Below are 288,358 nucleotides of genomic sequence, written 5' to 3'. Positions count from 1 at the left end.
AAATGATCAAATAGGCGAAAACTGACATTTTTGCAGCTACTTGACTCTCTTGGAAACAGTTTGCGATTCCAATGTAAACTTAATGGGAAATGATCAAATAGGCAAAAACTGACATTTTTGCAGTTACTTGACTCTCTGGGAAACAGTTTGCGATTCCAATGTAAACTTAATGGGAAATGATCAAATAGGCGAAAACTGACCTTTTTGCAGTTACTTGACTCTCTGGGAAACAGTTTGCGATTCCAATGTTAACTTAATGGGAAATGATCAAATAGGCGAAAACTGACCTTTTTGCAGTTACTTGACTCTCTGGGAAACAATTTGCGATTCCAATGTAAACTTAATGGGAAATGATCAAATAGGCGAAAACTGACATTTTTGCAGTTACTTGACTCTCTGGGAAACAGTTTGCGATTCCAATGTAAACTTAATGGGAAATGATCAAATAGGCGAAAACTGACCTTTTTGCAGTTACTTGACTCTCTGGGAAACAGTTTGCGATTCCAATGTAAACTCAATGGGAAATGATCAAATAGGCGAAAACTGACATTTTTGCAGTTACTTGACTCTCTGGGATACAGTTTGCGATTCCAATGTAAACTGAATGAGAAATGATGAAATAGGCGAAAACTAACATTTTTGCAGTTACTTGACTCTCTGGGAAACAGTTTGCGATTCCAATGTAAACTTAATGGGATATGATCAAATAGGCGAAAACTGACATTTTTGCAGTTACTTGACTCTCTGGGAAACAGTTTGCGATTCCAATGTAAACTGAATGGGAAATGATCAAATAGGCGAAAACTGACCTTTTTGCAGTTACTTGACTCTCTGGGAAACGATTCCCAGTTTGCAGTTACTTGACTCTCTGGGAAACGAATCCCAGTTTGCGATTCCAATGTAAATTCAATGGGAAATGATCAAATAGGCGAAAACTGACATTTTTGCAGTTACTTGTCTCTCTGGGAAACAGTTTGCGATTCCAATGTAAACTCAATGGGAAATGATCAAATAGGCGAAAACTGACATTTTTGCAGTTACTTGACTCTCTGGGAAACAGTTTGCGATTCCAATGTAAACTCAATGGGAAATGATCAAATAGGCGAAAACTGACCTTTTTGCAGTTACTTGACTCTCTGGGAAACAGTTTGCGATTCCAATGTAAACTCAATGGGAAATGATCAAATAGGTGAAAACTGACATTTTTGCAGTTACTTGACTCTCTGGGAAACAGTTTGCGATTCCAATGTAAACTCAATGGGAAATGATCAAATAGGCGAAAACTGACATTTTTGCAGTTACTTGACTCTCTGGGAAACAGTTTGCGATTCCAATGTAAACTTAATGGGAAATGATCAAATAGGCGAAAACTGACATTTTTGCAGTTACTTGACTCTCTGGGAAACATTTTGCGATTCCAATGTAAAATTAATGGGAATTGATCAAATAGGCGAAAACTGACATTTTTGCAGTTACTTGACTCTCTGGGAAACAGTTTGCGATTCCAATGTAAACTTAATGGGAAATGATCAAATAGGCGAAAACTGACATTTTTGCAGTTACTTGACTCTCTGGGAAACAGTTTGCGATTCCAATGTAAACTTAATGGGAAATGATCAAATATGCGAAAACTGACATTTTTGCAGTTACTTGACTCTCGATAGAGTATGGCTAGTCGGGATGTGGTACCTCGATGCCAGGAGCTGAACAAATCGACGAAAAACCTCCCGTTCCATATGGAAGGGCTGGTGGTCAAGAGCCATCATATCTCCCAAGCAACGTGTGATTTCCTTCACGGATGGCGGCTTCACCCCCGATCCCATCCTTGTCACTGTCAGGCCCCAAGCTTCAATAGTTCTCTGCATGGGGTCTGTTGGTGAGGTTGGAGTGCTCTGGCTACTGCTGCAGGTGTTGCCGCTTTCCACTGTGTCAAGCTTTACATTAGGGTGGTGTCTCTACATGTGCATCCTTAGGCCAGTTGTCGCAAGATGCCTCACATCTTTGTCTCTGCTGACGCTCCCACCATAATGCCTACATACTGCCAAAGTGGCCTTCTGAGGATGGACGTCGTAGTGATCCCAGAGGAGCGACCTCAGCCTACCCACACGCACAACTGCTGTAATGTTGGGGTTTGGAGTGATGGTGTTGGTGGAAGGGGGTGGGGTGGGGGATGGTTCCTCTACTTCACCCTCCTGCAAACAGTCCTCCTCTGGATCACTAAGTCCCGAGCTGGAAGCAGATTCCATGTTTTCTTCCACCCATCCCTGTGACATGTCGTCGTCGTCCTCCTCCTCCTCACAAACAGTTTTAGTTTGATCGGAGGTACTTTCAAGAACATCTCGACTGCGACGTTGAGACTTTCGAACAGATGCAGAAGTTTCTGCTCTCTCACAGCTTGAGTAAGCATTGGCCTCTTTTGCACTAGCCATGGTGTTGGTGGAACGTTCCCGCCGCCTTGAGATGTTCATCATCATTCCCCTGCCTTTCTTATTTGTCCATGAAACCCACACAGGGCCCTTGTGTCCCAAAGAGCTTGGAAGGAAAAGTTTCATGACACAAGGCAAAGGCAAAGGCTGCAAGCACTGGCTGAGGTTTCCTCTGAGTCAAGGAACGTTTGTGATTATAAGTAACAGCACAAAAAGGGGAAACCCAAAGACCAAACGGTTTACTTTCCCCGCACAAGGAGTGGTGTGTTTCCAGGCCAATAAACTAACAAAGAGGGAATGTAAGGCAAGGAAATGGAAAGGACATATAAAGGAGGAAAATGAGGGGATCCAATGCATCAGAGCGAAACCGTCTAACGTGGTCTTTCAGGCCCCTTGTGTAAGGGCATCACAAAAATGTGGCAGCAAAGACACGGAAGGGTGGTTTATTGTGGCTTCATGTGATGCGTTGCACCAGAGCTGAACCCTAGCAGGGTTAGGCTTTCTAACAGGGCAACAGAAAAGGGCCAGAGGCCAACACAAACGTGGCTGATGCAGTGCACCAGATGGCGGTGTGTTACCCCGGAGCCGAGCCCTAGTAGGGTAAGGCTGTCTTACAGGGCTACAGAAAGGGGCCAGAGGTCAACACAAGCGTGGCTGAGCCATTTTAGGGTGAGGTTTTGTTACAGGAGGTTAACAAAGAGGATTGGTCCCCTTGGCCAAAGTAGGCAAGAGACAGCAAATGGGCCTGCTTTGTGGCAGTAGGTTACAAAACGCAGTGGTGCAAGAGTAAGGGATATGTCCCCTTGGCCAAAGTAGGCAAGAGATAGCAAATGGGCCTGCTTTGCGGCAGCAGGTTACAAAACACAGTGGTGCAGGAGTAAGGGATTGTTCCCCTTGGCCAAAGTAGGAAAGAGAGCAAACGGGCCTGCTTTGCGGCAGCAGGTTACAAAACACAGTTGTGCAAGAGTAAGGGATTGTTCCCCTTGGCCAAAGTAGGCAAGATACAGCAAATGCGGCAGCAGGTTACAAAACACAGTGGTGAAACAGTAAGGGATAGGTCCCCTTGGCAAAAGGAAGGCAGAGAATAATGGATTGGACAGCACAGACACCAGTGTAACACACAGTGCAACACACACAGTGTTATACACACAGTGTTATACACACAGAGTGTAACACACACAGTGAAACATAAACAGGGACGCAATAATGCACCCCTTTGAGAAAGCTGCACACCCAAGAACCCCAGGTACTTGGCTTCTATTTCTTTTGCCAAGGAAAAAAAGAATTAAAAAGTAATAAAAGAAAAAGAAAAAAAAGGGGGGGGATTGAATTATAAATGGGACTTTTTTTTCTTTAAATGGAGGCCCACGTCTCCGCCGTTAGCAGAACCACCTTCTTTCATCTGTGGCAGGCTAGACGGCTGGCCCCCTACCTGTCCAGGGACGACCTAGCTACGGTGATCCAGGCCACGGTCATCTCAAGACTGGACTATTGTAACGCCCTCTACATTGGCCTTCCTCTGTCGGTGATCTGGAAGCTCAAGTTGGTACAAAATGCAGCTGCTCGGCTTCTTGCGGGAATTCCGATGAGATGCCACATAACCCTAATCTTACTACAGCTACATTGGTTACCAATTGAGCACCGGATCACTTTCAAAGTGTTGGTACTCACCTTTAAGGCCTTGCATGGTCTGGGGCCGATGTATCTGAGGGACCGCCTCACCCCCTACCATCCCCAGAGATCCCTCCGTTCTGAGGACCAAGATCTATTGGAAGCCCCCAGTGTCAAGACCTTGCGTCTAACAGCAACCAGACGCAGAGCCTTCACAGCAGTGGCACCATCACTCTGGAATACTCTGCCACCTGAAGTATGTGCCTTGCGGGACTTACCAGCTTTCCGCAGGGCATGTAAGACATACCTGTTTCGACAGGCTTTTAATGTTTGATATTGTTGTTTTTAAATTGTTTTTAATTGCTTTTAAATTTTGTTAGATTTTAGCTATTCTTGTAAGCCGCTCCGAGCCCCAGGGGAGTGGTGGCATATAAGTTTAAATAATAAATAAATAAATAAATTTATTCTTCATTTACAAATAGCTAAGAATGCTACCTTGTTTTTCTTCCCAAAGACAAAAAGTAAAATAATATGTAAAAATAATAATAAAAAATAAAATTTAAAAAAATTAAATAATTACAAAACTCGGCAAAAAAAAGGAAAAAGATTTCTCCTTTCGGGAACCTAAGTCAGATAAACAACCAGGGCTTCTCCTCACAACCCTCTGGTCTCTGTCTTCGCCTGTGGCACCCACAGCCAGGCACAGCCAGGCACCTCCCTGCTCCCTGGACCCTAAAGCAACACCAGCCTGAAGCCCTCCTTCCCCCGTCCCTTCCCCGGCTCAAAATGGGACCATGAGGCACGCACAGCCGCTTTTAAAGGCCAATGGCCGCCCTGCAGAAACCACGCCCCAATACCTGGCTTCTCCTTATTGGCTGGAAGCCCATTATTCCCAGCATCCCAGCACCTGTGACATCACTAACGAAACTGGCGGAATTCGTTTTAAAGATGGCCTGCTTTTTCTATAATGCCATATATCTCGGCATTATAGAAAAAATGCTGGTGTAGGAGCCGAGGATGAAATGTCCTTCTTGGGATGCGGCCCTGTCTTCTCTGTGTGCAGCCGCATGCAGCTGTGTGTCATCGAAAATGGCTACGCATGTCAGTGCTGACACACGTGTTATAGGTTAGCCATCATGGGGCTAGGAAAAGCCCAGAAAAGTAGGCCCAGGAAGTTCAGCAGCCACTTTAGAAGGGTGCCTGGGGGCATCCATCTTAGAATCTCATTTCCTGAAGGGGGCATGCTTAGGAGCAGCTTAGAGGGAAATGAAGGGAGTTTGTGATTGGCTGGGAGAAAGTAGGCGGAGCTTAACTTGAAAAAAAGGAAAGGACTTTAAGGGTGTGTTTTAAAACCCTGACAGCTCACATTGAGTCTGGGTGTGAAAGAAGAGAAGAGTTTGGTTTGAAGAGTTAGGGAAGCCTGAAGCTGGTCAGTTAGCCAGCAGAGATAGTTAGTGAGAAGATTTACAGCTATTGTGAAAGATAGCTGGTGGAGGAGTGAAGAGACAGCTCCAAAAAGGAAAGGACTGTCTGTGTGGAGTTTAGGGATACTGGGCAGAGAGGAATCCTGTCAGTAGTTTCTGGAGGGAGAGAGGAGTGTTGTTTGCAACTAAGTTTTGAACTATTTAAAGAAACCACACACTTTATTCAACATTAAAACAGCTAAGCTTAATGCCTGTTTTGTTTAAGTTCTCTCAAATAAACAACACTGGTATTTGTTCACAACTACTGCATCAGTGTGTCTCTGTGTGTGAAGATCGAAAGCAGAAATTACAGTATAAATGGTGGCAGCGTGTAGTTAAAGGGAATCCCTTTATTGTTACCTCAGAATACAAAGCCTGAGTGCGAATCCAGCAGGGCAACACATATGGGCATACCTGGGCAATGCCCTTGCAGACAGCCAATTCTCTCACACCAGAAACAACTTGCAGTTTCTCAAGTCGCTCCTGACATGAAAAAAAATCCAAACTTTATAAATTTGAATATGAAAATATACAGTTTGACAAGCATTTTTCTAACATACATTTTGAGCACAAATATTTAAATCTATGGGTTTTTTTTTAAAAAAATCCTTGTTTTGAACTAGAGTGAATTCAAGCATTCCATAGGAAGCAATTATATGGCTTAGGACACACACTGTGTAAGAAAATCAAAATAAATTCCACCAGTCTAAAGCTGGGGAGAAGTCAGCATGCATTATCTTTGAAGAGATCCTACCCTCCATTCATGACAAAAATAAAAGGTACAAATATGATGCTTTTTGAATGTCTATTACTCTTAACTTAGGAATGCATATTGTTGTGTAAGCAGAGCTGAGCAGACTGCAGGGCTGCAAAGCTGCCATGCGATTTTCAACAGTAGCCTAAAACTCAGAGCTGGAGCTAGAATACACCCCTTTCATGTGTTGGTTATCCTCTGCCCAAGCTTTGCTTGTTTTTTTTAAAAAAATAAATAATCTTTATTCACATTTTCAGTAGTAACACAACAAACATTAGCATTGGACATTTAAAAAACATTACAAACATTACAGTGGAGACGTAGACAGTAAGGAGGGGGGGGGGAAGGGGGGGAGTTAGGAAAGAGAAAGTGAAGGAGGAAGGGAAAAGGCAAGGGGGGCGGGAAGAGGGGGAGGGGGGGATGTTCGATACGTAAGGGAGGGGAGTACAAATTAAAAAAGATAATCTTGACTTCCTAAATAGTCTGCGGGGTTATGCGTGGATTTAGTATTTCCATTCATCCTCTCGTCTATATTAATTCCACTGTCTTCTTCACCGACATTCTAATGTGATGTTCTTCTTTTCCTTTAGGTATGTCCTCATTGGTTTCCAATCTATTTTTCTTTTTTGGCTTTTGTCATACACCAGATTTGCTAGCGAATCCATTTCCATTAGGTCTCTGATTTTTAAAAGCCAGTCTTCAACGGTTGGGAGATTTTTTTTCCCAGTTGCATGCCAGGATGGTTCTTGCTGCCGCCGCTACATAATATAATATCTTTTCTTTATTAGAATCTATGCTGAAGTCTAGCAGGTGTAGAAGGTAGTATTCGGGTTTCATGACAAAAATAAAAGGTACAAATATGATGCTTCTTGAATGTCTATTACTCTTAACTTAGGAATGCATATTGTTGTGTAAGCAGAGCTGAGCAGAATGCAGGGCTGCAAAGCTGCCATGCGATTTTCAACAGTAGCCTAAAACTCAGAGCTGGAGCTAGAATACACCCCTTTCATGTGTTGGTTATCCTCTGCCCAAGCTTTGCTTGTTTTAACTATAATTTAGCTGCAACTATTAATTTTGTGCTCACAGTCCGAACTATGCAAGATGCCCCAACTTTGCAACATTGATGGATGCTCTTGTGTTTCAATTAAGCTGGATAGAATGGTATGAATAGGGGTCATTCATGTGCACAAGCAATAATAATAAAAATATGCTCTGTTTTCAGCTGATCCTGGGTCCTCTTCCAGCCCCTTCTCATCTCTGCAATGGCTCTGTTTTTGCTCACCATATTTCAGAAATCATTTCATTCCAAAGAAACCTGGGGAAAAACATAGAAGTTGAAGAGGAGGGATAGGAAGGCCACAGGGTATCCCTCCCAGCCTTTTATTATTCTGCTGTCTCCTAGCAACGCTATCCGTTGCCATGGAGATTGAGATATTCCCCTACCCACAATCAGAAGGCAAGCAGTGAAGGCATCATTCCATAGCACTTGGCCTTGGCACACGTTCAGAATGCAAACAGGACATGGTCTCTTCGGAAGAACATCTGGGAAATCAGCAAGAAACACCCTCTCACTCCAGGGTAAAACAAGAGAAGCCAACAGAAGAGTGTGCATAGAACGTGCTCACACCAACCTCTGATGGTCATTGGAAAAGATCAGAAATTAACATATGCCTGCTATAATTTCTGTCTCATATACATGAAGTTGATAGGGAATTTATGGCTTCAAACTACAAGAGAGGAGATTCCATCTGAACATTAGGAAGAACTTCCTGACTGTGAGAGCCGTTCGGCAGTGGAACCCTCTGCCCCGGAGTGTGGTGGAGGCGCCTTCTTTGGAAGCTTTTAAGCAGAGGCTGGATGGCCATTTGTCAGGGGTGATTTGAATGCAATATTCCTGCTTCTTGGCAAGGGGTTGGACTGGATGGCCCATGAGGTCTCTTCCAACTCTTTGATTCTATGATTCTAATTTAAAAAGGTCTGATCCAGAAGGAGAGACCCTGCGGTCCCACCAAAGAGGGATCACTACAATGGTGAGCAAAGAGAAGCCCAATTTTAAAATAATTGTTTTTCCCTAGGTTCCCAAAAAGAATCTCACCAAGGTTGAAGGAAGCGCCACCGAGATGATTTATTAGCGATTCAGCTGAAAAGGATGCAGAGCAGCAATATTTCGCCAAGCTAAGCATACCTGAGTACAAATAAAAGCCATTTTTATAGAGAAACAGAGTTGTCCAGTTTGAATATCCTGCTCCCCGCCCTCCGCCCAGCTTGAAGGTGATTGGCCGGCGGTGCAACAGCTGGAAGGAAGCTCGGCCGCCACTCGAGCGCCTGGGCCAATCACAAGGTTTCTGCTGCGCACCTGGGCCAATCAGAGGGCTTCTGCCTCCTCGGCGCTTTGACGAATCAGGAGGGAGGGAGGCGGGACAAGGGAATACAATGCATTTTAAGTGGATTATGGAAATTCATGAAATGTCCAAGGGGCTGGCGAGTCCTAAAGCCCTACAAGCTAGCCGTGCTATTGTTCGTTGAATGATTCCAGTAAACATCGATGTTGGCGATACTGCCATAATCCAGATTTTCTTCCATGCCAAGACAAAGGAACAATGGGGGAAACTTAGGTGGATGTTTTAGTGAGAGAGATTGAATAGGTGACAGATCAGGAAGAGGTGCAGCTTTCCGAAGGCTCCCCTCTGTCCCATTGTGATATAATCAGTTTGCCAATTGGCCGTTTCCTCTGGTGGTCAAGACCTCTGAGGCCAGAGGCCATGGTCCTTTGTTATTGTCCATGCAAAGAGTGTCTTTTGATAAAGGTTCTTTCAACTGGTAATTCCTTTCCTTGCCAGGGCCAGGGCGACTTCCCTACATTTTAATACATTTTTTTCCAAAAGGAGAATGGGGCAAAAGGGTCAGGAAAAGGTCAGACACACAGGGAGAAAATATGAAAATATAGAAATCACGATACAGAAAATATACCCACTTATCCCTCCCCCCAGTGTCCCATGGAGAAATTTATAGGAGCCTTGATCATGGCTCAATATAAGTCCATAGTTCATTTTAGGAAGGTCCATAGGCGAAAGTATGTCCATGAAAGGGGGGGGGAGTCCTTGATGTGTGGCAAAAAGGATCAAAAATCATAAAGAGAGGATGGGCCATTCCACTGAGCCAAGATATGAAGCTCTGCATTACTGGGGCTGAAGCTTGTCCTTTGGTCCTTGGAGAACTACAACTCCCTCCAAGGTCTGGAACCAGGTGGCAGATCCACTCCCCGATCATAGAATCATAGAATCAAAGAGTTGGAAGAGACCTCATGGGCCATCTGGTCCAACCCCCTGCCAAGAAGCAGGAATATTGCATTCAAATCACCCCTGACAGATGGCCATCCAGCCTCTGCTTAAAAGCTTCCAAAAAAGGAGCCTCCACCACACTCTGGGGCAGAGAGTTCCACTGCTGAATGGCTCTCACAGGAAGTTCTTCCTCATGTTCAGATGGAATCTCTTTTCTTGTAATTTGAAGCCATTGTTTCACGTCCTAGTCTCCAGGGAAGCAGAAAACAAGTTTGCTCCCTCCTCCCTGTGGCTTCCTCTCACACATGGCTATCATATCTCCTCTCAGCCTTCTCTTCTTCAGGCTAAACATGCCCAGCTCCCCAAGCCGCTCCTCATAGGGCGGTCGCCCTATTTTAGTCGCCCTCCTTTGGACACATTCCAGCTTGTCAATATCTCTCTTGAATTGTGGAGCCAAGAATTGGACACAATATTCCAGGTGTGGTCTAACCAAAGTGGAATAGAGGGGTAGCATGACTTCCCTAGACACTATGCTCCTATTGATGCAGGCCAAAATCCCATTGGCTTTTTTTGCTGCCGCATCATATTGTAGGCTCATGTTTAACTTGTTGTCCACGAGGACTCCAAGATCTTTTTCACACGTACTGCTCTCGAGAGAGGCATCCCCCATTCTGTATCTTTGCATTTCATTTTTCCTGCCAAAGTGGAGTATCTTGCACTGGTTAGCCAGACAAGTACAGAAGAAACAACAAGCGAGACAAATTATGAAGATTAAAGTGGGAGACAAACTTATGACAGCAGACAGAGACATAATGGAAGAATTTAGGAAGTACTATAAACAATTATATTCTAAAGACCAGATAAGTAAAGAAGAAATAATGACCTATATAGATAAATTCAGATTTCAGAAAATTGATGATGAATCAAGGGAAAAGCTGAACAAGGAAATAACAGAAGAAGAAATAGAGAAAGCTATAAAAAAAATGGACTCAGAGAAAGCACCGGGTCCAGATGGATATACAGCTGGATTTTACAAAACGTATAAGCAAGAATTGATACTCTTATTGAAAAAGGTGTTAAATGAAGCGATGACTATACAAAGAATTCCGGAAACCTAGACAAAGGCAGAAATAGTTTTGATCCATAAGGACGGAACAAGTGAGACTGAGATTAAAAACTATTGACCGATCTCACTTCTTAATACGGATTATAATTTTTTTTTTTGCGAATATCCTGGCTGAGAGATTAAAAATTTTCTAAGAGGATGGATAGAAGAGGACCAAACAGGATTTTTACCAAACAGATATATGAAGGATAATATTGGTAGTATTGGACTTAATAGAATACTATGAATTGAATCATCAGAAAGAATTGGTCATACTAGCCCTAGATGCAGAAAAAGCATTCAATAATTTGAACTCGGATTTTAAAAAAATACTAAAACAAGAATTAGACATGGGTGATAAATTCAACAATGCAATAAATGCAATAAATGATGGACAAATGACGGAGGAATTTAATATATTTAAAGGGACAAGATAAGGCTGTCCCTTATCACCATTGATATTTATAATGTCATTAGAACCAATAATGAAATATATAAGAGAAGATCAAATGATTCAGGGTGCTAAAATTGGTAAATATGAATACAAAATAAGAGCATTTGCCAACGATGTGCTAGGGATAATGGAGGACCCAAGTAAAAACATACCAAGATGGATGCAGAAGATAAAAGAATACGGGTCAGTCGCAGGATTTAAAGTAATATAGATATCTACATAAAAACTCCAACCATCACCCAAGTAAAAAAAGAAGCACCATTAAAGCCTTGTCAGACCGTGCAAAAAGAATCTGCGAGCCCCACCTCCTCCAAGATGAACTGAACCACCTAAGCTGGGCTCTACAGGCCAATGGATACACCACCTCAGACATCAGAAGAGCTGCAAGACCAAGAACAAGCCACGAGAGTAAAGATGAAGATCCACCCAGAGGAAAAGTGTTCCTGCCATACATCAAGGGAACCACTGACCGCACAGGGAAGCTGATGAGGAAAGACAACATACAAACCACCTACAGACCCACCAAGAAAATCCAACAAATGCTATGTTCAGCAAAGGACAAGAGGGATCCTCTCACCTCTGCAGGAGTCTACCGTATACCATGCAGCTGTGGACAAGTCTACATAGGGACCACCAAACGCAGTGCCCAAACACGAATCAAGGAACATGAAAGGCACTGCAGACTACTTCAACCAGAGAAGTCAGCTATAGCAGAGCACCTGATGAACCAGCCTGGACACAGCATATTATTTGAGAACACAGAAATGCTGGACCACTCCAACAACCACCATGTCAGACTATACAGAGAAGCCATTGAAATCCACAAGCATGTGGACAATTTCAACAGAAAAGAGAAGACCATGAAAATGAACAAAATCTGGCTACCAGTATTAAAAAACTCTAAAATTACAACAGCAAAACAACAGAGAAGAAACAACCAGGCACATCTTAACACCTCTCAACAAAAGATTCCCCCAGGCTTAGCCAGGCCTTCAAATGCTAATGAAGGTGGTCAGTTGAAACATTCACACCTAGCTCCAGCAGAGAAGAGCTCTTTGCCCCACCCCAGTCATTCCTCAGATATGTAAACCCATTTGCCTAATTCCAACAGACCTCACTACCTCTGAGGATGCTTGCCATAGATGCAGGTGAAACTTCAGGAGAAAATGCCTCTAGAACATGGCCATATAGCCCGAAAAACCCCCCCACAAGAACCTTAAAGTTAATATGTCAAAAACTAAAATATTAACTAAGAATGTGGAGAAGAAGAAACAGGACATGATCAAGGAATTAACAGGTCTGGAAATAGTTAAAAAATTAAGTATTTAGGAGTATGGATCACGACTAAGAATGGACAACTATTAAAGAATAATTACAAAGTGGCGTGGAAAAAAATACAAAAGGACTTACAAAAATGGAAATATCTGAAGTTATCACTGTTAGGTCGTATTTCTTTAGTTAAGATGAATATACTACCAAAATTGATGTTTCTCTTTCAAAATTTACCAGTAATTAGAAGTCAAACAATTTTTGTAAAATGGAAAAAAGAGATACTAAAATTTATCTGGGCCGGGAAAAGACCAAGAATAAAATATGATAACTTAATTGACAAGAAAACTAGAGGTGGTTTGAGACTTCCTGATTTTAAAGCTTATCATGAAACCGCATTGAGTCGCCTGTATAGGCTGAAAAATGCGGTATACAAATAAAGTAAATAAATAAAATGTGCTCTGTTATTGATTAAGGATTGGATTCTATTGAATAAAGAAGGCTTTCTAAATATAGAAGGGAATGACCTAAGAGTAGCCTGGCATGGTATGAGAGAGAAACGAAGGAAAAGAACTTTGGAAATCATTTTGTCAGAGCATCTCTATTGAGAGTCTGGCAAAAATATAAAAGACATTTTTTTTATAGTAAAACACCTTTATGGGTCTCCCCAATGGAAGCACATCAGAGAAGGCTTTTGGGATGGCGAAGATGGCCAACTTATAGAGATCTGTTAAATAAAAATACAAATGATATAAAACCCTATGAGGACCTAAAACAGATATTCTCTAATATTACATGGCTGCATTACATGCAGATTAAAAATTATTATAACCAAGATAAAAAGTTAGGCTTCAATTGGGAAGAAGGGACCTGGGATAGGATTTTAAAACTGGAAAAGAAAGTAATGTCTAATATTTATAATATATTACTTACCTGGCTAACTGAAAAAGAACAGGTTAAAAGCTGTATGATAAAATGGGCTCAAAATTCTCAGAAATTAGGGGGATTAGGAATACCAGACCTAAAAACCTACCATCAGACACATAAAATAAAGGGAGTGTTTAGGCTGCTTTCGGAACCTAAATTAATTTGGCGGGAAGTGGAAGGAAAATGCTGGTACAGAGATTATGGGGAAATGTTTTTTAGGTCAAAAATAGGCAAAGAAATTAAGGGGTGTAAAAATAACCTGGCTAAAGATGTCATGGAGACATGGGTTAAATTAAAAAATAAGATATTTCCAGGAGTTTCCCCCCTAACTCCAATAGTTTTACTGGAAAATTTTCCAGAAGACCTGAGAATTAAACTTAAACATAAAAAATTAGTGGAGGGGGAAACTGCTCTCTCCTGGAAGGAATGGACACAAAACTCGAAGGGCAAGTTTAATAAGTTAGAAGAACAAGGTGCCCTGAATTGGTTTGAGAGACAACAGCTGTATAATTGGAGAAAGGACTGGTTAAGTAAAAATCCCAGATGTAGAGCACTGAATAAATATGAGGAATGGTTAAGTAAGCTCAAAAACCAAGAAATAATGGGGAAAGGATTAATCGGGAAAATATATAATGGATTAATTGGTGAAGAAATAGGGCTGAAGCTGTTAGAAAACGTATGGGAGGGAGACCTAGGGCCTCTGATAAATTTTGATTGGAAAAGGGTCCTGAAGTGGAGAGTGGCTAAGAACCTATCAATAAGATTAAAAGAAAATGTATACAAAGTTATATGGAGATGGTATACCACACCAGTCAAACAACATCAGATGGATAGCAAGCAAAGTAACCTCTGCTGGAGATGTGGCAAACACAAAGGGACATATTTTCATCTATGGTGGGAATGTCCCCAAGTGAAGAATTTTTGGAAGGATATATTTACCGAAATAAACAACATTATAGGATCAAATATTATGCCGGATGCTAGGTTAGCATTATTAATGGACACCACAAAGCTGAATGTAGAAATAACTAAGAAAGAATTGGTGACTATTTTGCTCACAGTGGGAAGAATTATAATAGCAAAGAACTGGAAAATAATAACCAATCTAACACTGGACGCATGGTATAGGGAAGTTTGGAATGTAGCTTTAAATGATAAACTAACAATGGAAATGAGGGTATTCAGGGGGGAAATTAACAGGTCAGATTTTGAGGCATACTGGTCGGTCTTTATTAAATATGTCTTAGAGAGCCAAAATGGAAAACAACAGAATTTGGTTGGTCAGGAATTTTGGAGATGACATTTGATTAATGGCTGAGTTATAAATACATGGTGAAGGAAATTATACTTGTTCAGGGCTTGGTGTTGGGGTTATGTGTTTGTAAAATGTTCACTGTTTTGTGTTTTTCTATTTTGTAAGTTGTTATTGTATTTAAATAAAATCTTAAAAAAAATAAAATGGGCTCAAAATTTAAGAAGACCAATTCAAATGAGAGAATGGGAGCAAATGTGGAATAAAAAATTGAAATATACATATGCAATGGATTTAAAAGAAAATTTGATAAAAATGTTCCACAGATGGTACACTACACCTAAACAACTAGCAAAAATGTATAAAACAGTCTCAGACAAGTGTTGGAAATGTCATGAACAACTCGGCTCCTTTTTTCACATGTGGTGGACATGCAAAGTAGCATCCAAATTTTGGACGGAAATACACGAAGTACAGAAGATGCTAAAAATAAACTTCATTAAAAAAACGGAGTACTATCTATTAGGGCTTACTGATTTAGACTTACAATTAAATGAACAAGAAGACAAACTTTTTACATTCATTATAACTGCCGCCAGAATTGTTTTCGCAAGAGAATGGAAACAAGAATTAAATCCACCCATAGAAGGGTGGTTAGAAAAAATCAGGGAAATAAAGGATATGGATGAACTGACTTTTTTGTTGAAGAAAAATACAGGCAATACTTCAAAAAAACAAAACAAAAACAAATTGGGACCCTCTCCACAGCTATCTGGAGAAATTGCGAAAATAGAAGATACGATAGACATTTATTTTTTTAACTAATATTTTTAATAATAAAAAGATATTAACTAAGAAGATGGAATGGAAGTCAATTTTCTTTTTTCTTTTTGTATTTTTCACTTTTTATTTTTCATTTTTCATTATTTTTCATTCCATTTTTTCATTTTTCATTTTTTTCTTTTTCTTTTTTCTTCTTTTTATATATTTCTATCTTTTCCCTCTCTTTCTATATTATCATTGTTCCCACTCTTTCGTTGTATTATGGAAAATTTAATAATTTTTTTTTAAAAAGAATTGTGCCTGGAAGCTAATCGGCAGCCAGTGGAGCTGGCGCAACAGAGGAGTGGTACGCTCCCTGTACGCAGCTCCAGTTAACAACCTTCCTCTTCATCCTGGAAAGAAGTGACAAGCGGAGTGCCGCAGGGTTCGATTCTGGGACCGGTCCTGTTCAACATCTTTATTAATGACTTAGATGAAGGCTTAGAAGGCATGATCATCAACTTTGCAGATGACACCAAATTGGGAGAGATAGCCAATACTCCAGGAGCAGGATTCAAAACGATCTTAACAGATTAGAGAGATGGGCCAAAACTAACAAAATGAAGTTCAACAGTGACAAATGCAAGATACTCCACTTAGGCAGAAAAAATGAAATGCAAAGATACAGAATGGGGGACAATGAGGCCTGGCTTGAGAGCAGTATGTGTGAAAAAGATCTTGGGGTCCTCATGGACAACAAGTTAAACATGAGCCAACAATGTGATGTGGCGGCAAAAAATGCCAATGGGATTTTGGCCTGCATCAATAGGAGCATAGTGTCTAGATCTAGGGAAGTCATGCTACCCCTCTATTCCACCTTGGTTAGACCACACCTGGAATATTGTGTCCATTTCTGGGCACCACAATTGAAGAGAGATATTGACAAGCTGGAATGTGTCCAGAGGCAGGTGACTAAAATGATCAAGGGTCTGAAGAACAAGCCTTATGATGAGCGGCTTAAGGAGCTGGGCATGTTTAGCCCGAAGAAGAGACGGCTGAGAGGAGACATGATAGCCATGTATAAATATGTGAGGGGAAGTCATAAGGAGGAGGGAGCAAGCTTGTTTTCTGCTACCCTGGAGACTAGGACTCGGAACAATGGCTTCAAACTACAAGAAAGGAGATTCCATCTGAACATGAGAAAGAACTTCCTGACTGTGAGAGCCGTTCAGCAGTGGAACTCTCTGGCCCTTAGTGTGGTGGAGGCTCCTTCTTTAGAAGCTTTTAAACAGAGGCTGGATGGCCATCTGTCGGGGGTGCTTTGAATGCAATTTTCTGGCAACTCTGGCAGTCTTTAGGAGGAGCCTGAAAACGTGGTTGTTCCAGTGGCACTTCCCAGAATAAGGAAAACTCTCAGCAATATGCCCTCAATCTTGGCTCTGGAACTTAGGTCGAGAAGCTTATAAAAGAAGGTTATAAAAGCTTTAAATAAATAAAATAAATAAATAAAATAAAAATGCACTTTATCACTGATTCAGGACTGACTGAGTTCCCTCATTTCTCTCTGAAAATCCTGTCCCAGTTATATCCTACCTTGTTCACGTCCAGCATTATTTTTTAATGTTAATGTATTACATTTGGCCCGGCCATTGGTTTTAAATGCTTGTGTGTCACTGTTGATTGTTTGTTTTTTGTTTATGTGATTTATATGAATTGTATTGTATTGATTGTTTTGTTATTGCATTTGTTTATTGATGTGTTGTGGGCAGGGGTGGCTCAACCCATTACGCAAAGTAAACCTTTGCAGTATAGTTGATTTTGCCCAGGGGCGCTTTTGACCTAGACATATAAGAGTTGTAGTTACTGGGATGTATAGTTCACCTACAATCAAAGAGCATTCCGAACTCCACCAATGATGGAATTGAACCAAATATGGCACACAGAACTCCCATGACGAACAGAAAATATATATCAGTGATTGGTTGGGGGCACGCCAAAATACTGTTTGCTTACCGTTGAAAATTACCTAGGGCCGCCTCTGGTTGTGGGATTGGCCTCATGTAAGCCTCACCGAGTCCCTTGGGGAAATGATAGCGGGGTACAAATAAATTATTATTATTATTATTATTATTATTATTATTATTATTATTTTCCTGCTTCTTGGCAGGGGGTTGGACTGGATGGCCCATGAGGTCTCTTCCAACTCTAGGGTTCTATGATTCTAAGAACGGAGGCTCTGACTCTGCAAAGCAAGGCCAGCAATCAACACCTGCTTGCCCCAGAGGCTAGAGCATTAAAAAGACCATGCCTGCGGGGCCTCAGGCATAAGCAAAAAGTGAAGGTACCATCACCAGGGGCTCTGAGGGAAGGGGCAGTGTTTGTTTCCCTTGCTGCCTCTGGTTCAGTTCCTGGGCACTCACTCCAGCTCCTTGGTGCTGCCATGCTCCATCTTGATTGGCCTTAATTTCAGCATCCTGGGGTGAGAACAGGGATACTAATGAAGCTGATAGGAGCTTTAGGAGGGTCTTCTCCAGGAGGAGGGACCATAAGACCCCACCAAAGAGGGTTCGCTACTTTGGCTAGCCAGAGAAGCCTGATTTCAGCAATTTTATTTAGATTAAAATTACAGAATGAAGCCCACCAAAGTTGAAGAAAAGGTGTTTTTATTAGCGATTCAGCTGAAAAGGATGCAATGTAGCAATCATTCGCCTACAAAGCATACCAGTACAGAGATCAGAGGCATTTTTATAGGAATTTTCAGGTTTGAAAGTTCAAAACTCCCACCCTACGCCCTCCTCCTGGCTCGCAGGTGATTGGCTGATGCGATTCCAGCTGGGGGGAGGCGCGGCCGCCCGCCCTGCATCAGGGCCAATCGCAGAGCTCCTCCGCTGTGCAGGAACCAATGGGAAAACTCCCCCTGCTTCAGCGCTTTGGCGAATCAGGAGAGGGGAGGCGGGATGAAGCAGGGACAATGGGCTGGTGAAGGGATCAATGGGTTTGATGCCCAGGGGCCCAGAATCAGAGAAATCCAGTCTATGACGGATGCCCAGTCTATTGTCCTTGAGTGGATTTGTGATGAGCCCTGATGATGCCCAGAGTTCGGAGACGACCCTCAAGAGGTGGCCTTCCCAATTTTGTTTACTTCACTCAAACTAGACATTTCTCCCAAGCCTCTCCTTTGTGCCTTATCTGATTGTAACAGGAAAACTCGGATGTTTCCCAATTTGGGGTTGGATGTCCTCTAATCCCTCATCCACTCCATGTTGCTGAGGTTGAAGATGACTTTCTTTTTGTGAGAAGACCGAGGCAAAGAAAGCATTAAGTAGCCTTTTCCCTTCCCTCTGTCAGCATTGCCCCATCTTCTCCTCGAAGAGGCCCTATCGCCTCCTTGTTTTTCCTTTTTCTACTGACATAAGAAAAAATATCCCTTTTTGTTGTTTTTAACGTCCCTGGCAAGCCTGAGCTCATTTTGTGCTTTAGCCTTGCAGACCTTTTCCCTACAGGTGTTGGCTAATTGTTTGAATTCTTCTTTGGAAAGGTGTTTGATTATCTTCACTGAGCCAAAGAATGGATTTCTGCAATGCCAGGATCAAGTCGGTCTTTGGTACTTGAGAAACTATAACTCCCTCCAAGGACTTGTGGCCACAAGGTCAGGCTCTCCCTGAAAGCCTCATGGGGTCCTTGTTGTTGCTAGTGTCTTGACAAATTGACCAAAACCTAACCCCTTTGTGCAGTCTGGTACCTTTGCCCTTTGCAGAACTATAAGTTACCATCCCTTATTGGCGGGGGGGGGGGGGGGGGGGAACGGACACATACTCGACTTCATTAACATTTGCTTCTTCTGGCCATAGCCTTTGATTCACCTGGGCCCCCTCTTTGAGTGAACGCTGCCACCGTGACCCCAATTTTGTGTCTTATTCCTCCCCTGGTGGAACATCTGCTCCAATAAAACTAGGTTTTAATCTGTTTTATTATATTATATATTTTAATTGTTTTATAATTTGATACGATATATTTATTATTTATTGTATAATGTGGCCTTGAATTTTGCCATAATCTGTAAGCCACTTTGAGTCCCCTTCGGAGTTTAGAAGAGCGGGGTATAAATACAGTAAATAAATAAATAAATAAATAAATAAATAAGGAAGTACTTCTGTTAAAAAAAGAAAGAAGCAGGGTTCTTGTTCATAACAAATTCCTCGCTTGCCTTGCAGACACTTTCATGGTCCAGAAGGTAGAAGAGGCAACAAGGGGATTGGCTACTCTTGATCTCATCCTAACAAATGCGGAGGACCTGATCGATGTGGTTGAAGTGGTCGGATCCTTAGGGGCAAGTAACCATGTGCTCCTGCAATATGAGGTACAAAGGAAGGCCAAAAGTAAGACAAGTCAAACCCGCATTTTAGAATCATAGAATCATAGAATCAAAGAGTTGGAAGAGACCTCATGGGCCATCCAGTCCAACCCCCTGCCAAGAAGCAGGAATATTGCATTCAAATCACCCCTGACAGATGGCCATCCAGCCTCTGTTTAAAAGCTTCCAAAGAAGGAGCCTCCACCACACTCCGGGGCAGAGAGTTCCACTGCTGAACGGCTCTCACAGTCAGGAAGTTCTTCCTCATGTTCAGATGGAATCTCCTCTCTTGTAGATTGAAGCCATTGTTCCGCGTCCTAGTCTCCAGGGAAGCAGAAAACAAGCTTGCTCCCTCCTCCCTGTGGCTTCCTCTCACATATTTATACATGGCTATCATATCTCCTCTCAGCCATCTCTTCTTCAGGCTAAACATGCCCAGCTCCTTAAACCGCTCCTCATAGGGCTTGTTCTCCAGACCTTTTATCATTTTAGTCGCTCTCCTCTGGACACATTCCAGCTTGTCAATATCTCTCTTGAATTGTGGTGCCCAGAACTGGACACAATATTCCAGATGTGGAGACTAGGACGCGGAACAATGGCTTCAAACTACAAGAGAGGAGATTCCATCTGAACATGAGGAAGAACTTCCTGACTGTGAGAGCCGTTCAGCAGTGGAACTCTCTGCCCCGGAGTGTGGTGGTGGCTCCTTCTTTGGAAGCTTTTAAGCAGAGGCTGGATGGCCAACTGTCAGGGGTGATTTGAATGCAATATTCCTGCTTCTTGGCAGGGGGTTGGACTGGATGGCCCATGAGGTCTCTTCCAACTCTTCCAACTCTATGATTCTATGATTCTATAACTCCTCGTTCAGAGTATAAGACCTTGTTTCAACAAGGATCCCAAGTTGCATCTGCCCAGATCTGTATATTCTATGTCACTAAGTTACGCTTCAGTCAGATTGCATCTACATTTAGTGGCCTGTCAGGCACAAGGCATGCTTCACATCAGCCAGGGGTCGTGGTAGCGCAGCGGGTTAAACCACTAGCTGCAGGAAATCTGCTGACCAGAGCATTAGCAGTTCAAAGCTGCGAGTCAGGGTGAGCTCCCAGCTCCCAGCCCTAGTTTTTGCCTACCTAGCAGTTTGAAAGCATGTAGTGCAAGTAGATCAATAGGTACTGCTTCGGCGGGGAGATAAAAGGGCACCGCATACAGACATGCAGACATGCCAGCAACACGATCGGAAAAGTCTATGGACAGCAGGCTCCTCGGGATGGAAAGATGGAACAAGAGTGAGTTGAGCATCACCTCCAGACACCAGAAATGGAAAGGGAAGGCCTTTAGCTCTGTCTGCGTATTGAATGTTATTGTTTACTGTGTAATAAGGCATTGAATGTTTGCCTTATATATATAAAACTGTAATCCGCTCTGAGTCCCACTGATATCGAGCCTCTTTTAGGAGGGTCTCCCCAGCCGAGGAGATCCCGAGGACCGCACTGAAGAGGGTCCCTGAACCTTGGTGAGGGCAGCGAAGCCAATTCCAGCAGCAGAAAATATTAAAATAATAAATCCTCACCAAAGCGGAAGAGGTTGGCGACCGAGGTGTCTTTATTTGCGATTCAGCTGTAATCGGATGCAAGTGTAGGGATATTTCCTCTACAAGCATACCGCTACGGAATTTACAGGCATTTTTATAGAGAAAATACAGGAAAACAGTTTGAATTTCCCGCCCGCCCCTCTCCGCCCAGCTTCACGCCTGAACAGCTGGGAGGAGCCTGACAGCCTGAACAGCTGGGAGGAGGCTTGGCGGCCCGCCTTTCTCTGGGCCAATCAGCTAGCTTCTTCGCCTCTAAGGAGCCAATTGGCGCGCTTCTCTCGCTTCCAAGGATTGACGAATCAGAAGAGAGAAGGCGGGACGACCGCGGACAATGGGGGAAATGATGGGATTATCGCGAGCCGGCCAGCTGGAATTTGAGGCTTTGTTTTGGCCGGCAAAGTGCGATTTTCCTTAAGAAAGGTTTTCCTGCTTCAGATCAGATAAGGAGCGTCCTTGATGGGTTTTGGTAGAAGGAACAAACAGGGTCAGGACAGGGGACCCCGGGGGTCGTTCCTGTCCCTTTGTAAATCAGTCAGAGTGTCCAAATAGACTTCTTCGCCCGCCAGACGAACTCAGAGAGCGGGAAAGGAAATCTCAACTTGTTATTGTCCATGCAGATGTGAAATAATCAAATAAGTTTTGAGGGAGGCGGGGGTCCTCCCTCAGGCATTTCAACAGTCCTTGGCCACATTTTTCTAGGGCAAGAGGCAAGGGGAAAGGCAGGAAAACAAGCGATATGTCATGCATTATCATCAGTACAAAATTCATATAGAAAAACCCCATTCCCACCCCACATCTTAAACATTTAATAAAATAATTGATTTTTATTTGAAAACTTGGAGTTCCATGTTTCTGGGGAAAGTTCGTGGAAACGGAGGTGGCTTGCAGTCCAAAGCAAGCAGCAGAAAGTCATTTTTTCCTGGTTGAAGTTAACAGATGGGCGCTGAGTCGATAGGTAACAAAATCCATAGCTTGGTCCTTGGGGAACTATAACTCCTTCCCAAGGACTGGGCCTCCTGCCCAACCCCCTCTCCGAGGTCTCCTGCCTAGTCCTCGGTTGCGGGGCTAGGCAGGAACGAGCGGCAACAAGGAGAAATTGGCTGCTTGCGCGGAGCCGGCAAAGTCTGACAATCAGCTGTTTTCTGTCAAATTATATTCTTTAAAACAAAATAATCATTTCCCGGGTGTAGGGATCCAAAATGAGAAAAGGAAGATAGCAGTTTGGTTAAGAATCGAGCACAGAAAAATATGGCATTAAAACGGGGCCGATCCGCCATTTTGAGATTTTAGCGGATACGGGGGCCCAAAAGGAAGGCTTCCGTATCCGCGGTTCCAATTGAGGCAGATTCGGCCTCCCCGGGACGCCAGGAAGGCATCCCAGGCAGGCCCGCGGTCGCCCGGAGCCTGGAAAGACATTTATTTCATGTTTGGGTTAGCTTAGGCAGCGAAGGACACAAAGTATCATGCGGAAAAGTTAAAAGTTGCAATTTTCAAGTACCTTTATTAGGGATTTGTTACAAAGTTAGGGCATGGGGGAAAGTGATAGAAGGCTGAATGCAGTCCTAGTTTTGAGCTGTCTGCTGGGGCACATTTCATCAGTTGGTCCCAAACTTGGCTCCCAGGAACTGCGGAACTCTCCGCTGCGGTTCATACCAACTTGAAGGCGGGGGCCTCCGCCGCTCTCGGGGTCACCACCGGGGAGATAAATCAGAATATAAATGTAGTTTATTATTATTATTATGATTTGAAACACAAGATGAGTCCATAGCAGACACTCTGCTGGGTGTTGAATTGGATCACATGTTGGACACTTCCCAAGTGTCTAGGACTGTGTGATGTATCGGCGAATAATGTGTGCAGATCCCAGTAAGGTGACCTTCTGCAGCTGGCAGATAATTTTGTCAGTGCCTATTGTGTTTAAGTGTAGACCAAGGTCTTTAGGCACTGCACCCAGTGTGCCGATCACCACTGGGACCACCTTGATTGGCTTGTGCCAGAGTCTTTGCAGTTCGATCTTTAAATCCTCATATCGTGTCAGCTTTTCCTGTTGTTCCTTTGCAATCCTGCTGTCACCTGAGATTGCGACATCGACGATCCATACTTTGTTTTTTAACATGATTGTGAGGTCAGGTGAGTTGTGCTCCAAAACTCTGTCTGTCTGAATTCAGAAGTCTTATTATTCTTATTCTTATTCTTACTCTTATTCTTATTCTTATTATTCCTTTTGTTATTATCTGGTTTTGATGTATTTATTTGCTTGGCTTATATGTGAACGATCTATGATCTAAGCCAGTGTTTCTCAACCTCCCTAATGCAGTTCCTCATGTTGTGGTGACCCTCAACCACAAATTTTTTTTCGTTGTTACTTCATAACTGTAATTTTACTACTGTTATGAATCGTAATGCAAATATCTGATATGTATATTCATTCACTGGACCAAATTTGGCTGATAGGACCACATTTGAAAACTGATGGGGTTGCGGGGGGATTGATTTTGTCATTTGGGAGTTTTAGTTGCTGGGATTTATAGTTCACCTACAATCATAGTGCATTCTGAATTCCACTAAAGATGGAATTGAGCCAATCTTGGCACACAGAACTCCCGTGACCAACAGAAAATACTGGAAGGGTTTGGTGGCATTGATCTTGAGTTTGGGAGTTGTAGTTCACCTACATCCAGAGAACACTGTGGACTCAAACAATGATGGATCTTAACCAAACTTGGCATGAAACCAAGTTAAGAAGGTTGAGAAACACTGTTCAATCCCTTTGCCAAATCTGTCCCCCAGTGGAGGAAACATGGAGAAAGATGGGTAGATTGATTTGACGTCGAGCATGCTCCCCCCCCTAACAAGGGATGGTGACTTATAGTTCTGCAAAGGACAAAGGTACCAGACTGCACAATAGGGGTTAAGTCTTGGTCAATTTGCCAAGGCCTTAACAACAATGAGGGCCCCATGAAACTTCGGGAATAGCTAGACCTTGGGGTCTCTGCCTCTCTCGGGAGCTGTAGTTCTCCAAGGACAGGGAGCAAAGCTTGTTTCCAGAGACACCAGGTCCATTTGGGCCACTCAAGAACTCCTGCCAGGACCTTTGTGCAACACCCTTGTGTTTTAGCCATCCCCTATGGACACTCTTTCCCCCCACATGGACAAACCTTATGAAATCTTGCCTTTTATGAACTTTAGATATATGAAATGTGTTTTCTGATTTCTTTGTGTGGCAGAAGCCTTTCCCCTTTTCTTCTGACCTTTGTTTCCCCTATATACATGAAGAAACTCCACCAAAGGAACTACAAAGCCCCAAACATTCCCGGATTTTTTTTATCCACAACTTCCTTTTGCATGAACAATATCCTGGGCAGCTGGTGGCCCTCGGAGGAATTGCCCAGCCCTCAGCTTGCCCCTTTTGGCAAAAATCTTAATCATATTTCCTCCTGAAGGACAAAAGGTCCTCGAAAAAACCTTTTGCCTTCGCTCTGATTATTCATTCCACTCAAAGCACAATAGATCAGGCTGGCTTGAGATTTCCCCTTTGTCTCGCCAACCGCATGGCATGGCATTTCCTTTGTTTACTCCTTTCCCAGATTCCTTTGTGCTCCCTCATCCCGCCTCCATCTCTCCTGATTGGCTGTCGCCACCAGGTGGCAGAGGTCTCTCCATTGGTTCCTATGGACCACTGGAGCCCATTGCCCAATCATGGCAGGGAACAACAGGGAAGCCGGGGCGGGGAGTTTGAACTCTGCAACTTTGAATTTGCTATAAATATGACTGTTTTGGTGTACTCCCCTCATGCTTAGCTTTGCGAATTATTGCAGCTTTGCATCCGTTTCAGCTGAATCGCATTAAACCTCGATGACTTTTCTTCAACTGGTGAGACTTTTCATTGGGAAATCAGGGGAAAATATGGGATGCTTCTCTGTCTCGCCAGGGAAAAAGAACTCTTTGATGAGTCTAATTGGTCTCTGCCTCCTGGCAAAGACCCCTAAATTTTAGCTCTAGAACAGATTGATGAACCAAGGCAAAATGGATATGGCAAAGTCAAATTCTCCCTTGTACATTCACAGCCATACTAGACAGCTTGCCTTGATTAGAATCTCCAATAATATGGAATCAATATGAAACACAGAAAGGAAATTCCACAGAGGAGGGGACTGTGTCATAATGGACGGGCCTGTAGCATTACAAAGGCTCTGTCGGTGGAGACATTGACTTGTGGATTAAACTGCACATTGAGGAAGGGTGGGGGGAAAGATCTTCCAATTCAAGTGATTATAGCTAAGCAAAGTGAATTAAAATCCCCATGCAAGCTATTTAGGTCACAATGGGCTCAGAAAAAGATGGGGGGAGGCAGGCTCAAAGGAGGGATATTATTACTTAGCAGGTGGAAAGTTTGGGCTGAGTGTTGATTTTGGGCAGGCCTGGACAATCACCTCCCAACAAAGGATTCTCCCAGGCAGTAAGAAGTCAACCGTATTTATTTATTTATTTATTTATTTACAGCTTTTATATCCCACCCTTCTCACCCTACAGGGGACTCAGGGCGGATTACAGTGTACACATATATGGCAAACATTCAATGCCAATTTTTGACATACAACATATACAGACATACACAGAGGCTATTTAACTTTTTTTTCTTTTCTGGCCACCAGGGGAGCTGTTGCTTTCATTGTCCATCTGCGACGCTGATGAAGCACTTCCGCATTCCCTGCATGCTTCCCCGCTGGAATGCTTTGCTGGAGTCTTCTTTATGGCCTCATAAATCAGTTAATTTAGCCTCCCCACACTTTTAAGGTGGTACCTAATTTTCCTACTTGACAGATGCAACTGTCTTTCGGGTTGCAAAGGTCAACAACAGGGTACACACAATTGGTTGGAAACCCACTCCAACCCGGGCTGGCTTTGAACTCATGACCTATTGGTCAGAGTGATCTTAATACAGCTAACACTCAGCCAGTTGCGCCACAAACTGCTAGGCCATTAAATGCTAATCAAGGTGGCTAATTGAAACATTCACACCTACCTCCAACAGACAAGAGTTCTTTCTCCCACCCTGGACATTCCACAGATATATAGAAACCCAATTTTCCTAGTTTCCAACAGACCTCACAACAGACCTCACAACAAAACAAACAAAAGAAAAAGAAACAGAGATACTAAATTGTGTTCTTTAATCCACTCTTCTACTTCCTCCAATATCTTTTCCTTCTGGTACTTCTTTTATTTACTATTATTTTCATATTCTTCTACCTAGGACCAATTTGTCTGTCTAATCCGATTACCTGAGTTTTTCCTTAATAAATAAGTTAGTTTGTCCATGTCTTTGATCTCCCTTATTTTAGTTATCCATTGAATATACAAATATTAAAACTGTATTAAATATAATTCATATTTAAAAACAATTCTGGCTAAAACCATAAAAGCATATAAAATAAAATCCCTGTAAAACTACAATTCCATAGCATTGAGCCATGGCAGCTAAAGTGGTGTCAAACTGTCTTAATTCTACAGTGCAGATACAACCATAGTGATGAAACAGAACAATTTAAAATGGCCACGGATAGTGAGATCCGAGCCGCAGATAGAGAAACCTGAAGCACATATACTGAGACCCAATATGCAGCTACTACAACTTGCGACAGGCTGCCCTGTAGGTCCATGCACCTGGCGAGATGAAGAAGCCCGATATTCCCAAATAAATCTCACCAAGTTCATCATCATCATCATCATCATAAGGCAGGGGCAGAAATAGAGAAGGCCCTGCGTCTGGTGCTTTCCAAGTGCACTTCCCTAGGACCCGGCATATAGAGCAAATCGCGTTGGGATGGTCGTGGCGACCTCCGATGATGGTAGAAGGAGAGACGGTCTCTAAGATACAATGGACCCTGGCCATATACAGTTTTAAAAGTCAGGACCAGCATCTTATACAGACCACGATACTCAATTGGGAGCCAGTGTAGATGCCGCAGAACTGGTGTTATATGGCATTTCATGGGCGTTTTTGTGAGTAACCTGGCTGCAGCATTCTGGACAATACGGAGCTTTTGGGTCGTAGAAATAGGAAGGCCAACATACAAGGCATTACAATAGTCCAACCTAGATGTGATGACTGTTGCCAGAGCCTCATCCGACAGGTAAGGTGCCAGTTGCCTCGCTTGTCGTAGATGGAAAAAGCCCTGTTTGCTGGCAGCAGTGACCTGAGACTCCATCGTCAGCTGTGAATGCAAAACGACACCTAGGCTCTTAACGGTAGGCGATGGAGACAGAGCAGCGCCATCAAAGGTAGGTAAAGGATGGGTCGGACCTATCGGGCGGCCATGCCACAGGATCTCAGTCTTCACCGGATTCACCTTCAGTCTGCTAGCATGTAGCCAGTTCAACAGAGCCTCCAGGCATAAGGTGAAATTGTCAGGTATTGACGTTACTCCAGGCTCCAAGCGCAACAGGAGTTGGGTGTCGTCTGCATATTGATAGCAGTCCAGGCCGAATCTCCAAGCCAAACTGGCAAGGGGTCTAACGTAGACATTGAAAAGAAGAGGGGAGAGAATTGCACCTTGGGGTACCCCGCATAGGAGGGGGGAACTTTCGGAGACTTGGTCCATATATTCCATGCACTGACTCCAATTTCGGAGGAATGAATTGAACAAATTGAGGGCCTGATGATAATTGGCAAGGATCATAGGGTCCAGGTTGGGCTTCTTCAACAAGGGACGGACCCTTGCCTCTTTTAGGTTATCCGGGAAAACCCCTTGTTCAAGAGAGCCATTGATTATAGAACATTATTGTAACCGTCAAGCATTCAAGACAAAGAACATATTTCTGTAACAGCCAAGAATTGAACTGCACTTACTTTCCTGTTTTCAATCAATAAACTTTCATTGATTATTTGTATTTCAAAGCCTGAGTCAAGTGTGCCTTTGTGGCTGAAGTTTCCTAAACTATTTTAACTGTTTTAAAAGAAGATAAAGAAAGGCAACAGTGTCTGGTGGTCTCAAATAGATCTTTAATATTAGGCAGCTAGGGTGTTCCTTTTACATTTTGGTGGCAGCGGAAGAAACTTAAAATACTTAAAACTTAAAATATACCCCTCAGACATCATAATTGGGTCCAGCGAGGTGGGATTGTTTGACCACCCTGTCCAAGCTGTGTGGATGCTCGATACGCTTGACCGGGGTCCTTTATAATTTGGTTTGCAGCGGTGGGACCCCTATAAGCATCGCTTTAATGCTGGTGGTCTTTGTTTCTTCCAGCATGCTGACGTTTGTCCGCTTGTCTTCCCAAGAGATTTGCAGGATTTTCCAGAGGCAGCGCTGATGGAATCGTTCCAGGAGTTGCATGTGACATCTGTAGACAGTCCACGTCTCACAGGCATAGAGCAGGGTTGGGAGGACAATAGCTTTATAAACAAGCACCTTGGTATCCCTACGGATGTCCCGGTCCTCAAGCACTCTCTGCTTCATTCAGAAAAATGCTGCGCTTGCAGAGCTCAGGCGGTGTTGTATTTCGGTGTCGATGTTGACTTTGGTGGAGAGGTGGCTGCCAAATGTTACACCATTAAGCTGTATCACTGGCATTGGAGAGGGATTGGCTGGTGCCTGCTGGAAAAGCACCTTGGTTTTTTGAATGTTCAATGACAAGCCGAGCTTCTCGTATGCTTCTGCAAAGGTGTTTATAGAGTGGCTTGTAGATCTTCTTCTGAATGCGCACAGACGACATTGTCATCAGCATACTGGAGTTCTATAACAGATGTTGTTGTAACCTTGGTTTTGGCTTTCAGTCTGCTGAGGTTGAATAGCTTGCCATCTGTCCGATAGATGATTTCCACTCCGGTGGGAAGCTTCCCATCAACAAGGTGAAGTATCATAGCGATGAAGATGGAGAATAAAGTTGGGGCAATAACACATCCCTGTTTGACACCCAGTTCCACCTTAAATGGGTCACTTTGGGAGCCACTGCTGTCCAAAACTGTTGCCATCATGTCATCATGGAGGAGCCGCAGGATGTTCACAAATTTGTTAGGGCACCCGATTTTTTGGAGGATGGTCCAGAGAGCGCTGCGATTCACTGTGTCGAATGCCTTTGCAAGGTCGATGAATGTCATGTACAGAGGTTGGTTTTGTTCCCTGCATTTTTCTTGGAGCTGTCGTGCAGTGAAGATCATGTCTACGGTTCCTCTGGAGGGGCGGAAGCCATTCTGGGATTCTGGGAGGGTGTCTTCTGAGAGGGGCAGAAGGCGGTTTGCAAGGATTCTTGTGAGGATTTTCCCAGCGGAGGTTAGAAGGGAGATACCTCGATAGTTTCCGCAGTCTGTTCTTTCACCTTTTTTGAAGAGGGTGATGACGGTGGCATCCTTGAAGTCTGCAGGGATTTTCTCGGTCACCCACACTTTTTCTATGAGCTGGTGGAGTTGGTGTGTCAGCTCGGGTCCTCCCTCTTTAAAGATTTCAGCAGGGATCCCATCAGGTCCGCTGGCTTTGTTATTCTTCTGTTGGCTGATGGCACTGCTGACTTCTTCCAGACTAGGCAGTGCTGCAAGCTCATCTCTGGTTTGTTGTTGCTTGATTTGTGAGAGGACCTCTTCGGCCACATTGGAGCTGCGGTTCAGGAGGCTTTGGTAGTGTTCTTTCCAACGTAGTGCAATTGACTTTTGGTCCTTCAGGAGTTTGGTTCCATCTGATGAGCGTAGAGGCTGTATGCCATGGTTTCTTGGTCCATAGATGACCTTTGTGGCTTTGAAGAATCCCTGAGCATCATGGGTATCTGCCAGGTGTTGGATTTCTTCAGCCTTCTTTGTCCACCAGATGTTCTTGAGTTCTCTTGTCCTTCTTTGGACTTCGGCTTTTGCACTGGCGTAGATCTTTTTCTTAGCAGCACAGTTGATGTCTCTCTGCCATGTTTGGAAGGCTTTCCTTTTCTTGTCAATTAGCTGTTGGATCTCGATGTCATTTTCGTCAAACCAATCTTGATGTTTCTTGGTTTGATACCCAATAGTTTCTTCGCAGGCTGTGATGATGGAGGTCTTCAGTTTGTTCCAATATTCCTCAACATTTTAGGGGTGTTCTGTGGGTAGATGGTTCTTGAGTGCTGTTTGGAGATAGGCTCATCTGGAGGGCTCCTGAAGGGCTTGGGTGTTCATTTTGCGCCTTGTCTTTCTTCCTTGGAGCCTGCGCTTGGAGGTGCAGTCGTCATGGAGCCTGCGCCATGACAGGTGCAGTCGTCAGCACCTGTCATGGCTCTTGTGAGGAGCACGTCTTTGGCACGTGTGATTACATAGTTTAAGAGGTGCCAATGCTTTGACCGGGGGTGCTTCCATGATGTCTTGAACTTGTTTTTCTGGCGGAAGAGCGTGTTGGTGATGACAAGGTTGTGTTCTGCACATTTGGTGAGAAGCAGGATGCCGTTTGAGTTGCTGTTTCCAACCCCGTCTTTTCCGATGGTCCCTGGCCACAGGTCGAAGTCTCGCCCGACTCTTGCATTGAAGTCCCCCAGGAGGATGATTTTGTCCTCCTTAGGTATCCCCGATAGGACGGTGTCCAGCTGACAGTAGAATTTCTCCTTGATGTCTTCATCAGCATCTAGTGTTGGTGCATAGGCACTTATGATGGTTGCCTGTTGGTTTTTGGCAATCAATTCAGAGGGTTGAGAGTCGTTCATTGATGCCGGTGGGTGCTTCGGTCAGATGTTTCACCAGATCATTCCTGATAGCAAAGCCAACTCCGTGCAGTCTTTTGTCTTCTTCGGGCAGTCCCTTCCAGAAGAAGGTGTAGCCTCCTTTTTCTTCCTTTAGCTGTCCCTCCCCTGCTCTCCGGATCTCTTGAAGGGCTGCTATGTCGATGTTAAAGCGTCCCAGCTCCCTTGCAATGATGGCAGTTCTGCGTTCAGGACGTTCGCTTTCACTGTTGTCCATCAGTGTCCGTACATTCCATGTACCAAAGTTCATATTTCTTTATTGGCCGCAAGGTGGTGACCCCACTGGACGCGGCAGTCCAGTCAGGGATAAGAGAGGCAGACTATGTTTAGGGCACCTTTTCTAGCCCCCTCCCCGTGTGGGGTGAGCAGAGTGGGTCCTCAAAAGGCCTGCTCAGTCGCGGATACAGCTGCCAAACTACTCAACTGCCTCGGACCTTCAGGTAGAACGACTGAGTCCGTACCCACCGCCCATGTGCCAGTCTGTGACTAGGAGCTTCCAGATTTCACAGTCCTGCCCCCGTCGCCACTCGCTGATCGCCATGGGACTTTGGTTGGTTTGTTTTTACTTTCTTTGCAAGACGCCTGTGCGTGTGTTTTTTTAATGTGTGGAGGTCAGTGCACAACTGATCAACACACAATCTTCACAGAGTGAGGTTCCACTGGTGATGTAGTTTAACACAATGACCGTGTCTTCTCAGTCTGTTGCAGCCTTCTTCCGCCTTCGCAGCCGTTGTAGCATGTGCCATGTTATCCTCCGCTGCTCCGCCGTTGAGGTCTTTGGGTCTTCGGACTGTGCTTGGTCTGGAACCTCCCCCGCAGCCACTCCTGGGAGTGCACGACTCCAGTTGTTGTGCCTACAGGATCATCGGAACACGCAAGCCCCCTCACCATGACAAGGTGACAGTCCATCGAGGGGGACAGTCCATCGAGATTGGACCACAGCAACACGTGACAGGGGACAGCTAGTATAACTAATAAAAATGGGGAGATTGGTGCCGAAAGGTCTCCTGGGAGCTGGGAGCTGCTGCTGGGTTTCTTCAAGTATCAGTTAGGCTAATTCACGGAATTTCTGGCTCCCGCTACCTGTGGAATTCTCCACTGCAGGGCCAAGTTTATCAAATTAACATTTCAACCCAGGGGAGGCCTGTGTTCAACAACAGTGACACTTGTGCTTGCTGGTGGTTTCATGTATAGGAACTTTGTTTCATGCGCAATGTTGTTAAAATATTAGCCATAAAATGATACTCAGGCTATGCATCTACTGTGCATTGTGAAGCATACATGAATTCAGTGTTTAGATTTGGGTCCCATCTCCAAGACATCTCATTATGCATATGCAAGGATTTTAAAACTGGGAAAATTACAAAATAAGGAAAAAAACTGATTCCAATTATTTTGCGTAAGGGGTGCAGAACCTGAACTTGGCTATTTTCAAAATTATCCTCTTGCAAAATAAAATATCTTTTGTTGAGGACTTGCCTCAAACCCCAAAGCTTTTTACTTCTAAAGGAAGCCTTTTCCAGACCCTCTTTATAATAATAATAAAACTTTATTTATATATTGTTGAAGGCTTTCATGGCCGGAATCACTGGGTTGTTGTAGGTTTTTTCAGGCTGTATGGCCATGGTCTAGAGGCATTTATATTTATATACTGCCCTATCTCCCCTAGGGGACTTAGAGCGATTTCCACATATGCAAAATAATACAAAAACATACAATATAAAACAAAAACATAGGCATAAACTGTTAACACAATATATACATTAAAATCAATGTAAAACCAATTCACCTCCCAACAATTTAAAACCAAACACTAACTTCACCTCCCAACAGTTGACTAAAACTGGTTCATTTGAAGTGAAACAGAAATGCTTCGTATATGTACACATGTGAATATGTGTAAGTGTACAGGTGTACACGCTCTCATACAACCCAGTGTTGCATTTGAGAGAGAGAAAAAAAACTCTGCTGTATGAAAAACATGTTTGGCATCAGCCCGTGATGCTAATATGCTCAGCTGCATCATTTCATTTGAAGCTTTTCAGGGACATTATTCCAATCTCTGATCTCTTATTTTACAAACTGCTTGAATATCTCTATATTGTTTTCTACGAGGGCTATTTTTTAAGTAAGGTCCGTTTCAACATAAGTACACAATGAAAGTTTATTTCAAAAAAGTGAATTTATTTTCAGAAAGTACATACTTCACTCTATTTTTTGACATAGTTGCCAAGTTTGTTCAAACACTTATCATACCTCTGAACCAATTTTAAAATACCCTCTTCATAAAAACTTGCCGCCTGCACCGATAACCAAGAGTTCACTGTAATCAAAGAAGGGCGACCGGAGCGGTCCTCATCATGGACTTTGTCATGGCCATCTTTGAATTGTCGTACCCACTTACGCACTTTGCTTTCACTCATAACAGTATCACCGTACACTTCACAAATCTGTCGATGAATTTCTGCAGCAGGCAGGTTCCTTGCTGACAAAAACCGTATCACGGAGCAAACCTCACATGCGGAGGGTGAGTTGATAGTCTTAAACATTTTTAAAGCACAGAACAGAACTGTACAGGTTAGCTACAGAGCGGAAACTGAGCACAGTTGTCCCCGAGGCATGCCGGTACATGACGCACGCACTCGTTGCGGTATGCGCGCGAACTACTAGTGTCTACAACAAAACGGACCTTACTTTAAAAATACCCCTCATATTTTTCTACAGTTGGTATGAATACAACTGGCTGCAACTCAAAAGTCCTTAGGCCTGGAATCATTCTTCTGCATCAGTGCACTTGGAAAGGACCAGACGCAGGGCTTTTTCTATTTCTGCCCCTGCCTTGTGGAATTCCTTGCCGCCCTACATGAGAGTGATGCGTGACTTAGGGCCTTTTACTCTCGCACTTAAGACCTGGCTTTTTACTAGAGCATTCGATCTCTGTTAATTTTTAATTTTTGTATGTATGTGTTTTATCTTTTATAATTTAGCTGTAAATCTCCTGGAGCATTCTCGGATGGAAGGCAATTAATAAGTTATTAAATGATGATGATGATGATGATGATGATGATGATGATGATGATGGTCAGCCAACACAAAACAAACCTGGAGGTCCAAAGGAAGGGTTTTGGGCCCTGCTTGTAAGATCGCAATAATATTGCTGGCACTGGGAGAGTGAAAACTAGTTTTGTTTAAAGCACAGTTTACCATCCTTCTGTCAATCAACAGTGATCCCAGATATGTGAAATTCCAGGTGTGTCAGATGGAATGCCACGCCTACCATCAGATTTTGGCGGAGTCTTCACTCTGGTTAGTAAATGGAACAAAATTCTAGCAGCGCCATTGGTTTGTTTCTTCTTCCACCCAGAACCATTGGTACACTTAGACCAGTGTTTCTCAACCTGGGGGTCGGGACCCCTGGGTGGGTTGCGAGAGGGTGTCAGAGGGGTTGCCAAATACCATCTGAAACCACAGTATTTTCTGTTGGCCAGGGGATTCTGTGTGGGAAGTTTGGCCCAATTCCATTTTTGGTGGGATTCAGAATGCTCTTTGATTGAAGGTGAACTATAAATCCCAGCAATTACAACTCCCTAATGTCAAGGTCTATTTTCCCCAAATTCCATCAGTCTTCACATTAGGTATATTGAGTATTTGTGACAAGTTTGGTCCAGATCCATCATTGTTTGAGTCCACAGTGCAGGGTTTGTTGGGCATTGACCTTGAGTTTTGGAGTTGTAGTTCACCTAACTCCAAGTTCCAAAAATCAAGATCAATGCCCACCAAAACCTTCCAGTATTTTCTGTTGGTTGTGGGAGTTGCGTGTGCCAAGTTTGGTTCAATTCCATTGTTGGTGGAGTTCAGAATGCTCTTTGATTGTAGGTGAATTATAAATCCCAGCAACTACAACTCACAAATGACCAAATCAATTTCCCCCTCCCAATCCCACCAGTATTCAAATGTGGGCGTATTGGATATTTGTACCAAATGTGGTCCAGTGAATGAAAATACATCCTGCATATCAGATATTGACATGGCAATTCATAACAGGAGCAAAATGACAGTCATGAAGCAGCAACAAAAATAATGTTATGGTTGGGGGTCAGCACAACATGAGGAACTGTATTGAGGGGTCAAGGCATTAGGAAGGTTGAGAAACATTGACTTAGACCTTTTGTCCTGCTTGTCGTGTCCCTTGTCAGAAAAGGGTTAAATTTACACACAGTGATATATAGATATACACACTAGTGGCGTATGTGTGTATGCCTATAAGGTTTGTTTCTTCTTCCAGCCAGATCCCTTATTGGAAAGACAACAGTGACACCCTTAGTGTCGCCATCAGCTCATTGTGAAGATCATCCTCGCACTTGGGTTGTATTTGTCTCTCCACCAGCTGCCTCCTCCCTCCTCCTTTCTCCCTCCTTCTCCCTTCTCTCTTTTCTCTCTCCATCTCCACCAAGAAGAAACAGCTTGGCGTGTTCTGCGGCTCAGGCATGAAGGTAATTGTGATCCAGCGGGTGTTGGGGGGTGGGTGGAGTGGGAATGCATGGATGTGCAGTGGTAGGGAAGTGTACATTGCAAAGAAAATGCCCCATTGTTTCAAGTGTAAATGGGAAAATCTTGGAGACATTGTTTTTGATACCTAACAGAAATGTGTGTATGTGTGCAAGTATGCCTTCCTGCCTTCTGCATATATATATAACCGTATGGGTTATAACCATATAACCGTATATAACCGTATGGGCTTTGAGGCATTTTGTGGATGTGGATGAACCACCTAGGTCCACAGTGACCAAGCTTTGGTGCATCTTCAGCGCCTGCTAAAGCAATGTATTCATCCTCTCAGATTCAGGTTTCCCCGCACGGCACATGTACCATCACAATCTTTCCAGCCAAGCCCTTCCTTGCTTCCATGTTGAAATCCAGATCGGTATAATAATAATATGTTTTATTTGTATTCTGCTCTATCTCCCCAAGGGGACTCAGAGTGGAATGCATATATAGCAAACATTCAATGCTGTTATACAATTAACAACAAAAGCAGACAGTACATAGACAGTATGTGCATCCAGAAAAGCAAACTCCTTCCTTCGCCCTTTACGGACAACAGCATGGGTGCATGACTGTGCAAATTCTTATCACCATGCAGCCGCTTCTTTCTGTGGCCTCTCCTTTGAATGCTGTTGTCCTGTCCGCTCCTTGCTATGTGCAGATTTCAGATAGGTCCTCTTTCCAGTGTGATCCACACCAATCTCTCCCCGGCCCCCACCAGCACTAGCTCCTAACAATTCTCTAGCCTTCTGCTTTCCTTGACCTGTAACAAGACCAAGAAACCTTGAGTGCACAAGGCATTTCGTAGCTATCTACACCATTCTGTGGATAATACATGATCCAACTCACATCCCTTCTAGCAGTCTCCATATTCCATATAGCTCACCCTACAACCAATAGTCTGTAGCAGGGGTTGCTTTAAGCATGTGGGATCTATTTTGTTTCCCTCTCCCATGCTACACTGCCAAAGGGGAAAATAGCAGTGCAGGCAGGTGTTTTTAGGCATCACAGCCCAGGAAATGGTGTGATTATGAAGCAGGAGAATTCAGGTAGGAAGAACACACGTGACGGCGGAGAATTAATTATCCATTTTATAAAAGCATAGACTAACACTGAACACTAACAACAAGGTCCTAAACAATCTGGATCACTGAGTTTTCCAGGCTGTCTGGCCATGTTCCAGTAGCATTATTTATTTATTTATTTATTTATTTACTTTATTTATATACTGCACTTTATTAGAACTAAGATTGCTGCACACTGCACACTGCACTTACCCTATAATCCTTACATATCACCTGTCACATCAGCACTTTTAATCCTGTACCCATTACTCTGGCCCGGCCCAGTTTTATAGTGTCTTGATGTATTGTTTATTGCTTGTTGTTTAATATTGCTTTAACTGTTTTTAATTTGCTTTAGGTGTTGTATTGTTATGTTGTGTTTTGAGGCCTTGGCCTTTGTAAGCCGCATTGAGTCCTTTGGGAGATGCTAGCGGGGTACAAATAAAGATAATAATAATAATAATAATAATAATAATAATAATAATTATTATTATTATTATTATTATTATTTTCTCAGCCCACAGGCGACTCAAAGCGGTGAACAACATCAAAAAACATTGCGAGACAAGTATAGGGCAATTAAAAACAATTATAACATAAATCATTAAACATCCGTATAACAATCATTAGCGCCTCAACAGTAAAATAAGAATCCAGTCTCATCATCCATTATTCCATATTCCTATGTTCAATTACACTGTTTAATCAAATGCTTGTTCGAACAGCCAGGTCTTCACTTTCCTCCGAAATGCCAGCAGGGAGGGGGCCGATCTGATATCTGCAGGCAGGGCGTTCCACAGCAGAGGGGCTACCACTGAGAAGACCTGTCTCTCGTCCCCGCCAAGCGCGCCTTTGATGCAGGCGGGACAGAGAGCAGGGCCTCCCCAGACGATCTTAGTGTCCTAGCCAGTTCATAGGAGATTCGTTTGGAGAGGTAAGTAGGGCCAGAACCGTTTAGGGCTTTATAGGCTAACACCAGCACTTTGAATTGTGCCCGGTAGCAAACTGGCAGCCAGTGGAGCTGGCGCAACAGAGGAGTAGTATGCTCCCTGGGTGCCGCTCCTGTTAGCAACCTGGCTGCCAAACGCTGGACCACTTGAAGCTTCTGAGCAGTCTTCAAAGGCAACCCCACATAGAGAGCATTGCAGTAGTCTATGTAGCCAGAGCGTGGACTATCGTGGTCAAGTCAGACTTCCCAAGGTACGGGCGCAGCTGGCGCACAAGTTTTAACTGTGCGAATGCTCCCCTGGTCACCGTTGAAACCTGGGGTTCCAGGCTCAGCGACGAGTCCAAGATCACACCCAAGTTGCGAACCTGCGTCTTCAGGGGGAGTGTAACCCCGTCCAACACAGGCTGTAACCCTATGCCCTGTTCGACCTTATGACTGACCAGGAGTAACTCTGTCTTGTCTGGATTCAATTTCAATTTGTTCGCCCTCATCCAGACCGTTACAGCGGCCAAGCACCGGTTCAGGACCTGAACAGCCTCCTTAGTAGCAGGTGGAAAGGAGTGACAGAGTTGGACATCATCCGCGTACAGATAACACTGTACCCCGAAACTCAGGATTATCTCCTGACGTTCCACCTGCGTCATGGACCCCCCGGTAGCGCAGTGGGTTAAACCCCTGTGCCAGCAGGACTGCAGACTGACAGGTCGCAGGTTCGAATCTGGGGAGAGGCAGATGAGCTCCCTCTATCAACTCCAGCTCCTTATGCGGGGACATGAGAGAAGCCTCCCACAAGGATGATAAAAACATCAAAATTATCCGGGTGTCCTCTGGCCCTGCTTACCTGTCTAAACGTATCTCTCCTTACGAACCCTCTAGGACAGGGATCCTCAAACTAAGGCCCGGGGCCCGGATACGGTCATTTACCCAGCCTTCGCTCAGGATCAACCTAAGTCTGAAACGACTTGAAATCACACAACAACAATCCTATCTCATCAGCCAAAAAGAGGCACACACTTCTCATTGAAATAATAATAAGTTTATATTTGTTAAAATTGTTCTTTATTTTAATTATTGTTGTTTTAAAGTGATTTTTGCATTACTAATAAGATATATGCAGTGTCCATAGGAATTCATTTATGTTTTTTTCAAATTATAATCTGGCCCTCCAACAGTTTGAGGGACTGTGACCTGGCCCTCTGTTTAAAAAGTTCGTGGACCCCTGCTCTAGGAATTTAAGATCTTCTGGGGGGGGGGGGGGCTACACTTGGCCCTGCCATCTTCACAGGCTCAATTAGCAGGGACGAGGGATAGGGCCTTCTCAGCGGTGGCCCCTTGGTTGTGGAATGCCCTCCCTAGGGACATTAGATCAGCCCCCACCCTCTTAATGTTTCGCAAAAAAATTAAAACCTGGCTATATGAGCAGGCCTTCCCAAACGCAGTGTAGCTATGAAACTCTGATCTCGGAACGGTTGGACAATGACTGATTAATGAAGTGCGGAGGACTTATGGTTTTTTATTATGTTTATTGATGTTAATTGTAATGAATTTTTAAATCTATGTTAAATGTTTTTAATGTTTAAACTATTTTTGTACTGTTGTGGGCATCAAATTGTGCTGTTTTGTAAACCACCATGAGTCGTCCTCGGGCTGAGAATGGCGGTATAGAAGCGTAGCAAATAAATAAATAAACATCCTTGCAGACGGCCAATTCTCTCACACCAGAAGCGACTTGCAGTTTCTTTTTTTTTAAACATTTTTATTAAACATTTTGTGAACGAAGATACATTCAGAAAGAAGATAGAACAGTAGGAAAAGCAATCAAAAAGAACCACTACCCGAGGGAGAGGGGGAAAAAAAGAAAAAAAAAGAAAAAAGAGAGCACCAAAAATACAAAAGTGCAAAAATATAAAAGTCAAAAAATAAAAATAAGATATATAATAATAATAACAAACAGATAAAAATACACAAAAAAAGGGGGGGGGGGAAGAAAAAGGAAAAATAAATAAATTGTCTCTCTACTTCCATCCAGTCTTCTGCGGGAATTCTATTTTTGTAACTAACATATACACTATATTGAAAATGACAGTTCATGCTTCTACAAAAAGCGAGGCTATGGATCAAAACTTCCTGTAACTTCCCTTCATATTGGATATCTTAATGTTTATTTAAAATATGTTTTTTCATATTCGTCTATTTTTGACCAGTCTGTAAATTTAATCGGGCTCCCCGAATTCTTTTTAAACACAAATATTAACTTGTCCATGTCCTTAATCTCTTTTATCTTTAGTTGCCATTCGTCTAAGTCCGGTATTTCTTTTTGTTTCCAATGTTTCGCATAGCACATTCTGGCCCCGGTGATGAGGTAAATGAATAAAATGTCGTCGTTAGGGTCTAGCCTTATATCCGCGTCGGTTATTCCTAATAAGTAGTGTTCTGGCTTCATGGGGTATTTAATCTTAAGCATCTGTTGGATGGCTGTGTGTATTTTTTCCCAAAACCTTTTTGCTGCCTTGCAAGTCCACCACAAGTGGAAAAAGCTGCCCTCTTGGTCTTTACATTTCCAGCAGTATTTTTGTGTGTTTTTGTACATTAGACTCAATTTCCTTGGTGTCATGTACCAGCGGTGAAACATTTTTAGCCAGTTTTCTTTTAGATCCATAGAATATGTATATTTTAATTTTTTGTTCCAAATTGATTCCCATTCTTTGAAAGTTATTGTTCTTCTTAGATTATCTGCCCACTTCGTCATGCATCCTTTAACTATTTCTCCTTCCGTGGACCAATCAAGCAATTTGTTATATATCTTTGTGATAATTTTGTTATCATTTTTTAAGATTTTGTCCCAAAACTGATCATTCAAGCTAAAGCCACTCACTTATCTTTGTTGCAGTGTTCCCTTACCTGTAAGTAGTGGAGCCATGAAATATTGGGATACTGTTGTTTAATAACCTCGTGGGATTTCAGAGTTATTGATCCTTTTATCAGTAAGTCCTTGTAGGTTGGCCATGTAGACCAGCCTAAAAGTCTTCTTTGGAATGCCTCCATCGTTGAAATCCATAAAGGAGTTTTCAAATAGAAATAGTTTTTGTATTTTTGCCACACTCTTAGCAGGGAAGATCTAATAAAATGATTTCCGAAGTTCTTTTCTTTTTTTTTTCTCTTTCGAACCACACATATGAACGCCACCCTACCCTGAGATCGTGGCCTTCTAATGTTAACAGTTTTTCTCTTTTTAAAGACGTCCAATCTTTAAACCAGGCCAGGGCACATGCGTCGTGATAAAGTCAGGGAGGCCGAAGCCTCCCCTGTTTTTTTTATCTGTAAGATCAAAATTTTTATTCTAGGCTTTTTCCCGTTCCAGACAAAATTTATTAAATCTTTATTCCATTCCTTGAATTTAGTATTATTCCGTATTATTGGTATATTTTGAAATAAAAACAAGAGTCTTGGTAAAACATTCATCTTCACCAGGGATATCCTGTCTAGAAGGGAAAGATTGAGAGATTTCCATTGGACCATATCTCTTTTGATTTGATTCCACGCTTTCTCGTAGTTATTTGACAACAATTGGCCATTTTTTTGCAGTTAGCCATATCCCCAAGTACTTCATTTTCGTTACTATTTGCAGGCCTGTTCTTTCAAATAATTCTTGCTTCATCTTGGTCATATTTTTAGTTAGGATCATTGTCTTTTTCTTGTTTAGTCTGAAGCCCGCCAATCTGCTGAATTCTGCCAATCTGCTGAATTTCTGAAGCCAAATTTGTAAATTCTGAAGTGGATTTTCTACTATCCCTATTAAATCATCTGCAAAGGTTCTTGTCTTGAACTCGTGTTTAGCAACTCTTACTCCTTTAATATTATTGTCCTCTTTTATATTTTTTAATAATAGTTCAAGAGATAGAATAAAGATAAGGGGTGATAGCGGACAACCTTGGCGGGTACCTTTATTGATCTCGAAGAGATCCGAAATTTGACTGTTTACTTGAACTTTGGCAAATTGTTTGTCGTATATTGCGTTGATTGCATTTGTGAATTGGTATCCTATATCTAGTTCCTTCAACAATTTTTTTAAAAAAATTCCAGTTTGAATTATCAAATGCTTTCTCCGCATCGATTGTGATGAAAGCAACTTCCTTTTGGTGATGGGCCTCAAAACATTCAATCAGATCAATCACAGTTCTAATGTTGTCCTTTAAATTCCATTTTGGTAGGAAACCCGCCTGTTCCTCCCCTATCCATTCATTTAAGAAGTCCTTTAATCTTGTTGCTAGAATATTCGCAAATATTTTATAGTCTGTGTTTAGGAGTGTTATTGGGCGATAGTTGCGTATATCGGTTTTCTCCGATTGGTCTTTATGGATTATGATTATTTCCCCTGTTTTCCAAGTATCCGGGACCCCCTGGCTTTTAAGTATGCCATTCATCACTGTTTTAAGTGGTGGAATGAGTTCTTGCTTTAGCATTTTATAATAACCGGCCGTGAACCCATCTGGGCCGGGTGCTTTATTAGCGTCCATTTTGTTTATTGCATTTTCTATTTCCTCCTTTGTTATATCTTTGTTTAGTTTTTCCCTCTGGGCATCAGATATCTTGGGTAGGTTGAACTGGCTTATGTTTTTGACTATCTCTTCCTTTGGAATGGGGTCTTTCATATAAAGGTTCGTAAAGAACTGTTCAAATTCTTCCAACATTTCTTTGTCTGAATAGATTTCTTTATCTCCCTTTTTTAACTTTGTGATATGTTGTGATTGTTTTTTCTTTCTCACTTGGCGGGCTAACCACTTGCCCGGTTTGTTAGCGTTCTCAAAGTGTGTCTGTTTTATGAATTTTAGCTGCTTTGCTTGTTCTTCTAATTCTAAAAAGTGTTTATCCTGCTTCAATAATTTCAAGTCTTTAATTAGTTGTCTATCTTCTGGTTTCCTTTTCAATTCCAGCTCCTTACCTTTTATTCTGGCGTTTATATCTTTCATTTTTTCCATCTTTTTCTTATGATTCCTGGCACTTTGATGTATTAAGTGTCCTCTAACTACTGCCTTTGAAGCATCCCAAATGGTTTTCGGGTTTGCTTCTTTGGTATTATTTATCTGTAAGTACTCTTTATCACTTCTCTGTATATCTTAATATCCTCTTCTTTTTTAATCAAATTCTCGTTTAGTCTCCATTTCCTATAATACTTTTTATGATTGAGAGTCATCTCTATCGCACCATGGTCTGAAATGTCTCTAGGAAGTATCTCCAGATCACTAATTTTCATAAGTAGGTTTTTAGTAGTCCAAATCATGTCTATATGTGACCAGGTAGAGTGCCTGTGGGAGTAAAAAGTGTAGTCTCTTTTATCTGGGTTTCTATTTCTCCAGGCATCTTCCAAATCTAACTCTTCCTTTAAGGCTATAAAATATTGAGGGAGTGTTGGGGTTGCACCTTTCATAGACTTCTTTACTTTCTTGCTTTTGTCCAGATTTCTGTTTAACACCCCATTAAAATCTCCCAACAGTATTAATTCATCAAACTCCACTCCAGAGATTGACTCTTTTAACAGGTTTACAAATCTAGATTTTGGCCCATTCGGTGCATATATGTTACAAATTAAAACTCTGACTGATCCTATAATTATTGTGGCCACCACAAGTCTACCCTCCTGATCCTTAAAATTGAATTCTAATGGGATATCTTCCTTAATATATAATACAACCCCACTCTTTTTCTTGTCGCACGCTGCATAATATTCCTTACCAATTTTCTTATTTACCAAATAGGCTACATGTTTCTGTGTAATGTGAGTTTCCTGAATAGCTATCACATCGTATTTCCCATGTTTTAAATTATTAAACAATTTTTTCCTTTTATTGGGGGAATTAAGACCATTCGCATTCAAAGATAAGCATTTTATTTGTTGTATTGTCGAAGGCTTTCATGGCTGGAATCACTAGGTTCTTGTGGGTTTTTTCGGGCCATGTTCTAGAGGCATTTCTGCTTACATTTCGCCTGCATCTATTGCAAGCATCCTCAGAGGTAGTGAGGTCTGTTGGAATTAGGACAATGGGTTTATATATCTGTGGAATGTCTCTGCTAGAGCTAGGTGTGAATGTTTCAACTGACCACCTTCATTAGCATTTGAAAGCCTGGCTGAGCCTGGGAAAATCTCTTGCTGAGAGGTGTTAAGATGTGCCTGGTTGTTTTGCTGTTGTAATTTTAGAGGTTGTTTTGCTGTTGTAATTTTGGTAGCCAGATTTTGTTCATTTTCATGGTCTCTTCCTTTTTGTTGAAATTGTCCACATGCTTGTGGATTTCAATGGCTTATCTGTGTAGTCTGACATGGTGGTTGTTGGTGTGGTCCAGCATTTCTGTTCACCTACAATCACAAAGCATTCTGAATGCCACCAACGATAGAATTGGGCCAAACCTCCCACACAGAACCCCCATGACCACCAGAGTGGGCCATAGCAACACGTGGCAGGGGACGTCTAATATATATATATACTAGCTTGGGAACCCGGCACTGCCCGGGTTATTTGAGAAAGGAATTGTGAATCAAGGTTGGTCTTTATCAGTTATTTATATGGTTCGCAGTGGTCTCAGGAAGTTAGTGAAGGTACTGTGAGTCCATCCTCCTCCAAATTCCACCAGAATGGAGTGTGGATCGTGGGGGCTCTGTGTGCCAAATTTTGTTCTTGATCAATCATTGGATGAGGGTCACAGTGGTCTCAGAAAGTGAGTGTAGGTACTGCAAGTCCCATCATCCATAGTCTGTTCTCCCCCAAACCTCACCAGAATGTTGAGTTGGCCAAGGGGGCTCTCTGTGCCAAGTTTGATCTTTCTTGGTATTTGGATAAGTGTCGCTGTGGTTTCAGGAAGTGAGTGAAGATACTGGAAGTCCCATCATCCATCGTTCATCCTCCTCCAAACAGCATTGGGATGTAGAGTGGGTCATGGGGGCTCTCTGTGCCAAGTTTGGTCTTGATCGGACATTAGATGAGGGTTGCAGCCGTCTTGGGAAGGGAGTGGAGGTACTTGAAGTCCCATCAACCATGGGCTGTCCTCCTCGAAAGTGCACCATGATGTAGAGTGGGTCATGGGGACTCTGTGTGCCAAGTTTGGTCTTGATCAGTCATTGGCGAGGGTCTCAGTGGCCTCAGGAAGTGAGTGAAGTGACTGTAAGTCCCATCATCCATTGTCAAATTCTTCCAAACCGCACCAGGATGTAGAGTGGGTCATGCGAGCTCTCTGTGTAAATTGTGGTCCTGATCCATCATTGTTGGCAGTTGTAATGGTCTTAGGAAGGGAGTGCAGGTATTGCAAGTCCCATCGTCCATGGTGCATCCTCCTTCAAACTGCACATATATATAGTATGCACACATGTACTTACAAACACACTACTTTCTCTCCTTGCTGCTGAAAACCCTTGGTGATTTACTGCAAACCAGCCAGCAATACAGTAATAGAGCACATCTGTTTTCTGCCCAGCCTTGTTCTGCAGGATCAGAATTGCATACCTCATTCTTCTAGAACAGGCATGGGCAAATTTCAACCCTCTGGGTATTTTGGACTACAACTCCTACAATTCCTAACAGTTGGTAGGCTGTTAGGAATTGTGGAAGTTGCAGTCCTAAACATCTGGAGGGCCAAAGTTTGCCCATGCCTGTTCTAGTATCACTCATAGTAAAGGTAAAGGTTTTCCCCTGACATGAAGTCTAGTCGTGTCCGACTCGGTGGGGGGGGGGGGGGTGCTCATCTCAATTTCTAAGCTGAAGAGTTGGCATTGCCCATAGACACCTCCATCATCATGGGGTCAGCATGGCTGCATGGAGCATCACTACCTTCCCACCAGAGCAGGACCTCTTGATCTACTCATATTTGCATGTTTTCGAACTGCTAGGTTGTCAGAAGCTGGGCCTAACAGCAGGAGCTCACCTCGCCCTCTGGATTCAAACCACTGACCTTTTGGTCAGCACGTTAAGCAGTTCAGCGGTCTAACCCGCTGCACCACAAATGGGTTATCACAATGTGGAGAGCTCCAATACATTTTTTTTACAAAAAGAACAATGATATCATCTATTGGAGCAGCCTTTACTAGTATTGCCCAATTGGAGGGTTGGAAAACAGGTATGACTGGGCGCACAATCTCTGGATGAGGGTTTCATTTCAGTTTTTAATGGTAATTTGCCAAAAAAATCACCCATGATTGTTCATTATGGAAATGCTGGATGTGGGGGAAAAAGCAAACCTGACAGTTTCAGTTTAATGTTGGTTTGAAACCTTTTCTATTCGTTACCCGAACCAACGGCACTAGGACTGTATGTCTTAGAGCTCCTTATTTCTAATATGTACAGCTGGCATATATTTGGGCAAATGTTGATACTGGAAATGATGCCTGAACACTTCCTGTTTTCAGAAAGGACTTTCCTGGGCACGTAGGGCCAAGCAATCTTAAAATTATTATTATTATTATTATTATTATTATTATTATTATTATTCCACTTTATCTCTCGCATACAATTTAAAATATATTATTGTTGTTGTTGTTGTTATATTTATTTATACCCTACTTTATCTCTCCTGAAAGAGACTCAGAATGGCTATATATCTATTATTATTATTATTATTATTATTATTACTACTATTATTACTACTATTATTATTATTACTACTATTGTTATTTATACTCCACTTTATTCTCCCAAAGGGGACTCAAAGTGCCTTACCATGAAAGCATTCACATGCAATATAAATTATTATTATTATTATTATTATTATTATTATTATTATTATACTTCGCTTTATCACCCCCAAAGGAAACTCAAAGCGGCTTAACATGAAAACATACACATACAATTTAAAATATTCTATTATTATAATTATTATATTAAAATGATTATAATAATTATACCCCACTTTATCTCTCTCGAAGGGGACTCAAAACAACATAAAAGCATTCACATAAAATTTAAAATATACAAATAATAAAACAGGATTAAATATAAACAGTGTTAAAAATTCCCAGTTAAAAACCATTTAAAGCTGCCTAATGTATGGTAGTTCTCTGGGTTGAACAGTTGCCAATCCAGGTCAACACATGAACATTTCCTGATTATTTGATCTTAAAATAAAGCAGGGTAGATTAATTTTACGCTTTTATTCATTCTCATGCTCTTAGTTAACCATCTTAAATTTCTATATAAATTAATATATAGAGTTTTGTGTTGACAGGAGTATGTGTGAAAAAGATCTTGGAGTCCTTGTGGACAACAAGTTAAACATGACCCAACAATATCATGTGGTGGCAAAAAAAAAAAAAAAGCCAATGGGATTTTGGCCTGCATAAATAGGAATAGAATAGAATCATAGAATCATAGAATCAAAGAGTTGGAAGAGACCTCATGGGCCATCCAGTCCAACTCCCTGCCAAGAAGCAGGGATATTGCATTCAAATCACCCCTGACAGATGGCCATCCAGCCTCTGCTTAAAAGCTTCCAAAGAAGGAGCCTCCACCACACTCCGGGGCAGAGAGTTCCACTGTTGAATGGCTCTCACAGTCAGGAAGTTCTTCCTAATGTTCAGATGGAATCTCCTCTCTTGTAGTTTGAAGCCATTGTTCCGCGTCCTAGTCTCCAAGGTAGCAGAAAACAAGCTTGCTCCCTCCTCTCTGTGGCTTCCTCTCACATATTTATACATGGCTATCATATCCCCTCTCAGCCTTCTCTTCTTCAGGCTAAACATGCCCAGTTCCCTAAGCCGCTCCTCGTAGGGCTTGTTCTCCAGACCCTTCATCACTTTAGTCGCCCTCCTCTGGACACATTCCAGCTTGTCAATATCTCTCTTGAATTGTGGTGCCCAGAATTGGACACAATATTCCTGGTGTGGTCTAACCAAAGCGGAATAGAGGGGTAGCATTATTTCCTTAGATCTAGACACTATGCTCCTATTGATGCAGGCCAAAATCCCATTGGCTTTTTTTGCCGCCACATCACATTGTTGGCTCATGTTTAACTTGTTGTCCACGAGGACTCCAAGATCTTTTTCACACGTACTGCTCTCAAGCCAGGCATTGTCCCCCATTTTGTATCTTTGCATTTCGATTTTCTGCCAAAGTGGAGTATCTTGCATTTGTCACTGTTGAATTTCATTTTGTTAGTTTTGGCCCATCTCTCTAATCTGTCAAGATCGTTTTGAATCCTGCTCCTGTCCTCTGGAGTATTGGCTATCCCTCCCAATTTGGTGTCGTCTGCAAACTTGATGATCATGCCTTCTAACCCTTCATCTAAGTCATTAATAAAGATGTTGAACAGGACCGGGCCCAGGACGGAACCCTGCGGCACTCCACTCGTCACTTCTTTCCAAGATGAAGAGGAAGCATTGGTGAGCACCCTCTGGGTTCGTCCATTTAACCAATTACAGATCCACCTCACCGTAGTTTTGCCTAGCCGACATTGGACTAGTTTCCTTGCCAGAAGGTCATGGGGGACCTTGTCGAAGGCCTTACTGAAATCCAGGTACGCTACATCCACGGCATTCCCCGCATCTACCCAGCTTGTAACTCTATCAAAAAAAGAGATCAGATTAGTCTGGCATGACATGTTTTTGATAAATCCATGTTGACTTTTAGCGATGACCGCATTTGTTTCTAAGTGTTTGCAGACCACTTCCTTAACAATCTTTTCCAGTATCTTGCCTGGTATCGACGTGAGGCTGACTGGACGGTAATTGTTTGGGTCATCCTTTTTTCCCTTCTTGAAGATTGGGACCACATTGGCCCTCCTCCAATCTGCTGGAACTTCTCCCGTTCTCCAAGAGCTCTCAAAGATGATTGCCAATGGTTCCGAAATGACTTCCGCTAGTTCCTTCAGTACTCTTGGGTGTAGTTGATCTGGCCCTGGGGACTTGAGCTCATTTAGAGCTGCCATGTATTCCTGGACGACTTGTTTCCCAATTTGGGGTTGGATGTCCTCCAATCCCTCATCCACTCCATCTTGCTGAGGTTGAAGATGACTTTCTTTTTGTGAGAAGACCGAGGCAAATAAGGCATTAAGTAGTTCTGCCTTTTCCCTATCCCCTGTCAGCATTGCCCCATCTTCTCCTCGAAGAGGCCCTATCGCCTCCTTGTTTTTCCTTTTTCTACTGACATACGAAAAGAAGCCCTTTTTATTGTTTTTAATGTCCCTGGCAAGCCTGAGCTCATTTTTTGCTTTAGCCTTGTGGACCTTTTCCCTACAGGTGTTGGCTATTTGTTTCAATTCTTCTTTGGTGATTTCTCCCTTTTTCCACTTCTTGTGCATGTCTCTTTTGTGTCTTAGCACACTTAGAATTTCTTTGGACATCCATTCTGGCTTCTTTGCACTTGTCCTATTTTTTCTCTTTGTTGGCACGGTTTACAATTGCACCTTGAGTATTTCACTCTTGAGAAATTCCCATCCATTCGTAACTCTCTTGTTTTTTAGTATCTGTGTCCACGGAATGCTGCTCAGCGTTTCCTTCATTTTTTGGAAATCAGCTCTCCTAAAGTCCAAAATGCGGGTTTGACTTGTCTTAGTTTCGGCCTTCCTTTGTACCTCAAATTGCAGGAGCACATGGTCACTTGCCCCTAAGGATCCTACCACTTCAACCGCATCGATCAGGTCCTCCGTATTTGTTAGGATGAGATCAAGAGTAGCCAATCCCCTTGTTGCCTCTTCTACCTTCTGGACCATGAAACTGTCTGCAAGGCAAGCGAGGAATTTGTTGGACCTTGTACTCTTGGCCGAGTTTGTTTTCCAGCAAATATCAGGATAGTTGAAATCGCCCATGACTACTACATCTCTTCTCTGTGCCTGTTTGGTCAACTGTTGACAGAAGACTTCATCAAGTTCTTCCTCCTGGCTTGGGGGTCTGTAGTAGACGCCTACAACGACATCTTTTTGAGTCCCAGTTCCCTTGATTCTTATCCAGATGCTTTCAAGCTGGTTTCCCGGATTGCTGTCTTGCATCTCTTCGGCAGCATAAGAAGTTTTGACATATAAGGCTACTCCGCCTCCTCTCCCCTTTGTTCGGTTTCTGTGAAAGAGGTTATAGCCCTCGATGTCTACATTCCAGCGATAGGAGTCATCCCACCAGGTTTCAGTGATGCCTATGATATCATATTTGTGGTGTTGTGCTAAAAGTTGGAGTTCGTCTTGTTTATTTCCCATGCTCTGTGCATTAGTGTAAAGACATGTGAGCCCCTGAGATCTTCCCTTGAGCTGTTTAATTGGGATTATTGTGCTTTCGGTACTTGGTCCTCGTTGTGTTTGTGGAGCCCTCCGTTTAGCCTTCTGGCGGTTCCCTGACATTGTGGGTAAAGCAGTGTTCACAAGGCTGTTGTCCCCCTCCCCCGGTGGACCTAGTTTAAAGTACGTCTAATGAGGTTTGCAATTCTGTGAGCAAAAAGGTGTTTTCCTACTTGTGTGAGATGAACCCCATCCCTTGCCAGTAGGCCATCCTCCTGGAAAAGCAGGCCATGGTCAAGGAAGCCAAAGCGTTCCTCCTGACACCATTTTCTAAGCCAGTTATTGACCTGTACTATTTTTCTGGCCCTTGTAGGTCCGTGTCTTACAACAGGGAGGAGGGATGAAAAGACCACCTGTACATTACATTGTTTTAGCTTTGTTCCTAGAGCTCGAAAATCATTTATGATCTTTTGAAAAGTATACCTAGCAGTATCATTGGTTCCTACATGAATCAACATGAGGGGAGGACGGTGATGGGGCTTGAGGAGCCTGGTGAGCCTCTGAGTAATATGGTGTATTTTTGCCCCCGGTAGGCAGCATATTTCTCGAGCCATCCGATCTGGTCTGGAAATGACGGCTTCCGTTCCTCTAAGGAGGGAGTCGCCTACTACCAAGACCTGTTTACTTTCAGGATTGACAGGGTCCCTTTTCTGCAATGTAGTGTGTAGGTCCCCAGAAAAGTGATCCTGTTGGTGTGAATTGTGTAGGTGTAAAGTGTTGTCCTCCTTCTCGACATCCCCAGTGCATTCGTCAAGGACAATCCATTGAGATTCGTCCAAGAGCCTATCGTTCTCCTGTATGTGTTCCTGTTGCACCTGGCCTATGGTTGGGGATGGTACACCTGTACAATTGTGTAACTGTGAATGTTGTGAAGTGTTGTCCCAGTCAGGGCTATCCCCCGCACACTGATCAAGGATGAGCCACTGATCTAAGACATTCTGGTCTTCCCCAGTATGTTGTGTTTCTTGGTCAAGTGATAGTTGTGTGAGAATTTGGAATCTATTGTGTAACTGCAGCTGAGCAGAAGTATTCTGAGGAGGCTTCCGGGTCCTATGTCTCTTTCTAAGAGTGACATTTCTCCAAGCCTGAGGGTTGTCCACATCTGAGGTGATGTCGTCTTGAGCCTACCCATAATGTTGGTGTGATATGGACTGCGTGTCTAGGACAGCGTGCTGTGTGGTGTCTAAGAACAGCTCACGTTCCTGAATGTCCTTAAGGGTCTTAATGCGGTCCTCGAGTTGTTGGATCCTGTGTTCCATGTGAGTGATCCGTTTACACTTGGGGCAGATGTAATTGTGTACTTGTAGTGTGAAAAGCTGAACATGCCACAGCTTGTGCATGAGACGCGAAGATTTCGTGTTTGTTCCATCTGGAGGTTGCTAATTACCTCCTCTTGGTGTGTGTTTTATGTTGTTGTCTATATGCAGGTGTGAAAGTGTAGGTTACTGAGTGTATGAGTTCACGCGCGCCATTAGGCGCGCGCAACTCTAGTTTATATAGGGTAACCAGGAAGCAGAACAGGAGGCCCCGCCTCTCAAACAAAGCAACACTCAAAGCAGTTAATTTTTAAACACAGAAGCCCCGCCTCTCAAACAAAGCAACACTCAAAGCAGTTAATTTTTAAACACTCACTCAGATTTCTAGTGCCCTCTAAGACAAAGCTTATCCTGAAGCAGAAGGGAACAAAATGGATTCTACTTCCTCAACTTCTGTGGGAGCCCAACTGCCCCTTGACTTCAGGCCCTGATTTATATAGGGTAACAAGGAAGCAGAACAGGAAGCCCCGCCTCTAAAACAAAGCAACACTCAAAGCAGTTAATTTTTAAACACATATAGTGTCTAGATCCTGGGAAGTCATGCCACCCCTCTATTCTGCCTTGGTTAGACCACATCTGGAATACTGTGTCCAATTGAAGGGAGATGTTAACTCTAAGCTGGAATGTGTCCAGAGGAAGAGGGCGACTAAAATGATGAAGGGTTTGGAGAACAAGCCCTATGAGGAGTGGCTTAAAGAGCTGGGCATGTTTAACCTGAAGAAGAGAAGGCTGAGAGGACCATTAAGAATGTCCTGACTGTGAGAGCTGTTCAGCAGTGGAACTCAGAGCCTCCACCACATCTGGGGCAGAGGCTATGAAACATAGGCTGGATGACCATCTATCCAGGGTGCTTTGAATGCAATTTTCCTGCTTCCTGGTAGAATGGGGTTGGACTGGATGGCCCACGAGGTTGATAACGAGCCTCTTTTAGGAGGGTCTCCCCAGCCGAGGAGATCCCGAGGACCGCACCGAAGAGGGTCCCTGAACCTTGGTGAGGGCAGCGAAGCCAATTCCAGCAGCAGAAAATATTAAAATAATAAAAGCGGAAGAAGTTGGCGACCGAGGTGTCTTTATTTGCGATTCAGCTGTAAGCGGATGCAAGTGTAGGGATATTTCCTCTACAAGCATACCGCTACGGAATTTACAGGCATTTTTATAGAGAAAATACAGGAAAACAGTTTGAATTTCCCGCCCGCCCCTCTCCGCCCGGCTTCACGCTGATTGGTTGACAGCCTGAACAGCAGGGAGGAGGCTTGGCGGCCCGTCTTTCTCTGGGCCAATCAGCTAGCTTCTTCGCCTCTAAGGAGCCAATCGGCGTGCTTCTCTCGCTTCCGAGGATTGACGAATCAGCTGGAATTTGAGGCTTTGTTTTGGCCGGCAAAGTGCGATTTTCCTTAAGAAAGGTTTTCCTGCTTCAGATCAGATAAGGAGTGTCCTTGATGGGTTTTGGTAGAAGGAACAAACAGGGTCAGGACAGGGGACCCCGGGGGTCGTTCCTGTCCCTTTGTAAATCAATCAGAGTGTCCAAATAGACTTCCTCTCCCGCCAGACGAACTCAGAGAGCGGGAAAGGAAATCTCAACTTGTTATTGTCCATGCAGATGTGAAATAATCAAATAAGTTATTTGAAAACTTGCAGTCCCATGTTTCTGGGGAAAGTTCGTGGAAACGGAGGTGGCTTGCAGTCCAAAGCAAGCAGCAGAAAGTCATTTTTTCCTGGTTGAAGTTAACAGATGGGCGCTGAGTCGATAGGTAACAAAATCCATAGCTTGGTCCTTGGGGAACTATAACTCCTTCCCAAGGACTGGGCCTCCTGCCCAACCCCCTCTCCGAGGTCTCCTGGGGGCAGCCGCAGCAAGTCCTCGGTTGCGGGGCTAGGCAGGAACGAGCAGCAACAAGGAGAAATTGGCTGCTTGTGCGGAGCCGACGAAGTCTGACAATCAGTTGTTTTCTGTCAAATTATATTCTTTAAAACAAAATAATCATTTCCCGGGCGTAGGGATCCAAAATGAGAAAAGGAAGATAGCAGTTTGGTTAAGAATTGAGCACAGAAAAATATGACATTAAAACGGGGCCAATCTGCCATTTTGAGATTTTAGCGGATACGGGACCCCAAAAGGAAGGCCTCCGTATCCACGGTTCCAATTGACGCAGATTCGGCCTCCCTGGGACGCCAGGAAGGCATCCCAGGCAGGCCCGCGGTCGCCCGGAGCCTGGAAAGAGGTTTATTTCATGTTTGGGTTAGCTTAGGCAGCAAAGGACACAAAGTATCATGCGGAAAAGTTAAAAGTTGCAATTTTCAAGTACCTTTATTAGGAATTTGTTACCAAGTCAGGGCATGGGGGAAAGTGATAGAAGGCTGAATGCAGTCCTAGTTTTGAGCTGTCTGCTGGGGCACATTTCATCAGTTGGCCCCAAACTTGGCTCCCAGGAACTGCGGAACTCTCCGCTGCTGTTCATACCAAATTGAAGGCGGGGGCCTCCGCCGCTCTCGGGGTCAAGGTCTCTTCCAACTCTATAATTCTATGATTCTATGATCCTGTAAGTTTAAATAGGCTTTAGTAGCATACGCTTACATGGCACAGACTCCATCGCATGCCGTGCCTCTGTATCAGACATAGGTCAACTTGGCCCTGCAAGTGTTTTGGATTTCAATTCCCACAATTCCTCACAGCCTCAGGCCCTTTCCTTAAGCAGCTGAGAGGGAAAAGCAAAGGGCCTGAGGCTGTGCGGAATTTTGGGAGTTGAAGTCTAAAAAACTGGAGGGCCCAAGTTGGCCCATGCCTGCCCTGTACCCTTTGGTACATCTGGAGAACTGGACTTACCTCCAAAAAAGCTGAGGCTATGGTAGATGTAAATGTTCCTCTTCTTTGCTAGTTTGGCTGCAACACATGGACACAGAGAGCTCCACCTCTGGATTTTCTTGCTGGGAAATCACCCCGAAAGGAATCTCTAACATGAACCATTTAATCAACTATTCTTAAGGATCCATCATGCCCAGGATCATCTTATTATTGTTGTTGTTGTTGTTGTTGTTGTTGTTGTTGTTATTATTATTATTATTATTATTATTATTATTATTATTATTTGAAACACAACAAGATGAGTCCACAGCACACAAGATCACTCTACTGGCTGTTGTATTGGATCACACATCGAACTGGGGGTCACAACCAGACACAGTGAAGACATCTGCCCTTGCGCTATGCTACTCTGCTGCTGAGTATGCATGCCCAGTGTGGAACACATCTCACCACGCTAAAACAGTAGATGTGGCTCTAAATGAGACATGCTACATTATCACGGGGTGTCTGCGCCCTACACCACTGGAGAAATTACACTGCACCACCTGACATCCGCCGGGGAGTAGCAACCAATAGTGAAAGGACCAAGACAGAGACATCTCCAGCTCATCCCTGTTTGGGTGTCCGCCAGCACGTCAATGGCTTAAATCAAGAAATAGTTTTCTAAGATCTACAGAGACACTCGCCGAAACACCTCAGCAAGTGAGAGTCCAAAAGTGGCAGGCTCAAACCCAGAACCTCAATCAATGGCTGATACCAAATGATAGACTCCCCCCTGTGCACACAGAATACTGGGCGACTTGGAAGACGCTGAACAGACTGCACTCTGGCACCACAAGATGCAGAGCCAACCTGGGGCTACAAAGTGGAATCCACGACATGCGAGTGTGGACAAGAGCAAACTACAGATCACCTGCTGCAATGCAACCTGAGCCCTGCTACATGCACAATGGAGGACCTTCTTGCAGCAACACCAGAGTTTGCCCCAGGTGCAGTCAGGCCATTGTATGCTAATCAAGGTGGTCAGTTGAAACATTCACACCTAGCTCCAGCAGAGAAGAGTCCTTTGTCTCACCCTGGTCATTCCACAGATATATAAACCCTTTTGCCTAGTTCTAACAGACCTCACTACCTCTGAGGATGCTTGCCAAAGTGCAGGCGAAATGTCAGGAGAGAATGCCTCTAGACCATGGCCATACAGCCTGAAAAAACCTACAACAACCCAATGGAGGACCTTCTTGCAGCAACACCAGAGGCACTCCAAGTGGCCAGCTACTGGTCAAAGGACATTTAATCAACTACCAAGCTTGCAAACTCTGTGTTTTGTTTGTTTGTTTGTTTGTTTGTTAAAAATGCAATACAACTGTTTGGTTTGCTCCTGACACGATAAATAAATAGACATCGGACGTTTCCCAAGTGTCTAGGACTGTGTGACGGATCGGTGAATAATGCAGATTCCAGTAAGGTGGCCTTTTGCAGCTGGTAGATGGTAGTTTTGTCAGCGCCAATTGTTTTAAGTGCAGGTCAAGGTCTTTAGGCACTGCACCCAGTGTGCCGATCACCACTGGGGCCACCTTTACTGGCTTGTGACGGAGTCTTTGAAGTTTGATCTTTAAATCCTCATATCTTGTTATTATTATTATTATTATTATTATTATTATTATTATTATTGCCAGCTGGCAGATGGTACAGGTTGACAAAGGCAAGGACTGAGAGAGAACTTTTAAGTCTAGAGCTATAACTATACTAAACTCCATGGTTTCAAATTGATGTGGCATCATTTTTTTCAGACCTAGGACGGAAAAGTTCATTCATATTGGTGTCTGTTTTCGGAAGTAGCAGACGGAAATGGAAATGTGGCCATACATACGAGACAAACAGAAACAGATAGCGATTCCATTCGAATGCACAAGACTAGTTAATGTTCATGGTGGAGGCTAGAGCTGTTCCAAGTAGCCCAAATTTTGTCTTCAGTACTTTGGAAAGCTCCCAGGCATTGGATGTGAGTGTGAGTATTGTAACCCATGTACTTACTTAGGCGATCCCTCGTTGGACGAGTAAGATGGTTTTCCATGATGGGTTTCCTTGTGGATTCGTAGGTGGCTGTGGAGCCCTATTCTTGACCCGCATCTTCTCCCACAGTGAAGGCATTGGTTTCCAGGTAGAAGGTGGTCCCGGTCGGGGTTGGTTTGACGCGCCTTCCTCCTGGCACGTTTCTCTCTTTCACCCTCCACTCGTGCCTCCTCGAATTCTGCAGCACTGCTGGTCACAGCTGACCTCCAGCTGGAGTGCTCAAGGGCCAGGGCTTCCCAGTTCTCAGTGTCTATGCCAGAGATTTTAAGGTTGGCTTTGAGGCCATCTTTAAATCTCTTTTCCTGTCCACCAACGTTCCGTTTTCCATTCTTAAGTTCAGAGTAGAGCAACTACTTTGGGAGATGGTGGTCGGGCATCCGGACAACATGGCCGGCCCAGCGGAGTTGATGGCAGAGGACCATCGCTTCAATGCTACATGACCCATGTAGGATAACAATGGCCCACCCTGATCTCATGTTCATCTCCCTGCTCTGATTGCCAACATCCCTCAAATTTTTTTCCAAGCCCTACGTTTTGACACTATTTTTAAAAAATTGGAATGGCTGTGAATTGAAGCTGGAGATGTTTCAGATTAAACAGAAGCGCAAACACTAGGTGCCTTTTAGTCCACTTACAAATTAAGAAAGTTAGTTCGCTCTCTTTGTCCTTAACTCCCACCTTGAACTGCCTATTAATAGAGCTGTTGCAAGCGTGGAGGGAATTTGCTTTGGTAGGCTATTTATTTATTTAGGGCATTTATATCCCATCCTATCTCACCTCCGCAGAGGGATTCAGGCCGGCTAACAACCGGCACAGCACAGTGCCCACAATAAGAAAAGCATAAATATAAATAATATAATTAAAACAGTATAAAAACAATATAAAAATCACCGAATTCAGTCATCATCCTAAAAGCAGTCCATCATAATCCATTAAAACCGTAGCTTTGCCAGCAAGTCAGTCTAGTCTGCAAAGGCCTGATCCCAGAGCCAGGATTTCACTTTGTTTCGGAAGGACAGGAGAGATGGAGCAGATCTGATTTCGTTTGGGAGGAAATTCCATAGCCGAAAGGCCACCACGGAGAAGGCCCTGTCTCTTGTCCCCACCAAGCGTGATTGTGATGGTGGGGGGACTGAGAGCAGGGCCTCCTCCGATGATCTTAAGGTCCTAGGTGGCTCATAGTGGGAGATACATTTGGACAGATAAACTGGGCTTTATTAAGTTATTAAGTTATTAAGGGCTTTATAGGCCACTTTGCACAATCCTCCGTCTAGCTTGGGAGTTCCAGTCCGATTAAATAACCTTTCCAAGTTCTAGATATTTGTCTTCACTTGCATAACACTCCTTCTTATGTGGTGATTTGCTGGATCAGCACTGATAGAGAAAAGAATGTCTGTTTCAGTGACAGAATGTAAGCCAGGGGTCCTCAAACTTTTTTTTTTTTTAATAATTTTTATTGATTTATCACATTTATTACATACTGTTACATTTTGTACATCAACCTCTTTAACATATTGTTTTGTTGTTTTGCTCTGACATTTCCCCCCCTTTTCTCTTTTTTTTCCTTTTTTCACCACAGTGCTCCCCTCCACCCGTCTCAAGCCACCATTCTTACATTTCATCTGTCCAAAATTTCATTTCTTCTTGTGACGGTAATTTTCCTTCCTTATTTTTTAATCCATTTACCACAAATCTTCCCCATACAGCATCAAAATCGCTTTGTTTCCATATACCTTTTTAAACCTTTAATATACATGTCAATTTATCATTTATTGCTATTTTCCATGCTTCTTTATACCACTCCTCTATTTGTATATTCATTTCTTTTTTCCAATTCCTTGCTATAAGCAGTCTTGCTATAGTTAGTAAGTTTGTTATCGCTTCTTTATCCTCCTTTTTCAATTGCTTATCGTTATATAATGATAGTAAGGCTATACTAGGACTTTTATCTATTTTTATATTCATTATAGTTTCTATTTCTCTAAATACTTTCTCCCAAAAATTATTTACATATTTATATTGTCACCACATGTGTATATATGTTCCTGGTTCTTGACACCCTCTCCAACAATTTATTGAGTTATTTTTATTCATATATGCTATTCTTACCGGTGTCAAGTACCACTTCCATATTAACTTGTAATAGTTTTCTTTAACTCGTATCGATAAATTTTTTAAATGTCTTTGTCCCCATAATTGTTGCCACTCTATTTCACTTATTTTTATCCCTAAATCATCTTCCCAATTCTCTTTAAGGGTGCACTTTTTTGTTTTTTCATCCTTCATTTCAATTAGTATCTTATAAATTTTGCTAATTATACCTCTCAAGTTTTCGTGTTCTTCTACAGCCCTTCCCTTCTGTATTATTTGTTCGAATTGAGTTGGCTTCCACTTCTATTATTTTTTTTCCAGTTTATTAACCATTGTTCTAATTGTATACAATGAAACCATGACAATTTTATTTCTTTAAACTCTTCCAACATCATTTCCCTCTTCATTTCCACCTTCATCCAATCCCCTATCCTATCTAAGTTTATTTCCCTTACCTTTTTATCCATTACTTTTTAAAAAAAATTTGGGAACTTCTTTTCCATAACTATTGGGGTTATAATTGATCCCTCCTTTATTAACCTCCCCTTATATTTATTCCATACTTTCACTATGTTGCTCAGCATTGGGTTTCTAATTTCCCTCATTTCTTTTCTAGTAAACTGTTTAAAAAATATGTTCCAAGTTTCATCTTCCACTTTTCCTGAATCATTACTAAGCCAATCTATTCCCTCTTTTTAAACCATTCCTTCTATAACCAAACTTAATCTACTTGCTTCATAATCTTTTTTTATATTAGGTAGCGCCAGTCCACCCTCCTTTTGCGATCTGTACCATAATTGTTTATTTAGTCTGTTTCTTTTACTTCCATTACAGTACTTATTAATCATTTGTTGCCATCTAGTTAGTTCTTCTTCTGTAATTTGAAGTGGTAGCATCCTAAATATAAAATTTATTTTTGGACGTATTTTCATTTTTACTAATGCTATTCTTCCAAACCAGGATAAGCGTATACCTTCGTACTCTATTAACTTTTTCTGGACTTCTTTCCTTAATGTTACTACATTTACTTCCTCTATCTCATTTAAATCCTTAGTTATTATTACTCCCAAGTATTTTAATTTGTTCTTAATTCTTATTCCCATTTTGCTCTGTTCTATAAAATCTTTTTCTTCTTCTCTTGTATAATTAAGTAGCATAATTTCTGACTTGTTCCAATTAACTTGTAAACCTGTTGCTTTCCCAAATATCTCCAAATGTTCTTTTATTCTATCCACTATATTTTCTATAAATAACAATGTATCGTCAGCGAATAAGCTCACCTTCTGTTTCTCCTTTTTTCCTAACCCTTCTAAATTTTTATCATTCCTTATGTTATTAGCAAACAGTTCTATCACCATAGCAAATAGTATCGGAGACAAAGGGCACCCTTGTCTGGTTCCTCTAGTCACTTTTATTTCGTTTGTCACTCCGTCATTTATAGTTACCACTGCTGAGTTCCTTGAGTAAAATTGTTTTAGTACTCCTTTTATTCTATTTCCCATTCCAAATTTATTCAATATTTCCCTTAATGTCTCCCATTCCACACAATCGAACGCTTTAAAAATATCTAATGATAGTATCCCTGCTTTTTCTTTCCCCTCTTTAGCCCAATGAATTTTATTTAATACTCTCCCTATCAAATTTGACATTTGTCTTCCTTTTATAAACCCGCACTGATCTTCTTTTATGTACTTATACATACATTTATTCATTCTATTGGCTATTATCGCGGACAATATCTTTGCATCCTGATTAATTAATGATATGGGCCTATATGACCCTGGGTCTGTTAAGTCTTTATCAGGTTTAGGTATTAATATTATTAATGATCTCCTCCATGATTCGGGTATTTTATCTCCCTTCATTATTCCATTATACAATTCTAATAATTTTGGGGTTAAAACTTCTCTAAAGCTTTTATAATATTCTGTCCCTAGACCATCCAAGCCCGGAGCTTTCCCTACTTTTAATTTCTTAATAACTTCCTCTATTTCTTTTTTCTTAATAGGTTGTTCCAGTAACTCTTTATCTTTCTCCTCCAGCTTACTCTCCCAATTTTCCTCCACATATTTCCTAATTGCCTCTATGGGGCTTGCTTTGGTTTGATATAGTTCTTTATAAAATTCTTCAAATACTTTCAATTTTTCTTTCATAGCTCTACATAATTTACCTGTTTTATCTTTTATCGTATTTATCATTCCTTCCATTTTCTTTTTCTGTGTTGATTTGGCTAGCATCTTTGAATTCCTATCACTAAACTCAAAATATTCCCTCCTTAAATAAATTAAATTTTCTTGAACTTCGTCTATTTCCATTTTATCCAATTCCTCTTTTTTTGCTCTTAACCTAGCATAAATTCGTGTATCTCTCTTTATTACATATGCTTTTTCAATCTCTTCTATTTCTCTTTCTAAATTCCTTTTCCTTTCTTCTTGCCTTCTTTTTAAGTTAATTGTCTCTTTTATACATAACCCTCTGGTCACTGCTTTCATAGTGTCCCATAGAACTCCCTTTGTCACCCCCTTTTCATTAAAGCCCCATATTTCTTGCCATTCTGCTTGCACTTTATCTACTATCTCTTTATGATTTAGTATTCTTGTATTTAACCTCCACCTTTTCATTTTGTCATAATCACATTTCAACACAATCTCAATTGAAACCAAAGCATGATCCGAAATCTTAATCATACCTATATCAGCATTTAGCACTTTACTTGTCATATTTTTGGAGACGAAAATATAATCAATTCTTGTATACACCTTATGTACCGATGAATAATATGTATATCTACTTTCATTCCCTTTTACCAATCTCCACACATCCTTTAATTGCCATTTATTCATTACTCTACTTAATTCCGTTGTTTCAATATTTCTAGCTTTTGATGCTATCGTAGTTTTATCCTTCTTTAAATCCATACAGCAATTACAATCTCCTCCAAATATTACATTTTGTTGATGGTAATTCTCTATTTGCTCTAACACTTTTTCATAAAATTCTTGCTGTTTTACATTTGGTGCGTATACATTTACTAATACATATTTTTCCTCCCCTATTTCCCCATATATTATTATATATCTTCCCTCTTCATCTTTCAGTACCTTGTTTATGACAAAATTACATTTCTTAGCTATTATTATTGCTACTCCTCTTGACTTTGATGACCCAAAAGATGTTTAATAGTTCCTTATCCAGCTCGACTTTAGCTCGTTTGAGCCCCGCCTATTTTGATGTGTTTCCTGTAGGAAGATGAGGTCCACTGCGTCCTTCTTCAGTAAAGATTCAATCCGCCTTCTCTTAATTACCGTCCCCAACCCTCTCGTGTTAAGTGTTGAAATTCTTAATTTATGGGACATCATTTCCATTTCCCTTTAAAAGCTTTTTTGTGGCTTGAAACAACGTGAACCCTTGTCCCTTTCCCTCCCCTACCCTTACTCCCCATTCCCCCCTCCCCCCCAATCCCCCCACTTCCCTCGTTTCCCCCCTTCCTCCCCTTCCAATCTTTGGGACTACTCGTCCCAATCATGGCCCCCGGCCTTCCCAATTGGGGAGGGGGGGGCGAAGTCATCCCGTGGCCCAGAGTCTCCCTCCCCCTGAGTGCTCATTTTAAATCAATAAAAAGCTTGATTGCAGTGTATAGTTTCTTCTTACATCTCGATTCCTCCAACGGCACCGATTAATTCCTCCAATTCTCCTCCATCCGAATCCTTCACCTCCTCTTCCTTTCGATCTCTCTCTTGTCTTCTTACTATGCCAAGCTCCTCCAGTAGTTGATAACCTTGTTCCAGTGTGTTGATTCTATATCTCTTGCCTTTCCATTGAAATTTAAGAAAGATAGGGTATCCCCAGGTGTACACAATTCCAGCTTTCATTAACTGCGTCGTAATAGGCTTCATTGAGGATCTCCAGTTCTTAGTTTCAGGACAGTAGTCATTAAATATTTCCAATTTTGAGTCGCCCATCTTTAGGAGATCTAGATTTTTCTTTAATATTTTCATCAAATCTTCTTTCTTTGCAAAATTGTGAAATCGAATTATTATGTTCCTAGGAATTATTCTATTTCTTCCAGCCGGAAGGCGATGAACTCTCTCAATATCCAGTTCTGACCAGCTTAGTGTTGGCGAAATCCTTTGCAACCATTTCAAGATCTCAGATTTCAGATCTTCTTTCTTGTTTCCTTCTGGATAATGTTTTATTATTGCGTTGTTTCTTCTTTGGTTGTCTTGCATGTACACAAACTTTCTTTCCACATCAGAGAGCCTATTTTCATTTTTTTGCGTTTGTTGTTTGAGTACCAGTTGTTCCTGTGTACTTCTTTCAATTTCTGCTTTGTTTTTTTGTATTTCTCCCTGTGCAATCTCCAGGGCTTCTCTTATTGTCTGAAATTTTCCATCTGAGCTTTTTCGTTCCGCGTCCAAATCTGCTCTCATTTCTTTATTGCTGGTCAGAATTTCTTGCTTCAATGCCTGAATTTCGCCCTTCCTTATTTCTCTTTCTTTATCAAACATCAGGTTCAAATGCAAGTTCATTTCCTTTGTTTGTCTTTCAGCCTCTCCTTTAATCAATTCTGCTATTTTACTTAGCATTTGACTACTGCCCATCCCCAATTCTTCCCTCTCACTGCTCATCCTGCTTTCTTTTGGCTCTGCTGTTAAACATGGCAGCGAGGTAGAAATAGTTCCTCCCCCTTTTGCCCCCCTTCCATTTGAGGGGGTGTTTGGGGGGGGTGTTCGTTTTAGCTGCTTTCCCTTAATTGTGGGGAGGGGAGGACTTCTCCTGACAGTGCTCATTTCCTCAGGGGGCTGTGAAGCCCTTTCCAGTCTTTCTAATCTTGAAAGCGATCTGTCCGAAGGCTTGGAACGCAACCAAAGAGGATTTGGCTTTGGGGTATCCTGACTTTGTTTCTTCCTTCTCATTCAACCTCAGCTTTACTCCTCCTGCTTTCATCAATTTTTTAATTACTTAGTTTTCCCGTTCTACACAGCACACAGTACAAGAAAGTCCCACTCAAATATACCTTGCAATGCCAAGAGGGTTCGCCTTTAATATGACGAGACTAGCTCGATCCTTCTTCAAAGGAGGAATCTGCCTCTAATCTTTATTTTGCCTTCCCGGATCATTAAGTCACTAAATCCAATATTTCTAGTATTTTAATATTGTATTCAAATTGCAAGCTGTTTATCTTCTCCAAGTCAGTGCGCAGTTATAATTAGCAAGTTGGTTTCACTTTCAACTTCAGCTTCAGCAGCTTCCAAGCAACTTTCACTATCAGGCAGCTTCGGCAGCCGCCCTATCTTCTGCTAAAGCTCATAAATCAAAGCAATTAATTGGTAATAAATTACCTTCTTGGGCTTTTCACATGCTCCAGACTTTCGCCTCCCTTTTGATCCAGAAAGGACAATTATCCATCCATTTTCACTGCTTATTTGCTTATATTTCCACAAGAGCTGGAGGAAAGACGTCTGTTCAACCGGCCATGGTAACTCCGCCCCCGGTCCTCAAACTTTTTAAACAGAGGGCCAGGTCATAGTCCCTCAAGCTGTTGGAGGGCCGGATTATAATTTGAAAAAAAATATGAAATAATTCCTATGGATACTGCACATATCTTATTTGTAGTGCTAAAAACACTTAAAAACAATACAATAATTAAAATAAAGAACAATCTTAACAAATATAAACTTATTAGTATTTCAATGGGAAGTGTGGGCCTGCTTTTGGCTGATGAGATAGGATTGTTGTTATTGTGTGCTTTCAAGTTATTCCAGACTTAGGTTGACCCTGAGCGAGGGTCAGGTAAATGACCTTGGAGGGCTGTATCCAGCCCCCGGGCCTTAGTTTGAGGACCCCTGATGTAAGGCAACGGGTGGAGGTGATAATAAATTTCAAGAAAAAGGATGAGGTTTGAATCCAAATGGAAGCAACAGACAAGATTGGATTATGTGGCAGTGTGGGCTCAGATTAATAATAATAATAATAATAATAATAATAATAACAATACACTTTCTTTATATTCTGCCTTATCTCCCCGAGGGGACTCAGAGCGGATTACAGTATATACATACACAAACACAGGCAAACATCCAATGCCTGTGATACAATTAACAGCAATTCACAGGCAAAAGCAAAGGCTTCCTCCTTCATCTCGGGCTTCTGGAGGCAGCGCTCAACTGCCAGGCCTCCATTTTTAAGCTGAGGAGCCACATGGTCTGTAGACACCTCCTGATCATGTGGCCAGCATGACTGCATGGAGTGCTTATTTGCCTTCCTGCCAAGGTGGTACCTATTGATCTACTCACATTTGCATGTTTTCAAACTGCTAGATTGTCAGGAGGTGGGGCTAACAACAGGAGCTCACCCTGTCCCACAGATTAAAACCACCAACCTTCTAGTCAGCAAATTCAATGGCTCAATGGTTTAACCCATGGCCCCATTGGCCACTGGAATCAATAAAGTGCATTATTATTATTATTATTATTATTATTATTATTATTATTATTTATCTGAGTCCACACTAATCCAGTTCAATGTGGACTTTATACAGCTGTGTGGAGAAGGCTTAAGCCCTTCTTCCCCTTCTCAAGAATACCTTCCAACATAGATTTTCTGTTAGTAAACCCTACTTTAACATTTTTCCATTGGTCTGATGAAAATGAGGACAAATTATTTACATACCTTACGACTGCAGCGAGAATATCTTTAGCAAAATTTTGGAAACAGGACAATATTCCAACCATGGATGAATGGTTGGGGAAAATTAGAGAAATAAGATTTTGTATTCTGTATATCTAAACTGTTGTAAACCGCTCTGAGTTGCCTAAGGGTATACAAATAAAGTAAATAAAATAAATAAATAAATAACTTTTTCTTGAAGAAAAATACCGGGAAACTGATAAAGAGGATGGATTGGACCCTCTTTGGTGAATATGAGAAAGAAGAGAATGGGAGGAAATGGTGTTTTTTTTAAATAACTGGATAATTTAATGAGACTATTTATTTATTTATTTATTTATTTATCGTGTCATCAGCAACCATTGTGTTACACTTCTAACAGAGCAAAACAAACACACAGATTAAAAAGAGAAAGGAAAAGAAAAAACACACAGATTTTGCAAATTTGGTATTTGGTTAAATGTCCTTTGACCAGTATCTGGCCACTTGGAGTGCCTCTGGTGTTAAAGTCCCAGAAGCAACCAGATACTTTAATGAGACTAAAAACCTGAGGATGAGATAGAAGTCAATTTTAATTTTTCTTTCCTTTTTTTTCTTTTTCTTTTTCTTTTCTTCTTCTTCTTCTTCTTCTTCTTTTTTTTTTTTGGAACTGTGGGTGGGATGTGGGTGGTAATCCATTTTTTCTTTTATTTCCTACTTTTCTATCTTCTTTTAAATATTCCCCCTCTTTCAATGTGACTTTATAATATTCTAATAAAAATCATTTTAAAAAATTCCATTGGTCTGTTTCTGTAGTTAGATATTCACTGTAACTTCTTGTTTCCTTGTTGGATGTTGGCATAAGTATTGGTTCTAATGCTCTCATTTTGTGGTTTGGGACAGTCTTGCAGTAAATAATTCCCAGGTATTCATCTTGCCCTGTTGATTTGTTTCTTCCCCTCCTTAGGTGCATATTGAGAAATGCCTGTTGTACATCCAAGAATATTGAGTCTCTGTCTCTTGGATTTGAGCATACACAGTTACATTGGAGGGCTTGGTTATAATATACTTTATTCATAATATACTTTATTTATATTCCATCCAGGGGCAGCTCAACCCATTACGCAAAGTAAGCATTTGCAGTATAGTTGATTTTGCCCAGGGGCGCTCTTGAGGCGCTCTTGGGGGAAAATAGACCTTGACATATGCGAGTTGTAGTTACTGGGATGTATAGTTCACCTCCAATCAAAGAGCATTCTGAACTCCACCAATGATGGAATTGAACCAAATATGGCACACAGGACTCCCACGATGAACAGAAAATATATATCAGTGACTGTTTGCTTACTGTTGAAAATTACCTAGGACCACCTCTGATTCCATCCTATCTCCCCGAGGGGGTGTCAGGGTGGATTAACAGAACACATATACGGCAAATGCCATTATACAATTAACAAGGACAGACAATACATAAGCAGAGGCAGTCATCAGATAATTCACATTTGACCTGGATTATATGAGTCTACACTGCCAGATTATCCAATTCATAATAGTTATTCTGTATTTTATATCGCAGTGTAGGAGGGGCCTGAGGGTCGCCCTAAGTCTGAAACAACTTGAAGGCACACAACAACAACAACAACAACCATTATTATTGTTGTTGTTGTTAATATCTCACTAAAAGTGGCTCACAACTAAAAGCATTTCAGTACAACTTAAAATATACAAATATATAAATATTACAACAGTATTAAACAACATTAATATTAAAACAATCCAGGTTAAAAGCATAAAAGCATATAAAATCACATCACAAAATCACAGCAGCGGCAGCAACAATCGTAATTAACTTGACTCTCTATTCGGCCAAAAGCAGGTCCACACTTGTGATTGAAAGACTGGGTATTATTATTATTATGTTTATATCCCACTTTTTCTCTCCAAACAAAGACTCAAGACAGCTCACAACTAAAAGCATTACAATACAACTTAAAAATACAATTATTTATTTATCATATCAGAAGCATATTGTTGTACAGTTTTAGAGTTGTAATGTGTTTTAAAAATGCAAAGTTTAAAAAACTTGGCATGTTAATAAGTGTCCTTTGACCAGAAGCTGGCCACTTGGAGTGTGGCAGGGCTTGGGGTGCATTGTAGTCAGTGGTTTGTGGTTTGCTCTTCTCTGCACATGCATGTTGTAGACTCCACTTTGTAGCCCATTTCTTAAGGTTGGCTCTGCATTTTGTGGTGCCAGAGTGCAGTCTGTTCAGCACCATCCAAGCCTTCTGTGTGCCCAGGGGGGAATCTCCCATCCGATCTCAACCATGGCTTGAGGTTCCAGGTTTTTGCCTGCCACTTTTGGACTCTTGCTTGCTGAGGTGTTCCTGCAAGTATCTCTGTAGATCTTACAAAGCTGTTTCTTGATTTAGGGCATTGGCGTGCTGGCTGATATTCGAACAGAGGATGGGACAGAGATGGCACTGCCTTGGTTCTTTCAATACAGGCTGCTATTTACCGGCAGATGTCAGGTGGTGCAATAATGACTAAACAGTATAATTTCTCTAGCAGGGTAAGGCATAGACATCCTGTGATAATGTGGCATGTCTCATTAAGAGCCACGTCCCCTGTTTTAGTGTGGTGAGATATTTTCCACACTGGGCATGTGTACTAATAATATTAAAACAGCATTAAACAACACTGATATTAAAACAATCCAGGTCAAAGGTGGTATAAAGGGGGTGCTGTGTCTTTATATACTGTGATGGTTTTAACTTGATGGTTTTAAATATTATTGATGTTTCATACTATTTAAATATCTGTATATTTTAAGTTGTTTTGCAATGCTTTGATAATGATAACTCTTGATCTTCTATAGTCCCCAGCCCTGGGTCCCTAAGGAACTGAAGACTCAAATAGCTGGATCAATAATCAGGTATTCCTAGAGCTGAAGTCCAAAAATATGGAGGACAAAAGGCTGAAAACCAGAGGTCTAGTGCGGTTTCCAGCAATTTCTCGTCTCATGTGTTTATTTATTTATTTATTTATTTACTGGATTCTGGTGAAAAAACTATTAAAGAATTCTGAATCTAGGTACCTGGGATGACATGAGTATCAGAGATGAATTCAACTCACAACCCATTCACACAAAAACCTCCTCCAAACCTTCTCCATGTCAGCAGATGAAGATGAAGAAATCTACTGCTTTGATGATTTAGTCATGGATGTCATACATGCCATCCTTCTGCTGATCCCAAGATTTCCTAGTACAGCATTTCTCAACCTGGGGATCGGGACCCCTGGGGGGTCGTGTGGGGGTGTCAGAAGGGTTTCCAAAGACTATCAGAAAACACAGTATTTTCTGTTGGTCATGGGGGGTTCTGTATGGGTAGTTTGGTCCAATACTATCATTGGTGGGATTCAGAATGCTCTTTGATTGTAGATGAACTATAAATCCCAGCAACTGCAACTCCCAAATCTCAAGGTCTATTTTTCCTCAAACTCCACTGGTGTTCACATTTGGGCATATTGAGTATTTTTGTCAAGTTCAGTCCAGATCCATCATTGTTTGAGTTCACCATGCTCTCTGGATGAAGGTGAACTACAACTTCCAAACTCAAGGTCAAGGCCCACCAAACCCTTCCAGTTTTTTTCTGTTGGTCATGGGAGTTCTGTGTGCCAAGTTTGGTTCAATCCCATCATTGGTGGAGTTCAGAATGCTCTTTGATTGTAGGTGAACTATAAATCCCAGCAAGTACAACTCCCAAATGACAAAATCAATCCCTTCTCCCAACCCCACCAGTATTCAAATTTGGGTGTATCGGGTATTTGTGCCAAATTTGGTCCAGTGAATGAAGATACATCCTGTATATCAGATATTTACATTACAATTCATAACAGTAGCAAAATGACAGTTATGAAGTAGCAACAAACATAATTTTATAATTTTAAGAGGACCTGTATTAAGGGGCCGCAGCATTAGGAAGGTTGAGAAACACTGTCCTAGTAGATCTATCAGGGCTACAGTCATCTCACTCCTAATCTAAATAGCAACCAAGTCAAAAACGAAATAAGCAGCAGATGGACGCACAAACACAGTGCCACATGAGGCTGTACAATCGTGTACTTCTATTTCTATTCATTAGGCCTGAGTAAGCATGGTGCAGATCACAGCTGTGTCTCTCCTGACCCCAGTGAGTTATGAATGATCTCATAACTCACTTGCTGGGCCCATCCTTGACCGGTTCATCCCGCTGGACGCAGGGGCTGTCAATAGGCTCATAGCTGCAGCTAGACCGACCATGTGCTCCCTCGATCCGTGTCCCTCTTGATTGGTGAAATCCTGCTTGGAGGGATTACATGACCCTCTGTTGAAGATCATAAACAGCTCCCTTGAGCAAGGAGTTTTTCCAGAGGGTTTAAAAGAGGTGGTGGTCTTTCCCCTGCTGAAGAAACCAGACTTAGATTGTTCGGTTCCCTCCAGTTACCGCCCAGTTTCAAATCTCTCGTTCCTGGGCAAGGTGATTGAGAGGGCAGCAGCGGAGCAGTTGCAGCAATTCCTAGACGACACAGCCAGACTAGATCCCTTCCAGTCCGACTTCCGTGCGGGGCACAGGACAGAGACTGTGCTGGTCTCCATCACGGATCACCTTCGATGCCAGCTTGACCAGGGCGGGTCAGCGCTGCTTGTGTTATTGGATCTCACAGCAGCATTTGACACAGTCAACCACAATCTTTTGACCCACCGCCTTGCTGTTGCTGGAGTCAGGGGGACACCTTTAAACTGGCTGTCCTCCTTTCTTCACAACCATGGACAGCGAGTGGAGAGGGGAGGCCTGGTCTCTGAGAGGTCCCCTCTATCTTGTGGGGTTCCTCAGGGGGCCATTCTCTCCCCTCTGTTATTTAACATCTATATGTGACCACTTGCTCAGCTGGTTCGAGGTTTTTGGGCTTGAGTGTTACCAGTACACTGATGACACTCAGCTGGTGATGAAGATGGAAGGCCGACCGGACTCTGTACCCAATTGTTTCCATCAGTGCCTCGAGGCCGTTACTGGATGGCTGCGTGCCAGCAGGTTGAGGGTGAATCCAGCAAAGACGGAGATCCTAAGGCTGGGTCGACCGGGCAGTGGGGATATCCAGCTGCCTACCCTGGATGGCGAGGCGCTACGCCCGTCATCATTAGTAAAGAGTCTGGGAGTCCTTTTGGACTCTCTGCTGACGATGGAGGCTCAGGTCTCCGCCGTTAGCAGAACTGCCTTCTTTCATCTGCGGCAGGCTAGACGGCTGGTCCCCTACCTGTCCAGGGACGACTTAGCTACGGTGATCCAGGCCACAGTCATCTCAAGGCTGGACTACTGTAACGCCCTCTACATTGGCCTTCCTCTGTCGGTGATCCGGAAGCTCAAGTTGGTACAAAATGCAGCTGCTCGGCTTCTTGCGGGAATTCCAATGAGATGCCACATAACACCAATTTTACTACAGCTGCATTGGTTACCAAAGTGATGGTACTCACCTTTAAGGCCTTGCATGGTCTGGGGCCGATGTATCTGAGGGACCGCCTCACCCCCTACCAACCCCAGAGATCCCTCCGTTCTGAGGACCAAGATCTATTGGAAGTCCCCAGTGTCAAGACCTTGCGTCTAACAGCAACAGCAGAGCCTTCACAGCAGTGGCACCATCACTCTGGAATACTCTGCCACCTGAAGTCCGTGCCTTGCGGGACTTACCAGCTTTCCGCAGGGCATGTAAGACATTCCTGTTTCGACAGGCTTTTAATGTTTGATACTGCTGTTTTTAAATTGTTTTAAATGGCTTTTAAATTTTGTTAGATTTTAGCTATTCTTGTAAGCTGCTCCAAGCCCCAGGGGAGTGGCGGCATATAAGTCCAAATAATAAATAAATAAATAAATAAATAAATAAAATTGGTTGTGAAACCAAGAAACAGGCCTTTTGCGACAGCTCCTCTTCCTGTGTAATGAAAGGGAACTCTTTCATGAAGCCAAAACAGGCATCTTGTGGCTGGGTTTACAGCTGTTTATAGTGAGGGAATGGGAATAAGATATTCCTGTAACCTCAGCTATCTTTTGGCATGCAGTAGCCAGAATTTTGAAGGAAAGGAAATTTGCATTTGATATACCTATCCTTGCAGAGGTCTGGGAAATGTGACACAGCCTCCAGTTAAAGATTTACTAATAGAAGCCCTGCCCCATTGGCCCCCAGTAACAGAATATGAGATCAAATGTATCATAAACGACCAAAAGACCAATAAAGCCCCAGGGAAAGACTATCTACCTGCTGAGCTGTCAGCTCACAACAGCCGTTCCCAATAATGACACAGGACTACACTCCCTAATCAATCAGAAATGTTTACTGCTGGACATTCAGACACAAAGAAAGCCAGGATTGACTGGCAGCCGCCGGTCAACCTTTATATACCCTCCCCCACATTTGAAATCCCCTTTCCCGCCAGCCAAGAGTCCCGTGCAACATTCCCGCCAAATGCCAACTGCTCCCCACGAGGTCACCAGCTGCACAGTTCTTATCAGAGTGGAATGTCAGGATCCTGGTTTTTTGCGCCAAAACCCAAGGCCTGGAAACCTCCTCTTCTTCTTCCTGGAATGGAAATACATGTCACTACTACATTCCTTCTTCATCTAGTGAACCCAGGTACTTTTCCAACAAGCTACAATGGAATGTTGAGTGTATCTTCCCCAAAACTTTTGGCAGCTGCAATTTATATGTGACATCATTGATTTTATTGGAGATTCTAAATGGGCCAATATACTTAGGAGACAATTTCCTGGACGGGGCATCCAGCTTGAGATTCTTGGTGCTTAGCCATACCAAATCCCCCTCCTCCAATCGGTCTCCTTCCCTTCTCTTACGATCTGCGAATAACTTATATCTCCGTTGGGCTTCCCGGAGTGACTTCACCACCTCCTCCCAACTGGCTTTCACCTTGTCTGGCCATCCCTCCTTTCCCCATGATTCCTCCTCCTCCCAATTCGGCAGTTTTGGTAAAGGGGCCACCTCCCTACCATAAACTATTTCGAATGGGGACTTCCCCGTTGATGCGTGACAGGCTCCGTTATATGCGACTTCTGCATATGGGATAAGGTCTGCCCAGTCGTTCTGGCAATGATTTGTGTATGTCCTTAGGAATAACCCCAACGTCTGCTGAGTGCGCTCGACCCCCCCATTGGTCATGGGATGGAATGCCAAGCTCAGGGTCCTTTCTACTCCCAGCAGCTGCATGAACTTCTCCCAGAATTTTGCTGTAAACTGCACCCCTTGATCGCTTATGACCTGATCGGGGCATCCGTGTAGCCGATATATGTGTTTGATGAAATGTTCAGCTAATTTTTCTGCGGATGGCAATTTGGGCAGCTCCACGAAATGCGCCTGTTTCGAGAATAAGTCCATCACTGTCCATATGTAGCGTTGGCCCCGGCTATTTGGAAGTTCGCCTACAAAATCCATGGCGATCACACTCCATGGCTTTGATGGCTCTGCTACCCTCTGTAACAACCCTGCTGGCTTTTGTGTGGGTACCTTATTTCTCGCACATGTGTCACATTGGGATACATACAATTTTGTGTCACCCCTCATCCCGGGCCACCAACATTGTCGTGCCAGTAGTTTCAGGGTTTTGGTAACCCCCAAGTGTCCTGCCCCTTTACTGTCATGGCATCTTATCATCATTTTCTCCCGCAGGCTGACTGGGATATACACTTTCTTGTTCACAAATCCCAATCCACCCTTCCTTGTTTCCTTGTTTTCCTTGTTTCTCTCCGGCCACTCATCCTCTTTGTACGCTTGTTTTATCTCCTCCTCCCATCCCCCATCTTTGCTCTCTACCCCCACAAGCCTTTGGCTGCATTCCGCCTGTGCTCTGGTCTGCACCGCCATGCCCCACTGTCGTTCCGAGAAAACACTCCCCTTTTGGGCTTGCCCCCTCCCTTCATCCTCCGGCATACACGACAACACATCTGCCACGACGTTTTGCCTCCCCTTGTGGAACTTCAGCTGAAAATCGAATCTGCTGAAGAACTGAGCCCACCTTATTTGTTTCGCTGACAACTTCCGGGGCAAAGTGATATATTGTAGGTTTTTGTGGTCGGTCCATACCTCAAAGGGTATGCCACTTCCCTCTAATAGGTGCCTCCAATTCTCCAAAGCGTTTAATATCGACAGGGCCTCCCGTTCCCACACTGGCCAATTTCGTTCAGCTTCGCTGAACTTTTTTGATATGAACCCACATGGTTTCAACCTACCCTCCGGGTCCCTTTGCATCAAGCCCATAAGCCCAGTCTGATGCGTCACAATGAATTACAAACTGCTTGGTCAGGTCGGGATGAACCAGGATAGGCTCTTCTGTGAACCTGTGTTTCAGTTCCTCGAAAGCCCTCTGGCATTCTACTGACCAATCTAACCTTGCTCCCGGAGATCGCACTCTTACTGTCTCCCCCCTCCCTTTTGTCTTCAGCAACTCAGTGAGGGGTAGCGCCAACTGGGCGAAGTCCTTTATAAACACCTGATAAAAGTTTGCAAACCCCAGGAATAATTGCAACTGCTTGCGTGTCTTGGGTGGTTCCCACCCCTTGACATCCTCTACCTTTGAAGGGTCCATCGCTACCCCTCCCTGGGAGATCCTGTACCCGAGGAAGTCTATTTGTTCCTTATTAAACTCACACTTGGATAGCTTCGCAAATAGCTTCGCCTCCCTCAATTTCTGAAGTATCTCCCTCACCAATTGGACGTGGGATTGTCTATCGTGGCTGAATATTATCACATCATCCACAAAGCAGCATGGTATAATAATGGATGCAGCAGTTCGTTAATCATTTGCATAAACGCCCCTCCTGAGCCCGAAGGGACACACGGAGTATTCAAAATGGCTGAGCGCACGGGAGAACGCAGTTTTCCATCTGTCCTCAGGCCGTATCCGCAACTTATGGTAGGCCTCAATTAGGTCGATTTTCGTGAACACCCATGCCTCCGACAGTCTCAATAAGTCCTTGGTTAGAGGCAATGGGTAATTGTTGGTTGTGCTCACTGCGTTCAGTCCCCTATAGTGCACACACAACCTCAATGAGCCGTCCTTCTTGTGCCTAAATAGCACTGGGGCCCCCAACGGGGATTCGGATGATTCTATGAACCCTCGGGCCAAGTTTTTATCTATGTACTTTCTCAATTCCTCCATCTCCCTCGCCGACATGGGGTATAACCTACTTCTAGGCAGCTTAGCGTCTTTGTTGAGTTCAATTTTCACCTCCACCCTTCTTGGGGGAGGGAGCTGATCTGCTTCCTTCTCATCAAACACATCCGCAAAGTCCCGATATTTGGGAGGGATTTCCTGCACCCAATCTGTTGTGCACCCCTCCCCCTTACAGCATTCCCTCATTTGCGCCTCTTGGAAACTCATGCTGCCCTTCCTCCAATTGACCTGTGGGTTTGCTTCCTTCAACCAAGGCATTCCCAATATCACATTATAAGTCGCCATAGGGGACACCACAAATGTTATGCTGCCTTCCCAATTCCCTATCTTGCACTGCACCTTCCCACCTCGAATTGTGCCAGAGCTCCAGCTGCTACTGACCCGTCCAGTTGGGAAAATGCTATAGGGGTTGGCAAGACGGCTTTCTCACATTTCAGTTTGTCTGCCAATTCGGGGGTCATAATGTTCCTGGAGCATCCACAATCCATGAGGGCTTTGCAACTAGCCCACTTCCTCTCCCCTTCTAACCTTATCAGGAACACTAGCATTCCTGGGCTGTGACTCACCAGATTCCCCACTGGGGCCCCGTAAGGGAGGCTCTCTTCTGCTCTCTTCCCAGCAGCCGGTTTAGGCTTTGGCTGAGGGGGTTCCCCCCCTTTGCGCTGCCAACAACTTGCAGCCCTATGCCCCAAACGGCCGCATACAAAGCATTCGCTTTTCTGCTCCTTGGATCCTCCAGCTGGTCCCTTCCCGATCGGGCCTCTCTCCATCCTCCGACTCTCCTCCTTGGCTCTCGCTTGCTGCGGCGCCGCTCCCTGATGCCTCCTGACTTGAGCCAGCGTCGTTTTGATGCGGCCAGCCAGCTCAATCCATCCACTGATCGTCTCCGGGTCATCGCGATGGAGCGCCCATGATAAAATCTCCTTCCGCAGCTCTTCTTTAAATATTTGGACCTTTGTGGTGCTGGACCATTCCGGCACTTTTTCTACCAGCAACTGGAACTCCTCCACATACTCGGACACGGATTGCTGGCCCTGGGTTATGGTCTGTAACTTTTCTCTCGCTCTGACTCTCTCAAGCGGGTCCCGGAAGCGCGCCTCCATCGCTGCTAGGAATCATCTCGTGGATCCCAAGCATGGGTCATGCCTGGCATGGAGCTGGACATACCACTCTGCCGCTCCTCTCCTCAGCACCGCGCCCACTGCCCGTACCATGCTGGCTTCTGACCTAAAGGTAAGTGCGTTGTCCTCCAGATAGCCTCTCACCATGGTCAGGAAGAAATTGAGGTCCGCGACCTCGCCTCCAAACTCCACTCTCAGTTCCTCTCTCCTCTGCTGATAGAAGGGGGTTTGCACCTCCCGACCATCCACTCGCGGTGGCCCCCCTTGAGGTCCTGGTTGCTCGGGACGCCATCCCTGTTGCCCTGTGCCGTGCCCAGCCTCGGCCAGGGGCACCAGGAGCGTCTGCTGGGATGTTTGTGCGGGATGCTGTGGTCGTCCCCCTTCCTCATCACTCTCCGCCCCAGCTCCTCCACTCGCCTGCCTCTTGGACCGTGCTCTGAGTTCTCGGTCACTTCTCCCCTCTGTACTCCACATTGACTCCCCCCGGGGTCGTGGGTCCTCCATCAAGGGGGCTAAACAGTCCATCAGCCTCGACATCACGGCGAGGGTGGTTTCCATGGCCACCACCTTCTCCTCCAGGTATTCCATCCTCTGCGAGGAGGGAAACTCTAGTCCGCTGCTCTCTCTTGCCGCTGCCTCCGGCCCCTTCACCCGCCTCTGGGTCACACCGGGCATAACCGGTCGATGATGCCAGTGCAGCCACTCTCTCCAACTCCTCCTCCGCATTCTCGAAAGGGGACTCCGGTTCCTCCCCTGCTGGAATCTCTTCTTGTTCCATAGAGGCACCTCACCACAACCGCGGGATGGTGCCAATCAATCCTGGCTTAATGTCAGCTCACAACAGCCGTTCCCAATAATGACACAGGACTCCACTCCGTAATCAATCAGAAACTTTTACTGCTGGACATTCAGACACAAAGAAAGCCAGGATTGACTGGCAGCCGCCGGTCAACCCTTATATACCCTCCCCCACATTTGAAATCCCCTTTCCCGCCAGCCAAGAGTCCCGCGCAACATTCCCGCCAAATGCCAACTGCTCCCCCCGAGGTCACCAGCTGCACAGTTCTTATCAGCGTTGCATGTCAGGATCCTGGTTTTTTGCGCCAAAACCCAAGGCCTGGAAACCGGCCCCTGACACTGAGCTATTCAAAAAATACCTGGACAGGTGGGCCCCTCTATTAGCAGGCCTATTTACACACATAAATAACACCTGCCAGATCCCAGTTGGTTGGAAGATGGCAATAGTTGTTCCCATATACAAAAAGGGAAACAAAAAAGATCCTAGTTTTTATTGTCCAATTAGTTTAATTGATATCGGGGCCAAAATATATGCCAGATACCTCCTGAGCAAAGTTGAGGGCTGGGAAAAAGAAAAATGCATCCTTGTTGAAGAACAGGCTGGCTTCAGGCAGAGCAGATCAACTATTGACAATTGTTTTGTGCTAAAACACGTAATTGCTAACTATGCTAACAAAGGGAAACAACTATATGCTGGTTTATAGATCTTAGTGCAGCATTCGATACTGTATATAGAGAGATGTTATGGATGAGATTAACTGATCTCAATATGGAACCCAGACTGATCAAAGCACTTTACACAAACACCCACCTGAAAGTGCGATTTGGGATGCAAGGAGCCATGACAAACAGTGTTGAGACACATAAAGGGGTCATAGAATCATCAAAGGAGCTCAGCCAGAGCGGGAGTACGGGCAAACCAACTGCTAAAATTAACAAACCATAGCCAACCAGGATCCTTACACTTGCTTCTTAAAGTATATAAGGCCAAGGTTACCCCCATATTCCTGTATGGAGAGGAAGTCTGTGGCCTAAACCAGGTATCATTATTAGAGCAATCTCAAGCACAGCACCTGTGTAACTTTCTAGGAGTGGATAAAAGGACCCCAGCTGCAGCAGTGAGAGCAGAAATGGGAGTATATACAGTGGATGGTTTATCCAAAATTAGAGCATATAAATATTGCATAAAACTAAATGCCATGGCAAATGATAGGCTACCAAAATTGTGCCTGTTAGAGCAGACCAAAAACCAACATCACTCCTCTTGGTTAATGCAACTGACAAAATACATCAGGTGTTGTGGACTTCCAATTCTATACCCAAATCTCCTAAAAGAACTAGATCCAAAAATAGTGGCACAACGAATACAGGATATAGAGGTTCAGAAAGACATTGCCACCCTTAGTAAAGCCGGCTCACTGAAATGGTTAAGTCGCTTCAAACATACTTTTCAAACAGCCGAATACCTAAAGACAGAAATGCCTAAACATCAGGGAGCACACAACTCCTCTGTTGCATCAGTTCCACTGTCTGCTGGGCACAATTCAAAGTGCTGGCTTTAGCCTATAAAGCCCTAAACGGTTCCGGCCCAGCTTATCTATCCGAACGCATCTCTTCCTACGAACCCACTAGGAACTTGAGATCGGAGGAGGAGGCCCTGTTCTCGATCCCACCTGCTTCGCAAGCACGTTTGGCGGGGATGAGAGACAGGGCCTTCTCTGTGGTGACCCCTCGGCTGTGGAACTCCTTGCCTAGGGATATTAGATCAGCCCCCTCCCTACTGACCTTTCGAAAAAGACTGAAAACTTGGCTCTTTGAGCAAGCATTCGGAACCTTAGGATAAACAGACAAACTTGAATCGGAAAATGACCCAGGAACGGCCAAGACGATGGAACGGATGAGGATTTGAATGAGAGGACATAATTTTTTAAGGTTTTATTATTTATTTATTTATTTAAATTATTTCTATCCCACCCATATCAGCCCGAAGGCGACTCAGGGCGGCATACAAAGTCGGCACAATTCGATGCCATATAAAATACATACATTGATAAAGAGCAAAAAAGAAACATTACAGTACATTTACTGTACTGTACATTTACTCTTTTTTTTCTTTTTTTAATTGGTTTGCATACAGAAAACAAAACCGACACCAAAGAAAAACCAAAATAAGTAAAAAACAAAAAAGAAAGAGGAAAAAAAACAGAAAAAAGGAAAAAAAGATATACAAGAGTATGCAAATTTGCAGAATAGTATACAGTCAGCGCTCATTAAACATATAAAAAATCAAATTTGACTGTACAGTTATAATACATTAACATTTAATGTCCCTCTAACCCCACACCCGTGAACCCAACCCCTGTGACCTCCGACACCACTCCGTATGGATCACATAACTAACCCACAACTACCCACGTGTCTTCTTTCACTGAATCCCCTTTATGGCGATCTTCAAATCTACTTTTGTCTTCTTTTCCAGATATCCGCCATTTTTTAACAAATTCTTCATTATTTCCACCTCTGCTGCTATTTGTCAGTTTGGCCATTTGGATATAGTCTACTAATTTATCTCTCCAATCCTTAATAATTAACTCTTTTCCCCCCTTCCACGATTTAGCTATTATTAGTCTCGCAGTAACAAAACAATACTGACAAATTTCTTCATCTCCTGTGCTAATACGCCTCCTAAATATTCCTAATAAGCACATTTCTGGGTTTTTCTTGATTTTTTTGCTAATCATTTTATTTGTTTCTTTCATCACTTTTTCCCAGAATTCTTTAACTATGTTACAGGTCCACCATATGTGGAAAAAAGATCCCTTCACCTTCTTAGAATCATAGAATCATATAATCAAAGAGTTGGAAGAGACCTCATGGGCCATCCAGTCCAACCCCCTGCCAAGAAGCAGGAATATTGCATTCAAATCACCCCTGACAAATGGCCATCCAGCCTCTGTTTAAAAGCTTCCAAAAAAGGAGCCTCCACCACACTCCGGGGCAGAGAGTTCCACTGCTGAACGACTCTCACAGTCAGGAAGTTCTTCCTCGTGTTCAGATGGAATCTCCTCTCTTGTAGTTTGAAGCCATTGTTCCGCGTCCTAGTCTCCAAGGAAGCAGAAAACAAGCTTGCTCCCTCCTCCCTGTGGCTTCCTCTCACATATTTATACATGGCTATCATATCCCCTCTCAGCCTTCTCTTCTTCAGGCTAAACATGCCCAGTTCCCTAAGCCGCTCCTCGTAGGGCTTGTTCTCCAGACCCTTCATCACTTTAGTCGCCCTCCTCTGGACACATTCCAGCTTGTCAATATCTCTCTTGAATTGTGGTGCCCAGAATTGGACACAATATTCCAGATGTGGTCTAACCAAAGCAGAATAGAGGGGTAGCATTACTTCCTTAGATCTAGACACTATGCTCCTATTGATGCAGGCCAAAATCCCATTGGCTTTTTTTGCCGCCACATCACATTGCTGGCTCATGTTTAACTTGTTGTCCACGAGGACTCCAAGATCTAATTTCTTGCATCTCCAGCAAGCCCCTTGTCCTGTTTTCTCTATTTTAGCTAGTACCTCTGGGGTTATATAGGTTCTGTAAAACATTTTAAACATATTTTCTCTAATTGAGCTGGCCACTGAGAATCTAAAGCCCTTATTCCAGAGATGTTCCCACTCTTCCAGATCGATATTTCTCCCAACATCTTGGGCCCACGTGATCATAACGGATTTTATTTGGTTGTCTACTAAATTATATTCTAAAATATATTTGTAAAGTCTGGATATTAGGCCTTTGTTGCCCTTCTCAAAAATACTTTCTAACTCCGATTTATTAGAGGCAAATCCTACTTTTGCATCCTTCCTAAATCTGTCGTGTAGTTGGAAAAAACTGAACCAATCTTTTAACTCAGATTCTTCTCTGCTTTTAAGTATCCATTGTCCTTTCTCATTGACCAGATAATCCTTGTATGTGCCAGATTCAGTATATGTGGCCGGTCTCTGGACTGCTTCCAATGGGCACAGCCATAGGGGGTTTTTTGGCTCCATACCCTTCTTATATCTTTTCCATGTTGCTAAAAGGCTGGCTCTTATTATGTGCCCGTTGAATTCTTTGTTCACCCTGTCCTTGTAATCCCATAGATAGGCGTGCCATCCATATCTTAAATTATGGCCCTCTAACTTAAACAACTCCTTATTGTCCATTTTAATCCATTCCTTTAGCCAGCTGAAATTTGCGGCTTCGTAGTAGTACCTGAGATCTGGCAATGCCAGGCCCCCTCTGTTTTTCCCATCAATAAGGTTCCTGTAGGCAATTCTCGCTTTTTTACCTATCCAAATGAATTTGACCAGATCTCGTTTCCATATTCCGAACACCTTTACTCCCTTAATAATTGGTAGGTTTTGAAACAAAAACAACATTTTGGGCAATACTATCATTTTTATCACTGCTATCCTCCCTAACCAGGTGAGTTGAAGTCTTTGCCAATTTTCCAAATCTCTTTTTATGTCCTTCCAGGTTTTGTCATAATTATATTAGTAAAGTTTACTATTTTTGTTACTTAGCCATAGTCCAAGATATTTTACTCTGGGGACTACCTTACAATTAGTTATATTCTCCAATTTAACAATATCACTTTTAGATAGGTTCTTAGTTAGAAATAACGATTTCTCCTTGTTAATTTTAAAGCCTGACACACCGCTAAATTCATTAATAATTTCCAATAAGGCATGTATGCTACTTAAAGGTTCCCTTAAAAACAGACCAAATCATCTGCATATGCCTTCCCTTTAAATTCATACCCTTTTACTTTAATCCCTTTAATTTCATTAACTTCTCTAATTCTATTATTCAAAATTTCTAATATCCAAATGAACAGTAAGGGCGACAAGGGACAGCCTTGTCTTGTCCCTTTTTGAATTTCTATATAATTTGACATTTGATTATTTATTTTTAGTTTGGCTCTTTGCCTTGAATAAATAGCTCCTATTGCCTTTCCGAAATTTTGACCTACTCAGAAATAGTCCAATACTTTAAACATATAATCCCACCGCACATTGTCAAATGCTTTCTCAGCATCTAAAAACAATAACGCGATCTCTCTACTTGGATCTTGTTCGGCATATTCTAGTATATCTAACACTGTTCTCACATTTTGGCTCATATGCCTGCCTGGGAGGAAGCCTGCTTGATCCCTATGTACTATTTTGGTTAAGATTTTTTTCAACCTGTTCACTAAAATTTCTGCGAATAACTTATAATCGTTATTGACCAATGAAATTGGTCTATAATTCTTTACTTGATCAATATCTCTATCTATTTTAGGTAAAAGAACTATTGTAGCTTCCTCCCAGGACTCAGGCATCTCTCCTTTTTGGAGCACTTGATTCATTGTAGAAAGCAATAGCGGGCCTAATTCTTCTTTATACACCTTATAAAACAGAGCCGAGAAACCATCTGGACCTGGGGCTTTATTTAATTTAGCTTTATCTATAGCTGTGTTTAATTCCTCCCATGTAATTTGTCTATCCAAATCTGATTTCATATCTTCTGTGAGCTTGGAAACATTCATATCAGCTAGGTATTGGTCTATTTTTTTAGTATCTATTGGGTTATTTTTGTAGAGGTTTCTGTAATAGTCTTCAAAAACTTTTTGAATTCTTCTTATGTTTGTAATTGTCTCTCCTTTGTGCCTTATCTTGGCTATTATTGGTTTCTCCCTGTGATCTTTCACTTGCCATGCCAAGAGCCTGCCCGGTTTATTAGCGTTTTCAAAAAAATTATGCCTATTATACATAATTTTCTTTTCTAATTCATTTGATAAGAATAATTCATATTGCTGCTGAACTTTGGCTAACTCTTGTTTTGCTTTTTTCTTATCCCCCTTAGACATCTCTAATTTTTTTTCTTTCTCTCTAATTTTGGTAAGCATCTCTAATTGTTTCTTTTTTTACACCAAATAGCATGTTGTTGAATTAGTAAACCTCTTACCACCTGCATCCCAAACTGTCTTTTCCGCTATGTCCTCGTTACTATTCTCTTTAATGTAATTTTGTATTCCTAACCTGATCTTATCCTTAATTTTTTCATCTTTCAGTATATAATCATTTAGTCTCCAGGGCTTCCTTTCCCAAATCTCCCCTTTTAATTGTAACAGCATCGGGTTATGGTCTGCAAATACTCTGGGAAGGAATTCCACCTTCTCAGTTTTAACTACCAATTCTTTAATGGCAAAAATGTAATCTATTCTGGATGATGACCCATGTCTATGAGAGTAGTATGAATATTCCCTTCTGTCTAACTTTTGTATCCTCCATAGGTCATATAAATCCCAGTGTTTTAAGTCTGCAAATAGGGTGCCCAGGAGCCTTCCTTCATTAGAGTCTTTTTTTCTTTTACAATTCCTATCTATCTTTGGATCGATTACTCCATTAAAGTCCCCTAACCATAGCATTTCTTTCTCCCCTACTTCTGCTAAGATATTTGATAACTTTTTATAAAATATTTTTTGATTTGTGTTGGGTGCGTATAAAAGAATATATTTATATTGCAACCTAACTTTAACCATTAATATTCTACCTTCTTCATCCTCAAATACTTTCTCTGGTTTTAGATCCTTATTTATGTAAAACAGTACCCCGTTGGTTTTCTTAACATTGCACGCCGTAAATAACTGTCCCAATTTATCTTGGACTAATAAGTGTTTATCTTTTGTTACAAAATGGGATTCTTGAATGCAAGTTATGTCCACCTTATTTTTATGTAAGAGGAACCCTTTTCCTCTTAATACAGTTGTTCAAACCATTCACATTCAAAGAAATAATTTTTAACCCTTGTGATTTCATCTGTTAACCCTCTCCTCCTTCTCCCTCCCCCCTCCTCAAACCACAAATTCTCCCCACCTCTTGTTACCCATAGTTATATACCCCCCAAGATATTACACAGTATCAAAACAGTCTCAGTTATTCTGCTTCTTCTCCCTCTTCTTCTTCTGCTTCTTCTTCCTCATCATCATCTGCCCCCTTCTGGCAACTCTGTTCTTCCCCATCTGCATGTTGACTCAGGGACACAGCTGAAGATCCCTGGTCCTTCTACATCCCCTTTCTTTGTGGGCGTATCTCCTCTCGATCAGTGTCCTCAAAATCCTTGTTGTATTTACGTAGAAATTGCTCTGCTTTTGTTACGTCCGAAATTGTGTCTTTTAGATTTATAGTAGAATGATAATAAGCCTTGAGGGAATTGCCATCGGAAGACAATGCCTTTCCTCTTCAATTTTGTCACTAAAAAGGCAAATTCTTTTCTTTTTCTTAGCAGTCTCATTGGGATCTCCTTAAGAAACAGGATTTTGTGACCTTCCACCATTAATGGCGCTTCATACTGTTTGCTTATAATGAGTTCTTTGAAGGCTTTAGAAATGAGCTGAAGGATACAGTCTCTGGGCACTTTCTTAATTCTTGCATAGGCTGTGTTGACCCTATAGGCTGCCAACACCATTGCGTGTACCATATTTGTATCTTTTTCCTCCAGAAGTGTCGTGATAGTCTGAATCAGATAGGATTTCAAATCTCCTTTCTCAATTCCCTCCGGCAGGCCTCTAATTCTGATTGAGCATTCATTAACCTTTAAATCCAATAAATCCATCTGATCTTGTAAATTTTCTTGTTTCAGTTGTGCCTCTTTTATCAGATCACTGTGCTCCGTGGTCTTCTTTTTCAGGGATTTGTTCTCTGTCTCTAGTTTTGTTACTTTATTTTCGATGGCATTTTGTCTTTCTCTCATTTTCTTGACATCTTCCTTTAATGAATCCATACTCCCTTTTAAATCCTGGATGACAGATCTAATTTCAAGAAGAATTTGCTCAGAGAGACCACCAGGGGGAGTATTGGCATTTGGCTGCTTTTTTTTTGCTTTTCAGCTCCACCCACCACAGTGGCATATGATGTCATCAGCCCTTTGGCACTCTGCCCAGACAGGCGAGGTGATTGGCCTTTTTTCTCCATTTTTTTTTGGTGCTGAGCAGCTGCGTTATTGTTCAAGGACACACTTAGCCACAACAATGAAGAAGAAGCTATGCTGAAGTTGATGGGGGGGGGGGAGACTGTGGGTTTTATCCTTTAATCATGCAAAGTTCTCTTATTCCAACTTAAAAGTTCATTAGCAAGACCAAATTGCAATTTCCTTTAGAGTTTTAATTGATTCATAGCGAAGTCCCACCTAACAAAAGCACAGATTAAGTTCAAGTCCTTTTCTGTCTTCTAGATGGGCTGAGATTGAGGTATGCAGTATGAATCCAGACAATTAAACTCCTTCTCATCAGCCAATAGAGGGAATTAAACAGTCTATCTGTCTTTAACTCAGGGTATGAATACAAACAGATCCTCTTTGAGTGGTGCACTTTGAATTTCTTTGAAAAGAGCAAAGAAGAAAAATAAACAAAAAGTGTCCTTACTGTGAAAAGAAAAACCGGCAGCCAATTCTGCTGGAGAGATAATGAGACAGGAGCTCCTTTGGAACCTAGCCGCTGTTTAGATTAACGAAGAAAAATCCTCCGACTCTTAAACGCTTGCTTTTGTAGTTCCAGTTATCTCCTCACAGTCTGTTTTAAATAACAGATTTGAGTTAGGCACGGGAGAATTAATGTTATCTCCCAACTGTCTCAATATATCAGCCAAGGCTTGATGGTATGCGACCTCTCCGCTCTGCTGCCGGCCAGAAGACCTACTCTTAATGTACTGTAATGTTTCTTTTTTGGGAGCACTTCTTACCAAGTTTGCAGATGGGAACAAACTGGGAGGGAGAGCAAATACTCCAAAGGACAAGATCGGAATTCAAAATGACCTAACATATTGGAGAGCGGATTGACCAAAACTAACAAAATGAATTTCAACAAGGACAAATGTAAGAGAAATAAAATACAGGATAGGGAAGGCCTGGCTCCACCACAGTCCATGTGAGAAAGATCTGGGAGTCTTCGTAGACAATAATAATAATAATAATAATAATAATAATAATAATACTTTATTTATACCCCACTGCCATCTCCCCAAGGAACTTGGTGCAGCTTACATGAGGCCAAGCCCATAGAACAACAATAATAAAAGCAATAACAAAACATCAATACAAAACAATCAAAATAAATCTCAAACAAAAAATAAACAATAAACAGTAACAACAAGCATTTAAAAACCTATGGCTGGGCCAAATGTTATAATTAAAAATTTAAAAATAATGCTGCGCATGAACAAGGTAAAATATTGGGATAGAGTTTTTGGTGAGAGATGGGGTGAGCAAACAATCCTAAATCAATGATAAAGTGCATTTAGAGGACCTATTGGTGAGAGTATTTCCTTATTCTGGGAAGGCACACTGGAACAACCATGTTTTCAGGCTCCTCCTAAAGACTGCCAAAGTTGGGGCATGTCTGATATCCTTGGGCAGTGAGTTCCAGAGTCAAGGGGCCACTCTCCCTCGTCCCCACCAATCGCGCCTGCGATGGAAGTGGGAGCGTGAGCAAGGCCTCTCCAGATGATCGAAGGGACCGTGTGGGTTCGTACACAGAAATGCGGTCACTCAGGTAGGCGGGCTTTGTAAGTAAGAACCTGCACCTTGAATTGGGACCGGAAAATGAATGGCAGCCAGTGGAGCTCCTTAAACAGGAGGGTTGACTGCTCCCTGTAAGGAGCACCAGTTAACAACCTGGTTGCCGCCCGTTGTACCAATTGAAATTTCCGGGTCGTTTTCAAGGGCAGCCCAACGTAGAGTGCATTACAGAGCTGAACATGAGCCAAGAGTGTGATCTAAGAAAGCCAATGGGATTTTGGGCTGTATCCAAGTTTAGTGTCCAGATCGAGGGAAGTCCTGGTGCCTCTCTATTCAGCTTTGATTACACCTCACTTGGAATACTGTGTCCAGTTCAAAAGAGATATTGACTCTAAGATGGAAGGAGTCCATTTGAGGGTGACTAAAATGGAGACCATGAATAATCCCTCTGATGAGCATCTTAAAGAGCTAGGTCTGTTTAGCCTGCAGAAGATAAGGTTGAGAGGAGACATGAGAGCCATGTATAAATATGTGAAAGGGTGTTATAAATAGGAGGGAGCAGGCTTGTTTTCTGCTGTCCTGGAAACTAGGACTCAGAGCAATGGGTTCAAATTACTGTAGAGGAGATTCCATTGAACACGAGGAAGAACTTCCTGAGAGCACGAGCTGTTCAGCAGTGGAATTCTCTGTTCTTGAGTTTGGTTGAAGCTCCTTCTTTGAAGATGTTTAAACAGAGTCTGGATGGCCATCTGTCAGGGGTGCTTTGATTGTCCTTTTACTGCATGGCAGAGGGTTGGACTAGATGGCCCATGTGGTCTCTTCCAATTCTAATATATTATGATTCTATGATTGTATAAGGACTTATGGTGCAACTGGGCCACCTGAATCCAGCTTCCCAGTTAGTAAATAATTTCCTACATCTCTCAAGATGTGACTCAAGGTGTTGATCCTTTTACTAAATGGATGGGGGGCAGGGAGGAGTGTTAACCCTTACATCTCTGTTGTAGAATAGTAAAACATGTTAGCGTTGTTTCCTACTGTTGTGAATCGACATCTCAGTAGGTAAAGCCATTGGATACTGGAAATCCACTTTGGCGCTGTTGACTGTGGTATATCACTTGTCCCATAACATCTTAACCACCATTTTATATTTCACAGCATTTTAACTTATTGAGAGTTTATCATGATGTAACTGTTGAGCTGTGGAACTTGCAGAACCGAAAGGCCGGCGGTTCAAATCCGGGCAGCAGAGTGAGCTCCCGCTTTTAGGTCCAGCTTCTGTCAACCAGTTTGAAAATCATGCAAATGTGAGTAGATCAATAGGTTCCCACTTTGGTGGGAAGGTAACGACACTCCATGCAGTCATGCTGGCCACATGACCTTCTTCGACTTAGAAATGGAGATGAGCACCAACCTCCAGAGTTGGACATGACTAGACTTAATGTCAAGGGGAAACCTTTACCTTTACCTACTGTGGATGATGAGGTTTATTTGTTTTTAAATATGTGTCTGATCAGTTATTATAAGTCCCCATTGTTGTCTATTTTCTGTATTTTTGATTATATATTTGGTTCACTTGTTATTATGGCATTTAATGTTTGCCACTTTTGTCTGGAAACCTTCCCTTGGGGAGAAAGGGCGGGTTACAAAGAAAATTATTACTGTATATACTCGAGTATAAGACTAGTTTTTCAGCCCCTTTTTTAGGCTGAAAAGGTCCCCCTTGGCTTATACTCGAGTCAAGGCTATTTATTATTTTACTCTGTTATTATTATTATTATTATTATTATTATTATTATTATTATTATTATTTTCATTTCATTTATTATTTTATTCTATTTATTATTATTACATTTATCATTTTATTTATGTATTTATTTATTTACAGTATTTGTATACTGCTTTTCTCACCCCGAGGGGGACTGAAAGCGGTTTACACATAAGTAATGGCAAAATTCAATGCCAGTACAAACAATTACAATTATACACTACAATTAGACATAAATCAAATTAAAACCATACATCCATAAGCAATAAAATAATAATTAAAACAATAAAACAGTCTCGTTTGTCAAATCGCCTACTCTATTATTATACATTCATTATTTTACTCTTTTTATTATTGTTATTATTACATTCATTATGTTACTCTATTATTATTGGAAGGATACGTAAGCACATTTACATTGAAGAAAGTATATAATAATCGGTCCTACTCATCGGGCTGGGCATACCTTGGACTTGATTTTTAGTATCGGAATACAACTGACTCTATCCTCAGTCTTAGAGATTCCTTGGTCTGATCACTACATCCTGAACACCCAAATAGAGATCCCACCACCACAGCGTCCGGAGACTGAACAAATTTTCGCGCGGCCAAGGAAGCTGATGGATCCTACTAGACTTTCGAGTGTCCTTAAAGAACTGGATTACACTGCTGATTCTCTAAGTGAACAAGTGGAAAACTGAAACAAAAATCTATCAACTGCCTTAGACATAGTTGCCCCTAAACGGGCTCTTCACCCCCGCCGGAATAGATTTCCATGGTTCACGGATACATTACGTCAGATGAAACTTGAGCGGAAGAGATTAGAACGTAATTGGCGCAAGAAACCCGATGAAACATCGAAGTCAGCTTTCGAAATATATCGAAAAATCTATGAAGCAGCCACCATAGAGGCCAAAAAAGAATACAATTCCTCATTGATAGCTTCCGCCAAATCTCGACCTGCTCAAATATTTAAAATTGTTTGTAACATCACAAATCCAACCCATCTGGCCAAAGATGTGGCTAGTCAAGATATTACAGCAGAGACTTTCCAGAGCCACTTCATAAATCAGATCAATCTGCTCCGCGAAGGGCTACCTCCCACAGAGGACACATTGAGGGAACTAGAAGCCTCCTGGCCATTTAGTGGCCAATTCCACGAACATTTTGTGTCATTAGAAATGGAAGACCTGGAAAAGACTCTAGCTGCAGTAAGACCAACCACCTGCTCCCTCGATCCTTGCCCCTCCCGGTTGGTTAAGGAGTGCTGGGAGGGACTACAAAATCCCTTAAGGAGCATTATCAACAGCTCCTTGGAGCAAGGAATTTTTCCAGATTGCCTTAAAGAAGCAGTGGTCCACCCTCTCCTGAAAAAACCTGATGACGAATTTCATCAGTAATAGCTACCAAGACAGTCTCTTGATGCTGCCATACCTAGTAACTATCGCCCAGTTTCAAACCTTCCGTTCTTGGGCAAGGTGATTGAACGGACAGTGGTGAGGCAGCTACAGCAATTCTTAGATGAGACTGCGGGTTTGGACCCTTTCAATCAGGCTTTCGTTCAGGTCAGAGACTGCCTTGGTAGCTATTACTGATGAAATTCGTCGTCAGTTAGACTGAAGCGGATCAGCGCTATTGGTACTCCTGGACCTCACAGCTGCATTTGACACCGTGGACCATGACTTGCTGATTCATCGATTGGCTCTGTCTGGTGTACGAGGTTTAGCCCTCAAATGGTTCAATTCATTCCTCCGGGACCGGAGACAGAGGGTGGAGTGGTCAGGCCAAAGCTCTGAGAGCTCCTGCCTTTGCTGTGGAGTTCCCCAGGGTGCTATCCTCTCGCCCCTGTTATTTAACATCTACGTCCGACCACTTGCTGGACTGGTGCGGAGCTTTGGCATAGAGTGCTACTAGTATGCAGATGATACCCAGCTACTCTTGCGTCTCGAACCTGGAACAACTGCGATTCCTGAGAACTTTAAGCTGTGTTTGGAAGCAGTGATGAGTTGGCTACGAGCAAGCAGACTAAAAGTCAATCCTGCAAAAACTGAGATACTCTGGCCCGGCCAGACGCCAGAATTAACCCAGTCTCTGCCTGATTTTGATGGGGAAGCTCTGGTTCCGTCTGCCACTGTTAAAAGCCTTGTGGTTGTGTTGGATTCATCGCTGACGATGGAGGCCCAGATCACTGCCATAAGTAAGCAGGCCTTTTTTCATCTTCGCCAGGCAAGGAAATTGGCATCCTACCTTTCGGTAGAAGCATTGGCAACACTAATCCACGCAACAGTCACCACTAGGTTGGACTATTGCAGTCCCTTGTATGCTGGCCTTCCGAAGTCAACGACCCAGAAGATTCGGATGGTTCAAAATGCGGCAGCCAGGCTGCTAGTGGGATCATCTATAAGATCCCATATTACACCGATTCTGCAACTGCATTGGCTACCAATAGAACATCGGATCTCTTACAAGATCCTGATCCTGTCATTTAGAGCTCAAAATGGCCAAGGACCTTTATATCTTAGGGACCGCCTTATTCCTTTTCTCCATCAGTGGTCACCTCGATCCACCCAGGAAAATCTCCTATACATATCGGGTCCTAGGGAGGCACATTTGGAAGCTACAAGGCATAGAGCTTTTTCGATCTATGCTCCAATTCTGTGGAACTCATTGCCTCCATATATTAGAGCAATGTCGGAGTTGCGACCTTTTGTAAAGGCGCTCAAGACTTGGCTGTTTGGTTGTGCATTTGAGTAATCGGATCAAATTTTGCCATAGTCACTGCTGAATGTTTTTATGATGAATGTTTTTATGTTGAATGTTTTTATGTTAAATGTTTTTATATTGAATGTTTTATATTGTGTATAAGCTATTTTAAATTGTAAGTCGCTCAGAGCACCTTGGTGGAGAGCGACTAATTAAGAAATAAAGTGATGATGATGATGATGATTTAATCAGAGTTGGACAGTCTTATCTTAAATTACCATTTTTGTAAGTATTCAAAAATATATAACCTACTGATTCCTCAATTAATGCGAGTGCAGCATTTTTCCGAATGAAACAGAGAGGGTTGGACATCTGTAGGAATACCAAAGTGCTTGTTTATAAAGCTACTAGCTGTGCCCTGCCACGCGTTGCTGTGGCCTATAGTAAAACTTATCAAAGTTGAGGTAGATATCTGGACTATTATGAAAGAGAGGTCCCTACCTATTCCTTCCCCCTTTTCCTCCCCCTTTCTCTCCTTTCTTCCTTCTCTACCTCTTTCTTTCTTTCCTTCTTTCACTACTTGGTTTCATCCTTCTCTCTTTCCTTCATTCCCTCCCCCTTTCTTCCTTTGCCTTTCTTCCCTCCCTGTTTGCTTCCTTCTTTCTCTTTTTATCTCCTTTTATTTCACCACCATCATAACAATAACAATAATGCAATGCATTGCCTCCGGGACCTGACACCTCTCCCATTCCCCCTAAAAGGGTCTCATAGGAACAATAGCATCATCATAATAATAATAGAAATAACAACCTTTACCCGCCACGTGTTGCTGTGGCCAATCTTCCCTCTTTCTCTCCTTCTTTCCCTCCCTCCCTCTCTCCCTCCCTCCTTCCTTCCTTCCTTCCTTCCTTCCTTCCCATCTTTCCTTCTCCTCTTCTTTCTCTCTTTCCTTCCTTCCCCCTTTTTCTTTCTCTTCTGCTGTCTCTCTTTTCTTTCCTTCCATCTTTCCTTTTCCTTCCTTTTCTTCTTCCTCTAACTTTCCTTCCTTCCCCCTTTTTCTTTACCTCCCTTTCTCTTTCTTCCTTCTTTCCTTCCTTCCTGTCTTTCCTAGATTTTGACAGGGCGGGAAGGGGCGGGGTGGGGTTTGGAGGTGGCGTGAAGTAAAAGGAGGTAAGATTGGGGCAGGAGAGTGATGGAGCGTGGGGTTGCGTGTGTGTGTGCGGCAGCGGGGGGAGTGATGGAGCGTGGGGTTGCGTGTGTGTGTGCGGCGGCAGGGGGAGTGGGGTTGCGTGTGTGTGTGCGGCGGCGGGGGGAGTGGGGTTGCGTGTGTGTGCGGCGGTGGGGGGAGTGATGGAGCGTGGGGTTGCGTGTGTGTGTGTGGCGGCGGGGGGAGTGGGGTTGCGTGTGTGTATGCGGCGGCGGGGGGAGTGATGGAGCATGGGGTTGCGTGTGTGTGTGCGGCAGGGGGTGTGTGTGTGCGGGAAGCGGCGCGGCGGGGCTTGGAGTGGGCATGGTTTCCGCAGAGGGAACGTTGGCCGGAAGGCCATGTGCGCACGCCAGGGAACTTGCGGCTGGGTGCCAATGCGCATGCTCAGTTGTTTTGCCGTTTTGTGTGTTGTTGTGTTGTTTTTCATTTTGAGTAGAGATGTTTGTACCTTGTGGGTTGTGTTATGGGTATGGGAATTTTGGTTAAGTTTCGTTGGGGTTTTTTTGAGTTTTGTTCTTTTGCCGTTTTGTGAGTGTGTTGCTGTGTTGTTTTTCATTTTGAGTAGATATGTTTGTACTTTGTGGGTTGTGTTATGGGCACGGGGATTTTAGTTAAGTTTCGTTGGGGGATTTTTGAGTTTTGTTGTTTTGCCGTTTTGTGAGTGTGTTGTTGTGTTGTTTTTCATTTTGAGTAGGTATGTTTGTACCTTGTGGGTTGTGTTATGGGCACGGGGATTTTGGTTAAGTTTCGTTGGGGTTTTTTTGAGTTTTGTTGTTTTGCCGTTTTGTGAGTGTGTTGTTGTGTTGTTTTTCATTTTGAGTAGATATGTTTGTACCTTGTGGGTTGTGTTATGGGCATGGGAATTTTGGTTAAGTTTCGTTGGGGGGGTTTTGAGTTTTGTTTCCTCGTTGGATGCCCCTAACAAATTTATATATATAGATTGTCCTCCCAACCCTGCTATATGCCTGCAAAATGTGGACTGTCTACAGACGTCACATTCAACTCCTGGACCGATTCCATCAGCACTGCCTTTGGAAAATCCTGCAAATCAAGCAGACAAACGTCAGCATGCTGGAAGAAGCAAAGACCACCAGCATTGAAGCGATGATCCTCCGCCATCAACTCCGCTGGACCAGCCACATTGTCCAGATGCCTGACCACCGATCCCAAAGCAGTTGCTCTACTCCGAACTCAAGAATGGAAAATTGAATGTTGGTGGACAGGAAAAGAGATTTAAAAATGGGCTCAAAGCCAACATTAAAAACTCTGGCATAGACACTGAGAAGTGGGAAGCCCTGGCCCTTGAGCACTCCAGCTGGAGGTCAGCTGTGACCAGCAGTGCTGCAGAATTTGAAGAGGCACGAATGGAGGGTGAAAGAGAGAAACGTGCCAAGAGGAAGGCGCATCAAGCCAACCCCAACCGAGACCGCCTTCCAGCTGGAAACCAATGCCCTCACTGCGGAAGAAGATGCAGATCAAGAACAGGGCTCCAAAGCCACCTACGGACCCACAAGAATACTTATTCTGGAAGACTATCCTACTCTGCCAACGAGGGATCGCCTAAGTAAGTAATTCTGTTGTTAGCAATTTGCAACATGGTTTGTCTTGCTTGTAACATCCTGTTACAGTTTTCCTTTTGCAGATCCCTAGTAGGAACCACCGAGCAGCCCCTTTCCTCCTTTCTGGGCTCTGTGCTCTTGCCTTGGGCTGGGCTTTCTTTTAAAGCTGTATTTTTAAAAAAACAAAAGACTCAAAGGAAAGCTTAAGAAGCTCAACTGGTTTTCTAATTTTTTTCCTAAACTTTCAAAAATAGGTACAACCATGTTTCCTAGTCAGAAGACATGGTTTCCTCACAAAATCAGGAGGGTATGTTTGTTGTTGTTCAGCCTATTGTTGTATCCCAGTAATTAGTGAGTTCTCCCCAAACATTTCAGCCCCACATGATTCCAATGAGACTCTTTCATGATAATCAGCCCAGGTACCAGAGCTTGTGTTTTCCTTATCCAAAACTGAAAAGCTGTTATCAATAAGCAAAGCCTTTAAGCCTGGCATACTCGCAGTTTCCTCCCTGAAGAGTTCATCTATTTTGAGTTGTTTAGTGGGCTTGTGAGGCCTGGCCATCTTGGAGCTTGTCCTGGTCTGTTCTTTTTGTTTTGTTTTGTTTCGTTCCCTATTTGCAGAGGAAAAGATCAAAACAGAAGAAAATTCAAAACAGTGAACTGTTGTGCCCTGGAAGAGATATCGGAGCTCCTTACAACACTTCCTTTCACACCGGCACCATCATTATTATTGTTGTTGTTATTATTATTTTACTGACACAAAAGCACGGTATGTCACAGCAAATGTGATCTCTATGCTGGGTTTCGTATCACAAAATCACAAGTTGAACACTTCCCAAGGGTCTAGGATTGTGTGATGTATTTTTGAATGATGCACGCAGGTCCAAGTAAGGTGGTCTTTTGCAGTTGACAGATCGTGATTTTGCAATGTTCATTGTTTCCAAATGCCAGCTGAGATTTTTTGGCACGCCTCCCAGGGTGCCAATGACGACTGGGACCGCTTGTACTGGTTTATGCCAGAGCCTTTGCAGTTCGATTTCTGTATAAATAAACATGTAATGTTTGTTTGTGCGGTTAACATAACTCAAAAACCACTGAACAAATTGACACCAAATTTGGACACAATACACATATCAGGCCAACAAGTGACCATTACTCCTAAAAACACTGAAAAACACAGCAGAAGAAACTTAAAAAGCCAAAAAACAAAAAAACCCATTACAATGCATGCACAAAACCACATATATACACAAACACACATTCAGAAATATATACACACGCATATATGCATATATTCACACACAAAACACATATACACAGAAAGGAGGGAGAAAGGTGGGAAGGAAATAAAAAAAGTGAAAGAAGGAAGGAAAGAGAGAGGGAAGGAAGGAAAGAAGGAACAAAAGAGAGAAAGAGGAAGGGAAGGGAAGGGAAGGGAAGGGAAGGGAAGGGAAGGGAAGGGAAGGGAAGGGAAGGGAAGGGAAGGGAAGGGAAGGGAAGGGAAGGGAAGGGAAGGGAAGGGAAGGAGAGAAGGAAGGATGGAACCAAAGAGCAAAGGAAGGGAGGAAAGAAACAGGTAGAGAAGGAAGGAAGAAAAAGGGAAAGAAGGAAAAGAAGGAAAAGAAAAAGAGTGAAAGAAGGAATGAGGGAGGGAAGGAAGGAGAGAAAGAAAGGAAAGAAAGAGGAGGGAAGGTTTGGCCACAGACTGAAAAAGCGGGGGGGGGGGGGATACATTACAATGCATGCGCATAACCACATAAATACACATATACATGAATATATAAATACATCTATATAAATAAAAATGTAATGTTCATTCGTGGGATTAACAGAACTCAAAAACCACTGGACGAATTGACACCAAATTTGGACACAAGACAGCTAACAATCCAATGTATGTCCTTAACTAAAAAAAATGGATTGTGTCATTTGGGAGCTGTAGTTGCTGGGATTTATAGTTTACCTACAATCAAAGAACATTCTGAATCCCAACAACGATGGAATTGAACCAAACTTGGCACACAGTTCTCCCATGACCAACAGAAAATACTGGAAGGGTTTGATGGGCAGTGTTCTTTGGTTTTGGAGTTGTAGTTCACCTACATCCAGAGATCACTGTGGACTCAAACAATGATGGATCTGGACCAAACTCTACAAGAATACTCAATATGCCCAAATGTGAACACTGGTGGAGTTTGGGGAAAATAGAATCTTGACATTTGGGAGTTGTAGTTGCTGGGATTTATAGTTCACCTACAATCACAGAGCATTCTGAACCCCACCAACAATAGAATTGGGTCAAACCTCCCACATCCCATGTGGGCCACAGCGACGCGTGGCAGGGGATGGCTAGTATACATATATATATATATATATATATATATATATATATATACACACACAAAACACATATACACAGACTGGGCCATTGCAACGCTTGGCAGGGGATGGCAGTAAATAATAATTTCTTCGAGTTCCACTTCACTGAACACTTTGTTTCTGATTATGAATCTTGGTTGATCAGCCAGTCGGGCTTCAGTTATCTGTGAGTCAGGGTACTCTTTGTTTCCACAACTGAATAGCATTTCATAACTGTGCGGTTTTCTGGCATTGTATATTTCTGCCGCTTCTGTGACTGTTCATTTGTATTTTGATTCTGTAGCCCACTTGTCGATGGATGTCCAGAATCAGCAGCATCCACCATCGTCCTTTCTATCCCGGGCGTCGACTGAGCCAATATAGACTTCGTTTTGGTTTGTTTCTCCATAGTGCTAATGGGTTAGGTCAGTAGTTCTCAACCTTTCTAATGCCGTGACCCCTAAATAAAGTTCCTCATGTTGTGGTGACCCCCGACCACATTTTCGTTGCTACTTCATGACAGTAATTTTGCTACTGTTATGAAATGTAATGTAAATGTCTGATATGAAGGATGTATTTTCATTGTCACAAATTGAACATAATTAAAGCATAGTGATTAATCACAAAAACAATATGTTTGGGGGAGTGTGGGCAATGGATGATGGGATGTGAAGTACCTTCAACCGATGCAGCTCTGACTTCCAGAGACCAGTGAGACCCCCCCACCCCCCGAAATACAGACCTGGACCAAACTTGGCACACAGAACCCTAATGACCCATAGAAAGTACTGGAGGGGGTTGGGGGGAATTGATAGTGAATTATGGGAGAGGTAGTCCACCTACATCCAGAGAGCACTGTGAACCCAAATTACTATGGATCTGGACAGAACTTGGCACAAATACTCAGTATGCGCAAATCTGAAGACTGATGGGGTTTGGGGAAAATAGACCTTGGCATTTGGGAGTTGTTGGGATGTATAGTTCCCCAGCCATCAAAGAGCATTCTGAACTCCAACAATTAAATTGGACCAAACTTGGCCTGCAGAACTCTTACGACCAAGAGAAAACACTGGAGAGGTTTTGGGAAAATAGACCTTGGCATTTGGGACTTGTTGGGGTGTTTAGTTCCCCAACCATCAAAGAACATTCTGAAATCCAACCACAATTAAATTGGACCAAACAGCTGCATAAAATACACACTGAAGTGGATTATCTGGTTGTGTGGACACAGATAATCCAGTTCAAAGCAGACAATGTGGGATTTCATTCAGCTGTGTGGAAGGGGACTGGGTTATCTAGGGCCCCTTCCATACAGCTGCATAAAATACACACTGAAGTGGATTATCTGGCATACAGCTGAATGAAATCCCACATTGTCTGCTTTGAACTGGATTATCTGTGTCCACACAGCCAGATAATCCACTTCAGTGTGTATTTTATGCAGCTGTATGGAAGGGGCCCTAGATAACCCAGTCCTCTTTCACACAGCTGAATGAAATCTCACATTGTCTGCTTTGAACTGGATTATCTGTGACCACACAGCCAGATAATCCACTTCAGTGTGTATTTTATGCAGTTGTATGGAAGGGGCCCTAGATAACCCAGTCCCCTTCCACACAGCTGAATGAAATCCCACATTGTCTGCTTTGAACTGGATTATCTGTGTCCACACAGCCAGCCAATTCGGCCACATGCTGCTTCAGTGTGTATTTTATGCAGCTGTATGGAAGGGGCCCTAGATAACCCAGTCCCCTTCCACACAGCTGAATGAAATCTCACATTGTCTGCTCTGTGGTTCCCTGTTCCCCTATTTGTATTGTCTTTGGTATTAGTGACTTGTGGAAGGGGCAAGGGACGAAGCGGGCTGGAGGCCGTGGGTAACAATGAGGTGGGGAGGGGGGAGAAAGGGAATGAAGGAAGTTGGCAAGAAAAAACTCCAACAAACCAAACAACCATTAATGAAACAGAAATTAAGACCTTGGAATTGGACTGCGGCATGGAGGATGGGAGGTGTTCCACTAGCCGAGGGGCCCCCATAGAGGTCGTGGTGAGGAGGGGGAGATGCGGGAAAAGGAGACCACAAATTCGGCCTAATTCGGATCGCTTATCTACATTAATAATTCCAAACCAGTCTCCTATGGTAAATTGGTGTAACCAGGCTGGCGGACCCTCCGGATTGAAGGTGGTGCTGTTGAATGCCAGATCTGTCAATGGTAAAACGACCTTTATCCAGGATTTAATCCTGGATGAGCGGGCAGATCTGGAGTGCATCACGGAGACCTGGTTCGATGAAGCTGGAGGCGTGAATCTAACCCAGCTTTGTCCTCCAGGCTTCTCCGTGCAGCACCAACCAAGATCCGGAGGGCGGGGAGGCGGGGTCGCAGTGGTCTATAGAGATTCCATCCATCTGACCAGGAGTCCCATCCCGCAGTCAACAAATTTTGAATGCGTCCACCTGAGGGTGGGTGACCGGGACAGAATAGGGATTCTGTTAGTGTACCGTCCACCTCGCTGCACTACAGTCTCCCTACCTGAGCTAGCGGGGGTAGTCTCGAGCCTGGCGTTGGAGTCTCAACGGCTTCTCGTGCTGGGAGACTTCAATATCCATGCCGAGGCGACCCTCACAGGAGCGGCTCAGGACTTCATGTCTGCCATGGCAACCATGGGGCTGTCCCAACAAATATCTGGCCCCACCCACTGTGCTGGACATACATTGGACTTGGTTTTCTGCTAGGGATGGGAGCAAGGTGGCGGTGTGGAGGAGTTGACCATCTCTCCGTTGCCATGGACCGACCACTTCCTGGTCAGATTTAGGCTCACTGCGCCCCCCAACCTCTGCAAAGGTGGAGGACCCATTAAGTTGGTCCGCCCCAGGAGGCTTATGGATCCGAATGGATTCCTGACGGCTCTTGGGGATTTTCCCGCCACCTCGGTAGGTGACCCTGTCGAGGCCTTGGTTGCTCTCTGGAATGGAGAGATGGCCAGGGCAATTGACACGATCGCTCCGGAACGTCCCCTCTCAAGTAGCCGAGCTAAACCAGCTCCTTGGTTTACTGAGGAGCTGGCAGTGATGAAGCGAAGGAAGAGGGAACTAGAGAGCGTGTGGCGTTCGGATCCGAGCGAGTCAAATCGAACACGGTTTGTGTCCTTTCTAAGGTCATATGCCGCGGCAATAAAAGCCACAAAGAAAACTTTCTTTGCGGCTACTATTGCGTCTGCAAGGAACCGTCCGGCGGAGTTGTTCCGGATTGTCAGAGGTCTTTTAACTCCCGCCATCCCAGGCGGGAGCCCTGACAATTCGGCCACATGCTGCGAAGCATTTGCTCGGTTCTTTGCAGACAAAGTCGCTTTGATCCGTTCTGGTCTGGACACCATGTTAAATGCAGTCTCTGAGGATGTGACACGAGCACCTGCTTGTCCTATTTTGATGGATTCTTTTCAATTTGTGAAGCCCGAGGATGTGGACAAGATACTTGGAGGAATGAGGCCCACTACGTCCATCCTAGACCCCTGCCCATCCTGGCTTCTGAAGGAGGCCAGAGGGGGATTGGCTGAGTGGGTAACGGTGGTGGTTAACGCCTCCCTTCGGGAAGGCGAAATTCCAGCGAGCTTAAAACAAGCTATTATAAAACCGCTGTTGAAAAAACCATCACTGGACCCCACCAAATTTGACAACTTTCGGCCTGTTTCCAATCTCCCCTTTTTGGGCAAAGTCATGGAAAGCGTGGTGGCCTCGCAACTCCAGGTATTCTTGAGAGACACGGATTATCTGGATTCGGCACAGTCTGGTTTCAGACCGGGACATGGAACCGAGACGGTCTTGGTTGCCTTAGTGGATGATCTGCGCCGGGAGCTAGACAGGGGGAGTGTGTCCCTGTTGGTGCTCCTGGACCTCTCAGCGGCCTTCGATACCGTCGATCACGGTATCCTTCTGGGGCTTCTTGCGGAAATGGGCCTCGGGGGCACTGTTCTGCAGTGGCTCCGGTCATTTCTGGAGGGCCGCACCCAGAAGGTGTTATTGGGGGACACCTGTTCAACGCCACAGCCCTTGACTTGTGGGGTTCCTCAGGGTTCTATACTGTCCCCCATGCTGTTTAATATCTACATGAAGCCGCTGGGTGAGATCATCTGGAGTTTCGGGGTGCGGTGTCATCTGTACGCAGATGATGTCCAACTCTGTCACTCCTTCCCACCTGCTACTAAGGAGGCTGTCGAGGTCCTGAACCGGTGCCTGGCCGCTGTAATGGTCTGGATGAGGGCGAACAAATTGAAATTAAATCCAGACAAGACAGAGGTACTCCTGGTCAGTCGCAAGGCCGAACAGGGTATAGGGTTACAGCCTGTGCTGGATGGGGTCGCACTCCCCTTGAAGGCGCAGGTTCGCAGCTTGGGTGTGATCCTGGATTCATCGTTGAGCCTGGATCCCCAGGTTTCAGCGGTGAGCAGGGGAGCATTTGCACAGCTCAGGCTCGTGCGCCAGCTGTGCCCGTACCTTGGGAAGTCTGACTTGGCCACGGTAGTACACGCTCTGGTCACATCCCGCCTTGACTACTGCAACGCTCTCTACGTGGGGCTGCCCTTGAAGACGGCCCGGAAGCTCCAGCTAGTCCAGCGCGCGGCAGCCATGTTACTAACAGGAGCGGGACGCAGGGAGCACACAACGCCCTTGTTGTCCCAGCTCCACTGGCTGCCGATCTGCTCCCGGGCCCAATTCAAGGTGCTGGTGTTGGCCTACAAAGCCCTAAACGGTTCCGGCCCAAAATACCTGTCTGACCGCATCTCGGCCTACGAACCCATGAGGACCTTGAGATCGTCTGGGGAGGCCCTTCTCTCGATCCCGCCTGCCTCACAGGCACGCCTGGCGGGGACGAGGGATAGGGCCTTCTCGGTGGTGGCCCCCCGGCTGTGGAACACCCTCCCTGTAGACATCAGACAGGCGCCCTCCCTTATGACTTTCCGCAAGAGACTAAAGACGTGGTTGTTTGAGAAGGCGTTTGACTAAGGTGCTACAACAAATTGGCAATGATGATTGGAATGGAATATGGATAACGAGATTGGATTGTGATTCTATGATGAGACGTCGCGAATGACTTAGTGTAATTGTATCATTGATAGTGATGTTGTTATTGTTGTTTATGATATTGCTTTTATTGTAAATTGTTTTTTATATGTTGTACACCGCCATGAGTCGCCCTAGGGCTGAGAACGGCGGTCTACAAATGCAGTAAGTAAATAAATAAATAAATTTGAACTGGATTATCTGTGTCCACACAACCAGATAATCCACTTCAGTGTGTATTTTATGCAGCTGTTTGGTCCAATTTAATTGTGGTTGGATTTCAGAATGTTCTTTGATGGCTGGGGAACTAAACACCCCAACAAGTCCCAAATGCCAAGGTCTATTTTCCCCAAACCTCTCCAGTGTTTTCTCTTGGTCGTAAGAGTTCTGCAGGCCAAGTTTGGTCCAATTTAATTGTTGGAGTTCAGAATGCTCTTTGATGGCTGGGGAACTATACATCCCAACAACTCCCAAATGCCAAGGTCTATTTTCCCCAAACCCCATCAGTCTTCAGATTTGCGCATACTGAGTATTTGTGCCAAGTTCTGTCCAGATCCATAGTAATTTGGGTTCACAGTGCTCTCTGGATGTAGGTGGACTACCTCTCCCATAATTCACTATCAATTCCCCCCAACCCCCTCCAGTACTTTCTATGGGTCATTAGGGTTCTGTGTGCCAAGTTTGGTCCAGGTCTGTATTTCGGGGGGGGGGGGGGGGGGTCTCACTGGTCTCTGGAAGTCAGAGCTGCATCGGTTGAAGGTACTTCACATCCCATCATCCATTGCCCACACTCCCCCAAACATATTGTTTTTGTGATTAATCACTATGCTTTAATTATGTTCAATTTGTGACAATGAAAATACATCCTTCATATCAGACATTTACATTACATTTCATAACAGTAGCAAAATTACTGTCATGAAGTAGCAACGAAAATGTGGTCGGGGGTCACCACAACATGAGGAACTTTATTTAGGGGTCACGGCATTAGAAAGGTTGAGAACTACTGACCTAACCCATTAGCACTATGGAGAAACAAACCAAAACGAAGTCTATATTGGCTCAGTCGACGCCCGGGATAGAAAGGACGATGGTGGATGCTGCTGATTCTGGACATCCATCGACAAGTGGGCTACAGAATCAAAATACAAATGAACAGTCACAGAAGCGGCAGAAATATACAATGCCAGAAAACCGCACAGTTATGAAATGCTATTCAGTTGTGGAAACAAAGAGTACCCTGACTCACAGATAACTGAAGCCCGACTGGCTGATCAACCAAGATTCATAATCAGAAACAAAGTGTTCAGTGAAGTGGAACTCGAAGAAATTATTATTTACTGCCATCCCCTGCCAAGCGTTGCAATGGCCCAGTCTGTGTATATGTGTTTTGTGTGTGTGTATATATATATATATATATATATATATATATATATATGTATACTAGCCATCCCCTGCCACGCGTTGCTGTGGCCCACATGGGATGTGGGAGGTTTGACCCAATTCTATTGTTGGTGGGGTTCGGAATGCTCTGTGATTGTAGGTGAACTATAAATCCCAGCAACTACAACTCCCAAATGTCAAGATTCTATTTTCCCCAAACTCCACGAGTGTTCACATTTGGGCATATTGAGTATTCTTGTAGAGTTTGGTCCAGATCCATCATTGTTTGAGTCCACAGTGATCTCTGGATGTAGGTGAACTACAACTCCAAAACCAAAGAACACTGCCCACCAAACCCTTCCAGATAACCCAGTCCCCTTCCACACAGCTGAATGAAATCCCACCTTGTCTGCTTTGAACTGGATTATGTGTCCACACAGCCAGATAATCCACTTCAATGTGTATTTTATGCAGCTGTATGGAAGGGGACCCAAATAACCCAGGCCTCTTCCACACAGCTGAATGAAATCCCACATTGTCTGCTTTGAACTGGATTATCTGTGTCCACACAGCCAGATAATCCACTTCAATGTGTATTTTATGCAGCTGTATGGAAGGGGCCCTAGATAACCCAAACCCCTTCCACACAGCTGAATGAAATCCCACATTGTCTGCTTTGAACTGGATTATCTGTGTCCACACAGCTAGATAATCCACTTCAATGTGTATTTTATGCAGCTTTATGGAAGGGGCCCTTAGATAACCCAGACCCCTTCCACACAGCTGAATGAAATACCACATTGTCTGCTTTGAATTGGATTATCGGTGTCCACACAGCTAGATAATCCACTTCAATGTGTATTTTATGAAGCTGTATGGAAGGGGACCCAAATAACCATCTGTGTGGAATAGGCCTGGATTATTTGGGTCCCCTTCGATACAGCTGCATAAAATACACATTGAAGTGGATTATCTGGCTGTGTGGACACAGATAATCCAGTTCAAAGCAGACAATGTGGGATTTCATTCAGTTGTGTGGAATAGGCCTGGGTTATCTAGGGCCCCTTCCATACAGCTGCATAAAATACACATTGAAGTGGATTATCTGGCTGTGTGGACACAGATAATCCATTTCAAAGCTGACAATGTGGGATTTCATTCAGCTGTGTGGAAGGGGACTGGGTTATCTGGGGCTCCATCCATACAGCTGGTCCACGCACTAACCTTGCAGCCGCAACAACATGCAGAGCCTTCGAGCCAGGGAGGGAGGAGGCGGGGCAAGGCAGCGGCGACCCTTTTCCTCTTCCTCCAGTTGCCCATCGAGGAGGACGAGGAGAAGGATCACTGCTGCAGTTTCTCCACTTCTTCCTCTTCCATGGCCAGTTAGAGGAGAAGAAAGAGCAGCAGAGCTCCTTCTCCTCTTCTTCCTTCTCTTTCTCCTTGATGGCCAGCTGGAGGAGGAGGAGCAAGAAGAGGGGAAACAGCCGCAGCGGCCCCTGTGCGGCCTCCGCGGTTTCTCCTCTTCTTCCTCCTCTTCTTCATGGGGGAACTGACCTTTGTTTTGGTGAGTTGTAGTTCACCCACACCAGAGAAATCGACCTCCCCCCATGATGGACCTGGGTCAAACTTGGGCAGCAAAAGCCAGCCCATACAGGGAGCCTTCCACTCGACCCCCACCCCTTCAAAGCTCACAGGGAGGGGAGGGCCCAAGAAGGTCTCCAAAAATAGTGTACCTTCTCCCTTGCACGCCTTTGCCTCTAAGCTCCTCCTCTTGACTCCATGCAGTCTTGTGGGAAGAGGAGGAGGAGCCGACCAGGAGTGCCTGGCACAGGGGCCGGCAGCCATTTTGGAGGGGGCAGGGCTAACCGAGGTGCCTTCGCGACCCCCCAAAAATGACCCAACGACCCCCTGGGGGTCCCGACCCCCAGGTTGAGAGCCGCTGGGTTAGGTGCTCTTGGTTCCACTCCTCAGCTGAGACCTTTCTGGCTTGGTTGGACCTGCTGGTGGTTACCTGCTGGGGAGGAGGGAGATGTCCTTCTCGGTGGTGGCCCCCCGACTCTGGAACTCACTTCCCAAGGACATCAGGCATGCCCCAACTCTGGCAGTCTTTAGGAGGAGCCTGAAAACGTGGCTGTTCAAGTGTGCCTTCCCAGAATAAGTAAAATTCTCAGCAATATGCCCTAAGGATGCACTTTACCACTGGTTTGGGATTGACTGCATTCCCTCATCTCTCTTTGAAAACCCTATACCAGTTATATCCTACCTTGTTCATGCCCAGCGTTCATTTTTTTAATTTTTAAACTGTTAAAAATTAAAGGTTTTTAATAATAATAATAATAATAAACCTTTATTTGTACCCTGCTACCATCTCCCGAAGGACTCGGTGCGGCTTACAAGAGGCCGAGCCCAAATAAAAACAACAACAACAATACAGCAAAATAACTCAAAAACAAGGCAATAACATTAACAACACACCATGACACAATTAAAATCTGTGGCAGGGCCAAATGTAATAATTAAAATTAATAAGTGCTGGGCATGACCAGGTGAAACATGTAGGTGTTTGGAGAGGGATGGACATGCAGATATCCTGGCTCTCTGATAGTGCGTTTGGAGACATAATGCTTGGAGTTTCCTTATTCTGGGAAGGCACACTGGAACAACCACATTTTCAAGCTCCTCCTAAAAATTGCCAGCAATGGGGCTTGCCTGCTGTCCTTAGGGAGAGAGTTCCAGAGTTGAGGGGCCACCACCGAGAAAGCCCTATCCCTCGTCCCCACCAATCGCACTTGCGATGCAGGTGAGATCTTGAGTAGGGCCTCTCCAGATGAACGAAGAGATCGTGTGGGTTCGTACACAGAGATGCGGTCACACAGGTAGGCGGGTCTCAAACCGTTTAGGGTTTTGTAGGTAAGCACCTGCATCTTGAATTGGGACCAGAAAATGAATGGCAGCCAGTAGAGCTCCTTAAACAGGAGGGTTGACCTCTCCCTGTAAGGAGCACCAGTTAACAACCTGGCCGCCGCCCGTTGGACCAATTGGAATTTCTGGGCTGTTTTCAAGGGCAGCCCCACATAGAGTGCATTACAGTAGTCCAATCTGGAGGTGACTAAGGCATGGACCACCCTGGCCAGATCCGCCTTCACTTGGTACGGTCGCAGTTGGCGCACAAGTCTTAATTGTGCAAAGGCCCTCCCGGGTAACACACAAGGATTTTTAAATCCTTGTATGTTACTGTTTATTGGTTATTGTTTGTATATGATTTATATTAATTATATTGTATTTATTGTTTTTGTTTATTGCTTTTCTTTATTGATGTACTGTTGGGCTTGGCCTCATGTAAGCTGCTCCAAGTCCCTTGGGGAGATGGTGGCGGGGTATAAATAAAGTTTTATTATTTATTTTATTATAGGTGAGCTTTTCCTCTGCCTGGGCCAAGCTGTGACACAGAGGCCTCCTGAGCAGTGGAGGAGGAGAGCCACGAGGGGCAAGAGAAGAACAGGATGGCAATGAGAAGACGGGATCAAGCCAACCCAGCACAACCAAGGCGAGCGGAAGCCTCGACGCCCTGGAGGGGGTCTCCTCTCCTCCTGCTCCCCGCCCGGGCCCCGCCCTTCGTGTTCACAGCGGACCTTGATTTCATGTGGCTACAATTAAGGCACGCGGTGAATGCCAAGAGGGGAGCCCCGCCTCTGCGCCGCCTTCAGCACCTCGGACAGCTCCGCCAGCCTGGCTCGGGAACAGCTCTCCTCTTCCTTCCCCAGCTCTTTCTGAAGGCCCTCTTCCTGCTTCTCCTCCTCCATCTCCTCCTCCTCCTTCTCCTTCTTCCTCTCCTCTTCCTCCTCCGACTCTCCCTCCTCCTCCTCTCTTCCTCCTGCTTATTCCCCTCCTCCATCTTCTTCTTTCTCCTCCTCCTCCATCTTTCTTAAGGCCCTTCTCCTCCATCTTCTCCTTCCTCTTACTTTCCTTCTCCCCCTCCTCCTTTTCTCCTCCCCCTCCTCTTCCTTCTTGTTCTCCTCCTCCATCTTCTCCTCCTTCTACTCTCCCTCCTCTTTCTCTTCCTCCTCCTCCTCTCCTCCTCCTCCTCCTCCTCCATCTTCTTCTCCTTCTCCTCCATCTCTTTCTTAAGGCCCTTCTCCTCCTCTTTCTCCTCCCTTTTACTTTCCTTCTCCCCCTCTTCTTCCTTCTTGTTCTCCTCCTCCTTCTTCTTCCTCTTCTTCTCCTTTCTCTTCCTTTCCTTCTCCCCCTCCTCCTTCTCCTCCTTCTCCTTCTCCTTCTTTCCTCCTCCCCTTCCCCTACTTTTCCTCCTCCTCCTTCTCCAGCTCTTTCTTAAAGTCTCCTCCTCCTCCTCCTTTTTGTCCTCCTTCTGCTTCCCTTCCTCCTCTTCCATCTTCCTCTCCGTCTCCTTCCTCCTCTTCTCCTCCTCCTTTTCCTCCTCTTCTCCTTCTCCATCTTTACTTCTCCTCCTCCTTCATCCTTCCTCCTCCTCCTCCTCCTCTTCATTCCCCTTGGCATGGAAGATGGAGCCACAGCGCCCCCCCCCCCCCATGGCCAGAGTCAAAGATGGATAAAGATGGGAAAAGCCTATACCTCTCTTTATGTATTGTCTGTCCTTGCCAATTGTATAATGGCATTGAATGTTTGCTGTATATGTGTTCTGTAATCCGCCCTGAGTCCCCTCGGGGAGGTAGAACAGAATATAAAGTATATTGTTATTATTACATTTGAAAACTAATACTTTAGAAGAAAGCTTTCTCCCTGAACACTTGAGCTTTTGCATGCAAGCAGGTGTTTGTTTCTTTGATTTTACCTATTGCACACGCAGCAGCTACAACTTGACCCGATCTACTGCTCCACAGTGGAACATTTCATGTAATACTTCTAGCACTCATTCTTTTTCCTTGCAGCTTTACTGGTATAACTCAATAATAATAAAGGAGCAAAGCAGCATCTTGTTTTACATGACTTTTTATTCACAAGAACAGAAATAGAAACGGATAAAGAAAACTTTAAAAAAAAGAATATTCCTCCCACAGAAACAAAACAAAAAGAAATGGTTCCCCTCTGTTCTTAACTGTGAGTCATTTATAAGTCAGATGTTTGTAACTCGGGGACTTTCTGTATTTTTAAGTAGTTTCAGGACTCCAATCTTGGAGAGATTTTGCTAGGATCGTGGATAGAGAGGTCCGTGCCCAGTGAGCCTTTGCTAAACCAGATCAGCTAGGACAGAGTACAAGTGCTCCAAGTTGAAGACAAAGCTACAGAGGTTTATTACAATTTGGCCAAATAGGATTTAAGATTCAGGGCAGTCCTGGTGCCTCTCTATTCAGCTTTGGTCAGGTCTCTTTACCTGGAATCACACTGTGTCCAATTCTGGGGCCCGCAATTTAAGAAATATATTTAAGCTGGAAAGAGTCCAGAGGAAGAGGATCAAAGATCTGAAGACCATGAATCCCTATGAGGAGCGTCTTAAGGAACTGGGTCTGTTTAGCCTGTAGAAGAGAAGGCTGAGAGGAGACATGGCAGCCATGTGTAAATATATGGAAGGGTGTCATAAGGAATAGAGGGAGGCTTTCTTCTGCTGCCCTGGAGACTAGGACTCAATGGAGCTATTGATTCAAATGACAGGGAAGGAGATTCCACCTGAACATTAGGAACATTAGCTGTAATTATAGAAATTAGGTACCGCTAAAAGCGGGGGAGGTGTTTTACAATGCCATAAAGTAAAAAGAAGTTCAGAAAATGCTGGAATGGGGAAGTCCTGACGGCTCTTCGTCATAGAGGATGGAGGACACCACCCCTGTGGACTCAAGCCCAACTGTCCATGGCATCAAAATAACACCTCCTTCTATCTGTCTGTATACTGTCTATACAAATGGCATTGAATGTTTGCCGTGTATGTGTACTTGTGATCTGTCCCCTTCGGGGTGAGAAGGGCGGAATATAAATAAAGTGTTTTTGTTGTTGTTTTTGTGTTGTGCAGACATTTGTATAGGAACCAGCAGCTTGCTTCTTTGATGTCTTGAACTGGAAAAATGTCAGTGGCTAGTCAGTAATATAAACTGAAAGATAACACTCTGCATTCAAACGATGGTCTCTACCCCAAGTCCTTGCTCAAGGCTCAAAGCAATGAACCCTAGGGGTGATGATTTTGACAAAGTAATCGAAGGGGTCCCCCTGCTATCTGCTTCGGAATCACAAGATCTATATGCAAGTTAGATAAATAGGATTTGGATGAATTTGTCCTGATTTAGAAACACCACAAGATTAATTTCCCCTCCACCCCCCCAAAAAGATATGCGAGCTGGGCTGCCACCATTATACTGTTGCCTTTCATAGATCTCAAAACACATTCGACCAGCGTCAGGTCCAAGTGCCTATTTTCTGAACGCAGGTGACACAGAACTTCCCAAACGCACCCCCCCCCCCCCCAAGGAAACAAACACAGTCATATGGAAGCTTTATCCCCAATCTTTGTTTCCACAACAAGCCACATTTTCCAAAATCCAATTCTCACAGGGACAGAAGGGGGTGGTGGTGGAATCTTCTGAACAGGAACCCAGACAGCAAAAGAAATAGTACAGGAATGTTAACCCTTCCCTGTGCAATCCAAAGCTAAAAGATATATCTATATCTATATATATGGCTGGAGTTGCACTTTTTAAAAGTCCCTGTTCCATCTTATGTACAAATTCAACTTAAGAACAAACCTACAGAACCTTGGGGACTGTCTGTACTACATCCACAGCTTTTAATTCACTCTCCAAAAAGATGTACAAAGGGTGTACATTAAATATTTCCCCTGACTCACTTCCTGTAGACGGAGAGCAATGAAACTTGGCCTAGTTCTTATTCCCCCTCTCCACTGGTGCCACCTAGGGACACACACTTCTCCCATCTTTTTGAGCAACTGTAAACCCCTTGGTTGTAAAAGTGAACAGGTTGCGCCAAAAGCCACGTTGTGACTTTGGAAATCAGAGTCTCATCATCTGAAAAATGCTTGCCCTTCGAAAATAACTTCATGGTTGTAAAGAGGTGGAAGTCAAATGGTGCAAAGTTGGGTGAATAAGAGGGACGAGGTAGCATTTCAAAGCCACAGCAGCATGCTTCTTCCATTTGGGCAACAGGTGAGTTGTGAACTGCTGCATTGTCTTGCAGAAGGCGGGCAGACATCTTTGGTGAGCATGTCACGTCTCTTGGTTTTGCTGGCCTCCCACAATTTCCGCAACAGTGAAGCATAGTTATTCCCCAGCGATCATTGTCCCCTTTGCTAGGAAATCCATCAATCCTACTCCGTGATGGACCCAAAATACTATGAGCCTCACCTTGCCTGCCGAGAATTGGGCACATGCCTTCTTTGGAGACAGTGAGTCCTGATGCTTCCATGGCATCAACTGGACTTGAGCTCAGGATCAGAGTGATGGACCCAGCTTTCCTCCTGTGTGATCAGTCTGTTGAGAAAGTCCTCCTTGTTCCTATGGCACATCGTTGTCAATAGAGCCTGAGAGCATTCGACTCGTTCCTGCTTCTGGAAAGGTATGACCAGGCGGGAGACCCAGCGAGCAGATTCCTTATGCATGTGAAGATGGTCTTGGGTGTTTTTTTTTCAATGGACCCCACACTCATCTTGACATTTTGGGCTAGGTGGCAAATGGTTACACTGCAATTTCCCAAAATGGCAACCTCCACTTGCTGGATGGTGTATCCATCAATAGCAGAGTGGGGTTACCCTGGAATTGGAGCTGTTTGCACCAAAGTCTGACCACACTGGAATTGACGATGCCAGTTCTTGACAGTCCCCTTCGATGGACTGTCACCTTGTCGTGGTGAGGGGGCTTGCGTGTTCCGATGAACCTGTAGGCACAACAACTGGAGTTGTGCACTCCCAGGAGTGGCTGCGGGGGAGGTCCCAGACCAAGCACAGTCTGAAAACCCAAAGACCTCAACGGTGGAGCAGGCGGAGGATAACATGGCACATGTTACAACGGCTGTGAAGGCGGAAGAAGGCTGCAACAGACTGAGAAGCCACGGTCATTGTGTTAAACTACATCACCAGTGGAACCTCACTCTGTGAAGACTGTGTGTTGATCACTTGTGCACTGACCTCCACACATTAAAAAAACACACGCACAGGCGTCTTCCAAAGAAAATAAAAACAAACCAACAAAAGTCCCATGACGATCAGCGAGTGGCGACGGGGGCAGGACTGTGAAACCTGGAAGCCCCTAGTAACAGACTGGCACATGGGCAGTGGGTACGGACTCAGTCGTTCTACCTCAAGGTCCGAGGCAGTTGAGTAGTTCGGCAGCTGTATCCGCGACTGAGCAGCCCTATTGAGGACCCACTCTGCTCACCCCACATGGGGAGGGGGCTAGAAAAGGTGCCCTAAACATAGTCTGCCTCTCTCATCCCTGACTGGACTGCCGCGTCCAGTGGGGTCACCACCCTGCGGCCAAAAAGGAAATATGAACTTCGGTACATGGAATGTACGAACACTGATGGACAACAGTGACAGCAAACGTCCTGAACGCAGAACTGCCATCATTGCAAGGGAGCTGGGACGCTTTAACATCGACATAGCAGCCCTTCAAGAGACCCGGAGAGCAGGAGAGGGACAGCTGAAGGAAGAAAAAGGAGGCTACACCTTCTTCTGGAAGGGACTGCCTGAAGAAGACCAAAGACTGCACGGAGTTGGCTTTGCTATCAGGAATGATCTGGTGAAACATCTGACCGAAGCACCCACTGGCATCAACGAACGACTCTCAACCCTCCGAATTGATCTTGCCAAAAACCAACAGGCAACCATCATAAGCGCCTATGCACCAACACTAGATGCTGATGAAGACATCAAGGAGAAATTCTACTGTCAGCTGGACACCGTCCTATCGGGGATACCTAAGGAGGACAAAATAATCCTCCTGGGGGACTTCAACGCAAGAGTCGGGCGAGACTTTGACCTGTGGCCAGGGACCATCGGAAAAGACGGGGTTGGAAACAGCAACTCAAACGGCTTCTCACCAAATGTGCGGAACACAACCTTGTCATCACCAACACGCTCTTCCGCCAGAAAAACAAGTTCAAGACATCATGGAAGCACCCCCGGTCAAAGCATTGGCACCTCTTAGACTATGTAATCACACGTGCCAGAGACCGCCGTGAGGTGCTCCTCACAAGAGCCATGACAGGTGCTGACGATTGCTGGACTGACCACAGGCTAATCCGATCAACGATGGCTCTCAAGATTGCCCCCAAGCGCAGGCTCCAAGGAAGAAAAACAAGGCGCAAAATGAACACCCAAGCCCTTCAGGAGCCCTCCAGACGAGCCCATCTCCAAACAGCACTCAAGAACCATCTACCCACAGAACACCCCTAAAATGTTGAGGAACATTGGAACAAACTGAAGACCTCCATCATCACATCCTGCGAAGAAACTATTGGATATCAAACCAAGAAACATCAAGATTGGTTTGACAAAAATGACATCGAGATCCAACAGCTAATTGACAAGAAAAGGAAAGCCTTCCAAACATGGCAGAGAGACGTCAACTGTGCTGCTAAGAAAAAGATCTACGCCAGCGCAAAAGCTGAAGTCCAAAGAAGGACAAGAGAACTCAAGAACATCTGGTGGACAAAGAAGGCTGAAGAAATCCAACACCTGGCAAATACCCATGATGCTCAGGGATTCTTCAAAGCCACAAAGGTCATCTATGGACCAAGAAACCATGGCATACAGCCTCTACGCTCATCAGATGGAACCAAACTCCTGAAGGACCAAAAGTCAATTGCACTACGTTGGAAAGAACACTACCAAAGCCTCCTGAACCACAGCTCCAATGTGGCCGAAGAGGTCCTCTCACAAATCCCGCAACAACAAACCAGGGATGAGCTTGCAGCACTGCCTAGTCTGGAAGAAGTCAGCAATGCCATCAGCCAACAAAAGAATAACAAAGCCAGCGGACCGGATGGGATCCCTGCTGAAATCTTTAAAGAGGGAGGACCCGAGCTGACACACCAACTCCACCAGCTCATAGGAAAAGTGTGGGTGACTGAGAAAATCCCAGCAGACTTCAAGGATGCCACCATCATCACCCTCTTCAAAAAAGGGGAAAGAACAGACTGCGGAAACTATCGAGGTATCTCCCTTCTAACCTCTGCTGGGAAAATCCTCGCAAGAATCCTTGCAAACCGCCTTCTGCCCCTCTAAGAAGACACCCTCCCAGAATCCCAGAACGGCTTCCGCCCCTCCAGAGGAACCGTTGACATGATCTTCACTGCACAACAGTTCCAAGAAAAATGCAGACAACAAAACCAACCTCTGTACATGGCATTCATCGACCTTGCAAAGGCATTCGACACAGTGAATCGCAGCGCTCTCTGGACCATCCTCCAAAAAATCGGGTGCCCAAGCAAATTTGTGAACATCCTGCGGCTCCTTCATGATGACATGATGGCAACAGTCTTGGACAGCAATGGCTCCCAAAGTGACCCATTTAAGATGGAATCAGAGGTCAAACAGGGATGTGTTATTGCCCCAACTTTATTCTCCATCTTCATCGCTATGATACTTCACCTTGTTGATGAGAGTGGAAATCATCTATCGGACAGATGGCAAGCTATTCAACCTCAGCAGACTGAAAGCCAAAACCAAGGTCACAACAACATCTGTTATAGAACTCCAGTATGCTGATGACGTCATCTGTGCGCATTCAGAAAAAGATCTACAAGCCACTCTAAACACCTTTGCAGAAGCATACGAGAAGCTCGGCTTGTCATTGAACATTGAAAAAACCAAGGTGCTTTTCCAGCAGACACCAGCCAACCCCTCTCCAATGCCAGTGATACAGCTTAATGGTGTAACATTAGAAAATGTTGATCATTTCCACTACCTTGGCAGCCACCTCTCCACCAAAGTCAACATCGACGCCGAAATACAACACCGCCTGAGCTCTGCAAGCGCAGCATTTTTCCGAATGAAGCAGAGAGTGTTTGAGGACCGGGACATCCGTAGGGATACCAAGGTGCTTGTTTATAAAGCTATTGTCCTCCCAACCCTGCTCTATGCCTGTGAGACGTGGACTGTCTACAGACATCACATGCAACTCCTGGAACGATTCCATCAGCGCTGCCTCCGGAAAATCCTGCAAATCTCTTGGGAAGACAAGCGGACAAACGTCAGCGTGCTGGAAGAAGCAAAGACCACCAGCATTGAAGCAATGGTCCTCCGCCACCAACTCCGCTGGACCGGCCATGTTGTCCGGATGCCCAACCACCGTCTCCCAAAGCAGCTGCTCTACTCCGAACTCAACAACGGAAAACGGAATGTTGGAGGACAGGAAAAGAGATTTAAAGATGGGCTCAAAGCCAACCTTAAAAACTCTGGCATAGACACTGAGAACTGGGAAGCCCTGGCCCTTGACCGCTCCAGCTGGAGGTCAGCTGTGACCAGCAGTGCTGCAGAATTTGAGGAGGCACGAGTGGAGGGTGAAAAAGAGAAACATGCCAAGAGGAAGGCGCGTCAAGCCAACCCCAGCCGAGACCGCCTTCCACCTGGAAACCAATGCCCTCACTGCGGAAGAAGATGCAGAGCAAGAATAGGGCTCCACAGCCACATACGGACCCACAAGAATATTGGAAGACAATCATCCTCGGAAAGCGAGGGATCGCCTAACAACACATCATATGATGGGGAATTATCACAATAAACCTCTTTCATCTCATCAAATGTCTCCTTTGGTATGTGCCCTTTTCAAGGAAAGGAACTTGATAACTGCTCTGTCTTCCACTGGGTCCATTATAAACTTCACACCACTTCAGCACTTGTAAACTCAAGACTGTTATAAGTTCAGAGTTGTAAATGGGCATGTAACCTATAGAGACTTATATCATTACACAGGTGCAGTTTCAGCATCCTGTGATCAATAGAAGTGGGTCAGGGGAAATCTTTAATGAATGCTCCTCATATCTTGTTTGTAATTTGGGGACTACATTCACAGCTTTTAATTTGCTCTCAAAAAAGATGTATGATTAGTTTAGCAAGATGATCTGTTCCTCGTATCAACATCAGACTAATTTGATTTGCCTCACTCCTCCTATTTATACATTATGAAAATAGGGACATTTGCCCTTCTCCAATCTGGGAACTCTCCTATCGTCCAACAATTCTCCTATGAAGATGATTGGCAGTGGCTCTAGGAATGCATCTGAAAGTACACCAATTCAGCTGGAACAATTAGAGAAAGTTCGGACAAAGATCTTGAAGTTTACTTTTGAGTAATGATTTGAAAGGAAAAATTCATAAGATGATATCTAGGTGGTACTTGACATCAGAGAGGCTTCCTAAGATGTATAAAGGCAGTTCTAGCAAATGATATAAATGTGAGGAACGTGTTAGGACATTCCATCATATGCACCACACTGAAATACATATGATGCTGGAAGAAACTAGTATAGTTAAAATCATGATGAAACGAGACGATCAACTAGAAAGAAAACATGAGAGAGAACTACAACATATGATAACTGCAGTTTTTTGTTTTGTTCTGGGTTTTTTTTTTTGTCGTGTCAGGAGCAGGAGCATCCTTTTGTGAGAGAATTGGCCGTCTGCAAGGATGTTGCCCAGGGGACGCCAGATGATTTTTGATGTTTTATCATCCTTGTGGGAGGCTTCTCTCATGTCCCCGCATGAGGAGCTGGAGCTGATAGAGGGAGCTCATCCGCCTCTCCCTGGATTCAAACCTGCGACCTGTCGGTCTTCAGTCCTGCCGGCACAGGGCTTTAACCCACTGCGCCACCGGGGGCTCCATAACTGCAGTGAGAATCCTCTACACTCAGAGATAGAAGTTATAAGTCAACCCAACACAAGAATAATGGCTTACAAAGATCTGTGAACTAACTGAGCTGGGGCTTGTGGTTTGTCTTAGATTTAGTTTTGTAGATGTTTTATTTAGTGTTTATTGCTATGAAAATCTGCTCTTTTTGCTGTCTTTGTTTTTCCCTTTTCCTTTTTAAAAACGTTTGAATAAAAATCAGTAACAAAAAAATAAGAATACACCTGGAAGTTCCTTGATGTATTCACCCTGATCTGGAGACCTGCCTTCGTTTAGAGTAGCTAAGCATTCCTTTACTGTCTACTTGCCTACTACAGGCTGTAGCCTTCTTAATGCATTATTTACTCCATTTCCATTTGTCAAAGCACGGTTCTTCTTTTGGAGAAAATGATGCAAAGAAGATATTAAAGTTTGTGTAAAGAAGTTGATTATAAATTGTATGACTTTAACTGTATTGGTGTTTAGATTGGCTGCACTAATGCTGGAGCGGCCTAGCTGAGAGGAGTGCGTTACCATGGAGACGATGCTGTAGAGAAGTGGGAGGAGCTTGGAGGGGAGAGTTTGAAAAACGACAGTTTAAGTTCAGTCAGAGTTAGGGTTTAGGGCTGTAAAAGAGTGAATTGTGAAGCAAAGTTTCGAGGCTTTGGAAAGCCAGATTAAGCTACTGGAAGTTTCTTAGCCAGAGAGTCTGATAAGGGAAACATAACCAGTATTCCGTTAGTCTAAAGAAAGGCTAAAGAATAAGCTTATTAAGTATCTGATCAAGGGAGGATCAGATAAGGGAGACATCCCTGTATTGGAACTTTGTTCTGTAATAAGTGCTTCACCTCAGGAAGATACTGTATAACCTGAAAAAGTGTAACATTCAACTAACCAAGCATTATTCTGAGTTCTATAAGAAAAGTTACAACTTGCAACCACACGCTTTGTGCTCAATAAACTTGTTCTCTTTTGTTTGAAGACTGCCTCATCTCCATTAATTCTGCGTCCAGTGTGCCATATCTCCCAATAATACCTCACATCACACATTGGTGGCACCATTAAGAGTAATAAATAATAAATCGTCCCTCCTCTCTCCTAAGACGTTACAAATTGGTGGCAGACGACGGGATCCGTTTAACAACTGATCAAGTGCCTTAAGACTACTTTAAAAATAATTTGTGAGGTAAAAGTTATTGAAATACGGCTACCAGACGACAGAAGAAGATTACCTCAGAAGCAGGCAATATGGCGGATACCAAAGCTGAAGGGACAGCTGTAGTGACAGTTAGAGAGTCACCGCCAAAAGTAGAAAGGGAAGAAGTTATAGAAACAGCTGAGGTAGAACAAAAGGAGGCTGAGAAAGAAAGCATGACTGAATTCAAGAGTGAATGTGAGAAGTTGAATATGGCAATACAAAAGTGGGATCAAGGCCATGTACATGAAACATACATAATTTTAAAAGATACAGAAGTGCTGAGGAGTGACTCAGACTTAGTTTTGACATTGGCGGCATGTTTGAGGCGCAGAGGAGATTTAAACAGTGCCATAGAAGTCGTGGCACAAGCTGTGGAATGGCACCAGGAATTTCAGCCAGGGACTCCAGGCCATTTGTCCCTCATCAGGAGAGCCACAAGGCTCGCAAAAGTAGCCAGGAAGGTGACACAGAAAGATGAGAAAGACAAAGATGGCGGAGCTGCCTCTGGGCTGGATGGCATGGCTAAAAAGATTGAAAACTGGAGAATGACGTGCGAGGAGGAAGAATATAACAACAAAAGCCCTGATCAAAAAGCCATGTGTTTTGCCATACAACAGGATGGAGATGAAAATCCAGAATCCAGCGCTACGGTTGCTGAGCTTATTAAGAAGACAGGAGGAGTCAGAGAAATTCAACAGGAACAAAGAGCAGATGAATTTCTAAAACCTTTGTTCGCTTTGGCTCAAAACCCCACAGTATCAGCAAAAGAACAACCCTATAGATTTATTGCTGAAGATGGTGTTCCAAATATAAAGTCAGAAGTGTACAGCCAGAAGAGACCATGCAAACGAGGAACAAGCCCTACAGCAGAGCCGATTCCAGTGGCTGATTATTTGAGAGCCAGTGAAGAGAATATAGAAACAACAGGTCTGGAAAGACAAGTGATAAACTCTGAGGAGAAAGAGGAATCCTTGACCTTAAAAGATGTATTTCCTTCAGCTCCACGTAAAGAAATTACCTCAGCCGAACTTTTTGACAAAGACAATAAAATAAAATTAAAAGTGAAAGCTAAAGGAAAACAAACTCTGGATGTGACAGTAGAAGCTGATGTGAGTTCAGAATATCCAGGGGTCTTCTGTGAAACAAAGATCCATACACCTGAAGGGCTAATTGAAGTTAAGATGACTTCTAGACATGATTTATCCACTATAAAAGTCCCAGATGATCATACAAAAGAAGTTCTAAAGAATGGAACTATAGCTGAAGATAAGAGTTTAAGTGAAACTTATCAAAGAGCTGGCATCAACAAAATGATAAATACAAGATTGTACCCTATGACAGATGATGGTGAAAAAGAGAAACATTTTGCTGAGAGTAAAACATTAGATCAACTCTTCCTTACTAACTCTGAACATGTCGATAAGCCTACATCTGAGGAGAGGGTGAGCAGAAAAAGAAGATTTGGCCATGTGTCGGAAGAGAGATCTCCTTTATCCTTGAACGGAGAGGAAGGAGAGAGTGGAGGCCGGGCTGATGGACTGACAGGAGAGCTGATGTACGCAGACTGTATTGGTGGTGATAAAAAGAAAAAGCTGCAATTTCTAGATTTAGAAGTTTGTCCAGATAGCAGTGATGAGCTTGCCATGAAGAAGGACAGTATTTGTGTTCGTTCTTCCAAGGACAGTGAATTCTCTTCAGTGCCAAGAGAAGATGTTCGAGGAATTCCAGATTATTCACTACAACCTGATGCTTCATGGAAGCAAGCCATTGTTCAAGCCCTGAAACTCGATGGAAACAGAACTGTTCCTGATAATTGGAAGGTCAGATTAAAAGAAGAAACCCCAGCAGCAAAAAAGAGAGCAGAAAAGACTTGCAGACGTCGTGTGAGAAAGAAAACCGTATCTCCAGGTCATCGAAAAGACATCAAGGGACAAAAGAAGAAACGAAGAAGTGGAAGAAAGAAGTTAAAAGATCATCATAAAGAGACATTGCTGTGGACAGTTGGTCCAATACAACCGAGGTTGTGTTTGAACCATGGGACATTGGACACTAAGACATCTATGTCAATGATCAAATGTGGGAGTTTAACTATTGTGTGGGCTATTAACAAGTTGGAACCATATGTATGGAGAAAAGTTGTGATATGATATATAGATAAATGTCTTATAAATTGACCAAACTAGGTAGAAGGTCAATTGTATATGTTAATGGGATAGAAACACATTTGGACAAGGATATTTGATGTTGATATGGAGAATTGAATAAATGCAAGAGGATTTAAAGATAAAGTTAATGAAAGGTAAAGTTGTGTGTCTTAGGTAAAGACAGAAATCCATTTTGAGAAAATGTTTTAAAGGTAGAACCAGTCTTCAAGAGGAAGATTTAGGTCTAAGATAGCAGCCTCTAAGATAAAGAGTGCTGGGTTTTGGGGCTTCTATAGGTGATAAGAGCCCAGGGGACAGGCAAACTGTCAAGGTGGGAATTGGGAGTTGGAGGCTCCACAATTTCACTTCAATGTATAGTATACTGAGGGATGTAACTATGTCAAGGTGGACATCTTATCATAGACATGGAGGATGACTCCAGGATAGTTTTATTCAGGTAAGCTATATAGATATAGGTTTAGTGTTAGCCTGTTAGTTCCATTGGAAGGTGTTTCATCAATACTGATTCCATGGAAAAGGATTTAGCTTTTAAAATCTAATGTATGTGTAAGGTAGTGTAATATTAAAGTGTGGCAGGTATGTAAGTTTTGCAATAGGCAATGAATATTTACAAATATATGTATAAATATAGAAATGTTTAGATAGATTGTTTATATAACAAATGTTAGAAATGTGAGACTTTGATACCACATCCATAGATGATAATAGAATTTCGTAAGGTTAAAGGTTTGTATGTATAAATTATAATGTATTTAAGCATTATGTGATTGCCTTTCAGAAATATTGTGTATGTAGATATTGTTGGATAATTTGTGGAATTATTTTTGCCCATTCCGGGACTGAGAATGGCCCAAAAATAACTTTTTCTGGGGGGGGGGAAGGTGTAAAGAAGTTGATTATAAATTGTATGACTTTAACTGTATTGGTGTTTAGATTGGCTGCACTAATGCTGGAGCGGCCTAGCTGAGAGGAGTGCGTTACCATGGAGACGGTGCTGTAGAGAAGTGGGAGGAGCTTGGAGGGGAGAGTTTGAAAAACGACAGTTTAAGTTCAGTCAGAGTTAGGGTTTAGGGTTAGAGGAGTGAGCAGTCAGGAGTTAAGATTGGAGGGTGAGGAATTGGTAGAGGAAAGATTAGGAGGTTATAGCTGTAAAAGAGTGAATTGTGAAGCAAAGTTTCGAGGCTTTGGAAAGCCAGATTAAGCTACTGGAAGTTTCTTAGCCAGAGAGTCTGATAAGGGAAACATAACCAGTATTCCGTTAGTCTAAAGAAAGGCTAAAGAATAAGCTTATTAAGTATCTGATCAAGGGAGGATCAGATAAGGGAGACATCCCTGTATTGGAACTTTGTTCTGTAATAAGTGCTTCACCTCAGGAAGATACTGTATAACCTGAAAAAGTGTAACATTCAACTAACCAAGCATTATTCTGAGTTCTATAAGAAAAGTTACAACTTGCAACCACACGCTTTGTGCTCAATAAACTTGTTCTCTTTTGTTTGAAGACTGCCTCATCTCCATTAATTCTGCGTCCAGTGTGCCATATCTCCCAATAATACCTCACATCACACATTGGTGGCACCATTAAGAGTAATAAATAATAAATCGTCCCTCCTCTCTCCTAACTCTTTACAGTTTGGCTTTCTCTCTTTTCCGTTAACATGTGGTGGCCCTACAATTTCCCCGTTCTTCCTCTGAATAGACTCAATAAGCCTTTCCATTTTATACTTTTTAACTGTCTACCAAGCTTGAGCTCACACCAAGCTTTATTTTTTCTAATTTTCCCTCAAACAAACAAACACACAATGGTTAATTGTTGAAGGCTTTCATGGCTAGAATCACTGGGTTGCTGTGGGTTTTCTGGGCTGTATGGCCATGTTCCATAAGCAATTTCTCCTGATGTTTCACCTGCATCTATGGAAGGCATCCTCAGAGGTTGTGAGGAATGTTGGAAACTATGCAAGTGGGGTTTATATATCTGTGTCCAGGGTGGGAGAAAGGACTCTTTTCTGTTTGAAGCAAGATTGAATGTTGCATTTGGCTACTTTGATTAGCATTGAATGGTCTTGCAGCTTCAAAGCCAACTAAGTCCTTCGGATCTAGAGGGTGATTTCCCCCCTTCTCTCGGAGTGGATTGATACTCAGGGAGACACTAAGCCATAAAGCTGTCGCCGACGACCCCATAAGTCTCCTCTCCCTCAAGGAGAGGGGGCGAGTGGGTCCGGGTAAAGACGCTGTGGCTATGTGGATGGGAAGCTGGTCACCGAGACCAGCAGTAACTGCCAGCCCTGCTCATCTTTTAACACAGCAAGAAGAGAAGAAAAGAAAAAGCGGCAGAACAGACCGTGACAGAAGGATCTGTAAGTTCCGCGGAAAATCTCTTAGGAAATAACCCTTCTACGGGAAAGAAAGATAACCCCCCCCCCCACCTGTATGTATAGACTGAGAGAACTTTTCTACACAAGAGTGCTCCTCTTAGAGGACATCAAATAGTTAAGCGAACTCTTACTTTAGAGAAAGATTGAACAGAGAAGTGCGATACTTATTGATATTACTATAATATTCATAACGCTCATCAATAAATACTAACTAAACAAATGTTGAAATATTTGGCACTACACCGGGGAACTGAATAGAGTCCCTATTGAGACGCTTGGAGTAACGTGCTAGTACAATACTAGGATTTACACAACTATTAACTGCTACAACCAATCAACCCATTATTAAGCAAATCAGACTAATTACGTGATTGCCGACTAAATAAGTGATTCTTTTCGTACATATAGTTTGTCTGATTTGGGATTGTGGTCTCCTGAAGCAGTTTGTGAGGCAATGTGTGAAGCAGCTTGTTTCCAGCTGGGGAGAATCAACTGAGGGGTTACACCCAGGGCAACCCCAGAAAAACAGAACTAACAGAAGCAACTAGAACGAAAACTAGAATGAAAAGAACAAAAGAGAACTCCCCAAACAAGCCACCAGGCAATTAATTAACCAATTAGCTAATTAGTATATTAATCAAAAACAGAAGGCAAGAATTAACCTGTTCGTGATTGAAGCGCAGCGCGCATGCGACTGGGCTGCGCCATCGTCACTGAATGGTGAGCGTCCGGAGCGGGGAGCTAAGGAGGAGGATCTCGGCAAAACAAACGTGAGTAAGGAGACAGTAACATCGCGAGAAAACAGGAAGACGCAGGAACGTGATGACGAACTAAGGGCAGAAGCAAGAGGAGTTGCAAGGGCGGAAGAGAAGAAGCAAGCGGGAATCCAAACAGACAAAGCCAAGATAAAGCAACCAACCAGGAGACGATCGGAAGTTTAAAAAAAAAGAAGAAGAAAGGGACTTGAAAGACAAGAGTGATAGACAGTGTCAGTCGGTGATTAAAGAGACAGAAGGACAAAACTAAAGAACTATTGTCAGAAAGTAGACACCAGGAAAGCATAGGAAAGCATAGACACACACACAGAAAACCCGATAGACACAAAACAAGCACAGGACAAACTAAGGTATAGGACTTGGCTGTCAAATTAATGCAAGAAAGAGCAGGCAAAATAAGATAAACACTAAGCCAAGACACGGGAGGACCCAAGCAGAAAGGGAAAAACCGCTAGTAAAAGCAAGATAGACTACTAATAGCAAATTAAAATTAAATCAAAAATAGCGACACAAGACAAACACATATACAGAATTTACACAATAATATAGGGGAGTAAAAAACAAACAAAATAACAACACACACACACACATATAAAACAAATACAATAAATAAAAACAAACAAAAAATAAATTGGAAAAAATAAAATAATAAATAAAAAAGAATAAAATAAATAATAATAACCATATTAAAATACAATATAAAATAAATAATATAATATAATAAACAACAAAAATAATAATAAATAATCAATTAAATAATTAAATAACCATTAATAACAACAATATAAATAAAATAAAAAACAAATTTTATATATATATATAAACAAATAAATAATAAATAATATATATATATAAAACAACAGATAAATTAAAAAAATTATTACATCGAAAATAATATAAAATAAGACAAAGTGAATTAATAAATATATACATAAAATAAAATAAAATAAATCAATCCAAATAAATATATATATACATATATATAGACATAAGATAACAAATAATAATAATAATTAATTAACCAAAATAAAATAAAGAAAAATAATAAAAAATAATAAATAAATAAATAACATCCAAATAATAATAATAATAATAATAATAAACAAAATAAAAAAATAAAAAATAAAAATAAATAAAATTAAAAAATATATAATAACAAATAAACAAACAACAGAAATAAGTTAGAAAGAATCACGACAACTAAAAAATCCAAATACACTACATTATTTAAATAAATAAATTAAATAAATAAATAAATTTAATTCATATATAAACAAAGCAGGAGACCAACTAGAGAAAAAAAAAGGACACCATGACAACCCCGAAAACTACAAAGACCAAAAGCGACAGAAGCGACAAAAGCAACAAAGGCGACAAAGGCGAGAAAGGCGACAGAAGTGATAAAGGTGACAAAGAGATGAAAGAACTTAAAGAATTCAAAGAACAAAGACCAAAAAGGGACGAACAGGAAACCCTCAGGCACAGAAGAGACAATCTTAAAAGAAGTTCTAAAAGAAATACAAAAACTTTCAGAAAAACAGGACGAGCTCCAAAAGGATTTCAATAAGATAGTAAAAAATCAAGACGAACAGCAGAAATACATTAAGGAAGAACTGAAACAAATCCACAATGAGATGAAAGAGATTAAAATGGACAGGACAAAACTACAAGAAGCCCAAAAGAAGATGGACAAAAAAATACAAAAAGTTGAGGAAAAAAGCTCGAAGCTAGAGGTGACACAAGAGAACATGGAACTAAAAAACTTAGAATTCCAATTGAGGTTCAGAAACATCTTTGAAGAACCCAAAGAAGATATTCGAGAAATTGTTGTACATCTACTAATGCCACTGCTTAAAAAAGAATATGCGGAACTGGATCAAGACCTGGACAGAATCTACAGAGTGACAACTAACTATTCGAAAAGAAACAACGTACCCAGAGACACAATAGTCCATTTCGTTAGGAAGAGAACTAGAGATGAGGTCCTAAAACAAAACAGCTTAGCCCCACTCTTCTACAAGGAGAACAGAGTTATCATAATGAAAGAATTCCCCCAAACCATGCTGAATAAGAGGAATAAATACCACTTCTTAACAGAGGAACTTAAAAATCCGTTTTCGATGGGAAAAACCAGAAGGCATAATGGTAACCTACAATGATCAAAAACATTGGTTAACCAATGAAGAAAAAGCACTGGCCTTCTATAAAAACCTACAAAAAGACTACAAACTGTCACCATCTGAAAGACACAATGCAGGAAGAAACCAAAAAAAAGACGCCTCGACTCCCCAGATGACAAGACGAACACCATAGGACTGACCATGAACATGCCCCCCAAACCGATCCCCAGTGATGACGAAGGAAAAGATGACAGATCAACTGTTCTGAATGATGAGTAATTTTTTAAGACAAATAAAATTCTTTTCATTAAATGTGAATGGCCTGAACTCTCCTTCCAAAAAAAAGGAAAGTGTTTAACTATATTGGTAAGGGAAATCATGATATAATTGCGCTGCAAGAAACTCATATTCCACAAAGATATGTTGCCCATCTAACACACAAAAGGTTGGGGAAAACATACTATTCCTCGGCAGCGGAAAAGAAGCGCGGGGTGGTGATTTATGCAAAGGAGTCGTTAGAAACAAAACTGGCATTTAGAGATTTAGAGGGAAGAATAGTGGGGATACTCTTAGAACGAGAAAATCAGAGAATATTAGTTTGTAATATTTACGCCCCTAATGGCACTAAAACTAAATTTGTAGAAACACTGAGAAAACAAATTATGGAAGTTGACTTTGACAGCTTGATTATTCTGGGCGACTTTAATGGAGTCATCAATGGAAAATTGGATAAATCTAAACCCAACAAAAAGAGTAAAAAAAAAGGATACGAGCACACTCCCAGATAAATTCTTAAAATTAAAGCAAGACTTAGACCTAGAGGATGCCTGGCGTATACATAATGAAGACGAAAAAGACTTCACCTACTTCTCAGACAGACATGGGGTGTGGTCCAGGATAGATATGGTCTGGACTTCGAAGACAATAACCCCAAAGATTTCAAAAATCAGAATTGCCCCAAGAGAGGTTTCAGATCACGGAGCCATTGAAATGATAATAAATCAGAAATCATCACAGAAAAGATGGAGACTGGACGATAACCTACTCAAAACAGAGGAAAATATAACAAAAAACATCAAATTAAAACATGAATTCTTTAAAATTAATGACACCCCAGACATAAAGATTGAAATTCTATGGGACAGCTGCAAGGCAGTTATGAGAGGAAATCTCATACAACAAAAAGCAGCTAAAAATAGAGCCATAAGACAGAGATTTCTAAAAATAGAAACAGATATTGAAAGAGCAGAAAGAGAATTGAAACAAAAAGGGGAGGATCCAGAAATTAATAAAACCCTACAATGGTTAAAAAAACAAAAACATCAATTGGAATTAGATCACTTAGCAAAAAAAATTAAAATTCATAAAACAGAAAGAATTTCAAAACGCAAACAAGCCAGGTAAATGGCTTTCACAAAAACTAAGAAAGAAAACACAATCAATGCAGATCACAAAATTAAAAACTAATAACAAACAACTAACCACAGACAGAGACATCTTACAGGAATTTCAAAACTTCTACGCGAATCTTTACTCAAAAAAACATTCAAACTTGGAGGAGATAACAGCATACATCAGTAAACAACAACTTGAAAAGATCACAGAGCAACAAAGGGAATCCTTAAACAAAGAAATAACAAACGAAGAGATCCAAAGAGCTATAAGAAAACTGAAACCTTCGAAAGCCCCAGGACCTGACGGCTTTACAGCCATTTTCTATAAAACAATGGTGGAAGAAATAACACCGTATCTAAAAAGACTACTCAATAAGATCATGGAAGATAGGACCCTCCCAGAGACTTGGAAACTTGCAAACATAACCTTAATCCATAAAGAAGGAACAGAGGAGACTGATGTAAAATTTTTTAGACCTATCTCCCTACTTAACCTCGATTATAAGATCTTCACGGATATCCTAGGAGAAAGAATGAAGAACTTCCTAATGAACTGGGTTGACGTAGATCAAACGGGCTTCCTCCCGGGGAGACACATAGGAGATAATCTGAGGAACATACTGGATGTCATCGAATTCTACGAAACACATCAGGAGAAAGAACTAGCCTTAATGGCTGTAGACGCCGAAAAGGCTTTTGACAACCTAAGCTGGGAGTTTTTTAAAGAAATATTCAGAGAAATTGACATAGGCTTCAAGTTTCAAAATGCTATCGAGGCAATTTATAAAGAACAAAAAGCAGTGTTATGGATCAATGGACAACCATCAGAAGAAATCCTAATAGAAAAAGGTACCAGACAAGGATGCCCTTTGTCGCCGCTGATTTTTATCATGGCAATGGAAATACTTCTAAGAAGCATAAAAAAGGACAAAGATCTGACAGGGCTAAGAGTAGGCAAACAAATATACAAATACTAGGGCTGGGCAACCACGGAAAAATTTGTTTCCAAACTCGATTCGTTTTTAGGGGGGTTTTGCGTTTCAATTTTTAAAAGAATTCCGAAATTTTTCTTTAAAAAACTTCGAAATTTATGAAATTTCGGAAATTACAAAACAATTACGAATCGATTCGTTAATGGCGGACGCAACCGTGCAATACGCTAAAAAAACCTCCAAATGGGACAGGGGGGACTTCTGAAGCTTCCCTCTCTTTCTGTTGTTGACTGTTGGTGTGATAATTATATTTTTTTTCACTGATAAAACAAACAACAACTATAAAACTTGCACCAGACATGCGGAAATAATAACAAAACAATTTCGAAACGATTTCGAAACGATTTCGAAACAATTACGAAACAATTACGAAACGAATTGTAAAATTCCTTTCGATTTTTAGTTGCTCCTGAATGGTTCAATATCGCTTCGTTATAAAAAAAAATAACGAATTAATAACGAATTACGAAATTAACGAACGAAACCGCCCAGCCCTAACAAATACCGTGCCTTCGCAGACGACCTGATCTGCATCATCGAGAACCCAAGAGAAAACATCACCAAATGGTTAGAAAAAATAGAAGAGTACGGACACCTTGCAGGCTTCAAAATTAACAAGAAAAAAACAGCGATCTTAACAAAGAACATATCTAAAAGAAACCAAGAAATACTTCAGGAAAAAAGCGGGATACTAACTTCCAAAAAAATAAAATATCTAGGAATCCAACTAACGGCAAGAAACGCCCATCTACTGAAGAACAATTACGAAATCAAGTGGACAGAAATAAAGAAAGACCTGAAAAACTGGAGCAATTTAAATTTATCGTTACTAGGGAGAGTCGCCACCATCAAGATGAACGTCCTGCCAAAGTTGCTCTACCTCTTTCAAAATATTCCCATCATCAGAAACAACAGGTTATTTAACGAGTGGAAGAAAGAGATATCTAAATTCATCTGGAAGGGTAAAAGGCCCAGAATAAATCACAGGCACATGACCGACATCAAAAACAGAGGAGGTCTGGGACTCCCAGATCTCAAGCTATATTATGAAGCAAGCTGCCTAAATTGGATAAGAGGCTGGATCCTACTGAGGAAGGAGAGAATTTTGGAATTAGAGGGCTTTGATCTTAGAATTGGTTGGCACGCGTACCTGTGTTACAATCAAATGAAAAAGGAAAAGAACTTCAATAATCACTTCATTAGATCTGCGCTTATGAAAACATGGACCAGATACAAGGCAAATCTGTACCCAAAGACCCCCACATGGGTCTCTCCCCTGGAGGCGGGGCAGAGAAGATTGTTGGGGTGGTCAACATGGCCCACCTACAGGGACATCCTCACTAAAAAAGGGAAGAAATCACCCAAAAATTCAGCAATGTCTCCTGGTACCAGTATATACAACTAAAGGAATACCATAAAAAAGATAAAGAAATAGGTTTTATGGAGAAAGACGACTTTCAAGAGAAGATACTAACAAAAGAAAAGAAGACCATTACTAAGATATATAATAAACTACTGGACTGGGCCACAGAGACAGAGCTGGTTAGAGAATGTATGACTAAATGGGCACAAAACATCGGAAGAGAGATAAAACAGAGAGAATGGGAAAAACTGTGGACAAGAAAAAGTAAACAGACATGAGAGAGAACTGGACGAAGATGTTCTTCAGGTGGTACATGACCCCCCAAAAACTGAGCATAATGTACAACAATTCCCAAAATAAATGCTGGAAATGTGAAACTCATGTGGGAACTTTCTTCCACGCTTGGTGGTCGTGTCCCAAAATGAAAACCTTCTGGAAAATGATACAAGAAGCCTGTGAAAAAATCTTCAAAACAAAAATCCAACTGAAGCCAGAATACTTTCTGCTGGGCCTAACAGATGAAGAATTTGAAAAAGACCGAAACAAAGACATCCTTTTTACATACCTATTGACTGCTGCCAGAATGGTTACAGCAAAGAAATGGAAACAAAAAGAAACAGTAACAAAAGATGAATGGTTAACTAAAATTCAAGAAATAAAAGAAGCGGACAAACTGACCTTCGCCCTAAAGGACTCTCATGGAAAACCGATCCTTAAGACAAACTGGAAAATAGTAGATCAATACATCATGGAAGAACTCAATCTAGAATACCAACAAATACGAGGATGAACTAACAAATAAGAATGAGAATAAAAATAACGACAAATAAACAAACAAAGAAAAGGAATAATATCAAGGGAAAAGAAAGGGAACAAAATAAAAAAAATAAAAAAAATTAAGGGACCAAGGATAAGAGCAACAAGGAAGAGAAAGAAATGAAAAAGATATCATGAGTCCAAGATAAAATACAAGTGCTAGGGGAATACACTACACAAACAAAAAAATTATACTGGTTTCCAAAAGAAGAGGTTTGGAAGTCGAAGAACTCTACTTTTTACTACCCCTTTCCCCTTCCTCTGCTTCCTATGCTCTTCTCACACTACCACCTCCCCCCCCCCCACATCTTTCTTCCTATCACTATCTCCTTCCTTTTCCTTTTCCCCCTTACCTCTCTTCCTCCCCTCCCCAATCTCCAAATCCCCTTTCCCAGATTCCTATACTTTTATAGACTGTTTTTATGTACAATTAAAAAGAAAATGTATTCAATAAAAATTATTTTAAAAAACCCATCTACATCCGACCACTTGCTGGACTGGTGCGGAGCTTTGGCATAGAGTGCTACCAGTATGCAGATGATACCCAGCTACTCTTGCATCTCGAACCTGGAACAACTGCGATTCCTGAGAACTTTAAGCTGTGTTTGGAAGCAGTGATGAGTTGGCTACGAGCAAGCAGACTAAAAGTCAATCCTGCAAAAACTGAGATACTCTGGCCCGGTTAGCTGCCAGAATTAACCCAGTCTCTGCCTGATTTCGATGGGGAAGCTCTGGTTCCGTCTGCCACTGTTAAAAGCCTTGGGGTTGTGTTGGACTCATCGCTAACGATGGAGGCCCAGATCACTGCCATAAGTAACCAGGCCTTTTTTCATCTTCGCCAGGCAAGGAAATTGGCATCCTACCTTTCGGTAGAAGCATTGGCAACAGTAATCCACGCAACAATCACCACTAGGTTGGACTATTGTAATGCCTTATATGCTGGCCTTCCGAAGTCAACGACCCAGAAGATTCGGATGGTCCAAAATGCGGCAGCCAGGCTGCTAGCGGGATCATCTATAAGACCCCATATTACACCGATTCTGCAACAACTGCATTGGCTACCAATAGAACATCGGATCTCGTACAAGATACTGATCCTGACATTTAGAGCTCAAAATGGCCAAGGACCTTTATATCTTAGGGACCGCCTCATTCCTTTTCCCCATCAGTGGTCACCTCGATCCACCGAGGAAAATCTCCTATACATATCGGGTCCTAGGGAGGCACATTTGGAAGCTACAAGGCGTAGAGCTTTTTCGATCTATGCTCCAATTCTGTGGAACTCATTGCCTCCATATATTAGAGCAATGTCTGAGTTGCGACCTTTTGCAAAGGCGCTCAAGACTTGGTTGTTTGGTTGTGCATTTAAGTAACCGAATCAAATTTTGCCATAGCCACTGCTGAATGTTTTATGTTGAATGTTTTATGTTGAATGTTTTTATGTTGAATGTTTTTGTTGAATGTTTTTATATTGAATGTTTTTTATTGAATGTTTTATATTGTGTATAAGCTATTTTAAATTGTAAGTCGCTCAGAGCACCTTGGTGGAGAGCGACTAATTAAGAAATAAAGTGATGATGATGATGATAATTTAAAACAATTTCTTGTTACTCCACAATTGTTTTCCAAGCTTATGTCTCACTCACGAGGGTCAGAAACTTTCAAAATAAGAATAGGAATCCCAAAGGTAACCAAGTATTAGAACACATAAAAGGACACAGATCAGTGGTTCTCTCAACCTGTGGGTCCCCAGATTTTTTGGGTTTCAACTCCCAGAAATCCTAGCAGCTGGTAAACTGGCTGGGATGTCTGGGAGTTGTAGGCCAAGACACCTGGGGGCCCATAGTTGAGAACCACTGACCCAGATGGTCTTGTTCAACACCCTGGCTTGTTCTCAGGTTCAATTCTGTCTGCCAAGCTATTTAACATTAACATGAAACTGCTGGGAGAGATAATCGGGAGTTTTGGAGTTTGGTGTCAAATTTACGCAGGCAACACCCAACTCTATTACTCCTTCCCACCAAAAGCCAAGGATGCCATTCTGGTCCTGAACTGGTGCCTGTCATTGCCACAAGAAATTCAATGTGCAGATTTGACAAATATGAATTTAATAATTATGTGTGGGAATGAATGGAAGGATGTATGAATGGAGTTAATAATTTTGGAAACATCAGTATAATATTAAGGCTTGCAATGACTAACTACCTGCTTGCTGGAACTGTGATCAAAACCTGCTAATGAGAATTTATAAGAACTGTGACAAAGGTTATTTCAAGTTAAGGAAATGTTTGCAACATTCCTTATGTTACGAAGGAAGTCAACATAAGATCAACACCAATCAAGATCAACATCTGGCCAGGAAACTGGGATGGATCCAGGATGGAAGACATCTATCATTAATTTACAACTTTGGGACTACATCAACAGAATATTCATATAAAAGACTCAGTCTAATAATGCTCAAATGGTGACAGACAGACGCTGTTCACCCGCTATGCTCTTCTCCATGGGAAGGAGAGAGATAGTGTACCTAAGGAGAGTGACAGATATGCCATGGGAAAGCATGATTCTGGTCACTTTGGGGCTTCTTTCTCAAGGGAAGAGAAAGAAATGTGCTTCTGGAGTCTTAGATTTTGTGCAGGGAGTCAGGTTCTGCTGTATGGAAAACAGAGATCTGGTCCTTGGCATTTTTCTTAGGGAAAGAAGTTTTGGCATTATGGAAGTTTTGGAACTATGCATTGGCAGGCTGCAGGAAATCAGGGTCTGGCCTAACAGGTGCTTCTCCAAGGAGGGAGAAAATGATACGGTAATACTTGAATGCCTGAGGATGAATGCATGTACATGTGTATGAATGTTGAGTGAAAATGTAATTCCCCTTTGTTTGTTTGTTAACCAATGTAATTGTAAATCCAATGTAGTTGCATAGAATCTGTATGTCTGTATGTCCAATGTCATTCTTTGTCTAAATGTTTTTTGTAATGTAATTTTTCTCACACTGGAAATTGCAATAAAAAGAACCTATGCTTCAAAGTTATTGAAAAGTCATTTTTGACATCATCAGTAATGGATTGGATGAGGGCCAACAAACTGAAGCTAAATCCAGACATGCCAGAGATCCTCCTGGTCAGTCGTAAGGCAGAACAGGGTATATGGTTACAGCCTGTGCTGGATGGGGTCACACTCCCCCTGAAGACACAGGTTTGCAGCTTGGGAGTCATACTGGACTCGTTACTGACCCTGGAACCCCAGGTGTTAGTGGTGGACAGGAGCACCTTCACGCAGTTAAAACTTGTGCACCAGCTACGCCCGTACCTTCAGGTCTCATCTTTCAGAAAGACCTGAAGACTTGGATGTTCCAATGTGCCTTCAAATAATTGTTCAGTGACTGTGATCAACTTTGTCCAGCACTCATCTTTTGGTAGGACCTCCCAGCACTTTATTCCCAGCCCTCAGCCTTAGTTTACATTGCACTAACCGTGTATTGCCCCATTAGTCTCAAATTTACACATGCCCACTTTTCTCAGCTATTGGTTGTTTGTTGCTTGGTTATGTTTTATGATGTCTTAGATTTTATTGTTTTAATACAGTTGATTGTTATATGTTTTAATTGTGTAACTTTGCAACCTCGTTTATATTGGGCTTGGTCCCCATGTAAGCTTCCCCAAGTTTCTTCGGGGAGATGGAGTATAAAAATAAAGTCATTATTATTATTATTGAGACGCCAGACTTGGCCATGGTAGTCCACACCTTAGTCACATCTCGTTTGGACTACTGCATTGTTCTTTATATGGGGCTGCCTTTGAAGATAGTTGAAAAGCTGCAACTCGGGCAGATATTAGCTGCCAGATTGTTAACTGGAGCGCCGCATAACGTGAGAGGGCGACTCCTATGCTGCCTCAGCTCCACTGGTTGCTGGTCCACTTCCGAGCTAAATACAAAGCTAGGTTCCTGTAGGTTTTTTCGGGCTATAGGGCCATGTTCTAGAGGCATTTCTCCTGACGTTTCGCCTGCATCTATGGCAAGCATCCTCAGAGGTAGTGGGCCTTCTCGGTGGTGGCCCCCCAGCTGTGGAACTCCCTCCCTGCTGACATCAGACAGGCGCCCTCCCTCATGGCCTTTCGTAAGGGCCTGAAGACGTGGCTCTTCGAGCAGGCTTTCAACTGAGTGCTATGTTACTGGAAATGACAACCGGAATGAATTTACGACTACGAGATTGATTATGATTCCATAATATGACGCAGCGGATTTTTAGTGTAATTTAAATGTTGTGTATTAGTGATGTTAGTTTGTTGTCCTGATTGCTTTGTAAAGTGTCTTTTTTGTATTGTACACCGCCACGAGTCGCCCTAGGGCTGAGAGCGGCGGTTAATAAATGCAAGAAATAAATAAATAAATAAATAAATAGTGCAGGCGAAACGTCAGGATAAATGCCTCTAGAACATGGCCCTATAGCCTGAAAAAACCTACAAGAACCTAGTGATTCCAGCCATGAAAGCCTTCGACAATACATTAAACGCAAAGCGCTGGGCATTACCTATAAAGCCCTAAATGGTTCCGGCCCAGGCTTTTTGTCTAATCACATCTCCCTCTATAGGCCATCTTGTGCACTGTAGTCAACAAAGGAGGTCCTACTCTCGGTCTCACCTTGTCACAAGCACAATTGGTGGGAATAAGAGAGGAGGCCTTTGTGACCACTCCCCATCTCTGGAACTGCATCCCCAAAGAAATAAAAACAGCCCCCACCCTCCTCTCCTTCAAAAAAGTATTGAAAATGCACCTATGCAATTTAGCGTACGGAGAGGAGGACTGGGACACTTAATTCCATCGGAGGCTGGTTAATTTATTTGTATTCCACTGCTGCTATTGTATATGAGAAAGAACAACCATGGTAGCCATTTTATATATTTTAATTGTTCTCTAAAGGCCTATGTCTAAAATGTTAATTATGTTATCAGTATAATTATGTTTAATTAATCAACATCAAAATAAAAAACAAAATACAAATAATTTCTCATTTGTTATAAGTTTATGGTTATTATTTTGTATTACTTTTAAGATGTTTGTACTCGTGTAGGGCACTAAACGTTCGCCCCTTTTTTGTGTATAAACTGTCCTGAGTCCCCTTGGGGAGAGAGGGCAGTCTATAAATAAAGTTTTGTTATATATTATCTACATAGCCAAAAAAAATTGAAAAAAGGGGGGTTACATTTAGCAATATATTGAGACTGATTTCAAAACGATCTTGACAGATTAGAGAGATGGGTCAAAACTAACAAAATGAAGTTCAACAGTGACAAATGCAAGCTACTCCACTTAGGCAGAAAAAACAAAATGCAAAGATACAGAATGGGGGATGCCTGGCTCGAGAGCAGTACATGTGAAAAAGATCTTGGAGTCCTCGTGGACAGCAAGTTAAACATGAGCCAACAATGTCATGTGGCGGCAAAAAAAGCCAATGGGATTTTGGCCTGCATCAATAGGAGCATAGTGTCTAGCTCTAGGGAAGTAATGCTACCCCTCTATTCTGCCTTGGTTAGACCACATCTGGAATATTGTGTCCAATTCTGTTGAAGAGAGAGATTGACAAGCTGGAATGTGTCCAGAGGAGGGTGAGTAAAATGATCAAGGGTCTGGAGAACAAGCCCTGTGAAGAGCAGCTTAAAGAGCTGTGCATGTTTAGCCTGAAGAAGAGAAGACTGAGAGGAGATATGATAGCCATGTATAAATATGTGAGGGGAAGTCACAGAGAGAAGGGAGCAAGCTTGTTTTCTGCTTCCCTGGAGACTAGGATGCAATGGAACAATGGCTTCAAACTACAAGAAAGGAGATTCCCCATCTGAACATGAGGAAGAACTTCCTGACTGTGAGAGCCATTCAGCAGTGGAACTCTCTGCCCCGGAATGTGGTGGAGGCTCCTTCTTCGGAAGTTTTTAAACAGAGGCTGGATGGCCATCTGTCAGGGGTGCTTTGAATGAAATATTCCTGCTTCCAGGCAGTGGGTTGGACTGGATGGCCCATGAGGTCTCTTCAGACTCTATGATTCTATGATAGGTACAATGAGGTAAAGAGTACTGAATTTGAATAAAATGAAATACCACAAAATACTGTGGTCTTTGTTCACCTTAATATCCTTTCCTGATAGCTGCAAAAGAGACCATGGAGGAACAACGCAAAATGGAAAAGGCACATTTAAGTTCCATGATTAGCTCAGCACCAACCACACATGGTCCATTCTCTCCTCTCTGACTATTCCCCTAGTAAAAGCAGAGCAGGGTCTCTTGTGATGTCCTACATGTATTTGGCTATCTTTCAGCTTCTGTTGAAGGACATGAAGTGCAACACAGTCAGTAAGTAATACTGGAACACAATCAAGCACTAAGACCTATTTTAGAGTTTATACAAGCTTTCTGAGCAGATTTCTTTTGCCAATTTAGTTCTGTTAGGAAACTTAAATGTTGCATTGCAGTTGTGCAAATCTCTGCAGAGTTTTACAACTGTGCACATATTATTTGCAGAATCTTATTCTAATGTTTGTCAAAATAAGGACACTGAGAAGCGCATGGTAGTATTAAACACAAAAGGCACAAGCAGCAACTCTGTACAGCAAATCACAGGGCTGACATTCATATTTGTCACAATACCTCAATCCTGATCAAGCCCTCATTAGCTTTAATCTAAATCATTGCTGTCCAACCTTTGGTCCTCTGGGTGTTTTGGACTCCAACTCCCAGAAGCCCTGGCCAGTTTGTCCAATGGTCAGGAATTCTGGAAACAGACGTCTAAAACACCTGGAGGACCAACGGTTGAGCACCACTGATCTAAACGTTTAAGGAAACGAGAGAATACCACTGTTCCATGTGACTTTGTCCAGATGTCATGTGGTGATGGTGAAGCAGACAAAGTTTCATGCTTGAGATCGGCTTTTAACAGCAGAGTTCATAATCACATAAACAGAAATGTCTCACCCCACAACTGGCTTATAATAGCAAATGAAACCAAAATGGCAATATAAATCAGGTTTGCAATAGACAACATCTGGCCTGTAAATAGGGAATAAACACGGCTCTAATGAACACAATTTCCTTAATTTTGTGACTACCTTGGCATTCATTCATAGAGGTATCCAACTGTTTCCAACAATGCTAGTATTAAAATAAAAAAGACTAGACCTAAAGGATCAGAGGTATGAAAGGCTCATTTCGGTTCATTACACAGTAGGTTCACCAGATGCTGCCGACTGGAAGGTGACAGGTTCAAAGCTCAAGTTGGATTGAGCACCCGACTGTTAAGCCTAGCATACTATCTACATAAGCAGTTCGAAACCAGCTGAGTTGTGAGTAGAAATCACAGGGAGCACTTAAAAGTGGGGAGGTATTTTACGACACCATAAAAATCCCAGCAGCCAAAGAGCAAGTAGGAAATACTGATCTGGCCGGGGTGGTGCATGCCTTGGTCACCTCCAGATTGGATTACTGTAATGCGCTCTACGTGGAGCTGCCCTTGAAGACGTCTCGGAAATTCCAACTGGTCCAATGGGCAGCAGCCAGGATGTTAACCGGGGCTCATTACAGAGAGAGGTCAACCCTCCTGTTTAAGGAGCTCCACTGGCTGCCGTTTATTTTCCGAGTCCAATTTAAGGTGCAGGTGCTTACCTACAAAGCCCTGAACGGATTGGGGCCACCCTACCTGCGTGACCGCATTGTTGTCTACGAACCCACACGTTCACTCCGGTCATCTGGAGAGGCCCTGCTCGTGGTCCCGCCCGCGTCACAAGCGCGCTTGGCGGGGACACGAGACAGGGCCTTTTCTGTGGTGGCCCCCCGACTTTGGAACGCCCTCCTGAAAGATCTCAGACAGGCCCCTACATTGGCAGTCTTCAGAAAGAATTCGAAGACTTGGCTTTTCCGATGTGCCTTTTCAGATTAGGAACCCCCAGCACCAAGTCCTTGAAGCACTTAGGTAGAACCAGATCACTGCACACTGTACACTGTCCTTACTTTATAATCCTACATTTCTCCCGCTACATCAGCACTTTTAACCATGTACCCCTATCCTGGCCGGCCTAGTTTTAAATTGTGTCCCGTTGTATTGTTACTGTTATTGTTTTCTTGCTTAACTGTTTTTAATTTGCTTTATATATTGTATTGTTTTATTGTGTTTTTGGGGCTTCGGCCTGTGTAAGCCGCATCGAATCCCTTGGGAGATGCTAGCGGGGTACAAATAAAGTTAATTATAAATACGATCAAAATCACTCGGTGTCATAGTGGATGAAGTGACAGCTCCCCCCCCGGGGCCGGAATCGAGCCTCCAGGCACCAAAGTAATTTCTACTTCAAAATACCTCTATCGGTCTGTATGTCTAGAAAACAGCACTGAATGTTTGCCATGTATAAGTGCACCCTGAGTCCTCTTCGGGGTGAGAATGGCAGAATATAAATACTGTAAATCAATCAATCAATTCCAAAATGTATTCCTCATGTGCGGCCTCTGCGTCCAAGCAGTGAAGCAGAAGCCTGCACACTAAAAACTAAGGTGCCAAGTAGTGATGCTCAACAGGATCTCACGTTTATTATTGAGAAGTGATTAATGGTGAAAGAAAGGCAGTGCCCATTCCTCATTGGCTTAACAAGAAAACTGAAGGAACATTCACTACACATTACAATATTTTTTCCAAAATTAATTTTCCTGTAAACAAACATGTTTTTACATGTTCTTAGCCTTCAAATCAAATCAAGCCAGACTTAATCTGTAATCCATATAATGCACAAGAACAGAACATTTCTTAGCACTTTTTGTATTTGACTTTTGAGAGAGAAAATGAACCACCCATCAGACACAACCTTGTAGACACATTCCATTCAGATCTTCTAGGCGTAAAAAACCCTCAAGTTCTTCATAAACTTCCTCTTCTGGTCCATGGAAAAAAGTCATCCATTCCACTTTCCATGGAAAAGGTCCAAAAGAAAGTCACAACTCGGTGTTCCAAGTGCAATTAAAAAAAAAACAATGGGAAGAGGGATTCAGAAGGCCAGGAAAACAAGAAAGCAGCAGGATTTAAAAATTAGAGAAAAAGGTATATGCCACTGGCAGACTTCAAAATCCAATAATATAGTAAAAAGGGCGGGGGAGGGAACAAAAACAAAGTTTATGCTCTGAAATCACAACCAAAGCCAAAAGAAGGGGACAGTTTTCACCTCTACTCTACCTAGAAGGGCTGTTTTTGTTTTTAAGTCCTATGTCTCTTATGAAATTCCAATACATTTCTTAAACAGTTAAGTTTGTAAGAGTTTATATGAAGTCAATGAAATAAGTCCTAATTCTCTCTGGTATATAATTTGTCTTCCTTTCTGAAAGATACCCAAGATGCAACACCTCTGCTGCAGTTTCGGAGGAAGGATCCAGTTGTTTATTTGATACGGCCTTGGCGCTCCTATAGGCAAGAGAAAGGAAAAACTAAGCGTTAATATAAAGCCTTAATTTATATTTTTCTCTTAAACAAAAAGACAATTTTAAAGAAATCAATTCTTTACACGACATTCAGACAAACTGAATTTTTAATGTCCCAAATATACATATGCAAATATCCCACAGGTATCTGAGTAAACCCTAAGTAAGACATTTTGAGGTATTTTCTCCACAAAACATCTTGACATAAAAACTCCTTCCACCGCTTCTCCTCTCCCTTGCATGTTCCATCTTCTAATTACTAAGAAATTATAAATCTCTTACACTTATTCTGCTTTCCTCCCAACTCCATGTAGCCAAGAAGATAAGCATTTTAGTACAACCACACACCAGGCAGTGATAGTAACAGAGCAGTCCCTACATAAAGTTGAAGGAATGTGAAGATAGCTTCTAAAAAAACAAATCAAGCCAAAGTTTAATGAAAATAATATTTGACAATTATCAACCCATGGGTGATGAAGGTTACTATTCTAGTACAGCAATTGTCTGGCCACAAACTTTGAAGGCTGTTGAGTCGCATAATCCAGCAGCTGTAACCTAGCAAAGTGTTCCAAACTTATTTTATCATGAACTCTCCAGATACCTCTGCAGAGGAGGGAGTGAATTTCAACTAGAATGTTGACCTTGTCAGCAGATGTACATTTCAGAAAATGCACCACATACACTGCAGAGTATCTGTATTGGTAACCATTTTGAGATAGAAAGTTTTGGTTGTGCTCCTTAAAGGTCTATGGTGCAATGTGAGAGCCATTTCAAAATGTTTCCACAGAATTCTAAGATCTGCTATAGTTGTGCCCCATCTTTTTGGGAGTCTTTTTTAGCTTCTGCTAGGAAAACTGACTCTTGTCTAAAGCACTAGAGTTATAGCCCCTAGAAATGCAAATGGAGATAAAATCTTTAGTCTACAAAGAATTTGGGATTCAGTTTCGATCAAGCATGGGCCAACTTTGGCCCGTCCTCCAAGTGTTTTGGACTTCAACTCCAAAATATCTGGAGGGGGTTATCTTTAGCACAGCAGGTTAATCACCAGCTGCAGTAAATCTTGCCAATCAAAAGGTTGACAGCTCGAAGCCAGGTCAGGGTGAGCTCCTGACCTTCAGCCCAGCTCCCTCGCCCACCTAGTGGACTGAAAACAGTAATGTAAGTAGATGAATAGGAACTGCATTAAGCGGGGAAGTATTTTAGGCATGGCGATTTGGATTAAAGTTTACAAACAAAGAAAGCTCTTCAGCAAGGAGATGGAGCAACAGTACCCTCCTGGGCCAGAACTGAGCATTGCCTCCAAATATTCCAAATGATGGGGGGAAGCCTATATATGCCTCTATCTGTTGTCTTGTCTTGTCATTGTACAATCGGCACTGAATGTTTTCCATATATATGTTTTGTAATCTACCCTGTGTCCCCTTTGGGGTGAGAAGGGCAAAATATAAGTACTCACAATTCCTAAGTTGGTAGGCTGTTAGGAATTGTGGGATCTGGGAATCCAAAACACCTGGTGGGAGAGTTAAAGTTGGTTCATGCCTGAGATATACTATGATTTAATGTATTTTCCATGCTGTTAATCTATATATATATATAAAATCCAAAAGGGCGTTGTTAGGGGCGCAAAACGTGGAAAACCCTGGACGAAAAATCACCAAACTTGGCGTACGCATACCTCAAACCACAAGGTATGCAGAACACTCATCACCACTCTAAAAAACATAACAACAAACTCACAATTACACAACCAAACGGAGCATGAGCAGAGGCGTCCCGGCGCGAGTCGCCTGGCGCGCGCACATGGCCGCACCACGCCCCCTCCGCAAAAGCCACACCCCCTCCAATCGCCGCCCCACCCCTTCTCCCATGCCAAACCGAACGCGGCCTAGGCGCTGACGCTGAAGCCCCGGCCTGGGAGTGGGAGCTTGCCCGCCTGTGCACGCTGGGGGCCGGCCTGGTGCACATGCGGCGCAGGGGGCTGTCCACCTTCCATGGGCCCGGACAGCTGGTGGCCTTCCCGGGGCTGGACCAGCGGAGGCTGCCCAGGAGGCCCCTGCTGCGCACCTTCGTGGCCCGCCCGGGAGAGGCTGCGACCCACCTCTCCCGAGGACAGCCCTTCGGCCTCCACCACGCCCAGCCCAGGCCGCCCCCGCACACCGGCGTCTGGCTCCAGGGAAGGAAGGACGCCACCATCGGGGACGATGAGGAACGGGAAGGAGGGAAGGAAGCGGGTGAGGGAAGGAAGGACAGAAATGAGGGGAAGGGGTGTAAATAGGAAGGAAGGAAGGAAGGAAGGAAGGAAGGAAGGAAGGAAGGAAGGAAGAAAAGAAGGAAACAAAGAAGAAAAGTGGGAAAGGGGAAGGGAAGGTGTAGGAAGGAAGGAATGAAGGAAGGCAGGTATATCAGAGAAGAAAGGTAGGAAATAAACAAAAGGAGGGAAGGGGAAGGGAAGGTGTATGAAAAAGGGAAGGTGTATGAAAAAGGGAAGGAAGGAGAAGTTGGGAAAGTATATGAGGGAAGAAAGGTAGGAAAGAAAGAAGAAAGAGAGAGTAGGAGCATGGGAAAGAAGGGAGAAAGGAAGGAAGGAAAAAGAAAGGAGCAGAAAGTGAGGTGTAGGAACGAAGGAAAGGAAGGAAGAAAGGACAGAAGAAAAGAGAAGGGGGAAAAGAAATGAAGAAGAGAAAGGGAGGGAAGGAAAGAAAGAAAGAAAAGGAAGTATGGAACTACAGAGCGAAGGAAAGAAGGAAGGAAAGAGAGGGAAGAAAGGAGACAAAGAGGAAGGAAAAGAGAAAGGGAGGAGGAAGGAAAGAGGTACAGAAGGAAGGAGGAGAGAAGGAGACGCAGCAAAGGAAAAAGAGAAAGAAGGAGAGAAAGACGCAGGGAAGGAAAGAAATAAGGAGAAGGAAGGATGAAAGCAAACAGCTAAGGAAGGAAGTACACACGTAGAGAAGGAAGAAAGGAAAGAAGAAAACGGAATGAAGGAAGGAGTGAAAGAAGCAGAGAAAGAGGGAGAGAAGGCCGGCTACAGCAACGCATGGTGAGTAAAGCTAGTTACATCTAAATATGACATGCTACTCTCAGCTACCATGATTTGACATTTACACAAATCAACTAACAAACCCACTAGATCCACATGTATAAATCAAAGCAATTTAGCCACTGGAAACACAATTAGGTCACATACTCTTACCCTCACATGTTAATTTATTCCTTCATTTCCTTATTCAGGCAAACCACAGTGTGCTGTGGCAGTCCAAATCAGAAAAAGTGACCCCTCTTCAAACCAGAATTGGCCACCTAATTTGCATAAAAGATATACTTCTGTCCCAAAGTATATATAATGTTCTCTTGGAACATGTGAATGCAAGGTATATATCTAATAACCAAATCACCATATCTCTCATTTTGAGCTAAGCCAAGGACTTGTGTCCGGAGAAGTGTATTTCTGCATCTGTTAATACAAACGGGTCCAAGATATTGCTAGTCTCCTTACACTTGGCAAACCATATTCGATAGTATGAAAGAATTAGCCCATACTGCTGAGGATGATCCTGTAGCCAATAGAAAGGTTTCAAGAATGGCATCTTGTGCTTTTGTCATGCAAACACAACTCTTGACACAGGACAGTCAATCACTCATGACATGGCAATTACTATCACATAGAATCATAGAATCATAGAATCAAAGAGTTGGAAGAGACCTCATGGGCCATCCAGTCCAACCCCCTGCCAAGAAGCAGGAATATTGTATTCAAATCACCCCTGACAGATGGCCATCCAGCCTCTGTTTAAAAGCTTCCAAAGAAGGAGCCTCCACCACACTCCGGGGCAGAGAGTTCCACTGCTGAACGGCTCTCACAGTCAGGAAGTTCTTCCTCATGTTCAGATGGAATCTCCTCTCTTGTAGTTTGAAGCCATTGTTCCGTGTCCTAGTCTCCAGGGAAGCAGGAAACAAACTTACTCCCTCCTCCCTGTGGCTTCCTCTCACATATTTATACATGGCTATCATAACCCCTCTCAGCCTTCTCTTCTTCAGGCTAAACATAAAACCTTAGATACAATCTAGAAATCAGAAAAAGCACCTAATGAAAATCCTCTACTTCAGTGGTTCTCAACCTGTGGGTCCCCAGGTGTTTTGGCCTACAACTCCCAGAAATCCCAGGCACTTTACCAGCTGTTAGAATTTCTGGGAGTTGAAGGCCAAAACATCTGGGGACCCACAGGTTGAGAACCACTGCTCTACTCCCTTCAAAAGTGAAAGGCCTACATAAAGAAATGTTGTCGAAAATATTTTAAGAACTGTAAATATTAATATACGTTTATATGGAAATCACTATAAATCTACATAGGATAGTAGGTTAGATATTGGATTTCATAGGTCAGATATTGGATTTCATGGGTAGAAGGGAGGACAGAAGCTGTAGAAAAAAACAATTGTTTGTATCCGCCCCAATAAGAACATAACACACTAGTTTAGCATCACCTGCACTTGTTGCCTGTTAATCTGCCAGCCCAATCTATAGTACCAATATTAAGTTTTAAAGACTTTGGGCTGATTCAATTTACTGATGCTCTTGTTTTGTTTTGTTTTTTTCAAATGTGATAGCTAGAACTCAGAAATTATAGATCACTTTAACTCAGAAGTGGGCAAAATGGGGCCCAAGAGCCCCATGTAGCCCTCCAGACTAAAATGTGTAGCCCTTGAGGCTCTGGATCCTCCAGCAAAGCTAAGACCCTAGTGCAGTGGTTCTCAACCTGGGGTCCCCAGATGTTTTTGGCCTACAACTCCCGGAAAGCCTAGCCAGTTTACCAGCTGTTAGGATTTCTGGGAGTTGGAGGCCAAAAACACCTGGGGACCCCAGGTTGAGAACCACTGCCCTAGTGTTTTAGACAGAAATGATGCAAGTCATGCTTTAGCTCAGATGCCTTGGCTTGCCGCAGCAAATAAATGTTGTGCAAATGCTCTTAGCTCTTCCTTCCCTACCGGACTCTCTTCAGTCCAAGCTTAACATCTAATCCATCACCTGGATGACCTACCAACTCCCTCCTTCCATTGTTTGCATCAGAGTCCTGGTTTAATTACTTTCATAAAACAAGAAATGTAAACATTTAAAAGGAAGCAGTCCCCAAGTACTAGTTCCTGATGCCTGAATACGGTCTCTCACATGACCCAAAGTTTGTTATTTGTTTGTTTATTTATGACATTTATATGCTGTCCTTCTCACCCCGAAGGGGACTCAGAGTGGCTTATAAGTAATATACAATACAATAAATAAAATAAATACCGTATATTCCGGCATATAAGACGACTGGGCGTATAAGACGACCCCCAACTTTTCCAGTTAAAATATAGAGTTTGAGATTTACTCGCTGTATAAGACCACCCCTCTTTCAATGCACACCAAATAAAAAAATTAAAAAATCAGATTTGAATTCAATATGGTAATTTTAATTCAAATGCTTATGACATGCAGGTTCCTATGAGAGGGACATTGTACCTTACATTGTACATTACAGTTGCTCTTCCTCCCTTGAATTTCATTTACACTCTGGGTCCTTTACATCATGCTGGCAAGTATGAAAGCAAGCTTTAAATGGTTCAGATTACATTTATGTTGGCATAGAAGCTTGCATGCAAATAGAAGTCAGGCTTTGTATGTATTATGAGTACTAAGGTGATAGCAAAGCATTTGTAGAATTTTTATCTATAAGCAGTTTTTATAAATCAGGATCTCCTATCAGAAGAGAGGGGCAGATTGGACCCTAATCCTTCAAAAATGTAGCATTTGGCATGGCACATGTTTACTAGGTCACATCTTGACATTTCTTCATCTTTAAATCACTGTGACAGCTTGAATTGTTTTAGAGTTTCTCAAGAACACAGCCAAGTGATGTTTAATTGTTAGAAGGGGAAAAGAGAACAGAAAAGAGGAAGGGGGATGCTGGGTAAATAAGAGCTTTCAAGTTTGACTTCTGTCAAAAATTAAATGCAAAGATACAGGATAGGGGATGCATGGCTCGAGAGCAGTACATGTGAAACGGCGGCAAAAAAAAAGCCAATGGGATGTTGGCCTGCATCAATAGGAGTCTAGTGTCTAGATCACGGGAAGTCCTGCTCCCCATGCTCTATTCTGCCTTGGTTAGACCACACCTGGAATACTGTGTCCAATTCTGGGCACCACAGTTGAAGAGAGATATTGACAAGCTGGAATGTGTCGAGAGGAGGGCAACTAAAATGATCAAGGGTCTGGAGAACAAGCCCTATGAGGAGTGGCTTAAAGAGCTGGGCATGTTTAGCTTTAAGAAGAGAAGGCTGAGAGGAGACATGCTAGCCATGTATAAATATGTGAGAGGAAATCACAGGGAGGAGGGAGCAAGCTTGTTTCCTGCTGCCCTGGAGACTAGGACGCAAGGAAACAATGGCTTCAAACTACAAGAGAGGAGATTCCATTTGAACATGAGGAAGAACTTCCTGACTGTGAGAGATGTCCAGCAGTGGAACTCTCTGCCTCGGAGAGTGGTAGAGGTTCCTTCTTTGGAAGCTTTTAAACAGAGGCCGCTGAGGGAGGCAAAACTGGAGCGGGGAGGCAGTGGGAGAAGAGGACAATTTTCCTGCTTCTTGGTAGAATGGGGTTGGACTACATGTCCCATGAGGTCTCTTCCAACTGTATGATTCTATGATTCAAAGCAGGGACATATCTGGCCCATCCTCTGTTCGGATATCAGCCAACAAGGAAATGCCTTACATCAAGAAATAGCTTACTAAGATCTACAGAGATACTCACAGGGATACCTCAGCAAGCAAGAGTCCAAAAGTGGCAGGCTAAAACCCAGAGCCTCGATCCATAGCTGATACCGAATGAGAAACTCCCCCCTGGGCACAATAAAGACTGGGTGATTTGGAAGGCGCTGAACAGACTGCGCTTTGGCACCATGATATGCAGAGCCAATCTTAAGAAATGTGGCCACAAAGTGGAATCCACGACATGCGAGTGTGGAGAAGAGCAAACCACTGACCACCTGCTGCAATACAACCTGAGCCCTGCTACATGCACAATGAACGACCTTCTTATAGTAACACCAGAGTGGGCAGCTACTGGTCAAAGGACATTTCATCAACTACCAGGCTTGCAAACTTTGTGTTTTGTTTGTTTGTTTGTTAAAAAATGCAATACAACTGTTTGGTTTGCTCTTGACACGATAAATAAAAAAAAAATACCGTGGCCGGCATGGAGTTGGCTCCGCCTCCGCTCTCAAGCCCAGCTGCCACAGAAGCCAAAGCTGGAGTGGCGGGGATGGGAGAGCTCGCCTCTGGCAGCTCCGCCCCGCTCTCCGTGGAGGGCCCCGCCCCCTGCTCTGACTTCGACTCCTGACGCATTACCAGGCTGGCTGGGGGTGTTTGCGTGCTGTGCTGTCCCTGGTCTGCTGCTAGTTTCGCCTCTAGTCTCAAGGCTGCCGAGGGAGCCAAAACCGGAGCGGGGAGGCAGTGGGAGAAGAGGACCCCACCCCTTGTGACTCTGCCCCAAGCTCCGGTTTTGGCTCCCTCGGCAGCCTTGAGACCAGAGGCGAAGCTAGCAGCAGACCAGGGACAGCACAGCACGCAAACACCCCCCAGCCAGCCTGGTAATGCAGCAGGAGTCGAAGCCGGAGCGGGGGGTGGGGGCAGGAGGGGCGGGGCCCCCATGGGGGGCGGGGCCAGAGCAGCCCGAGGCGAGCTCTCCCGCCCCCGCCGCTCTGGCTGTGGCTCCTGCGGCAGCTGGGCTTGAGGGCGGAGGCAGAGTCAACTGCATGCCGGACACGGTGAACACAACCCAGTAGGCTACCACGCTGCCGGCTTGGTAGAAAAGCCTTCCGCTCCTCCTCCTCCTCGCCCATCCCTCCCTCCCTCCGCCCTCCTCTTCCTCAGGCTCCACCACGCGGAGATGCCAAGGGCGGGGGAGGCGAGGGAAAAATGAGCCGACGGAGTTTATACCGGGGTACAAGACGACTCCCCACTTTTGAGATGATTTTCCTGGCTTAGAAAGTCATCTTGTACCCCGAAATATACGGTACAATATCGTCCTGAACCCCTCTCTACTCTGGTCCCAGAGTAGCAGTTGGTATTGGGGGGAGGGGCTCCCAACTGATGACACTGAAGACAACATGGCCCTGTCTTCTTGGCCCCTCTCTTTACTCTGGTTCCAATTCATAAAGTTACTCACTGATATGCCAGAGAATTTTATGCCAAATATCATTCCTTTCAAAGATTACACAGCAGAAATCACACATTAGTGTAAAAACAGACCCTCGGCTTAGATTCAAGTCAATAAATTTCCCAGTTTTTGTGATAAAATTAGGTGCCTTGGCTTATATTCGGGTTGGCTTATACTTGAGTATATATGGTATTTTAGACCTGGCAGTGTTTTTTATGTGGCCTAAAGAAAAATTGAGTTTTTAGGCGCTTAATATAATTGTTTTTACAGATAAACCTCAGCAGCCTGAGGTTTAGGGAATGTTTTTTAAATTATTTATAGCTTAATATATAAATTTGTTTAGCTATGATATGTATTGTGTGTTATCTGTTCAGTCGCCTCGGGGAGATAGGGCGGGTTATAAATAAAGCATTATTCATTATTATTATTATTATTATTATTATTATTAGGTTCATGATGTTTTTGTGGATGTTTTTATGTTATGCTTATTTTTGCTGTTTTAGCCTTGTACACCACTTTGAATCCCATCCATGGGAGAAAAAGTGGGATAAAATTAATTAATTAATTAATAAAAAGCACACAACATTCTTCCTTGTCCACTTTTATATCCCTCATTCCCCAATTCTCTTTTATATTCAATAGGATTTCCAGTGCAAATATAAAAATTAGTGGGGATAGTGGACAACCTTGTTATGTTTATTTATAGGGAATTCCTTTGTCTGAAGTCCAATTATCAGAATCCTTGCTCTTTGTTGCTCATATATGGGGTCTATCACAATTTGGAACTGAAAGCCAATGTCCACTTCTTTAAATAGTGATTTTTAAAAGTCCCAATTTAGATTATCAAATGTCTTCTCCGTGTCCAATGATAGTAATGCTAATTCTTTCTGATGGTGAGTTTCATAATACTCAATTGTGTCCAAAATGATCCTTACATTATCTCTCATATTTCTATTTGGGAGGAAGCCTGTCTGACCCTTGCTTTTCCAGTCATTTAAGAATTCTTTGAATCTATTAGCCAAAATATTAAAATTTTGTAATCAGTATTTAATAGGGATATTGGGCGATAGTTATGGACAACGTCCGTCTTTGTATCTTCTTTGTGAATCATAACTATTTTTGCCATTTCCCTGGAGTCCAGTATTACTTTAGCAGTTAGGGCCATATTCATTGTTTTCTTAAGATAATAAATTATTTCTTCTTGCTTTGTTTTATAGAAACTCAGTGTATCCATCTGGGCCGGATGGTACAGCAAGAATACAATTTTCCTACTTTCCTATCTTCTTGAAAATATTCACCCTCTTTCCATGTATTCTATACTATCTCAATAAAATAAAAAGTATTTCAAAAAAAGAATATAAATCAGGGCGTTCGTTGATTATGTAATATGTGTAATTGAGGACCCAAAAAACAGCACACAGAGTTGGCTTCATAAAATTAAAGAATTTGGACGATTGAAAAACAACGATCCTAACAAAAAAATCCAAAAAGAATCAAGAAAAACTACATGAAAAGACTGGATTGAAAATCTCAACGAAAATTAAATATCTAGGAATTTGGATTACAGCTAGCAACACACAGCTATTAGAAAATAAACTATATGCAGAAATGGAAAGAAATAAGGAATTGGAAAACTTGAAAATTTTGAACCTATGTTGGGTCGAATAGCAGTTATAAAAATGAATTTACTTCCCAAAATGCTCTATTTGTTCCAAAATCATTCTATAACTCAAAATACAAAAATATTTAAAGAATGGAACAAAGATTTGATGAAATTTATATGGAAAGGTAAAAAACTAAGAATCAAATTTATAATTATGATAGATTCCAAAAGTAGAGGAGGATGTGGCCACCCAGACTTTAAACTTTATTTTGAAGCTTGTGCACTAGCCTGGATCAAGGAGTAATCAAATCTTACAAAAGTTAAGGCTTCGACTTGAAGGTTTCGACTTGAGAAGAGGGTGGCATTCCTATTTGTAGTACGGGAAAGCCAAAGTGGAACAAAAATTGGTAATCATTTTATTAGGTCGTCACTCATCAAGGTTTGGGGAAAATATAAAAGAAACTTTCACTTTAAAATCCCATTGTGGCTATCCCCCTTGGAGGCCAATCAGAGAAGGATGTTGAACTGGATGAAATGGCCCACTTATAAAGAAATGTTGACTAAAAAAGGGAATGCTCCAGCTGAGAACACAAGAAAGGTTATTGCAAGGCTATACAAACATTTCATGGTTTCAATATATGCAAATTAAGGAGTGTTATAATTCAGATAAAAATAGGTTTCAGCGAAAATGAAAACTTTGGGGAGAAATTGATACAAACGGAAAAGAAGATCATAACAAAAATATACAACAAACTAATTGGCTGGGCCACAGAAACAGAGGAGATTAAAAACTATGATAAAATGGGCAAGAAACACTAGTAGACTTATTAAATTAAAGGAATGGGAGCAAATATGGACTAAGAAATTAAAATATAATTACGCCTGAGATTTGAAAGAAAAATGGTTAAAGATAATACATTTGTGGTATATGACTCCCAAGAAATTAGGAATAATGTACAAAAAGATAGACAATAAGTGCTGGAAATGTCACATGAAGGGTCCTACTACCATATGTGGTGGACCTGTGATAAAGTATCTAATTATTGGAAAATTATCCACAGATAATGCCACAGGATAATAAAAATTGATTTCTTAATGAATCTAGAATATTATTTATTAGGAAGGTTCGACACAGAAGAAATGGTGGATCCCGATAAAGATAAATTATTTACATTCTTTACAACTGCAGCTAGGATAGTTCTTGCAAAACACTGGAAATCAGAGGTTATACCATCTAAGGAACTATGGTTAGATAAAATATTGGAGATAAAAGATATGGATAAACTAACTTTTTTAAAAGAACAATACTGGAAGAGCAATAAAAATGATAGACTTGACAATTTTTGAAGAATATATAAAGATCAGAAACTAAACAAGAAAAAAAGAGTGCAGATAGAAAATGATGAAAAAGGGAAATAGACTCTACAATTTAAGTAATGTATGTGGTCAGAAGAACTGAACAAAAGAAAGAAGAATGGAAGTTAAACCCTTTTTTTCTTCCATCCTTTCCCTCTCCATAACATTTTCCCCAAACCCCCTTTCCTCCCCTCCTCCTCTTTAGAACCCCCCCTTCCCCCCCAGAAACCCTTATGTACTACTTACTTTCTTTGTTTTATTGTAATGCAAAAAAATCTTTAATAAAATACTTTTTAAAAAAAAAGCACACATGAATATTGATACCATATATTTTATATGGCAATGACAAACCATTCACTTTTTTCTTGCCTAAGAAAACCACGTAGAATTAGTGGGGTAGCCAGAACTTGAAGGAACACTTAGAGAAATGACTAATTCAAACTGTATTATTGAGAAAGAGGTTGAGAAAGATTGTATATTAGTCCCTTTTCTTTTTTAGTTTTTATATGCTCAAGAGTTAGGATATATTTATTAAAATATATTTATGGAGATATGACATTATGTTCAATAAGTGGGTATAACATTACTAAAAATATAAGCATCTTTTTATAAACAATAACTTATTCTGGGTTCTTGTAGTTTTTTTCGGGCTATATGGCCATGTTCTAGAGGCATGTTCTCCTGACGTTTCGCCTGCATCTATGGCAAGCATCCTCAAAGGTAGTGAGGTCTGTTGGAACTAGGAAAAAGGGGTTTATATATGTGTGGAATGACCAGGGTGGGACAAAGGACTCTTGTCTGTTGGAGCTAGATGTGAATGTTTCAACTGACTACCTTGATTAGCATTTGATTGCCTGGCAGTGCCTGGAGCAATCTTTTGTTGAGAGGTGATTAGATGTCCTTGTTTGTTTCCTCTCTGTTGTTGTGCTGTTCTAATTTTAGAGTTTTTTAATACTGGTAACTTTTTCATTTTGATCAATTTAAAGTAACAAACTTGTCAAGAAAACCATGTACAGATCATATGATATATTATACAGGAACTGCATCAATCATGTCACAGTTAATTGCTGTAAGAGCATTTATACAAAAATTGTGAAAAATCTGTAAAATAATCAGGAGTAAAGTTGGCTGTCTATTTTATTTTTTTTATCCTTCCCTTAAGAAACCATGAATAGGGAATAGAACACAATAGGCTATCTGTATCTATGGATTTGGCATTAATGATTTCAAAATATTTTTAAAAATCTAAAAAGCAAACCTTGATTTTGCCATTTTATATAAAGGACACTATTTTACCATGCCCTTTGGAGCATCGATTGAAATTGGTAACCAGAAGATATTGCAATTTTTAACTAACAAATTGCCAGGGTGCCTCCAAGCACATTTTCATTCATGGTGATGCTAAAGAAGGCATGGGCCAACTTCGGCCCTCCTCCGGGTGTTTTGGACTTCAACTCCCACAATTCCTGTTCTTCTAAATATTGCTGTCCTGGCTAAGCCACTATAGGCTTACAATCCAAAAATATCCTGAAGGCCACATAATTCCTATACCTGCTGTAGAGGAGTAAAATATGTGTCTGAATTCCAAAGCCTGGAAAATTAGCAGCCTGAAAATATAATTCCTGTATTAAGGACTGCAAACAGTTTTTATCAACTGGCTAATTGTTAATTTCACAGAATGTTGTCTAACACATTTTAAAACTCCTTTCCCGATATTAGAGAGCTATTCTCATATAGGTGCTACAATACTAATAGGCAGGCATCCATTTAATGTAACAATTGCATAGTTATATCATCTGTGAAAATGAAATAGTGATGCTTCAAGGAATATGCATGCAGAAACATCCTTCTATCATTGTGGAAACAAGAAGCTCTTAGGAAGTAGGATCTCAAAAATAAAAGATGAATTGTCATTTGTTTTGATGATGAAAGCATATTTTTCAACAATCATATGTGTTTATTAGTGTTCCTTCACTATCTCAGTGTCAATAAAAGAATGCCTGGCACCCTCTGTATCCACAGGGGTTTGATTCCAGAACCCTATCCAGATACCAAAAAAACCCCCAACCTTTGGATGCTGAATTCCTGTACTGATAAAATGATGTATAGCAGCAGCAACAAACCACTGACACTGGGGGTGAATTCTCTGGGCTTCCCTGACTCAAATAAACCTCCCAAATGTCTTAGAATCATAGAGTTGGAAGAGACCTCATGGGCCATCCAGTCCAACCCTATTCTACCAAGAAGCAGGAATATTACATTCAAAGCACCCCTGACAGATGGCCATTCAGCCTCTGTTTAAAAGCCTCCAAAGAAGTAGCCTCCACCACACTCCGGGGCAGAGAGTTCCACTGCTGAACAGCTCTCACAGTCAGGAAGTTCTTCCTAATGTTCAGATGGAATCTCCTTTCTTGTAGTTTGAAGCCACTGTTCCGCGTCCTAGTCTCCAGGAAAGCATAAAACAAGCTTGCTCCCTCCTCCCTGTGACTTCCTCTCACATATTTATACATGGCTATCATGTCTCCTCTCAGCCTTCTCTTCTTCAGGTTAAACTTCCCCAGCTCTTTCAGCCGCTCTTCATAGGGCTTGTTCTCCAGATCCTTGATCATTTTAGTCACCGTCCTCTGGACACATTCCAGTTTGTCAATATCTCTCTTCAATTATGGTGCCCAGAACTGGACACAATATTCCAGGCGTGGTCTAACCAAGGCAGAATAGAGGGGTAGCATTACTTCCCTAGATCTAGACACTATGCTCCTATTGATGCAGACCAAAATCTCATTGGCTTTTTTTGCCGCCACATGACATTGATCCATATTTAACTTGCTGTCCACGAGGACTCCAATATCTTTTTCACACGTACTGCTCTCGAGCCAGGCGTCCCCCATTCTGTATCTTTGCATTTCATTTTCCTGCCAAAGTGGAGTATCTTGCATTTGTCACTGTTGAACTTCATTTTGTTAGTTTTGGCCCATCTCTCTAATCTGTCAAGATTGTTTTTAATCCTGCTCCTGTCCTCTGGAGTATTGGCTATCCCTCCCATTTTGTGTCATCTGTAAACTTGATGATCATGCCTTCTAACCCTTCATCTTCACAGCTTCAAGGCGGCAGCTGTTATGTTTTGAAAACATACAGTATCTACTCCTATAAAAATCACATCAGGATCCCAATGTTCAGCCCTAAGATTATATTCACCAAGGCTGTATCTATACAGGATACCTTCCCTGGAACTGATCTGGAGTGGAGTGCTAGTTGCCATCACCATCACAGCAGCGACCAGGAGCACAGAACCCGACCAACTGTTTACATGTGGCAAAAATGTGGAGAAGCTCTGGACCACCCCACAATTTTAGGTAACCCAACAGTTCCATGCATCATGTGGACACTACAGTGTCCATTCACCCCTGTGCTCACCCTGATTTAGCCCCAGTAGATGGGTTCCAAGGCAGTTGAGTTCCCATAATTAGTGAAGAGGATCTGGGCCATTTGTAGTCTGCCTTAAGAATTTTCTTTAGACTGAGTTAATCATGTTTAAATCATGTTTAAATCATGTTTAAAACTACTGTAATCAGTGAAACAAATTAGTCATAATGAACATAAATCCCAGTTAGTTATACTAAAGCATAACTTGGTTTGTATGTCAATGAAAACAAATAACACTGCCAAATAGTTACTTAAACACATATCAAGCATCTCTCAGTGACTGCCATATAACTTGCCTAAACTCTGGACTGGTGAGTTTCAGCAGCCCTATCTTCACCCAATACCTTTGAAATGAAGATGATTTTCATAGGTAAAATACTGACATGACTTGTGTACATGCAAATCAAAAGTCAAAAGCTTTGGATATGTCTAAACTAACTCTTTGGAATCTTACCTATGCTCATACCTGCCCCAGATATTTTCAACGTTAGCCATTCAGGAAAAAAACACAACCCATTGAAATGGCAACCATAAGAAAAGTGAAGACAGGTGAAATAAAAAGCCAAAAAGCAGTTTGGAAGAATCTCTAAAGTGGTCTCTAGAAGGTTCAAAATATTTTTGTTTACTTATACAACCTGGTTGTCTTCTTTCACATAGCTCTTTTGGGAGAAAGGTGGGATATAAATGTGCATATTGTTAATCCAGGAACCCCTATTCTGCCTTGGTTAGACCACATCTGGAATTTTGTGTCCAATTCTGGGCACCACAATTGAAGAGATACTGACAAGCTGGAATGTGTCCAGAGGGGGGCGACTAAAATGATCAAGGGTCTGGAGAACAAGCCCTATGAAGAGCGGCTTAAAGAGCTAGGCATGTTTAGCCTGAATAAGAGAAGGCTGAGAGGAGACATGATAGCCATGTATAAATATGTGAGAGGAAGCCACAGGGAGGAGGGAGCAAGCTTGTTTTCTGCTTCCTTGGAGACTAGGACACGGAACAATGGCTTCAAACTACAAGAAAGGAGATCCCATCTGAACATTAGGAAGAACTTCCTGACTGTGAGAGCCATTCAGCAGTGGAACTCTCTGCCCTGGAGTGTGGTGGAGGCTTCTTCTTTGGAGGCTTTTAAACAGAGGCTGGATGGCCATCTGTCAGGGGTGCTTTGAATGCAATATTCCTGCTTCTAGGCAGGGGGTTGGACTGGATGGCCTATGAGGTCTCTTCCAACTCTATGATTCTAGTGGCGCAGCAGATTAAACTGTCGAGCTGCTGAACTTGCTGACTGAAACATTGGCAGTTCAAATCCAGAGTGAATTCCCACTGCTAGGCCCGGTTTCTGCCAACCCAGCAGCTCGAAAACATTCAAATGAGAGTAGATCAATAGGTACCACTTCTGCGGGAAGGTAACGGCGCTCCATGCAGTCATGACAGTGGGCACATGACCTTGGAGGCATCTACGGACAACGCCGGCTCTTCGGCTTAGAAATGGAGATGAGCACCACTCCGCAGAGTCGGACATGACTAGAATTAATGTCAAGGGAAAACCTTTACAACCTTATTGTTAATCTATGGTAAAAATTTTCTAAAACATCCTGAAATGCTCTTAATTTTTATTGGTTAGAAAACTACCCTTGTTCTTTCCATGTTATTTCCATCTCAAGTACCAATTTTATGTTAAAGAATTACGTCCAGTGACACATCCATTTGATGTAAATCTAGACCTACAAAATTTAAACTGCAACGGTATCCCCTTAATTATGGATATGCCCTTCAACTAGTGTGGGACTTTGCTTATAGTCAGATCTAGCCTATACAAATACAGCCAACTCTCCTTTGTCGCTCATTCCCAACTAAAACCTTGCAGTGAAGCAGTTACCTTTTTCACATTTTCTTCCTCCTCCTGGCGTTTCTCATAGTGTGAGAAGTCATCAAAGATAGAAGTGGTGTGCTTGTAGGTAGCAATGATTTTCAGCACCTGCTTAGCCTTTTCCAGAGGCACCTCTTGAGTGTCCCTGGAGTTGGTCACTGGTTTATTCTCATTGTTTTCTAGGCGAATGTGCCGCAGTTGGCTATTGGGAACGTCCTTCACAAAAATCCACCTTACATCAAAGCGTCCCTTCCATTTGTCCTGGGACCACACACCTGCACATGTGTTGTAGTCCACAGCAGACTTCATTTCTGCAACTCCGCAGAAATGACCACTGCCGTTGACACTGAACAGTAAGTAAACAGGACCTTTACCATTCATTGAGCGGTAAGCAGCATCCAGTCTCTTATTACCATGCTCTGTACTGCACCAGATGTTATATTTAATGGAACGGTGGATATCATCTTCAGAATAACTCTTAATGATGAAAACCCGGCCATGCTTTGGGTTCCAGTCAAAATCCTTAGGATTGTAATTGTTGATGGATCTCAACTTCTCCAAGACTGGATGTGGCTCTAGAGGGGCAGAACCAGAAGTAGCTTGAGACTGTCCAGCTGTAGTACCATCCACTCCATTTTGGCCAAACCCATTTCCACGATTACGAGGTGCAACCCAGCGAGCTGGCTGAGCTGCCTGTTGCTGAACTGGCAGCTGAGTGGGTTGCGAGGTCGGTGGTGCTGGCAAAGGTTGCGGTGGTTGTCCAGTTGAAGGCTGCACAGCTGGCGGGCTGTTACACATCTGCTGACCCAATGGTTGAGGAGATATTTGGGCTGGGGGCTGGCCAATATTCTGAACTAAAGCCTGGGAAGGGTTTTTTGCCACTGGCCCTTTGTTATCCCAAGTCCCAATATCCATGTTATGTTTTATGGGTGGTGGTGGAAGACTTGATCCTGCAATGCCATTCTTAGTCTTCAGCTTGGGCTGCTGTTTTGCAGGCTTGCTGGCAATATCAGCCCAGGATGCTGGTTTTGGAGGAGCAATTGTAGCAGGAGGCAGACTGTTAGAAGCCACAATGTTACCGGCAATTGATCCACTGCCAACAGCAGAGCCAACAACTTTTGGGACGTTGCTTGCTACATCAGTGCTGCCTAGCTTCAAGGCTGCCATCCCTTGGTCTATAGTATTCATGCCTGGTGCCTTATTCAGGGTCTCACTGGAAAAAGCAGATTGCCCATCAATCATGGCTCCACCCAGTGAGCTTGGTGCATAAGCATAGTTACTGCTATAGCCAGAACTTTGAGTTGATTGCCCCTGAGAACTGTTATTGCCCCAAGCAGAGAAGTCAATCCCACTTGGAAAAAAGTTAAAGCCATGCTGTCCAAGAAAGGGGGTACTGCCAAGAGCCCCTGGCTGTCCAAACATGCCCTCGGGGAGAAAATGATGCTCTCCATTGCTTAGTTGTCCATAAGATGTCAAGTAGGGCATGGGTGGGTCACTCCCAGTAGACCACGCTGCTTCACCTAAGGAGTAGGAGAATCCAATGGATGGGCTGTAGTAATTCGGCAGGTAGGAATCCGACATTGCAGTGTATGCGTTGTTCTGGAACAGGAAAAAAAACGGAATAATCAGGTAAAACAGCATATTGCAGTATGAATGTTATAATAATAATAATAATAATAATAATAATCTTTATTTGTACCCAGCTACCATCTCACGGTGCGGCTTACATGTGGCCAAGCCCAAAGTACATCAAACAAAACATCAATAAACACAACATCAATAAACAATCAATGAATTACAAATCATATAAATCACATAAACAAAAAACAATCAATAGTGACATAAACAATTTTAAAAATGGCCGGGCCAAATGTAATAGATTAAAATTGAAAATATGCTGATGTGAACAAGGTAAAATATAACTAGGATAGGATTTTTCAGAGAGAAATGAGGGAGGCCAGTCTATCCTAAGTCAGCATTAAAGTGCATTGTGAGGACATATTGCTGAGAGTTCTTATTCTGGGAAGGCACACTGGAACAACCACGTTTTCAGGCTCCTCCTAAACACTGCCAACGTTGGGGCATGTCTAATGTCCCTGGGAAGTGAGTTCCAGAATTGGGGGGCCACCACCGAGAAGGCCCTCTCCCTCGTCCCCACCAATCGCGCCTGCGAAGGAGGTGGGAGCGTGAGCAGGGCCTCTCCAGATGATTGAAGAGATCATGTGGAATAACAATGATATACAAATACACAGAACAAAGGTACACAGAAATGCGGTCACTTATATTAAGTGTCTTTATATGCATGTCTTCCAAGACAATCTTTCCCTAAAGAACCCTTTAAATTTGTCATTACCAAGAAGTATATTTTAAACCCTCCCACCAAAACATTTTTTCCAAATATTACCTGCTTATGTTTGAACTTATGACCCATTAAAACATAAATATCTGAAACAGCAAACACTTCATATACTGAAAGCTGTAGCTTGTATTTGATGCTTATCCAAGTTTACTAAATAATAATAACAACATCATCATCATCAACAAATACAACAACAACTCAGGGTGGTTTACAACAGATATTGTAATTGTATGATTGCTTTTAATGTCTTTTTGTATTAATGTGTTTCATGGTGTGATGTTTTAAACTATTGTCTTTGAATCACGTTGTAAACTGGCCTGAGTCTCTCTCTAGAGGTGAGAAGACCGGTATATAAAAGTTCTAAATAAATAAAATAAATAAATAAACATTCAATGCCTTGATTTTCTGGTACCATGATAAATTGTTGAAGCATTTAACTACTTCTAAGGTAGATAAAACTAAAGCAAAGAAGGTTCGTAAGGACTATTCTATTCACTATTGATACAATTAAACAATTAAAATGCAAATGGAAGCCAACAAGAGTACAGATGATAGTTTTTACTGGGTTAAGAAAGGAATAAACAGCACATCTAAAAACAGCAGTATATTAATACTTGAAGCAGCGCTTGGAAATATTCTTTTGATAACAACTCTCATCATCTCTATAATGCTGTCTATGAGCTATACTGTCCCCCCCAAAATGTAATTTTCCAAAACTCATTTCAAAATGAGTAAGTTTTGTATGTTTTTTTCTCTAGGAACTACTTTTGAAACACACTTCAGAAACCAGATAGCTCTCCAAAGACACAACTACTTTCCAAGCACACGTTTTAAAAAAATCTAACAGAGAATTAAAACAGAATTGAAAGTCCTAGTGTACAAAGAAACCCTGAAAATGTAAATCTTAATTAAAGTTAATTAAAGTGGAGTCAACCACCCACCTATACACAGAAAATATCGAGTTGGCAAGAAGCAAGTATGTCAACCCATCTCCAGTGCATTATGAATATGGGCCAATATTTATGGTTTTTCTGTAGTCTCTAATCTATTGCAGAACTCTCAGAGAATTGAATAAGACATATCACAGACTTTAGCTGCTACTGGCAATGTTCTGGTGAAAATACCGAAGCATCAAGATGATCTTAACCAATAATCACTACAAAGTTGTCTTTGCCAACTGCTCAACCAGCATCAATCCATTTAATTTACCTCTTACTTAAGAAAATGAAGATACTTGTGACTTGTAAAAAGATGGTACTTTTTCCAGCTTTGGCTATGCTACCCTTTTAATGTAGAAACTAAGGGATATGACACAGCAGCATTCCACTATCAATACCTAGCCTTGACATTAAGTCTAGTCATGTCCAACTCTGAGGGTTGGTGTTCATTTCCATTTCTAAGCCGAGGAGCCGGCGTTGTCTGTAGGCACCTCCAAGGTCATGTTGTCAGCATGACTGCATGGAACACCGCTACATTTCCACCTATTAATCTACTCACATTTGCATATTTTCAAATTGCGAGATTGACAGAAGCTGGACCTAACAGCGGGAGCTCACCCCATCCTGCGGATTCGAGCCGACCTTTCAGTCAGCAAGTTCAGCAGTTTAACCCACTGCCCCACCAGGGGGACCTGGGTTACCTATATCCAAAGGATGTATTACTTCAATCCTATCATAATTAGATTGGCATCTGCTTTGTGGACAGAGAATATCTTCCTATAGGTACTAATTTTTTTTGTCGTGTCAGAAGTGACTTCAGAAACTTCAAGTCGCTTCTGGTGTGAGAGAATTGGCCGTCTGCAAGGACGTTGCCCAGGGGACGCCCTGATGTTTTGATGTTTTTACCATCCTTGTGGGAGGCTTCTCTCATGTCCCTGCATGAGGAGCTGGACCTGATAGAGGGAGCTCATCCGCACTCTCCCCGGATTCGAACCCGCTACCTGTTGGTCTTCAGTCCTGCTGGCACAGGGGTTTAACCCACTGCGCCACCGGGGGCTACTAATGTATATTATGGAATTGTCATTTTAAGGTAAGAATGGATAAGTGTTGAGGATGCAGAGGCAAATTTTTGCCTATCTCATGGTTCCTTCCAAAAACATCTAGCTTGAAAGCAACTGAAAACAAAACTATAATACTATTTAGTTCCCAGGTTGGAAAGGAGATCCTCTGGCAACAATGAGGCTACACCCCACTCAATACTGGGCGTAGTTGGCAAATACCCATTATTGGACAATTGGGTGGTGTGCCAAAGGGTATGGTGGGAAAGAGACCCTGGGGCCATGTGCTTTGGGGGGGGGGGGGGAATCATACCAATTGTGAAGTTCATGACTGTCTGGCTAATTATAAAAAGGAACATATTCTCAAGTGTCATGCAGACAAGAAATTGATGACGGCTCACCTTTGATTCCCCCCAAAACAAAAAGGAGTCAAGAGCACAGAGCAAAAAAAACAAAACAAAAAAACCAACCAAGCTGATTTAATTCCAGGAAAAGGCTTAATTACTCTAAAGGCTCCAAACCAGTCTGATCTTGGAAGCTAATGAAAGTTAGCCTTAGTTAGTACTTGTGTGGGAGACCTCCAATGATTCCAGATACTGTAGGCCAGGCCTCCACGATATGTGGGCCAGATGCAACCCTCACAAGGTTTTAGCGCAGTCCACCAAGGCTCTGAGCTTAAGCCTTAGGGAGGTCACACAAAGTGCTCTGGCAAAGTAGAAATTGGAACCCATTATACCCTCCTCTACATGTTTCCTTTCTATGTACCAAAGGTACCAAATTAACCTGTGACAAAGGGGCACATGAAGTGCTGGTCTCAGTTGGAAACGTGGCCTGGGGAGGTTGTTGGGCTTAGGTTAGAGTAGTAGGGGGAGGGGATTAAATTTTAAGTGGAATGGGACCTTTTTCCGCGGAGGGGGTAAAAATCTTAGGCTTCAGGTTGTGTTAAAACATGAAAATGGATTGGCCGTTTGAGAGGGGAGGTGGAGAAACGGAGACAATTCCACTTTGCTGCTTGCTCTGAGGGAAAGGTGTCCTCTCGTAAACCCTGAGCGAGGCGCTAAAAACTTATCTGTGGACTGAAGAGGTTTAGCCTATTTTAATCTCGGCCCCTTTCAACTGCCAAGTTATGCAGGCCTGCCTTGGGCTATATTTCAAAGGAAAGAACTGTCAAAACCACCTCTAAGTATTATTTGCCTTAAAAACCCTATGAAATTCATGGGGTCATAGAATCATAAAATCAAAGAGTGGGAAGAGACCTCATGGGCCATCCAGTCCAACCCCCTGCCAAGAAGCAGGAATATTGCATTCAAATCACACCTCTTCAACTATGGTGCCCAGAACTGGACACAATATTCCAGGCGTGGTCTAACCAAGGCAGAATAGAAGGATAGCATTACTTCCCTAGATCTAGACACTATGCTCCTATTGATGCAGGCCAAAATCCCATTGGCTTTTTTTTGGCCACATTGTGATGGCTCATGTTTAACTTGCTGTCCACAAGGACTCCAAGATCTTTTTCACACGTACTGCTCTCGAGCCAGGCGTCACCCATTCTGTATCTTTGCATTTCATTTTTTCTGCCAAAGTGGAGTATCTTGCATTTGTCACTGTTGAACTTCATTTTGTTAATTTTGGCCTATCTCTCTAATCTGTCAAGATCGTTTTGAATCCTGCTCCTGTCCTTTGGAGTATTGGCTATCCCTCCCAATTTTGTGTCGTCTGCAAATTTGATGATCATGCCTTATAGCCCTTCATCTAAGTCATTAATCAAGATGTTGAACAGGACCGGGCCCAGGACGGAAGCCTGCGGTACTCCACTCGTCACTTCTTTCCAACATGAAGAGGAAGCATTGGTGAGCACCCTCTGGGTTCATTCATTTAACCAACTACAGATCCACCTCACCGTAGTTTTGCCTAGGCCACATTGGACTAGTTTGTTTGCCAGAAGGTCATGGGGGACCTTGTTGAAGGTCTTACTGAAATCCAGGTACGCTGCATCCACAGCATTCCCCCCATCTACCCAGCTTGTAACACGCCACTAGTTTAACCTACCCATGCCCCCCACCCTAACCCTATTTTAAGGAATTAATCAATTTTTAATCTTTTAACTCTTTATCTTGTAGTTGCTCAATTATTTAGGAGTGGGTCGACAGGCCAGTAGGCCATGATGCCTTGTATTCATATATGGTTTTACTGTATGTGTATGTCTTGTATGTTTTGCATGTTTTGATATGGTCAAAATTGACTAATCAATAAAGAATTGTTGTTGTCTACCCAGCTTGTAACTCTATCGAAAAAAGAGATCAGATTAGTCTGGCATGACTTGTTTTTGATAAATCCATGTTGACTATTAGCGATGACCGCATTTGTTCCTAAGTATTTGCAGACCACTTCCTTAACAATCTTTTCCAGAATCATGCCTGGTATCGAAGTGAGGCTGACTGGACGGTAATTGTTTGGGTCATCCTTTTTTCCCTTCTTGAAGATTGGGACCACATTGGCCCTCCTCCAATCTGCTGGAACTTCTCCCATTCTCCAAGAACTCTCAAAGATGATTGCCAATGGTTCCGAAACGACTTCCGCTAGTTCCTTTAATACTCTTGGGTGTAGTTGATCTGGCCCTGGGGACTTAAACTCATTTAGAGCGGCCAGGTATTCCTGGACTACTTGTTTCCCAGTTTGGGGTTGGTTGTCCTCTAATCCCTCATCTACTCCATCTTGCTGAGGTTGAAGATGACGTTCTTTTTGTGAGAAGACCGAGGCAAAGAAGGTATTAAGTAGTTCTGCCTTTTCCCTATCCCCTGTCAGCATTGCCCCATCTTCTCCTCGAAGAGGCCCTATCACCTCCTTGTTTTTTCCTTTTTCTACTGACATAAGAAAAGAAGTCAACAGGCAACTTGAAGGAACACACACACACAACATCCAGGGCATTGTAATCTGCTTTGATCAAGCAGAATACAAACCTGATTATCTCTCTTCCCTCAATCATTCCTATTCTGAGTTTCAATTAGATACAGCATAAAATGGATTTTAGGGCCTTGAATAATGAAACAATGCTAATCTATTACATCTGCACACATGGTTTGTTATCACAACATTGGACATTTGCAAAGTTAATTGTTTTAATTATTACTAGATCCTTCATCTGAGGTATATTGCCTCTATGGCAGTGGTGTCAAACTTGTGGCCCTTCAGGTGTTTTGAACTTCAGATCCCAGAATTCTTGGCCATTGGGCAAGCTGGCAATAGTGGCTTCTGGGAGTTGGTATCTGAAATATCTCTAGGGTCACAAGTTTGACACCGCTGCCCTTGGAATGATGAAGAGGCTTGGAGAGTGAGTGGGCAGTGCGACCCCATAAGCCAAATGTTTCTGTGGTCCTCAGGGCCTCTCTGGATAACAGAAGTTTTATCTTCCAAATGGTCCGTGGGTGCCTTTTTTTGCCATGGTCTGGTACCACTAGGTCATTTTTAGGCGCTGAAATTGCCTTTTAAAACACCAGACAAAAACTGGAAGTGACTTCTAGAGACATAATCTGACAATACACATTCCTGGACTTACAAACATAGCAAAAAGTCCCCCTCAGCAGTCAGAGAGCATATGGGAGCAAAATGATTTGGGGACTTTCTAACCATCAGGCCTGATTTCCGAAGGGATTACTAAGCCCTCCTGGCATTCCACAGTTGCCACCCATGCTTTAGGAGGTCCATGGTGCAATTTTTTTTAATCCCATAACTCCAAAGATTGTGTCTTTAATTGTGTGTTTCTGGGAAGGGGTTCTTATTTCTCATAAGATTCTCAAAGAAATCCATGACATAGAATGGCTAAATATATACTACATTTCGAAACTTCTAAAGTCATATATCCAACTCTTTTTTCTTTCTCACTGCAACCTTTCATGCAAGTCATGATGGAATACCTACTTCTTCTTTCTACTTAAGATGTATATATGCAAAGGCACGAAGCAGGATCAAATAAAGAAGTGCTGTAGGTGTGCTGCTAACAACCCCCACTTTTCCATTTCACCCAAAACAAGTCAAGCAGTCCATTTAACCTGACAGCCAGGGTAGGTGGGGAAGAGGATAATATAGCTGAAGCCATGAATGGCTTCAGGAAAATATGAACATACTACATGAATGGGGTATGACATGTATTGAGTTCCCTTGGGTTTATATAAATGGAGCATCCCTTTATCTCTTAATTTTGCTGAAGCTTCAGTAGCATTAAAATATGTTTTATGAAGTCAAACACCAAAAAGAATCTGCTACCTATTTTCCCCGATTCAAACACGACCATTCCTCAGGTTCTTGTTTCTCGGAAGACTAAATACATAATACAATTTACCTACCCTTCATGACTGTTCTGAAACTGCAACTAATCTGCTGTAAATCAGCATTTTTGAATACATTGCAATATGGTTTAGGATCACAAATAGCTGTGTTAGCCTCTTGGAGGGATTAAAAAAACTTAAGAGAGGTCAGAAACTGAAAGAGCCAGAGATCATATTCACTCTACATCCTGTCATAGCTCTGAATACAAGATGACTTTACCAGAGTATGCCAAAATCCAACATGGCATACAGCAATATATATTGAACAATATATACTTATCTCCCAGTAGATTCCAACAATAATTTGAAAACTTCCAAAAGTACAAAAAAGCATTTTCCATGATGTTTTCAGTAGTCAATATTAAACTGAGATTGAGGTTTAAGGATGAGATTTGAATCTTTAAAAGACTGGTTCTTTAGGCAGTCACCATTTATCTACAAACAGGTGCATATACGAAAATACTATTTACTCTATAGATAAGGTAACAGAAAAGCTCTACAAGATAAATAATGGGTGCGATTAGAGATAGGTTAAAACTGACAACCAAATAAGATGAAAAAAAATTGATTTAAACTGTAAATTCAAATACCATATATGTACCGTATATGTATATGTATAAGCCGACCTGAATATAAGACGAAGTACCTAATTTTACCACAAAAAACTGGGGAAATGTATTGACTCGAGTATAAGCCGAGGGTGGGAAATGCAGCAGCTACTGGTAAATTTCAAAATAAAAATAGATACCAATAAAATGGCATTAATTGAAGCATTAGTAGGATAAATGTTTTTGAATATTTACATAAAACTGTAATTTAAGATAAGAATGTACAACTCTGATTAAATGATTATTTTAACCTTCTTCAATGTAAATGTGCCTACATTTCCTTCCAATAATAATAAAGAGAGCAAAATAATAAATGAGATAAAATAATTGAGTAATATAATGTAAATGTCATAATAATAACAAATAAAATAAAATTATAAATGTAATCAAAACAGTAATATATAGAGTAAAATAATAAATGTAATAAAATAATAATAGAGTAAAATAGTGTAAATGTAATAATAGAGTAAGATAATAAATGTAATAAAATATCCTAATAACAGAGTAAAATAATAAATAACCTTGACTCGAGTATAAGCCGAAGGGAGCTTTTTCAGTCTAAAAAAGGGACTGAAAAACTAGGCTTATACTCAAGTACATACTGTAAATGTAGTTTAAAGTAAATCTTAAAGAAGCCAGTAGCAATTATTTCTCGATAAAATGTATTTAGGAGGGGTCTGCTTAGCTAGCCCGGACAATAATTCTAAGTATATATACCAAATAAGATCAATGCAAATAATCCAAATAATCCAAATAAGATCAATGCAATTCCTGTAATAGAAAACATTCGAATTATTAAAGTCTTGATCCCTGTAAAAAGACAGATCAAAATTCTAATTGTTTTATTATTATTATTATTATTATTATTACTATTATTATTATTCCTATTAGCCAGTATAATAACTATTTCATTCTTCGAGAATACCCCTTGAGAAGATTTTTGGGAGAGAAGAAAATCTTTATTATATATGAAAGCTAGACTGCCCACTATTAGTAAACAGATGGGTACATTTTTAGCACTCACCGGTCTGGCCTGAGGACTCAAGTAAGGTTCAATATCATCATCATTTAATCCATCTTTCTGATGTACTGATCCATTTTGCACTGAAGACAAAAATTATAAAAATAATAATTCAGTATCAATACACATAATATAATTGTTTCTTAAAGATATCCTGTAGAGAGGATGCATATTACTTGGGGGAAAACTTTCCTTTAATCGCTTTGAGTCGCCTAAGGGCTGAGAAAAGCGGTATATAAATGAAGTAAATAAGTAAATTAATAAATAATCTCACTAATGTGGCTTTGTCTAATGCTTCTCATGAGCAAGTAACATGATTGCTTTTCTTTACATCAAACTCAACTCTGAACCCTGGAAATGCATATTTACAAATGGTGCCCTAAGATGAACTCTCAACTAAATTCAATGGAAGAACCTCTATGGGAAGCTTCTTTGGTTTGTTATAAAAAATTCAACCCAGAGATTAAGGGGGAATAATAATGAGGGAGATTTCATGGAATCTCTGCTAAACTCTGCCGCAAGATGTTACATTGTTCACATTAACTTTGGGTGTACATGTAACATTGTGACATTTTTCAAACATTTTAGCTAGCTGTGATATCATTTTGTAGAATAATGAGTAACAGTGTCTCCAGTTCTTCTTTACTATTGTTTCATATCTTATTCATACTTCTGTATACATATCATATATAATATGCCTCATAGAACATAAACCATAGAACGCTGCCATATAAAATCCAGATTATCTGCTTCGAACTGGATTATATGAAAGTGTAGGCACATATAAACCAATGTGGATTGTCTGCTTTGATAATATGGATTTTATGACAGCGTAGAACGGGCCACAGACAGATAAAACTAAACAATAAACATTTCTTGGGGCTCCACGAGAAACCTTCATTGCAAAAAGGACTCCGTAGCTGAAAAAATTCAGGAACCCTGCTCTAAGATGTAGCTTTGAACTACATGACCTGGTCCTGCTAGTTGGAGCACAAAGGAATTGTGGTTCTGAACGTTTGGATGGCACCAAACTTGCTTCTTAGGCCCTTCTACACTGCTATATAATCCAGATTATCAAAGATCTGATGTGGATTATCTGGGTCCACACTTCCATATAATCCAGTTTGAAGCAGACCATCTGGATTTTATACAGCAGTGTAAAAAGGCCCTTAAACTGATCCCAAATGGGGTATCTTTGGCTCAACGCTGGAGTCATGGAAAACCAGCTTCTGAATGGCAGCCATTTACGCAATGTGCAGTGTTTATAGTGGACTCTGCAGAAAATAGCTTCTGGTGTGCTCCACACAAAAATGAAAATCAGAGTAATTGTTTAATTTTTTTATATCATATAGATAGATAAACAGACAGACACACAAGCTGTGGGCCAATTTGGGTCCTCCAGGTGTTTTGGACTCCAACTCCTATCAGCTGTTAGAAATTGTGGGCGTTGGAGTCCAAAACACCTAGAGGTTAGGGTTTCCTACCCCACCACTGCAGAACCATAGCTGCTTGCTCAGTGTTGCACATCCCAACTAGTTGTGCATTCTGTCTATTTCTACCATGAAACATCCTAGTGGATTGGAACTCATGCATTTATTGGAGGCACAACTTTTAAGAGCTTTAGGCATGTACTTTTAGTCAAGAAGATTCCATAGACATCCTGATTGAGACAGAAGTAGTGTTTTTGCTGGGAGGTGGTGTGAAAACTGATTTTAAAAATAATTTTCAAAGGGTTTTTAGGAAGGGAACTGGGGGATATAGGGTTGTACAACGATATGGAATTTTATAGCACCCTTGCCATTAAGGACACTGTAAAAAGTATTTCATCCATATCTTATCATATTTGGGGCATACAAACAGAGAATGGAAAAGTTTTTCAATGGAGACCAAGTCACAAAGACAACAAAGCCTTTTGGAACGTGCCACATTTTTATACATCCCATCCATGGCAAGGCATGGGAATGATGGGAGTTGTCCTTCAAGAACATCTGGGGACCTAAAATTAGACGTGAGCTGCCTGCGTTGACCTTCCTCTGAGAGTGTGGCCCCTTCCACACAGCTGTAGAAAACTCACATGGAACTGGATTATATGGCAGTGTGGACTCAGGTAACCCAGTTCAAAGCAGGTATTGTGAATTCTCTGCCTTGATATCCTGAGTTACAGGGTTGTGTGGAAGCGCCCTTAGAAACTAAGCACGACCAGCTGTGATTAGTTCCTAGATGGGAGACTGTCGATGAAAACAGGTGCTAGATAGGCTATAGTGGAGAAAGAGAGCCATCTCTGAGTATTCCCCACCTAAGAAAACCCTATGAACTCCATGGGGCTGCCATAAACTGAGGGCCCTTCCACACAGCCATATAACCCAGAACATCCACAATCTCTGCTTTGGACTGGGTTACCTGAGTCCACACTGCCATATAACCCAGTTCAATGTGAGTTTGATACAGCTGTGCCATTACCGCTCAAGCAGGGAGCTTTGAGATGGTTGAACAGAAGCTCTCCGAAGCTCTAGGTGCTCTTACTGCCTATTACAGAGAAAACCAGCTGATCCCTAATCCATCTAAAACACAGATATGTGCTTTTCACCTCAAGAACAACAGAACAGAAGGAATCCTGGAGCATTGCAGCACACCAATACCTGGGAGTCACTCTGGACCGTGCTCTGACCTACAAGAAGCACTGCCTGAACATCAAGCAAAAAGTGGGTGCTAGAAACAATATTATACGAAAGCTGACTGGCACAACCTGGGGATCACAACCAGACACAGTGAAGACATCTGCCCTTGCACTATACTACTCTGCTGCTGAGTATGCATGCCCAGTGTGGAACACATCTCACCACGCTAAAAGAGTGGATGTGGCTCTTAATGAGACATGCCGCATTATCATGGGGTGTCTGCGCCCTACACCACTGGAGAAATTACACTGTCTAGCCGGCATTGCACCACCTGACATCCACCGGGAAGTAGTAGCCAATAGTGAAAGGACCAAGGCATTGACATCTCCAGCTCATCCCATTTGGATATCAGCCAGCACATCAATGACTTAAATCAAAAAATAGCTTTCTAAGATCTACAGAGACACTCGCTGGAACACCCCAGCAAGCGAGAGTCCAAAAGTGGCAGGCTCAAACCCAGAACCTCAATCAATGGCTGATACCAAATGAGAGACTCCCCCCTGGGCACACAGAAAACTGGGCGACTTGGAAGACGCTGAACAGACTGCGCTCTGGCACCACGAGATGCAGAGCCAACCTTAAGAAATGGGGCTACAAAGTGGAATCCACGACATGCGAGTGTGGAGAAGAGCAAACCACAGACCACCTGCTGCAAGGCAACCTGAGCCCTGCTACATGCACAATGGAGGACCTTCTTATAGTAACACCAGAGGCACTCCAAGTGGCCAGATACTGGTCAAAGGACATTTAATCAACTACCAAGCTTGCAAACTTTGTGTTTTGTTTGTTTGTTTGTTAAAAAATGCAATGCAACTGTTTGGTTTGCCCCTGACACCATAAATAAATAGCTGTGCGGAAGAGCCCCCAGTTCAAAGCAGATATTGTGGGTGATGACCAGCCTTGATGAACTGAGTCACGTGGCTGTGTGGAAGGGCCCTGCTGCTTCTCTTACTGGGGGCCGTCGGCTTTCCTTTGCGATTGGTCAAACCGGAAGTCCTCCTCCTCCTCCCCCCGCCCCCATTTCCTTTTCCACCCCCGCTCCCCCTCCCCCGATTCACTCACCTTTGGTGCCTTGGCCTTTGGGTCTCTGGGCACAGCGGCGGCAGAGAGAGAGAAAGAGAGAGAAAGGAGCCATGAGCTGTGAGGAAAGAGAAGGCCCGGCTGGCCTAGGCCTGTAAGCCTCCGAGAAGGTAGGCCTATCCTGGCCGCCCGCCCGCCGGCCCGCTGCTCACTAGGCCCGAAGCCGGGGCCTTTCCCAGCGCGGCGCCCCGCAGCTGGACCCTCCCCCCCCCTTACCTGCTCCAAGAGGCTGCTGGCCGACATGGCTCCGCGTTTGGCAGCGAGGCTTTCTGAGGGACGGCGGTTGCAGTCTCAGAGTCGGAGGCCGCGGAGGCTTTGTCCGGGGAGCGAGGAGGAGGAGGAGGAAGAGGGGGCCCACCACCGCGCAGCTCGCTCTCGGCTTCCTGGCGGGCGCTGACTGGCTGGCCCCGCCCCCTCCGGTGACGCCACCACGCTGGATCTCGCGCCCTTTCCTAGCCTTCTGGAGAGAGAAAGAGTTAAGAGGCCGGCCCTTGGTGAGAGGCCGTGCGCAGGCGCAGAAAGAGTGCCTGGGCCGTTCTCGCGCGATGGAACGGGAATACCGCGAGGAGGAGGAGCAGGGAGAATTAGTCCGAACGAGGCCAGCCCTTCTTCCGGGACCAGGGTGTGGGTGCAAAGCGCGGGGTGAAGCCCAGTTCCCCGAGGGCCCTGCCACAGAGTTATTTGAACCAGAATATCAAGGCAGAATAACCCCACACATTCTATGCTTTCGACTGGAGAACAAGCCCTATGAGGAGCGGCTTAAGGAGCTGGGCATGTTTAGCCTGAAGAAGAGAAGGCTGACAGGAGACATGATAACCATGTATAAATATGTGAGGAAGTCATAGGGAGGAGGGAGCAGATCAAGGGTCTGAAGAACAAGCCCTATGAGGAGCGGCTTAAAGAGCTGGGCATGTTTAGCTGAAGAAGAGAAGGCTGAGAGGAGACATGATAGCCATGTATAAATATGTGAGAGGAAGTCACAGGGAGAAGGGAGCAAGCTTGTTTTTTTGCTTCCTTGGAGACTAGGATGCGGAACAATGGCTTCAAACTACAAGGAAGGAGATTCCATCTTATTATTATTATTAACTTTATTTGTACCCCGCTAGCATCTCCCGAAGGACTCGATACGGCTTACAAAGGCCAAGGCCTCAATACACAACATAACAATACACCTAAAGCAAATTAAAACAATTAAAGCAATATTAAAACAACAAGCAATAAACAATACACCAAAACACAATAAAACTGGGCCGGGCCAGAGTGAAGGGTACAGAATTAAAAGTGCTGATGTGACAGGTGATATGTAAGGCTCATAGGGCAAGTGCAGTGTGCGGCAATCTTAGTTCTAATAAAGTGCTTCTAGGACTTGGTATTGGAGATTTCCTATTCTGGGAAGGCACATCGGAACAGCCAGGTCTTCAAGTTCTTTCTGAAGACTGCCAATGTAGGGGCCTGTCTAAGATCTTTGGGGAGGGTGTTCCAGAGTTGGGGGGCCTCCACAGAAAAGATCTGACCATGAGGAAGAACTTCCTGACTGTGAGAGCCGTTCAGCAGTGGAACTCTCTGCCCCGGAGTGCAGTGGAGGCTCCTTCTTTGGAAGTTTTTAAACAGAGGCTGGATGGCCATCTGTCGGGTGCTTTGAATGCAATATTACTGCTTCTTGGCAGGGGGTTGGACTGGATGGCCCATGAGGTCTCTTCTAACTCAATGATTCTATGACTGGGTTTATTTAGAATCATAGGAAAATCGCCTTCAAAGCACTCCCAAGAGATGGCCAGCCAACCTCTGCTTAAAAGCCTCCAGAGAAGGAGCCTCCACCACACTCCAGGGCAGAGAGTTCCACTGCTGAACAGCTCTCTCACAGTCAGGAAGTTGCCCACATGGGGATTCTGTGTGGGAGGTTTGGCCCAATTCCATCGTTGGTGGGGTTCAGAATGCTCTTTGACTGTAGGTGAACTATAAATACCAGCAACTACAATTCCCAAATGTCAAGATTCTATTTCCCCCAAACTCCACCAGTGTTCACATTTGGGCATATTGAGTATTCTTGTAGTTTGGTCCAGATCCATCATTGTTTGAGTCCACAGTCATCTTTGGATGTAAGTGAACTACAACCCCCAAACCAAAGGACACTGCCCACCAAACCCTTCCAGTATTTTCTGTTGGTTATGGGAGAACTGTGTGCCAAGTTTGGTTCAATTCCATTGTTGGTGGGGTTCAGAATGTTCCTTGTAGGTGAACTATAAATCCCAGCAACTACAACTCCCTAATGACAAAATCAGTTTTTTTTAGTGAAGGGCGTACATTGGGTTGTTAGGTGTCTTGTGTCCAAATTTGGTGTCAATTCGTCCAGTGGTTTTTGAGTTCTGTTAATCCCACAAACGAACATTACATTTTTATTTATATCGATCATAGAATCTTTGAGCTGGAAGAGGCCTGGTGGGCCATCCAGTCCAACCACATTCTGCCAAGAAGCAGGAAAATCGCCTTCAAAGCACTCCCGACAGATGGCCATCCAACTTCTGCATTAAAGCCTCCAGAGAAGGAGCCTCCATCACACTCCAGGGCAGAGAGTTCCACTGCTGAACAGCTCTCTCACAATCAGGAAGTTCTTATTTATTTCATATACTTGCACCCTGCCCTACTCACCCCCGATGGAGGACTCAGGGCGGCCTCACAGCAAACACCATTCGGGGCCATCATAATGATAAGAACAATCAACAAATTCATTAAAACAAAACATTAAATAAACAGTTGTTAAAACACGGCAATTAAAATCTGGGTTTGGGTCTTATGTCTTCTTCATACAAGCTTCTATTCAATGGTCAAATACAAGGTCCCACAGCCAAGTCTTGAGTTTCCTTCTAAAAGACAGGAGGGAGGTGGCCAAGTCTGATGCCTCTGGGGAGGGAATTCCACAGACGAGGAGCCACTGTTGACAAGGCTCTGTCTCCCATCTCCACCAATAAGTACAGGTGGAATCTCCTGTAGTTTGAAGCCATGGCTCCATTGTGTCCTAGTCTCCAGGGTAGCAGAAAAAAAGCTTTCTCCCTATGACTCCCCCATATCTCTTGATACCTGGCCCTCATAATGTCTCCTCTCAGCCTTCTCTTCTTCAGGCTAAACAGCTCTTTAAGCTGCTCCTCATAGGGCTTGTTCTCCAGACCCTTGAGCATTTTGGGGGCCCTCCTCTGGACACATTCCAGCTTGTCAACATCTCCCTTCAATTGTGGTGCCCAGAATTGGGCACAGTATTCCAGGTGTGGCATAACTTCCCTGGATTTAGACACTAGACACCTATTGATGCAGGCCAAAATCTCATTAGTTTTTTTGTGCCGCCACATAATAATAAATAAACTTTATTTATACCTCGTAAATCCAGTAATTTCTACATAACTTTCTTGTGTATTGAACTGTTTTTTCTGTCGATTTGTTGTAAAATATGATGTTTTGGTGCTTAATTTGTAAAATATTGACGTAATTTGACGTTTAATAGGCTTTTCCTTAATCCCTCCTTATTATAATGTGGAATTATGTGCAATTGATCATGGAATGGTTTTAGACTTTGAACTTTAGATGGCATGTTTTACCTTGAAGGTATTTTAATCATGTTTATTATGTTGTAATTTTAATCCAAAACATTTTTAGGTGAATTTTATATGTTTTGAGCACTATGAAAGCACAATTTGTAAGCTGCCTTGAGGTGTCCCCCCCCCCCCAGTGTAGAGAAAGGCAGGGTATAAATAAGGTAAATAAATAAGTAATAAAAAATTATCCAAGATTTTTGCTTATCCAACATTCTGCTGGCCCATTTATGTTGGATAAGCAAGACTCTACTATATGTGTGTGTGTCGGAACCCAGATGCCTTAAAGAGCCAGACACAGGAGTATGTCCAAAACAATAGTTTATTAAAGTAAAGTAAACAGGACTCAGAGACACTTGCTTCAGTGCCTCTGGTCAAAACTCAAAGTTAGTAGCAATTTGCAGCTTGAAAAACGAACTCAGAAAATAAACCAGATTAAACTGGCAAAAGACCAGTTTAAACAAGAGTTCTTCCAAAACGCACCAAAATCACACAGTTCAAAGAAAGCAAGCAAACAAAGAGCCGTGAAGAGAACCCGTCGTCCAGAAGCAGTCCAAAGTCGAAGAAATCCCAGCTGAAAGTTCCAAAGTCCAAAAGGCAGCGTCGTCGTCAAAAACAGTCCGAAATCAAGGAGAGGGGAAATCTGCACTTATGAGAATCCAAGCCGGTCGGTACACGAAGCAAACAGCAACCTTCAGATCCAAGCCTAACAAGAAACCGGCAGTGACAAGACCCAAGGCAAGAAACCAACACTTTGCCTACTGCAAAGTTCTGTCATTCCAGTGCCTTCATTTCTCTTACAGCTCATCATCCGATGATGAGCTACCCTCCACCCATCCTCATCCCTATCAGCTGGCTTAGCTTCTACAGCTGAACGTCAACGCCCATCCCTCCAAGTCTTCCACCTCTTGTCAAGACTTAGGTCTCCCCATGATTCCACAGTATCACCAGATTGCCAATCCCCGCTACCAGAAAACCCTGCAAAAGTGTCACTGGACATTGGTTGAGTACATACATTCTGAACCTCCTGTACCTTGGTCCAATCCAGTGGTTCCTCTTCATCCCCATCACTCCCAGACCCATCATTCCCAGAAAAACCCATGAAATCCTCTTCCTCTGTGGGAGCAGTAAGTATGTCCCAGATCTTCTTTCTCTGACGCTCCTCGTCTGACTCCTGCTCTCGAGTAAACCTCTTAGTTCCCCTATTCCCATCTGTATCTCCTTCCTCCTCACTCATTTCACTCTCGGAGAAACCTTCAAAGGATTCTTCATCAGTGGGTGACATAAGTATCTCCCAGATCCTCTTCCTTTGCTGTTCCTCATCTAACACCTGGGCGCCTCGTTTCCCTCCTTTACCACTCCTACTACCAGTTGCAGCATTGCCAACAGACTTTACTACAACAGTGTGTGTACACACATACATTGCTTGTTAAGAGATTTGATAGAACAAACTATTGTAAGCTCTTTTTAAGAGCTTTGATAGGACAAACTATTGTAAGGTGTAAGGTTGGGAAGTTTTATTTCAAATATGTTTTACTATGATTAGAAAGTGTAAAATTATACCTATCAACCTATGAAAGTTGATGGAGCTGGTTACAGTCCCCAAAAGCTTATCCCACATGAAACTGGCCAGTCTTTTGTATTTATACTAATGTAGGCCCTAGTTTAGGGGAAAGGTATATTTATCCCAGGCCTGGACAAACTGGACTGTTAGGAATTGTGGGAGTTGAAGTCAAAAACACCTAGAGGGGGGGCCCAAGTTGGCCCAGACCTACATCATGAGTCTCTTCCTTGTTTTTAAAAGTTACACTTGTGCTTAAGTTATTGAGTCAATACACTTGAAGTACCGTATATTCTGGTATATAAGACTACTTTCTAACCTAAGAAAATTTTCTCAAAAGTCAGGGGTCGTCTTATACACGGGAGTCGTCTTATAGAGCGGGTGCAGAAACTTCCAATCAGATTGGAGAATCTGGTTATCGCATATGGTGGGGGAAGCTCAAAAATGGCAACGGCCGTGTCCTTGCCATAAGCAGTGGCTGTATGAAAGCATTAAGGGTGACGCTGTACAAGTATGGTAGAAGAAAATCCATTCATCAGGATTTGTGGACTTAATGCGGTCGTGATGGTGAGGTGAAGGGGCGCCTCACCATGAAGGTGTAAGTGAAGGGTGGAGCAAGCTGCAGGCTTCCAGGGTGCCCGGGGTATGGAAAAAGAGATAGAGTGGCCCTGGGCCCAGAAAAACACAACTCTTTTACCTGTCTGGCCCGCCCTTGTATCCTATTACTGTACCTCCTCCTCTGCCTCTCAGATCTCGCTCCCGAAGACTGCAGTGAAGTGGTGCAGGTGCGAAGGTGCAAGATCTGAGAGGCAGAGAAGGAGGTACAGTAATAGGAAAATTACCATATTGAAATCAAATCTGATGCTTTTAAAATTTTTATTTGGTGTGCGTTGGAAGAGGGGTAGTCTTATACGCCGAATATATCCCAAATTCTATATTTTAACTGGAAAAGTTGGGGGTCGTCTTATACGCCCAGTCATCTTAAATGCTGGAATATATGGTAGTCATAATGTATCTAGACCTTTTTATTGGGATTGGTATGTACTATTTTTTATTTATTGTGTCATCAGCAACCAGACATTTGTATTACATTTTTAACAAAAACAAACAAACAGACAAAACACAGAATGTACCAGCTTGGTAGTTGATTAAATGTCCTTTGACCAGTAGCTGGCCACTTGGAGCGCCTCTGGTGTTGCTGCAAGGAGGTCCTCCATTGTGCATGTAGCAGGGCTCAGGTTGCATTGCAGCAGGTGGTCTGTGGTTTGCTCTTCTCCACACTCGCATGTCGTGGATTCCACTTTGTAGCCCCATTTCTTAAGGTTGGCTCTGCATCTCGTGGTGCCAGAGCGCAGTCTGTTCAGCATCTTCCAAGTCGCCCAGTTTTCTGTGTGCCCAGGGGGGAGTCTGTCATTTGGTATCAGCCATTGATTGAGGTTCTGGGTTTGAGCCTGCCACTTTTGGACTCTCGCTTGCTGTGGTGTTCCAGCAAGTGTCTCTGTAGATCTTAAAAAACTATTTCTTGATTTAAGTCGTTGACGTGCTGGCTGATACCCAAACAAGGGATGAGCTGGGGATGTCACTGCCTTGGTCCTTTCACTATTGGCTGCTACTTCCCGGTGGATGTCAGGTGGTGCAATACCGGCTAGACAGTGTAATTTCTCCAGTGGTGCAGGGCGCAGACACCCCGTGATAATGCGGCATGTCTCATTAAGAGCCACATCCACTGTTTTACATCTACTATTACAGTAGTAAGGATAACAAAATGTATACTCTAAACGGTTCTGGCCCTACATACCTATCCGAACGTATCTCGGCCTATCAGCCCACCAGGACCCTAAGATCTTCAGGAGAAGCCCTTCTCTCTATCCCACCTGCTTCACAGGTGCGGCTTGTGGGAACGAGAGATAGGGCCTTTTCTGTGGTGGCCCCCCGGCTTTGGAATGCCCTCCCTACTGAACTAAGATCAGCCACCTCGCTAATGGCATTTCGGAAAAAACTAAAAACTTGGATGTTCGAGCAAGTCTTCAATTGATTTTTGATGTGATGTTGTTTGACCATGGACTAGCAATCAAGGATAACGAATTGGACTACGACTTTAACTATGAGATGTCCCGATTTGTATTGGTGGCCCAATACTATGTATGTTTTTGTATGTATTCTTAATTTTAATCTTATATGCTTAAAGTGAATTGTATATTTTAACATGTTGTAAACCGCAATGAGTCGCCGCATAGGCTGAGATATTAGCGGTATACAAGTGTACCAAATAAATAAATAAATAAATAAATAAATTCACTAACAGCTAAGAGAGTACCATGGATGTCAGGATCGCAAGACTTAATAGATACTTCATAGCTTGAGTTTAGAGGCGGGAGCAAAGCCCACTGAATAAGAGGAGTCACTTATTCCAAAGTAAGTGCCCTTATTCACTGGGTTTTATTCTGAAAGGCTACTTTATTTGTATGACAGGAGGACCTGAAGCAAATGCTTCTCTCTCCTCTTTATATAATTGAGGCTGCCAGATCCATATTTGGATGGTGGCTCTAATGTTACTGATGTTTGATAGGCAAATGCCCTGTGAAGCTTGCCTCTTTGGCCTAGATTTTTGTTTCTTTCCAAGTAGGATGTGGAATGTTTGTGTGGCTAATGCAAACAGGTTGCTTTGTTGGAAAAGAAGATCCAGCAATTAGAGGCCCGACTTTACACTTAAGGGCACTGCAGAGCATGAGTTGTTCTTGGACACAGTGTTGGAACTCTGCCACATCCTGCACAAGATTATAGTCATCTTCAAGGACTTAGACAGGCAGATAACTTAGCTGGCAGGGGAAAGCCCACTGTGCTTGCCTGTCTTCCTTTCTCTCCTCCCATCACCTTGCTGGTTAGACTGATCCTTCAGAGGAACATGCCTCCTTTCCTGAACACATGGCTTATATGATGCAATTGAGGGGGCAAGGTTACCACCAGAATACTACTCGAGAAGCTGCTCAAGATCTCCACGCAGGTGCAGAATGTGTGCTCACAGATTATTATTGAAGAACCAATTATTTTGTGGCTAAGAACACTGTTTCTCTATAGATTTCATTCTAATGCTTTTCTGCTCCCTTTCATGAGGCCGTTCGATATATCTTGCATAACATGCAGAGCTTTCTCAGTAAGCATGCCTTTAAACAGCAACAAACCATTGCGGATTTCATCACTATGTTCTTCCTTCTCTAACAGAACCACAAGGAAATCCTTGCTAAAACAAAGGTACTAAAAGTTTCCTGAGCCAACAATGCCATGTGGCGGCAAAAAAGCCGATGGGTTGTTGTAGGTTTTTTAGGCTATATGGCTGTGTTCTAGAAGCATTCTCTCTTAACATTTCGTCTGCACCTATGGCAGGCATCCTTAGAGGTTATAAGGTCCTCACAACCTCTGACTCAGAGGTTGTGAGGACCTTACAACCTCTGAGGATGCCTGCCATAGATGCAGACGAAATGTCAGGAGAGAATGTTTCTAGAACACGACCATATAAGCAGTGATTTCGGCCATGAAAGCCTTCGACAATACAAAACCAATAGGATTTTGTCCTGCATAAATAGCAGTCTAGTGCCTAGATCCAGAGAAGTAATGCTCCCCCTCTCTTCTATTCTGCCTTTGTCAGACCACTTTATCTGGAATCACACGGTATCCAATTCTGGGCACTGCAATTGAAGGGAGATGTTGACAAGCTGGAATGTGTTCAGAGGAGGACAACTAAAAAGATCCAGGGTCTGGAGAACAAGCCCTATGATGACAGAGCGGCTGAAAGAGCTGGGCATGTTTAGCCTGCAGAAGAGAAGACTGAGAGGAAACATGATGCCCGTGTATAAACATGTGAGGGGAAGTCATAGGAAGGAGCAAGCTGGTTTTCTACTGCCCTGGAGACTAGGTCATGGAACAATGGTTTCGAATGACAGGAAAGGAGATTCCCCTGAACATGAGCAAAAACTTCTAACAGTGAGAGAGAGCTGTCCAACAGCAAAACTCTCTCTCTGCCCGGGGAGTGTGGTGGGGGTTCTACAAAGAGAGCTAGACCGGGGGAGTGTTTTCCTGCTGGTTCTCCTGGACCTCTCAGCAGCTTTCGATATCATTGAGCATGGTATCCTTTTGTGCCGTCTCTCTGGGATGGGGCTTGGAGGCACTGCTTTGCAGTGGCTCCAGTCCTTCCTGGAGTGGCGAACCCAGATGGTGGAGCTGGGGGACTCCTGTCCGACTCCCTGGCCAGTGGCCTGTGGGGTCCCTCAGGGTTCAATTCTGTCCCCCATGCTTTTTAACATTTACATGAAATTGCTGGGGGAGATCATCTGGAGTTTTGGAGTTCGGTGCCAAATTTATGCAGACGACACCCAATTCTATTACTCCTTTCCACCTAATGCCAAGGATACTGTTCTGGTCCTGAACTGGTGCCTGTCATCAATAATTGACTGGATGTGGGCCAACAAGCTGAAACTAAATCCAGACAAGACAGAGGTACTCCTGGTCAGTCTTAAGGCAGTTCAGGGTGTGGGATTACAGCCTGTGTTGGATGGGGTTGCATTCCCCCTGAAGACATAGGTCCGCAGTCTGGGGTGATCCTGGATTCATCACTGACCCTGGAACCCGAGGTGTTGGCGGTGGCCAGGAGCGCCTTCATACAGTTAAAACTTGTGCGCCAGCTGCGCCCATACCTTGAGACGCCTGACTTGGCCATGGTAGTCCACACCTTAGTCACATCTCGTTTGGAGTACTGCAGTGCTCTCTACGTGGGGCTGCCTTTGAAGATAGTTCGGAAGATTACAATGGTCCAGAGATTAGCAGCCAGGTTACTAACTGGAGTGCCGTACAGGGAGAGAAGCACTCCCATGTCGCAGCAGCTCCACTGGCTGCCAGTCTGCTTCCGAGCAAAGTGCTGGTTCTTACCTTTAAAGCCGTAAACGGCTTAGGTCCAGACTATTTGACAAACCACATCTCCCTCTACAGACCAACTTCCACTGCAGTCATCGGAGGAGGTCCTCCTCTCAGTTCCACCCCTGTCCCAAGCACAGCTTGTGGGAATGAGAGAAAGGGCCTTCTCCGTGCCTGCCCCCCATCTCTGGAATTTCCTTCCTAAGGAGTTAAAGATGGCCCCCTCCCTCCCCATTTTCAAAAAACAGCTGAAGACATATCTTTGATCACTGGCTTACGAGGAGGACGAATAGTAGTTGGTAATACTACCATTATACCTCTGATTAATAGTTGCAATCTGTATCTGTGCCCTGCTCACCCCACCAGCTCAATAGATATCTTGAGCAATGATTAATTGATTTGCCCCAAAGAAATGGGAAATTATTGTTTCCATTTGATGTTTAATGTTTTGTCTTATGTCTATTATAACAGGCTGTGCTTTTTATTTTTATTTTAGTTTGTTAAGTTATAATTCGTATTTATATGTTGGGTTGTATAAATTTTGTTACTATGGATGTATTATTTTGTATTCGGGTATTGAATGTGTGCCTTTTATGTTTGGAATCCGCCCTGAGTCCCTTTGGGGAGATAGAGCGGAATATAAATAAAGTTATTATTATTATTATTATTATTATTTTACTGACACAAAAGCACAGTATGTCACAGCAAACGGGATCTATATGCTGGATTTCGTATCACAAAATCACAAGTTGAACACTTCCCAAGCGTCTAGGACTGTGTGATGTATTTTCGAATGATGCGCGCAGATCCAACAAGGTGGCCTTTTGCAATTGACAGATTGTGATTTTGTCAATGTTTATTGTTTCCAAATGATGGCTGAGATCTTTTGGCACGGTACCCAGTGCGCCAATGACCACTGGGACCACCTGTACTGGTTTATGCCAGAGCCTTTGCAGTTCGATTTTGAGGTCTTGATAGAGGCTGAGTTTTTCCCGTTGTTTTTCCTCAATGCGGCTGTCACCTAGTATGGCAACATCAATATTCCAGACTTTTTTCTTTTCCACAATCGTGATGTCTGGTGTATTGTGTTCCAAAACTTTGTCAGTCTGGATTCGAAAGTCCCACAATATTTTTGCGTGTTCATTTTCCATGACATTTGCGGGTTTATGATCCCATCAATTCTTTGCTGCTGGCAGGTGGTACTTGTGACATAAGTTCCAGTGAACCATCTGAGCCACAGAGTTGTGCCTTTGTTTGTAGTCCGTCTGTGAAATTTTCTTGCAACAGCTGAGGAGATCATCCATGATTTCATCACCTTCCTTGCAGAGTCTGCATTTTGGGTCATCCGTTGATTTTAATTGCATTGGTTCTCCAGGGCTGCAAGAATCAGGCCTTCTGTCTCCTTCTTCAGGGTTCCATTCGTGAGCCATAACCAGGTCTTCTCCTTGTCAACCTTTCCTTCAATATTCTCAAGGAATTATTATTATTATTATTATTATTATTATTATTATTATTATTATTATTATAAAGCTTTTAAACAGAGGCTGGATGACCATCTGTCGGGGGTACTTTGTGATTTTCCTGCTTTTTGGCAGAATGGGGTTTGGACAGGATGGCCCACAAGGTCTCTTCCAACTCTGTGATTCTATGGTCTTATGATCCTGTGCAGTACTGCTTTTCTGTGAAATGTACATATCCAGTAATTAAGGAATCCAGATAGCATTGCTGTCCAGTCGTTGCATTTTCAATATTGTCTCTGTTGATTCTCCACAAAATCTTTTTATAGACCCAGTTTAAGGCAATTTTTCTTATGTCCAACACAACTGCACCAATAAACTTTCACATTTCAATTAACAAGATGGCTTTTATGCTCCAAGCATGAATCGTCCGTGAATCTGGTGATCATGCCTCACCTTTTTGTATGGCTTGTTCCATCTTGGTTGCATTTCTCTTATCAATATCCTGGTTGCCCACATTTGGCATCCCAGACCAAGAGAGTGAATTAGGACAAAATGATCAAAGGAAAGGAAATAGGATCAGATCAGGAATGTTAGGTTAGGTTACTCAGGTCATGGAATGTGAGAACAGATTAAGCCTATTTATTATTGTCTTAGTCAGTGGTTCCCACCCTGTGGTCCGTGGACCACCAGTGGTCCGCAAGAGCAGTGGTCCACAGCCTCACCGTTACTATACCGTTGCAACGAAAGTGACTGGTCTTGCGAAATGCTCTTATAGTGCCAAGGCTTATTAAATATGGTTTTCTGTGAGCAAGCAGATGGTAACGACTGGATGGCATATGCTTTGTATCAAAAACTATCCAATGCAATTTACTGAATCAGCACCCCAAATAACCAAACCAAATCTACAGTTGACCAAAAACTGATTCGTAACCCTTTTAGTACTATTGTTGGAGAGGGGTCCCTTGTCAAAGTGGTCCCTCGTCAAGTGGTCCCTGGTCAAAAAAAGTTAGGAGCCACTGTTCTTAATCCTGATTGAAGACCATAGACACTTCTTTGCTGAGCAAGAAAAGAATACTACCAGTAAAAGACTGTCTGAGTCCTTACATTTTGATTTTCCAGTAGATCCATATTCTTTGATGAATGCTTACTTGCAATTCTTGTTTGTGTGTGACTGTTTCTGAAATCTCTTCTTCCTAAACTTCTCAAGGAGAAAAAAGATAGAAAGGAAACATCCTCAGAGATTAAGGAAAGAACTATGTTCTCAAACCAGAAAGGCATAGAAGCTGCCTAGAACTGGCCACCTGGATCAGAGATTGTGGAATCTGTGTACATCATCTATGTAGTTTTATTATGGAAAACAGGGGTTTCAGGGGAGTTGGCAAATACCATCAGAAAACACATATTTTTGATGGTCTTAGGAATGCCTTAAGCAGCAACTACAACTCCAAAATGACAAAATCAATTCCCTCCCCCAACACCACCAGTGTTCACATTTGGGCATATTAGGTACTTGTGCCAAATTTGGTCCAGATCTATAGTCATTTAGGTTCACAGAGTTCTCCAGAAATAGGTGAACTACATCTCGGATTAGCAAAATTACAGTTGTGAAGTAGAAACGAAAATAATGTTATGGTTGGAGGATCACCACAACATGAGGAACTGCATTAAGGGGTCATGACATTGAGAAGGTTGAGAACCACTGGCTTACTGGCATAAGAGCTTCAAACCAAATTCTGCTTGTATTATCCCACTCTTTTGGAAGCCCACCCCAGCCCTAAGAAATATAGGTTGCTTACCTGTAACCATAGTTTCCTGAATGGTCACCTGTGAATTCGCACATATGGTATTTCCTGCGCCTGCGCAGACAGTTCGGAATCTTCTAGAAAACTTATTAGACACTTTTAGGTGGTAGCCACGCCCACTCTCCCCTTGAGAGTATATATAGCCAGTGGGAGGGGCTACTACCTCAGATCCTTTCCTCCGCCGCGAGAAGCAGCTTGAAGGACTGAGGCATGACACCAGCGGGGAGGATGGGCGGGAATGTGCGAATTCACAGGTGACCACTCGGGAAACTACGGTTACAGGTAAGCAACCTATATTTTCCCTCCGTGGTCAACTGTGAATCGCACATATGGTAGACTAGCGAGCTACTAATTTGGCTGGTGGGCGTCATGCCATCGCAGAGAAGAGGACTGCTCTGTCAAAGAATACACCTTTATGACAGCAGGTATCAACCCTGTTATGCATGATGAAGGTGAACAGAGTACACCAAGCATCTGTCCAACAGAGGTCTTCCAGAAGAAAGCCCCTCAAAAAGGCAGTGGAGGTTACCACAGGTCTAGTGGAATGATCCTTAACCTGCCTAGGTAAAGTGCGACCAGTCACCTGATAAGTCAGACGAGCCGTCGAGATGATTGAAGAAGACAATAGTTGCGGAAACACTGGGAGGCCACTGGCATCCTCCCAGTACTTTAGAAATAGCCTAGGAGATTTCCCGAGTCTTGCTGTTCTGTGAATATCAAAAACCAAAGCCCTCCTGACATCTGATGCAAGGAAGAGGGAGGGTTTAGAGAAGGTTTGCAAAACTATCTCCTGAGACAAATGGGAGCATGGGGTTATCTTGGCTAGAAAGGGTATTGTCAGTGTGTGCCACAACCTTGTCCAAGTGAATCATAATAGGGCGCATCTGCCCAAAATGAATGAAGATCACTCGCCCGACACGTCAAGGTAACAGAGCAAAGAAGTTATTTCCAACGTCCGCATGAGCCAAAGGCCCAAATTGAACCTTAATCAAGGAGAAAGCACAATCTCCAAGCTCCAAGGCAAGGCCAAGGGAACAACAGATGGTTAATTTTTCTGAACTCCCGAAGAAATAGACCAAACAAAAGGTCTGAGAAACATGACGGAAATTCACTTTACTCTTAAACCAAGATATGGCCACAAGGTAGGGAGAGGCCTGAATCCAAAAGAGACAGCAAAAATTCAGTCAGAAAGATCTGTGTTGAAAATGGGTCAACCTCCCTAAGGCAGCAAAGGCTGAAGCTGGGTTCATTGTAGATACGAGAGCACTTAGTGGAGGCTCTTTGGGCTGTCTCTATGATAATCCTCACTGGTTGTGACAAGAGAGGAACAGCTTTGACCAACTCATGTTGACATATCCACCAATCCGAGTTGGGATGGAGGACTCAGTCCCCTTGAGACGTGAGGAGGTTTGAGCGATTCCATATGTTCACCAGCTCATCTCAGGACATCTCAATGAGGGAAGAAAAGCACGGCTGGCGCAACCGCCAAGGGGCAATGAGAATACAGACTACGTAGTCCACTTGTAGACTGGACACCACCAGATTGCGAAGAGAACCAGTAGAGAAACACATAGAGGAAGCAATGGGTCCCATCAGAGGAAAGCGCCCCTCTTAAATAGCCCCGCGGTAGATTTAGGGGCTGACTTGATACAACAAAAGGAGTGCTTGGCCATGTCATCTGTCATGACTAGATCTATCTCCAAGTTGTAGTGCAATAGGTGAATATGGAATTACTTGCACTGACTACGGGACTGGCTGGACACGATTACAGATAGCATGGTTAATAGTGAAAGTAATGTTTGTTTCGGGTTTTTTTGGTTTTGTTTTATTTTGGTTTTTTTGTTTGTTGTTGTTGTTTTTTAATGCCTGTTGTGTTTTAAATTCTATTTTTAAAAGTTTATCCTAATTATAAGCCATCAAATAATTGCATATATGTAAAGCTGCCTTAAGTCCCCTTCGGGGTTGAGCAAGGCGAGGTATACCACACGGTAATAAGTTGCCTCACAGTCTGAGTATACATCATACCACATCAGGACAGAGGGACCATTCGTGATGGGTGACCAGTGTCCTACCAAGTGATCAGTTAATGTATTCTTGTCTACAGGGTTTACCTTTATAAGGTGGACCTATCTGTCAACACCCCAGTCCCATAGGTAAATGGGTTAATGACAGAAGTGGAAAGAGTGTGTATCACCCTGCTTGTTTATAAGAATTTGGTGCTAATGTTGCCTTTGAGGGCCTGGACTACAGGCCCCAATAGCAATGATTTAAGTATCTAAAAGGGCTCTTCGACCGCCAACAGTTTGAAGTGCTTTATGTGTCTGGAGGACTCTGTCCCGTGCCAAGTTTTTCGGGCAGTGAAGCCCACCGAATGTGCCCTCCAACTCCAAAGGGAGGAAATCATGGTTAGAATTCTTGGAAGAATTTGGTGGTCCGAAGGGCAAATGGCACAGATATTGTTTTGATGGGTAAACAACTAGAGGTTAATACACCTCTCATGGTCTCAAAGAAGGTATGAGGATCATCCTTAAGGCAATTGAATTGAGAACCATGTCTATATGGACAGTGTCGAAGGCATGAGTGCGGTCCCGTGGTTGTAGCTGAAGTCACGTGTTCTCTTTGTTGACAACCCGACCTAGGAACTGGAGGAGATACAGCATAAACAGATATGAGAAGAAAGGGTTTTAATTTAGCTAGCAATAGCCATTCCTTGATAAGTGGATAAATTACAATGCAACTGAGGCAAGATGGGTCAGCACAGTAGCCATATACTTGATGAAAGCAAAAGAAGCAACTGGAAGCCCAAATGACAGAATATCAAACAAAAAGGTCTGGTCCCTTACCATGAAGGAAAGGGACCTACTAAGGAATAAATATCCCTGAAATTTGTACTGGCAAACCAAACATCCTTAATTAACAGGGGAAGGATCGTAGAAAATGATCTCATCCAAAGCTTGGGAGAACTGATACATCGGTTGATGTCCCTTAGGCCCAGAATAGGATGCTAGTTGTCCCTCTTAGACACTCAGGAGCAATGGGAGAAAAGGGAACAGAAGAACACTGAAGGTGACCAATCACCTCCTTCTGCAACAAGGCCTGGGCCTCCCTACAAGGAGGGGAAGCAGGCGTCAAGCACTAATAGCACACCAGATTACAAACTTGATAGGGTAACCACCCTTAATAGCCTTTTGCACCAGGCATGCCATGCCAGATTGAGGCCAAGGACGGTAGTCCCAAACCCAACACAGAAGAGCCAACACATGCTCCACACAGGTCATTAAGGGGGTGTTTAAAGTTCAATGTGAGAAAGAATACACTAGCTCCAAGTGAAGGAGGAGAAGAGTTGAAGGCATCATCATGGACATTTCAGGGTGAACCGAAAACTGAATCTGTGGGATATCTGATGCATCCCTGGGTGTTTCAGCCTCTTGTCTGTTTCAAAAGAGGTGGTCTAGATAGGGGGCAATTTTAGACGAAATCAACATTTAATACGCCCCATATATGCCCACAGTGGGCCAGGCCAATGAATAAGCCTGCCAAAACATGCTCCTTTTTCCCCATAAAGTCACCTCTCCTTGTCTGATGGAGTTGACAAGGGTTCTTAGTAAGCCTACAGCACCCGGTATTCCTAGGTGGTCTCCCATCCAAGTACTAATCAGGCCCAACCCTGCTTAGCTTCCAAGAACAGACAAGATTGGGCGTGTTCAAGGTGGTATGGCCATAGGCCTGGGCCACGTCCACGACGGTTGAATTAGGTTCGCACGGATGTGCCACCCACTTGGCAGAGGTGAGAGCAATGCAAGAAGAATGGATAGCAAAGGTAATACTACAGGAGCCGGTGAATGTTGCTGCTCTAAGGGGAAGATGGGATCACCCACTGGGATAGGTGCTTCCAACGTGGGTAAGCTCAAAGCCTTGCCATACGCACCATAACAGCTGAAAAGACATTAACTGCATCAGAAGAGGGTTCTCTGACTCATGTGAAGTGTCCACAGCTTCTGGGGTGCTTTCCAAAGAGTCAGAGTCAGCATTAAGACCTAAGAGAAATTGGGGCTGCAAGAGGAGCCAACAACATGTCGGTGTGGAGAAGAGCATACCACAGAGAACTCACCACAATGAAGCTTGAGCCCTGACACATGCACAACAGAGGCACTCCAAGTAGCCAGCTTGTGGTCAAAGGACATTAGCATCGTGCCAAGTTTTTAACTTGTTTGTGTTTCAAACTACATTATAACTGTATCCTCAATTCACTTCTGATATGATAAACCAATAGCATTAAGACTCGCCACCAGGGGGAGTAAGGAGGTCTGACTGAAATGAGAAGAAATTGGGCCTTGGTGCAGTTCCACAAATGGACTCTAGAGGCCGCTGTTGAAGTTGAGGCTTCCTGAGCAGCCATGAGGGTGGAAATGAGAACCATGGACGTGAAGGCTGCCATTTGAGTGACAGGGAAGGCGGCACGTCCCCGCAATGGAGCCCGAGGTCCAAAATAGCAGTAGTGTCCCTGGAGGGAACACTGCCAAAGCCCGCCCTACTGGGGGGGGGGGGGGAGGGGAGTAAGGCCCTCCATAGGGCCCCTTCTCTAGTGGGGAAGACCCCCCCCCCCACCTTGTGCCTGAACGGCAAAGGGATCAAAGGGATCTCCTTCCATTGCAAGTAGCCCGGTATCAAGCCTAAAGAGGAGAAAGTAGAGCCTCGATGCCAGGTCCTGCAATGCGAGGGGGAAGGCCTCTGGGGACAGCAAGAGCAGATGCGAGGTGAGTGGCCTTGAGAGCGTCCCCAGGAGTGCTCGGTACCGAAGGGAGTTTCCCTTGGCGACACCAATAGGGATGCCAGGCATCGAGCTCGGGAGGGGCGCCAGGATCAGCATCGAGCCCGAGGGAGGTCCCCATGAGAGCGCCAGGGCCATTGCCGGGCCCGTGAGAGGCGCCCAGGGCGGCATCGAGCCGTAGATGGCCCCAATGGAAGCACCACTCTGGTGAGGGGCTTAGACCCGTCGCAAACTAGCCTCCTGCGGGAGCAAACTGTGCGAGCACGTCCTTGACGTCATGAGACTGCGCCTCTCTCTCCGCCCCTTTCTCCGCCTCTTTCTCTGTGCCAGAGTGGTTTTTCCTTTGCAAGGGCAGCATTGCCAGCGTACTCTCTCAGTTGGCAGAATTCAACAACGAGAGTACGCTGGCAATGCTGCCCTAGCAAAGGAAAAACCACTCTGGCACGGAGAAAGAGGCGGAGAAAGGGGCGGAGAGAGAGGCGCAGTCTGATGACGTCAAGGACATGCTCGCACAGTTTGCTCCCGCAGGAGGCTAGTTTGCAACGGCTCTAGAGTTCACCAGGGGCCGGCACTAGGGCACTCCCTGCCTCAAGGGGCAGGCTCAGGCCAACTGAATACGCATCTGTGTGCGTGGGGCCGCGTCGGGGCGCTCCCTGCCTCAGGAGCAGCCTGAGCAGGATCTGCGCTTGAGAGCGCGCACCCATGGGCTGGAACTGGGGTGCACCCTGTGTCGAGGGGCAGCCCGGGCACAATCTGCGCTCGACAGCGCACGCTCCCTGCATCGAGGGGCAGCCCAGGAAGAATCAGTGCCTGTGCGCACTCACATTTCCTCCAGAGTCGGCAAGGGCAGGAAAAAGCGTGCCTTTTGCCGCAATAGAAACAGCCACCAGGGGCAGCGCTGAGGTGTTTTAAGGCCACAGCCTCACTCGCCTTTCCTTTTTAGATTTCTTCGGCTGTTTGGCCCATTCAGAGGCCTTTCTCTGCCCGGTAGGCGGTGGAGCCACCTTGGGCTACTTAGCCTTGGGCCTGACTGAGGCCAGACGGCTATCCAAAGATACAAAAAAACACTTCAAAGTATGAGGCCCTTCAGCTGTATCACGGTAAATGGCCCCTTCAGCGGTAGCATTCTCCACTAGGGCAGTAGGCCCAAACACCACTCCCCTGAAAATTGGCGCGGGATGGGTGGGTGAAAGGAAAGGCCTGCTCAAGAGATGAGCCATAGGATGACTCTTACATGCCCAAGGGGTGAAAAAAGGCAGCAGAAGATGCCTGATCATACCCCAAGGCCTCTCCTCAGGCATCACTGACACAAAAAGCCCATCCATCAGGTGGCTTTTCCCTCCACATGAGGGACACGTCTTAAAGAAAGTGGTGGTCAACATACCATAACCATGACAAAATAAAAATAAAATTAAAGTCAAATAAAATAAAAATAAAATGGTAAAAATTCACGGTCCAGAAACGCTAGTCAAAGATGAAGAAAATGAGAGTAAGATTCCTAGCTGCTGCAATGGCGGCGGATGAAATGATCTGAGGTAGTAGCCCCTCCCACTGGCTATATATACTCTCAAGGGGAGAGTGGGCGTGGCTACCACCTAAAAGTGTCTAATAAGTTTTCTAGAAGATTCCGAACTGTCTGCGCAGGCGCAGGAAATACCATATGTGCGATTCACAGTTGACCACGAAGGGAAATTTATCTGAAACTAAACTTGACTTTTGAGCTGAAAGAGATTCTTTGTGCTATAAGGAGGAAGCAGGGAAACCATAATGTTACTAACCAAGCCAATGGTGAGGAGGAAAGCTGTGAGTTGCATCCAGAATCTGGAAGCCACACAAAAGCATGTTGGATAACAACTGAGGATTATGTTCCCTGACATGTACTGCTCAATTTGGCCCAGACGGATTTTCTAAACTGTCCTATCATATGAGGGGCATTCATTAAAGCTTTTCCCTGACCTACTTCTATTTATCACAGGATGCTGAAACTGCACCTGTGTAATGATATAAGTCTCCATAGGTTATATGCGAATTTACAACTCCAAACTGATAAGGTTCCTGATGTTACAGGTGCTGAAATAGTGTGAAGTTTGATAATGGACCCAATGGAATACAGAGCAGTCATCAAGTTCCTTTCTTTGAAAGGCCACACACCAAAGGAGATGTTAGATGAGATGAAAGAGTTTTATGGTGATGATTCCCCATCCTATGATGCAGTCAAGAACTGGCATAATCCATTCCAATGTGGTCGGACTTGGTGGAAATAGCTCCAATTCCAGGGCAATCCCACTCTGCTATTGATGAACACACCATCCAGCAAGTGGAGGTCACCATTTTGGGAAACTGCCATTCGCCACCTAGCCCAAACTGTCAAGATGAGTATGGGTCCATGGAAAAAAATCATCCAAGACCATTTTCACATGCATAAGGTATCCGCTCGCTGGATCCCCCGGCTGCTCACACCTGTCCAGAAGCAGGAGCGAGTCAAATGCTCTCAGGCTCTATTAACAATGATGTGCCATGGGAACGAGGACTTTTTCAACAGACTGATCACACAGGAGGAAAGCTGGGTCCATCACTAGGATCCTGAGACTAAAGTCCAGTCGATGCAATGGAAGCATCCTGACTCACTGTCTCCAAAGAAGGCACGTGCCCAACTCTTGGCAGCCAAGGTCAGGCTCACAGTACTTTGGGTCCAGCAGGGAGTAAGATTGATGGATTTCCTAGCAAAGGGGACCATGATCACTGGGGCATACTAGGCTTCACTGCTGCAGAAATAGTGAGAAACCATCAAAACCAAGAGACAATGTGGCAAAGCGCCATCTCACAACTCCCATGTTGCCCAAAAGGAAGAAGCATGCTTCTGTGGCTTTGAAATTCGACCACACACCCCTTATTCACCTGACCTCGCACCATCGGACTTTCACCTCTTTCCAACCATGCAGTTATTGTTGAAGGGCAAGCCTTTTTCAGGTGATGAGACTGATTTCTAAAGTCACAACGTGGCTATTGGAGCAACCTGTCAACTTCTATCCTCATGACCTTCTGGCAAACACACTAGTCCAATGTGGGCTAGACAAAACTACGGTGAGGTGGATCTGTAATTGGTTAAATGGACGAACCCAGAGGGTGCTCACCAATGCTTCCTCTTCATCCTGGAAAGAAGTGACGAGCGGAGTGCCGCAGGGGTCCATCCTGGGCCCAGTCCTGTTTCTTAATGACTTAGATGAAGGGTTAGAAGGCAGGATCATCAAGTTTGCAGACGACACCAAATTGGGAGGGATAGCCAATACTCCAGAGGACAGGAGCAGAATTCAAAATGATCTTAACAGATTAGAGAGATGGGACAAAACTAACAAAATGAAGTTCAACAGGAAAAATGCAAGATACTCCACTTAGGCAGAAAAAACAAAATGCAGATACAGAATGAGGGACGCCTAGCTTGAGAGCAGTACATGTGAAAAAGATCTTGGGAGTCCTCTTGCACAACAAGTTAAACATGAGCCAACAATGTCATGTGGCGGCAAAAAAAGCCAATGGGATTTTGGCCTGCATCAATAGGAGCATAGTGTCTAGATCTAAGGAAGTAATGCTATCCCTCTATTCCTCTATTGGTTAGACCACACCTGGAATATTGTGTCCAGTTCTGGGCACCACAATTGAAGAGATGTTGACAAGCTGGAATGTGTCCAGAGGACGGTGACTAAAATGATCAAGGATCTGGAGAACAAGCCCTATGAGGAGCGGCTTAAGTAGCTGGGCATGTTTAGCCTGAAGAGAAGGCTGAGAGGAGATAGGATAGCCATGTATAAATATGTGAGAGGAAGTCACAGGGAGGAGGGAGCAAGCTTGTTTTCTGCTTCCCTGGAGAGTAGGACGAAAAACAATGGCTTCAAACTACAAGAAAGGAGATTCCATCTGACCATGAGGAAGAACTTCCTGACTGTGAGAGCTGTTCAGCAGTGGAACTCTCTGCCCTGGAGTGCAGTGGAGGCTCCTTCTTTGGAGGTTTTTAAACAGAGGCTAGATGGCCATCTGTCAGTGGTACTTTGAATGCAATATTCCTGCTTCTTGGCAGGGGATTGGACTGGATGGCCCATGAGGTCTCTTCCAACTCTATGATTCTACGATTCTACAAGCAAGGTGTTTACAGTTGCTTAAAAAGAGGGGAGAAGTGTGTGCCCCTAGGTGGCACCTATGCAGAGAAGGACTCAGAACTGGGCCAAGTTTCATTGCTCTCAGTCCAAAGGAAGTGATTCTTTCATGAACGCCCCTTTTACAGGGCTGTTGAATAGATAAAACAGGAAGAAAACACGATACAAAGATAATAAAAGGACATTTTTTTTCTTTTGCTTCCATATGACATTTTAATGCAAAAACAAAACAAAATTGCACTCTCTCTCTCTCCTTGTCTCACAATACTGTTGCTGCTGGGTTTAAAATATTTCAACCCAAATGGATTTTCTCACACTTCAAATTTTAAGAAATGAATGCGAAGGAACAAAAATCCCTTCTTCGCTCTACTTCCCTTACAGAAACTAAGAAAGAAAGAAAGGAATATCTCCAGCCAAACTGGAATAAAAGACCAGAGACTTTCAAATTGCTGAAGTGATGTGTCAGCTGGAATCCTGTAAACCATTTTTCTCAAAAGGCTTTAAACACCAAACATATACACGCATATATAGAAAGAGCTAGTGAGCTTAGTATGGTTCCCAGCATGCAAGAAACAGCACGCATGCCCAGCCTGTGAGTCTAGCTCTCCCAGCATGCAACAGCACAATCCACGTTTGATACATCCAGGAAATTAATGCTATACTCTTGGATGCTACATCTGAGTCTCCCCCCACCCCTGCTGTATGTGCATATGGGCACATAATGAGCACGCAAGGCATAAGCTATTTTTTAAAGTTTTGTAATGGCCCCTATTGAAAAAAAGAAACCATCAAAAAAGGTTGAAAAACAAACAGCAGATTATATGGTTCCAGCTGCAAATAGTGGGGGGGGGGGGGGGGGAGAGTTGGATGACATGAGACATGGAATTTGTGTTTCCTTAAAATTGCATCTCATCCAGCGGTTGAATAGATTTCCCGCAAATAGCTCTAATCCTTTTAAGATGAAACAATCCAACCATACATAAGGTACCAAAAGCATGTATTTTCGAAGGCTTTCATGGCCAGAATCACTGTATTGTTGTGTGTTTTCTGGCCTGTTTGGCCATGTTCCAGAAGCATTCTCTCCTGACATTTTGCCTGCATCTATGGCAGGAATCCTCAGAGGTTGTGAGGTCTGTTGCAAATTAGGAAAATGGGGTTTATATATCTGTGGAATGATGTCCAGGGTGGGAGAAAGAACTCTTGTCTGTTTGCTACATTCACACCTAGCTCCAACAGACAAAAGTTCTTTCTGCCACCTTGGACATTCCACAGACATATAAACCCAATTTTCCAAGTTTCCAACAGACCTCACAACCTCTGAGGATGCCTACTATAGATGCAGGTGAAATGTCAGGAGAGAATGCTTCTGGAACATGACCAAACAGCTCACAATAATATACTAAAAGTATATTTTCCAATTTGGGTCAGTGCCCTGTAATCCCTCAGGCAATGATCTTGGAATAGTAGAGGTTTGTTTCTCTTCTTCTGGACTGATGAGGATGGGGCAGAATACCCTTATGAATGTACAACCCAATTCAGGAACGTTTTTGGGGGGAAAAAGGTGGTTCTTTTATGTGTTAAAAGGACTGCGTGGACTTTTGAAAAGAAAATTCAATGGAAGTGAACCAGAAGGCTGTACAAAGACAAAAGACAATCAAACAAATAAAAGGTAAGAGAAGATAAACCAAATAATGTTATAATCTAGCTTCCTGGCTAGTCCTCCAAAACCACAATCTCTACATTATGGACCTGATGCTGATGCTCATCAACCTCAGCCACCATCTTCTCCTCAGTCCTGACTTCGGTCCCCAGAATCATAGCTTTGGCTCCCGATTCCACCGCCTCTGCTTCTGGGTCGGGCGCTGGGTCTATTTCTATGATGGTTTGCCCATCCTCGGAAGTGCCGTCTATGGCCTGGATGGTTGAGGTCAGCCCAGACTCCATGGCCACCAGTTCGACAGGGTTCACCATGGTGGCCACGTTGGCCAGGGCCCCGCCGTCCTGCATCGCCGTTGAGCTTAGCAGGGTCAGGCTTGAGGATGGGTGAAGGGTCACTGTTTCGGAAGAGCTGGTCTTGGAGGAGGAGACCACCGTGGCATAGCGGAACAGCTGTGAGCCCGATGGCAACGTATGCACGGTGACGGGACTTGAACCCTGGCTGATGGTGGCCACAGGGATGTTGCTCACAGAGAACTGCTGTCCCATGGGCGCAATGGTGATGGGTGAGATGACGGTGAACTGAGGTTGCTGGACAGGGGCCGAGGGGCTCAGAACGGTGGCCGAGGCCGGGCGCTGCAGGCGGGGCCTCTTTGCAGGCTTTGGGTTGCTGACGGGCATCAGGACCACATTCTGGACTGTCTGAGATTTGACCCTCTGATCCCTGGCCAGCTTCTTTTGCTCCTCCAACTGGCGGTCCAGGTCTGCAAAAGAAGGAGGGGAAATATTTATTTGCAGAATTGGGGGACATCTATGGAAAAAAGGGTGTAAATTTTCAGTTGCTGGGTCCATTAGAGAAAATATGCACAAAATGTTTTACAGAAGCTACTATATAATAAGAACCATGCAAGACCTATCTCTTCTGGCAGGCCTACCTAGACCAGTGTTTCTCAACCTTTCTAATGCCACGACCCCTTAATACAGTTCCGCATGTTGTGGTGATCCCCAACCATAACATTATTTTCGCTGCTACTTAATAACTAATTTTGCTACTGTCATGAATCATAATATAAATATTTGATATGTTGGATGTATTTTCTGGTTCACTGGACCAAATTTGGCACAAATACCCAATATCCCCAAATTTGAATACTGGTGGGGTTGGAGTGGAGTTGTACTTGCTGTGATTTATAGTTCACCTACAATCAAAGAGCATTCTGAACTCCATCAACAATGGAATTGAACCAAACTTGGCACAAAGAACTCCCATGACCAACAGAAAATACTGCAAGGGTTTGGTGAGCATTGACCTTGATTTTTGGAGTTGTTGTTTACCTACATCCAGAGAGCTGCAGACTCAAACAATGATAGATCTGGGCCAAAATTGGCACAAATTCTCAATATGTTAAAATGTGAACACTGGTGGAGTTAGGGGGAAATAGACCTTGGCACTTGGAAGTTGTAGTTGCTGGGATTTATAGTTGACCCACAATCAAAGAGCTTTCTGAACCCCACCAATGAAAGAATTGGGCCAAACTTCCCACACAGAACCCCCACGACCAACAGAACAAATAAAAATACTGTTTTCTGATGATCTTTGGCAACCCCTTTGACACCTCCCTTGCAACCCCCCAGTGGTCCTTGCAACCCCCAGATTGAGAAACACTGACCTAGACAGTCTTTAAACATGAATGTTAAGTCTCCTTTGTTTGATCTCTGTTTTGTGTGTTTTAGTATGTATTTTGTAGATATACATTTTGGTGTGTAACTTTTATAGAAGTATGTTTTAGTGCAGGCATGGGCAAAGTGAAGACCTGGCTGTTCGAACAAGCATTTGATTAAACAGTGTAATTGAACATAGGAATACGGAATAATGGATGATGAGACTGGATTCTGATTTTACTGTTGAGGCGCTAATGATTGTTATACGGATGTTTAATTATTTATGTTACAATTGTTTTTAATTGCCCTATACTTGTCTCGTGATGTTTTGTATTGATGTTGTTCACCGCTTTGAGTCGCCTGAGGGCTGAGAAAAGCGGTATATAAATAAATAAATAAATAAATAAAGTTCAGTCCTCCAGGTGTTTTGGACTTCAACTTCCACAACTCCTAACAGCCAATAGACTGTTAGGAATTGTGGGAGTTGAAGTCCAAAACACTTGGAGGGCTGAAATTTGCTCATGCCTGTTTTAGTGTGTGTATTTGTAGTGTTTTTGCTGTGCTTAGGTGTTTTAATTCTTTTGTAACCCACCTCAAGCCAGGAGGAGAGGCAGTTAAGAAATAATAATATTAAAATATTATTATTATTGTTGTTATTATTATTATTATTATTACTACTACTACTACTATATAACCTCAGATATGATAGCTAAAATAGACAAATGTTATCAAGGGGAATGCTGGAGGTACAAGATGCAGAAAGTTGCCTTTTCCCCATGTTTGGTGGACCTGTAGGTTGGTACAACATTTTTGGGAAAAGGCAGTTAAAGAAACAAAACAAAATAATTACTAAAAAAGGTCAAGAAAAACCCAGAAATGTGTATTTTAGGTTTAATTAGAGAAAGAAAGAATCAGTAAAGGAGATGAAGAAATTTGCAAATATAGCTTTGTTGCAGCAAGATTAACAATACCAAAATCTTGGAAGGGGGGAAATGGATATATGGAAAGGATGACCAATATATAGACTTTAAAGTAGCCACAAGGGGAATCTATTAAATAGATACAGTAGAGTCTCGCTTATCCAAAACAAGTGAAAATGTTGGATAATGAGGGATTAAGGAAAAGCCTATTAAACGTCAAATTATGTTATGATTTTACAAATTAAGCACCAAACATCATGTATGAGAGTTGTTATTATTAGGTATAAGATTTACATCAAGTAGTGTTGGAAGTCATAGGTGGTGGGTAAACGGGTGAGAGGAATGGAGGGTAAGGGTTTGATAACATGTTATAATTGTAAGGTTTCTTGTATTGACAAAGTCTTTCATTGCTGGAATCACTGGATTGTTGTAAGTTTTTCGGTCTGTATGGCCATGTTCCAGAAGCATTCTCTCCTGACGTTTCCACAAGCATGTGGACAATTTCAACAGAAAGGAAGAAGTCATGAAAATGAACAAAATCTGGCTAGCAGTATTTTAAAAACCCTCTAAAATCAGGACAGTAAATAAACAACAACACTCAAACACATGGGAACTCCAGACAGGAAACAATCGGGGACAGCTAATCACCTCTCGACAAAGAATTCTCCCAGACAGTACGAAGCCACACCTTGAAACTTCAAGGCCATTAAATGCTAATCAAGGCAGCCAATTGCAACATTCACACCTACCTCCAACGGACAAGAGCTTTTTTCTCCCACCCTGGACATTCCACAGATATATAAACACAATTTTCCTAGTTTCCAACAGACAACCTCTGAGGATGCCTGGCATAGATCCAGGTGAAACGTCAGGAGATAATGCTTCTGGAACATTTATTTATTTATTTATTTATTTGCTTTATTTCTATACCGCGTTTCTCAACCTATAATAGGTGACTCAATGCGGTTTACACAATATTAATTACCACAACAATAACAATTAAAACACAGCATACCCAATAACAAACACACAACCATTCATACAGTGCTTCGATCGCAACCAAGATCCAGTCTCATATCCTTATACCGTTCCTATGTTCAGTTTACCGTCATTCTGTGTACAATTGCGCTGATTAGCCAAACGCTTGCTCAAAAAGCCAGGTTTTGAGCTTCTTCCTAAATGCCAGCAACGAAGGGGCCTGTCTGATGTCGCTTGGTAGGGCATTCCATAACCGAGGGGCCACCACCGAGAAGGCCCTGTCTCTCGTTCCCGCCAACCGTGCCTGTGACGCAGGCGGAACCGAGAGCAGGGCCTCCCCGGACGATCTTAATGTCCGTGTCGGTTCATAGGAGGAGATGCGTTCGGAGAGGTAGGTGGGGCCGGAACCGTTTAGGGCTTTGTAGGCTAATGCCAGCACCTTGAATTGTGCCCGGTAGGGAATTGGCAGCCAGTGGAGCTGGCTCAACAGAGGAGTGGTATGCTCCCTGAGAGCTGCTCCTGTTAGCAACCTGGCTGCCGAGCGCTGGACCATCTGGAGCTTCCGGGCAGTCTTCAAGGGCAGCCCCACGTAGAGCGCGTTGCAGTAATCTATGCGGGGTGTGACCAGAGCGTGGACTACCGTGGCCAAGTCCGACTTCCCGAGGTACGGGCGCAGCTGGCGCACGAGCCGAAGCTGTGCAAATGCTCCCCTGGCCACCGCTGAGACCTGAGGCTCCAGGCTCAGCGATGAATCCAGGGTCACACCCAAGCTGCGAACCTGCGTCTTCAGGGGGAGTGTAACCCCGTCCAACACAGGCTGTAACCCTATGCCCCGTTCGGCCTTTCGACTGACCAGGAGTGCCTCTGTCTTGTCTGGATTCAACTTCAATTTGTTCACCCTCATCCAGTCCGACACAGCAGCCAAGCACCGGTTCAGGACCTGAACAGCCTCCTTAGAAGTAGGTGGAAAGGAGTGACAGAGTTGGACATCATCTGCATACAGATAACACCGCACCCCGAAACTCCGGATGATCTCTCCCAACGGCTTCATGTAGATGTTAAACAACATGGGGGACAGTATTGAACCCTGCGGGACCCCACAAGACAAAGGTTGTGAGGACAAGCAGCTGTCCCCCATCAACACCTTCTGGGTACGACCCTCTAGGAAGGACCCGAGCCACTGTAAAACAGTGCCACCAAGGCCCATTCCCGCGAGGCGTCCCAGAAGGATACCGTGGTCGACGGTATCGAAGGCCGCTGAGAGATCCAGCAGGACCAACAGGGACACACTCCCCCTGTCGAGCTCTCTGCGGAGATCATCCACTAAGGCGACCAGGGCTGTCTCGGTACCATGTCCCGGCCTAAAGCCAGACTGTGCCGGATCCAGATAATCAGTGTCTACCAAGAATACCTGGAGTTGTGAGGCCACCACACGTTCCAGGACTTTGCTCAAAAAGGGAAGATTGGAAACAGGCCGATAGTTGACGAATTGAGTGGGGTCTAGTGATGGTTTTTTCAACAGCGGTTTTATTACAGCTTGTTTTAAGCTGGCTGGAATATTGCCTTCCCGAAGGGAGGCATTAACCACCACCTCCACCCACTCGGCCAATCCCCCTCTGGCCTCCTTTAGAAGCCAGGATGGGCAGGGGTCTAGGATGCATGTGGTAGCTCTCATTCCTCCAAGTATCTTGTCCACATCCTCGGGTTTCACCAATTGAAATGAATCCATCAAAATCGGACAAGCAGATGCTCGTGTTACATCCTCAGAGACTGCCGTTAACGTGGTATCCAGGCCAGAGCGGATCAAAGCGACTTTGTCCGCAAAGAACCGAGCAAATGCTTCACAGCGGGCCGTCGAGTTGTCAGGGTTCCCATCCAGAGTGGTGGGGTTCAATAGCCCTCTGACAACTCGAAACAACTCCGCCGGACGGTTCTTTGCGGACGCAATATTGGCCGCAAAGAAAGCTTTCTTTGCCGCCTTTATTGCCACGGCATATGCCCTTAATAGGGCAACAAACCGTGTTCGATTTAACTCGCTCGGGTCCGAACGCCACACGCGCTCTAGTCTCCTCTTCCTTCGCTTCATCGCTGCCAGCTCCTCGTTGAACCAAGGTGCTGGTTTAGCTCGGCTACTTGAGAGGGGACGTTCCGGAGCAATCGTGTTTATGGCCCTAGTCATCTCCCCATTCCAGAGAGACACCAGGGCTTCAACAGAATCACCAACCGAGGTGGCAGGAAAATCCCCAAGAGCCGTCAGGAATCCGTTCGGATCCATAAGCCTCCTGGGGCGGACCATCTTAATGGGTCCCCCACCTCTGCAGAGGTTGGAAGGTGTGGTGAGTCTAAATCTGACCAGATAGTGGTCGGTCCATGGCAACGGAGAGGTGGATAACTCCTCAACACCGCCACCTTGCTCCCATCCCTGACAGAAAACCAAATCTAATGTGTGTCCCGCACAGTGGGTGGGGCCAGATACTTGTTGGGACAGCCCCATGGTTGCCATGGATGACATGAAGTCCTGAGCCGCTCCTCCTAGGGAAGTCTCGGCATGTACATTGAAGTCCCCCAGCACAAGAAGCCGTTGAGACTCCAATGCCAGGCTCGAGACCACCCCCGCTAGCTCAGGTAGGGAGACCGTAGTGCAGCGAGGTGGGCGGTACGCTAACAGAATCCCTATTCTGTCCCGGTCGCCCACCCTCAGGTGGACACACTCGAAATTGGTTGACTGTGGAATGGGGCCTCTGGTCAGAGGGATAGAATTTTTATAGACCACCGCAACTCCGCCTCCCCGCCCTCCAGGTCTCGACTGGTGCTGTACAGAGAATCCTGGCGGACAAAGCTGGGTCAAATTAACTCCTCCAGCTTCATCCAGCCAGGTCTCTGTAATGCACGCCAGATCTGCCCGTTCCTCCAAGATTAGATCTTGGATGAAAGATGTTTTGCCATTGACAGATCTGGCGTTCAGCAGCACCATCTTCAACCCAGAGGGACTGCCAACCTGGGTACACCCACTTACCAAGTCAGGAGACCGATTACAAGTAATTAAGTTTTTTTTCCTTCTTTCCCTAGGCCGAATTTGGGCTGTAAAATTTTTACTATTTCTAGGTCGAATTAGCCGAATTGGTGGTCTCCCTTTCCCGTATCTCCCCCTCCCCGTCACGGGCTCTATGGGGCCCCCCCGGCCAATGGAATACCCTTCTTCTACCATATTGCACTTAGAATTCGTAGTTTCAACCCATGACTTGTACCAGATTATATACTTTTGCCACTCAGTCTCAGTCCAATTCTTTCCTATTCCTGGTGTGTTAATTCCAGGATCCCCCCACCCGTTCCACCCTCTATTGTCCTCCCAGTCCACCAGTAACACAATAAGCAGACCCCAAGGGAGGAATGCTGACATTGGGGAACAGAGTTGATACAGGGTTGAGGTAGGATATTAGGTTCAAGTAGTAGTAGATTTTAAATTGCTAGGTCTTAAAGTGCTAAAGATTTAGTCTAAGCTGTTAAAGTGCATAGAAAGCTGTTAAGTGCATACAATAACGCGTTATCAGAGACTGACTGCTATGGTGGTCACTTAATAACCTTACTTATACAGGGTTAAAGTGCAAGTTGTTGGATGAAGTGCTGACCGTTGTATACCTTAGCAGCAATTGGCCCCTCTAAGTGCTAACAGTTGTAAAATTTGGCAGCAATAGATCAAATAAAGTGCTGGTAATTGGAAGACTTAATAGCGTTGGCTCATATAAAGTGCTGGCAGTTGGCAGGTATCAGTGTTGGCTCAGACAACAATTTACTAGCGCAATGAATGTGCAAGTTGATCGAATAGTCCTCAGTCCTATTGGTAGATGTAAAGTCCAGTTGGTCTCCCTCCTCCCCCTCCCACCATCAGTGTCAGGGTCGGGTGACTGGGGCCTTGCAGCAGAGTGACGGATCGCTAAGATGGCCACCGGAACTGCTGATGAGCTGGATAATTCCGGAAATGGAGGCAGTAACGCGGTGGGTGGCGTTACAGTAATGGCGGTTGATCACAAAGCATGTAACAGCAGCTATGTAGCAATATATATAGTTCCAACCACCCAGGAGACAGCCTAGCAGTCGTGAGGTTAGTGTTGCTGGTTAAGAGCGTTGCAGGCTAGAGATCACGATCGCCGCAAGAGAGCTTAAAAAACGCTGAGTCACCGCGCGGCGTTGGTCAGGCTCTCCCAGGGAGGCGCCGAGTCACCGCCGGCTCACCCTGTCGAGCTTGCCCCAGCGGTATCGGGGCATGGGAGAAGCAGCCGGGACGCCTCCAGGCCTCGGAGAAAGTTGGAGTACGAGGCCTGTCTCAGTTGGAGTCGCGGAGGAATCACACCTCCGAGTGCAGAGGAGTTCAAGCTTGGCGCGGAAGGATCGGCACAGAATCCGGGGAGTGGGGAGCGGAGCCACGCTGGGGACACAGGCCGAGGGCTCAGATGAAAGTCAGGGCCAGATCGAGCCGTGGGTGGAGATGGACAATGCAGAACGGCAATTCGCTGGCACCGCAGCGCTCGGAGCGACAGCCAGCTGCCCCAGCAACTCTCTCCGGCTCGGCAGTCCCTCGGCAGCCCCACAATCCACTCCAACCAGCCCAGGCCTCCGCTCCGGTCCGCAGTTTAATCCAAGCCGCGGATGAGTCCGAGCACAGCAACACAGGCAACACGGCGCACACTGCCGAGCTCCAAGGGCGGCCGCTCCGACCTCCCTCCGGTAGTCAACACAGCGGGTGGTAATTGGCAGCTGGCGGGTTAGATGTTCCAGGCCAGGTTAGACCGAGCAAACGGGCTGGGAGGGAGCGTGCTAGGCCGTATCGATAGTAGCGGCCTTCGCTCTACCTCCTTCCTCTCCCTTCTTCTTCCCTCCTTGGTTTTTCCTCCTCTGCTCCCCTCAAGCCCCCCTCCGGAGTCCTGAGGAGATGCCGGTTCAGGAGCCGATGACAGGAGTTCAGAATAGGGGCGGATGGATCAGATTAAGCTCGGATTAAGAGCAATCGCCTTACCCGGACGGGAGGTTAGCTGTTAGCAGTCGCCATCTTAACCGGAACATGGCCAGACAGCCTAAAAAACTTACAACAACCCACTCCACCATTTCTGTTAGTCACTCTATTATTTGTACTTGATTTTTTTACTTTTGGTTTGTCATTCACATGCAATAAAAATTAAAAATTTTACAGGTCTGCAAAATAATATGTTGAGCAATCAGCTGAGAACAAAGTTTGGAAATTGCCAGGGATATCATACCAAAAGGAGGAAAAAGGAAGTTATTTCCACACAAAAAGCAGCTCCTTGGCAGGGAATTAATTCAGACAGTTTTGCAGCTATCCAAAGAATGAAAGATGGGTAGAACAGACTACCTCTCAAAACAACTCCAATTCTTTCCAAGAACATAAAAAGGTGAGAGAGTGGGCCGAGGAAACTCCCTCCCCAAAGGTTCTGCTAACCTCACTGAGCTGTACACAGAAATTATTAAAACAAAGGATACATTTGGAAATGTCCAAATCTGCATCCAAATATCTTTAAGATAGTAGAGTAGTTTACTACTAGGGCTCTTGGAGGCCTCTCTTTCGTAGTATGGCCATAAGTCACACTTAACTCAACAGTAAATATCACTACTATAGGACTACCATGTTTGTGCACAATTCATCATTTCAATAATCACATATTTGCAAGAAGTCACTTCCTGAAAGAAGAAAAGAGCACATTTCCTGAAATAAGAACCAGGACATTAAGACTGCCTGTAAATAGATAGTCAGCTGCTGTCCTCTTCTTTTTGCCTTGTATTTTATTCGTGTTGTATTTTGAAATGGTCAAATAAATAAATTACTGTATATACTCGAGTATAAGCCTAGTTTTTCAGCCCCTTTTTTAGGCTGAAAAAGCTCCCCTCGGCTCTTACTCGAGTGAAGGTTATTTATCATTTTACTCTGTTATTAGTATTATTTTTATTTCATGTATTATTTTACTCTCTTTATTATTATTTCATTTACAGTATTTTACCCTATCCCTATTATTATTATATTTATTATTTTACACTATTTATGATTATTATTACATTTATTATTTTACTTTATTATTATTGCATGTATTATTTTACTCTATTATTACATTTATTATTCTACTCTATTATTACTGTTATTATTGCATTTCCATTATTTTACTTTATTATTATTATTATTATTATTTTACTCTCTTTTAAAAAATATTCTTTATTAGAAAATTTTTCAGATACATCGAATAAAAACAGAAGGGGGGGGAAAGGGTTTTTCAGTTGTATAAGGTCGTTAAAAAGTTAGTATGGGGAGGAGGGGGGTGGGGATCGGTGGGAATAAGGAAGGATATTGTTGGAAGGATATGTAAGTACATTTACATTGAATATATGTAATGATTTAATCAGAGTTGTGCAGTCTTAACTCAAATTACAGTTTTATGTAAATATTAAAAAAACATTTCACCTCCTGATGCCTCAATTAATGTAATTGTATTGGTATCTATTTTTATTTTGAAATTTACCTGTAGTGGCTGCATTTCCCACCTTATACTTATACAACATGTTTTCCCAGTTTTTTGTGGTAAAATTAGGTGCCTCAGCTTATATTCAGGTCGGCTTATACTCAAGTATATATGGTATATATATTATATAAGAAGTCACTATACTAAATACAGTATTAGTAAAGGTAAAGGTTTTCTTTGACATGAAACCTAGTCATGTCCGACTTTGGGGGTTGGTGCTTATCTCCATTTCTAAGTCAAAGATCCGGCGTTGTCAATCAGAAAAAAGCAGCCTTGATATTTCTGGATGCCGAAAAGGCATTCGACAATGTCAACTGGAACTTTACAATGGATCTACTAAGAGAAATGGATATAGGTCATCAATATCTAAATGCAATTAGCGCTATCTATACCCACCAACTGGCAACAATAACAATTAATGGCCAGCAATCAAAACACATAGTAATCCAGAAAGGGACCAGGCAGGGGTGCCCCCTTGCCCCAATACTCTTCATTCTAACATTGGAAGTTCTTCTGCAGAAAATATCCACAAACAAGGAACTGAAAGGGCTTAAGGTCAAGAATCATATCTACAAAACTAGAGCTTTCGCAGACGACCTGGTTTGCTTTGTGGAAGACCCACTAGAGAACATAGACATGTGGCTATCAGAAATTGGCAATTTTGGAGAAGTCTCGGGATTTAGAATAAACAAAAACAAAACAAAAATAATCACCAAAAATATAAAGAATGAAGACAAACTAAAACTACAGGAAACATCTGGAATCAAAATAGTAAAGGAAGTTAAATATCTAGGGATAACCATAGCAGAGAATAACGCACACTTGATCAAAAACAACTACGAAAAGAAATGGAAAGAAATAAAGAGGAAAATGGATACATGGAACTGCTTAAATCTCTCCTTGTTAGGCAGGATCGCCTCCGTTAAAATGAACATCCTTTCGGACGTCTTATTCTTATTCCAGACGCTACCCGTCCTAAAATCTAAAACATTAATTGGTAAGTGGCAAAAAGAAATCTCTAAATTTATTTGGAGGGGTAAAAAACAGAGAATAAATTATAAGAATCTGACCGATGACAAAAAAAGAGGGGGCTTAGCCCTTCCCGACATGCAACTCTACTACGAAGCAGCAGTCCTGCGATGGGCGAGAGATTGGATGACGCTGAGTAAAAAGAAAATACTGAGCTTAGAGGGATTTGATCTGTCACAAGGATGGCACGGATACTTGTGGAGGGGGAAGGCAGAGAAAGAAAAACAGTTTAGGAATCACCCAACCAGAGCCGCCATCCTGCAAATATGGAATAGATACAAAGACAGGCTGTATAGCAAGACCCCCCTTTGGTTTGCACCCAACGAAGCACTTCACTTGAGAGAATTGCCTAGAGACCGCTGGCTAACGTATGCCCAGTTATTAAAGATAAATGCACATGAGACCAAACTGAAATCCCAAGAAGAACTCAAACAACTAGACCAATCCATCTCTTGGTTTCAATACCACCAAATATCTGAAAACTTCAAGATAGATGCGAAGAAAGGATTTCAAACCCAAGAAACATTCTGGGACAAGATAATGAAATCAGAAAAGAAAGCAATTAAAAAAGTATACCAACAATTACTATTATGGTCCACGGAGACGGAACAGGTGAAAGGAGTCATGATACAATGGTCAAGAGATGTAGGAAGATCAATACACATGACAGAATGGGAGGAAGTGTGGTGCAATAAAATAAAATACACTTACGCAGCGGAGATGAAAGAGAATTGGTTTAAGTCTTTTTATAGATGGTACCTCACGCCCGAGAAAATATCTAAGTTTAGCAGAGGTAGAATTAGAGATGTCTGTTGGAGATGCGAAAAACAAAAAGGTAACTATATCCACATGTGGTGGAAATGTAAAAAGGTAAAGTCCTTCTGGCGTGAAGTCAAAAAAATAACCGAGATCATTTTAAAGGAAAAAATAGAGCTTAAACCGGAGGTAATGTTACTGGGAATAATTGACTCCATCAAGGACAAGAACTCAGAAAAACTTTTTTTTTACTTCACCACTGCGGCGAGAATAGTGGTAGCTAGAATATGGAAATCCAAGGAGACACCGACTGTAGAGCAATGGTTACTGAAAATATGGGACATCATGAATATGGACATCCTCACCCAAAAAATGTCACAGAGCATAACAAAACCCCCTAGGACCAACTGGGAGGGCTTTTTAGGATATATAAAAGGGCTATATAACGAGGTACATATCAATACTATGCATTAAGGAAACTTGAAGGTATAGCAAAAGGAAACTGGTGATTACACTAATACCAATATAGGCAACAAAAAAGAAAAGGGGATTAAGTATAGTCTATTCCCTGGTACCTGACCAGCAAAACCTGGAAGTATTTTAAAATTCACTGGGGGAATAATTGTTGGTGTTGGTAAGTGTTGCTATTGACATGTAGTCGTATTGTATTCAGTGGTATGTTTGTTTGTTTGTCTGTTTGTATGTTTGTTCGTATTGTCTTATTGCACTAATACACCTCTCTCCTATCAGCTCTCCTTAGAGCACTATATTCTAAATAAACATAAAAAAAAAAGATCCGGCGTTGTCCATAGACGTCTACAATGTCATGTGGCTAGCATGGAGCGCTGTTATCTTCCCACCAAAGCGGTACCCACTGATCTACCCACATTTGCACGTTTTTGAACTGCTAGATTGGCAGAAGCCGGGCCTAACAGCGGGAACTCAGCCCACTCCCCAGATTCAAACCACCGACCTTTCAGTCAGCAAGTTCAGCAGCTCAGCAGTTTAACCCGCTGCGCCACCAGGGGGCAGTATTAGCAAACACAAAAAAATCACTACTGATGGAGAAAACAACAAAAATGAATACATGAGAGAGAAAATATACAGGTTGAATATCCCTTATCTGAAATGTTAAAATGCTTTGGATTTCATTTTTTCCAGATTTTAGAATACTCATATTTGCTTATATGTCCACTAGCCGGCCCCTGCCACGTGTTGCTGTGGCCCAGTCTGTGTTTTGTGTGTGTGTATATATTTGTGTATGTGTGTGTTTGCGTATATATATATATAGGTGCATATATGTGTGTGCATGTGTGTGTGTGTAGATATGTATATATGTGTGTATATATTTGTGTGTTTATATGTGTATATGTATATTGTGTATATATGTGTGCATGTCTCTATGCATATTTGTGTTTATATATAATAATAATAATAATAATAATAATAATCCTTTATTTGTACCCCGCTACCATCTCCCGGAGGTCTAGGTGCAGCTTACAAGAGGCCGAGCCCAAATACAACAGTCAAACAACAACAACAACAAAATAACTCAAAAACAAAGCAATAACATTAACAACACACAATGATGCAATTAAAAACAATGGCAGGGCCAGATGTAATAATAAAATTTAAAAAGTGCTGGCCGTGACAAGGTGGAGTGTTTGGAGGGGTGTGGGCATGTAGATATCTTAGATCTCTGATAAAGTGTGTTGGGACATAATGCTAGGAGTTTCCTTATTCTGGAAAGGCACATTGGAACAACCATGTCTTCAAGCTCCTCCTAAAGATTGCTAGTGACTGGGCCTCCCTGATGTCTTTAGGGAGAGAGTTCCAGAGTCGAGGAGCCACCACAGAGAAAGCCCTATCCCTCGTCCCCACCAATCGCGCTTGCGATGCAGGTGGGACCGTGAGCAGGGCCTCTCCAGATGAACAAAGAGATCATGTGGGTTCGTACACAGAGATGCGGTCACGCAGGTAGGTGGGTCCCAAACTGTTTAGGGCTTTGTAGGTAAGCACCTCCACCTTGAATTGGGACTGGAAAATGAATGGCAGCCAGTGGAGCTCCTTAAACAGGAGGGCTGACCTCTCCCTGTAAAGTGTGTATGTATGTGTGCATGTGTATATTTGTGTGTGTATGTATAAATGTGTATGTATGTAGATGTATGTGTGTGTATATTTCTGTGTGCTTGGGTGTATATACACATGTGTGCATGTGTATATGTATATGAGTGTATGTGTGTGTGTGTGTATATATATATATATAGAGAGAGAGAGAGAGAGAGAGATGGGGTGTATTTTTGAGGGTTTTAAGTCCGTTCTGCTGGACTTCACAACCTCTGAGGATGCTTGCCATAGATGCAGGCGAAACATCAGGAGAAATGCCTCTAGAACATGGCTCTATAGCCCGAAACAGGTTTAGATTATCCCAATAAATCTTGACATACCTGCAAGAGTAAAGAGGAACTGCTCTTCCCCCTGATCAGTTTGACTTTTCCTATTGTCCAGCACTCTCTTGACTGTGTCCATCAAACCAAAAGTATGCGCAACGTTATTTAAGACAGCAGCATCTGCAGAGACAGAAAAAGACGTTTTAAATTTTCAATTGACATTTTATAGATATAGAATATTTTTATGCTTTTGCACTGTTAATCTTTCTGCTTTAAATGATTTTATGTTTTTACTCATCTATTGTATGTTAACTCTATGTTGTATCCTGCCTCAAGTCTTAAGAGAGAGGAGGGTAAGAAATGCATTTTGTTGTTGGTATTATTATTATTATTATTAGATATACAACAAGATTAGTACACAGCAAACAAGAGCACTATACTGGCTGTTGTATTGGATCACACGTCAGGCACTGTGCACATCCTGTAGGGTGACCTTTTGCAGCTGACAGATGGTAATTTTGTCAGCGGCAATTGTTTTAAAGTGAAGGTCAAGGTCTTTAGGCACTGCACCCAGTGTGCCGATCACCACTGGGACTCCCTTGACTGGCTTGTGCCAGACTCTTTGTAGTTCGATCTTTAAATCCTCGTATCGAGTCAATTTTTCCAGTTGCTTCTCGTCAATTCTGTTGTCACCTGGGATTGCAACACTGACTAACCATACATTGTTTTTTTCCATGATCATGAAGCCAGGAGTCTTGTGTTCCAAAATATTATTTTGGAGCACAATACTATTATTATTATTATTATTATTATTATTATTATCATTATCATCATTATCATCATCATTATTATTTTACTGATACAAAAACACAGTATGTCACAGCAAATGAGATATATATATAATCGATTTCATATTATTATTATTATTATTATTATTATTATTATACACAGCAAACAAGAGCATTATACTGGCTATTGTATTGGATCACACGTTGGGCACTGTGCACATCCTAGGTGACCTTTTGCAGCTGACAGATGGTAATTTTGTCAGCAGCAATTGTTTTAAAGTGAAGGCCAAGGTCTTTAGGCACTGCACCCAGTGTGCCGATCACCACTGGGACTCCCTTGACTGGCTTGAGCCAGAGTCTTTGTAGTTCGATCTTTAAATCCTCGTATTGAGTCAGCTTTTCCAGTTGCTTCTTATCAATACTGTTGTCACCTGGGATTGCAACCTCGACGATCCTTACATTTTTCCATGATCATGAGGTCAGGAGTCTTGTGTTCCAAAATATTATTTTGGAGCACATCATCATCGTCATCATTATTATTATTATTGGGTTGTTGTAGGTTTTTCGGGCTATATGGCCATGTTCTAGAGGCATTCTGCTGACACACGTGTCATAGGTTCGCTGCTGACACACGTGTCATAGGTTCGCCATCATGGTCCTAGGCCAAAAATGGATGGCCGATTCACAGTGTAAACACGCTCGTCGAGATGAGGGCACTTTAATCACAGTTACGTAATCATAACAGCACAGTATAAGGCACAGTAGCAAGTTCCAAAGAGTCTCGCAAGTAAGGCCGAAACACCCAAATTCCCCCATGTGGAGGAAACATTGTAACTTTAGCACATAAAAAACATCTGTTTGCATAATAAGCATACAACATCACATTCTGAGAACAGGGATATCAAACCCTGAAGAGGCACCCCCGTGAGGAGGGAGACATTGAGGAGAACATGGTATCGAGACCCAATAAACAGTATGGTATCGACACACGAATACAGTAACGATGAAATCAAACCGGGCAAGATGCCAGGATTGCCCTCCCAAAGGCCATGTCAGGTCTATGCCTGGTGTCCAGTCTATAGTGGGAAACAAACATTTGCGGATTCGCCCAGATAGCTGCCTTGCAAATAGAGTCCAATGGAATACCCTTTAAAAAGGCAGTTGAGGCTGCTATTGCCCTGGTTGATCGAGCCCGAACAACCGAAGGGGGCTGGTGGTGAGCCAGTTGGTAACACAGCTCCATGGTCGATGCGATCCAGTGGGACAGACATTGTGAGGATATCAGCAGGCCTAGTTTATCCTGAGCATATGACACCAAGAGTTTCTGAGTCCTACAGGACTGAGAAGTTCTGTCCTTGTAGAACAGTAAGGCTCTCCTCACATCGAGAAGGTGTAGCCTCCTCTCCACTGGGGTGGAGGAGGCCTGGAAGAAGGAAGGCAAAACAATGTCTTCGTTAACATGGAATGGGGAAACAATTTTGGGGAGAAAGGACACATCCATGCGGAGAACCGCCCTATCCGCATGGAAAATCAAGTAGGGTTCATCAATTCGTAGCGCTGCTAGCTCAAATGGCTTACGGGCCGAGGTGACTGCCACAAGAAAGGCCACTTTCCAGGAAAGGAGATGAAGCTCCGTTGTCGCTAAGGGTTCGAAGGGGGGTCGCACCAGCTGGGCCTGCCAGGAAATGGCAGCAAGGTGAGATTTCAAGGATGAGAGCGAGAGTCCACGCTCGGTAAGGGTCAGCAGGAACTGAAGCACAGAAGGTATCGAGGGCTGAGGAGCCACGATCCCTTTCTCGCGAAGGAAGGTCTGGAAATGTCGGTATGGGACTCCGCCTCGACGCTTGTACTGGAACCATCTTGTTCTCCATGCTTGAGATTGGTTCTCGATCCCACATTTGGCTGCCAGGATTTTGAAGTCCTGGTTTGCTTTTAGCTTATCATCAGTCCCTGCATTGAAGAGGCCAAGGGCATCAAAGGGTAGGTCCTTGATAACTTGTCTTGACGATGTCGAGAGACCAGAGGAACAGAGCCAAGCGTGTCTTCTGATGGCAACCGCATGGGCGATCATCTTCCCCGCTGTGTCACTCGTATGTTTGGCCATTTGCATCTGGTGATGCGCCAAAGAGTTAGCATCCTGCGCCAGCATAGACGGGACAGTACGGTCTTCTTCTGACATTCTCTGGAAGAACGGCATCGCCTTTTCCCAGAGGATTTGCTGGTAGGCCCCCATGCACGCGCCATAGTTAGCCATCCTGGCCAGCAAGAGGGCGCCGGAGTAGAGCTTTCTGTCTACTGCGTCGAATCTCTTTCTTTCTCGGTCTGAAGGAGTTGAGGATTGCCTCCCAAATGCCTGGGCAGCTTTCACGACCACCGGGTTAGGGTCGGAGTGGTGTTTTAGCCATTCAAGACCTTCATCGTCAGTTCGATACCAGGTCTCGATCTTCTTAGAAGTCGGAGGGATGGAGGAAGGGGTTTTCCAGGAACCTTGGATAACATCGAGGAGATAAGGCAGGAACGGTAGGAAAGGGGCTGGTGGGGATTCAGATTGCACCCGCTTAAGAACTGGGTCGGTCAATGCCTTGGAGGTGTGCTTTATCTTCAAACCCAAAGTCTCCACCATGCGGGCCATTGTCTGTTGGCGATGGAGGGTCAACCTCATGGGCATCGTGGGTAGGTGATCTTTCGATCCCGAGGGACAGTACCGAGCCCGAATGAATCGATGCCAGAATCTCGCCATCTTCCTCTTCTTCCCCAGCTACCGAGGGAGGGGGAGAGGATGAAGAACGGTCCCGTGCGGGCTGGGGTGGCGGCATCAACGATGCGGCTGGGGGTTGTGCAGCCGGGGGTTGTTTGGATGCCGAGGATTGGGCAGCGCGCTCCAATCTTGTTGTTTGCCTCCCTCTCTCCGGTGTTCCCGCAGGTGGGAAAAGCTCCTGTCTAGCAGTCACAGAATGAACGGGTGCCTCTATCACCGTCTCCACCGAGGCCCCTGGGGACTCTGGCCGCTCTACAGGCACCTCTGTCGGCATTTGTTCCTCCTGCGTTGGCTGCGGGAGTGGCTCTAGCTGGGCCGACTGTATCGGCGAAGACCTCGATGATGAGGTGGCTGAGGAGGCTGTGGTAGCTCTTCGCGAGGACGAAGACGAGGAACGTGGCGGCATTGTCTTTTTCTTTTTTTTTTGCCGGGGGTTGGGTCGAAGCCGACTTCGAGATCGACTTGCCCGGCATAGGAGGGATGGAGGAGGAGGAAGTAGCAGCGCATCGAGACTCTTCTTGAGTCCGGCGGAGGGCAATATGAACTGCCGTGGATGAGGGCGGAGTTGCCGATGTCGACCTCATGGATCGAACTGACCTCACTGAGGCCACCGAGCTGGTCAAGGAATGGCGCACCCGTACAGTTTCAGTAGTCACTGTGCATGGTCTTGCAGCCTGTTTGGTCGGCCTCGTGGTTTTCGAGGTCATCGACATGGTTGCCCTGGGCCTCTTCTGGGCCGCTTTCTTTGCCCTCGTCTGTCGAGTTGTGGGCTGAGCTGGCGGGTCGGCCTGTTGAGAGGTCGATGCCGCTGTCAATGTCGACGGTCGTGAGGTCGATGCCGATGTCGATGGCCGAGCCGTCAACGTCGAAAGTACCGGAGCCAGAGATTGTTGGTAGAGTAGGTACCTAAGGCGATGAACTTGGTTTTTCCGGGATTGTGCCGTCAGCGCTTGGCAGTGACGGCAGGAATCGGCGATATGTGCCTCGCCAAGGCAGAGAAGACACAAGGAATGCTTGTCGGAGTCAGGGATTTTCTTCGAACACTGCATGCACTGTTTAAATCCGGTTGTTGACATCTCAGAAGTACCGAAGTGAGCCATGCGGCGGAAAAAAAGGAATTGCAAGGGTGCGCGCGGGGCGCCCTTTTATGCCCTGCCGGGGCTGGGCGGGGTTACCGCCAAAACTTCAAAAGTTTAAACTAGAGACGTTTCCGTTGGAGCTCGCGCAGGCGCAGTCTCTCCACAAGTGTGCATTCACAGAGACCACGAAGAAAAAATATGGATTTTGTATTATTATTATTATTATTATTATTATTATTATTATTATTTGTATGAAAAGCATGTAGTCCTCCACTCGACTCCAACTGCAACCTTTAATACATGGAATACATTTTGCAAAGAAGCATAGGTTTAATGCACTGACTGCTGCTGACCTTCTACCCACCGGTAATCTGGAAGGATGACTGGCCAAGTCTCTGCTGAACACCTCTCAGCACCTCTTCTATCTCCTTCTGAATGTTGCAGACAACTTCCTCCATCAAGCCCACATCAGCAATTCCTTTCCAGAACATTAGTGTATCCTCTGGCATAAGAAAAAAGGAGAAAGATTTAAGGGAATCCTACAAAGCTAAGTAGGAAACAATGCCAAGATCAAGACTCTGCTATGCAGCAACAGGCTTCTAATGAAACCATTCTAGGCATTTCTGCTATACCTGGGAAGTAGCTGAACTCAGTGGCTCTTACTTTAGAGCAGACATATACAAAACTTCATTCTACACTGGCAAATAATGATCAAAACAGATAATACACATTGTCTGCTTTGGATTATACAAGTCTAAACTGCCACATAATCCAGTTCAAAGCAGATAATCTGGATTTTATACGGCAGTGTAGAAGGGGCCTTAGACAATTGTATCTTGCAAAAACTACAGTGTGTTTCAAAACAATGGGACCAATTTCAAAGCAGTATATTTCAGGACGGCAACATGTTACAATTCCACAAAAAGTTACAAAATGGCTTAATGAGTTATCAACTTTTTATTAACCATTTTGAACCAGAAACAAATCTAAAAAGTGGAGAATATCTCATCAGGCCATATGTTGCAGGGTTGCAGTCTTGCAAATGACTGAGACTGAGGGCCATTTGTGTGCGGTGAGAGACACCAAGAAGTATTTATTTATTTATTTATTTATTTACCTCATGAAGGTGGGTCTAGCCAGGGTGGTCCATGCCTTAGTCACCTCCAGATTGGACTCCTGTAATGCACTCTACGTGGGGCTGCCCTTGAAAACGGCCCAGAAATTTCAACTGGTTCAACGGGCAGTGGCCAAATTGTTAAGTGGTCAACCCTCCTGTTTAAGGAGCTCCATTGGCTGCCGTTCATTTTCCGGTCCCAATTCAAGGTGCAGGTTCTTACCTACAAAGCCCTAAACGGTTTGGGACCGGCCTAACTGCGTAACTGCATTTCTGTGTACGAACCCACATGATCGCTCCGATCATCTGGAGAGGCCCTGCTTGCGCTTCCACCTCCTTGGCAGGCGCGATTGGTGGGGACGAGGGAGAGGGCCTTCTCGGTGGTGGCCCCTCGACTCTGGAACTCACTCCCCAAGGACATCAGGCATGCCCCAACTCTGGCAGTCTTTAGTAGGAGCCTGAAAATGAAGTTGTTCCAGTGTGCCTTCCCAGAATAAGGAAACTCCCAGCAATATGTCCCTAAATGCACTTTATTAGTGACTCTAACCCTAACCCCATCCCTCTCCGAAAATTCTGTCCTAGCTAAATTTCACCTGTCATGCTCAGCATTATTTTAAAATTTTTAATCATTACATTTGGCCCAGTCATAGATTTTTAAATGTCGTAGTGTTATTGTTAATGTTTATTGCTTATTTTCTGCTTATGAGTTTTATTTATTGTTTTGTATTACTGTTGTTATTGTTTTTATTGTTGTATTATGGGCTCGGCCTCATGTAAGCCGCACCGAGTCCCTTGGGGAGATGGAAGCGGGGTACAAATAAAGTTTTATTATTTATTTATTTATTTATTTATTTACTACGCTTCTATACCGCCATTCTCAGCCTGAGGGTGACTCATGGCGGTTTACAAAACGGCACAATTCGATGCCCACAACAGTACAAAAATAGTTTAAACATTAAAAACATTTAACATAGATTAAAAAAAATCATTACAATTAACATCAATACCCATTATAAAAAACCATAAGTCCTCCGCATTTCATTAATCAGTCATTGTCACTCATCAGTCAAGTAATCATTGGAAACTCTATGCCCCACACTCTTAAGTAGTAAAGAGTTTTATTCATGAACAGTTGCAGTTGCAGAAATATAGTGGCTTCAAGCTGGGCCCATCTTTTTGAAACACCATGTGCAATTTGATTCTAAGAGCAGAGAAAGTAGTAGGTGATTGCACATTACTGTACCATAAAGGGCTGCACGGTCAGCAAGTGACCCAGGAATCATGGCTGAATGGCCATCTGTCAGGGATGCTTTGAATGTGCTTTTCCTGCAAGGTAGAGGGTTAGATAGATGGCCCATGTGGTCTCTTCCAACTCTATGATTATATGCTTCAAGGGCTAGGGACACAGAAACTGTTGAGTAGTCAATTCAGTCCAGATCACAGAAGACTTGTGAGCAAAACAAGTGGGAGGTCATCAGCTTATCCAGAAGTTGTTATAACACATCAATAGCCCAAGTACAAGAAGTCAGCAAGGAGTAAATAGAATTGTCAAAGTGCAGCCAGTCCAAAATCATGAAAACATAAACACTAAAGAATACAGTCTAGACACCCACAGGAGACTGTTGTGAGCAACAGCAACACTGGACAGCTGCTGGGAGATTTATATGGAACTGTCTACAAAGCACCAGGTGCCTAATTTATCAGCATCTCCTATTTAATTGCTGCTGGGACTGTGTAATTTCTATCTCTTTAATGTTCAGCAAAGGATAGTGGCATGGCTTCTATGCCCTCTGTGTCTGTCATGTCCTGCTGAAGGGCAGGGTCAATATTGTCTTAGCCTCCAAGTCCCCACACTCTGGAAGACCCCTGTCATGAACAGAGGCACATTCCTGAACATCCGAATCCTCCATGTCTGAATCTTCTCCCTCTAGTGACTTATGGCATTACTCCACTCCCCACAATCTTGCTGGGGATTCAGATTTAGCAGGACAGCTTCAGTGGAACCGATGTATTAATACAGGAGCAAGAACATCAGATTCATCTTCCCTAACACACTCTTCTGTTCCATATCTAGCTCAATTGATGAGGTTATAGAGTCACCCACAGCACATGTGAGAACCTTTATCTGAACTACTTTGCACTTCTTCTCCTTTCCCACCATTACTGGAGGGAGTGGAAATGCTGACTCAGTATCAGGACTGGTGTCCACTGGACAGCTGCTGAGACATTTATTTATTTATTTATTTATTTTTATTGATCGATTTTATATACCGCCACTCCCCGAAGGCTCGGAGTGCGATACATTACATTTAAAATCAAAGCAAAATTTCAATCAACAAGATTCAAATGCCAGCCTAAATAAATAAGTTTTACAAGCAAAAAGATAGTAAATCTCGGAGAGCTTGTGTTTCTGCTGACAAGGCACTCCATAGGTAAAGAGCCACCATTGTGAATGCTCTACACCTAGTAGGCATCAGGTGAAAGGTCCTAAAACTGGGAACTTCAAGGAAATTCTGATTGTCTGAACGGAGTGATCTCAGGGGTTGGTAGGGCGTGAGGCGGTCCCTCAGGTACTCCGGCACCAGGCCATATAAGGCCTTAAAAGTAAGAATCAGCACTTTGAAGGTAATCTGGTGCTCAATCAGCAACCAGTGCAGTCGCTGCAAGATTGGAGTGATATGACACCTTGCTGGGACCCCTGCGAGAAGCCGGGCAGCAGCATTTTGCACTAGTTTGTTTCCGGATCACCGATAAAGGCAGGCCTATGTAGAGTGTGTTACAGTAGTCCAACCTTAAGATGACCTTAGCCTGGATCACCGTGGCCAGGTTGTCCCTGGACAGATAGGGAGCCAGACACCTAGCCTGACGCAGATGGAAAAATGCGACTCAGCTTGCAGCGGAGGCCTGGGCCTCCATCGTCAGTAGAGGGTCTAAAAGGACTCCCAGACTCTTTACCAAAGATGATGGGCATAATATCACGCCACCCATGGTAGGCAACCGGATCATTCCTCCGTCCGGGCGACCCACCCAAAGGATCTCTGTCTTTGCCGGATTCACCCTCAACCTGCTGGCATACAACCATCCAGTAACGGCCTCAAGGCATTGATGGAAATTATCGGGTATGGAGTCTGGTCGGCCTTCCATCTTCAGAATGAGTTGAGTGTCATCAGCATACTGATAACACCCAAGCCCAAAGCCTCGCACCAGCTGAGCAAGTGGTCGCATATAGATGTTAAACAACAGGGGGGAAAGGATAGCCCCCTGAGGGACCCCACATTCAAGAGGGGCCCTCTTATATGGAACTGTCTACAAACCACCAAGTGCCTAATTTATTAGCATCTCCTGTTTAATTGCTGCTGGGACTGTGTAATTTCTATCTCTTTAATGTTCAGCGAAGGATTGTGGCATATCTTCTGTTCCATATCTAGCTCAATTGATGAGGTTATAGAATCTTCTATGCCCTCTGTGCTGTCATGTCCTGCTGAAGAGCAGGGCCAATATTGTCTTAGCCTCCAACTCCCCACACTCTGGAAGACCCCTGTCATGAACAGAGGCACATTCCTGGACATCTGAATCCTCCATGTCTGAATCTTCTCACTCTAGTGAGGTATGGCACTACTCCATTCCCCACAATCTTGCTGGGGATTCAGATTTAGCAGGACAGCTTCAGTTTAACCGATGTATTAATACAGGAGAACACTAGATTCATCACACACAGCACATGTGAGAACCTTTATCTGAACTACTTTGCACTTCTTCTCCTTTCCCACCATTACTGGAGGGAGTGAACATGCTGATTCAACAACAACAACAACAACAACAACAATTTTATTGATTAGCCAGTTGGCCTTATCAAAACAGACAGTGCAAACACAACATACAACATACATCTGGTCCTCTTAAAATAAAAATACAAATAGAAATATACAGGTGTTTGTTAGCTTGAAACCAATGTAGCTTACCCGTAGATATATGCATCAACTATTCTCGTCTCCCGTACACCGCACCCCAATCTGATCTATGTACTCTGATCTCCTTTTAGCAGCTTTAAACTAATAAAGGGCAACTTTTGTTGTCAGAATGGGGTTGTAACCGTCCAACAAAAATGAGGTTTTGGCCGCTGTATCCCAGCTTGTTTTATTGCATATAAAAGGCCATAAGTATTGTTTCCTTTCTTTTTCATATAGATTGCAGTTATGTAAAGTGTGGTTTGGATTTTCGACTTTGGGGCACCATAGATACAGAGTCTTTCTTTGTGTGGGATGTGATTGAATCTGCCATGCATGCTGACTCAGTATCAGGACTTGTTCCGTCTTCCAGGAGCATAGTTTGCATTACCTTTTAGTTGCATGGGATAGTGTTCTTTTGCATTTCCCCAGGGCTGCTACAGACCCAGCAGCACCCTGGAAGTTAAACAGTATCAGAGTCTGCAAAGCCAGCCTGCAGGCCCTTTGGCAGCTATTGGTTTAGGAAAGTATCTCTTTGGGTTTAGAGACAGCCCTTTTTCCTAGGGTTTGAGGTCTCCATTTTGGAATCTCCCCTGACTCCTTCTGTAGAAAAAGAAAGCTTCAGATGTGCTGTTGGTCAGGCAGGTAGCTCTGAAAAAATCATTGTAAGTACAATTGAGGATTGGGACATGAAAGGCACTGCAGACTGGTTCAACCAGAGAAGTCAGCCATAGCAGAGCAGCTGATGAACCAACCTGGACACAGAATATTATTATTTGAGAACATAGAAATGCTGGACCACTCTAACAACCACCATGTCAAACAACATAGAAAAGCCATTGAAATCCATAAGAATGAGGATGATTTCAACAGAAAGGAGGAAACCATGAAAATTAACAAAATCAGGCCACCAATATTTTAAAAAACTTCAAAATCAGGACAGTAAATAAAGAGCAACACGAAAAATACAGGGGAAATCCAGACAAGAAAAATCAGGGCCAGCTAATCACCTCCCAACAAAGGATTCCCCCAGGCAGGAAGCAGCCAGGCTTTGAAACTGCAAGGCCATTAATATTTGCCTACAACAGAGTTCTTTCTCCCACCCTGGACATTATTGCACAGATATATAAACCTAACTTGCCTAATTCCCAATAGACTTCAACACCTCTGAGGATTTTTTTTTCCTGTTCGGAGCAACACGAGAAACTGCAAGTCGCTTCTGGTGTGAGAGAATTGGCCGTCTGCAAGAATGTTGGCCAGGGGACGCCTGGATGTTTTTACCATCTTTGTGGGAGGCTTCTCTCATGTCCTTGCATGAGGAGCTGGAGCTGATAAAGGGAGCTCATCTGTGCTCTCCCCAGATTAGAACCTGTGACCTATCGGTCTTCAGTCCTGCTGGCACATGGATTTAACACACTGCGCCATCGGAGGTTCCACCTCCGAGGATGCCTGTCATAGATGTGGGTGAAATGTCAGGAGAGAATGCTTCTGGAACATGGCCAGGCAGCCCAGAAAACTCACAGCAACCCAATAATCAAGAAACTCAGAATTTCAAGAAGGCTGATTTTATTAAGCTTCCCATTGTCATAAATTCTCAAAGGGAAGGGAGTCTATGGTGCACGAGAGTTTCATTAAAACAATATTAAAGGCATAGCTGCAAAAAAAAATCCAGTAAGGAAGCTTGTGATTATTATTATTATTATTATTTGCCGTGTCAGGAGTGACTTGAGAAACTACAAGTCACTTCTGGTGTGAGAGAATTGGCCGTCTGCAAGGACATTGCCCAGGGGACACCCGGATGTTTTGATGTTTTATCATCCTTGTGGGAGGCTTCTCTCATGTCCTCGCATGAGGAGCTGGAGCTGATAGAGGAAGCTCATCTGCGCTCTCCCCGGATTCGAACCTGCGACCTGTCGGTCTTCAGTCCTGTCGGCACAGGGGTTTAACTTGTGATGAACTGAGATTTAAAGCAAGCGTATAAGAAAAATGGAAGAAGGGAAAACCACCAGAAAAGAATACAAACAAATAGCCAATTCTTGAAGGGACAAAACCCAGAAGAAAAACCTAAGGCTCAGAACAAGCTCAGGCTTACCAGAGAGTTGAAAACTTTTTGAAAAAAATCAATTTTCTGCTGTGCACTAAACAAGAATAAGGAACATTCAAAGTCTAGGAATATGAATATCTGTCTAAATAATATGTCACCTCTAATATCAGCCTAGTTGATATTATATCAATGCAGTGGAAGACAGCAGGAAGATAGATGCCTGAGATATACAGCCAAATGCATGGGACGTACCTGAAATCTCATCTGGGTCCTTCTTGATTCCCTCATCTGTTGCCATGGTGACTGCTGCAGTCAGAGCAGAGTTCCATTCAATCCCTTCCTCCATGCTTTCCTCAGATACTGCAATTTGTGTGATGCTTCCTGAAGGAAGGGAACACTCAAGTGAGGATACTCCATAGGCAATGCTGCCAAGCTCACAGCTTTTATGGTCAGAGCTCCCCAAATGGATTTAATCATACTTTATTGATCAAGTTCTGCCAAACAACTCCCATCCACTTCAACCAATGAGGATGACGGGATGCAAAACCCAATGTTTCTGGGGGGCACCTGGCTGGAGAAAACTCCAAAGTAACAGAAGTTAAATTAAGCTATTATTAACATATATTTCTCTTGGCAGTAGATCCTGAAAACCTTCAGAAAATTTTGAAGACCCAACTGAAAGACTGAGATTAGCACTAGATCGTCTGCATACATTGAGGGGAAAAGTATTTAGTCAGATAACAATGGTACAAGTTTATGTTGATCATTAATGTATCATTGGAGCAGGGGACTTTTCCATCTAGACTAAAACAGGCTGTGGTTAGACCACTCCTGAAAAAGACTCCACGGTCTTGAACAACTATAGACCAATCTCCAACCTTCCTTTCTTGGGCAAGGTGTTGGAGCGGGTGGTCGCCTCTCAGCTCCAGGGTTTCCTGGATGACATCAGTTACCTGGACCAGTCACAATCTGGCTTTAGGCCTGGTCACGGTACCGAGACGGCTTTGGTCGCCTTGGTGGATGACCTCCGTAGGGAGCTGGACAGGGGGCGTGTGACCCTGTTGGTTCTCTTGGACATCTCAGCAGCTTTTGATACCATCGACATTGGTATCCTTCTGGGACGACTCTCCGGGATGGGTCTTGGCTTCCTGGAGGGCCTTTGCACAATTAAGACTCATGCGCCAACTGCGACCGTACCTAGTGAAGGTGGATCTGGCCAGGGTGGTCCATGCTTTAGTCACCTCCAGATTGGACTACTGCGATGCACTCTACGTGGGGCTACCCTTGAAAATGGCCTGGAAATTTCAACTGGTTCAACGAGTGGCGGCCAAGTTGTTAACTGGAGCTCCTAACAGGGAGCGGTCACCCCTTCTGTTTAAGGAGCTCCATTGGCTGCCATTCATTTACCGGTCCCAATTCAAGGTGCAGGTGCTTACCTACAAAGCCCTAAATGGTTTGGGACCCGCCTACCTGCGTGACCGCATCTCTGTATTGCTCTAATTATTGCTCCCACAGTTGATTTCTTCACACCAAGCTCTTTGCCTATTGTAGATTCAGGCTTCCCAGTCTGGTGCAAGTGACAATTTTGTTTCTGGTGTCCTTCAACAGCTCTTTGGTCTTCACCATAGTGGAGTTTGGAGTATGACTACTTGAGGTTGTGGACAGGGGTCTTTTATATTGAGAACCAGTTCAAATAGGTGCCATTACTACAGGTAATGAGTGGAGGACAGAGGAGCCTCTCAAAGAAGAAGCTACAGGTCTGTGAGACCCAGAAATCTTGCTTGTTTGTAGGTGACCAAATACTTATTTCCCACCATAATTTGCAAATAAATTCATTAAAACAATCTTTCGGTCAGCAAGTTCAACAACTCGGCGGTTTAACTCACTGCGCCACCAGGGGGTCCTTAGAAATGGAATAGGTCTTCTCAATAATGTGAATTAATATTAAAGGAGAGGCATCAATGTTTAATTAGTTCAGAATTTGTATTAAGCAAATTAGGCTCTAAACCAGGGGTCCTCAAACTAAGGCCTGCGGGCTGGATGCAGCCTTCCAAGGCCACTTACCTGCCCCTCACTCTAAACTTTAGACTGAAATGACACACAACAAAAACAACAATTCTTATTAACTTGACTATCTCATCAGCCAAAAGCAGGCCCACACTTCCCATTGAAATACTGGTACATTGATGGTGGTTTAAATTGTTCTTCACTTTAAATATTGTATTGTCCTTTCATGATTTTTGCACTACAAATAAGGTATGTGCCGTGTGCATAGGAATTGATTTGTGTTTTTTTCAAACTATAGTCCAGCCCTCCAACAGTCTGATGGACCGTAAACTGGTGTGAAAGGTTTGAGGACCCCTGCTCTAAACACTCTAAATCAGGTATGGGCAAACTTCGGCCCTCCAGGTGTTTTGGACTTCAACTGCCACAATTCCTAACAGTGTGGCAGTTGAAGTCCAAAACACCTGGAGGGCTGAAGTTTGCCCATGCCTGCTCTATATAGTACAGTAGTTCTCAACCTTCCTAATGCAAACATAACATTATTTTTGTTAATACTTCATAACTGAAATTTTGCTACTGTTATGAATTGTAATGTAAATATCGGGCAGGCAGGATGTATTTTCATTCACTGGACCAACTTTGGCACAAACACCCGATGAGCTCAAATTTGAATACTGGTGGGATCGGGGGGATTAATTTTGTCATTTGGGAGTTGTAGTTGCTGAGATATATAGGTCAACTACAATCAAAGAGCATTCTGAATTCCACCAACGATGGAATTGAACCAAACTTGGCACACAGACCAACAGAAAATACTGAATACTGGTGGGCATTGACCTTGAGTTTTGGAGCTGTAGTTCACCTACATCCCAAGACCACTGTGGACCAAACAATGATGGATCTGGACCAAACTTGGAACGAAAACTCAATATGTCCAAATGTGAACACTGGTGGAATTTGGGGAAAATAGACGTTGACATTTGAGGGTTGTAGTTGCTGGGATTTATAGTTCACCTACAATTAAAGAGTGTTCTGAACCGCACCAACAATAGAATTGGGCCAAACTTCCCACGCAGAACCCCCATGACCTACAGAAAATACTGTGTTTTCTGATGTTTTTTGGTGACCCCACCGACCACCGACCAACTTACAAATAAACTGGAGAGATATTGGGAAAACTTTCTTCCCCATAAATATTAAACTGGAGGGATATTGGGAGAACTTACAGACAAACTGGGGAGATATTGGGGGGACTTACAAATACACTGGGAAGGATACTGGGGAAACGTTTTGCCTCATAAATATTAAACTGGGGGGGGGGGGATATTGGGAGAACAAACAACCAGTGGAGATACTGGCAGAACTTTCTTCCCCATAAATATTAAACTGGGGGGATATTGGGGGGGGGGGTACATTCTTCCCCTAGAAAGCACACCATCTTGTGACAATGCACAAATTGGGGAAACTGGGCTCCAGCATGTACAAGGTCTGATACATTCAAGACTGAGTGTTTGCCAATATTTTTCAAGTAGAGAAGCAGCAAGAATAAAAGATTAATGTTATTTAATGGGAAAATGAGAGGAGAAGTCATGATAGAAGCCAACCCCTGTGGACGGAATGAGCGCTGTTCCTACCATCGGCAGAGGTGGGAGTCTGGACCAGGCTTTGCTGACCTGGCACGGGCGCCCGAGCACTGCTGATCAGGAGGTCAAACTTGGTGCTGCGGCAGGTGTTGGTGCACACCTTGTCGTGCTGGTAGAAGTCAATCTGGCCCGAGTCCATCATCTTTCTGCACAGAGAGTGGGAAACAAAGCCATCAGGAGGACAAGAAAAAAGATCTTCAGAAGAAAACCTTCTTATTCAAGCAGGCTTTCAAGATCAAACCAGGGTGTTGTGGTTTTAGCTTTAAAGATGTTTTAAATCAATTTTTATGGATTTTTACTGTGATTTCCCCCCCCCCCATTCATTTTTATTAAGCATTTCAAAAAAAATCACACAAAGAAAAATGAGAACAAAAAAGACGATGTGGATAGCAACGGGGATAGAAGACGATGCCTACTATGTCACCAAGAATGAGGAAGGGGATTGAGGGGGAAGAGAAGCCTTATATTTGTTATATTTGTTAAAATTATTACACCTATATCTTCATTTAGCACAGCGTGGAGCAGCATGAGCTCCTGCCATTAGCCCCAGCTTCTGCTAACCTAGCAGTTCGAAAATGTGCAAATGTGAGTAAATCAATAGGTCCGGCGGGAAGGTAACGGCGCTCCATGTAGTCATGCCATGTAGTCATGCCAATGGCCACATGACATTAGAGGCGTCTAGAGACAATGCCGGCTCTTTGGCTTAGAAATAGAGATGAGTACCAGAGTTCCAATCGGGGCAAAGTACAGAGAGCGGTCAAACCTCCTGTTTAAGGAGCTCCATTGGCTGCCGTTCATTTTCCGGTCCCAATTCAAGGTGCACGTTATTATCTACAAAGCCCTGAACAGTTTGGGACCCAGCTAACCTTTGTGACCGCATCTCCTACCACAAATATGCACGATCTCTTCAATCTTCTGGAGAGGCCCTTCTCTCGCCCCTTCCTCTATTACAGGCTCGTCTTGTGGGAACGAGGGAGAGGGCCTTTTCCGCTGTGGCCCTCTGCTTTTGGAATTCACTGCCTAAGGAGATCACGCAAGCCCCCACCCTATCTGGTTTTAAGAAAGACCTAAAAACCTGGCTCTTCCGTTGTGCTTTTGGAGAATGACCATTCAACCCATCTGGTTGTCTTAGTCTACAGCTGCTCTCGGAATAAAGCATCTACCCCACCGCCCCTAAAATGGCTTAATCCCATGGTTCCTCCCTATTGGGCTCCTTTCCTACAAATGCACTTTTATCCCTATCTCACCCAGGGTTTTAACTTTTTTAACATTTTACCTCACACATTTGGCCCGCCCTCCATGTCTGGTTTTAATATGGTGTTTTATATTGTTGATTTTGTTATTTTATATTTTGTTATGATGTATTTTGTTACTGTGTGTTTATTATATTGTATTATTTTGGGCTTGGCCTCATGTTAGCCGCCCCAAGTCCCCTTTGGGGAGATGGTAGCGGGTTATAAATAAAGTGTATTATTATTATTATTATTATTATTATCCCAGAGTCGGGCACGACTGGACTTAATGTCAGGGGAAATCTTTACCTTTACCTATCTTCATTTCAAGTACTTGTGCTTGGCTACTCTGCTGCTGAATACACATGCCCAGTATGGAATACATCTCACCACGCTCTTAATGAGACATGCTGCATTGTCATAGGATGTCTATGCCCTACACCACTGGAGAAATTATAATATTTAGCAGGTATTTAACCACCTGATATCTGCTGGGAAGTAGCAGCCAATAATGAAAGGGCCACCCCCTGTTTGGATATCAGCCAGCATGCCAATGACTTAAATCAAGAAAGAAACCACTTTCTAGGATCTACAGAGATACTCGCAGGAACACCCAAGCAAGCGAGAGTCCAAAAGTGGCAGGTTAAAACCCGGAGCCTCAATCAGTGGCTGAGATCAGATGAGAGGCTCACTCTTGGGCACACAGGAGGCTGGGTGACTTGGAAGGTGCTGAACAGACAGTGCTCTGGCACTATGAGAAGCGGAGCTAACCTGTTAAAAATGGGGCCTCAAAGTGAAGTCTACAACACACAAGTGTAGAGAGGAGCAAACCACAGGCCACTTACTACAATGCAACCTGGGTCCTGCCACATGCACAATAGAAGACCTTCTTATGTGTCGCGATTTCGCACACCATTTTGCAGGTAAAGTCGCCCAGATACGTCTTGAGCTCGACTCCAATTCCATCGCAGTGCCAGGAGAGGTGACGGAGGCACCTGCTTGTCCAACCTTGTGGGATTCTTTTAGGCTTGTTCTTCCTGAAACCGTAGAGGAGACTCTTGGGGCTGTGAGAGCGACCACCTCATCTCTGGACCCATGCCCATCTTGGCTCATTAAATCAGCCAGAGGGGGGTTGCCTGACTGGTTTGTACCGATTATCAATGCATCGTTGGAGCAAGGAATTTTTCCATCTAACTTGAAGCAGGCTGTGGTTCGCCCACTCCTCAAAAAAGCTTCCTTTGACTCCACGGTGCTGAGTAACTACAGACCGATCTCCAACCTCCCCTTTCTGGGCAAGGTGCTGGAGCGGGTGGTCGCCTCCCAGCTCCAGAGTTTCCTAGACGACACCAACTACCTAGATCAGTCACAGTCTGGTTTCAGGCCTGGTCATGGCACCGAGACAGCCTTGGTCGCCTTGGTGGATGACCTCCGCAGAGAGCTGGACAGGGGGAGTGTGACTCTGCTGGTTCTCTTGGACATCTCAGCGGCTTTCGATACCATCGATCATGGTATCCTTCTGGGTCGTCTCTCCGGGATGGGCCTTGGGGGCACGGTTTTGTCGTGGCTCCAGTCCTTCCTGGAGGGACGAACCCAGATGGTGAAGCTGGGAGACGCCTGCTCTGACCCCTGGCCTTTGACCTGTGGGGTCCCGCAAGGCTCTATTTTGTCGCCCATGCTTTTTAACATCTACATGAAACCGCTGGGAGAGGTCATCCGGAGTTTTGGAGTTGGGTGCCATCTCTACGCGGATGACACACAACTCTACTACTCTTTTCCACCTAATTCCAAGGAGGCTTCTCAGGTGCTAGACGAGTGCCTGACCGCTGTGTCGATCTGGATGAGGAAGAACAAGCTGAAGATCAATCCCGATAAGACAGAGGTCCTCCTGGTCGATCGTAAACCGGATCGGGGTATAGGGTGGTCACCTGTGTTGGACGGGGTTACACTCCCCCTAAAGCCACAGGTCCGCAGTTTGGGCGTCCTCTTGGATTCTTCGCTTACACTTGAGGCTCAGGTGTCGGCGGTATCCGGGAGGGCCTTTGCGCAACTGAGACTTGTGCGCCAACTGCGACCATACCTCGTGAAGGCTGATCTGGCCGGGGTGGTCCATGCCTTGGTCACCTCTAGAATGGATTACTGCAATGCGCTCTACGTGGGGCTGCCCTTGAAGACGGCTCGGAAACTTCAATTGGTCCAGCGGGCAGCAGCCAGGATGCTAACCGGGGCTCATTATCAAGAGAGGTCTACCCCTCTGTTTAAGGAGCTCCACTGGCTGCCATTTATTTTCCGAGCCCAATTCAAGGTGCAGGTGCTCACCTACAAAGCCCTAAACGGTTTGGGACCACCCTACCTGCGTGACCGCATCACCATCTACGAACCCACACGCTCGCTTCGGTCATCTGGAGAGGCCCTGCTCGTGATCCCACCCACGTCGCAAGCGCGCTTGGTGGGGACACGGGACAGGGCCTTTTCTGTGGCGGCCCCCCGACTTTGGAACGCCCTCCCAAAAGATCTCAGACAGGCCCCTATTCTAGCCGTTTTCAGAAGGAATTTAAAAACTTGGCTGTTCCGTTGTGCCTTCTCAGACTAGGAATCCCCACCCCAAGTCCTAGTAGCACCTTAGCATAACTAATCGTTGCTGCACACCGCACTTTTAATCCTACGTGCCTCCTGCCATTTCAGCACTTTTAACCCTTGTACCCCAGTGCGCCGGCCGAACCAGTTTTTAATAATGTCTTGATGTACTGCCATTGTCGTTATTTTGCTTATTGTTTTGATTTGCTTTGCTATTGTTGTGTTATGTTCTCTATTGTATTGTGTTTTGAGGCTTCGGCCTGTGTAAGCCGCATCGAGTCCTTCGGGAGATGCTAGCGGGGTACAAATAAAGTTAATAATAATAATAATAATAATTATAGCAACACTAGAGGCACTCAATCAATCAATCAATCAATGATTTATTACGGTCTATGGCCAGCACACTATAGAATGGGGCACAGGTGTCCAAGGAAGGGAATCGCAGTTCCCAAGTAGGTCAGTTAAAAAGCAGATTAAAAACATGTTATAAAAGAGACAGATTCAAAAACAAACTAAACTTACAGTTTAAAGTGCAGGTATGAGTCTAAAAGAGAGGGGCAGCTAATAGGAAATATCAAACCACTAGGAGGCTCTAAAGAGGAATGAGAGGGAAGAATTTACAACATTTCAGTTATTACAAATTACTCTAGCTGTATTCCCGGCAGGAAGTTGCCTAGCGGTGTCAGTCATCAACCGTCTAATGTTAATTGCTGCTGCACAGAACTTGGCAACACTATGGGTTATGGGTTATTGCAGAGCAAGAGTCTGGGAGCAGCAGGAAGGTGTAATATCTTTCAGTGCGCCCTGGATGTTTTAAAAGCCATGGAGTTATGAGATTGGCTCTTTATTTATCGTGTCATCTGCAACCAGAACATTGTATTACATTTCTAACAGAACAAAACAAACAAACAGATAAAAAAAACAAATTTTGCAAACTTGGTAGCTGATTAAATGTCGTTTGACCAGTATCTGGCCACTTGGAGTGCCTCTGGTGTTGCCGCAAGAAGGTCCTCCATCGTGCATGTGGCAGGGCTCAGGTTGCATTGCAGCAGGTGATCAGTGGTTTGCTCTTCTCCACACTCGCATGTCGTGGATTCAACTTTGTAGCCCCATTTCTTAAGATTGGCTCTGCATCTCGTGGTGCCAGAGCGCAGTCTGTTCAGCGCCTTCCAAGTCGCCCAGTCTTCTGTGTGCCCAATGTTCTGGTTGCGGATGACACGATAAATAAAGAGCCAATCTCATAACTCCATCTGGTATCACCCATGGATTGAGGTGCTGGGTTTGAGCCTGCCACTTTTGAACTCTCGCTTGCTGAGGTGTTCCAGCGAGTGTCTCTGTAGATCTAAGAAAACTATTTCTTGATTTAAGTCGCTGACGTGCTAGCTGATACCCAAACAAGGGATGAGCTGGAGATGTCTCTGCCTTGGTCCTTTCACTATTGGCTGCTACTTCCCGACGGATGTCAGGTGGTGCAATACCAGCTAAGCAGTGTAATTTCTCCAGTGGTGTAGGGCGCAGACACCCTGTGATAATGCGGCATGTCTCATTAAGAGCCACATCCACTGTTTTAGTGTGGTGAGATGTGTTCCACACTGGTTATACTCAGCAGCAGAGTAGCATAGCGCAAGGGCAGATGTCTTCACTGTATCTGGTTGTGATCCCCAGGTTGTGCCAGTCAGCTTTTGTATGATATTGTTTCTAGCACCCACTTTTTGTTTGATGTTCAGGCAGTGCTTCTTGTAGGTCAGAGAACGGTCCAGAGTGACTCCCAGGTATTTGGGTGCGCTGCAATGCTCCAGTGGGATTCCTTCCCAGGTAATCCTCAGTGCTCGGGATGCTTGTCTGTTCTTAAGGTGAAAGGCACATGTCTGTTTTAGATGGATTAGGGATCAGTTGGTTTTCCCTGTAATAGGCAGTTAGAGCACCTAGAGCTTCGGAGAGCTTCTGTTCAACCATCTCAAAGCTCCCTGTTTGAGCGGTAATGGCACGATCATCAGCATAGATGAAACTCTCTGTCCCTTCTGGCAGTGGCTGGTCATTTGTGTAGATGTTGAAATGGATGGAGCGAGCACGCTCCCCTGAGGCAGGCCGTTCTTCTGTTTCCGCCATCTGCTTCTCTGGCCCTGGAACTCAACAAAAGAGCTCCTGTTTTGTAGCAGGTTTCCTATGAGACGGGTGATATGGTAGTCCTTTGTGATATTATACATTTTTCTCAGGAGGAGGCAGTGGTTCACAGTATCATAAGCCGCTGACAGGTTTATGAAGACAGCTCCTGTGATCTGCTGCTTCTCAAAGCCATCTTCTATGTGCTGAGTCAGGTTCAGCACTTGCGATGTGCAGCTTTTGCCTTTCCTGAAGCCAGCTTGCTGTGGAATTAGACATGGGTCTATTTTTTCCATAATTCTATGCAGAATAAGTCTCTCCAGAACTTTGTAGAGGTGGCACAGCAGGGAGATTGATCTGTAGCTTTTTGGATCATTACGGTCTTTGCCTGGCTTCAAGATGGCAATGACTCTTGCTTTCCTCCAGATTTTGGGGATCTGACAGGATGCAGTGCAGTTGTTCATCAGCTCCAGTAGCCAGCACTTTGCTTTTGGGCCAAAGTTATTGATTTGTTCCATCCGTAGATCATCCAAGCCAGCTGCTTTGCCATTCTTACATTTATTGAGAGCCATGTCCAATTCAGTAGATGTAAAGGGTTCATGAAGGTTGTTGTTCTCAATCTCTTGTTGTCTGGCTATTGGTTTCTTTCCTACTTTGGTGGCAAGGTTGGGTTTCCCATTCTTCAAGAGTTGGTATGCTATCTGATCTGCCTTTATGTTGGCATGGGTATTAGTTTGTGAGGGGTTATTGGCTAGATCCGTCAATGGTAAGACAGCTGCCATTCAGGACCTGATCTGGCGTGCATTACTGAGACCTGGTTGGATGAGCTGGGGGGAGTAAATCTCACTCAGCTGTGTCCACCGGGTTTCGGAGTGCATCAGCAGGCCAGGCAGGGGGGCGGGGAGGAGGGGTCGCAGAGGTCTTTTGGCAATCCATCGCCGTGGTCAGATGCGCTGTTCTGCAGGCACCTGGGTTTGAGTGTGTCCACCTGAAGGTGGGGAACCGTGACAGTGTGGGGTTCCTGCTGGTGTATCGCCCACCCCGCGACCCAGCGGGTTCCCTGTCTGAGCTAGCAGAGGTGGTCACCAATTCGGCCTTGGCTTCCCAGCGCCTAGTGGTACTGGGAGACTTTAACATCCATGCTGAGACCTCTTTGTCCGGCGCAGCTCAGGACCTTATGGCCGCCATGACGACCATAGGACTGTCACAAATTATATCTGGACCCACCCATCGGGCTGGACACGCACTCAACCTAGTTTTTGTGGCGGACAGTGGAATGATCAGAGTGGAAGAACAAAACATCCTTCCGGTGTCATGGTCTGATCACTATCTGATCAGTTTGAGGCTTTCTGCGACCCTTAACTTCCGCAGGGGTGGAGGACAGATTAAGATGGTCCGCCCCAGGAGACTGATGGATCCGGATGGACTCCTGAGGAATCTTGGGGTTCTTCCTGCCATGGAGCCTGGCGATCCTGTCGACACCTTGGTCGATCTCTATAACAGGGAGATGTCCAGGGCGATAGATACGATCGCTCCCGAACACCCCATCACGTTGCGTCGTGACAGGCCGTCTCCCTGGCTCACTGGGGAGCTGGCTGTGATGAAGCACATGAGAAGGGGGCTAGAGCACATTTGGAGGAAATCCCGGGACGTGTCTGACCAAGCACGGGCTAAAGCCTCTCTTAAGGCATATTCCGTGGCTATTCAGGTGGCCAGGGAATCTTTCACGACCACCCGTATAGCGTCTGCAGCAAACAGATCATCGGAGCTGTTTCGGGTTGTTGGGGAACTCCTTCATCCACCTCTGGTGGAGGAGATCTTCAACGACACAGCAACTCGGTGTTGCGAGTTCGCACACCATTTTGCAGACAAAGTTGCTCAAATACGTCTCGAGCTCGACTCCAATTTCATCACAGTACCAGATGAGGTGATTGAGGCATCTGCTTGTCCAATTTTGTGGGATTCTTTTAGGCTTGTTCTTCCTGAGACCGTGGAAGAGGTCCTTGGAACTGTGAGGGCGACCACTTCGACTCTAGACCCTTGCCCATGATGGCTAATTAAATCGGCCAAGGAGGGGCTGGTTGACTGGTTTGTGTTGATCATTAATGCATCGTTGGAGCAAGGGATTTTTCCATCTAATTTGAAACAGGCTGTGGTTCGCCCACTCCTCTAAAAGGCCTCCCTTGACTCCACGGTGCTGAACAATTACAGACCGATCTCCAACCTCCCTTTTTTGGGTAAGGTGCTGGAGCGGGTGGTTGCCTCCCAGCTCCAGGGCTTTTTAGATGACATCAACTACCTAGATCAGTCACAGTCTGGTTTCAGGCCTGGTCACGGCACCGAGACAGCCTTGGTCGCCTTGGTGGATGACCTCCGTAGAGAGCTGGACAGGGGGAGTGTGACTCTATTGGTTCTCTTGGACATCTCAGCGGCTTTCGATACCATCGATCATGGTATCCTTCTGGGTCGTCTCTCTGGGATGGGTCTCGGGGGCACGGTTTTGTCGTGGCTCCGATCCTTCCTGGAGGGTCGTTCCCAGATGGTAAAGCTGGGAGACGCCTGCTCGGACCCCTGGCCTTTGACCTGTGGGGTCCCGCAAGGCTCTATTCTGTCTCCCATGCTTTTTAACATCTACATGAAACCGCTGGGAGAGGTCATCCGGAGTTTTGGAGTTAGGTGCCACCTCTATGCAGATGACACACAACTCTACTACTCATTTCCACCGAATTCCAAGGAGGCCTCTCGGGTGCTGGACGAGTGTCTGGCCGCTGTGTCTATCTGGATGAGGACGAACAAGCTGAAGATCAATCCTGACAAGACAGAGGTCCTTCTAGTCAATCGCAAACCTGACCGGGGTATAGGGTGGCAACCTGTGTTGGATGGGGTTACACTCCCCCTGAAACCACAGGTCCGCAGTTTGGGAGTTCTCCTGGATTCATCGCTTACGCTTGAGGCTCAGGCGTCGGCGGTGTCTGGGAGGGCTTTTGCACAATTAAGACTCATGCGCCAACTGCGACCGTACCTCGCGAAGGCTGATCTGGCCGGAGTGGTCCATGCCTTGGTCACCTCTAGGGTGGATTACTGTAATGCACTCTACGTGGGGCTGCCCTTGAAAACGGCTCAGAAATTTCAACTGGTTCAACGAGCAGCAGCCAGGATGTTGACTGGCGCTCCCTACAGAGAGAGGTCAACCCTCCTGTTCAGGGAGCTCCACTGGCTGCCGTTTATCTACCGAGCCCAATTTAAGGTGCAGGTGCTTACCTACAAAGCCCTGAACGGTTTGGGACCAGCCTACCTGCGTGATCGCATCTCCGTCTACGAACCCACACGCTCTCTTCGGTCATCTGGAGAGGCCCTGCTCGTGATCCCACCTGCGTTGCAAGCGCGTTTGGTGGGGACAAGAGACAGGGCCTTTTCCGTGGTGCCCCCCTGACTCTGGAACACCCTCCCCAAAGATCTTAGACAGGCCCCTACATTGGCAGTCTTCAGAAAGAACTTGAAGACCTGGCTGTTCCGATGTGCCTTTCCCGAATAGGAAACTTCCATTACCAAGTCCCACAAGCACTTTATTAAAGCCAAGATCGCCGCACACTGCACACTGCACTTGTCCATAAGCCTCATTTCCATCTGTCACATCAGCACTTTTAACCCTTGTACCCTTACTCTGGCCCGGCCCAGTTTTATTGTGTCTTAGTGGATTGTTCATTGCTTGTTGTTTTAGATTGCTTTAATTGTTTTTAATTTGCCTAGGTTTGTATTGTTGTATTGTTGTTGAGGCCTTGGCCTTTGTAAGCCGCATCGAGTCCTGCGGGAGATGCTAGCGGGGTACAAATAAAGTTTAATAATAATAAATAATAATAATAATTGCTCAACCATCTTAGCAACCTCCACGCCTTCTGGCTGCTCCTGCCCATGTCGACCTCTGTGATCAGCTTGATCAACTGTTCTTTCTTGGCTTCAGAGATGGAGGACACAATGCTGCGCTGCCTGAAGAGTCTGCTCACTAAATGGGTCTTCTTTGTGGAGCCTGTAATAGTTTTCCAACAAGGCAGCTGTTTCAGGAGTAATGCCCTGAAGGTAGTTGGTTCTGCAGCCTCTCGGTATGGAGGCCCGTGAGCAGGTTTTCACGATTTCAATAAAATGCTCGTATTCCTCAGGGATTGACGCGGCCGATGTGATCATGTCATCTAACATGTCTGAGAATTTAGTCCAATCTGCCTTTCTGAAGTTGTATCTTCGTTTAAATCGAACTTCCTGAGGCCTTATTGTTGGGAACAGTTGGCATATTATTGGTCGGTGCTGTGTGTTTGGGATTGGTGGTCCCACTGATTTAGTGCATTGCTGTACAATGCTGTCGCTCACAAATAAGAGGTCTGGGTTATAACCTCGGTGCCATCTCCCGCTGTTGTAGGATGGTGGGAGCTTGCTATCATGGATGAGTGATAGTTTGTGTAGTTCAGACCAGGAGAGGACAGCCTCTCAATTTCTGTCCTCTTGCGCATAGCCCCATACGTGGCTATGGCTGTTGAAGTCACCAATTACTACCGCCCTTTGGTGCCTATCAAAGTTCTCAGGGGAAGAGAAGCAGAACTCTTCATTTGGGTTGGCTCTAATGTCTCTATAGAATACACATGGGAGGAGCACGTTCAGTTGTTTCAATGTAGCCAGACTCACACGGGCATAGTCTCTCCTGGGCAGGGGTCTTCCGGTACCTCCCCTCCAGTACTGCTGATGGAAGGGCATGGCATCTTGCCAAAGTGAAAGCTCTTCGGTGTTTAGGTACCTCCGGGTTTGCTAAGTAAGCCATGGGAGCGATGAGTTATCTGTTATCTTCACTAATGTTGAATGCTGGAGAGCAGGCTAAGTCTGATTGTTGCTCTATATCCAGGATCCGTTGTCTAATAAGATCCTTAGCTTGGTCCCATCCCATACTTAGCAGAGGCACTCCATGTTGTAGGAGAGCCTGTAAGTAACGTTGCAAGCAGTAGCATGGGTGCCAGAAGGGAGAAAAGGGGTACTCATGAGCAGGAATCGGATTAGGAACAACAGAGGAAAAGGATCCGGGATATACTTCGTTCATCCGGAGAGGCCCTGCTCGTGATTCCACCTGCGTCGCAGGCGCGTCTGGTGGGGACGCGAGACAGGGCCTTTTCTGTGGTGGCCCCCCCCCCGATTCTGGAACACCCTCCCCAAAGATCTTAGACAGGCCCCTACATTGGCAGTCTTTAGGAAGAACTTGAAGACCTGGCTGTTCCGATGTGCCTTTCCAGAATAGGAAAAATCCAATACCAAGTCCCAGAAGCACTTTAGTAGAAATTAAGATTGCCGGCACACTGCACTTACCCTATAATCCTACATATCACCTGTCACTTCAGCACTTTTAATCTTTACCCATTACTCTGGCCCGGCCCAGTTTTATTGCGTCTTGGTGTACTGTTTTATTGCTTGTTGTTTTTAATATTGCTTAACTGTTTTGATTTGCTTTAGGTTGTGTTTTGTTATATTGTGTTTGAGGCCTTGGCCTTTGTAAGCCGCATTGAGTCCTTCGGGAGATGCTAGCGGGGTACAAATAAAGTTAATAATAATAATAATAATAATAATAATAATAATACTTATGGCACCTACCGATGAGGACTCATTTGAGGGGTGTTCTGGGGACGAAGGGTCCATTAGTGAAGGAGAGGAAGGAGATACAATGGATGGGAATAGGGGAACAAAGAGGGTTACTCGGGAGCAGGAATCGGATGAGGAGCAACAGAGGAAAAGGATCCGGAATATACTTACTGCTCCTACAGATAAGGAATCATTCATGGGTTTCTCTGGGGGTGATGGGTTAGGGAGTGATGAAGACGGAGATGACACGTTGGACTAAGGTAAAAGAGGTACAAGCTGCATGTGTGGAGCTGATGTCTAGTGATACATTTGTAGGGTTCTCTGGTAATGAGGACTGGCAATCGGGGAATACTTCTTCTGAGTCTTGGGGGGATCTAAGTCTTGACAGAAGATGGAGAAGTTGGAGAGATGGGAGTAGGAATTCACGTGTGGAATCAAGAAGAGCTGCGAGGGATAATGATGGGGCGGAGGTCAGCTCATCTTCTGATGATGATATGTAAGATAAAAGCAGGCTCTGAAATTGGGAATCTTTGCAGAAGGCAAAGTATTGGTATACGTTCGTGTATTGGGTACTTGTCGCTGCCTGTCCCATGTTGGCGCTGGGTTTGGGATCTGCAGGTTGCTGCTTCTGTTCATGTGTGCTTCGACTCGGCTTGGATTCTCGTGAGTGTGGATTTCCCCCTTCCTTGACCTTGGACTACGGTTTGACTACGACGCTGCTTCCGTGGACTTTGGAACTTCGGATTCTACTTGCTATGACCCTGGACTTCGCTTGACTATGCTTTCTTCCCTGCGGCTTCTCTGTTTTGTTAACCATTTTCATGCTGTGCTGTTTTGTGTGACTTTGTTTAAACCGGTTCTTTTCTCTGGATAATCCGGATTATTACTTTGATTAACCTTTTTGAAGCAGGACTGGTTTCTACTTTTGATTTTTGACCAGAGGCATTGAGTTAAGTGTCTCTGAGTCTTTTTCCTTTTTTTAATAAACTGTTTTGGAATTAACTCAGAGTCTGGCCCTTTAAAGTGTCTGTGTTCCTTTTATATATATATAATTTTTATTGATTAACAGTTATGCTTGCAGACATGTAAAGAGGGGGAACAATAGTGGTAATATAAAAAGTAGGAAAATAGGAAAGAGGAAAAAAATAAAAAAAATGGGGGTAGTTGGGGAGGCTGAAGGGGTTGAAGTGATTGGGGGGGGGGGAAAGAAAAGAGAAAAAATCGTGGGGGGAGGGGTAGTTTGTGGCGAGGAACTTCCTGTTCATTCCACAGAGATTCAAACATCAGTTTTGGAGAGAGAAAAAAAGGTTTCTTTATGTCATCGCTATCCGAGTATTTTGATTGTTTTGTTTATATATTGATATTAATCTTCATTTTTTCCTGCAAATATTTTTTGAGTTGGTTCCACTCAATTTGATTTTCCTTTTTCTGATTTTTAATTATCTGTGACAGTCTATCCATGTTCATAAATTCTCCAATCTTGGAGAGCCAGTTCTCTATTGTTGGAGGGTCTTTATCTTTCCATTTTTGGGCGATCGTAATTCTCGCCGTAGCTGTGAGATAAAAAAGAATTTTTTCTTCGTGTTTCCCAATTTCAAAATCCGTTATATTCAACAGGTAATATTCGGGTTTCAATTCGTATTTTATTTCAATAATATTTTGGCAGTGCCTATGGATTGTTATCCAGTATTTCTTGATGGTCTTACAGTCCCACCACTTGTGGTGGTATGATCCCGGTTCTCTTTCGCATTTCCAACATTGGTTATTGTAGTTTTTGTAGAATTTAGCTAATTATACTGGTGTGAAGTACCAGCGGTAAAACATCTTGTACCAGTTTTCTATTATACTGATGGCACTCATGTATTTTAATTTTCTCTTCTAGATATATTCCCATTTTTTTAGAAGTATTGAGTGGCCTACATCTACTGCCCATTTGATCATATTGTCCTTGACCAAATCTTTCTCATTATCCCATTCTAGGAAACTTTGGTAGATTATCTTAATTATCTTTTTTTCTCTGGACATTATAATGTCCCAGAATGTCTCTCTGACATTGAAACCTATTTTTTGGTATTCTTTAAACCATTCTTTTGTTTGCAAGTAATTAAACCAGGTCATCTTCACCTCCGATTCTCGTAGTTCTTCCTGTGTTTTCAGATGCCATTTATTATTTTGTTTTATTAATAACTGTTTATAGTTATACCACCTATCAGCAGGATTTTCTCTTTTATGAAATGCCTCAGCCGGTGATACCCACATCAGCGTTTTATTGTAATTTTTTAAAATATTTATTTCAGACTTTTAGCAAGGGGGCTCTAACAAAATGGGCTGTAAAGTTTCTTTCTACCTTTGCCTTGCCGTACCAAAGATAGGTGTGCCAGCCTCTCCTGATATTGAATCCTTCTAGGGTTAGAGTTTTCGTTTTGTCTAGTGTGGACCAAATTTTAACCCATGTTAGAGCACATGCTTCAAAGTATAACTGAAAGTTGGGCAGTGCCAGTCCTCCCCTATTCTTCGCATCTGTAAGCGTTTTAAATCTTACTCTGGGTTTTTTCCCATTCCAAATAAAGTTTAAGATATCTTTGTTCCATTTGTTGAAGCATACTTTCGTTTTAAGAATGAGGATTGTCTGAAAGAGGAAAATCATTTTGGGTAGCACATTCATCTTAATCACGGAGATTCTGCCCAGTAGTGATAGGTTTAAGGTTTTCCAATCATCTAATTTCTTTTTAATTTTTCTCCAAGTACATTCATAGTTATCTTTAAGTAGATGTGAATTAGAATTTGAGATTAATATTCCTAAATATTTTATTTTTTTTCACTATTTCTATTCCTAATATTTCTTGCAGTTGCTCTTTTCTTTCGAGTGAGATATTTTTTGTTAGAATTTTCATTTTAGATTTATTGGTCTTAAAGCCCGCCAACCTTCCAAACTTCTCTATTTTTTGAATCCACTTTAGAATGGTTTTGTTGGGTTTTTCTACAATGCAGACCACATCATCTGCAAACACTCTGATCTTAAACTCCTCGGTTCTTACTTTTGTGCCTTGCAGTTCCCCATCCTTCCTAATCTCCTCTAACAGAATTTCAAAAGTTAGAATAAACAAAAGGAAGGAGAGGGGACATCCTTGCCTGACACACTTTTGAATATCTATTTTTTCCATATGCAAACTGTTTACAATAATTTTAGCTGTCTGTTTGGAATAAATGGCTGCTATGGCGTTTAGGAAATGATGGCCAACGTCCATTTCCTTCATTATTTGTATCATAAACTCCCAGTTAGAGTTGTTGAAGGCCTTATCCGCGTAAAGAAATAGTAAACCTACTTTTTTTTGTGGATTTTTTTCATAGTACTCTATGATATCTAGAACTACTCTCACATTGTCTTTCATTTGTCTATTCGGCAGGAATCTGCTTTGTTCTTCTTTAATTTTCTTTTGTAGTAGACTTGTAGACTGTTTGCTAATATGGTTGTGAATATCTTGTAGTCGGTATTCAATAGTGATATGGGACGATAATTCTTTAGATTAGAGGGGTCTGTATTTTCCTTATGGATAAGAGTTATGTAATTCTCTTGCCATGTTTTTGGCATACCATTCCCTGTCAATATATTGTTCATCACCTCCTTTCATAGAATCATAGAATCGTAGAGTTGGAAGAGACCTCATGGGCCATCTAGTCCAACCCCCTGCCAAGAAGCAGGAATATTGCATTCAAATCACCCCTGACAAATGGCCATCCAGCCTCTGCTTAAAAGCTTCCAAAGAAGGAGCCTCCACCACACTCCCTCCGGGGCAGAGAGTTCCACTGCTGAACGGCTCTCACAGTCAGGAAGTTCTTCCTAATGTTCAGGTGGAATCTCCTCTCTTGTAGTTTGAAGCCATTGTTCCGCGTCCTAGTCTCCAGGGAAGCAGAAAACAAGCTTGCTCCCTCCTCCCTGTGGCTTCCTCTCACATATTTATACATGGCTATCATATCTCCTCTCAGCCTTCTCTTCTTCAGGCTAAATATGCCCAGCTCCTTAAGCCGCTCCTCATAGGGCTTGTTCTCCAGGCCCTTGATCATTTTAGTTGCCCTCCTCTGGACACATTCCAGCTGGTCAATATCTCTCTTGAATTGTGGTGCCCAGAATTGGACACAATATTCCAGGAGTGGTCTAACCAAAGCAGAATAGAGGGGTAGCATTACTTCCCTAGATCTAGACACTATGCTCCTATTGATACAGGCCAAAATCCCATTGGCTTTTTTTGCCACCACATCACATTGTTGGCTCATGTTTAACTTGTTGTCAATGAGGACTCCAAGATATTTTTCACACGTACTGCTCTCGAGCCAGGAATCGTCCCACATTCTGTATCTTTGCATTTCGTTTTTTCTGCCTAAATGGAGTATCTTGCATTTGTCACTGTTTTACTTCAATTTGTTACTTTTGGCCCATTTCTCTAATCTGTCCAGATCGTTTTGAATCCTGCTCCTGTCCTCTGGAGTATTGGCTATCCCTCCCAATTTGGTGTCGTCTGCAAACTTGATGATCCTGCCTTCTAGCCCTTCATCTAAGTCTTTAATAAAGATGTTGAACAGGACCGGGCCCAGGATGGAACCCTGCGGCACTCCGCTCGTCACTTCTTTCCAGGATGAAGAGGAAGCATTGGTGAGCTCTGGGTTCGTCCATTTAACCAATTACAGATCCACCTCACCGTAGTTTTGTCTAGCCCACATTGGACTAGTTTGTTTGCCAGAAGGTCGTGGGGGACCTTGTCGAAGGCCTTACTGAAATCCAGGTACGCTACATCCACGGCATTCCCCGCATCTACCCAGCTTGTAACTCTATCGAAAAAAGAGATCAGATTAGTCTGGCATGACTTGTTTTTGATAAATCCATGTTGACTATTAGGGACGACCGCATTTGTTTCTAAGTGTTTGCAGACCACTTCCTTTATAATCTTTTCCAGAATCATGCCTGGTATCGACGTGAGGCTGACCGGACGGTAGTTGTTTGGGTCATCCTTTTTTCCCTTCTTGAAGATTGGCCCTCCTCCAGTCTGCTGGAACTTCTCACGTTCTCCAAGAACTCTCAAAGATGATTGCCAATGGTTCCGAAATGACTTCCGCTAGTTCCTTCAGTACTCTTGGGTGTAGTTGATCTGGCCCTGGGGGCTTCAACTCATTTAGAGCGGCCAGGTATTCCTGTATGACTTGTTTCCCAATTTGGGGTTGGATGTCCTCAAATCCCTCATCCATTCCATCTTGCTGAGGTTGAAGATGACTTTCTTTTTGTGAGAAGACCGAAGCAAAAAAGGCATTAAGTAGTTCTGCCTTTTCCCTACTCCCCATCAGCATTGCCCCATCTTCTCCTCGAAGAGGCCCTATCACCTCCTTGTTTTTTCCTTTTTCTACTGACATAAGAAAAGAAGCCCTTTTTATTGTTTTTAATGTCCCTGGCAAGCCTGAGCTCGTTTTCATCATCATCATCTCATCATCATCATGCTTTAGCCTTGCGGACCTTTTCCCTACAGGTGTTGGCTATTTGTTTGAATTCTTCTTTGGTGATTTCTCCCTGTGTTTTTGCACAGTTAGAAGTTCTTTGGACATCCATTCTCGCTTTTTTGCACTTGCCCTATTTTTTCTCTTTGTTGGCACAGTTTGCAATTGTGCCTTGAGTATTTCACTCTTGAGAAATTCCCATCCATCCGTAACTCCCTTATCTTTTAGTATCTGTGTCCACGGGATGCTGCTCAGTGTTTCCTTCATTTTTCGGAAATCACCTCACCTAAAGTCCAAAATGCGGGTTTGACTTGTCTTAGTTTCGGCCTTCCTTTGTACCTCAAATTGCAGGAGCACATGGTCACTTGCCCCTAAGGATCCGACCACTTCAACCGCATCAATCAGGTCCTCCACATTTGTTAGGATGAGATCAAGAGTAGCCAACCCCCTTGTTACCTCTTCTACCTTCTGGACCATGAAATTGTCTGCAAGGCAAGCGAGGAATTTGTTGGACCTTGTACTCTTGGCCGAGTTTGTTTTCCAGTAAATATCGGGATAGTTGAAATCACCCATGACTACTACATCTCTTCTCTGTGCCTGTTTTGTCAACTGTTGGCAGAAGACTTCATCAAGTTCTTCCTCCTGGCTTGGTCGTCTGTAGTAGATGCCTACAATGACATCTTTTTGAGTCCCAGTTCCCATGATTCTTATACAGATGCTTTCAAGCTGATTTCCCGGATTGCTCTCTTGGATCTCTTCTGCAGCATAAGAATTTTTGACATATAAGGCTACTCCGCCTCCTCACCCCTTTGTTCGGTTTCTGTGAAAGATGTTATAGCCCTCGATGTCTACATTCCAGCGATAGGAGTCATCCCATCAGGTTTCAGTGATGCCTATGATATCATATTTGTGGTGTTGTGCTAAAAGTTGGAGTTCGTCTTGTTTATTTCCCATGCTCTGTGCATTAGTGTAAAGACATGTGAGCCCCTGAGATCTTCCCCAGGGCTGTTTAATTGGGATTATTGTGCTTTTGTTACTTGGTCCTCGTTGTGTTTGTGCAGCCCTCCGTTTAGCCTTCTGGCGGTTCCCTGACATTGTGGGTAAAGTAATGTTTGCAAGGCTGTTGTCCCCCTCCCCCTCTTTTATTCTTCAAAAAATTCAAAAAATATTCTAAAAAAAGAGAAAAAACTTGTGTGCCTGTGTGTGCGTTTGTCCCTGTCCTGTGGCTGTGTTCGCTCCACAACAGGGCAAGCATTTTGTTAATTTTCCATTTTTAAATATTTCTGAAAAATATATTTCTTTTATTCTTCAAGAAATTCAAAAAATATTCTAAAAAAAGAAAAGAAACTTGCGTGCCTGTGTGTGCGTTTATCCCTGTCCTGTGGCTGTGTTCGCTCCACAACAGGGCAAGCATTTTGTTAATTTTCCATTTTTAAATATTTCTGAAAAATATATTTCTTTTATTCTTCAAGAAATTCAAAAAATATTCTAAAAAAAGAAAAGAAACGTGTGTGCGTTTGTCCCTGTCCTGTGGCTGTGTTTTCTTTATCTTATTACTTTTTTAATATCTTTATCTTAATATCTTGTTCTATTTGATTATTTTTTTGATTTATTTTATGAAATGATTTTGTTTATAGAGCATTTAGCATTGCGCAATCGCGTCCGCCATTTTAACAAATCGATTCGTTATTACCTTAACGAATCGACCCCGCATCAATAACGAAGTTTCGGAAGTGATTTGTGCATGCGCGGGGGGTCCGCCATCTTAACGAATCGATTCGTTAATAATAACAAAATTTTGTAAATACCGAACTTTTTTAAAGGAAAATTTTGTAATTCTTTTAAATAACGAAACGCAAACCCCCCCCCCAAAACGAATCGATTTTAGAAACAAATTTTTGCGTTGTTACCCAGGCCTAATGTCTATGCATCTACCAGTAAAGTTCTTTGTTGATAACGGAAGGAGGTCTTGTGTCATCATTGAACCCGGCTGCTGTGAGCTGACATTTAAACCGAGATTCCCTGCATCATCCCGCGGCTGCGGTGAGGTGCCTTTATGGAGGAAGAAGACGCTTCTGCGGCAGGGGAAGAGCCAGGCTCCCCTTTCGGGAATGCGGAGGAGGAACTGGAGAGAGTGGCCACTTTGGCATCGTCAACTGCTTACGCCCGGCCTAACGGGGTAACCCAGAGACGAGCGAAAGGGCCCCACACTAACATCCCAACCGACGCTCCTGGTGCCCCCGGCTGGGGCTGGGCATGGCACAGGGCGGCGGGGATTGCCCCCGGAGCAGCAAGGGCTCCAGGGAGGGCCACCGCGTGCGGTTGTCCGAGAAGCGCAGCCTCCCATCTACCAACAGAGAGCTGAGAGTGGAATTCGGAGGTGAGGCTGAGAGCCTCGATTTCTTCCTGACTATGGTAAGGGGCTATCTGGAAGACAACACACCTACCTTTAGGTCGGAAGCCAGTAGGGTATGAGCAGTGGGTGCAGTGCTGAGGAGGGGAGCAGTGGACTGGTACGTCCAGCTCCACACCAGGCGCGACCCATGCCTAGAGTCAACAAGACGGTTCCTGGTGGCTATGGAAGCAAGCTTCCGAGATCCGCTTGAGTGGATCAGGGCGAGAGAAAAACTGCAAACTATCGCCCAAGGCCAGAAGACGGTGTCAGACTATGTGGAGGAGTTCCAGCTGCTGGCCGAAAAAGTGCCCGAATGGTCGATGGTGACGAAAGTCCAAATATTTAAGGAAGGGCTGAAAAAGGAAATTTTATCCTGGGTGCTCCACCGCAATGACCCGGAGACGATCCAGGGATGGATACAACTAGCCGGACGCATCGAGACGACGCTGGCCCAGGTCAAGAGGCATCGATGAGCAGCGCCGCAGACCAGACAACAGAGGAAGGAGACCCGGAAGCCCGACAGGGAGCCGGCCAAGAGGGAATCGGAGTGGGGTGAGGACCGGTGAAGCGGATGCTACGTGTGCGACCGCCTAAATCATAGGGCAGCCGAATGTTGGCAGCGGAGGGGGGGGGAGCCCCCACAGCCCAGAGCAAAGCCAGCCGCTGGGAAGAAAGCGGAGGAAGGCATCCTCCCTGAAACCCCAGTGGGGAATTTGGTGAGTCACAGCCCCGGAATGTTGGTGTTCCCCATCAAACTGGAGGGGGTGGACAAATGGGCCGGCTGCAAGGCGTTTATAGACTGTGGGTGTTCTAGGAACATGATGGCTCCTGAACTGGCGGAGGAATTGAAATACGAGAAGGTAGCCCTGCAGACCCCCATAGCCTTCTCCCAGTTAGATGGGTCAATAGCGTCAGGGGCCCCAGCAAGGTTTTAAGTTAGGGGGGTGAAGTGCGGGGTGGGCACATGGGAGGGCGAAGTGACATTAGTCGTATCCCAGTTAGCAACGTACAACATAATCCTAGGTATGCCATGGCTGAGGGAGGTGAACCCACGCATAGATTGGGGAGAGAGAAGCTTACAATTCCCAGGGGCGCCAACGGGAGTATGTGGCCGGGGGGAGGAGAACACGCCAACGGATTGGGTGCAAAACATTCGCAGACGTTTTTGACGAAAAGGAAGCTGATAGACTGCCCCCCAAGAGAAGGGTCGAAGTGAAGATTGAACTTAATAAAGACGCTACTCTCCCCAAAGCCAAAATTTACCCCATGACAACAAAGGAGATGGATGAGCTAAAAAAATACATAGACAAAAACTTGGCTCGGGGGTTCATAGAGCCTTTTGATTCCCCCTTCGGGGGCCCCTGTACTGTTTAGACAAAAGAAGGGCGGCTCACTGAGGCTGTGCGTAGACTATAGGGGACTAAATGCCGTGAGCACCACCACGTGTTATCCATTACCCCTGACCAAGGACTTACTGTCTAGACTGTCAGAGGGGAGGGTGTTCACAAAGCTAGACTTGGTCGAGGCTTATCACAAACTACGAATTAAGCCGGAGGACAGGTGGAAGACCACTTTCTCTTGTGCCCTCGGATTATTCAATTTTTGCGTCTGTCCATATGGGTTAAGGGGGGCCGGGGGGCATTTATGCAAATGATCAACGAAGTGTTACACCCATTACTGTACCGCGGAGTATTCTGTTTTATTGATGATGTAATCATATTCAGCCGGAATATGTCCGACCACGTTCGGTTGGTTAGAGAAGTGCTCCAGAGGCTGAGGGAGGCAAAATTGTTCGCCAAACTAGCCAAATGCGAGTTTAATAGGGAGCAAATAGATTTCCTAGGGTACAGGATTTCACATGAGGGCATCGCGATGGACCCCACGAAAGTGGAGGACGTGAGGGTCTGGGAGCCCCCAACCACACGCAAACAGCTGCAGTCCTTCCTAGGGTTTGCCAATTTTTACCGGTCTTTCATCAAGGATTTTGCTCAGCTCACACTGCCACTCACGGAGTTGTTAAGGACAAAGGGGAAGGGGGAAACGGCTAAGGTACGATCCCCGGGAGCTAAACTGGCCTTGTCAGGAGAATGCCAAGATGCGTTCGAAAAGCTAAAGCGTAGATTCACGGAGGAGCCACTCCTGATCCACCCAGACACAGCCAAGCACGGCGGATCTTCTCCCATACGCAGAATTAGCATACAACGCAGCCCCTCACGCAACCACCGGAAAAATCTCCCTTTCAGGTAATTTATGGCCAGGAGGTGGCCCCGTTCCCAAGGCTGCCTGAGTGGGAGGAGGAGGAACCAAGGGGGAATGAGGAATGGGCGGCCAAAGTAAGATCCAGCTGGGAGCAAGTAGTTAAATCGCTGCGAGAGGCCCAAAAAAAGAACAAGCTGTTCGCCGACCGCAAGCGGAGGGAAGGGGACAAACTGGAGGAGGGCGAGTTAGTCTGGTTATCTGCCAGAAACATTAAACCGGATGCCCCGTCCAGGAAGCTAGCCCCACGCTACCTAGGTCCATTCAGAATCCTGAGTAAGATCAATGAAGTTACGTATAGGTTGAAACTGCGAAAGGATTTGGGGAAGGTACACCCCGTGTTTCACTGTAGCTTGTTAAAGAAGTATCAGGGGCCACTCGATAAAGAAAGCCAATAGACATGTCTCCCATTTCCGTTCCAGGAAGAAGAGGAGGAGGACGCCATGTCAGGATCCAGTTTCCGGAGCCTGGGCTTTGGTGCCGAAAACTAGAGTCCTGACGCTTCGCCCTGATAAGGACTGTGCAGCTGGTGACCTTGGGGAGAGGCAGTTGCCTGGTGGCGGGAAGCTTTACGCGGGGTTTTGGGTTCGGCAGGAATCCACACTTCAAATGATTGGGCGTGTATATAAGGGGTTGCCAGCAGTGGCTGGACAATCTCGGCTTTTCCTATGTCTATGCATGTACCAGTAAAGTTCTTTGTTGATAACGGAAGGAGGTCTTGTGTCATCATTGAACCTGGCTGCTGTGAGCTGACAGTAGGCCATCCTCCTGGAAAAGCAGGCCATGGTCGAGGAAGCCAAAGCGTTCCTCCTGACACCATTTTCTAAGCCAGTCTTTGACCTGTACTATTTTTCTGGCCCTTGTAGGACCATGCCTTACAACTGGGAAGAGAGATGAAAAGACCACCTGTACATTACATTGTTTTAGTTTTGTTCCGAGAGCTCGAAAATCATTTATGATCTTTTGAAAAGTATGCCTAGCAGTATCATTGGTTCCTACATGAATCAACATGAGGGGATGGGGCTTGAGGAGCCTGGTGAGCCTCTGAGTGATATGGTGTATTTTTGCCCCCGGTAGGCAGCATATTTCTCGAACCATCCTATCTGGTCTGGAAATGACGGCTTCCATTCCTCTAAGGAGGGCGTCGCCTACTACCAAGACTTGTTTACTTTCAGGATTGACAGGGTCCCTTTTGTGCAATGTAGTGTGTAGGTCCCCAGAAAAGTGATCCTGTTGATGTGAATTGTGTGGGTGTAAAGTGTTGTTCTCCTCAATATCCCCGGGGCATTCGTCAAGGACAATCCATTGAGATTCGTCCAAGAGCCTATTGTTCTCCTGTATGTGTTCCTGTTGCACCTGGTCTATGGCTGGGGATGGTACACCTGGATGATTGTGTAAGTGTGAATGTTGTGAAGTGTTGTCCCAGTCAGGGCTATCCCCGGCACACTGATCAAGGACGAGCCACTGATCAGTATCTAAGCCATTCTGGTCTTCCCCAATATGTTGTGTTTCTTGGTCAAGTGTTAGTTGTGTGAGAATTTGGAATTTATTGTGTAACTGCAGCTGGGCAGAGGTATTAGATCGGCGACCTCCCTTCTGGCATTCAGGAAAAAACTGAAGACCTGGGTTTGGGACCAAGCCTTTGGACACACTGGCAGCTAAATTAAGGATCTGACGACAGACAAGGACAAATGGAATGGAATGGATATATGGACTCTGAACCCGAGCATGAGATTGTCTTAATATTTTATTATGCACTGATGTTTTAATTTTAACTGTTGAATTGTTTTTTTGTATTTTGTATTACTGTCAATTGATTTAGGCATTTAATTGTGCCTCCTCTGTAAGCTGCCCTGAGTCTCCCCCCCCCCCCCCCGGGGTGAGAAGGGCGGGGTATAAGTAAATGAAATAAATAAATAAATAAATAAACAAATATTCTGAGGAGTCTTCCGGGTCCTATGTTTCTTTCTAAGGGTGACATGCCTCCAAGCTTGAGGGTTGTCCACATCTGAGGTGATCTGCTCTTGAGCCTCCCCATAATGTTGGTGTGCTATGGGCTGCGTGTCTGGGACAGTGTGGTGTGTGGTGTCTAAAAACAGCTCAAGTTCCTGAATGTCCTTAAGGGTCTTAAATATCCAGATAATTCATCTTTAAATATTTTGTAATACTGGGATGTCAAACCATCTGGCCCGGGAGCCTTGTTGTTTGCTAGTTTGTCTTTCGTTTTTTTTTAAACTTCCCCCTCTGTTATTGGATTATTCAATATATCTCTTTCTAAGCCGGATATTTTTCCTAATTTTTGCTCCGAGATGAAGGTTACTATATCCTCCTTCTTCACCTGGTCTTTTTTGTACAGCTTTTTATAAAATTCCCTGAATTGGAAGGCAATCTCTTTTACTTTTGTGTAATTCTTCCCCCTTCTATTATCTGTGTTATAAACTGGTTTTGTCTTCTTTTTTCCAGTTTCTTGGCTAAATATTTGCCCGGTTTGTTGGCACTCATAAAGTAATGTAATTTCAGGTATTTTATGGTTCTAGCCATTTGTTCAACCTGTACTGTATTAATTTCTTTTCTGATTAGATCTATTTCTAATTTAATTTTTTCGTCTCTTGGTTTTATTTTTAATTGATCTTTTATTTTTAGTTTTTCTTCCAATTTTTTTTTGTTTTTCATTTCTTTTTTTCTTTTTTATGGCACCCTGCTGAATGAAGTGGCCGCGTATGACTGCTTTGCTGGCATCCCATACTATCTCAGTTTTAATGTCCTTATTTGCATTATTTTCAAAGTATTCTTTCAAAACATTCTTATTATATTCTATTTCTTCCTTCGATTGCAGTAGGGACTCATTTAGTTTCCATCGCTTGCTTCTATGATTATTTACAATTTCGATTTTTAATGGGCAGTGGTCCACGTGACTTCTTGGAAGTATTTTTATTTCTTTTATTTTTGTTGCTAAGGAGTTCGAAACCCAGCACATATCTATTTTAGGCCACGACTGGTGTCTGCTAGAATAGTAGGTATAGTCTTTCTTCCCGGGGTTCTTAAGATGTCTTGCAGGTGGAGTTCTTTTTGTAGCTGTAGGAATTTTTGAGGTAATCTGCCTCCTTTTGGGTCACCCCCTCTTGTTTTCCTCCTTGATTTATCTATCTCATTTTCGACTACTCCGTTAAAGTCTCCCAAGATTATTAAGTTGTCATATGACTGTTCTGATAATTTCTTCCTCAAAAGATTTATGAAGGGCGATTTAGCACCAGTGGGTGCGTATATGTTGCATAATCCCCAGAAGTCCCCAGTGTCAAGACCTTGCGTCTAACAGCAACCAGACGCAGAGCCTTCAGAGGCAGTGGCACCATCACTCTGGAATACTCTGCCACCTGAAGTCCGTGCCTTGCGGGACTTACCAGCTTTCCGCAGGGCATGTAAGACATACCTGTTTCGACAGGCTTTTAATGTTTGATACTGCTGTTTTTAAATTGTTTTAAATTGCTTTTAAATTTTGTTAGATTTTAGCTATTCTTGTAAGCCACTCCGAGCCCCAGGGGAGTGGTGGCATATAAGTCCAAATAATAAATAAATAAATAAATAAATAATAGCGTGTTTTGGTCGTTTAATTTAATTTTGACCCCTATCATTCTTCCATCATTATCTTTGAAGGCTAATTTTGATTTTAAATTTTCTTTTACATAAATTGCAATACCCCTTTTTTCTGAAGGAGATGATTGAAATAATTTGCCCAACTGCTTATTTTCTAGGTGTTTTTGTCTAATATGCATTTCTTGGATTGCAATTATGTCACATTTCAAACTCTTTAATTGGTTGAATATCAGTTTTCTTTTATTGGGGACATTTATTCCGTTAACATTATTACATATTATCTTCGTTGCCGTCTTCTTGTTCTAGATTAATTAAGTCTTTTGTCACTTTAGTTTTATTGTATTGCTTGCCATAGTCTTCTGGAGAGAATTGCCTGGGTCTTTTTTCTCCTTTTTCTTCTTCTTGATGAGCCTTGATGAGGTTGCCAAATCCATCTCTTCTTCTTCCAAGTCTGTTGTTTCCTTAGGATCTGATTCTTTTTTTTTCTTGTCCTTTTCTGGGGTCAAATTCTTTTCTGATTTTCTGGTAAAAGTCCTTCGCCTTTTCGATTGAAGTAATCCAATATCTTTCTTCTTTGAAGGTTGCCATTATTCCTTCCACTCTTTCCCATCTAAATTTTATTTGGTGTTTTTTTAGTTCATCAGTGAGGAAATACTATTGTTTACGTCTACTCATGGTTGAGGCTGGAACATCTTTTAAAATGGCGACTTTCTTTCCCCTATATATTGTAGCTTCTTTCATATTTTTTAAGATTTGATCTCTCGGACTTTTCTTTGTGAAATGGACTACAACGTCTCTGGCAGTCGTATGTTTCTTCGCATAATTTGTACGGACCCTATACAATCTGTCAATATTCTGGTCTGTGTCTTCTATAGACATGTCTAGGATTTTAGCTGTTATTTCTGTTATAATTGTTCTTAAATTCTCTTGTTCTTTCTCTTCTATGTTTCTATATCTTAGTTGAAAATCAGTTTCCCTTGCCTCTATCTGTTCTTGCTGCTTTGTTAACTTTTGTGTTAAGTCTTCAAGCTTGTCCATTTTTTTGTTTATTTTTTCTTGTGTTTTCTTAGTGTATTTTCCTTTTTAATCTCATTTATCTTTTTGCATTGTACTCATTTCACTTTTTATTGTTGACATCTCTTCTTTCATTTCTTCTCTCATTTTCCCCATCTCTTCCTTAATTATTTTCCCATCTTATCTTGCAGTTTTTCTTGAGAGGCTTGTAGTTTGTCTTGAGAGGCTTGCAACTTGTGATTCTTGAATTTTTTGGATTTCTGTCAGGAGATTATTTAATGAGGGCTCTCCTTGTACAGGTTCTCCTTGCACGGAGTGCTTCCTTACTGATTGGGCTTTAGTTGCTTCTAGTGTTGCATATTTCTCCATGTTGACTTCTCTCTCTGTCTCTCTCTCTCTGTCTCTCTTTTGTACAATATAACCAATGCTTTCCCAGTTAATTCTTCTTATTAGATCTTAATTCTTAATTCTTAGTTATTGTTCTCTCAATTTGTGTACTCGAGTCATCAAATCATCAGTTCATCAATTCATCAATTCCCATCAATTCATCAATTCTAAATCAATTCTAAATTACCATTTCATACACAACATTTCATACAACAATTAACCTTTCATTTATAACATTAACTCTATCCTATATCCAATGTGGTATGTTATGCTTAAACCTTCAATTCATCAACTGTATTTATTGTTATATTCCACAAATTAAAGATGCACTAATAATGTAAATAATGTAAATAATATCAATTGCTAATTATCTATTATCAATTATTAATTACTTATCAATTATCACAATTGTATCATAATACAATCATATACAATGTATTTTGTTTATATATTTATGTATTGAGTTCACTTCTCTTTCTCTGTTTCTATTTTCCCTTCTTCTTTCCTTTGTCTCTCACATGTGCTCACTCTGTTTTCCCTACTATTAAATGTATTATTATTATTTTTTCCTCCCTTTATTGTTGTATGGCTTTTTATTTTCCTTTCTCAATTTTTCTCAGTTTAGATAATATTCTTCTGGAATCTTACCTTCTCTTCATTAGAGTCCAAGTCTCTGTTTGATTTATCTTCTTCTTCTTCTTCTTCTTCTTCTTCTTCTTCTTCTTCTTCTTTACTACTCTTTTACTACTCTTTTGCTGCTTTATGTCTCCTTCCTTATTTGCGGCTTGTCCGTTTCTTTCAATCTCCTCCCGGCTTCACTCCACACTCCAGGAACGCAGCTGCGGCTCTCAGCTGTTTCTCTATCCTGGTTACTTTCCAGTTCTTGGTGGATTGTAAGTCCTTTTTGGATTTCTTCGGTAGCGCTTTTTCTCTCTGCTTCCTTTATCTTTCTTGGTGTTTTCTTCTTATCTTCTACTCTTCTTAAGAAAAAAGAAGGCGAGAGGCTTGCACGCCACGCTTTTGCCTTGCGTATCTTCCTCCTCAGGCTGCTGTCTCTTTGAAGGTCTCACGCATGGGTTTGGTGAGCTTCCGGAGGGAAACTCACCGACCCGTGCCAGGAGGGTCCCTCCTTGAGATTTGCTACCTTGCCTTCCCCCCTGGCCAAAGGACATTTAGCATTATGCCAAGTTTTGAACTTGGTTTGTGGTTTTTTTTAATACATTATAACTGTATTCTCAATTCACTTCTGACACGATAAATAAATAAATAGCCAGGTGTGTCTTCAGTGTCACCCAAAGGTTTGTCCCAAGATATCCTTCTGACATTCTATGTTATGAGGCCTTTCAATCCAGTCTCAAAAGATTAATCTTTCAAAATGCTCCATGGCAAGTTTTTGGCACCACTTTTAACCAACAGGAGAAAACGATGCAAGACTAAATGAGAGTGTCTGAATTCTGCGCAGAATTGTGCAGCATCTTTTGATGGGCGTTGCAATGGCTTATAATGGCAAAAAAAAACTTTATTACCTCAGCATGATTCCTTCGAGGCGAATGGCTCGCTTCCAGTCCTTCAGGGTAGATTTGCCGGCCAGATGAACAAAGTGCTTTGGGCTGATAAGCTGATCATTGAACTAACAAACATACAGAAGAAATAAATCAAATAAGGCGCCAAGACAAAGGCTTCAGTCCTGTGTCTGAACAAATAGAATTAAATCTGTGAATATGAAACAGACGTTTGGTACAAGGAGGTGAAGAACATCACAATAAATGATAAACTGACTTGTGAAATACAATGCAAAGACAGTAACAAAAATAAATGATTTTGTGACAATATGAGGCGAATTCTTAGAATATATATTTCTTAAAGGAAAAGGAATAAAACCAAATCAACATACACTAGCCTTTTGAAGAAGAGGTCAAGATAAGGATCATGAATATTAAGGATGAATAAATGTCCCACGTGTATAAAAATATATGATTGCGTAACTAATTTATTTTATGTTTTGAGTTAATGTTAATTGTGTGTGATTCATATAATTTATTTATCTATCTATCTATACATCTATACACATAATAAAAGTGAAAATGTGTGTATGTGTGTGTGTGAAAATGTGTATATGTGTGTACGTGGCGGAGGTGTCCACTTACACAGACAGCCTCCCAAACAGCTATAACCCACAGTGCTGAAGAGCCAGGTTACAGCAAGTACTGTGAACATATCTCCCAACCCCTGCCAATGTCCTCCTGAAACACCATATTGCCACCCAAGGAATGCTTTCATTTGGGGATAATTTCATCCTAGATTTGCTGTTTTTCCTCCACAATGGACATTCCAGGGTTCCTTATTCTTTCCATTGCTGTGGAATTTGCATGACCCCATCCACTGCCTCTCCCTTAACCCTTTCCTAACCTTTCCTATGGCACACAGCAAACAGGAATTGATCACCAACTGAACAAGAGATTTGGGGGAAATTCACAATGATTTCTAGGAATTGTAGTCCACCTATGTACATCCAGAGAGCACTGTGAATCCAACCAATGTTGGATCTGGACCACACTTGCTATGAATGATGGGATTTGCAGTACTTTCATTCACTTCCTGAGACCACTGCAACCCCCACAAATGAGGGACCTGGACCAAAATTCGAACACAGAACCCTGAACATACTGGAGGTATTTGTGGGGGGACCAACCTACCCCTGTGGGAGTTCACCCTGCATCCAGAGCACTCTGGACCCCACCAATGATGGATCTGGACCAAACATGGCACACAGAAACCTGGTGACAAACGGAACATACTGTTTGAGGGAGAACTAACCCACCCATGTGGGAATTGTAGTTCACCCTGCAGCCAAAGAGCATTCCGAAGCCCATAATGGCAGATCTGAAACACACGTGGCACACAGAATTGTGATGACCAACAGAACATACTGGAGAGGTTGGGGATGGAATGAGCCACCTGCATGGGAGTTGTAGTTCACCCTTAATCCAGAGCACTTTGAACCCTCTCAGTAATGGATCTGCACCAAACTTGGCACACAGACTAAACATACCCAACTGTGAATACAGGTGGAGTTTGAAGGTGAATGCCTTGGGAATCTGGGAGTTGTAGTTCACTTGCATCTAGAGAAACTATTACCCCCGACAACAATGGACCGGGACCAGACTTGGCACAGAGATGCCCCATGACCAACTGAACATGCTGCTGGGGTTAATGGGAATTGAACAAGATTTTGGGAGTTCACCTGCATCCAGAGAGCACTGAACCCAGCCAACTGTGCAACATGGCCAACTGTGCATACAGGCCTGGTTTGGGGAGGATTGACCCACAGTTTTGGGAATTGTAGTTCACCCACATCCTTATGTATTTTCTAATGGGAGCATTAATTAAAAACCAAATCAAAAACTGGCTTTTTTCTAATGAATGCTGTTACTAATTAAATGATATTATCTAATACCCCAAAACAAACAATGCCTTTTTCAAATAACCCGGGCACTGCTGGGTAGCCAAGCGAGTTATGAACAAATAAGAAAAATTACAAGTTTTTTGAAAAAAGGCCCTATCACAAACCAAGTAAAAATTTAACAGGGCCGCCAGCAAACAAAGTGTGGCCATGGTGTTACCTTAACACACTTGACATTGATTCCAGGGCAAACAAATTTCTTCCAGAGAAGGATGGCTTTGCTCTCTCCACAGGTGATGGGGTACGCAATCTCAATTTCCTCATGGGCTTCAATTGTTCTGGAATCTGTAGGTAGAGAAGAAGAATGGCTCGAGAAAAGCATGCAAGCACATGTTCACTAAATCACTAAATGGTATCAAGACATAAAAAGATATCTTTTTGGACTTCTTCCAGCCAGCACAGCTGATTCTCAGAGTAAGAAAACAGGCACGGGCAAACTTAGACCTTCCTCTAGGTGTTTTGGACTTCACCTCCCACTATTATTATTATGTTAACCATTTCCGCTACCTTGGCAGCCACCTCTCCACCAAAGTCAACATTGACACCGAAATACAACACCGCCTGAGCACTGTGAGTGCAGCATTTTTCAGAATGAAGCAGAGAGGACCGGGACATCCATAGGGATACCACGGTGCTTGTTTATAAAGCTATTGTCCTCCCAACCCTGCTATATGCCTGCGAAACGTGGACTGTCTACAGACGTCACATGCAACTCCTGGAACGATTCCATCAGCTCTGCCTGCGGAAAATCCTGCAAATCTCTTGGGAAGACAGGCAGACAAATGTCAGTGTGCTGGAAGAAGCAAAGACCACCAGCACTGAAGCGATGGTCCTCCACCATCAACTCCTCTGGACTGGCCACGTTGTCCAGATGCCGGACCACCGTCTCCCAAAGCAGTTACTCTACTCCGAACTCAAGAACGGAAAACGGAATGTTGGTGGACAAGAAAAGAGATTTAAAGATGGGCTCAAAGCCAACCTTAAAAACTCTGGCATAGACACTGAGAACTGGGAAGCCCTGGCCCTTGACCGCTCCAGCTGGAGGTCAGCTGTGACCAGCAGTGCTGCAGAATTTGAAGAGGCACGAATGGAGGGTGAAAGAGAGAAACGTGCCAAGAGGAAGGCGTGTCAAACCAACCCCAACCGGGACCTCCTTCCACCTGGAAACCAATGCCCTCACTGCGGGAGAAGATACAGATCAAGAATAGGGCTCCACAGTCACCTACGGACCCACCAGTACACTGATCCTGGAAGACTATCCTACTCAGCCAACGAGGGATCGCCTAAGTTAAGTAAAGTAAGTAAGTATTATTATGATTATTATTGTTTATTTATATCCCGCTTTTTCTCTCCATAAGGAAACTCAAAGCCACTGACATTAAAAGCATTAAAATACAATTTAAAATATACAAATATAGAAATATTAAAACAGCATTAAACATCAGTAGTATTCAAAACAATTCAGATTAAATCTATGAAAAACATATAAAACCACAGCATTCTCTGACACGATCTTAAACACCTCCATCTTTAAAAGCCTGTTTGAATAAGAAGGTTTTAGCCTGCTGCTGGAAGGAAGGACAGTAGGGAGGATGGGGCCATTCTGGTTTCATTGGGAAGAAGAAGAAAGGAGCTCCAGAGGCGAGGGGAATTTGCCACTGAGAAGAAAGAAAGGAAGACCCTGTTCTCTCTCGTTCCCACCAACCGGGCTTGAGATGGAGGTGGGATTGAGAGAAGGAAGAACCTCTCCTGAAGGAGATCTCAGGGCAGGTTCGTACAAGGACACACAGCCAGCCAAATAGCCTGGACCTGAATTGTGCCTGAAAAGAACAGGCAGCTGGTGGAGCTGCTGCAGGGGAGGGGGGGGGGGGTTCCCTTCTCCATGCAGCCAGAATTCAAAAGTACAAACTGCAGTCAGAGCTACAAAGACAAGCTAGACAGCCAAGGGTAAAAGTAAAGTTCAAGTCCATAAGTCAAAGCCAGGAAGTTAGCTCAAGATATAAATTCCAGGGTTCAGGAAACAAGAAGATCCAAGACAAGGTTATGGGAGCAACAGAGTCCAAAGCAGGTCCACAGGACCAAGGTTAGGATCCAAGAGTTCAATAGGATCATGACTGCAACTCGGCCGACCACCTACTCCCTTGATCCATGTCCCTCCTGGCTAGTAAAATCTTGCCTGGAGGGATTACGTGAACCTCTGTTGAATATAATAAATAGCTCCCTTGAGCAAGGAGTTTTTCCAGAGGGTTTAAAAGAGGCGATGGTATCTCCGCTGCTGAAAAAAACAGACTTAGATCGTTCGGTTCCCTCTAGCTACCGCCCAGTCTCGAACCTTCCGTTTCTGGGCAAGGTGGTTGAGAGGGCAGCAGTAGAACAGTTGCAGCAGTTCCTTAATGACGCAGCCGGACTTGATCCCTTCCAGTCCGGCTTCTGTAGGGGGCACGGGACGGAGACTGTGCTAGTTGCCATCACAGATCAGCTTTGCTGCCAGATGGATCAAGGCGGATCAGCGCTGCTTGTGTTATTGGACCTCACAGCAGCATTTGATACGGTCGATCACAATCTATTGACCCACCGCCTAGCCATGACTAGGGTTAGGGGGATACCCCTTAAATGGGTGTCCTCCTTCCTCCAGAATCAGGGACAGCGTGTGGTGAGGGGAGGGATGGTTTCCGAGAGATCTCCGCTAACTTGCGGGGTCCCGCAGGGAGCTATTCTCTCTCCTCTATTATTTAACATCTATATGCGACTGCTTGCTCGACTGGTGCGGAGCTTTGGGCTTGAGTGCCACCAGTACGCTGATGACACTCAGCTCATTCTGAGGATGGAGGGCCGGCCGGACTGTACCCGAAAATTTCCATCAGTGCCTTGAGGTCGTTACTGGATGGTTGCGTGCCAGCAGGTTGAGGGTGAATCCAGCGAAGACGGAGATCCTTTGGCTGGGCCATCCAGGTGGGAGGGAGATCCAGCTGCCTACCCTGGATGGCGAGACACTACGTCCGTCACCTTCTGTAAAAAGCCTTGGTTGTCTTATTGGACCCTCTGCTCACAATGGAGGCCCAGGTCTCTGCTGTGAGCAGATCTGAGTTTTTCCACCTACGTCAGGCTAGGCGACTGGCTCCCTTCCTATCTAGGAACGACCTGGCTACGGTGATCCAGGAGACGGTCATCTCGAGGCTTGACTATTGTAACGCCCTCTACATTGGCCTTCCTTTGTCAGTGATCCGGAAACTGAAGCTAGTGCAAAATGCGGCGGCTTGTCTTCTCGCCGGGGTGCCGGCGAGGTGTCGTATCACCCCAATTCTACAACAGCTGCACTGGCTTCCGATTGAGTACCAGATTACTTTCAAGGTGCTGGTACTAACCTTTAAGGCCTTATATGGTCTGGGGCCGGCGTACCTGAGGGCCCGCTTATCCCCCTACCAACCCCAGAGATTACTTCGGTCCAAGGACCAAAATTTGCTTGAAGTCCCCAACATCCAGACTTATCATCTGTCCTCTACTAGGCAGAGAGCCTTCTCGATTGTGGCCCCTTATTTATGGAATGCCTTGCCAGTTGAAAACCGAACCATCCGAGAGCTACTTGCTTTTTGGAAAGCCTGTAAGACCTTTCTTTTCCGACAAGCTTTCAATGGGTGAATAACTCGGGACTATGTTGGTTCTCGTTTTTATTGTATTTTAAAGTTGGTTGTATTGTTTTAACCTACTGTTGTAAACCAAATTGTGAGTGGCGGTATAAAAGCCAAATAAATAAATAAATAAATAAATAAACAAACCCAGGAGTAACAATCAATTTATTTATTTTATTTACAGTATTTATATTCCGCCCTTCTCACCCCGCAGGGGTCTCAGGGCAGATTACAATGAACATATATGGCAAACATTCAATGCCAATTTTGACATACAACATATACAGACATACACAGAGGCTATTTAACTTTTTCTGGCCGCCAGGGGAGCTGTCGCTTTCATCATCCATCTGTGACACTGATGAAGTACTTCCGCATTCCCCGCATGCTTTTTGCTGGAGTGCTTTGCTGGAGTCTTTTTATGGCCTCATAAATTAGTTAATTTAGCCCCCCCACACTTTAATTTTCCTACTTGACAGATGCAACTGTCTTTTGGGTTGCAAAGGTCGACAACAAGCTACACAATTGGTTGGAAGCCCACTTCAACGTGGGCTGGCTTCGAACTCATGACCTTTTGGTCAGAGTGATCTTAATGCAGCTGACACTCAGCCAGTTGTGCAACAATCCCGGTGCAATCAAGGTGCAGAGCATGAATATCAAAGTACGATATTATCTGCTATTTATTTATTTATTTATTTATTTACGACATTTATATGCTGCCCTTCTCACCCCGAAGGGGACTCAGAGCAGCTTACAAGACATATACATACAATATATTATATTATTAGCATAATACAATATCAGTATTAAATATTACTATATTGTAAAGGTAAAGGTTTTCCCCTGACATGAAGTCCAGTCGTGTCTAACTCTGGGGTGTGGTGCTCATCTCTAGCGAGAAGACGAGCCGCCGCATTTCTAATCCCACAAATGAACATTAAAAAGGTAAAGGTTGTCCCCTGACATTAAGTCCAGTTGGGTCTAACTCTGGGTGTGGTGCTCATCTCTATTTCTAAGCCAAAGAGCCAGCGTTGTCTGTAGACACCTCCAAGGTCATGAGCCCACTGGCATGACTGCATGGAGCGCCGTTACCTTCCTGCCGGAGCGGTACCGGGATTATGGCACAGCTGTGTGAGTGCTGGCTGAGTGTCAGCTGCATTAAGATCACTCTGACCAAAAAAGGTCATGAGTTCAAAGCCAGCCCGGGTTGGAGTGGATTTCCAACCAATTGTGTGTAGCCTGTTGTCGACCTTTGCAACCCAAAAGACAGTTGCATCTGTCAAGTAGGAAAATAAGGTACCACCTTAAAGTGTGGGGAGGCTAAATTAACTGATTTATGAGGCCATAAAGAAGACTCCAGCAAAGCATTCCAGCGGGGAAGCATGCGGGGAATGCGGAAGTGCTTCATCAGTGTCGCAGATGGACGATGAAAGTGACAGGTCCCCTGGTAGCCAAACCAATGATGGAATTGGGCCAAACATGGCATACAGGACTTCCATGACCAACAGAACACACTGGAATGGTTTGGTGGGCATTGACCTTGAGAGTTGTAGTTCAACTACATCCAGAGAGCACTGTGGACTCAAACAACGACGGATCTGGACCAAACTTGGCACGAATATTCCATATGCCCAAATATGAACACAGATGGAGTTTGGAGGAAATAGACCTTGACATTTGGGATTTGTAGTTACTGGGATTTATAGTTCACCTACAATCAAATAGCATTCCGAACTCCACCAATGATGGAATTGAACCAAACATGGCATACAGGACTTCCATGAACAACAGAACACACTGAAAGAGTTTGGTGGGCATTGACCTTGAGTTTGGGAGTTGTAGTTCACCTACATCCAGAGAGCACTGTGGACTCAAACAATGATGGATCTGGACCAAACTTGACACAAAAATTCCATATGCCTAAATATGAACACAGATGGAGTTTGGAGGAAATACACCTTGACATTTGGGATTTTTAGTTACTGGGATTTATAGTTCACTACAATTAAAGAGCATTCTGAAATCCACAAACGACAGAAATGGGGCAAACTTCCCACACAGAACCCCCATGACCAACAGAAAATACTTAAGGCCATCCAGTCCAACTCTCTTCACCAGGGCAAGAAAATGTAATCAGAGCCCTCCTGACAAAGAGCCATCCAGTCATAAATATAGATAGATAGATAGATAGATAGATAGATAGATATGATCCTCTCTCACACACACAGATATAGTATCATAGATTTGAAAGAGATCCTTAAAGAAGGACTATGATATGTTGCATATTCCAGAGTAGGCAAACCAGGCACTCTCCACATCAACACTGACAAAGAAACAACAAGAAATACTGTTTACCCACAAGCATAAAGGAATTACATATATTAGAAACCAACACTTTCTCATTACTTTATTTTCCAGATCACCAGACTGGGCCACAGCAACACGTGGCAGGGGACAGCTAGTAATAACATATTTCTATATTATCTATTCTCATTGACTCCATTGAGTCCTAGTCTCCAGAGTCGTAGCAAACAAGCCTGACTCCTCTTGTCACATCTTTTCGAATATTCATGTCCCCTTTCAACCTCAATCCCACTTTCCTTCTTTTGATAAGATTCACATCATTTGGGCAGAGAAATCCCAAATGTTTTGCCCTATCCAAATCGGATGCACCCCGCTATCATGCTCCATATCACTATGGACTCACCAATGCCTTCTTCAAGCTTGTGGATGGTGTGTGCTTCCACAGCAACGACAGCTGTATTGGTCTCAGAACTTTCTTGATAAATCCTGCTGGAAAAGTACATGTAAGTAAACAACTTATACAGTGTAAAAGAAAAAGCTAGATTTTAGAGCCCAGTGTGACTTAGAACCAAACTGTCTGAAGAATTGTCTGGTTCCAGATAACTTTCCTATGTATTGAGGTAATTGTCTGAGGGACCCTTACCATTGGAAATCACAGACTTCTAAATAGTGATGTCCTGTGTATGGAATCCTGGATATGGGGCAAATATAAGGGGCAGGCTTTGGGGAGGCATGGGTGGGATTGGGAGAAGCTGTGAGTTTTAAAGGCTATTTTAAATGTTATATTTTAATCTGTTTTTATCACACTGTCACCATGTAATTGTTTTTTCACTTCTGTATTGCACTTTTTTAAACTTGACTAAGTGTGGTATTGTTAGCTGCCTTGAGTCCCCACAGGGAGAAAGGTGCGGTATCATAGAATCATAGAATGATAGAGCTGGAAGAGACTTCATGGGCCATCCAGTCCAACCCTCTGCCAAGAAGCAGAAATATTGCATTCAAAGCACCCCTGACAGATGGCCATCTAGCCTCTGTTTGAAAACCTCCAAAGAAGGAGCCTCCACCACACTGCTGAATGGCTCTCACAGTCAGGAAGTTCTTCCTCATGTTCAGATGGAATCTCCTTTCTTGTAATTTGAAGCCATTGTTCCACGTCTTAGTCTCCAGGGAAGCTGAAAACAAGCTGGCTCCCTCCTCCCTGTGACTTCCTCTCACATATTTATACATGGCTATCATATCTTCTCTCAGCCTTCTCTTCTTCAGGCTAAACATGCCCAGCTCCTTAAGCTTCTCCTCATAGGGCTTGTTCTCCAGACCCTTGATCATTTTAGTCGCCCTCCTCTGGACACATTCCAGCTTGTCAACATCTCTCTTCAATTGTGGTGCCCAAAATTGGACACAATATTCCAGGTGTGGTCTAACCAAGGTGGAATAGAGAATGGGTAGCATGACTTCCCTGGATCTAGACACTATGCCGCTGGCTGCCAGTCCATCTCCGAGCCCAATTCAAAGTGCTGGTTTTGACCTATAAAGCTCTATACGGTTTTGGCCCAGCTTACTTGTCCAAATGCATCCACCCCTATATCCCTTCTTGTAACCTAAGATAATCCAGGGAGGCCCTGCTCTCGCTCCCGTCAATTGTGCAAATGCGTCTTGCGGGGATGAGAGACAGGGCCTTCTCGGCAGTGGCCCCTCACCTATGGAACACACTCCCAAATGAGGTAAGATCTGCTCCCTCCCTCCTGGCTTTCAGAAAGAAATTAAAATCATGGCTTTGGGACCAGGCCTTCGGACAGTAGATGTTTGTAGGGTTTAAAGGACATGAACTAGAATGACAATACTAGTGTATTGAATATAGGAACATGGAACAACGGATTATGAGATTGGATCTTGATTCTACCTATGAGACGCTAATGAGATGTTATAGTTATGTTTAACTGATGGTTAATAATATATTTTAAGTGTTTTTTAACTCTTTTTATGATGTTGAGCATTGAATTTTGCTATTGTTAACCACTTTGAGTCGCCCAAGGGCTGAGAAAAGTGGTATATAAATGAAGTAAGTAAGTAAATAAATAAATAAATATGCTCCTATTGATGCAGGCCAAAATCCCATTGGCTTTTCTTGCCGCTACATCATATTGTTGGCTCATGTTTAACTTGTTGCCCATGAGGATTACAAGATATTTTTCACACGTACTGCTCTCGAGCCAGGCATCCCCCATTCTGTATCTTTGCATTTCATTTTTTTCTGCCTAAGTGGAGTATTGTGCATTTGTCCCTGTTGAACTTCATTTTGTTAGTTTTGGCCCGTTTCTCTAATCTCTAATTATTATTATTTTACTGACACAAAAACACAGTATGACACAACATATGAGATATATATGCTGGACTTCGTAACACAAAATCACAAGTCGAACACTTCCCAAGCGTCTAGGACTGTGTGATGTATTTTCGAATGATGCGTGCAGATCCAAGTCCTTTTGCAGTTGACAGATCATGATTTTGTTAATGTTTATTGTTTCCAAATGCCAGCTGAGATCTTTTGGCACAGCACCCAGTGTGCCGATGACCACTGGGACCACCTGTACTGGTTTATGCCAGAGCCTTTGCAGTTCGCTTTTGAGGTCTTGATAATGGCTGTTTTTTTCCTGTTGTTTTTCGTCAATTTGGCTGTCACCTATTATGGTGACTTTTTTCTTTTCCATAATCATGATGTCTGGTGTATTGTGTTCCAAAACTTTGTTAGTCTGGATTCGAAAGTCCCACAGTATTTTTGCATGTTCATTTTCCACGACCTTTGCAGGTTTATGATCTCACCAGTTCTTTACTACTTGCAGGTGGTACTTGTGACATAAGTTCCAATGAATCATTTGCGCCACAGAGTTGTGCCTCTGTTTGTAGTCCGTCTGTGCAATTTTCTTGCATAGCTGAAGATTCATCAGCTTCCTTGCACAGTGTGCATTTTGGGTCATCACCTGATTTTTTGATCCTGGCCTTAATTGCATTGGTTCTGCTGGCGTGCTCCTGGGCTTCTGTCTCCTTCTTCAGTGTTCCATTCATGAGCCATAACCAGGTCTTCTCCTTGCCCAATTTTCCTTCAATTTTGTCAAGGAACTGCCCATGCAATGCTTTGTTGTGCCTGCTGTCAGCTCTGGTTTGCAGTGCAGTTTTCTTGTGCTGATTCTTTGTCTGCTGTGCTTTGAGAAGTTTCCAATTATTGAGTTCAATCAAAGCAGGTTCTTTGCTTTCCTTTACATATTCTGCCAGGGCATGTTTTTCTTCTTTGACTGCTTGTTTTACTTTTAAAACTCCTCTGCCCCCAGACCTTCTAGGCCAGTGGTTCTCAACCTGGGGTCCCCAGATGTTTTTGGCCTACAACTCCCAGAAATCCTAACAGCTGGTATACTAGCTGGGATTTCTGGGAGTTGTAGGCCAAAAACATCTGGGGACCCTAGGTTGAGAACCACTGTTCTAGGCAGATTATTATTATTATTAATATTATTAATAATAATCATGTCAGACGCAACTTGCAAGCTGCTTCTGGTGTGAGAGAATTGATAGTCTACAGAGATGTTGCCCAGGGAATGCCTGGATGTGTTACCATCCTGCTGGGAGGCTTCTCTCATGTCCTCGCAAGCTAGAGCTGACAGACGGAAGCTCACACCATCTAGCAGATTCGAACCGGTAACCTTCAGGTCAGCAACCCAACCTTCACATCAACAGTCCAGCCAGCACAAGTGTTTAACCCATTGTGCCACTGCGGCTCTATAATAATAATAATAATAATAATAATAATAATAATAATAATAATAATAGTTGGCCACTGGACCTTCTCTCAGAAGTTGACCAATAGAACCTTACTGGAAACTGAGAGTGAAACATCTGTCTAGGCATAGTGATGCCCTCCTGCACAAGAAACCCAAGATATCAATCATTTCAGGTAAGAAAAATAAAGAGTTCCAGATTACTCAAAAATCTTATTATGCAAGGAGTTATGGAACAGGTTCTCTGTGTTAGTTCCTACTATATTGTGCAAACTCTTCTTAGTAAACTGCAGAGAGATCCACATTTTCCTCCTATGGGACAGAGTTTAGATTGTCCTTAAGTTCCAAAGTTTTTAACTTTGAATATAGCTTAATGGATTTTAACTGTGAAAAAATTAATCCTGTTTATATTTCATCCTGTTTTAATGTTTGCATATTAGTATATTTTAAATTGTAAGCTTATGCATATATCTTTAGGCCCTACACCCAGTGTGTGCTGATCCTCACTGAGACCACCTTTACTGGCTTGTGCCAGAGTCTTTGCAGTTCAATCTTACCTTTCTTTTCAGTCTTACTCAGGGGTCCTCAAACTAAGGCCTGGGGACCAGATATGGCCCTCCAAGGTCATTTACCCAGCTCTCGCTCAGGGTCAACCTAAGTCTGAAACGACTTGAAAGCACACAACAACAACAATTCTATCTCATCAGCCAAAAGCAGGTCCACACTTCCCACTGAAATACTAATAAGTTTATATTTGTTAAAAATCATAGAATCATAGAATCAAAGAGTTGGAAGAGACCTCATGGGCCATCCAGTCCAACCCCCTGCCAAGAAGCAGGAATATTGCATTCAAATCACCCCTGACAGATGGCCATCCAGCCTCTGTTTAAAAGCTTCCAAAGAAGGAGCCTCCACCACACTCCAGGGCAGAGAGTTCCACTGCTGAACGGCTCTCACAGTCAGGAAGTTCTTCCTCATGTTCAGATGGAATCTCCTCTCTTGTAGTTTGAAGCCATTGTTCCGCGTCCTAGTCTCCAGGGAAGCAGAAAACAAGCTTGCTCCCTCCTCCCTGTGACTTCCTCTCACATATTTATACATGGCTATCATATCCCCTATCAGCCTTCTCTTCTTCAGGCTAAACATGCCCAGCTCCTTAAGCCGCTCCTCATAGGGCTTGTTCTCCAGACCTTTTATCATTTTAGTCGCTCTCCTCTGGACACATTCCAGCTTGTCAATATCTCTCTTGAATTGTGGTGCCAGGAATTGGACACAATATTCCAGATGTGGTCTAACCAAAACAGAATAGAGGGGTAGCATTACTTCCCTAGATCTAGAAACTATGCTCCTATTGATGCAGGCCAAAATCCCATTGGCTTTTTTTGCCGCCACATCACATTGTTGGCTCATGTTTAACTTGTTGTCCACGAGGACTCCAAGATCTTTTTCACACGTACTGCTCTCGAGCTAGGCGTCCCCCATTCTATATCTTTGCATTTCGTTTTTCCTGCCAAAGTGGAGTATCTTGCATTTGTCCCTGTTGAACTTCATTTTGTTAGTTTTGGCCCATCTCTCTAATCTGTCAAGATCGTTTTGAATCCTGCTCCTGTCCTCTGGAGTATTGGCTATCCCTCCCAATTTGGTGTCGTCTGCAAACTTGATGATCCTGCCTTCTAACCCTTCATCTAAGTCATTAATAAAGATGTTGAACAGGACCGGGCCCAGGACGGAACCCTGCGGCACTCCGCTCGTCACTTCTTTCCAGAATGAAGAGGAAGCATTGGTGAGCACCCTCTGGGTTCGTCCATTTAACCAGTTACAGATCCACCTCACCGTAGTTTTGCCTAGCCTACATTGGACTAGTTTCCTTGCCAGAAGGTCATGGGGGACCTTGTCGAAGGCCTTACTGAAATCTAGGTATGCTACATCCACGGCATTCCCCACATCTACCCAGCTTGTAACTCTATCGAAAAAAGAGATCATATTAGTCTGGCATGACTTGTTTTTGATAAATCCATGTTGACTATTAGCGATGACCGCATTTGTTTCTAAGTATTTGCAGACCACTTCCTTAACAATCTTTTCCAGAATCTTGCCTGGTATCGACGTGAGGCTGACCAGACGGTAGTTGTTTGGGTCATCCTTTTTCCCCTTCTTGAAGATTGGGACCACATTGGCCCTCCTCCAATCTGCTGGAACTTCTCCCGTTCTCCAAGAACTCTCAAAGATGGTTGCCAGTGGTTCTGAAATGACTTCCGCTAGTTCCTTCAATACTCTTGGGTGTAGTTGATCTGGCCCTGGGGACTTGAACTCATTTAGAGCGGCCAGGTATTCCTGTACGACTTGTTTCCCAATTTGGAGTTGGATGTCCTCAAATCCCTCATCCACTCCATCTTGCTGAGGTTGAAGATGACCTTCTTTTTGTGAGAAGACCGAGGCAAAGAAGGTATTAAGTAGTTCTGCCTTTTCCCTATTCCCTGTCAGCATTGCCCCATCTTCTCCTCAAAGAGGCCCTATCGCCTCCTTGTTTTTCCTTTTTCTACTGACATAAGAAAATAATCCATTTTTATTGTTTTTAATGTCCCTGGCAAGCCTGAGCTCGTTTTGTGCTTTAGCCTTGCGGACCTTTTCCCTACAGGTGTTGGCTATTTGTTTGAATTCTTCTTTGGTGATTTCTCCCTTTTTCCAGTTCTTGTGCATGTCTCTTTTGTATCTCAGCACAGTTAGAAGTTCTTTGGACATCCATTCTGGCTTCTTTGCACTTGTCCTATTTTTTCTTCATTTTAATTACTGTATTGCATTTAAGTGTTGTTGTTTTTTTTTTTGCACTACAAATAAGATATGTGCTGTGTGCATAGGAATTCATGTGTTTGTTTGTTTTTCAAATTATAATCCGGCCCTCCAATACTTTGAGGGACTGTGACCTGGCCATCTGTTTAAAAAGTTTCTGGACCCCTGGTCTTACTTTTCTTTTCAGGCAGGCTTTTAAAGAAGAAAGTGTTTACACTGAACCAGGGGGTGTTTATTATTATTGATATTATTGTTTTATTAATTTATACCCTGCTTTAGGGATATAAATAGACTCAAAACAGCTTGACATAAAAGCATCAGCATATAATTTAAAATATACAAATATACGATTATTGTTGTAATGGCTGCTCTCTGGGCTGGTTCTCCTCCCTTGCCTCCATATAACTTCTAATTATTCCCAGCAAGGTGGGGTGGGTGCTTAAAGTTACTACTAGTTGAGCCAGCATTTAGTCCTTCACTATTCCCAAGGACTGGTCCTTGTAATGGTTAATACAAACCGCTCTGAGTCCCCTTCGGGGTGAGAAGGGCAGCATATAAATGTCGTAAATAAATAAAATAAATAATAAAGAAGACCAAAGCAGCTTTATTTCTACATTTTGAAATTGCATTCCGGCCATTCCAAATTTTGCACCAATTGCTGAATTCTTCACTTTTACAAAACAGAACATATGTTCACCCCTCATCATAGCACAGCACTTACCCTTGCTGTATAGGCTGCAGTTGCAGGATCACCTGGGTCTTGGTATCTTCTGGGTTTCCCCCTTCATTTCCATCGGTTGGCACAACAACCACATCCCCGATGGGGATGTTTACTTCCGCATTGGCCATTTGCTTACATGAAGTCCAAGGCGTGAGGGGACCAGTGCACTGCAATAGACAATAGAGAACAAATTACCCTTTGTGGTTATAGCAGGCATGGGCAAACTTGGGCTCTCCCTCCAGGTGTTTTGGATTTCAACTCCCACCATTCCTAACAACCTCAGGCCACTTTCTTTTCCCCATGAGCTGCTTAAGCAGAAAAGGAAAGGGAAAAGGAGGGGCCTGAGGTTGTTAGGAATGGGGGGGAGTTGAAGTCCAAGACACCTGGAGAGCCCAAGTTTGCCCATGCCTGGGTTATAGCATGAAAGACAGAAATTTCCTGCTACATACAGTTAGCATTGCCATAGCAATAAACCATCTATATAAATAAAAATGTAATGTTTGTTTGTGGGATTAACATAACTCAAAAACCACTGGATGAATTGGCACCAAATTTGTACACAATACACCTAACAGGCCAATAAGTGACCATCACTCATAAAAACACTGAAAAACACAGCAGAAGGCACTTAAAAAGCAAATAAATAAATAAATAATGCATTACAACGCAAAACCACATATATACACAAATATATACACACACACATATATATACACACAAGACACATACACACAGACTGGGCCACAGCAACGCGTGGCAGAGGGCGGCTAGTAGTAGTAAATAGTAAATAGCTAGGGCTGTGCAAAAGTATCATTAGTTGTCGTAATTCATATCAAATTAGTTAACTTTTTGGTGCGATATCCGACATGAGCGTCAAAAACCAAAGAATCAAAACTCCCCCGATACTTTTTTGTTTGCATTTTGTAAACCTCGGAAGCCTCCCAAAGACAGTTTCATGTTCAGTGCAAGGAAGCAAAACATAGCCTTTCCTCTTTAAATGAATGGTCTCTCACCATGAAGAGAGGGAGGCAACAGGGAGAAAGGTTTTTCCCCTCGCTGGGAAAGAGGAGAAAGCACAGAATCAAACTGCTGAGCTGTTGAACTTGCTCACCAAAAGGTTGGCAGTTCAAATCCGGGGAGTGAAGTGAGCTGCCTTGGTGGCTTTTTGAATTCTGCTACATTCCTGGACTTCACTCTCTTCAAGGACTCGCTCTCTACCCATGAACTTTCTTCAAGACAACTTATGAATTCATGCTCTGTCCTGATATCGTCTGCTTTTTATAATTGGCATTATTAATCTCTCTCTGGGGTCCTGGATGGGAAGATAGCTGCATATGATTTCCCTGTGTATAATTTCTATATGGTTTTTATGTTTCCTTGTATTCCTGACCCTTTGCCCCTTCTCCCTCCAAAGAAATATGTAAGGGAACCACCTGGCCTAAACAATTGTTTGACAAAAGTTTCTGTAAGATAAGGGGAAACCTTCCCCTCTGCTTTTTGTTTACTTCCCATTGATAGCATTAACCCCAGGCATTGTTCCCCTGTCTCACAGCCAGGAAGGACACATGTTGATTCACAACACTCAAAGCAGCCCTGTATGGGCTCTTTGTCTCACAGAGCACATGGCATTTCCTTTGTTTAAAGATTCCTTCCCAGATTCCTTTGTGTTCCATCATCCCGCCTCCATCTCTCCTGATTGGCTGTCGCCACCAGGCGGCAGAGGTCTCCCCATTGGATCCTACGGACCACTGGAGCTTCCTGATTGGTCCAGAGGCACCGGGGGCGGGAGGGCCGCCTCCCAGGTGTCTGCCCATCACCCAATCACAGCAGGGAACAACAGGGAAGCCGGGGCGAGGAGTTTGAACTCTGCAAATTTGAATTTACTATAAATATGACTGCATTGGTGTAATCTCCTCATGCTCTGCTGGCGAATGATTGCAGCTTTGCATCTGGTTTCAGCTGAATCGCATTAAACTTCGATGGCTTTTCTTCAACTGGTGAGACTTTTCTTTGGGAAATTAGGGAAAAATATTTATTTATTTATTTATTTCTGCTACTTATACCCCGCCCTTCTCACCCCCGAGGGGGGACTCATGGGATGCTTCTCTGTCTCGCCAGGGAAAAAGAACTCTTTGAGGAGTCTAATTGGTCTCTGCCTCCTGGCAAAGACCTCTAAATTTTAGCTCTAGAACAATAGCAGCCAGCAGAGTTCCAATGAATGGTTGAATCTGCAAAGAGGAGGATGGACTGAGACTTCTAGGAAGTAATAAGACAGACTACAAGCAGAGGCACAACACCGTTGCTCAGATAATTCATTGGAACTTGTGCCACAAATATCATCTGCCTGCGACAAAGAACTGGTGGGATCACAAGCTGGAAAAAGTTACAGAGAATGAACATGCCAAACTCCTCTGGGACTTCCGAATTCAGACAGACAGAGTTTTGGAGCACAACACTCCTGACCTCACAATCGTGTTAAAAAACAAAGTATGGATCGTCGATGTCGCAATCCCAGGTGACAGCAGGATTGCAGAGAAATAACTGGAAAAGCTTACAAGATATGAGGATTTAAAGCTCGAACTGCAAAGACTCTGGCACAAGCCAGTCAAGGTAGTCCCAGTGGTGATCGGCATACTGGGTGCAGTGCCTAAAGACCTCGGTCTGCACTTAAACACAATCGGCCCTGACAAAATTACCATCTGCCAGCAGCAAAAGGCCACCTTACTGGGATCTGCATGCATTATTCGCCATTACATCACACAGTCCTAGACACTTGGGAAGTGTCTGACGTGTGATCCAATTCAACAGCCAGCAGAGTGTCTGCTGTGGACTCATCTTGTTGTGTTTCAAATAGTACTAATAATAATAATTAATAATAATAATGTCAATAATAATAACATTAATAATAATAATAATAATAATAATAATAATATTTTTTTATTTAAATCAGTGTTGGGCTGGAAATAAATCTATCAATGGATGGCCCTTTGGGGTCCCTTCTAATTCAATAGGGAAAGAATATTAATTATTTTAGAGGCTGGATGGCCATCTGTCAGGAGAGTTTGGATGGTTCCCTTCTGCATGGAAGGAAAGGTTGGACTAGATGGCCCTTGGGGTTCCCTTTCAAACTCTAGGATTCTGTGAAAATGTAGAATTGGTTTCTATTGGTTAATATATGATAATATATTCAATGAGTTAACTTGTTGTGGCTTTTTAAAAAATAGTTTTTACCAAAACTTTTTTTAAAATCCCAAAAATCAGAAGATGGATATTTGTGAAATTTGGGAGGAATTATCCCATTATCTTGTGTAATTGCATAGAAAATTCAAGGATATAGGCTCTTGTAGTATAAGAAGTGTAGTATAAGAGGTGTCTATGAACAACGCCAGCTCTTTGGCTTCGAAATGGAGATGAGCACTAACCCCCAGAGTAGGACACAACTGGACTTAATGTCAGGAGAAAACCTTTACCTTTACCTTAGTATAAGCATACTATTATTACTATTATATTACATTTACTAGCTGTCCCCTGCAAGATGTTGCTGTGGCCCAGTCTGTGTATATGTGCTTTGTGTGTGTATATGTGTGTGTATATCTGTGACATCTACAGATATCTACGTAGATAACTATCGGACAGATGGCAAGCTGTTTAACCTCAGCAGACTGAAAGCCAAAACCAAGGTTACAACATCTGTTATAGAGCTCCAGTATGCTGATGACAATGTCATCTGTGTGCATTCAGAAGAAGATCTTCAAGCCACTCTAAACACCTTCGCAGAAGCATAGGAGAAGTTCGGCCTGCCATTGAACACTGAGAAGACCAAAGTGCTGTTCCAGCAGTCACCACCCAACCCCTCTCCAATGCCAGAGATACAGCTTAATGGTGTAACATTAGAAAATGTTGACCATCCAGCCATGGCTGACTCCGCCCCCCCCCAAGGGAAAGCAATTAAAAAGAACTCCCCCAGGGAGTTCAATTATTGAAGATTCAAGTATCAAGGGGGCTGCTATCTCTCCTATCTCTACATCAATGCCATCCCTAATTGGAGAACCTGGCTGTGAAAAGGGAGAAATGGATAACAGCCAACTGTTAAACAAAATAGCAGACCTGATCAAAGAGGAGAGTGGAAGGAAAACAAAAGAGTTGAATTCGATGCTGAACTCAATGTTTGAAAAAGAAAGAGAAATGAGGGAAAAGGATATTCAGACATTGAAACAGGAGATTCTGACCAGTACTAAGGAATTTAAGACCCAACTCGAGGCTGAGAGGAAAAGTCTGGATGAAAAATTTCAGACAATAACAGGAACTTTGCAAACAATGCAGGGAGAAATACAAACAATCAAAGCAGAAACTGAAAAGAATAAACAGGAACAACGAGCATTTAAACAACAAATGCAGCAAAATGAAAACAAGCTTTCAGATATGGAAAGAAAGTTCGTGTACATGCAAGACAACCAAAGAAGGAATAATGTAATAATTAAAAACTTTCCAGAAGGGAATAAAAAAGAAGATTTGAAAGCTGAAATTCTGAAGTGGCTGCAGAAAATCACACCAGCATTAAATTGGACAGAATCGGATTTGGAACAGGTCCATCGTCTTCCGGCTGGAAGAAATAAAATAATACCCAGAAACATAATAATTCGGGTTTACAACTTCGCAAAGAAAGAAGAATTGATGAAAATAATAAAGACGAATCCAGAATGCTTAAAGATGGGAGAATCAAACTTGGAAATCTTTAATGACTACTGTTCAGAAACCAAGAACTGGAGATACTTAATGAAGCCAATTATGATCCAATTAATGAAGGCTGGAATTTTGTTCACTTGGGGATATCCAATTTTTCTCAAATTCCAATGGAAAGGCAAGAGATACAGAATATACTCTTTGGAACAAGGACACCATCTACTGGAGGAGCTTGGCATCGCAAGGAGACAAGAGAGAGAACAGGAAAAGGAGAAGAATGGATCGAAGGAAGGAGAATTGGAGGTAATCATTGGTGCCATGGGAGGAATTGAGATGTAAGAAGAAATCAATCACTGCAACAAAATTTTTTTTTACTAAAAAATGAGCACTCGGGGGGAGGGAGACTCTGAGCCACGGGATGACTTCACCCCCCCTCCCCAATTGGGAAGGCCGGGGGCCATGGTTGGGACTAGAACTCCCGAAGAATGGAACGGGAGGAAGGGGGGAATGAGGAGAGGGGGGGAAGTAGGGGGGAGGGGGGAAGGGGAGGGGAGGGTAAGGGACAAGGGTTCACATCGGTTCAAGCCACAAAAAAGCTTTTAAAGAGAAATGGAAATGATGTTCCATAAACTAAGAATTTCAACACTTAACACGAGAGGTTTGGGGACAGTAATTAAAAAGAAGGCGGATCGAAGCCCTACTGAAGAAGGATGCGGCGGACATTATCTTCCTACAGGAAACGCATCAGAATAAATCGGGCTCAAATGAACTAAAATCGAGTTGGATAAGGAATTATGAAAAATCTTTTGGGTCATCAAAGTCAAGAGGGGTAGCTATAATAATTGCAAAGAAATGTAACTTTGTTGTAAACAAGGTATTGAAAGATGAGGAGGGAAGATACATAATAATGTATGGCGAAATAGGGGAAGATAAATATGTATTAGTAAATGTATATGCACCAAATGTAAAACAGCAAGAATTTTATGAGAGTGTTAGAACAAATAGAGAATTATCACCAGCAAAATGTAATATTTGGAGGTGACTGTAACTGTTATATGGACCCAAAGAAGGATAAAACTACGTTAGCATCAAAAACTAGAAATATCGAAACAACGGATTTAAGTAGAGTAATGAATAAATGGCAACTAAAGGATGTGTGGAGATTGGTAAAAGGGAATGAAAATAGATATACATATTACTCAACGGTGCATAAGGTGTATACAAGAATAGATTACATTTTCGTCTCTAAAAATATGTTAAGTAAAGTGTTAAATGCTGATATTGGAACAATTAAGATTTTGGATCATGCCCTGGTATCAACTGAGATTGTGTTGAAATGTGATTATGACAAAATGAGGAGGTGGAGGTTAAATACAAAAATATTGAATCACAAAGAGATAGTGGATAGAGTGCAAGCAGAATGGCAAGAAACTTGGGGCTTTAATGAAAAGGGGGTAACAAAAGGAGTGTTATGGGACACTATGAAAGCAGTGACTAGAGGGTTATGTATAAAAGAGACAATTAGCCTCAAAAAAAGGCAAGAAGAAAGGAAAAGGAACTTAGAAAAAGAAATAGAAAAGATCGAAAAAGCATACGTAATAAAGAGAGATATACAAAATTACGCAAGGTTGAGAGCAAAAAAAGAGGAATTGGATAAAATGGAAATAGACGAAGTACAAGAAAATTTAATTTATTTAAGGAGGGAATATTTTGAGTTATAGGAATTCAAAGATGTTAGCCAAATCCACACAAAAAAAGAAAATGGAAGGTATGATAAATACGATAAAAGATAAAACAGGTAAATTATGTAGAACTATGAAAGAAAAATTGAAGGTATTTGAAGAATTTTATAAAGAATTATACCAAACTAAAGCTAGCTCTATAGAAGCAATTAGGAAATATGTGGAGGAAAATTGGGAGAGTAAGTTGGAGGAGAAAGATAAAGAGTTATTGGAACAACCTATTAAGAAGACAGAAATAGAGGAAGTCATTAAGAAATTAAGAGTTGGGAAAGCTCCAGGTTTGGATGGACTAGGGACAGAATATTATAAAAGCTTTAGAGAAGTTTTGACTCCAAAATTATTAGAATTGTATAATGGAATAATGAAGGGAGATAAAATACCAGAATCATGGAGGAGATCATTAATAATATTAATACCCAAACCAGACAAAGACTTAACAGACCCGGGGTCATATAGGCCCATATTGTTAGTTAATCAGGACGCAAAGATTCTATCCGCTATAATAGCCAATAGAATGAGCAAATGCGTGTATAAGTATATAAAAAAAGATCAGTGTGGATTTGTAAAAGGAAGACAAATGTCAAATTTGATAGGGAGAGTATTAAATAGAATTTATTTGGCTAAAGAGGGGAAGGAAAAACTAGGGATATTATCATTAGATATTTTCAAAGCGTTCAATTGTGTGGAATGGGAGACATTAAGAGAAATTTTGAATAAATTTGGAATGGGAAATAGAATAAAAGGAATTTTAGAACAATATTATTCAAGGAATTCAGCAGTGGTAACTATAAACGACGGAGTGACAAATGAAATAAAGGTGACAAGAGGAACGAGACAAGGTTGCCCTTTGTCGCCAATTTTATTTGCTATGGTGATAGAACTGTTCGCTAATGTTATAAGGAATGATAAGAATCTAGAAGGGTTAGGAAAAAAGGAGAAACAGAAGGTGAGCTTATTTACTGACGACACACTGTTATTTATAGAAAACATAGTAAAGAAAATGGATAAAATAAAAGAACATTTGGAGACATTTGGGAAAATAACAGGCCTACAAGTAAATTGGAATAAGTCAGAAATGATGCTACTCAACTATACAAAGGAAGAAGAAAAAGATTTCATAGAACAGAGTAAAATGGGAATAAGAATTAAGAATAAATTAAAATACCTGGGAGTAATAATAACAAAGGATTTAAAAGAAATGGAAGAGGTAAATGTAGTAACATTAAGGAAAGTGGTTCAGAAAAAGTTAATAGAGTATGAAGATATACGCTTATCTTGGTTTGGAAGAATAGCATTAGTAAAAATGAAAATACTTCCAAAGATAAATTTTATATTTAGGATGCTACCACTTCAAATCACAGAAGAAGAACTAACTAGATGGCAACAAATGATTACTAAGTATTGCAATGGTAGTAAAAGAAATAGATTAAATAAACAGTTATGGTATAGATTGCAAAAAAAGGGTGGACTAGCGTTACCTAATATTAAAAAATATTACGAAGCAAGCAGATTAAGCCTGGTTATAGAAGGAATGGTTAAAAAAAGAGGGAATAGATTGGCTTAGTAACAATTCAGAAAAAGTGGAAGAAGAAATTTGGAATATATTTTTAAACAGTTTACGAGAAAAGAAATTAGGGAAATTAGGAACCCAATGCTGAGTAATATATTAGAAGTATGGAACAAATATAGGAGGGAGTTAATAATGGAGGGGTCAATAATAACCCCAATTGTGATGGAAAAGAAGTTTCCAAATTTTTTTTAAAAAGTAATGGATAAAAAGGTAAGGGGAAAAAAATTAGATAAGATAGGGGATTGGATAAAGGTAGGAATGAAGAAGAAAATGATGATGAAAGAGTTTAAACAAATAAAATTGACATGGTTCCATTGCATACAATTAGAACAATGGTTTAAAAATTGGGGAAAAAATAACAGAAATGGAAGCAAACTTGACCAATTTGAACAAATAATACAGAAGGGAAGGGCGATAGAAGAGTATGAAAACTTGAGAGGAATAACTAGTAAAATTTATAAGATATTAATTGAAATGAAGGAAGGAAAAATAAAAAATAACACCCTTAAAGAGGTTTGGGAAGAAGATTTAGGGATAAAAAATAAGTGAAACAGAGTACAACAATTATGGGGACAAAGACTTTTAAAAAATTTATCAATATGGGTTAAAGAAAATTATTACAAGCTAATATGGAAGTGGTATCTGACACCAGTAAGAATAGCATATATGAATAAAAATAATTCAAAAAACTGTTGGAGAGGGTGTCAAGAACCAGGAACATATATACATATGTGGTGGCAATGTAAATATGTAAATAATTTTTGGGAGACGGTATTTAGAGAAATAGAAGATATAATGAATTTGAAAATTGAGAAAAGTCCTAGTATAGCCTTATTATCATTATATAATAACAAGCAATTGAAAAAGGAGGATAAAGAAGCGATAACAAATTTATTAACAATAGCAAGACTGCTCATAGCAAGGAACTGGAAAAAAGAAATGAATATACAAATTGAGGAGTGGTACAAGGAAGCATGGAAATTAGCAATAAATGACAAGCTGACATGTATATTAAAGGTTAAAAAAGGTATATGGAAACAAAGCGACTTTGATGCTGTATGGGGAAGATCTGTGGTAAATGGATTAAAAAATAAAGAAGGAAAGTTACCGTCACAAGAAGAAATGAGATTTTGGACAGGTGACATGTAAAAGTTGTGGCTTGAGATGGGGGAGGGGAGCACAGTGGTGGAAAAAAAAGGGGGGGATGCTTAAGCAGAATAAGATTATATGTTAAAGAGTGTGTTGAATAATATGTAACTACAATAACAAATGTATAACAAATGTAGTAATATTGATAAAACAATAAAAATTATTTAAAAAAAGAAAAGAAAATGTTGACCATTTCCGCTACCTTGGCAGCCACCTCTCCACCAAAGTCAACATCGACACCGAAATCCAACACTGCCTGAGCTCTGCGAGTGCAACATTTTTCCGACTGAAGCAGAGAGTGTTTAGGACTGGGACATCCATAGGGATACCAAGGTGTTTGTTTATAAAGCTATTGTCCTCCCAACCCTGCTATATGTCTGCAAAACGTGGACTGTCTACAGACGTCACATGCAACTCCTGGAACGATTCCATCAGCGCTGCCTCCGGAAAATCCTGCGAATCTCTTGGGAAGACAAGCGGACAAACGTCAGCATGCTGGAAGAAGCAAAGACCACCAGCATTGAAGCGATGGTCCTCCACCATCAACTCCGCTGGACCGGCCACGTTGTCCGGATGCCCGACCACCGTCTCCCAAAGCAGTTGCTCTACTCCGAACTCAAGAACGGAAAACAGAATGTTGGTGGACAGGAAAAGAGATTTAAAGATGGGCTCAAAGCCAACCTTAAAAACTCTGGCACAGACACTGAGAACTGGGAAGCCCTGGCCCTTGACCGCTCCAGCTGGAGGTCAGCTGTGACCAGCAGTGCTGCAGAATTTGAAGAGGCACGAATGGAGGGTGAAAGAGAGAAACGTGCCAAGAGGAAGGCGTGTCAAACCAACCCCAACCGGGACCGCCTCCCACCAATGCCCTCACTGCGGGAAAAGATGCAGGTCAAGATGCAGGGCTCCACAGTCACCTATGGACCCACCAGAACACTGATCTTGGAAGACTATCCTACTCAGCCAGCGAGGGATTGCCTAAGTAAGTAAAGTAAGTGTGTGTATATATTTGCGTAAATGTGTATATACGTGTGTTTGCGTATATATATGTGGTTTTCCGTATGCGTTGTAATGTATTTTTGTTTTTTGGCTTTTTAAGTCTCTTCTGCTATATTTTTCAGTGTTTTATGAGTGATGGTCACTCATTGGCCTGATACGTGTATTGTGCCCAAATTTGGTGTCAGGTCCTGCAGTGGTTTTTGAGTTATGTTAATCCCACAAACAAACATTACATTTTTATTTATATATAATTATATTATATTCATGTATACTTTATCATTTGTTTCTAATGGCTCCTATCCATCCTGAATTTAAATCCTATTGATTTCTCCTGTTTTTCCATGTGAAAGGCAATCAGAGGGGAAGTGGGCGGGGCTTGCGCTGGCCTGGGGAGAGGCCGTGAGGGCGGGGGCTACCGGGAAACCACGCCTTTCTTCGAAGGCGGGGCTTATTGTAGCCCCGCCCCTCCAGGCCAGCTCGGTCCGCCCACTTTCCCTCATCTTGCCACTCATCCCCCCTCCCCCTTTCCCACACACACGGCGGTGACGTTCCCTCATTTCAAACCCTCAGTCTCTCACCGGCTTGGGCCCTCCCGGCTCCCGTAGCGACGACCTGGCTGTTACGCCGTACGCACGTTCCCCCCTCCCCTATTACCGTCGCCGAGCAGCCGAGACCGGGCTGTTGAAGCGGGGGAGGGGAGGAGAGATGGAGCATGCGCAGAAGCCGCCACGGCTCGGCCACCCGCGATTCCCTCCGCCTCCTTTCTTAAAGGGGCCGCGGGTAGTTTAATGCTCTTATTATATATTATACTAGCCATCCCCTGACACGCGTTGCTGTGCCCCAGTCTGTTGATGTAAAAAATAAAGTAATGAGAAAGTGGTGGTTTCTAATATACGTAATTTCTTTATGTTTGTGGGTAAACAGTATTTCTTGCTGTTTCTTTGTCAGTGGAGATTGTCTGGTTTGCCTACTCTGGAATATGCAACATTTCATTGTCCTTCTTTAGGGATCCCTTTCAGATCTGTGATACTATATCTGCGTGTGTGTGTGTGTGAATCATAAATATCTATCTATATCTATGGCTGGATGGCTCTTTGTCAGGAGGGCTTTGATGACGTTTTCTTGCCCTGGTGAAGGGAGTTGGACTGGATGGCCTTAAGTATGGGGGTTCTGTATGGGACGTTTGCCCCAATTCTGTTGTTGGTGGGGTTCAGAATGCTCTTTGATTGTAGGTGAACTATAAATCCCAGTAACTACATTTCCCAAATGTCAAGGTGTATTTTCCTCAAACTCCATCTGTGTTCATATTTGGGTATATCGAGTATTTGTGTCAAGTTTGGTCCAGATCCATCATTGTTTGAGTCCTCATTGCTCTCTGGATGTAGGTGAACTACAACTCCCAAACTCAAGGTCAATGTCCACCAAACCCTTCCAGTGTTTTCTGCTGATCATGGGAGTTCTGTGTGCCAGGTTTGGTTCAATTCCATTATTGGTGGAGTTCAGAATGCTCTTTGATTGTATGTGAACTATAAATCCCAGCAACTACAACTCCTAAATTACAAAATAAAAAATTGAGTGAAGGACATACATTGGGTTGTTAGGTGTATGCTGTCCAAATTGGGTGTCAATTGGCCCACTGGTTTTTGAGTTCTGTTAATCCCACGAATGAACATTACATTTTTATTTATATAGACTAGCTGTCCCCTGCCATTCGTTCCTGTGGCCCAGTCTGGTGAGCTGGAAAATAAAGTAATGAGAAAGTGTTGGTTCCTGATATAGGCAATTTCTTGAAGCTTGTGATATCGAGCTTGAATTTGGAGGCTCCCACCCAGGAGAGAGGAGCCCTCAGACCCACCAAAAAGAGTCGGGAACCTTGGCAAGCGAAGAGGGAGGAACCTCGAATTTTTCCTGAATTTTCCCAAATAAATCTCACCAAGGTTGAAGAAAAGCCACCGAGTTGTTTATTGCGATCCAGCTGGAACGGATGTCAAACCGCGATAGTTCGTCAGGAGAGACATGCAAGCAGTACATTTTGGTACATTTTTGTAGAAAAACAGAGCTGTCAAAGTTCAAATTTCCCGCCTCCCACCCCTCAGCCAGCTTCTTTCTGATTGGTTGTTGTCATCAGCTGGGGAGGAGGCATGGCCAGCTTGGCTGCGCCTCTGCCAATCAGAAAGCCAGCTCCGCTTCCAGCCTGCAGCCAATGAGAGTGGAGGAGGTGGTTCTTGGGCAGAACAATGAAAAGAATGTCCAGGTGATTGGATTAGGCCGATTTAAGCTGTCCAAACGGCCGGCGATAAATCTATGAAAAGATTCCTCAAAAGCCGGTCTAGTTTCTTTAAAGGATGAGATATGCATATGTGCCTGGCATGATCGTCCAGCCCTGGTTTTTCCCGGTCACAGATATAATTCCATTGTGTAATCATATTGTTTCCTCAATGGGGAAATGACAAAAGGGAAGGAAATGGGAGCATCCTGACTTCTTTTGAAAGCAGGGTGTTCTTTGTTGAGAAATGACTGGTTATTCCAGGTAGCCCCCCTCCAGTGGTCTTGCTCCGAGACTGGGGTGGGCCAGGGTATTATCATGCAATTAGTCCTTTGTTCAGATTCTGAGTCAATAGTGAAATGCCTTGGGGAAAAGGTTACCCAAGGTTGTTGATATGCTGGAGGTGGCTTCCTTATATTTTCATATATAGACATACGCACAGGGGTCAGGGAGATACATAAGGAAGAATAAGACATAAAGGGAATTTCATATACCCATTCCACCCACCAGAGTCGAAAAGAAAAAGTCCATAAGCATAAAGTCATAACATCCCTTGATCATGAGAAGGGAGTCCATAGGGCTTGGAGGAAAGTTCCATGAAGTTTGCAAAATACCTTGAAAGTTTGAGAAAGTTATCCAAAGTTGTAAAATCCAGAAAAGGCAAGAGGGAAAGGTGTCCCAGTGTCCACGGAGTCCTTATAATCGTCCACCAACTCTGAAGATAAAAATCTGGGGGAGAACTACAGATCCCTTCACACCAAGGACCAAGGCGGCCCACCGAAATCTTAGAGGTTCCATGGGTTGACCGCGTCAGTTCCCCGGGATCAACAGGCTCCTTGGATATCCACAAAATGGTGGCAGCGAGGCAGTGTCTTCAGAAAAACATCTGGACTCCAAGATATGGTTTTGGGGGCAAAAAGTGTGGGGTGGAAAGGACAGCGGAGCGAAACGGAGATAGCCATTAATATTAGAATTCTTCCAGGAGAAGATTGGCACCGTATTTGAAGTGATCCATTAACTCGCGGATATGGGGGCCGAGGGGTTTCCATATCCGCGGTTTAAGGGAACGCAGTTTCGGCCTCCCCGGGATGCGAGAATCGCATCCCAGGAGGGTTGGCAGCTGTCTGCCGCCCGGGAGAGGAAAGATTTATTGAAAGGAAAGTTTGAGGCAGTAAAAGGAGACAAAGCAACACTATCGAGAGGGAAAAGTTACAATTAATTGATATATTTTATTGGGGGGGTTAGTTACAATGTTAGGAAGGGGAAAAGGGAAGAAATGAGGAGGCTTCTGAGTTGCAGCTGTTGCTGTGGCCACGTTCATGCAGTTGGCCCAAGCGGGGCATTTGGAAAACCGTGGAACTCCCTGCTGCAGATCAGATCTGTTTGAAGGCAGGGGGCTCTGCGTTCGGTCTCACTTGTGGGTAAACAGTGCTTCTTGTTGTCTCCTTGTCAGCGTTGATGTAGAGATTGCCTGGTTTGCCTACTCTGGAACATGCAACTTATCATTGTCCTTCTTTAGGAGTCACTTTCAAATCTAGGATACTATATCTGTCATATACATATGTATATGTGTGTGTGAATCATATCTATCTATATATGTGTCTAGATGGCTCTTTGTCAAGAGGGCTTTGATTATGTTTTCTTGCCTTGGTGAAGGGAGGTGGACTAGGCAGCATTTCTCAACCTGGGGGTCGGGAAACCTGGGGGGAGGTCACGAGGAGGTGTTAGAAGGGTTGCCAAAGACCACGAGAAAATCATAGAATCATAGAATCAAAGAGTTGGAAGAGACCTCATGGGCCATCCAGTCCAACCCCCTGCCAAGAAGCAGGAATATTGCATTCAAATCACCCCTGACAAATGGCCATCCAGCCTCTGTTTAAAAGCTTCCAAAGAAGGAGCCTCCACCACATTCCGGGGCAGAGAGTTCCACTGCTGAACGGCTCTCACAGTCAGGAAGTTCTTCCTCATGTTCAGATGGAATCTCCTCTCTTGTAGTTTGAAGCCATTGTTCCGCGTCCTAGTCTCCAAGGAAGCAGAAAACAAGCTTGCTCCCTCCTCCCTGTGGCTTCCTCTCACATATTTATACATGGCTATCATATCTCCTCTCAGCCTTCTCTTCTTCAGGCTAAACATGCCCAGTTCCCTAAGCCGCTCCTCATAGGGCTTGTTCTCCAGACCCTTGATCATTTTAGTCGCCCTCCTCTGGACACATTCCAGCTTGTCAATATCTCTCTTGAATTGTGGTGCCCAGAATTGGACACAATATTCCAGGTGTGGTCTAACCAGAGCAGAATAGAGGGGTAGCATTACTTCCTTAGATCTAGACACTATGCCCCTCTTGATGCAGGCCAAAATCCCATTGGCTTTTTTTGCCGCCACGTCACATTGTTGGCTCATGTTTAACTTGTTGTCCACGAGGACTCCAAGATCTTTTTCACACGTACTGCTCTCGAGCCAGGCATCGTCCCCCATTCTGTATCTTTGCATTTCGTTTTTTCTGCCAAAGTGGAGTATCTTGCATTTGTCACTATTGAACTTCATTTTGTTAGTTTTGGCCCATCTCTCTAATCTGTCAAGATCGTTTTGAATTCTGCTCCTGTCCTCTGGACTATTGGCTATCCCTCCCAATTTGGCGTCGTCTGCAAACTTGATGATCATGCCTTCTAGCCCTTCATCTAAGTCATTAATAAAGATGTTGAACAGGACCGGGCCCAGGACGGAACCCTGCGGCACTCCGCTTGTCACTTCTTTCCAAGATGAAGAGGAAGCATTAGTGAGCACTCTCTGTGTTCGTCCACTGTATTTCTGTATACAGTATTTTCTGTTGGTTGTGAGGGTTCTGTGTGGGAAGTTTGGCACAATTCTATCGTTGGTGGGGTTCTGAATGCTCTTTGATTGTTGGTGAACTATAAATCCCACCAACTACAACTCCTAAATATCAAGGACTATTTTCCCCAAACTCCACCAGTGTTCACATTTGGGCATATGGAGTAATCGTGCCAAGTTTGGTCTAGATCCCTCATTATTTAAGTCCACAGTGCTCTCTGGATGCAGGTGAACTACAACTCCGAAACTCAAGGTCTATGCCCACCAAACTTTTCCAGAATTTTCTGTTGGTTGTAGAAGTCCTATGTACCAAGTTTGCTTCAATTGCATCGTTGGTGGGGTTCAGAATCCTTTTTGATTGTAGGTGAACTGTAAATCCCAGCAACTACAAATCCCAAATGCCAAAATCAATTTTCTTTGAGTGATGGTCACCCCCCTCGATGGACTGTCACCTTGTCGTGGTGAGGGGGCTTGCGTGTTCCAATGAACCTGCGGGCACAACAACTGGAGTCGTGCACTCCCAGGAGTGGCCACGGGGGAGGTTCCAGACCAAGCACAGTCCGAAGACCCAAAGACCTCAATGGCGGAGCAGGCGGAGGATAACATGGTACATTCCACAACGGCTGTGAAGGCGGAAGAAGGCTGCAACAGATTGAGAAGCCACGGTGATTGTGTTAAACTACACCACCAGTGGAACCTCACTCTGTGAAGACTGTGTGTTGATCAGTTGTGCACTGACCTCCACACATTAAAAAAACTCACGCACAGGCGTCTTCCAAAGAAAATAAAATCAAACCAACCAAAGTCCCATGGCAATCAGCGAGTGGCGACGGGGGCAGGACTGTGAAATCTGGAAGCCCCTAGTCACAGACTGGCACATGGGCGGTGGGTACAGACTCAGTCGTTCTACCTCAAGGTCCAAGGCAGTTGAGTAGTTCGGCAGCTGTATCCACGACTGAGCAGTCCTTTTGAGGATCCACTCTGGTCACCCCAAAAGGGGAGGGGGCTAGAAAAGGTGCCCTAAACATAGTCTGCCCCTCTTATCCCTGGCTGGACTGCCGCGTCCAGTAGGGTCACCACCCTACGGCCAAAAAAGAAATATGAACTTCGGTACATGGAATGTACGGACACTGATGGACAACAGTGACAGTGAATGTCCCGCACGCAGAATTGCCATCATTGCAAGGGAGTTGGGGCGCTTTAACATCGACATAGCAGCCCTTCAGGAGACCCGGAGAGCAGGAGAGGGACAGCTGAAGGAAGAAAAAGGAGGCTACACCTTCTTCTGGAAGGGACTGCCTGAAGAAGACCAAAGACTGCACGGAGTTGGCTTTGCTATTGATATCGAGCAGCTTTTAGGAGGATCTCCCCAGCCGAGGAGATCCTGAGGACCGCACCAAAGAGAGTCCTGGAACCTTGGTGAGGCCAGCGAAGCCAATTTCAGCAGAAAAAATAATTAAAATAATAAATCCTCACCTAAGCGGAAGAAGTTCAGTGACCGAGGTGTCTTTATTAGCGATTCAGCTGAGATCGGATGCATTGTAGGAATAATTCCACTACAAGCATGCCGCTAAAGAATTTACAAGCATATTTATAGAGAAAACACAGTAAAACCTTTTGAATTTCCCGCCCGCCCCTCTCCACCCGGCTTCGCGCTGATTGGTTGACAGCTCGAACAGCTGGGAGGAGGCTTGGCGGCCCGCCTTGCTCTGGGCCAATCAGCGAGTTCCTCCACCTCTGGAGGGCCAATCAGCACATTTCTCTCGCTTCTGAAGATGGACGAATCAGAAGCGAGAAGGCGGGCCGACCGCGGACAATGGGGGAAATGATGGGATTATGGATTGCCAGCCAGCTGGAATGTGAGGCTTTGTTTTGGCTGGCAAGGTGCGATCTCCATAAACAAAGGCTTTCCTGTCCTTGATGGGTTTTGGTGAGGGAAACAAACAGGATCAGGGCAGCGGACCTCGGGGGGGGGGGATCAACGCTGCCCTTTGTAGAATCAATTATAATGTCCATATCCAAATAGACTTCCTCATCTCGCCAGACCAACTCAGAGAGCGCGACAAAGGAAATCATAAATGGCTTTTTTTGTCCATGCTGATGAGTTATTCAAAAAAGAAGTTTCGAGGGAGGCAAGGGTTCTCCCTTGAGCATTTCAACAGTCTTGGGTCACATTTTCTAGGGCAAAAGGCAAAGGGGAAAGGCAATATTTCATAGCAAGATACATACATTCAAATCATAAGCATCCATAGCAACAAAAACCCCATCTTTGTCCCACATTCCAAGTATATTTTAATAAGAGAATTAATTTTCATGAAGAAGCCTGAAGTCCAATGTTTTAAAAGGTCTTTGAGGAAAGTTCATGAGGGAGATAGTATGTACTGAAGTCCAAGACATGCAGGCAGAGAGTCCATGATCATTGGAAGGATGAAACCCCAGCTGTGCTGCAACTGATTCACGCTTTTGGAAACTACAACTCTCACAAAGGGCAGAAGTCCCAAGATCCAGCCATTTCCCAAAAGCCTCGTGGGGTCCTTGTTGTTGTCAGTGCCTTGGCAATGTGACTTAACCCATGTTGTGTAGTCTGGTGCCCTTGCCCTTTGCAGAACTATAAGTCACTATCCCTTACTTTGGGGGGGGGTGTGTGTGTGTGCTCGACATCACTATCAGAAATGATCTGGTAAAACATCTGACTGAAGCACCCACTGGCATCAACGAACGACTCTCAACCTTCCGAATTGATCTTGCCAAAAACCAACAGGCAAACATCATAAGTGCCTACGCACCGACACTAGATGCTGATGAAGACATCAAGGAGAAAGTCTACTGTCAGCTGGACACCATCCTATCGGGGATACCTAAGGAGAACAAAATCATCCTCCTGGGGGACTTTAATGCAAGAGTCGGGCGAGACTTCGACCTGTGGTCAGGGACCATCGGAAAAGACGGGGTTGGAAACAGCAACTCAAACGGCATCCTGCTTCTCACCAAATGTGCGGAACACAACCTTGTCATCACCAACACACTCTTCCGCCAGAAAAACAAGTTCAAGACATCATGGAAGCACCCCCGGTCAAAGCATTGGCACCTCTTAGACTATGTAATCACACGTGCCAGAGACCGCTGTGACGTGCTCTTCACAAGAGCCATGACAGGTGCTGACGACTGCTGGACAGACCACAGGCTAATCTGATCAACGATGGCTATCAAGATCGCCCCCAAGCGCAGACTCCAAGGAAGAAAGACAAGGCGCAAAATGAACATCCAAGCCCCTCAGGAGCCCTCCAGACGAGCCCATCTCCAAACAGCACTCAAGAACCATCTACCCAATGAACACTCCGAAAATGTTGAGGAACACTGGCACAAACTGAAGACCTTCATCATCACAGTCTGCGAAGAAACTATTGGATATCAAACCAAGAAACATCAAGATTGGTTTGACGAAAATGACATCGAGATCCAACAGCTAATTGACAAGAAAAGGAAAGCCTTCCAAACATGGCAGAGAGACATCAACTGTGCTGCTAAGAAAAAGATCTACGCCAGCACAAAAGCTGAGGTCCAAAGAAGGACAAGAGAACTCAACAACATCTGGTGGACAAAGAAGGCTGAAGAAATCCAACACCTGGCAGATACCCATGATGCTCAGGGATTTTTCAAAGCCACAAAGGTCATCTATGGACCAGGAAACCATGGCATACAGCCTCTACGCTCATCAGATGGAACCAAATTCCTGAAGGACCAAAAATCAATTGCACTACGTTGGAAAGAACACTACCAAAGCATCCTGAACCGCAGCTCCAATGTGGCCAAAGAGGTTTTCTCACAAATCCCGCAACAACAAACCAGGGATGAGCTTGCAGCACTGCCTAGTTTGGAAGAAGTCAGCAATGCCATCAGCCAACAAAAAAAATAACAAAGCCAGCGGACCTGATGGGATCCCTGCTGAAATCTTTAAAGAGGGAGGACCTGAGCTAACACAACAACTCCACCAGCTCATAGAAAAAGTGTGAGTGACCGAGAAAATCCCACCAGATTTCAAGGATGCCACCATCATCACCCTTTTCAAAAAGGGGAACGAACAGACCGCGGAAACTATTGAGCTGGGAAAATCCTCGCAAGAATCCTTGCAAACCGCCTTCTTCCCCTCTCAGAAGACACCCTACCAGAAACCCAGAACAGCTTCCGCTCCTCCAGAGGAACTGTGGACATGATCTTCACTGCACGACAGCTCCAAGAAAAATACAGGGAACAAAATCGACCTCTGTACATGGCATTCATTGACCTTGCAAAGGCATTCAGCACAGTGAATCGCAGCGCTCTCTGGATCATCCTCCAAAAAATCGGGTGTCTTAACAAATTTGTGAACATCCTGCGGCTCCTCCATGATGACATGATGGCAACAGTTTTGGACAGCAGTGGCTCCCAAAGTGACCCATTTGAGGTGGAATCCGGTGTCAAACAGGGATGTGCTATTGCTCCAACTTTATTCTCCAGCTTCATCGCTATGATACTTCACCTTGTTGATGGGAAGCTTCCCACCAGAGTGGAAATCATCTATCAGACAGATGGCAAGCTATTCAACCTCAGCAGACTGAAAGCCAAAACCAAGGTTACAGCAACATCTGTTATAGAACTCCAGTATGCTGTTGACAACGTCGTCTGTGCGCATTCAGAAGAAGATCTACAAGCCACTCTAAACACCTTTGCAGAAGCATACGAGAAGCTCGGCCTGTCATTGAACATTGAAAAAACCAAGGTGCTGTTCCAGCAGACACCAGCCAACCCCTCTCCTGGATTCATCGCTCACGCTTGAGGCTCAGGCGTCAGCTGTGTCTGGGAGGGCTTTCGCACAACTAAGACTCATGCGCCAACTGCGACCGTACCTCGCGAAGGCTGATCTGGCCGGGGTGGTCCATGCCTTGGTCACCTCTAGGTTGGATTACTGTAATGCGCTCTATGTGGGGCTGCCCTTGAAAACGGCTCGGAAATTCCAACTTGTCCAACGAGCAGCAGCCAGGATGTTAACTGGTGCTCCCTACAGAGAGAGGTCAACCCTCCTGTTCAAGGAGCTCCACTAGCTGCCGTTTATCTTCCGAGCCCAATTTAATGTTTTAATGTGTATGGTGCTGATATTTTAATTGTGTAATGAAGTGGCATTGTGTTGTTATTGTATATTCTTTGTATGTTAACACATTTTGTGAACCGGTCCGAATCCCTCTTTGAAGGTGAGAGGGTCGGTATATAAAACCTCGAAATAATAAAATAATAATTAAGGTGCAGGTGCTTACCTACAAAGCCCGGAACGGATTGGGACCAGCCTACCTGCGTGACCGCATCTCCATCTACGAACCCACGCGTTCACTACGCTCATCTGGAGAGGCCCTGCTCGTGATCCCGCCTGCGTCGCAAGCACGTTTGGTGGGGACACGAGACAGGGCCTTTTCCGTGGTGGCCCCCTGTCTCTGGAACACTCTCCCCAAAGATCTTAGACAGGCCCCTACATTGGCAGTCTTCAGAAAGAACTTGAAGACCTGGCTGTTTCGATGTGCCTTTCCCGATTAGGAAATCTCCAATACCAAGTCCCAGAAGCACTTTATTAGAATTTAAGGCTGCCGCACACTGCACACTGCACTTGCCCTATAATATCACCTGTCACATCAGCACTTTTTAATGCTGTACCCTCTACTCTGACCTGGCCCAGTTTTATCTTGTTGATGTATTGTTTATTGCTTGTAGTTTTGTTGTTTTAATACTGCTTTAATTGTTTTTAATTTGCTTTAAGTGTATTGTTATGTTGTGTATTGAGGCCTTGGCCTTTGTAAGCCGCATCGAGTCCTTCGGGAGATGCTAGCGGGGTACAAATAAAGTATAATAATAATAATAATAATAATAATAATAATAATAATAATAATGTGATACAGCTTAATGGTGTAACATTAGAAAATGTTGATCATTTCCGCTACCTCAGCAGCCACCTCTCCAACAAAGTCAACATCGACGCCGAAATACAACACCACGTGAGCTCTGCGAGTGCAGTATTTTTCCGAATGAAGCAGAGAGTGTTTGAGGACCGGGACATCCGTAGGGATACCAAGGTGCTTGTTTATAGAGCTATTGTCCTCCCAACCTTGCTATATGCCAGACGTCACATGCAACTCCTGGAACGATTCCATCAGCGCTGCCTGCGGAAAATCCTGCAAATCTCTTGGGAAGACAAGCAGACAAACGTCAGCATGCTGGAAGAAGCAAAGACCACCAGCACTGAAGCGATGGTCCTCCATCATCAACTCCTCTGGACTGGCCACGTTGTCCGGATGCCCGACCGGAAAACAGAATGTTGGTAGACAGGAAAAGAGGGCTCAAAGCCAACCTTAAAAACTCTGGCATAGACACTGAGAACTGGGAAGCCCTGGCACTTGAGTGCTCCAGCTGGAGGTCAGCTATGACCAGCAGTGCTGCAGAATTTGAAGAGGCATGAATGGAGGGCGAAAGGGAGAAGCGTGCCAAGAGGAAGGCGCGTCAAGCCAACCCCGACCGAGACCGCCTTCCACCTGGAAACCAATGCCCTCACTGCTTTTTGGGTTTTTTTAAGTCCTTTCTGCTATTTTTGGGTTTCTTTTATGAGTGATGTTCACTCGTTGGTCTGTTAGGGGTATAGTGTCCAAATTTCGGGTCAATTCATCCAGTGGTTTTTGAGTTCTGTTAATCCCACAAATGAACATTAGATTTTTGTTTATATAGACTAGCTGTCCCCTGCCACGCGTTGCTGTGGCCCACATGGGGGTTCTGTGTGGGAGGTTTGGCCCAATTCTATCATTGGTGGGGTTCAGAATGCTCTGTGATTGTAGGTGAACTATAAATCCCAGCAACTACAACTCCCAAATGACAAAATCAATTTTTTGAGTGAATGACATAGGTGTCTTGTGTCCAAATTTGATGTCAATTTGTCCAGTAATTTTTGAGTTCTGTTAATCCCACAAACGAACATTACATTTTTATTTATATAGAATAGCCGTTCCCTGCCACGTGTTGCTGTGGCCCAGTCTGGTGATCTGGAAAATAAAGTAATGAGACAGTGCTGGCTTCTAATATCTGTAATGTCTTTATGCTTGTGAGTAAACAGTATTTCTTGCTGTTTCTTTGTCAGTGTTGATGTGGAAGTTGTCTGGTTTGCCTAATCTGGAACATGTGACGTATAATTGTCCTTCTTTTGGGGTCCCTTTCAAATCTATGATACTATATCTCTCTGTGTGTGAATCATCTATCTATCTATCTATCTATCTATCTATCTATCTATATCTATGGCTGGATGGCTCTTTGTCAGGAGGGCTCTGATTACATTTTCTTGCCCTGGTGAAGAGAGTTGGACTGGATGGCCTTAAGTATTTTCTGTTGGTCATGGGGGTCCTGTGTGGGAAGTTTACCCCAATTCTGTCATTCATGGGTTTCAGAATGCTCTATGATTGTAGGTGAACTATAAATCCCAGTAACTACAACTCCAAATGTCAAGGTCTATTTCCCCCAAACTCGATCTGTATTCATATTTGGACATATGGAATATTTGTTCCAAGTTTGGTCCAGATCCATCATTGTTTGAGTCCACAGTGCTCTCTGGATGTAGTGAACTACAACTCCCAAACTCAAGGACAATGCTCAGCAAACCCTTCTTGTGTTTTCTGTTGGTCATGGGAGTCCTATCTGCCAAGATTGGTTCAGTTCCATCATTGGTGGAGTTCAAAATGCTCTTTGATTGTAGGTGAACTATAAATCCCAGCAACTACAACTGCCAATTGACAAAGTCAATTTTTTTGAGTGAAGGACATACATTGGGTTGTTAGGTGTCTTGTGTCCAAATTTGGTGTCAATTTGTCCTGTGGTTTTTGAGTTCTGTTAATCCCACAAACAAACATTACATTTTTATTTATATAGACTAGCTGTCCCCTGCCACATGTTGCTGTGGCCCAGTCTGGTGAGCTGGAAAATAAAGTAATGGTTTCTAATCTATGTAATTTCTTTATGCTTGAGGGTAAACAGTACTTCTTGTTGTCTCTTTGTCAGTGTCGATGTGGAGAGTGTCTGGTTTGCCTACTCTGGAATATGCAATATATCATTGTCCTTCTTTAAGGGTCCCTTTTAAATCTATATTATATCTGTGTGTGTGTGAATCATATCTATCTATCTATATCTATGTCTGGATGGCTCTTTGTCAGGAGGGCTCTGTTTACGTTTTCTTGCCCTGGTGAAGGGAGTTGGACTGGATGGCCTTAAGTGTTTTCTGTTGGTCATGGGGGTTCTGTGTGGGAAATTTGCCCCAATTCTGTTGTTTGTGGGATTCAGAATGCTCTTTGATTGTAGGTGAACTATAAATCCCAGTAACTACAACTCCCAAATGTCACGGTCTATTTCCCCCAAACTCCTTCTGTGTTCATATTTGGGCATATGGAATATTTGTGCCAAGTTTGGTCCAGATCCATCATTGTTTGACTCCACAGTGGTCTCTGGATGTAGGTGAAAAACAACTCCCAAACTGAAGGTCAATGCCCACCAAACCCTTCTAGTCTTTTCTGTTGGTCATGGGAGTCCTGTGTGTCACCTTTGCTTCAATTCCATCATTGGTGGAGTTCAGAATGCTCTTTGATTGTAGGTGAACTATAAATCCCAAGAATTACAACTCTCAAATGACAAAATAAAAAAGTCATTTTTTTTAGTGAAGGACATACATTGCGTTGTTAGGTGTCTTGTGTCCAAATTTGTGTCAATTTGTCCAGTGGTTTTTGAGTTCTGTTAATCCCACAAACGAACATTACATTTTTATTTATATAGGTTATTATTACAAGGACCACCTTATCTCTCTCCTGAGGAATCTGTACAAGGACCAAGTAGCAACAGTAAGAACTGACCACGGAACAACAGACTGGTTCAAGATTGGGAAA

General features: G+C 43.4%; 2 protein-coding genes, 1 long non-coding RNA gene and 1 other non-coding gene across 8 annotated transcripts; all 4 read right to left on the bottom strand.

Annotated features, from left to right (window-relative positions):
- Positions 1 to 93,296: 93,296 nt before the first annotated feature.
- LOC137097874 (uncharacterized) lies at positions 93,297 to 103,168 on the bottom strand. Its single transcript, XR_010910492.1, has 2 exons — positions 103,108 to 103,168; positions 93,297 to 93,613 (listed from the first exon to the last, which is right to left on the bottom strand). It is a non-coding gene; the product is annotated as an uncharacterized lncRNA (long non-coding RNA).
- A 32,753-nt stretch (positions 103,169 to 135,921) lies between these two features.
- Positions 135,922 to 167,815, bottom strand: LOC132780825 (YTH domain-containing family protein 2). Of its 2 annotated transcripts, XM_060784626.2 has the most exons (5): positions 167,552 to 167,675; positions 167,318 to 167,342; positions 163,581 to 163,660; positions 153,275 to 154,864; positions 135,922 to 136,808 (listed from the first exon to the last, which is right to left on the bottom strand). In XM_060784626.2, exons 1-5 carry the CDS (start codon positions 167,576 to 167,578, stop codon positions 136,785 to 136,787), a joined length of 1,746 nt encoding a protein of 581 aa, XP_060640609.2. In that variant the 5' UTR covers positions 167,579 to 167,675; the 3' UTR covers positions 135,922 to 136,784. The 2 variants fall into 2 exon arrangements, with proteins under 2 accessions (XP_060640609.2, XP_060640610.2); XM_060784627.2 differs by lacking the exon at positions 167,318 to 167,342 and having other exon boundaries at positions 167,552 to 167,815.
- Positions 167,816 to 184,257: 16,442 nt separating this feature from the next.
- LOC132777390 (5S ribosomal RNA) lies at positions 184,258 to 184,376 on the bottom strand. Its single transcript, XR_010908766.1, has one exon. It is a non-coding gene; the product is annotated as a 5S ribosomal RNA (ribosomal RNA).
- Positions 184,377 to 190,695: 6,319 nt separating this feature from the next.
- GMEB1 (glucocorticoid modulatory element binding protein 1) lies at positions 190,696 to 275,052 on the bottom strand. 4 transcript variants are annotated; one of them, XM_060784629.2, is made up of 10 exons: positions 274,909 to 275,052; positions 264,188 to 264,354; positions 257,316 to 257,401; positions 251,140 to 251,264; positions 249,043 to 249,146; positions 220,856 to 221,010; positions 217,470 to 217,598; positions 210,477 to 210,614; positions 205,545 to 205,667; positions 190,696 to 191,992 (listed from the first exon to the last, which is right to left on the bottom strand). In XM_060784629.2, exons 2-10 carry the CDS (start codon positions 264,313 to 264,315, stop codon positions 191,286 to 191,288), a joined length of 1,695 nt encoding a protein of 564 aa, XP_060640612.1. In that variant the 5' UTR covers positions 264,316 to 264,354; positions 274,909 to 275,052; the 3' UTR covers positions 190,696 to 191,285. The 4 variants fall into 4 exon arrangements, with proteins under 4 accessions (XP_060640612.1, XP_060640613.2, XP_067329761.1 ...); XM_060784630.2 differs by having other exon boundaries at positions 274,985 to 275,052; XM_067473660.1 differs by having other exon boundaries at positions 220,895 to 221,010; positions 274,985 to 275,052.
- Between the last annotated feature and the right edge of the window lie 13,306 nt (positions 275,053 to 288,358).

The sequence above is a fragment of the Anolis sagrei genome, chromosome X (assembly GCF_037176765.1).
Source record: "Anolis sagrei isolate rAnoSag1 chromosome X, rAnoSag1.mat, whole genome shotgun sequence".
NCBI classification, from domain to species: Eukaryota; Metazoa; Chordata; class Lepidosauria; order Squamata; family Dactyloidae; genus Anolis; species Anolis sagrei.
Note: the sequence above shows the minus strand (reverse complement) of the source record. Positions and strands in the feature narration are given on the sequence as shown.

What these genes read in the sequence shown, in the direction of transcription:
- LOC132780825 (XM_060784626.2), bottom strand. Translation starts at nt 167,578, where the DNA reads ATGTCGGCCAGCAGCCTCTTGGAGCAG. An exon ending in CCAGCAGCCTCTTGGAGCAG is followed by an intron (nt 167,343 to 167,551) that starts GTAAGGGGGGGG and finishes CGCTGTGCCCAG; the next exon opens with AGACCCAAAGGCCAAGGCAC. An exon ending in CAAAGGCCAAGGCACCAAAG is followed by an intron (nt 163,661 to 167,317) that starts GTGAGTGAATCG and finishes TTTTGTCTTCAG; the next exon opens with TGCAAAATGGATCAGTACAT.
- GMEB1 (XM_060784630.2), bottom strand. Translation starts at nt 275,044, where the DNA reads ATGCTCCATCTCTCCTCCCCTCCCCCGCTTCAACAGCCCGGTCTCGGC. An exon ending in GTCATCCTTCCAGATTACCG is followed by an intron (nt 205,668 to 210,476) that starts GTGGGTAGAAGG and finishes CTGTCTCTGCAG; the next exon opens with ATGCTGCTGTCTTAAATAAC. An exon ending in GTTCCTCTTTACTCTTGCAG is followed by an intron (nt 191,993 to 205,544) that starts GTATGTCAAGAT and finishes CTTCTTTTGCAG; the next exon opens with ACCTGGACCGCCAGTTGGAG.